General features: G+C 53.7%; 56 protein-coding genes across 59 annotated transcripts; 25 read left to right on the top strand and 31 right to left on the bottom strand.

Annotated features, from left to right (window-relative positions):
• Window positions 1-19,409: 19,409 nt before the first annotated feature.
• IUM83_02393 (uncharacterized protein) lies at window positions 19,410-19,759 on the top strand (the record flags this gene model as incomplete). The annotated part of the gene is made up of 2 exons (XM_067926306.1): window positions 19,410-19,465; window positions 19,540-19,759. 2 exons carry the CDS (start codon window positions 19,410-19,412, stop codon window positions 19,757-19,759), a joined length of 276 nt encoding a protein of 91 aa, XP_067796651.1.
• Window positions 19,760-22,929: 3,170 nt separating this feature from the next.
• On the bottom strand, window positions 22,930-23,601 carry IUM83_02392 (Bzip transcription factor; the record flags this gene model as incomplete). Its single annotated transcript, XM_067926305.1, has 1 exon — window positions 22,930-23,601. The coding sequence occupies one exon, from the start codon at window positions 23,599-23,601 to the stop codon at window positions 22,930-22,932; it is 672 nt and encodes a 223-aa protein (XP_067796694.1).
• A 16,453-nt stretch (window positions 23,602-40,054) lies between these two features.
• Window positions 40,055-46,482, top strand: IUM83_02391 (uncharacterized protein; the record flags this gene model as incomplete). The annotated part of the gene is made up of 2 exons (XM_067926304.1): window positions 40,055-41,040; window positions 46,383-46,482. The coding sequence occupies 2 exons, from the start codon at window positions 40,055-40,057 to the stop codon at window positions 46,480-46,482; spliced, it is 1,086 nt and encodes a 361-aa protein (XP_067796650.1).
• A 2,506-nt stretch (window positions 46,483-48,988) lies between these two features.
• On the top strand, window positions 48,989-49,655 carry IUM83_02390 (uncharacterized protein; the record flags this gene model as incomplete). Its single annotated transcript, XM_067926303.1, has 2 exons — window positions 48,989-49,311; window positions 49,397-49,655. 2 exons carry the CDS (start codon window positions 48,989-48,991, stop codon window positions 49,653-49,655), a joined length of 582 nt encoding a protein of 193 aa, XP_067796649.1.
• Window positions 49,656-50,851: 1,196 nt separating this feature from the next.
• IUM83_02389 (putative calcineurin subunit B) lies at window positions 50,852-53,405 on the top strand (the record flags this gene model as incomplete). 2 transcript variants are annotated; one of them, XM_067926302.1, is made up of 6 exons in its annotated part: window positions 50,852-50,936; window positions 51,001-51,141; window positions 51,217-51,273; window positions 51,349-51,402; window positions 51,478-51,807; window positions 51,898-53,405. In XM_067926302.1, the coding sequence occupies 6 exons, from the start codon at window positions 50,852-50,854 to the stop codon at window positions 53,403-53,405; spliced, it is 2,175 nt and encodes a 724-aa protein (XP_067796441.1). The 2 variants fall into 2 exon arrangements, with proteins under 2 accessions (XP_067796441.1, XP_067796442.1); XM_067926301.1 differs by having other exon boundaries at window positions 51,478-51,831.
• A 141-nt stretch (window positions 53,406-53,546) lies between these two features.
• Window positions 53,547-54,462, bottom strand: IUM83_02388 (Phosphatidylinositol-glycan biosynthesis class F protein; the record flags this gene model as incomplete). Its single annotated transcript, XM_067926300.1, has 5 exons — window positions 53,547-53,666; window positions 53,738-53,846; window positions 53,919-54,035; window positions 54,111-54,320; window positions 54,392-54,462. 5 exons carry the CDS (start codon window positions 54,460-54,462, stop codon window positions 53,547-53,549), a joined length of 627 nt encoding a protein of 208 aa, XP_067796604.1.
• A 295-nt stretch (window positions 54,463-54,757) lies between these two features.
• IUM83_02387 (DET1- and DDB1-associated protein 1-like) lies at window positions 54,758-55,250 on the top strand (the record flags this gene model as incomplete). Its single annotated transcript, XM_067926299.1, has 4 exons — window positions 54,758-54,826; window positions 54,924-54,981; window positions 55,050-55,111; window positions 55,176-55,250. The coding sequence occupies 4 exons, from the start codon at window positions 54,758-54,760 to the stop codon at window positions 55,248-55,250; spliced, it is 264 nt and encodes an 87-aa protein (XP_067796655.1).
• Window positions 55,251-56,546: 1,296 nt separating this feature from the next.
• IUM83_02386 (uncharacterized protein) lies at window positions 56,547-56,846 on the top strand (the record flags this gene model as incomplete). Its single annotated transcript, XM_067926298.1, has 2 exons — window positions 56,547-56,663; window positions 56,760-56,846. The coding sequence occupies 2 exons, from the start codon at window positions 56,547-56,549 to the stop codon at window positions 56,844-56,846; spliced, it is 204 nt and encodes a 67-aa protein (XP_067796443.1).
• Window positions 56,847-56,947: 101 nt separating this feature from the next.
• On the bottom strand, window positions 56,948-61,510 carry IUM83_02385 (uncharacterized protein; the record flags this gene model as incomplete). The annotated part of the gene is made up of 2 exons (XM_067926297.1): window positions 56,948-57,250; window positions 60,680-61,510. 2 exons carry the CDS (start codon window positions 61,508-61,510, stop codon window positions 56,948-56,950), a joined length of 1,134 nt encoding a protein of 377 aa, XP_067796656.1.
• A 9,347-nt stretch (window positions 61,511-70,857) lies between these two features.
• IUM83_02384 (Clathrin heavy chain) lies at window positions 70,858-76,135 on the bottom strand (the record flags this gene model as incomplete). Of its 2 annotated transcripts, XM_067926296.1 has the most annotated exons (3): window positions 70,858-73,884; window positions 73,954-75,975; window positions 76,094-76,135. In XM_067926296.1, the coding sequence occupies 3 exons, from the start codon at window positions 76,133-76,135 to the stop codon at window positions 70,858-70,860; spliced, it is 5,091 nt and encodes a 1,696-aa protein (XP_067796445.1). The 2 variants fall into 2 exon arrangements, with proteins under 2 accessions (XP_067796445.1, XP_067796444.1); XM_067926295.1 differs by having other exon boundaries at window positions 70,858-75,975.
• A 713-nt stretch (window positions 76,136-76,848) lies between these two features.
• On the bottom strand, window positions 76,849-77,868 carry IUM83_02383 (uncharacterized protein; the record flags this gene model as incomplete). The annotated part of the gene is made up of 3 exons (XM_067926294.1): window positions 76,849-76,914; window positions 76,990-77,179; window positions 77,285-77,868. The coding sequence occupies 3 exons, from the start codon at window positions 77,866-77,868 to the stop codon at window positions 76,849-76,851; spliced, it is 840 nt and encodes a 279-aa protein (XP_067796653.1).
• Window positions 77,869-77,977: 109 nt separating this feature from the next.
• Window positions 77,978-79,578, bottom strand: IUM83_02382 (ATP-binding Cassette (ABC) Superfamily; the record flags this gene model as incomplete). The annotated part of the gene is made up of 8 exons (XM_067926293.1): window positions 77,978-78,423; window positions 78,511-78,581; window positions 78,661-78,774; window positions 78,850-78,938; window positions 79,021-79,119; window positions 79,207-79,286; window positions 79,354-79,409; window positions 79,490-79,578. 8 exons carry the CDS (start codon window positions 79,576-79,578, stop codon window positions 77,978-77,980), a joined length of 1,044 nt encoding a protein of 347 aa, XP_067796605.1.
• Window positions 79,579-79,957: 379 nt separating this feature from the next.
• Window positions 79,958-82,152, top strand: IUM83_02381 (hect e3 ubiquitin; the record flags this gene model as incomplete). The annotated part of the gene is made up of 3 exons (XM_067926292.1): window positions 79,958-81,193; window positions 81,267-81,973; window positions 82,059-82,152. 3 exons carry the CDS (start codon window positions 79,958-79,960, stop codon window positions 82,150-82,152), a joined length of 2,037 nt encoding a protein of 678 aa, XP_067796606.1.
• A 243-nt stretch (window positions 82,153-82,395) lies between these two features.
• IUM83_02380 (Trans-aconitate 2-methyltransferase) lies at window positions 82,396-83,241 on the top strand (the record flags this gene model as incomplete). Its single annotated transcript, XM_067926291.1, has 1 exon — window positions 82,396-83,241. One exon carries the CDS (start codon window positions 82,396-82,398, stop codon window positions 83,239-83,241), a length of 846 nt encoding a protein of 281 aa, XP_067796612.1.
• Window positions 83,242-83,390: 149 nt separating this feature from the next.
• Window positions 83,391-84,261, bottom strand: IUM83_02379 (Frizzled domain; the record flags this gene model as incomplete). The annotated part of the gene is made up of 2 exons (XM_067926290.1): window positions 83,391-83,588; window positions 83,656-84,261. The coding sequence occupies 2 exons, from the start codon at window positions 84,259-84,261 to the stop codon at window positions 83,391-83,393; spliced, it is 804 nt and encodes a 267-aa protein (XP_067796423.1).
• A 237-nt stretch (window positions 84,262-84,498) lies between these two features.
• IUM83_02378 (component of dynein regulatory complex) lies at window positions 84,499-86,225 on the top strand (the record flags this gene model as incomplete). The annotated part of the gene is made up of 3 exons (XM_067926289.1): window positions 84,499-84,813; window positions 84,886-84,952; window positions 85,015-86,225. 3 exons carry the CDS (start codon window positions 84,499-84,501, stop codon window positions 86,223-86,225), a joined length of 1,593 nt encoding a protein of 530 aa, XP_067796736.1.
• Window positions 86,226-86,399: 174 nt separating this feature from the next.
• IUM83_02377 (jerky protein) lies at window positions 86,400-87,413 on the bottom strand (the record flags this gene model as incomplete). The annotated part of the gene is made up of 1 exon (XM_067926288.1): window positions 86,400-87,413. The coding sequence occupies one exon, from the start codon at window positions 87,411-87,413 to the stop codon at window positions 86,400-86,402; it is 1,014 nt and encodes a 337-aa protein (XP_067796370.1).
• Window positions 87,414-87,561: 148 nt separating this feature from the next.
• IUM83_02376 (uncharacterized protein) lies at window positions 87,562-87,998 on the top strand (the record flags this gene model as incomplete). The annotated part of the gene is made up of 3 exons (XM_067926287.1): window positions 87,562-87,649; window positions 87,711-87,782; window positions 87,910-87,998. 3 exons carry the CDS (start codon window positions 87,562-87,564, stop codon window positions 87,996-87,998), a joined length of 249 nt encoding a protein of 82 aa, XP_067796369.1.
• A 232-nt stretch (window positions 87,999-88,230) lies between these two features.
• On the bottom strand, window positions 88,231-89,278 carry IUM83_02375 (succinyl-CoA ligase [GDP-forming] subunit alpha, mitochondrial; the record flags this gene model as incomplete). The annotated part of the gene is made up of 2 exons (XM_067926286.1): window positions 88,231-89,058; window positions 89,156-89,278. The coding sequence occupies 2 exons, from the start codon at window positions 89,276-89,278 to the stop codon at window positions 88,231-88,233; spliced, it is 951 nt and encodes a 316-aa protein (XP_067796371.1).
• Window positions 89,279-89,797: 519 nt separating this feature from the next.
• IUM83_02374 (E3 ubiquitin-protein ligase UBR2) lies at window positions 89,798-96,308 on the bottom strand (the record flags this gene model as incomplete). Its single annotated transcript, XM_067926285.1, has 7 exons — window positions 89,798-91,700; window positions 91,752-91,825; window positions 94,625-94,963; window positions 95,042-95,278; window positions 95,368-95,640; window positions 95,722-95,874; window positions 95,967-96,308. 7 exons carry the CDS (start codon window positions 96,306-96,308, stop codon window positions 89,798-89,800), a joined length of 3,321 nt encoding a protein of 1,106 aa, XP_067796389.1.
• A 291-nt stretch (window positions 96,309-96,599) lies between these two features.
• Window positions 96,600-99,008, bottom strand: IUM83_02373 (Spindle pole body component; the record flags this gene model as incomplete). The annotated part of the gene is made up of 1 exon (XM_067926284.1): window positions 96,600-99,008. The coding sequence occupies one exon, from the start codon at window positions 99,006-99,008 to the stop codon at window positions 96,600-96,602; it is 2,409 nt and encodes an 802-aa protein (XP_067796391.1).
• A 399-nt stretch (window positions 99,009-99,407) lies between these two features.
• Window positions 99,408-101,305, bottom strand: IUM83_02372 (uncharacterized protein; the record flags this gene model as incomplete). The annotated part of the gene is made up of 4 exons (XM_067926283.1): window positions 99,408-99,550; window positions 99,626-99,737; window positions 99,811-99,935; window positions 99,997-101,305. The coding sequence occupies 4 exons, from the start codon at window positions 101,303-101,305 to the stop codon at window positions 99,408-99,410; spliced, it is 1,689 nt and encodes a 562-aa protein (XP_067796372.1).
• A 396-nt stretch (window positions 101,306-101,701) lies between these two features.
• IUM83_02371 (HECT E3 ubiquitin ligase) lies at window positions 101,702-102,625 on the bottom strand (the record flags this gene model as incomplete). Its single annotated transcript, XM_067926282.1, has 2 exons — window positions 101,702-102,336; window positions 102,442-102,625. 2 exons carry the CDS (start codon window positions 102,623-102,625, stop codon window positions 101,702-101,704), a joined length of 819 nt encoding a protein of 272 aa, XP_067796373.1.
• A 498-nt stretch (window positions 102,626-103,123) lies between these two features.
• Window positions 103,124-105,151, bottom strand: IUM83_02370 (myosinlike protein; the record flags this gene model as incomplete). The annotated part of the gene is made up of 1 exon (XM_067926281.1): window positions 103,124-105,151. The coding sequence occupies one exon, from the start codon at window positions 105,149-105,151 to the stop codon at window positions 103,124-103,126; it is 2,028 nt and encodes a 675-aa protein (XP_067796734.1).
• Window positions 105,152-106,712: 1,561 nt separating this feature from the next.
• Window positions 106,713-107,768, top strand: IUM83_02369 (tRNA (guanine-N(1)-)-methyltransferase; the record flags this gene model as incomplete). The annotated part of the gene is made up of 4 exons (XM_067926280.1): window positions 106,713-106,722; window positions 106,795-107,228; window positions 107,300-107,476; window positions 107,553-107,768. 4 exons carry the CDS (start codon window positions 106,713-106,715, stop codon window positions 107,766-107,768), a joined length of 837 nt encoding a protein of 278 aa, XP_067796496.1.
• A 1,884-nt stretch (window positions 107,769-109,652) lies between these two features.
• IUM83_02368 lies at window positions 109,653-110,954 on the top strand (the record flags this gene model as incomplete). 2 transcript variants are annotated; one of them, XM_067926278.1, is made up of 7 exons in its annotated part: window positions 109,653-109,718; window positions 109,783-109,828; window positions 110,120-110,160; window positions 110,241-110,444; window positions 110,503-110,607; window positions 110,681-110,771; window positions 110,905-110,954. In XM_067926278.1, the coding sequence occupies 7 exons, from the start codon at window positions 109,653-109,655 to the stop codon at window positions 110,952-110,954; spliced, it is 603 nt and encodes a 200-aa protein (XP_067796362.1). The 2 variants fall into 2 exon arrangements, with proteins under 2 accessions (XP_067796362.1, XP_067796363.1); XM_067926279.1 differs by having other exon boundaries at window positions 110,120-110,172.
• Window positions 110,955-111,268: 314 nt separating this feature from the next.
• IUM83_02367 (Alkylated DNA repair protein alkB 8) lies at window positions 111,269-114,956 on the bottom strand (the record flags this gene model as incomplete). Its single annotated transcript, XM_067926277.1, has 3 exons — window positions 111,269-113,107; window positions 113,184-113,208; window positions 113,467-114,956. 3 exons carry the CDS (start codon window positions 114,954-114,956, stop codon window positions 111,269-111,271), a joined length of 3,354 nt encoding a protein of 1,117 aa, XP_067796361.1.
• A 717-nt stretch (window positions 114,957-115,673) lies between these two features.
• On the top strand, window positions 115,674-117,093 carry IUM83_02366 (Equilibrative Nucleoside Transporter (ENT) Family; the record flags this gene model as incomplete). The annotated part of the gene is made up of 2 exons (XM_067926276.1): window positions 115,674-115,995; window positions 116,069-117,093. 2 exons carry the CDS (start codon window positions 115,674-115,676, stop codon window positions 117,091-117,093), a joined length of 1,347 nt encoding a protein of 448 aa, XP_067796602.1.
• Window positions 117,094-117,836: 743 nt separating this feature from the next.
• IUM83_02365 (uncharacterized protein) lies at window positions 117,837-120,193 on the top strand (the record flags this gene model as incomplete). Its single annotated transcript, XM_067926275.1, has 3 exons — window positions 117,837-117,888; window positions 117,975-118,224; window positions 119,374-120,193. The coding sequence occupies 3 exons, from the start codon at window positions 117,837-117,839 to the stop codon at window positions 120,191-120,193; spliced, it is 1,122 nt and encodes a 373-aa protein (XP_067796359.1).
• A 142-nt stretch (window positions 120,194-120,335) lies between these two features.
• On the bottom strand, window positions 120,336-121,636 carry IUM83_02364 (Fructose 1,6 bisphosphatase; the record flags this gene model as incomplete). The annotated part of the gene is made up of 5 exons (XM_067926274.1): window positions 120,336-120,428; window positions 120,506-120,619; window positions 120,687-120,863; window positions 120,940-121,232; window positions 121,306-121,636. The coding sequence occupies 5 exons, from the start codon at window positions 121,634-121,636 to the stop codon at window positions 120,336-120,338; spliced, it is 1,008 nt and encodes a 335-aa protein (XP_067796360.1).
• Window positions 121,637-121,958: 322 nt separating this feature from the next.
• On the bottom strand, window positions 121,959-123,035 carry IUM83_02363 (Fructose 1,6 bisphosphatase; the record flags this gene model as incomplete). The annotated part of the gene is made up of 2 exons (XM_067926273.1): window positions 121,959-122,523; window positions 122,593-123,035. 2 exons carry the CDS (start codon window positions 123,033-123,035, stop codon window positions 121,959-121,961), a joined length of 1,008 nt encoding a protein of 335 aa, XP_067796654.1.
• A 340-nt stretch (window positions 123,036-123,375) lies between these two features.
• Window positions 123,376-124,808, bottom strand: IUM83_02362 (Fructose 1,6 bisphosphatase; the record flags this gene model as incomplete). The annotated part of the gene is made up of 7 exons (XM_067926272.1): window positions 123,376-123,471; window positions 123,544-123,657; window positions 123,729-123,905; window positions 123,982-124,162; window positions 124,221-124,332; window positions 124,407-124,482; window positions 124,554-124,808. The coding sequence occupies 7 exons, from the start codon at window positions 124,806-124,808 to the stop codon at window positions 123,376-123,378; spliced, it is 1,011 nt and encodes a 336-aa protein (XP_067796601.1).
• Window positions 124,809-125,612: 804 nt separating this feature from the next.
• IUM83_02361 (ef-1 guanine nucleotide exchange domain-containing) lies at window positions 125,613-126,299 on the bottom strand (the record flags this gene model as incomplete). Its single annotated transcript, XM_067926271.1, has 1 exon — window positions 125,613-126,299. One exon carries the CDS (start codon window positions 126,297-126,299, stop codon window positions 125,613-125,615), a length of 687 nt encoding a protein of 228 aa, XP_067796491.1.
• Window positions 126,300-137,166: 10,867 nt separating this feature from the next.
• On the top strand, window positions 137,167-140,073 carry IUM83_02360 (uncharacterized protein; the record flags this gene model as incomplete). The annotated part of the gene is made up of 3 exons (XM_067926270.1): window positions 137,167-137,397; window positions 139,912-139,975; window positions 140,042-140,073. 3 exons carry the CDS (start codon window positions 137,167-137,169, stop codon window positions 140,071-140,073), a joined length of 327 nt encoding a protein of 108 aa, XP_067796667.1.
• Window positions 140,074-155,314: 15,241 nt separating this feature from the next.
• On the bottom strand, window positions 155,315-155,710 carry IUM83_02359 (uncharacterized protein; the record flags this gene model as incomplete). The annotated part of the gene is made up of 1 exon (XM_067926269.1): window positions 155,315-155,710. The coding sequence occupies one exon, from the start codon at window positions 155,708-155,710 to the stop codon at window positions 155,315-155,317; it is 396 nt and encodes a 131-aa protein (XP_067796820.1).
• Window positions 155,711-155,811: 101 nt separating this feature from the next.
• Window positions 155,812-156,204, bottom strand: IUM83_02358 (uncharacterized protein; the record flags this gene model as incomplete). Its single annotated transcript, XM_067926268.1, has 1 exon — window positions 155,812-156,204. One exon carries the CDS (start codon window positions 156,202-156,204, stop codon window positions 155,812-155,814), a length of 393 nt encoding a protein of 130 aa, XP_067796819.1.
• Window positions 156,205-172,454: 16,250 nt separating this feature from the next.
• On the bottom strand, window positions 172,455-173,739 carry IUM83_02357 (TatD related DNase; the record flags this gene model as incomplete). Its single annotated transcript, XM_067926267.1, has 6 exons — window positions 172,455-172,557; window positions 172,633-172,765; window positions 172,840-172,923; window positions 172,988-173,092; window positions 173,164-173,578; window positions 173,656-173,739. 6 exons carry the CDS (start codon window positions 173,737-173,739, stop codon window positions 172,455-172,457), a joined length of 924 nt encoding a protein of 307 aa, XP_067796754.1.
• Window positions 173,740-173,977: 238 nt separating this feature from the next.
• Window positions 173,978-175,012, top strand: IUM83_02356 (Prostaglandin F synthase; the record flags this gene model as incomplete). The annotated part of the gene is made up of 1 exon (XM_067926266.1): window positions 173,978-175,012. The coding sequence occupies one exon, from the start codon at window positions 173,978-173,980 to the stop codon at window positions 175,010-175,012; it is 1,035 nt and encodes a 344-aa protein (XP_067796753.1).
• Window positions 175,013-175,292: 280 nt separating this feature from the next.
• Window positions 175,293-178,357, bottom strand: IUM83_02355 (putative serine/threonine-protein phosphatase 4 regulatory subunit; the record flags this gene model as incomplete). Its single annotated transcript, XM_067926265.1, has 10 exons — window positions 175,293-175,883; window positions 175,971-176,234; window positions 176,311-176,480; window positions 176,580-176,820; window positions 176,904-177,372; window positions 177,447-177,637; window positions 177,705-177,850; window positions 177,933-178,035; window positions 178,108-178,216; window positions 178,308-178,357. The coding sequence occupies 10 exons, from the start codon at window positions 178,355-178,357 to the stop codon at window positions 175,293-175,295; spliced, it is 2,334 nt and encodes a 777-aa protein (XP_067796668.1).
• A 587-nt stretch (window positions 178,358-178,944) lies between these two features.
• IUM83_02354 (putative SWI/SNF-related matrix-associated actin-dependent regulator of chromatin) lies at window positions 178,945-181,350 on the top strand (the record flags this gene model as incomplete). The annotated part of the gene is made up of 12 exons (XM_067926264.1): window positions 178,945-178,977; window positions 179,096-179,134; window positions 179,257-179,376; window positions 179,449-179,518; window positions 179,602-179,680; window positions 179,763-179,811; window positions 179,894-179,982; window positions 180,055-180,337; window positions 180,405-180,473; window positions 180,536-180,795; window positions 180,861-180,968; window positions 181,041-181,350. The coding sequence occupies 12 exons, from the start codon at window positions 178,945-178,947 to the stop codon at window positions 181,348-181,350; spliced, it is 1,509 nt and encodes a 502-aa protein (XP_067796648.1).
• Window positions 181,351-181,451: 101 nt separating this feature from the next.
• IUM83_02353 (mediator of rna polymerase ii transcription subunit 22) lies at window positions 181,452-181,912 on the bottom strand (the record flags this gene model as incomplete). The annotated part of the gene is made up of 2 exons (XM_067926263.1): window positions 181,452-181,584; window positions 181,647-181,912. 2 exons carry the CDS (start codon window positions 181,910-181,912, stop codon window positions 181,452-181,454), a joined length of 399 nt encoding a protein of 132 aa, XP_067796826.1.
• A 585-nt stretch (window positions 181,913-182,497) lies between these two features.
• On the top strand, window positions 182,498-183,099 carry IUM83_02352 (V-type proton ATPase proteolipid subunit; the record flags this gene model as incomplete). Its single annotated transcript, XM_067926262.1, has 2 exons — window positions 182,498-182,585; window positions 182,672-183,099. 2 exons carry the CDS (start codon window positions 182,498-182,500, stop codon window positions 183,097-183,099), a joined length of 516 nt encoding a protein of 171 aa, XP_067796762.1.
• A 635-nt stretch (window positions 183,100-183,734) lies between these two features.
• Window positions 183,735-184,336, bottom strand: IUM83_02351 (V-type proton ATPase proteolipid subunit; the record flags this gene model as incomplete). The annotated part of the gene is made up of 2 exons (XM_067926261.1): window positions 183,735-184,162; window positions 184,249-184,336. 2 exons carry the CDS (start codon window positions 184,334-184,336, stop codon window positions 183,735-183,737), a joined length of 516 nt encoding a protein of 171 aa, XP_067796825.1.
• Window positions 184,337-184,642: 306 nt separating this feature from the next.
• IUM83_02350 (uncharacterized protein) lies at window positions 184,643-187,500 on the top strand (the record flags this gene model as incomplete). The annotated part of the gene is made up of 10 exons (XM_067926260.1): window positions 184,643-185,186; window positions 185,267-185,348; window positions 185,415-185,506; window positions 185,583-185,653; window positions 185,715-185,846; window positions 185,920-185,988; window positions 186,202-186,348; window positions 186,427-186,438; window positions 186,541-186,654; window positions 186,730-187,500. 10 exons carry the CDS (start codon window positions 184,643-184,645, stop codon window positions 187,498-187,500), a joined length of 2,034 nt encoding a protein of 677 aa, XP_067796761.1.
• A 274-nt stretch (window positions 187,501-187,774) lies between these two features.
• IUM83_02349 (RuvB-like 2) lies at window positions 187,775-189,267 on the top strand (the record flags this gene model as incomplete). Its single annotated transcript, XM_067926259.1, has 2 exons — window positions 187,775-187,777; window positions 187,873-189,267. The coding sequence occupies 2 exons, from the start codon at window positions 187,775-187,777 to the stop codon at window positions 189,265-189,267; spliced, it is 1,398 nt and encodes a 465-aa protein (XP_067796571.1).
• A 159-nt stretch (window positions 189,268-189,426) lies between these two features.
• On the bottom strand, window positions 189,427-190,641 carry IUM83_02348 (DNA polymerase subunit Cdc27; the record flags this gene model as incomplete). Its single annotated transcript, XM_067926258.1, has 1 exon — window positions 189,427-190,641. One exon carries the CDS (start codon window positions 190,639-190,641, stop codon window positions 189,427-189,429), a length of 1,215 nt encoding a protein of 404 aa, XP_067796572.1.
• Window positions 190,642-191,764: 1,123 nt separating this feature from the next.
• On the bottom strand, window positions 191,765-193,351 carry IUM83_02347 (citrate (Si)-synthase, eukaryotic; the record flags this gene model as incomplete). Its single annotated transcript, XM_067926257.1, has 2 exons — window positions 191,765-193,173; window positions 193,282-193,351. 2 exons carry the CDS (start codon window positions 193,349-193,351, stop codon window positions 191,765-191,767), a joined length of 1,479 nt encoding a protein of 492 aa, XP_067796532.1.
• A 3,084-nt stretch (window positions 193,352-196,435) lies between these two features.
• IUM83_02346 (chitin synthase) lies at window positions 196,436-199,177 on the top strand (the record flags this gene model as incomplete). The annotated part of the gene is made up of 1 exon (XM_067926256.1): window positions 196,436-199,177. The coding sequence occupies one exon, from the start codon at window positions 196,436-196,438 to the stop codon at window positions 199,175-199,177; it is 2,742 nt and encodes a 913-aa protein (XP_067796533.1).
• Window positions 199,178-199,509: 332 nt separating this feature from the next.
• IUM83_02345 (uncharacterized protein) lies at window positions 199,510-199,881 on the top strand (the record flags this gene model as incomplete). Its single annotated transcript, XM_067926255.1, has 1 exon — window positions 199,510-199,881. One exon carries the CDS (start codon window positions 199,510-199,512, stop codon window positions 199,879-199,881), a length of 372 nt encoding a protein of 123 aa, XP_067796459.1.
• A 165-nt stretch (window positions 199,882-200,046) lies between these two features.
• Window positions 200,047-200,798, bottom strand: IUM83_02344 (40s ribosomal protein s8; the record flags this gene model as incomplete). Its single annotated transcript, XM_067926254.1, has 3 exons — window positions 200,047-200,358; window positions 200,428-200,502; window positions 200,568-200,798. 3 exons carry the CDS (start codon window positions 200,796-200,798, stop codon window positions 200,047-200,049), a joined length of 618 nt encoding a protein of 205 aa, XP_067796577.1.
• Window positions 200,799-201,187: 389 nt separating this feature from the next.
• IUM83_02343 (40S ribosomal protein S8) lies at window positions 201,188-202,100 on the bottom strand (the record flags this gene model as incomplete). The annotated part of the gene is made up of 2 exons (XM_067926253.1): window positions 201,188-201,801; window positions 202,097-202,100. 2 exons carry the CDS (start codon window positions 202,098-202,100, stop codon window positions 201,188-201,190), a joined length of 618 nt encoding a protein of 205 aa, XP_067796537.1.
• A 265-nt stretch (window positions 202,101-202,365) lies between these two features.
• IUM83_02342 (DNA primase small subunit) lies at window positions 202,366-203,889 on the top strand (the record flags this gene model as incomplete). Its single annotated transcript, XM_067926252.1, has 4 exons — window positions 202,366-202,411; window positions 202,511-202,561; window positions 202,639-203,170; window positions 203,232-203,889. 4 exons carry the CDS (start codon window positions 202,366-202,368, stop codon window positions 203,887-203,889), a joined length of 1,287 nt encoding a protein of 428 aa, XP_067796427.1.
• Window positions 203,890-204,433: 544 nt separating this feature from the next.
• IUM83_02341 (prefoldin, alpha subunit) lies at window positions 204,434-206,083 on the bottom strand (the record flags this gene model as incomplete). Its single annotated transcript, XM_067926251.1, has 4 exons — window positions 204,434-204,493; window positions 204,573-205,157; window positions 205,247-205,710; window positions 205,780-206,083. 4 exons carry the CDS (start codon window positions 206,081-206,083, stop codon window positions 204,434-204,436), a joined length of 1,413 nt encoding a protein of 470 aa, XP_067796538.1.
• A 237-nt stretch (window positions 206,084-206,320) lies between these two features.
• On the top strand, window positions 206,321-207,637 carry IUM83_02340 (26S protease regulatory subunit 7; the record flags this gene model as incomplete). Its single annotated transcript, XM_067926250.1, has 1 exon — window positions 206,321-207,637. The coding sequence occupies one exon, from the start codon at window positions 206,321-206,323 to the stop codon at window positions 207,635-207,637; it is 1,317 nt and encodes a 438-aa protein (XP_067796428.1).
• A 244-nt stretch (window positions 207,638-207,881) lies between these two features.
• IUM83_02339 (Immunoglobulin-like fold) lies at window positions 207,882-208,250 on the top strand (the record flags this gene model as incomplete). Its single annotated transcript, XM_067926249.1, has 1 exon — window positions 207,882-208,250. One exon carries the CDS (start codon window positions 207,882-207,884, stop codon window positions 208,248-208,250), a length of 369 nt encoding a protein of 122 aa, XP_067796790.1.
• Window positions 208,251-208,523: 273 nt separating this feature from the next.
• Window positions 208,524-214,122, bottom strand: IUM83_02338 (Eukaryotic translation initiation factor 4 gamma 2; the record flags this gene model as incomplete). The annotated part of the gene is made up of 13 exons (XM_067926248.1): window positions 208,524-209,903; window positions 209,990-210,292; window positions 210,366-210,443; window positions 210,525-210,593; window positions 210,664-210,749; window positions 210,825-210,881; window positions 210,965-211,051; window positions 211,128-211,192; window positions 211,263-211,324; window positions 211,394-211,535; window positions 211,607-211,769; window positions 213,498-213,941; window positions 214,086-214,122. 13 exons carry the CDS (start codon window positions 214,120-214,122, stop codon window positions 208,524-208,526), a joined length of 2,973 nt encoding a protein of 990 aa, XP_067796789.1.
• Window positions 214,123-222,569: the final 8,447 nt, after the last annotated feature.

Below are 222,569 nucleotides of genomic sequence, written 5' to 3'. Positions count from 1 at the left end.
AGCAAGTACAAGGACGAGTGGCTGCGTGCCATGGAAAGCGAGATGAAGTCGCTTGAGGATCACCGCACCTGGACTTTGGTGGATATGCCATCAGACAAAAAGGCAATCGGGTGCAAGTGGGTTTTCCGCATCAAGCGAGACCCGAGCGGGAAAATTATCAAGTTCAAGGCTCGTTTGGTGGCAAAGGGCTTCACACAACGCCCAGGAGTTGACTACACGGAGACGTTCGCTCCTGTAGCACGCAAGGAGTCCATCAACATGGTTGTGGCAATTGCTGCAGAGGAAGACATGGAGGCTGAAAACGTGGATGTTGACACCGCGTTTCTATACGGTGACGTGGACGAGGAACTCTATATGGACCAGCCAGATGGTTTCGAGGACCAAAGCAACCCGACTAAGAAGTGTTTGCTGATGCAAGCACTTTACGGCACGAAGCAAGCGGCGCGTCAATGGAACAGCAAGCTGAATAAGCACTTGGAAAGCCAAGGCTTTTGTCGATCGGCGGCGGATCCGTGTGTGTACGTTCGGCGTTCTGGCTCAAAGTTCAGCATTATTGTCGTCTATGTGGACGACCTCATGATCTTCAGCAAGACGAAAGCAGATATTACTGGGATCAAGGAGGCGCTGAAGCGTGAGTTCAGCATTAAGGAGCTCGGTGAGCTAAAGTACTGTCTCGGCATCGAGATCCACCGCGACCGTGAGAGCAAGGTCATTATCATGAACCAACGAGCGTATATTCAGCGACTCGCAGAAAAGTTCGGTGTAGAAAACTGCAAGGCAGTGCACACACCAGCGGATAGCAACTCGAAACTGGTGAAACCCTCGGAGGACGAAGTTTTCGCGCCTAAGTACCCGTACCGCGAGTTGGTGGGGGCTTTAATGTACCTCGCAACTTGCACCCGTCCGGACATTGCTCAAGCTGTGGGTGAAGTGGCCAAGTTTTGCGAGTACTACAACAAGTCTCATTGGGTGGCCGCAAAAAGGATTTTAAAGTATTTGAAGACGACTCAAGACTTGGGGCTTGTGTTCAACGGCCGGACCAAGGGAGAGTTGTTCGGCTACGCGGATGCGAACTGGGCAGGCGATCTGGACACTCGGCGCTCGACTACAGGCTACGTGTTTTTCCTGAATGGGAGTGCGATTTCGTGGAAGTCGAAGCGGCAACCGACAGTGGCAACATCGAGCACGGAGGCAGAGTATATGGCCTTATACAATGCCACCCAAGAGGCAGTATGGCTGCGTCAGCTACTAAAGGACGTGGGGGCTGAGTGTGTGGGTGCTACTACAATATTCCAGGACAACCAAGGATGCATTGCGCTGGCCAAGAACCCAGCTTACCACTCACGTACGAAGCACATCCACCTGAAGTATCACTTCTTGCGCGAGAAGGTGGAAGACAAGATCATCGTGCTTGAGTACAAGCCGACAGACGAGATGGTCGCGGACGGGTTTACCAAGGCGCTGGCACGACCCAAGCACCGCCAGTTTATCGTTGGACTCGGCATGGACGACTAAGACGCCAGGCACAGCGCATCAAGGGAGAGTGTTAAAGGGTGATGCGTGCGCGTGGCTTCACACTTGGCGCGCCATTGTGTGTGCGTGCGTGTGCGTGTGTGTGCGTGCGTGTGCGTGTGCGTGCGTGTGCGTGCGTGTGTGTGTGCGCGTGTGCGAGGCTTTGTGGCGGCGTCCAATGCTCAAGATGAGACGCGCAGGCTGCGTGTGCATGAGGACGAGCGCGTGGGAGCGCGTCTGGATGTTCAAGCTGCGTGGATGCGCGGGTGGGTGCATAGTATTTGCATATGTAGGAGTAGGGTGTCCATGACTTTGCACAAGTCTGTATTGCTTAGTGGGTTAGTACTGGGTCTTTGACTCGAAGGTCATGGGTTCGATTCCCACAGATGTTTGCTTTTCTTTTTGCCAACAAGAGAGCATAGTAGTCAGGCTAGAAGCTAAAACTCACTCAATCAATCTTACTTTTGGTTTTGCAATCTCGGCCCGAAGCCGTCTTTAAGTGTTTCAAGCTTTACAGCTCGTAGTCCAACTTCCTTTTTGTGTGTGTGTGTGTGTGTGTGTGTGTGTGTGTGTGTGTGTGTGTGTGTGTGTGTGTGTGTGTGTGTGTGTGTTTGCGCGCGCGCGAAAACGCGCAGGGTGGTGTTGATTGGTGCGGGGAGCCCTATCTCTTGTTTGGCGGTGGTTTCGCTGCACGATAGGCGTAGTGTGGTGGGTAGGTGGATGAGTAAAGCGGTGCGGTGTGTACGATACGATAGTGTTTTGTTCGCGTGTGTTGTGTTTATTTGTGGCATGATGTGTGGCATTTTGAGTGGGTGAAAAATGGTGGTCTAGCGAGTAAAAGTTACGCCTGTGTGGCTCAGTGGTAGAGCATCTGTCTTGTAAACAGAAGGTCCCCGGTTCAATCCCGGGCGGAGGCATGCCTTTTCCACGTGCTTCTGTACCCGACTGGCCTCAAGACTCACACACGCGAAGCGCAGTGCTTGTTGCTCCTGCTTCGCGTGTGCACCAGAGCGCGGTGGCTCTTGTTGCTCGACTCTACACCCATTTTTAGCCCTCATGCATCTCATCTCGTTTCAGCACACCACGCAACCCCAGCTGTTCGTCCTGCCCCCTGTCATGCACACTCACTTATCCACACAAGTGCTCGACCCAACTTATTTTGACAACGCCGCTCGAATCCGACATGCAGCACATTGGCGCACGAGTGTCTGTTGCTACGAGCAACGCCGCTCGCCTGACAACACATTGCTGATCGACTCTCGTTTGGGATATGTGCGTGCAGCAGCGCTTGGTTTGGTCAAAGTCAGGCAAGATTTCGTAGAAGGCGAGGTGTCGCCCAGTCGGTCGCAGTAGCAACACGCACACACGCGCACACACACACACACACGTAACGAGGGCATAGTGGCCGATGGCGGCAGTCGAGTCAGCGACTACACTGACTACGACACGACTTTAGGGAGGTGCGAGATCGGCGGTCTAGCCCGGGGTGGGGAAGGTGCGCCACAATCTGTGTCCGAGCTGAGCTTGCAAGCACAATAGCCATTTTCGCACTGGGTCCAAGGATTCTTCTTGATGGCGGGGAGGCATATAACAGATTGCAGACGTAGCAATTGGTTACATTGTTGCTCCGAAATCTGGCAACAGGGTTCGGCGGCTAGGAATCGTTTTGACGGCAAGCCCAGGCAACGAATGATCCGATCGTATGACAGAGCAATCGTGACACGATCGTATTGTGTAGCGTGCGGTAGGTTCGAGGTTGTTGTAGTGGTGGTGGTGGTGGTGGTGTGTGTGTGTGTGTGTGTGTGTGTGTGTGTGTGTGTGTGTGTGTGTGTGTGTGTGTGTTTGCGCGCGCGCGAAAACGCGCAGGGTGGTGTTGATTGGTGCGGGGGGCCCGATCTCTTGTTTGGCGGTGGTTTCGCTGCACGATAGGCGTAGTGTGGTGGGTAGGTGGATGAGTAAAGCGGTGCGGTGTGTACGATACGATAGTGTTTTGTTCGCGTGTGTTGTGTTTATTTGTGGCATGATGTGTGGCATTTTGAGTGGGTGAAAAATGGTGGTCTAGCGAGTAAAAGTTACGCCTGTGTGGCTCAGTGGTAGAGCATCTGTCTTGTAAACAGAAGGTCCCCGGTTCAATCCCGGGCGGAGGCATGCCTTTTCCACGTGCTTCTGTACCCGACTGGCCTCAAGACTCACACACGCGAAGCGCAGTGCTTGTTGCTCCTGCTTCGCGTGTGCACCAGAGCGCGGTGGCTCTTGTTGCTCGACTCTACACCCATTTTTAGCCCTCATGCATCTCATCTCGTTTCAGCACACCACGCAACCCCAGCTGTTCGTCCTGCCCCCTGTCATGCACACTCACTTATCCACACAAGTGCTCGACCCAACTTATTTTGACAACGCCGCTCGAATCCGACATGCAGCACATTGGCGCACGAGTGTCTGTTGCTACGAGCAACGCCGCTCGCCTGACAACACATTGCTGATCGACTCTCGTTTGGGATATGTGCGTGCAGCAGCGCTTGGTTTGGTCAAAGTCAGGCAAGATTTCGTAGAAGGCGAGGTGTCGCCCAGTCGGTCGCAGTAGCAACACGCACACACGCACACACACACACACACACGTAACGAGGGCATAGTGGCCGATGGCGGCAGTCGAGTCAGCGACTACACTGACTACGACACGACTTTAGGGAGGTGCGAGATCGGCGGTCTAGCCCGGGGTGGGGAAGGTGCGCCACAATCTGTGTCCGAGCTGAGCTTGCAAGCACAATAGCCATTTTCGCACTGGGTCCAAGGATTCTTCTTGATGGCGGGGAGGCATATAACAGATTGCAGACGTAGCAATTGGTTACATTGTTGCTCCGAAATCTGGCAACAGGGTTCGGCGGCTAGGAATCGTTTTGACGGCAAAGCCCAGGCAACGAATGATCCGATCGTATGACAGAGCAATCGTGACACGATCGTATTGTGTAGCGTGCGGTAGGTTCGAGGTTGTTGTAGTGGTGGTGGTGGTGGTGGTGTGTGTGGGTGTGTGTGTGTGTGTGTGGTGTGTGTGTGTGTTTGCGCGCGCGAAAACGCGCAGGGTGGTGTTGATTGGTGCGGGGAGCCCTATCTCTTGTTTGGCGGTGGTTTCGCTGCACGATAGGCGTAGTGTGGTGGGTAGGTGGATGAGTAAAGCGGTGCGGTGTGTACGATACGATAGTGTTTTGTTCGCGTGTGTTGTGTTTATTTGTGGCATGATGTGTGGCATTTTGAGTGGGTGAAAAATGGTGGTCTAGCGAGTAAAAGTTACGCCTGTGTGGCTCAGTGGTAGAGCATCTGTCTTGTAAACAGAAGGTCCCCGGTTCAATCCCGGGCGGAGGCATGCCTTTTCCACGTGCTTCTGTACCCGACTGGCCTCAAGACTCACACACGCGAAGCGCAGTGCTTGTTGCTCCTGCTTCGCGTGTGCACCAGAGCGCGGTGGCTCTTGTTGCTCGACTCTACACCCATTTTTAGCCCTCATGCATCTCATCTCGTTTCAGCACACCACGCAACCCCAGCTGTTCGTCCTGCCCCCTGTCATGCACACTCACTTATCCACACAAGTGCTCGACCCAACTTATTTTGACAACGCCGCTCGAATCCGACATGCAGCACATTGGCGCACGAGTGTCTGTTGCTACGAGCAACGCCGCTCGCCTGACAACACATTGCTGATCGACTCTCGTTTGGGATATGTGCGTGCAGCAGCGCTTGGTTTGGTCAAAGTCAGGCAAGATTTCGTAGAAGGCGAGGTGTCGCCCAGTCGGTCGCAGTAGCAACACGCACACACGCGCACACACACACACACACGTAACGAGGGCATAGTGGCCGATGGCGGCAGTCGAGTCAGCGACTACACTGACTACGACACGACTTTAGGGAGGTGCGAGATCGGCGGTCTAGCCCGGGTGGGGAAGGTGCGCCACAATCTGTGTCCGAGCTGAGCTTGCAAGCACAATAGCCATTTTCGCACTGGGTCCAAGGATTCTTCTTGATGGCGGGGAGGCATATAACAGATTGCAGACGTAGCAATTGGTTACATTGTTGCTCCGAAATCTGGCAACAGGGTTCGGCGGCTAGGAATCGTTTTGACGGCAAGCCCAGGCAACGAATGATCCGATCGTATGACAGAGCAATCGTGACACGATCGTATTGTGTAGCGTGCGGTAGGTTCGAGGTTGTTGTAGTGGTGGTGGTGGTGGTGGTGTGTGTGTGTGTGTGTGTGTGTGTGTGTGGTGTGTGTGTGTGTTTGCGCGCGCGAAAACGCGCAGGGTGGTGTTGATTGGTGCGGGGAGCCCTATCTCTTGTTTGGCGGTGGTTTCGCTGCACGATAGGCGTAGTGTGGTGGGTAGGTGGATGAGTAAAGCGGTGCGGTGTGTACGATACGATAGTGTTTTGTTCGCGTGTGTTGTGTTTATTTGTGGCATGATGTGTGGCATTTTGAGTGGGTGAAAAATGGTGGTCTAGCGAGTAAAAGTTACGCCTGTGTGGCTCAGTGGTAGAGCATCTGTCTTGTAAACAGAAGGTCCCCGGTTCAATCCCGGGCGGAGGCATGCCTTTTCCACGTGCTTCTGTACCCGACTGGCCTCAAGACTCACACACGCGAAGCGCAGTGCTTGTTGCTCCTGCTTCGCGTGTGCACCAGAGCGCGGTGGCTCTTGTTGCTCGACTCTACACCCATTTTAGCCCTCATGCATCTCATCTCGTTTCAGCACACCACGCAACCCCAGCTGTTCGTCCTGCCCCCTGTCATGCACACTCACTTATCCACACAAGTGCTCGACCCAACTTATTTTGACAACGCCGCTCGAATCCGACATGCAGCACATTGGCGCACGAGTGTCTGTTGCTACGAGCAACGCCGCTCGCCTGACAACACATTGCTGATCGACTCTCGTTTGGGATATGTGCGTGCAGCAGCGCTTGGTTTGGTCAAAGTCAGGCAAGATTTCGTAGAAGGCGAGGTGTCGCCCAGTCGGTCGCAGTAGCAACACGCACACACGCGCACACACACACACACACGTAACGAGGGCATAGTGGCCGATGGCGGCAGTCGAGTCAGCGACTACACTGACTACGACACGACTTTAGGGAGGTGCGAGATCGGCGGTCTAGCCCGGGTGGGGAAGGTGCGCCACAATCTGTGTCCGAGCTGAGCTTGCAAGCACAATAGCCATTTTCGCACTGGGTCCAAGGATTCTTCTTGATGGCGGGGAGGCATATAACAGATTGCAGACGTAGCAATTGGTTACATTGTTGCTCCGAAATCTGGCAACAGGGTTCGGCGGCTAGGAATCGTTTTGACGGCAAGCCCAGGCAACGAATGATCCGATCGTATGACAGAGCAATCGTGACACGATCGTATTGTGTAGCGTGCGGTAGGTTCGAGGTTGTTGTAGTGGTGGTGGTGCTGGTGGTGTGTGTGTGTGTGTGTGGTGTGTGTGTGTGTGTGTGTGTGTGTGTTTGCGCGCGCGCGAAAACGCGCAGGGTGGTGTTGATTGGTGCGGGGAGCCCTATCTCTTGTTTGGCGGTGGTTTCGCTGCACGATAGGCGTAGTGTGGTGGGTAGGTGGATGAGTAAAGCGGTGCGGTGTGTACGATACGATAGTGTTTTGTTCGCGTGTGTTGTGTTTATTTGTGGCATGATGTGTGGCATTTTGAGTGGGTGAAAAATGGTGGTCTAGCGAGTAAAAGTTATGCCTGTGTGGCTCAGTGGTAGAGCATCTGTCTTGTAAACAGAAGGTCCCCGGTTCAATCCCGGGCGGAGGCATGCCTTTTCCACGTGCTTCTGTACCCGACTGGCCTCAAGACTCACACACGCGAAGCGCAGTGCTTGTTGCTCCTGCTTCGCGTGTGCACCAGAGCGCGGTGGCTCTTGTTGCTCGACTCTACACCCATTTTTAGCCCTCATGCATCTCATCTCGTTTCAGCACACCACGCAACCCCAGCTGTTCGTCCTGCCCCCTGTCATGCACACTCACTTATCCACACAAGTGCTCGACCCAACTTATTTTGACAACGCCGCTCGAATCCGACATGCAGCACATTGGCGCACGAGTGTCTGTTGCTACGAGCAACGCCGCTCGCCTGACAACACATTGCTGATCGACTCTCGTTTGGGATATGTGCGTGCAGCAGCGCTTGGTTTGGTCAAAGTCAGGCAAGATTTCGTAGAAGGCGAGGTGTCGCCCAGTCGGTCGCAGTAGCAACACGCACACACGCGCGCACACACACACACACACACGTAACGAGGGCATAGTGGCCGATGGCGGCAGTCGAGTCAGCGACTACACTGACTACGACACGACTTTAGGGAGGTGCGAGATCGGCGGTCTAGCCCGGGGTGGGGAAGGTGCGCCACAATCTGTGTCCGAGCTGAGCTTGCAAGCACAATAGCCATTTTCGCACTGGGTCCAAGGATTCTTCTTGATGGCGGGGGAGGCATATAACAGATTGCAGACGTAGCAATTGGTTACATTGTTGCTCCGAAATCTGGCAACAGGGTTCGGCGGCTAGGAATCGTTTTGACGGCAAGCCCAGGCAACGAATGATCCGATCGTATGACAGAGCAATCGTGACACGATCGTATTGTGTAGCGTGCGGTAGGTTCGAGGTTGTTGTAGTGGTGGTGGTGGTGCTGGTGGTGTGTGTGTGTGTGTGTGGTGTGTGTGTGTGTGTGTGTGTGTGTGTTTGCGCGCGCGCGAAAACGCGCAGGGTGGTGTTGATTGGTGCGGGGAGCCCTATCTCTTGTTTGGCGGTGGTTTCGCTGCACGATAGGCGTAGTGTGGTGGGTAGGTGGATGAGTAAAGCGGTGCGGTGTGTACGATACGATAGTGTTTTGTTCGCGTGTGTTGTGTTTATTTGTGGCATGATGTGTGGCATTTTGAGTGGGTGAAAAATGGTGGTCTAGCGAGTAAAAGTTACGCCTGTGTGGCTCAGTGGTAGAGCATCTGTCTTGTAAACAGAAGGTCCCCGGTTCAATCCCGGGCGGAGGCATGCCTTTTCCACGTGCTTCTGTACCCGACTGGCCTCAAGACTCACACACGCGAAGCGCAGTGCTTGTTGCTCCTGCTTCGCGTGTGCACCAGAGCGCGGTGGCTCTTGTTGCTCGACTCTACACCCATTTTTAGCCCTCATGCATCTCATCTCGTTTCAGCACACCACGCAACCCCAGCTGTTCGTCCTGCCCCCTGTCATGCACACTCACTTATCCACACAAGTGCTCGACCCAACTTATTTTGACAACGCCGCTCGAATCCGACATGCAGCACATTGGCGCACGAGTGTCTGTTGCTACGAGCAACGCCGCTCGCCTGACAACACATTGCTGATCGACTCTCGTTTGGGATATGTGCGTGCAGCAGCGCTTGGTTTGGTCAAAGTCAGGCAAGATTTCGTAGAAGGCGAGGTGTCGCCCAGTCGGTCGCAGTAGCAACACGCACACGCGCGCACACACACACACACACGTAACGAGGGCATAGTGGCCGATGGCGGCAGTCGAGTCAGCGACTACACTGACTACGACACGACTTTAGGGAGGTGCGAGATCGGCGGTCTAGCCCGGGGTGGGGAAGGTGCGCCACAATCTGTGTCCGAGCTGAGCTTGCAAGCACAATAGCCATTTTCGCACTGGGTCCAAGGATTCTTCTTGATGGCGGGGGAGGCATATAACAGATTGCAGACGCAGCAATTGGTTACATTGTTGCTCCGAAATCTGGCAACAGGGATCGGCGGCTAGGAATCGTTTTGACGCCAAGCCCAGGCAACGAATGATCCGATCGTATGACAGAGCAATTGTGACACGATCGTATTGTGTAGCGTGCGGTAGGTTCGAGGTTGTTGTAGTGGTGGTGGTGGTGGTGTGTGTGTGTGTGTGTGTGTGTGTGTGTGTGTTTGCGCGCGCGCGAAAACGCGCAGGGTGGTGTTGATTGGTGCGGGGAGCCCTATCTCTTGTTTGGTGGTGGTTTCGCTGCACGATAGGCGTAGTGTGGTGGGTAGGTGGATGAGTAAAGCGGTGCGGTGTGTACGATACGATAGTGTTTTGTTCGCGTGTGTTGTGTTTATTTGTGGCATGATGTGTGGCATTTTGAGTGGGTGAAAAATGGTGGTCTAGCGAGTAAAAGTTACGCCTGTGTGGCTCAGTGGTAGAGCATCTGTCTTGTAAACAGAAGGTCCCCGGTTCAATCCCGGGCGGAGGCATGCCTTTTCCACGTGCTTCTGTACCCGACTGGCCTCAAGACTCACACACGCGAAGCGCAGTGCTTGTTGCTCCTGCTTCGCGTGTGCGCCAGAGCGCGGTGGCTCTTGTTGCTCGACTCTACACCCATTTTTAGCCCTCATGCATCTCATCTCGTTTCAGCACACCACGCAATCCCAGCTGTTCGTCCTGCCCCCTGTCATGCACACTCACTTATCCACACAAGTGCTCGACCCAACTTATTTTGACAACGCCGCTCGAATCCGACATGCAGCACATTGGCGCACGAGTGTCTGTTGCTACGAGCAACGCCGCTCGCCTGACAACACATTGCTGATCGACTCTCGTTTGGGATATGTGCGTGCAGCAGCGCTTGGTTTGGTCAAAGTCAGGCAAGATTTCGTAGAAGGCGAGGTGTCGCCCAGTCGGTCGCAGTAGCAACACGCACACACGCGCGCACACACACACACACACACGTAACGAGGGCATAGTGGCCGATGGCGGCAGTCGAGTCAGCGACTACACTGACTACGACACGACTTTAGGGAGGTGCGAGATCGGCGGTCTAGCCCGGGGTGGGGAAGGTGCGCCACAATCTGTGTCCGAGCTGAGCTTGCAAGCACAATAGCCATTTTCGCACTGGGTCCAAGGATTCTTCTTGATGGCGGGGGAGGCATATAACAGATTGCAGACGTAGCAATTGGTTACATTGTTGCTCCGAAATCTGGCAACAGGGTTCGGCGGCTAGGAATCGTTTTGACGGCAAGCCCAGGCAACGAATGATCCGATCGTATGACAGAGCAATCGTGACACGATCGTATTGTGTAGCGTGCGGTAGGTTCGAGGTTGTTGTAGTGGTGGTGGTGGTGCTGGTGGTGTGTGTGTGTGTGTGTGTGGTGTGTGTGTGTTTGCGCGCGCGCGAAAACGCGCAGGGTGGTGTTGATTGGTGCGGGGAGCCCTATCTCTTGTTTGGCGGTGGTTTCGCTGCACGATAGGCGTAGTGTGGTGGGTAGGTGGATGAGTAAAGCGGTGCGGTGTGTACGATACGATAGTGTTTTGTTCGCGTGTGTTGTGTTTATTTGTGGCATGATGTGTGGCATTTTGAGTGGGTGAAAAATGGTGGTCTAGCGAGTAAAAGTTACGCCTGTGTGGCTCAGTGGTAGAGCATCTGTCTTGTAAACAGAAGGTCCCCGGTTCAATCCCGGGCGGAGGCATGCCTTTTCCACGTGCTTCTGTACCCGACTGGCCTCAAGACTCACACACGCGAAGCGCAGTGCTTGTTGCTCCTGCTTCGCGTGTGCGCCAGAGCGCGGTGGCTCTTGTTGCTCGACTCTACACCCATTTTTAGCCCTCATGCATCTCATCTCGTTTCAGCACACCACGCAATCCCAGCTGTTCGTCCTGCCCCCTGTCATGCACACTCACTTATCCACACAAGTGCTCGACCCAACTTATTTTGACAACGCCGCTCGAATCCGACATGCAGCACATTGGCAAACGAGTGTCTGTTGCTACGAGCAACGCCGCTCGCCTGACAACACATTGCTGATCGACTCTCGTTTGGGATATGTGCGTGCAGCAGCGCTTGGTTTGGTCAAAGTCAGGCAAGATTTCGTAGAAGGCGAGGTGTCGCCCGGTCGGTCGCAGTAGCAACACGCACACACACACACACACACACACACACGTAACGAGGGCATAGTGGCCGATGGCGGCAGTCGAGTCAGCGACTACACTGACTACGACACGACTTTAGGGAGGTGCGAGATCGGCGGTCTAGCCCGGGGTGGGGAAGGTGCGCCACAATCTGTGTCCGAGCTGAGCTTGCAAGCACAATAGCCATTTTCGCACTGGGTCCAAGGATTCTTCTTGATGGCGGGGGAGGCATATAACAGATTGCAGACGCAGCAATTGGTTACATTGTTGCTCCGAAATCTGGCAACAGGGATCGGCGGCTAGGAATCGTTTTGACGGCAAGCCCAGGCAACGAATGATCCGATCGTATGACAGAGCAATCGTGACACGATCGTATTGTGTAGCGTGCGGTAGGTTCGAGGTTGTTGTAGTGGTGGTGGTGGTGGTGGTGGTGGTGGTGTGTGTGTGTGTGTGTGTGTGTGTGTGTGTTTGCGCGCGCGCGAAAACGCGCAGGGTGGTGTTGATTGGTGCGGGGAGCCCTATCTCTTGTTTGGCGGTGGTTTCGCTGCACGATAGGCGTAGTGTGGTGGGTAGGTGGATGAGTAAAGCGGTGCGGTGTGTACGATACGATAGTGTTTTGTTCGCGTGTGTTGTGTTTATTTGTGGCATGATGTGTGGCATTTTGAGTGGGTGAAAAATGGTGGTCTAGCGAGTAAAAGTTACGCCTGTGTGGCTCAGTGGTAGAGCATCTGTCTTGTAAACAGAAGGTCCCCGGTTCAATCCCGGGCGGAGGCATGCCTTTTCCACGTGCTTCTGTACCCGACTGGCCTCAAGACTCACACACGCGAAGCGCAGTGCTTGTTGCTCCTGCTTCGCGTGTGCACCAGAGCGCGGTGGCTCTTGTTGCTCGACTCTACACCCATTTTTAGCCCTCATGCATCTCATCTCGTTTCAGCACACCACGCAACCCCAGCTGTTCGTCCTGCCCCCTGTCATGCACACTCACTTATCCACACAAGTGCTCGACCCAACTTATTTTGACAACGCCGCTCGAATCCGACATGCAGCACATTGGCGCACGAGTGTCTGTTGCTACGAGCAACGCCGCTCGCCTGACAACACATTGCTGATCGACTCTCGTTTGGGATATGTGCGTGCAGCAGCGCTTGGTTTGGTCAAAGTCAGGCAAGATTTCGTAGAAGGCGAGGTGTCGCCCAGTCGGTCGCAGTAGCAACACGCACACACGCGCACACACACACACACACACGTAACGAGGGCATAGTGGCCGATGGCGGCAGTCGAGTCAGCGACTACACTGACTACGACACGACTTTAGGGAGGTGCGAGATCGGCGGTCTAGCCCGGGGTGGGGAAGGTGCGCCACAATCTGTGTCCGAGCTGAGCTTGCAAGCACAATAGCCATTTTCGCACTGGGTCCAAGGATTCTTCTTGATGGCGGGGGAGGCATATAACAGATTGCAGACGTAGCAATTGGTTACATTGTTGCTCCGAAATCTGGCAACAGGGTTCGGCGGCTAGGAATCGTTTTGACGGCAAGCCCAGGCAACGAATGATCCGATCGTATGACAGAGCAATCGTGACACGATCGTATTGTGTAGCGTGCGGTAGGTTCGAGGTTGTTGTAGTGGTGGTGGTGGTGGTGGTGGTGGTGGTGGTGTGTGTGTGTGTGTGTGTGTGTGTGTGTGTGTGTGTGTGTGTGTGTGTGTGTGTGTGTTTGCGCGCGCGCGAAAACGCGCAGGGTGGTGTTGATTGGTGCGGGGAGCCCTATCTCTTGTTTGGCGGTGGTTTCGCTGCACGATAGGCGTAGTGTGGTGGGTAGGTGGATGAGTAAAGCGGTGCGGTGTGTACGATACGATAGTGTTTTGTTCGCGTGTGTTGTGTTTATTTGTGGCATGATGTGTGGCATTTTGAGTGGGTGAAAAATGGTGGTCTAGCGAGTAAAAGTTACGCCTGTGTGGCTCAGTGGTAGAGCATCTGTCTTGTAAACAGAAGGTCCCCGGTTCAATCCCGGGCGGAGGCATGCCTTTTCCACGTGCTTCTGTACCCGACTGGCCTCAAGACTCACACACGCGAAGCGCAGTGCTTGTTGCTCCTGCTTCGCGTGTGCACCAGAGCGCGGTGGCTCTTGTTGCTCGACTCTACACCCATTTTTAGCCCTCATGCATCTCATCTCGTTTCAGCACACCACGCAACCCCAGCTGTTCGTCCTGCCCCCTATCATGCACACTCACTTATCCACACAAGTGCTCGACCCAACTTATTTTGACAACGCCGTTCGAATCCGACATGCAGCACATTGGCGCACGAGTGTCTGTTGCTACTGTTAAAGGGTGATGCGTGCGCGTGGCTTCACACTTGACGCGCCATTGTGTGTGCGTGCGTGTGCGTGTGCGTGCGTGCGTGCCTCTACGCGTGTGCGAGGGTTTGTGGCGGCGTCCAATGCTCAAGATGAGACGCGCAGGCTGCGTGTGCATGAGGACGAGCGTGTGGGAGCGCGTCTGGATGTTCAAGCTGCGTGGATGCGTGTGTGGGTGCATAGGATTTGCATATGTAGGAGTAGGGTGTCCATGACTTTGCATAAGTCTGTATTGCTTAGTGGGTTAGTACTGGGTCTTTGACTCGAAGGTCGTGGGTTCGTTTCCCACAGATGTTTGCTTTTCTTTTTGCCAACAAGAGAGCATAGTAGGCAGGCTAGAAGGCTCACTCAATCAATCTCACTTTTGGTTTTGCAATCTCGGCCCTAAGCCGTCTTTAAGTGTTTCAAGCTCTACAGCTCGTAGTCCAACTTCCTTTTGGTTATGAGCCCAAGTACCGACACCAAGTTCAAAGTCGAGCCTTTCGACGGCTCGAACTACTCGCTGTGGAGCTACAAGATGAAGATGTACCTGATGTCCAAGGGATTGTGGGATGCGGTCAGCGGAGAAGCCGGGGTGGCCTCGGCGAAGGAGCAGCAAGCGCACGCGGCGATTGTGCTCAACCTCAACGACTCGCAGTTGATGCACGTGGTGATGTCCAAGACTGTGAAGGAAGCGTGGGACACATTGAAAACGTTCCACAAGACTCAAGACATGGCGAACCGAATGTGGCTCAAGGAGAAGTTCTCGGCGTTCAAGTTTACAGCATCCTCCATCAGCAATCACGTAACGGAGTTAGAAAAGCTCGTGATGGATATGAAGAACGCGGGGTGTGAGCCGAGTGAAGAAGACGTCTGCGCGACGAAGTTGTGGAGTCTACCATCGAGCTACGAGAGCCTGGTTCAAGCATTTCGCATGTCAGTGAGCGATTTCAAGCTTACAGACCTCGTGAGCAAGCTGATTGCGGAAGAAGTGCGTCAAAAGGACTCGACGCGCGTCGAAGAGGCGACCGCGCTTCTTGCCGGTAAGGGCAATGGAAAGCAGCAACAGAAGAAGAAGAACACACGCGGGGGACGCAAGAAGGGATTCTCCGGAACGTGGTTCAACTGTGGCAAGATGGGCCACTACGCGAGGGATTGCCGTTCTAGGGCAAGTCCCGATGATGGTATCCAAGACCAGTCAAACGTTGCGTTTAACGCGACCGACGCTTTTGCGAGCGAGAGCTGGGTGATGGATAGTGGTGCTTCGGCACACATGTGCAAGACACGCGACGCCTTTCACGAGTACTCGGCTATAAAGACTGCGCGCAGCATATTGAGCGCAAAGAACAGTGCGAACTTGAAGATTCTCGGCTTTGGAACAGTTGTTTTGCGTGTCTGGACTGGAAGTTCGTGGATAAACGCGCGGCTGGAAAACACGATGCATGTTGAAGACTTAAACAAGAACCTGTTCTCTCTGACGGCTGCAACAGCACGCGGTATGACCGTGACTATGGACAGCGAGCGGTGCGTTGTGAAACGCGGCAGCCAAGTGGTGGCGACGGGTAGGAAGCAAGGCAAGCTGATGTACCTCAACACTGATGGTGGTGAGGAGTGTCATGTGGCTGAAAACGACGTTGGTCTGTGGCATCGGCGACTCGGTCACGTGTCTTTCAGCACGTTGAACTCCATGGTTAAGGACGGAAACCTCAGTGGTGCGCAAGTTGCACCTGGAACCGTGTGTGGTGTATGCGCGACTGCGAAACAAGCACGCAAGCCATTCAGCTCAACCGAGAAGGAGCTCGAAGCCAGGGAGAGTGCACGCAATGGCACCACCATGCGCTCTGATGTGTTGGGGCCTGTCACCCCGCATCCAAGTCGGGCTACAAGTATATTGTGAGCTTGATTTTGATGAAAAGCCGTTTTGTGACGATCTATCCACTGCGCAAGAAGAGCGAAGTGTGTGAGGCGTTCAAGAAATTTCTCAAAGAGGCAGAAACAAGCGCGGGCATCAAGATTAAGGTGTTACGCAGTGATAATGGTGGTGAGTATTGCAACGCAGCAATGGAGACTCTTTGCGACGACAAGATGGTCAGGCAGGAGTTTACGGTACCATACAACCCGCAGCAGAACGGTATGGCAGAGCGAATGAACCGTACGCTGGTCGAAATGACACGCTGCATGCTGAAAGAGAGCGGGATTGACAAGTCGTACTGGTGTGAGGCTATGATGACTGCAGCAGACATTCGGAACGTGTTGCCTAACACTTCAAACCCACACTCAAGTCCGTTCCAACTGGTTTACAAAAGGGAGTCACGTCTGGAGCACATGCGCGTTTTTGGGACCGAGTGCTACGCCCATGTGACCAAGCAAAAACGCAAAAAGCTGGATGACTCGGGTATCAAGTGCATTTTCCTCGGCTACGCCAAACAGCACAAAGCATATCGACTGCTGGATCCAACTAACGGATCAATCGTGATTTCAAGGAGTGTGACGTTTGCTGAAGCCCCACTCGCTACGGCGCGTAAGGAGGGCAGCCAGGAGGTGATCGATATCATCGGCAACGACGAAGAAGAGGAGCGCACGGAAGAACCCAGCGTTGAGGAAGGTTTCCGCACGCTCCCAACTCACCCACGCCGGGAACCCGATAATCACAGCGGGCCGACTGACTCTGTGCCGACGCGTGGCTCTAGCACTCCGGGGAGAGATGGCGAAGAGGAGTGGATGGTGCGTCCGGCACACAAAAGGCGTGGAGTCGTGCGCTACCAGGACGAGTACCCCGGGACTCGACGTGGTGAGTTCAACTTGGACGATTTTGAGGGTGAGTTCGATTCCCTCTACTGTCTACTTACTGAAGACGACGACGGCGAGCGTGCTGTTTCATACGACGAAGTTATGCGCAGCAAGTACAAGGACGAGTGGCTGCGTGCCATGGAAAGCGAGATGAAGTCGCTTGAGGATCACCGCACCTGGACTTTGGTGGATATGCCATCAGACAAAAAGGCAATCGGGTGCAAGTGGGTTTTCCGCATCAAGCGAGACCCGAGCGGGAAAATTATCAAGTTCAAGGCTCGTTTGGTGGCAAAGGGCTTCACACAACGCCCAGGAGTTGACTACTACACAGAGACGTTCGCTCCTGTAGCACTCAAGGAGTCCATCAACATGGTTGTGGCAATTGCTGCAGAGGAAGACATGGAGGCTGAAAACGTGGATGTTGACACCGCGCTTCTATACGGTGACGTGGACGATGAACTCTATATGGACCAGCCAGATGGTTTTGAGGACCAAAGCAACCCGACTAAGAAGTGTTTGCTGATGCAAGCACTTTACGGCACGAAGCAAGCGGCGCGTCAATGGAACAGCAAGCTGAATAAGCACTTGGAAAGCCAAGGTTTCTGTCGATCGGCGGCGGATCCGTGTGTGTACGTTCGGCGTTCTGGCCCAAAGTTCAGCATTATTGTCGTCTATGTGGACGACCTCATGATCTTCAGCAGGACGAAGGCAGATATTACTGGGATCAAGGAGGCGCTGAAGCGTGAGTTCAGCATTAAGGAGCTTGGTGAGCTAAAGTACTGTCTCGGCATCGAGATCCACCGCGACCGTGAGAGCAAGGTCATTATCATGAACCAACGAGCGTATATTCAGCGACTCGCAGAAAAGTTCGGTGTAGAAAACTGCAAGGCAGTGCACACACCAGCGGATGGCAACTCGAAACTGGTGAAACCCTCGGAGGACGAAGTTTTCGCGCCTAAGTACCCATACCGCGAGTTGGTGGGGGCTTTAATGTACCTCGCAACTTGCACCCGTCCGGACATTGCTCAAGCTGTGGGTGAAGTGGCCAAGTTTTGCGAGTACTACAACAAGTCTCATTGGGTGGCCGCAAAAAGGATTTTAAAGTATTTGAAGACGACTCAAGACTTGGGGCTTGTGTTCAACGGCCGGACCAAGGGAGAGCTGTTCGTGGAAGTCGAAGCGGCAGCCGACAGTGGCAACATCGAGCACGGAGGCAGAGTATATGGCCTCATACAATGCCACCCAAGAGGCAGTATGGCTGCGTCAGCTACTAAAGGACGTGGGGTCTGAGTGTGTGGGTGCTACTACAATATTCCAGGACAACCAAGGATGCATTGCGCTGAAGCTTACCACTCACGCGCGAAGCACATCCACCTGAAGTATCACTTCTTGCGCGAGAAGGTGGAAGACAAGATCATCGTGCTTGAGTACAAGTCGACAGACGAGATGGTCGCGGACGGGTTTACCAAGGCGCTGGCACGACCCCAGCACCGCCAGTTTATCGTCGGACTCAGCATGGACGACTAAGACGCCAGGCACAGCGCATCAAGGGAGAGTGTTAAAGGGTGATGCGTGCGCGTGGCTTCACACTTGACGCGCCATTGTGTGTGCGTGCGTGTGCGTGTGCATGCGTGCGTGCCTCTACGCGTGTGCGAGGGTTTGTGGCGGCGTCCAATGCTCAAGATGAGACGCGCAGGCTGCGTGTGCATGAGGACGAGCGTGTGGGAGCGCGTCTGGATGTTCAAGCTGCGTGGATGCGTGTGTGGGTGCATAGGATTTGCATATGTAGGAGTAGGGTGTCCATGACTTTGCATAAGTCTGTATTGCTTAGTGGGTTAGTACTGGGTCTTTGACTCGAAGGTCGTGGGTTCGTTTCCCACAGATGTTTGCTTTTCTTTTTGCCAACAAGAGAGCATAGTAGGCAGGCTAGAAGGCTCACTCAATCAATCTCACTTTTGGTTTTGCAATCTCGGCCCTAAGCCGTCTTTAAGTGTTTCAAGCTCTACAGTTCGTAGTCCAACTTCCTTTTGCTACGAGTAATGCCGCTCGCCTGACAACACATTGCTGATCGACTCTCGTTTGGGATATGTGCGTGCAGCAGCGCTTGGTTTGGTCAAAGTCAGGCAAAATTTCGTAGAAGGCGAGGTGTCGCCCAGTCGGTCGCAGTAGCAACACGCACACACAAACACACACATACACGTAACGAGGGCATTGTGGCCGATGGCGGCAGTCGAGTCAGCGACTACACTGACTACGACACGACTTTAGGGAGGTGCGAGATCGGCGGTCTAGCCGGGGGTGGGGAAGGTGCGCCACAATCTGTTTCTGTAATGGGCCCTCCATTTACATAAGTAGCTGGACATCTTTCCGATATTGCATAAGTAGGCATGGTCGGCACACGACTAGCGTGTGCTGAATCGTCATCCTCTGATTGGCTGAAAGGTGGGGAAGCCAGTCCCCATTTTCAACCAATCAGCTGTCGACCTTTGTTTAAGTGGCTCACATTAGTCCAAAGGGCTCGCGCCCCGGTCTAATAATAAATCAGAGTTGAATTTACATCGGACTTAATACTTAGCTCTCAGTCTTACTGAGAACAAGACGCTTCCTCAACACCTAGGTGTAAGTCAGTGACGGGCATACACCAGGCCCGTTACATTGTGTGTGTGTATGTGCGTGGCATGTCTCATGCCGGGCTCGGCAAAAGTGTGGAGCTACGGAGTAGTCACGGACTATACTTGGAACCTCCAACCGGAACGGAGTGTGCTACACGTTTGCTTTGGAACAGACACTTCGTCCATTGATTTCAACACTACAGAACTGCAGGCATTACAGGTTTACACACTGCGCCCGTGCGCAGGCATCCCCGTTTTGACTCTCGTGGGACCGGAAATACGCCGTCGCCATGAAGCTGTTCTCGTCCACTTCAACGGAACAGGTTGTCGGACCAGCCCCAACTCGGCAAGTATTGTAGGGAAGGTGGGAGCGACTCAAGTCGATAAGAGCACGGTGATTCCTGTGTTCGATTTCTCCAGGTGCTGCGTGCAGTCGGCATCCATCAAGTACGTCCTGGACTTCTCGTACTGCCACGGCAATAATCGCCATAGACCTAGCTCGATGTCTCTGAGCGCCACGATCGTCGCCGATCCTTCCCGTGCCATGGCGCCAGGGACAGAGGTGAGCGCGATGGCCGGAACAAAACGGGGGCGCTATAAGGCCGCCGCCAGCGCCCCCAGATACACCAGCGCCCAGTAAAATGCCAGTGGCGTCGACCGCGTTCCTACTGGGGCAACTAAGTGACTCCGACGTTAGTGGTGCTGAGGAATCTAGCCCTATATCAAGGGGCGCGGCAGCCTGGTAGTGCCGAACGTAAGAGACCGCTCGAAGCGTCAAGGCTAGACTCCGGAGAGTTGTCGTCGTTAAAGCTACTTAAAAGTTCGTACTCCGATAACCAGAAATATTGCCGCATTGTGCCAATCCGGGAGCGGTGACTACGGCATCAATTTACGCGAGCTGATAAGCGTGGTATTTGCGTCGATAGCGTGGGGATCTCGATGGGCTGGAACCTCGTCACACACATCATGTTCGAATTTGGATCGACAATACATCGGCAGTTACCTGGAACAATCGGAGTTGTAGTATAAACAGCGAAACCCAGATGCTACTCAGACCCCTGACTGTTTTTGAGACGATCAACGCTTACTACGCTACAACAGTCCATATTCCTGGAGTGGATAATATTATGGCAGATACAGGATCGCGGATGTGGCAATCAGCGCGTCACAACGACATTTTTTTACTAACCTATCTCGTAGATGGACGCAGGTAGAGATCCCAGCTATGTCAAGGAAACCCTCGCAAATTTGGGAGTGCTTCTGCGAGCGGGGGCCCTTGCAAACTCGTCTCGCACACACTACCGAAGCGCCTGGAAGCAACAGTGGGGTCAGTGGTGCAGAGCTTGCAATCGGGTACTCGAATCGGGGCAAAACGCTTACCCGACCAGGTATACCCGAACTTTGGGTAGGATGCGGGTACCCGAAATCATCCTCGGGTGGGTGCGGGTACACCCGAGACTATCTATAATGTTGTATACAGTATAACCACTTGCCTGCCTTTGCTATCGATACTGTATAACCCGCTGTGCATTCCGGCGTCAAGAGCAGCATCAGAAAGCGTTTTCTCCACTGCGGGAACCTTAATGTGTAAATCGCGGAGTCGCTAGATACTATTCTCGTAATCAGATCTAATAGCGATCTCATCGACTGAGATTAGGTCAATTAAAGATGAAATCACAGTATATTGCACGCTTTGTTAGGATGGCGTATATAGGCCGGGTACGTTCGGGTACCCAAAATGCGCTGTCGGGCGGGTGCAGGTACCTGAGGTGAACCACGAAATCGATCGGGTGGAGCGGGTAACCTGAAATTCGCCATTTGCGATCTCTGCAATGGCGCCGCTGGATGGAGCCCTCCGTATGGCTGCCCGAAACAGATATGAATGGAAATACTAGCCTTTGCAGAATTCTTGTAGCTTGAACAAATTGGTTCAAGGAATCACCTACTCTACCACTTGCGCAAAGCTTTGTGCAATTCGATGGTACCACCGCAACAACTTGGGCTACGACCTCGGCGTCAATGCGAGTCACGCGATACTTTTGCAAGGGTTTACTAAACCAGTAGCCAAGCAGCATCCGCGGTCGGTCTCCCTGCGTCGAGTAATTGCGAGCGGTCTAGACCTCTAGGTGCATCGCTCCCGCTTGGTGTGGAGTGTAATTCTGCTTGGATATTTCTTCCTTTTGCGCCGATCGGACGATCTGCACATCGGACGCAGTCAACATATATACATTTTAAGATTACAGGAGATCACTTTCTACGACGGCGAGGGCAGTCGGGCGCGCTTAAGCGCAGCGGCACGCGTAGGAATTCGACTTACCGGCGCAAAGAATAACCAGTTTGGGCGCGAAGTGTACCGCTACCACGACAAGTAACTCGACGCACTTCTCTACCCCCTGAAGACGGCTCGGTGGATTGTTGAAGGTGCCAAGTTGTCAACGCTGGGGCGGACCAGTTAGTGATAAAGCTCATGGGGCGATGGATGCCAAGTGCTTTTGAAAATTATCCCGTTCTCTCCGCGCAAGTCGAGGCCAGCCTCGCACAACTAATGTGCGTAACATGAAGATCCCCGTAGCGACAAATATATGGGATGCCGCTCTCCTCACCCGCTACAACAACACGAGACTACTATTTACTCCACTCGACAGCGATTGTTGGAAACCACAACACTAGCCGTTCTTTTTTCACGATCACTCATAACTACCAAATCGCCTATACTAAACAACCGCGTAGAGTCGTGTAGATGAGATAAAAACATGACCACGCATCACCATCTTCGATAGGAGGGATGCCTAATGCAATTGTGAGGTTGTCGTGATTGGGACTAAGCATGGTCGCACTAAATAACGTACCGCCTAGATCACACTTGGGATGACAAGCATGTAAAGAAATTACATGAAGACATGATAACGCGCTTTGCAACCATGGCGAAAGTGCTACAACCGCACGCTAGACACGGCCGTCAACTACTTCAGCATCATAGTTTGAACCTGGATTAGCTTCACAGATTACGAATAACCCTGGAATGAGCATCGAATAGACCGTCAAGCCTCGATCTAACGACGATGCTTTGATTCGCGCAACAGCTATGTGCTTTGTTTGTACGAAACACGGACTGCATAGTCTTCTCGAGCCCGTGATATAACATCACTGGGCTTCAACTGAGATTGGTAGCGCGCCGCTTCCTGTGCTACTTTTAGTACCCAGTCTCCTTGGACTAGGACTAGAGTCAAACTCGCCACAGCGTAAGAGTCCTTCAATCGGACCGAAGAGACACGCACCGCACCATCAATAATAGTCTATGCGAGCGTTAATATAATACTCGCATGTTACATATTTGGATACTACCTTACTCTTCTCCTTTATGTTCTGGACGTAGCATCAAGACCTGCAGTCTTGTACAAACAAAGAAGTCACAGCCAACTTGAATTCTTCTTTGTGCAAGAAGCGCTGGTCTTGCTCCATTGATACCAAATGGGAAGTATTCCAATTCGGGAGACTCGTGGATAATCTGATAGTCACAAACGGAATACATGGTGCAAAACGTATACGCGTACAAAAGGGGCGCACGTCCTTCTATTAAGGGTGATTGCGGTGCGTAATTGACGCGATTGAGAAATAGTTCAGTTTTACGGACGTATTTTGGAATTTCCCCGATCAATTGGGAATCTACACGTGAGGAACAACTGTTCGGGGCACGTATTAATCGCCACCGATAATTGCGTGGCCCAGAGTCTCATTCGTCGAAAGCAACTTGACAAGTTGATCTTGTTGTTTATCCCTAGCAAGCTTGCCAAGTTACCCTCCTTCATCTCACTCGTCCGTACGCGAGTCGCTCAAGTCCAGTCGGCGTCTCTTCTCGACCTCCTTTCGGTAGAATAGTAGCGTCTGAATCGCGTCCCGTCCTCGGGTATCCGCTGGCGACGCTGGGCGAACCCCGCTTACCGGTCGGTCATCGCCTCCGACACTGCATTTCTTCGGGTCAGCGTGAGGCTTTAGCTTGGAGCGAGACGAAATCGTGCCCTTCGCTAGTCGGTCCAGCAGTTCAGTCGCTTCCGATGGCACCACGTACACGGGAGCTGGGGGTTGATACGTCCGACACAGAAGCTGATGCCGAAGGGTCTTGGTGGGCGCCGGAGGCAGCAGAGTGGAGGCATTCCAACTTTGAGGAGTGCTGGTGGGCTTTTCATCTGTAGCAGCTTTGGGTTCACTGTTGGCTGCACGAGGCTGCGAAAGACGGCGACTGCCTGCAGTCGCAGGCTTAGTTTGAGGAGGTGTTTTCCAAAGCTTCGAGGCTGCTGCGTTGATGCTTTCAGTGCTCAACCGTCTCGAGAATGCTGACTGAGGCGGTAGCGCTCGACTGCGCTGAGAGTTGGCGCGAGTCGCTACGTTTTGCCGACTCACCCGAGCCTTGCCTTCATCGGACTCGAAAAACTTGAGCAGCTCCGATAAGTCGGGAGGGGCGGGGAACTCGCGCGAGGGCATCGCGCCATATAGGAGCTTTATCTTGGTGTGCTACCGCTGACTTCCATGCTCGCAGTTAAGGCACGGCGGACCCGAAATACTTTGTCGCAGTAACTGATGAATCGCTGGTGATTGATCGCAAGAATAGTTGCTAGTGACTGAGGCACGACATGCAGCGTGGGCGAGAGCGAGGCGACTCGCAGTAGATGAACTGACCGACACGAGTGAGGTACATAAGCTGAAGATGATGACAACGACTGCTTCGGCCTCTGTGGATCTGCCAGCGAACGAACCGACTTTCATGGAGGAAGTGCTAACGGAAAGTGAAGACCGAATTGAAGCAGACCGCGCGGTGTTTGCACGATCAGCTTCGATTCGCCGGTTGTCAACTGTCACCTCTCGAAAAGAATCATTCCGACGGTCTTCGCTGCTGCTCGGAGCTAACTCAACACCTCAGCTTCCTGCTTCGTCACCGCTTCGACGTCCGGCGACAGCAGCCGCAACGACGCACAGTCGTGTGCACCAAGCACTGCGCGACAATGACAACAGCTTTGAATTCTCCAGCAAGGAGGCCACGCTCGATGGGCTTTGGTATTCGTCACGATTTCCGATCAAAGAGATCACGAGCAGGGGCGTCATTCACAGCCGCGTCGGGTCTGCTACATTGCTACGAAAAGATAAGGGCACCGTGGCCCCCAAAACACAGCAAAGTTCCGACGATCAGAACCCCCCCGCTAATACTACTGAGAGTACAGACACGCCAACCGAAGTTACGGCCGAGGTGGATATTCGAGCTAAGAAGAGAGAGATGCGGCGACAGCTTTTAGCTGAACGTGCGCGGTCTGCGGCGCCAGCATTGATGTCGGGTTCAAGCAGTGATTCTGCAATTAAAGCGCCAACTGCAGTGATCGACGAAACTGCATTCGTCCTCCGAAAGCGACGTTGTGCGAAGACGTTTGAAGAGATGATCGCTGTTCGATTGAAGCCGCATAACAGTGCTGAAGACCCAAAAATTAGCAACAAAAGTGCTGAGTCAGTTCAAGCTGATCAAGGTACCAAATCTCCACGCATGGACGATGGCATCAACAAGCTCTTGGAACACGGTATTGTTCAGTCGGTGTTGGCTCTAAGCGCAAGTTCTGACCCGGCTACCCAGGCACATTGCTGTCGAGCGCTGTACTATTTGTCTCGAGTTCGTGCAGCTCGGAAGTCCATGATTACGCATGGTGTAGTTGCTAGTCTGAAGCAGCTCTCCCGAGCCACATCGCCAGTTCCACGACAGGATATGGTGGCAACTTTGTGTCACTTATCTGAAGAGGAAAATGTTGTCGAGGCACTTTTTGTGGAAGGCATTGACCGCTCGCTTTTGAGACTCATTACATCTCCGAGCTGGGAGACCAAGCGCATTTGCGCGGCCACAGTGTTTAACTTGTCTGCAGATGCACGGCATATCAAGCACTTTCGCGAAGTATTTTCTCAGCTGCTGGTTGCTGTGGCCAAAGCTAACGGAGGAATTGGTGGTAGTAGTCTGCTGAATACTTCCTTCACTGCGGAACTCAACTCTTCGTCGGCTTATTTGATCAAGGCTATCTACAATGCTTCTTTGGTCTCACTGTTCCACAACGCTTTGCTTGGAGAGAATATTCCGCGCTTTCTAGCGACGCATATACCACTGGTACCTCCTGCGATCCAAGGCTGGGCGCTCCGAGCTTTCGTGTCGCTATGCGAAGTACGGGCTAACCGTCAGCTATTGCTTTCGTCTCCTTTCTGTGAGTTACTGGAGACGATGTTGCTCTCCCCTAACGAGGAGATCCAGGAAATTACGCTATTGATACTTCTCCAATTATCTATGGATGAAGGGAGCCGTATCAAGATCTGCAACTGGCTGCCAATCGGCTCGCTGGTACAAACAACCGGGCAGCACATCGAGGATGCTGTTTGTGCCACGAAATCCGCTCGTGTTGGGAATCGAGGCATTGCAAGCTCCGAGCAGACTGAAGGTAAAGCCCAAGAAAACAGCCTTGTGTACTTGCACTCGTGTATCCTGCGGAATCTGTGCGATAGCGTTTTGACACACCACGAGCTCATTCAAGAGGGCACCGTTCCCGTTTTACTGGAAATGAGCCGAATGCCTGAGTCAGCGGTGAAGGTCAACGCCATTTGCTCCCTTTGCTACCTGATCTCGAGCTCTACCGAGGAGGTAGCGGTTCATATTCCCGAGCTCACTGAACTACTGTTGACATTGACGCAGTCAACAAACTCACAGGATTGCATATTTGCAGTGGAAGCACTCTACAATATTTCGTGCTGCGACGAGAGTGTTCCTCTTCTCTGCCAATCGGGATCGTTGCTGGATCGACTACTGCAACTTGCCACAGATCCTATACACAAAAAGGTGGCCGACTTGGTTGCTGCTATCGTTTACAGACTGGCTGGGGTCATAAGTTGTGCACCACAGTTGCTGAGACGAGGATTTCTTTCGGAGCTAGTGCAACTGATTCGCCAGTACCCGAGCTGCCGAGCCTATGCTCTTAACGCTTTGTTCCTGCTTGCAAGAAATGGCGGAGAAGATTTTCCACACGGCGGAGATGAGATGACTCAGCTCGTACTCGCTCTCCTAAGCAACGGTAATGAGCTTGAGGTAGCCGCCAAGATGTGGATGAAGCCCGCTATCCCTGCACGATTCGTGAAGCGAAAGACAAATTTCGACATTGCTCAAAGCGACCCAGCAACAATACGTAGTGGTGTCACATTACTTGCCCACCTTGCCCACCACCCAAAGAATCGCGGAGCACTTGTGCGCAATGGGGCCGTGTTTCGATTCCTGAAAAAGCTGAATAGGTTGCAATCAAAGACTAAACCCAGGGCAGGTACTGGCGAAGAGGGCTTCAACAACATGGAGGTAGACGAAGAGGACGTAGAGCAGGATAACGAAGACGACACCATCCTGACCAACTGCGCATTTGTATATTACTGCCTGACAGCCACGCAGGAAGGATGCGAGTTTCTCGTAAAGGAGCGTGGGGTGGAGGACCTCATTAATCTTTCGCGAATTCGAATCAAACACACGGGGACGAAAGCCGAAAGTAGTGACGGCAAAGTGGCTTTCACGATGAAAGAGCTCTGTACTCTGGCTTTATGTCGATTATCATCGTTTGCAGGTCTGGAATCACGACTAATTGAGCAAGGAGCAATTCAGGCAGTGATGGTATTGGCGCTTGTGGCGACAGATAGCAAAACGATCAAGGCGTTGAGTATTATGACGCTCGCAAATTGTCTGGTGGACGTCACGCCTCACTGCTTGCAGTCCCTAGTGGGCCACGGTATCATTTGGGCCCTCGCTTCACTGTGCACAGTCGAGTATCCCGAAGTGAGCTACGTGTGTGCGGTTTCTCTGTGTAACTTGTCCGCTTATTCCAGCAAGATCCCGAAATTTCTGGATGCTGGTGCTCCTCGTGCACTTATTCATCTGTTGTCTCGCAGCGGCGGGGCTGATGCTGCCGAGGATGCTGCGATTGTGCTCGTCACAGTCAAGACCATCGCAAATCTTGTGGCAAACGAAAAACTATGCCAGGCATTCCTCAACGAAGGTCTTGAGAAGCACCTGAGTGTGCATTTTTCGTCGCCCGAGAGTAGCGAGGAGCTCCGCCAGCTAGCTGCGATGGTTCTCCTGCGTGTTACGAGCGCTAATGATGCCTTGATATCGCCAGATAGACTAAAACTCACCATGCTATTGTGGATGGAGCAGATCATCGACATGAAAGATGAGGACCTCGTGCGCAATTGTATGCTGACAGTGCACGACCTAACAAGCAACTCGTCGTTGGACGTGGCCGAGCTCGATGTACCTCACGTCTTGCGGATACTGGTTCAGGTGTTACAGCGCCACCACACGCGCAATTCACAAATCGTGACATTGTGCTTGTCGGTGTTATACAATCTATCGTGCCAATTGCCGGCCTTACCGATGGTTGTACAATCCGAAATCATGCCATTCGTACGGCAGCAAGTCCCAATGACCGAGACAACGCTAGCAGTTCAGCGACGGAAGGACCACTCGTGCCCCACGACTTTGACGCACCCTCCACAGCAATCATCCGCAACTACTTCGGTCAACGTCCAGTTATGTTGTCTTGTGCTGCACAACTTGAGTTGCTGGCGCGCAGCCGACGACGCAAATGTTCTTGCAACTCTGGTTTCCTGTCATGCGGTTGCTACACTGCATGATATCTACTACGGCCCTTTCAACGGTCTCAAGGAATCTGCTGCGGTGGCTATCTGCAACGTCGCTATCGGTAAAGTGAATTCCACACGCGTTCTTGAAGACCATGCAGGTCGTGTGCTGCTGCACTTTATCCGTAGTGAGCACTTTCTACCGAAGCACTATCGCTTGGTGGCAGCAACCTTAAGGAAGTTGAGTAATGCACCAGGGAATCAGGCGTGTTTGCTCAATGCACGAATTGCCAACGCGATGGTCTTCATACTGACTCTACCCAACATGGACAGTGAGGCCAGCTCCAATATTCTGGCTGCATTACGCCACTTTTCCAGTTGTAAAGCTTACGTACCCCGGCTTCTAAATGATGGAGTTTTGCCGTGCGTTGTGAGGCTAGCGGATTTACCTACTGCAACCGCTGAAATGGTGAGCTACTGCTTCGAGCTCATCTCGAATCTGTGTAGCATCGACTTTCAAGAATACGTGAAAGACTGCCCAGAGATTAATGTCATCGGCACGCTGGCAAAGCTATCAGATCATCACAAGCAGAGCCATCATCAGCACCATCTTGTGCAACAAGCACACCAGGAGGCAACGACTTCATTGGAATCGTATTGTGCACGGGGAGAAGGCTGCATGTTGCCACTACCCGAGCTCATTACGAACTTGATGAAAAGCGCCACTTTCACAACCGGTGTTGCCAAGAAAACGCTACAAATCAAAGCAAACTACACCGTCCCTGCTCGAAAATGGAGTCCGCAAGCCCAGCCGAAGCCTAAGGATCCACCACCGCTCGTATGCAATGAAATCCCTCCGACGGACAACGGACAAGTCGTTTCTCCTGAGGTGAAACAACGGATTGGAGTGTTTGCACCGCTACCAAAGGAGGCACTAGTGCGCGACGAAAAGAACGATGCAGTTGCCTCTTCTCCTGTCCCCAACCACGCAAACCGGTCAATTTTGGCTCGGCGCAGCAGTGAACGCGGTTTTGGCGCGGGTGGTCTACGATCGCGATCTCGAAACACCTCGGTAGTTGGTGCGAGAAAAGTACCACTACAGCGAGGGCGCGAGTCACGGCATCTGTCTGGTTGGTCTCAACGAGACAGTCAAGGCTAGCAAGATATCAATACGACAGCAAAATTGAACGGAGTTTATTGTGCAAATGCCAAAGCTGGATGGTAGTGTTGCCTTTGTCCTTACAAGTTACTCGACGATCTACTGTAGAGCTTAACCGCATGATCCCGAATGAATTCGGCCTCAAGTGTGCACATGTACCCATTCACCATTCCAAGGCAGAAAGGTGAATTACGCCCTTAACAGGGTCTTAACTTGAAAACTGTCCGCAATCTCGTGAACATTTCTCTTCGCTCCAGGTATCAGCTCCTTGGGCGTCCTTCAGTTCGCGACTACGCTTGAGATCGCAAGATAATTCGTGTCTTCCGCTTCGGTGACGAGGATGTAGGGTAGACTGTGGGCGCTTTGGATGCAGAACATGGCAGTACAGTTGCCAAATTGTTCGGTTTTCTCGCTCCAGATCTCCGGCCTCGTTCGAGATGCTTACTAATATAATTAAGCAAAAAGGATCAATGCTCACAACCAGTTGAACACCAAGTGTGATTAAGATGTATTAACTTTTTCAAGGCGTCATCCCCACTTCTACCAAGAGTATTGCTGTGTAAGTTCCCAATTCATCTAGCTTGTCAATAACGAGAAACAAATTACAGCCGCAAATACACTGCCTGTGATCGCAAGGCGTGGGTCGTCGTCACAGCAGTCGGTGGTGACGTTGGGGTAGATTCGTTCACAGCACTACTACGCCCTGACAACGAATTTCCACTTGCAGCTGGTTCGGGTGACACACTGCCCGAGCTCACAGGAATAGTGGATTTTGCTAACTCCGGAAACGTGACGTCGCTGGGTGCCACAATACATTCGTTGCTGTCCTCATTGTACGGGATACAAATTTGGCCGTAAAACGCACGTTTCGGTTTCGACCCGGGCGATTTCCCGGCTTCACGCAAGTCATCATCATGCGCTCCAAGTAGCTTCTGTAGTCACGCTGCAAGCGCTGTTGTGTCCTGCGGATCCTTCCAGAACGGGATGCTTTTGATTGAATAGTTTTTTACTGAAGACTCAAACTCGACTCCGTCGTCATTACAAAACTCTTCGAAGCTAGCATACGCTTTTTTCATAAGTGTGCTTGTCATGCTCGTAATGCCCACGAGGTCATCAATGATAGACATCAAGGATAGAAACGGGGAGTGGGCAGCTTTAGAAATAATGTAGTCGCGTCGCGCAGGGATCTTTTTGCCACTGGGATTGCATTCGCCTCGTGCACAACCTGGAGAAGCTCTTACTACTAATAACGCAGTACCGCACGCAACAACTTCAGACGCTGATAGGGAGCCTTACTCCCTATAAGCTGTGCATCGCTAAGGTTATGATTCTCTTGCCGTCGAGAGCTCGGATCGATCCCATATTTTCGTTTCAAGAGCTAAAGACACTGACATCAAACGAGAAACTGTCTTATCGGAATAATTGGGCTGGTGCTCGCTACATGTATACTGATCGATCTTTTGCGCTGTCGGTAATCGGTAGTAATCTACCTTCGTGTGAGAAACCCGCAACTCAAATGCACTGGAGCAGGAATTTGACCCGCGCCTAGTTCATGGTCCAAACGGCACCCACCTCGCCGAGCTCCACACCCGACGACCCATGAAAGCCGCCAAGCTGGAAACCGGCCGGTGCGCAAACCTTTCCGGTCTGGGTTGTGGGGGTACCACCATCAATCGATCTGCCACTACACTATCTTTATCACCGGATCATCCGGCACTACGGCATCCAGCCCGGATGCCGTAGCACCTTTGCCTGCAAAGCGAGGGTCGCTCCCGTTACAGCATGTCAAGTGGAGGTCGGGGCACAACCCTAAATTTTAGCATTCTGTTCAATGTGATATCATTTTTGAAAATTTGCTTGAAATTATTAAACATCAAGGTCGTGTTCGAGGATAATGAGAGGTTATCTCCCTAGGGTTAGGTGTAGCTGTACTTGAATGCACTATAGAATGGGGACGGCGTCCCTCCCTGCAGACAGCTCTTCGGTGATAGCAAAAAATAGTCCATATCGTAAATTGTGTTTGGGGTGCAATGGAGCCACCAGGGTTGCAAGTTGAGCTCGAAGAGGACGGTAACGCAACGCTAGATCGCTGTCGCGAGGCAAGGCCTGCCGACACGACCCGCGCATACGCGCCTAAGGAAGCTGTTTCTAATTTTCTAAAGCCTGCACTGTCGTATAATTTTAAGTTCTCAAGGCAGGACAAAAATCAACAAAAGCAATGACATACCGAGCACATTACGGCGCTACCGTAAAGCCTTCTCTGCCCTCAGTATGCACTCAAAAGCTAAGACCTACGCTACCCGAGGATCTGGATCTCGAATGGCTGAACTAGCTGGAGCAACAGAGTCACAGATTAGAAGGTTGGGGCGCTGGAATGCTGGCGCTGTGGATGGATATTACCTGGCGGCTTTGCCTCGGGACGCCGTGCGCTCCCTTGCTGGGGTTCCCCCGGACCGCCGCTCGTTCTTTTTAGATCGAGCTGCTCTTACACCTCCTGATAGTCTGCAACGCGAAGTGTTTCCATTTAACTACATGACAACACAGGTAAAACAGTCAACACCGCACATATCAACTGGAGGATTTTTGGAATTGCTACTGTACCTCTGGGTAGTCGTCCTACAAGATGCTGTGCTGCTGCGTGAAATGCATCCATCCCATAAGTTGTGAGCAAATCCTCTGTTTAACATGAACGCGAGCAATCCGTCTGTACTGTCGAAGCACACCGTACACAGAGCAAGCTTACACTCAATGCACTGAGCGACAGTCTCAAATGCAGTTCCTAGTTCACCTTTAAAACCAATTTCAAAACCAGTTAGTAGCTCAATCCATGCTCAGCCCCCTCCCTCTTGTTGTACGTACAGATTTGACTGCCGCTCTTTAGCGCTGGCGCTGACTCTGCTGCTCTGCTTCGCCGCGCTGCCCTTCAGGCCATCACTCCCTCGGGCGCCGGCGCGGTCGACGTCCGTGTGGTGCCCCGCCCAGTGAGCTGGAGCCGCTGCGTTCTGTCAAATGGATTTTGTTTAAATGTGTGTTGTGCAAATGTGTTTTTTTGTGTATTGAGTACGTAGATATGTGCTGTTATCCGGAAGTCCAAACTTCAGATAGTTGACATATCAGAGTGACGGGCGAGGGACGGGGTGGGGACGAGGTGGGGACCGCGTCTCCCTAAAACTTCCGATAATGCGTATTATGATAAAATGCATACTGAGCGGTTCGTACGGTTCTATGATAATATCAGTTTGGTTTGTGAGTGTTCGATGAGGAAAGCGTACTGAGAGCGAAGGGTCGCTGCTTTTGTGGAATGGTCACGCCGCGCCCTTTCAGCATAATATCAGTATGGATTTCATAGATCACCAGAAAGGCTAATCTGAGAAAACGCATATTATGTGGGGATAATACGCATCATTTTTCGACGTGTTTTTCAGAACATAATGTGCATTATCCCCAGATAATACGTATTATTTCTCAACGTGGTTTTCCGAACATGATGTGCATTTTGGTGTTATGTAGTTGGTTCTCTCTGGAGGTGTCCAGCTGTTCTGTAAAGGTAAGGCTGAGGATTGACAGTCGGGAAGATATAAGTAATGGTATGGTACACGACTCAACAAAAACGAGGTGTAAAAAAGAGGTAGTACGATTTCGGCCCCTTTTTACTTTTACAGTATTACCGAATTTGACACTTAAAAACGAAACGTTTTGAGATCGATCTTGGTCTCACTAGCAAATTTATCACTAAAATAGTGACATCTACTTCAGTAATAAGTACTAATAACGAAGAGAGAAAACGACAAATCGTTGCAAAACACAATAGAGTATGTGTTCTCTGCCATATAGAAGTTTGCAATTTGCCGGCTACCCCACAAGTGCCCAAGACAGGTCCACACCTGCTAAGTGCTTTCAAGCTTCGGTCCCCCAAGTCGAGTCCGTGCGCCATCAACACCTCAGCCCCACTGTCGTGCAGCCACCGCTCATCTTCCGCGACCCCAAGACCACCGCCATCCGCCCCGACACCACCTCAGCTTCTAGCCGTCGTGCCGCCGCTGCCCCTCGTACTCTCGACTCGTGCCGTGCCTTCACCCGACCTCGTCGCTTGAAGTCCACCCCACCTGCCGATAAGACCCCAGTCACCCGCGACTTTGAATTGAGCCGCTCCCTTGACGTTGTTACCGAGTTTGCGCCTGTGGTCCTGGGAGATCATAGGAGTGGGACCTAGCCCTACCGTAAAGGAGGGTAAGTGACGACTGAAAAGAGAGCTACTTGAGACAAGCTCCGCCTGTACTGGCAAGACCTCATCGATCACCATGGTGGCCGTTCATCGCGACCAGGCATGGCTCGTCGAGTGGCGCAACAAGGCCCCTAGGGCCGAGTTCTCGCAACCCACCGACGACACGCTCGAAAAGGCTGAGAAGGCCATGCTTGATCCGGATCGCACCGCGCAAGACAAGAAGTTCGCTGCGCTCGCTGGCGTCCCGCGACAGGTCGCTAGTGAGGTGACCTTCTCCATGTGGATCCCCGCCAAGGACCTGACCTCCACGTTCACGGACACGGAGATCATGACCTCGCTCGGGTCCGGCCCGCAGCCGGCCATTTGGTCGACTAATACCCTGCACCTTCGTGATTTCAAGACCGTTCGTAACGCTGGCATTAACTTCGTCTGTACCAACCGTGACATGTGTTCCAAGCTCGGAGGGCAACAACTTACCATCTGCGGTAAGAAGTTTCGCATCCAGCCGTACTCCAAGTACTCGAACTGGTACTACGTGGACCTCCAGCGTCTACCAGATGAGACAACCGACGGTGAGATCTACGACTGGTTCGCGGAGAATGGTACGCCCCGGTGTACATCTCCCCGAGCCGTACGGTCCAAGGTCTTCGTTCACGCAACCGCCGGGTGTACTTCAACCAAAAGACCGCTCCGGCTTCGCTAATGATCGACCCAACGACGCCACTGCGCCAGATTGATTTTGGTGGACACGGTTATGTTGTGGTCAACCATCGCATCCCAGCCTTCAACCAAACCAAGGCACCCTTCCTCCAAGCGCTCCAAGCGGAACGTAAGGCCCTCTCGGCGAAGCAGCCAGCTACCAAGCCGCGCTCGAAGCAGGAAGATTCTCCGCCCATGGCAGCCCCGAACGGTAATGCTACCATGGACGTAGACAACGACTCGGACTATGCCCCGTCCGAATCCAACCACTTGGATGAGTCTCTCAAGGACGCGTCTGAAGGAAGCGACATGGAAGATGTCACGACGGTCAGTGTCAAGCCCGGCTCCGTCTGGCAGGGCACCGACGCTCCAACCTTTTCCATTCAAGCCGCCAAGCGAACGGATCGTGCGCCGACTCGCATCCTTCGCGCCAAGCAACTAGCTCTTGGCCCAGTGGCTCCTCCTGCCAACGCGAATGTCCGTGAACTTCCGCCGTCCCAGTCCAACTACTCCATCTTTGCGTCACCCAACCCTTTCGAGTGGCTGAGTGAAGGTGAAGGTGGTAAGGCCCCGGCAGACCAAGATCTGATTTTGTGGGATGGATACAATCCCCCGCAAGCGGTGGCTTCTTACATCAAGCTACCAAAGCAATCGGAGCACGCCATGAACAGTGCGGTCGTGACGTACTCGGCGGAAAAAGCCTCGCTGGAACAAGTCAGTAATATTATCGAGACGTACTTGAAGGAATTTTCAGACATCGAGAACGCTGACGAGGCCCTGTACTCGATACAAGCGCAACCCAGTGTCCACCGTTTCCTGCTCGACACCTCGACCCCGAGCAACTACCAACATCTGCGCAGCAAGGCGATGAACGACGCGGTCCTTCGCATTGCCGCCAGGAAACTGAACCCGAACATCAAGGACCACTCGCTCAACGACGAGATCATCAAGCTCTTCCCGAATGCGACTGACCTCAGCTTGCAAACTGTTCTGGAAGGCTTATGTGGTACGACGAATGACTTTTGGCTGCAACTCCACTTGGCTGAGTTTGACCTCGCCCTGCAGATCATTGCGCCAAGCATCTACATGGACCCGCTCAAGGTGAGCGCGGTCACTCAGCGCAGCCCGTCGGCGCTGCCGCATCCCAGATGGCATCTCTGGGACGATGGCACGCTCGCCGCACTGGTCACATCACCGTTAATGGCCCGACTACTTCAATCGTCCCTGCCTGAGGAGCTCCGATCTTGCATTGGATCCCTCCAGCAGGTGGCTGTGGCGGCAGCCGGCCCAAACACCCCTTCTCTCTGACGGGAGTTGGGCCCTCCGGGGACTCTCGCTCAATGCCAAAGGCATGAACCGAGTCTCCAAGAGCTCCTTGAACTACCTCTCCCAGACTTATCATATGGTCGGTCTGCAAGAGACGCGGTTTGAGTCGTTCGAAAATTTCAAGCGAGTGAAGCACCTGTGGGAGGAGACTTTACGCTTTAACACAAGCTTTTGGTCGCAAGACCACATGACAGGATACACGGGGCGCGCTGGTGTCGGCTTATTGCTGACACCTACGTGCCCCATAAAGGACATTCAAGACGTTACCCTCCGTCACGCCAGCTCACCGGCGTTGACGGACAGGTATTTACTGCTACGGGGCACGCTGGACTCGACGACCACGTACATCCATGTGGTGTACGCACCAGTCAAACCCAACAAGCGTCCCTCATTTTTCAATCTTCTTCCTCGCAACTTCGACGAAGACGAAGACGGAACCGCTTTTCACATTGTGATGGGCGATTTCAACACGGTTCTGGACAGTCGGATGGATCAAGCCAACCAGACAGACCGGAATCGAACACAAGGCCAAACCGAACTGCTGGACTGGATGCAAGCGATCGATGTAGCGGACGCATTGCGCCTGCAACACCCGACGCTGGTAGAAAACTCCGACCCCAACGCTCGAGCAAGGATCGACTACGTCCTCATGAGCCCTCGCCTCTTCCGCTCAGCCATGCAGAACATCCTGCACGACTTCCGTCGGAAAGCAGAGCTCGGCGACCACAACGACATCGACTTTCGCCTTGGTTCCACAACTTTTCGACCAGCCACCCGCCCACCGTGGCGCTGCCCCGAGTGGGTCATCCAGCTACCGGGAGCGCAAAAGCACCTCCGAGAGTCTCTGGAAGAGTTGGCTAATCGACTGCACGCCCCGACAGACGAACGGTACAATCCCGGCTGTCTTCTCGACGAGCATAAACGGCGTGACGCTATCTTCTTATGCGAGCTGTTCCAGTCCCGGAAGAACGCTCGCCAGAGAGAGATCGAAGAACTTCATCTCGAAATCAACCGGCTGAGACACCTTGAAGCAACCAACCCCTCGGCGGATCAAGCCAACCAGCTGAGCGAAAAGAAAGCACAGCTCGACGTGAAACTCCAAGAACGTAAGCACTACGCCTCGCAGAAGAAATTCACCGCGGACCTCAAGGACGCCGAGAAGGGGTCCAAGTTCTTCTTCCGCCCGCCTCAGATTCTTCACAACACACTAATTCCAGTCAATTCGCCGGAAGAACTGGACACGATGTGCGACGAGTTCAATCACGTTTGGTCAGCGACTGGATCGGGAGGGGAAGAGGCTTGAAGTGGACCAAGAGTTTGCGAATCAGGGCCACCGTAAGGTCGGCCACCTCGTAACCCTCATGTGTGCTGGGCACAGTGGAGGGTGGGTGCGGGGAGCGGGCCAGCAGGTAGTCTTGGTAGGGATCGAAGGAGGGAGTCAATCCGGGTAAGGAAGACACCCCATGCACGGTTGTCGGGAGCCGTTGCCGGCGCACACATCCGTTTGAAAGCTTGGGTCAATGATGCCGATTGCACAGGCAGATCACTGAGTTCCCGTAGATCAGCTGGTCGAAAGACGCCGTGTTGCGCGAGAGGCTTAACTGTAACGAGTCCAGCTGAACGTAGCGTTTCTGGCATCTTTGTTGCCGTTGAGACAAGAGTGTTGTCCAAGAAAGGCATCGTCACCTTGTCAAAAGCTGAAGCGTTGCGAGTCACCTTCTGCATCTGTTTCTTGCTCCACAGGAACATGACTTGATGCCAGTACTTGCCCATTTGACTCCACCGAGAGTCACGGCGTGACACTGCGTGATCCAGACTGCTCCTGACTGGAGCGTACAGGATGTCAAAGTCGCGATCCCAAGGCTGCATGGCGTGGTTAAACAGTTCAATCACTGGCGCTGTCCACAACGGCACTTCCAGCGGTGTCTTCCGAACAGCGACGATAAGCTGACAGAGTGTGTGTAGCTGGAGTCCTTGGATCATCGTTTCCGCTGGCGTGAGTCCAAGTCCTCCCATTGATTGCGGAAGGCTCCACCAGATGAGCGGGACAATATTGGATGCCATCGAAGTCTTCATATAACGGACAATCATCGCCTCCAACTTGTCTTGGAAGCCGTACTTGGGCACGTAGCAAACGCTGGCCGAGTACCAGAGTACCGTCAGTATAATATGCTGAAGGATTACGACCTGTCCGCGCAGCGTGCGGGCACGGTACTTCCAGATGGAGCAACGTGTCTGCATGTCCGCAAGCAAATTCTCGAGACGCGCCTCGTCGGTCAACTTGGGGCCGTAGTAGATGCCTAACAGTTTGGCCGAGTCATTGTTGCCGACGACCGAGAGGCCAAGAACCTGTAACGACTCGCGGGTGCTGTCAGTATCACTGTCCCAGGGTCGGAACGGCAGCACCACGGTCTTGTTCTTGTTCAATTCCATGCCAGACGCTTGGTAGAACTGGTCGACCAAGTTCAGCAGGCGTTGCGTGTCGCGGAGGTCTCGAAGTAGCCCCGTGCAGTCGTCCGCAAAGCTAATGACTGCTTGGGTTGCAGTGGAGCAGCCACAACGAAGGCCAGCGTCCTTCATCCGTGCTCGAATCAGGTTAAGCAGCGGTTCCACAAAAAGCGCAAACAAGCCCGGGGAGAGAGGGTCTCCTTGTCGAACGCCTCTCCCGATCTCGAAAGGTGCCAATGGGCTGCCGTTGAACATCAGCGCTACAAGAGTGCCTGCAAACATCACCCGAACCCAGCGGCGAAAGACGCTGCCGAATCCAAAGTGCATGAGGATCATATCCAAGGCGTTCCACACGACACTGTCAAACGCCTTGGCAAAGTCCAGCAGCACTGCTCCCGCCATACAATCCACTTCATCCTCGTAAAGCTTCATCAGCGCTTGAAACAGGACGTGAGCGTGGTGAATGTCCCGTCCTGGTACAAAACCATACTGGTCGGACCCGAGAAGGGAGTCCAGCAGCTTACCCAATCGGAATGCCAGAATCTTCGGTCCGAACTTGGCATCCACATTAAGTAGCGTAATGGGTCGATAGTTACCAGGTTCCTTCCAGTTCCCCTTCTTATAAAGCAAACACACTTGGCCACGACGCTGGAATTTGGACATTCGTCCACGTTCCAACTGCGCCGCATAGACGACCTCAAGAGTGCAACACCACAACGTGAGGTCTGTGAGGTAGTAGGCGAGCGGGAGCCCATCAGGACCCGGTGCCTTCCCTGCCGTCGCGTGCTTGATGGCCCAATAAAAGTCGTTAGCCGTCAGGGGGATGTCCATGCACGCAGCTTGTTCTGGCGTGAGATGTGCAGTGGTGTGTTGCAGGATCTCTGCCATCTGAAGCCGATTCCATTTCGGCTTCCGGTGTGAGAACTCCTTGGACGGTGAACGGTAAACCCCGAGGGCTCGAGAAGCAACCTCCGACTGATATTTGGGCCCGGGACCTCAAGATGAACAAGCATGCGCTGCCAGTCTACGCAGATCTGCTGTACCGGCTGCAGCACAACACTTTATACGTCGGGTTTCGCCTTCAGCATGTTGCTAATGCAGTCACGACCTGTATGCATGACTGCAACGTCCTGGAGACGACATCGCATCTGTTTTGGTACTGTGGATTCGCCGCTGAGGTATGGAAGGAGTGGTTGGACGCTTTCCAACAGTGGCTGGATTCACCGATTGAATGAGCCACTATCGTCTACTTCAAGGGCATCGTACCTACACCAGGTGCCAAGAAGGACTATGGCTACTGCCTCTTTGTTGTCTTCCACATCGTGCGAACGGTAGTGCTCCGCAGTCTTTGGACACATCGGAACGACATCCGTTTCCACGACCATGAACCGAATTTGACCACCGTACAAACCCACGTCCATACTCTAGTGGACCTCCACGTGGCCTCCCTATGGCGCGCGACTGCCATGCAAGCGCTCCGGCACTCCTTGCGTAAGCAGGTGCAGCTACGAGCACTTTTGCGCAGCCTGCCAGTGACCGCGCCCTTTGAAGACGAAGACACGAGCGGCCCCGAGTCCCAGCCAGAAATGGGCACTCACCCAACCCAGTGATGTGACCGGAAGAACGGCCCGATAGAAGGGCCTGGGCATCCGGCAGGAGTTCTCGAATGTTCCAGAATTTGGGTCCAATGGGGTAATCAAATGTACTTTTTATGTACAAATGGGTACTTCCCAGATCCCAATTGACCCAAAATGGGTCGCCCGGATGACCCATTTTCATGTCCCAAAGGTGACATTTCTATGTCCCGAATTGGTCGCTGAGCCGGCAGAGCCTCATTCGGCAATTTGCCAGCTCGAGCTCACATCTCACCCAAGACCAAGACCCACCCCACGCCAGACATGGCTACATCCAGCACCCTGCGAGCCCCGACCACGGACATGACTCCACCCTGCGCTGCACCGCCCGCAGCTCTCCAACCCTCGACCGGTCCGTGTGCTGTTGCGTCTGTTCACTCATTCGCTAGCCCATCGGTTAAGAAGGAGGCTGTGGACACTAGCGGCCAAGGCGGGGTTGTTCCAAGTGCCCCATGCACTCCGGGAGGGGGCATGGCTACACTCGCCACCCCGAACTCGCCTCCGCTGGACATGACTACACTCGCCACCCCGAACTCGCCTCCGCTGGACATGGCTACACCAGCCGCTCCAAGCTCGCCTCTGCTGGACATGGCTACACCAGCCACTCCAGACTCGCCCGTACCGGACTCGACTACACCCCCCGCCTTCAGTTGTGAGGAGGAAGCTGACCAGGACATTGACAGCACCGCCACCGGCCTCGCCAACATTCTGAACCCGTCGACCTCGACATCAAGCGTTACCGACCCAGTCGCCGCTTTCGAGACACTGGTACAGTGTGCTGAAAACGAACATGTCGACGCTGTCGCTGCCATGGAGGCGGTCGATGACGCCCCATCCCAAGGAGCGACAGACGACCCCCATCCAAGCAGTACATCCACTTCGCAACACGATGAAGAAGACAAGCCGACCGAGAAGCCAGACGAAGACATGACCCTCGACGAATACATGGCGGCTCAGGCCAAGAAGGACGAAGCATCCATTCAAGCTGCCGCAGAGCTGAACGCGGAGGAAGCCGAGCTCCGATCCATGGAGGAGAAGGAGCAACATCGCCGTGAACATCTTCGGCAAGTACGCAAACAGAACAAGAAGATGATGGGTGAGCACCGTCATCACCAAACAGCGCGGAAGACGCATCGTGGACGCCGTCGCTCGCATCGCTCTGCAACCACTTCGGCTCAACCTGCCACCGACGGTGACGCCGTCATGACCTTACCAGTTGCGGATGCCAGCGAAAACACAGACGTACCTTTCAGTGCTGAATTACAGGCACAGATTGCTGCGTTCCGCGCCGTTGGGCATCACACGGAAGAAGGAGTACGCGACTTCGAGGAAGGGCTCAAGACGATGTCGGACGAGAGCTACCCCATCAAAATCGTACACGACCGAGTGCATCTGGACGGTCTCGGCTACTGGTACCAGATCCGCTACATGGACGGCTCGGAATGGTGGAACCCGCGTGAAGCCATGCTCCGAGACAACCTCGAAGAAAACTGCAAGATCGTGGACGACTGGATCGACATCAACAAGCGCGAGACGCAGCCCTTTGAAAGGTACTACCGTGGCACCCAGACCGGCTGGAACCTCATGCGCGCCTTGCCGAACAACGGCTGCGCGGTGGCCGCGATCAACGCCTTGTTTGAGGCGTCGGGTCGCTCGGCCCCCATCACGGACGAAGTCTGGACAGATTTCCTCAGCAAGAACAACTTTGACAAGAACGCAGGTGTCAGCATGACCAAGGTCGGTGCACTGCTTCGCGACATCCGATCACGGATGGCGGAGCCGCATGTGCACGCCGGGTACGTGTCCAAGCGGAACAATCTTTACAAAGGCAATGGTAAAGGCGTCAGCGGACTCTTCCGACTCCATCTTGGTGTTGGTAAGTACTTCGTGGACTGCTTCATCAGCGGACACGCTCGCCATTGCATGGCCATGGAAGTCATGGCAGGCGGATTCTACCAAGTCTTCGATGAAGGTGCTTGGATTCCCGCCACCGACGCCAAGAGCTTCCTGATTCAAGTCACAGGGGTCTACCGCTTCGTCTTCACGGATGAACCCGGTGTTGAACCCCCGATCGGACGCCATCACAAGCGCCATCTCGACAATGATGAAGCCAACCGCCACCGCAAGCATCCACGCGGCGACGAACAAAACAACACAAGCAACATGGAACCAGCACACGACTAAGTGTTGGCAACAAGGATCAAGGCACTTCGATCAAGTGTCTTCACGTCAAGCCCGACTTATCATCGGAAGTACTTCGGCAACTCGACCATCCTACCAAGTGAGTAATTAGTTTATAAATAGGTGGGCTAGCAGTGCACATTGCACACTCAAACTCCTAAGTGTAATGTAATTTGTTGATCTCTGCCATATAGAAGTACTTAGTCATATCAAACAGTGTCCAGGGTACAACTTCGGGCACCTGTCTAACCAGAATGATGTTTGACATGTGAATGGGGCTGCATGAACACAAGCCGAACCACACGGTATCATTTTGATTGATTGCCCTCGTGATACCGCAATGTGGTACCGTGTCATGGTACATGCAACCATGTTAGATCGGGTAACTTGATTAACCTGATCATAGCGTAAGCATTAATACATACAGATGTATACAGCATATATAATAATACATAATTGTACTGTCTGTAGCAATAATCTTCCATGTACAGTCACATGTACTGTGCAACAGAAGTGAGGGTCCTTCACAGCCAGAGAGAAGGAGCTTCTGACTTCGACTGCATCCCATTGATAATACCAGGTGTATCTGAAGAAGTCAACCAGACACGCTTACGCTTGATGCAAGTTGTGATTGCGGCCCCGTGCGAGACCGCGCGTAATACATGTACAGTGCAGTAGTAGGCTTGGCCAGGTACTTTCCAAGGTCTTTGGAAATTATCGCCAATGCGCTGAGGTAAAGTCACATCCATGCCTTTCACAATCTACGACACTCGCTTCTGTCCCTTTCACCAGCAGCTGCCGTTTGTTGCCACCAGATACGGCATACATGCAGGTTCACAAGACTCGATAGAAGGGTATTCACGTCTGCTCATCGCACAACCGTCGAGAGACTCTGATTCAGAGTCTGAATTGTGCACAACCGTACATGTATATGCATAATACGATTATAACTTATATGAAGCTTATACAGTTTGGGTACCACGTCAGTAGTCAATTATTACTTGAGCTTTACGAGATGTGTCTAAGCTAGTTAATCAATTTCGATTCTTCTTATACAGTATAATCTTCAAAGTTTCTTCGCTGACTGCGAATATGCCAGTTGCCGTCGATTGCATGGTTGTACACGGCACACCATCATCATTGCCGTCACTGAGCACGTATTTCAATACTTCGAGTATGTACAGATTTGGATTCAAACACAAAATAGTGGCACATTGCAAATATTATGAGCCAATCAGAGGTCGAATTTCACAATGGCTTAATTACACTAAGAGTTACAACTCTATTGCTCTATTTTGCCTACCTGTAAGTTGATTGGCTGGTCCAGATTTTGCGGGGTTTTAGTGAAGTATAGTATGGAAACAAAAAAACAAAGGTGTCATACAGTGTAGCCCACCGACAGGTCGAACGTGCCTCCTGGTGACCTGCGCGCTGGTCGAATCGGTGGACACAACCTCCCATCTGGGGTTGGCAGTAATATCGATTTCACCCTTAAATAATATTAATAATTCGGAAGACGATCTTGATTTACTAAGTGTATTGATATTACTAATTGGAGGCGTGGAAAATGTCATATTACTAAAAAGAAAAATCAAACTACTAAAACGGCCTTACCACAGATTCCGTTCGCATTTCCTCGTCCGCTCAAACTCTTCGTCGTTGTGATGGAGAATTAGCTGACGCTGGGCTCGCTCATTGCTCGTACGTGTGCGGAGAGGACTCATTACAAATGAACCTGTCGAAAAGACTCGCTCTCGAAAAGCTGTTGGGGAGCAACGCATGTGAATAACACTTCACACGGCATCCCGAGCTTGGGAAGGGTTGTAATGGCCAATATCAACCGGAATCCCAACACCAGATTTACGACTCGCTGTTGCTTGAGTAAGGTTGTCAGATTCTGCGAGGGTAGCTTCATCCACCCCCGTAGCCTGACTCGACACAAAAATCCCTTGACTGCTTGCTCGGGAGGGCTCACCCTCCGATTGATCATCATTCTTGAAGGTTAGAACGCACACTGGACTGCAAAATCTACGCATAGAGGTGACTGCGTTAGTTGCTAGCAAACTATGGACCCTACTAGTGATAGCCGTACCGTTTGGAAAGATCAGCCTCATCCCAGAGTTCATTGCTGCAGATATGATGAACAGGATGACCGCAGATGCAACACGGCGCCGTTTCCGTCGCATCGGTTGGGTCTTCAGGGAGGAAACGCAAATGAGTGGGGGAATACGACAGAGCAGCTCAGCAACCACCCGTTTGCGCGCGTCCTTTCAAGCTGTGGACCTTGAACTTCAACCTGGAATTTAGTAGGATGTTTAGTAGTTTTTTTAGTAGTAAATTTGTGATTTTTCCTACTCCGTTTTTGTTATTGTGCCTTTCACACATTTTGGCTAAGTCGATGTCTTAAACTGAGAATAAAACACACAAGACTAGGGTGCAAGGTGGGATTTGCCGTGGCCTGTGCTAATGTTAAAACTCAGATTAGAGGCCAGTTAGCAGTCCTTAGAGGACGATAAAGTCCGAATGCCGCGAATCACCCGGCCATTCGGGGTTTTCCTCACTTACAATGACATACGACTGTGAAATCAAATGGAGCCACTCGTCCCTTGTCACGGCAACTACTCAGTGGTTCACCTTTCTTCAGCGTCAAGCAGCAACGAACCGTACTAGGCATCGTGCCTTCTTCTGCTCCAGAGAGGAGCTCTTGCATCTTGCTGTCTAAAGTAGTTCTGAGGGTTAATGTTATTCGACCCGACGTCCGTTTTGCAGTTTCATAAGCTGGCTTTAGCACCGTGGTGATTATACTCAAAGTCCGATTAGGAAGGTGGCAAAATTAGTGAAAGCAGCAATAGTACTAACGGCTATACTTGGAATTTGTCACATAGTAATTACTATTACTATTAGTACTATATTATTATTCTTATGTACAGTACGAATCATGATTTTACTACCAATCCCTGGCTCCCGACGCGGTAGCCCAGCACGGGCGCGCCGGTCACGCCCTCGGGCTTGACGTGCAGCGGCGGGAAGAACTGCACGCGCACGGCGCCATACGGGATGACAAAGGCGTTGATCAAGTCGATACACCCTGGATCGTGCGTCAGCCCTCGCGTGGATCATCCGTACACGTTGCATGTGGTGTTGTTGATGGGTGTCAATGAGTCGATGAAACTTGCACCGGACACTGCGGAGACTAGCAAAGCAACTCCGGCAGTATATGCGAAAACCTTCATCGTGCGAAATGACTGGGGTCGTGTTCTTGACTGGAACGCTGTTTTGAAAACAAAGTCGAGACGCGTTAAGAAGCCACGGAGTGAGGAAGAACATATATTTTAAGCGGAACTTCACCTGCAACTGTGCAGCATCAGAACCGATCTCACCTGACTACTTGACCCGCTATTTGCTGGTCGAACATCGCTAGTATGCTGATCTGCGGATGAAAAACCGCGAGCCAGAGGAAGCAGTTGGGGACGACCTTTGTTTTTGAAATCATCTATTGATCATTAGAAAGTTACTTAAGTGTTGTTATCTAGTTAGCGCAGTGACCCCCAGCTCAATTCAGCTTTAAAGGGGATCCTTGATAGAAACGTTCTCCAGTAGAGTAGCGTGGACTCCGTTTTCGCGTCTACGCCATCACGAAGGAAAGACCAAATGAAGCGACCAGCGCACCGATCGTCAGTACGACGCTCGGAGCGGCCGAGGTTGTGGTAGCGGTCGCAGCCGTGGACGTTGGTGTCGGCGTCGGTGTCGGCGTCGGTGTCGGCGTTGGCGTACTCGCGCCTGATGAACTGCTGCTGCCGGTCGACGAGCTTTTGCTTGTACTAGTCACTGTTGCTTTTACCAAATTCGGAAAGGTGAACCCTGACGGTGCCGTCACGCAGCCATCACTAGCACCAGTGCACACGGTGCAGATCTGGCCATACAGACTGCGCTTGCAACCATACGCTGCGTCAGCACACTCCTTGATGTTCTTGTAGCACGGCGGGTTCGCAGTGATGAGGTCGGCCACAGCAGGAAGAGCCGTCATGTTACCAACGACTTCGCTGGTGACCTGTGTAGATGTCTTCGATGACAGCAGATTTGCGTAGGCAGTAAGCAGCTTCTCCGACCGGGCGGTGTTTGCCTCCGTATCCAGGGGGTTATCCCAGAAGGGAATGCTTTCCGTCACGTTACCTTCACTGTCGGTCATGAACTCGACGCCGCCGTCTAAGCAAAACTCATTAAAGTTGGTGTACTTCTCACCCGTGGTCTGGTTCGTCATGTTGGTGATCCCCACGACGTCGTCGATTGGAACGTAACCGAGAATACGGTAGTTGAACGTGCATGTGACCCCATCAGGGAGCTGGTCGAAGTCACATAGGCCTTTGCGCGTGCTGGCGCGGCAAGCATCTGTCTTGTCCTGCCACTTGGACTCCGGGCAAGTGTTCGGGAACGAATACCACCAGCAGTCCGGGTAGGGAGCACGGGGATCGTTGGTTCTCGGTTCTCCACCGACAAAAGGCCCAAGATCTGGGACTGTGGCGTCGCCATTCAACGACACGCATTCCTCGGAAATAGTCCCATTCACAGGTGTGCACTGGCCTCCGTCCATGGCCATGAAAGGACCGTACTCTGTGCCGTACTCAGCCAGGGTCTCATTTGTCTGGGCGAACACGATGTCGTAGAAGACGATGTACTGCATCCAGTTCTTTCGATTGCACTTGGCGTCGACCGTTGTACCACGTTTTGAGTAGTCGATACCTTCAGCTTGGACATACATGAGGGCGCCCTCAACGGAAGCAGTGTTGACGGTATCGAGAGCCGCGCGGAACTGAGTCGCGGGCGTGCTGCCGTGACTCGAAGCAAACGCACCAGTTCCAAGCGTACTCACCCACACTGGGGCGTCACTTTGAGCACGAGCATGCACCATGTGAACGTAGCTCATGTGGTACGAGTCGGAGTTGTTGATCCGAGTTAGAGCATCAATCCATGTTGTGGCGGACGCGGAGGAGAAGGTGGCAGCTGCCACGACGACAGGAACGAAGACCTTCATGGTGACGCGAGTGGCGCTGAACTAGAAGTCTTTATGTGGAGGGCCTTGAGGCCTGACTTCGTTGCGTAGGCTGCTGGAGGTGCTTGAGTTGCTTTGACGGATTGAACGCTGGTTTAAGAGTGAGTTGGTTCGAACTAATGATCCAGCGCCAAGACTCGCCTAGAACAATACACGACGCATTTGACACCATGGCTTGAGGACGAGGAAGCACGGAGGAAGCACAAAAATGGCACAATGCTAGCTGAAGACGTTGGGCGATAAGACCCATGTCTGTTTTTGGCTTGACATCTATGCTACTTCCGTAAACGAGCAACCCACCGGTTCGCGCGCAGCTCAAGCAGATGAAGAAAACACAGGATAGGGCTGCTAGACAACAAAACAGCAGGATTGATACACATTGGAAGTGATTGGCGTTGGACGTATCTTGCAGTGTAAAAAACTATGACTTCCCACTTCTGTCACCCTGAAGTTCTGGTCTTCCCGGCAGCAGTACCGAGGTTTATGCAACCCTAACAGTTGATCTACTCAGACAGCGTGGCACTTACAAAACAATACTTTACTCATGGTCATATCCTCCCAGTTTCCAAAACGCTAGCTTATCAACGCCACTAAACCTCGCCATGAAAATCTACATCGCGGTTGCCGTCTCGACCTTGGCTCTGAGTGCTGCTCAAGCAGCACCGAACTATGACGATCGAGAAGTTTCCTTGACTGCCGAGTTGGACGTCGCTGAACGTCCGTTCTCGCCTCGCAGTCGTGCTCTGGTCGAGTCCAAGTCTACCAGCTTTGTCAGCTCTTTGAAGAAAATCTCCAACTCCGACAAGTATCACACCAAGCCGGTGCGCGTGATTCAGGCTCGTATTCAGAGTGATGCCCCACTATGGAACGACACGACCAAAACGTTCGGGTCCAAATACTACAAGACCGGTGAGGAGCAGTTCCGCGGTGCTCTTGACACCGTCAACACCGCGTCCGTCGAAGGCGCGCTCATGTACGTGCAAGCTGAAGGCATCAACTACAATACCCGCAGTGCTGAAGATAGGTGCTGGCGCAAGAACGGCATGCAGTTCGTGGTCTTCTACGACATTGTCTTCGCACAGACCAACGAAACTGTGGCCGAGTACGAGTCGGAGTACGGCCCGATGTTGCCGATGGACGGAGGCCAGTGCACGCCGCTCTCCGGCACGAACGTTTTCTCCAAGGAGTGCGTCTCACTGAACGGCAACGCCAGTGTTCCCGACCTCGGTCCGTTCATCGGTGGCGAGTCGAAGGAGACGGATCCTCGGGCGCCTTACCCAAACTGCTGGTGGTACTCGTTCCCCAACAACTGCCCGTTGTCGAAATGGGCGAACAAGACCGAGGAGTGTCGCGACACGACTCGCCAAGGCCTCTGCGATATGGACACACTGCCGGACGGTGTCTCGTGCACCTACAACTACCGCATCCTTGGCTACGTCCCGATCGACGACGTTGTGGGCATCACCGCCATGACGAACAAGGCCACGGGTGAGAAGTACGCCAACTTCACCGAATTCTGCGAGGCCGGGGGCGTCGAGTTCCAGGCCTCCGAGGCGGGCGTTTGGAACGCGAGCATCCCCTTCTGGAAGAACCCGCAGAACGCGACGGCCAATGCAGCGCGCACCGAAAAGCTGCTTTCGGCGTACGAGAATTTGCTCAAGACCAACCAGTCGTCGCAGGTCGACAGATCCATCATCAAGCACATGCAGCCGCTGCCGACTGTGGCCGAGCTCACAGCGGGCAACCCGCCGTGCTACAACAACGTCAAGGACTGCGACTCGGAGTTCGGCTGCAAGCGCGAGCACTACGGACAGATGTGCACGCTCTGCAACAGTACGGACGCGGGCTGCGTGGCCCCGAGCTCAAACTTCACCTTCCCAACGCTGAAAAAGGCGACAGCCAGCGCGGACGCCACCACCGTCTCGACGTCGTCGAGTTCGCGCCAAGTTCTGGCCGTAGGGGCAGCTCTGGCATCGATCGCGGTTGCAATCGTCATGGGCTAGACCAAAAGTGTCGTCCACAAGCGAGAAAGTTGAATCGACCACCGAGAAATTAGTGCTGAAGTAGACCCTAACACTTGAATAACCAGCACAAAAAACACATAAATTGCAGTCGTCGTCTTCTTTAAACGGTTAAGCTGTATTATACTTTACCCTATTGCCACGGGCAAAGCTCTCATCTTACGCGATCGACTGGCAACTATGACAGCTGAAAAAAACTTCAACTAAAAAACCCGGGCATCATCTTTACCAACATTTTCAACAGACCTCTCCAATCGTATCCCTGTCGCATTCCCAACCCCATACAAAAGCCCTTCCTCACCACCTCCCACAACTACTCCTTCCCTCCCGAATACAAGCCCCTCTTTTCCCAATCGCGCTGCGCCGTTGCCATTATCCAATAATCCAATAGTCCGCCGCCAGCCACAAACACTCTCGATGCTCGGCGCCTCGCGTCTCGCCGTCGCTGCTGCTGCGCGGCGCTCGGCCGCTCCTCGCGCGCTCCTCCACGGGCTGCCGGCGTCCCCTCTTCGCACGCGCTTCTTCGTGCAGCCGCCGCCGCGCGCGCGGTCCCCGAGCCTGTGGATCCCGCGCCGCTGCAGCTCGTCCGACGCCGCTGCGGCCTCCGAGCCGGCGACGCACCTGGAACGACTGAAGGACCTGTGGCGCAAGTACGGCGTGGTGGCCATCGGCACGTACCTGTCCATGTACGGCGTGGTGCTGGGCTCCATGTACCTGGCCATCGACCAGGGCTGGGTGCGCACCAACAAGCGCACGAGCTCCAAGGGGGAGGGCCAGCCCGACGAGAGCTTCAACCTCGTCACCACCACCAACAAGTGGGGGCTGTCATTATTATTATTATTATTATTGTAGTGAAAAAAATGCTGATAGATTTTTTTTTTTTTTATTGATTTTTTTTAGGTTCGTGAAGATCGCGGAGGATCTGGGCATCGCGCAGTACCTGGAGGTGGAGCGCGTGAGCTCCAAGACGGGCACGTTCCTGCTGGCCTGGATCGCCACCAAGTTCACGGAGCCCGTGCGGCTGGCCGTCACGCTCGCCGTGACGCCGCGGATCGCGCGGTTCCTGGGCCGCGCGCCCAAGCTGCCGCCCAAGGCGCCGCGCTCGATTTTGATGAGGAAGCAGCCGACGCCGAACAAGGAGCAGCCGCCCAAGGCGTAGATCGACGAGAGGAAAGAAATCGACACAAGAGGCACATACATTCACAGCCACGCAGCAGTTTGCATCCTCGACGAGCTGGGTGGTGATGTTGGCGTGCCGACAGATAGAACAAAAGCCAATGGAGACTGCGAAAGCAACTGGCGGCAGGAAGCAGCAGAGTCCTGAATTATACCAGGTAACGAGGTGCATATTTGACACTATGGAGAGGGTGTGCTTGATTGTCTTCAGCATCGCCTCGGCGGCTGGTATTCGCATCTGGTATTGTCGGCTTCAAAGAGGCCGATTCCGACTTTTGCCGAGTTCAGCCGTCATCGAGGTGAAAATAGCGATTGCAGTGCGACCTTTGGCTGGAGCTCGGGTCACTCCTCTGGATCGTCGAGTAGGCCACTGGATCGCGCTGCCGCCGTAGGTCCCTCGGAGCGTGCGCTTGATCTCTCTCGTGGTTGCTTGACCCTTTCGACCCCTGTGGGGTGATCTGTGCACAGGATGCGACTCGGCTTGACCAAATCCATCCAGTGCTAGAAGCACATCGTCTAAGGCTCAAGGAGGCAGCGGGGCAGATCCTAGCAGGCGTCCATCACAATGGCCGACGCCCCTCCTCCGTACGTCTGCTTGCTGTTGCTCAATTGGAGTGGGAGCTAACTGTAAGCGATACTGCCATAATACAGTCGGGGTCCGCCGCCCCGGGGGCCCCCGCCCGGGCAGCCACCGGGTTATCCGCAATCGAGAGGACCACCGCCGGGTTTCGCCCCGCCAAGGGGGCCGCCCCCAGGTAATAGCGACGCTGCTCTGGAGGTAGAAAACTTCTCCAAGGTTAACAAGAAGCTAACTGGGCATGTGTATTTTTGCGTGCGTAGGCGCACCGCCGGGGATTGCACCCCGGGGGCCTCCGCCAGGTAACACAGGCGGTGCTCATGAGATGCAGCATGCCAACGAGAAGCTAATTGAATATGTCGTAAGGTGCGCCGCCGGGTCGAGGGCCGCCCCCCGGGCGACCACCAATGGGGGCTCCTCCGACTGGAATTCAACCCAATGCTCCTGCTCCCCCTACTGGGCTGGGATCCGCTCTAAGAGGGCCGCCACCGGGTATTAATGTGCTTCTCTTGTAGTGCAGCAAAGGCAACACGAGGGAATTAACTTGGATGTATGCGTAAGGTGCGCCGCCGGGTCGAGGCCCGCCCCCGGGACGACCACCAATGGGGGCTCCTCCGACAGGACTTCAACCCAATGCTCCTACTCCCGCTGCTGGGCCGGGATCCGCTCCAAGAGGGCCACCACCAGGTATTGTCTTGAAGTGCAGCCAGGATTAACAGCATGAGAGGTTTAACTTGTTTATATGTGTAAGGTGCACCGCCGGGTCGAGGCCCGCCCCCGGGACGACCACCAATGGGTGCTGCTGTTGCTGGAATTTCGTCCGGTGCACCAGCACCCCCTGTTGCGAGAGGCCCGCCGCCTGTGGCTCAAATGCCTGCAGGCGCGATGCCAGGTCCAAACTCATTTCTGTTTCGCCAGCTGCCTTGGATTAGATGCTCACTGCTGCTGTGCTGTTCACTTCTTGTAGTTGGGCTGCCTCCTCGAGGCCCCCCGCCAACAGGAATGGCTCCAAACGGAATGACAGGTACAACTCCAAATTGGATGCTGCTGCTGTCCTGAATGGGGACTCAAATTGTATGTCATTTTACTGTTGTATTAGGCGGGCCACCGAGAGGCCCCCCGCCAACAGGAATGGCTCCAAACGCAATGACAGGTACACCTCCAAATTGGATGCTGCTGCTGTCCTGAATGGGGACTCAAATCGTACGTCGTTTTACCGTTGTATAAGGCGGGCCACCAAGAGCCCCCCCGCCCCCAGGTTTCCGTGGTGCGCCGCCTCAAGCCCCAGGATCCCCACCTGCAGGTTTCCGCGGAGTTCCACCTCAACCTCAAGCTGGCTTACCGCCGGGAATGGTTCGCGGCCCACCTGGTCCTCCTGGTCCTCCTGGAATGACGCCTCCGCGTGGACCTGGGCCGCTGCCGCCGGGAATGATGCAACAGCCTAGGGGGCCGCCGCCGTTTCCACCGCCCCGCGGCCCACCTGGTGCCCCAGGACTGCCACCTCCACGGGCTCCACCAGGCCCACCAAGTTCGATCCCGCCGACCGAGATTTTACCAGGTGCGATGTCGGAGCCAACGGGAGGTACGGCTACGTTTATTTGCTTGAATGGAGCGAAGTACTAATGCTTCCCCCCTGCTTTCTTCATAGATGCTGCTGCGCGTGGACCTGCTACGGTTCCGCCCCCGAGAGGCCCGATTCCTCGGGGCCCGCCCCCGCGCGGTCCTTCTGTTGGAGGTTTCCCACCGCCTGGAGCTGCCGCTGCACCGCCCGCTGGTGGAGCGTTCGCATCCCGCTTTGGCAAGCTCGCAGTTAAGGTTTTGCGCGCATTCGACCTGAAAAAGCTGGGTATGATGGACACGGCGGATCCGTACGTGAAGCTCACGATCGGCGCGCAGAATGTACAGACCAAGGTCCAAGAAAGTGGTGGCAAAATGCCAGAGTTCAACGAGAGCTTCGACTTCAACATCGCCACGGAAAAGGAGCTGGTAGTGGAGGTTTGGGACCAAGAAAAAGGCGGCCAGGACAGATTCATGGCACAGGCTAAGGTGGAAATCGTGACGTGGCTTGCTAAAGGTGGCTTCGAGGGCGATATCGATCTGCAAGACCGCGAGGGCAGCCCTGCCGGGAAATTGGCAATAGTTGCCAAGTTTACTAAGCCTGAAGCTGGAGCTGTGGGTCCTGTGAAAACACCACCTATGGCACCCCCGATACTTTCAGGCCCAGCCGTCGCACCGCTACCACCAGGTGCGAATGCCATATCTGTTCCGGGGGCTGCGCCTCTAGCACCTTCGGAGCCACCTCGGGATCCGAATGGCAAGTTTACAGACAAGGAAATCTTGGAGGCATTCCAGGCCTTCGATCTCGACCACAATAACTACGTGGGTGCTGCTGAGATCCGCCACGTTCTCATCAACATTGGGGAAGCTCCCACCGACGAAGAAGTGGACGAAATGATCAAGATGGTGGATAAAGACGGCGATGGTCAAGTGAGCTTTGATGAATTCTACGCAATGGTCACGAAAGGAAAGCAACCACCTCCGGGGCTGGGAGTCGTCGCAACATCACCAGAGAAAGCGGCTGGAGGCGCGGGTCCAGGAGGTGCAGCTTCAGGTGCTCAGGCCATCCAATTGCGCAACCAGCGCAAAGTGGCGCTGGAAGAGTTTGCGCGCGACAACGGTATCAAGCCTGAGAGCGTGAAGAAGGCATACAAGCGTTTCCAAGCCACAGACAAGGACGGGTCTGGGCAGATTGACTACTCGGAGTTCTGCGAGGTGTTGCAAGTTGATCCGTCACCCCAGTGTGAAAAGGTGTTCCAGCTCTTCGACAACGACAAGACAGGTCGGATTGACGTCCGAGAGTTCATGATCGCGCTGTCCAACTTCACTGGCGCTGAGAAAGAGGAGAAGCTCAAATTCGCGTTCCTCGTGTTCGACGAGGACGGTAACGGTGTGATCACGCGGCAGGAGCTCATGAAAATTCTCAAGGCCAACCACATGGCGTCCAGTGAAGCAGAGGTTTCACGCAAGGCAGACACAATTATGTCGCAGGGTGACAAGGACGGCGACGGCGTTATTTCCTTCGACGAATTCTCGGTCGTAAGCAAGAAGTTCCCCAATATTTTATTCCCAGCCTACACCCTCGGAACAACGGACTAAGGCTGTGAATCAAATGAACCATTACGCACTACTTGTTCCTCTTTCAGAACCGATGGCGGTTCGTCGAACGTTTGCGTTCTAACGAAGTTGATTGGTCCTTTGTACCGGTTCTCTTCCAATTCAAAAAGCGTATCGGTTGAATCAGTCCTTCTTCGTTGACTTCGCGGAGAACGACGTCGCGGTGACACCGATCACAGCACTGACGAGGACTCCAGCGGCGTGCCCGATCAACATTCCATACACACAAGTCAGCGGCCATTGCTGCAGCATTGAATTCAACCAAAACTCAGTTAGCTGAGCTCATAAAACTACTCCGCGGGCGTCTGCTTTACCTGCCACGGTCGATCCCAGTCCAGCGGAATGGGCAAAGCGCCAACATAGACTCCCAGCATGGCGCCGACCGACGAACATACAAGATACAGCTCCTGCGAGTTGCTCACACTGCACAGCATAACACAGAACCATATTACTACGGCATTGCAACAAAGTCATCCCAACACCACCCCAAACTACCTGAGTTCCAGCAGCAGGTCGAGCCACTTCCGTGGTGCACACCCCAAATGCAGCGCCAGTGGCATCGTCACACAACTCGACAGCAGTACAGCCAACAGCAACGTCTGCATCCACAGACTGTACACAACAAGCAGCAATTAAACTGTCACCAGACTGCTGCACCAAACCAAAACCACTCAAGTCTCCACGTACTCAACTACGGGGGCTCCGAACAGGACGACGGTCACATGGAACACCGTCGTGCCCAGTGCCAGACCTACAATTCCTCGGACAATTTGGATGCCTATCTTCTGGTCTGGGGAGCGAAGAATCACCAGGTTCAGAGCCAACAACATCCCCACGATGGCGACGACCACAGGCACCAGCCCACGCAGAACGGCATCTTCCAGGTGCTGGCCGAACCTACAGGCAGAATATTATTGAGGGTTTTAGTATTATTACACGGTAGGTACGAGAACTGTCACTCTACGCACAGAAGCAGAGGCAGGTAGCGAGCCGTGGCGGCAGGCAGAACGAGCTGCAGAGACTTGGGGACGAGCTTCATGGCGATACAAAGAGACGATGTGCGCTAAAAGGTAGTATTATTTACCTTATATCCTGAGGTGTGTTGGCAATGCAACGATATTACTGGCTGAATATGGGATTAAGACTTGACTATTGGTAGAAACAAGTGCAAGATTAGGATATCTGCATGTTATGTGAGACTTACACAATGGTCGGCACACTCGCACCAGCACATTTCCTAGAGACACCTTGCGATGGCCTTCACCAACGAGAGGCGCTGGCCGACGGGCTTTCGGCCCTTCGTTGGCGATACAATGGAGGAGAAAGCGCCCGCGATGGCTGCGTGGCCCACCAGCTCCGCCGCCAACTTCTCCAAACTGCCACAAGAGCCAGGAGTCAAGATGGTACTTAGGAGACCGCAGCCTCCTTCTCCATGAACCAAACACTACACTGCTCAATAGTAATTGGGTTTTAACCACCTTCCTCTTTTATTAATGGTAGATCGTGACTCCTAAAGCTTATTACGCTACACACGACACGATGCCTCCACCAAATCAAGGTTCGCTCCTCTAATTTTCATTGCTTTTAGGACTTTTCAATTTCCTGACGATGTTCTTCTTTTCTCAGTGATCGTTATGACACCGATGCATAGTGTGATGAAGGAGCAGTACCAAGCAGCAGATCGGAAGGTAAGCGTTCATGACGCGCCACTTTGTTCTTCTTGAGTGTTTATTGACATGTGTGGTTCTCGAGGTCTCGGGCAAGCGAGGGAACGATCAGAGTACCACAAGTCCTCGGCCGCCGAAGCAACATCGGCCTTGTGACTGAAAACATGAGGCAACCGTGACTGAAATGGTGTTATGAAGCATTGGTAGGAGGAAGACGCGAGCGAACCAGTAATTTATAGACGGTTATCAACATTAAAGACACCGAATGGGGCTTGATGCACACGGAAAGCTAGAGAGGGAGAGAGAGTCTAGTCGTCAAAATCGCAGAGCGAGTCCATGGCTTGTGGAGAGAGAAGAGTGTCAGTCCAATTTAACAAATTGTTCACCTCTTCCTCGTCGACCGACTCGTCTAGGTCGATATCAGAAGTACTGGAGGAGGAAGGAGGTACTCGAGGCGACATGATAGTAGCTCGTTGGGAGGACTCCACCACCGGTGACGCTTGCACCGAAACACTGAGCTGATTGATTGGAGGCAATGTTAGCGGATATGATGCTTTGGTTCGTGTGTGCTCGCCAACAAGCATTGATGCGCTGGCAGGCACTGCCAAATGGATGGCTGGTAATCTCGTCACGATGCTAGCTTCTGCGGCATCTCTGGTCTCTGGTTCTGCTTCTTGTGGCGTTGTAGAGCTGTCTTGCCCTCCTGCATCATTGCTGCCGGCTTGTTTGATCCACTTCGCAAACATCTTCTTGCGTTTCTGGACCTGCTCCAACGACGTTAACGGTGCTTTCTTGCCATTTTTCTTCGGCTTGGGCGGCTTTGCCGCTCCTGTCGTCGTTCGCTCATCATGCGTTTCCTGGTTACTCTCGCCACGTGGCTTCAAATGTCGGTGAATAACGTCGCCATTCTCCCTGCTACCGCTGCAGCTTCCCCTCGTCCGCACCGATGCGCCCGAGACATTCGACCGTGCTGATGCCGGTCGGCTGGAGCACCGACTGCCGGCTTCCGAATTCACACCACTCCGCAATCCTCCGTTCTTCACCCCAACTGCCGTTCTAGACTTGGCAGCAAGCAACAGCGAAGGCAGTTTCGCAACCAGCGGCTGCATGAGCTCCCGAATGCGATCATCGTCTCCGTCAGGTAGCTGGCCACGCAGTTGAGCCTCCCATTCCTGTCGCAATCTCTGAATCGCATCGTCCTGGATCTTGGCCAGCCGATACTCCTGCCACGGCCCAATGTACATGACTGCCTGCTCCCCACCAAAACCCGCTGCAGCAATGCACGACTTCCTCACGTCGTTTCACGCGCTATCAATACGAGCTAATCATAACGCCGGCGCAATCGCACTTAGCCGATCCCGCTTTCAAGGCCACATAGACCCGACGGTGGTGGGTGTCGGGAAGGTCTCGACATTGCACTCGTCGACGAGAGGCCAGCAGCTCGAGCCTGGAGACCATGGGACTTATGCGCGTGCTGAAGGACAAGGCCCCCGTGCTGGTGCTCAGCAGCCTTTGCGCGGGCGCAGCGTACGCCGTGTACTACGCACACCACCAGCAGATTGCAGAGAAGAAGGTGCGTGTCATTCATTCATTCAAAGAGCATCGTCCGGTGGTACACCGATGTCGATCAGTTTGTTGCTGAGTGTTGAGCTCTTGCTGGTTGCTGCAGGTGATGCGCCAGGGCGTGATCAACGACATCAGGCGCGACCGCCTCAAGCAGAGGGAGATGCAGCAGCAACGGGAGCAGCAGCAGTAGACAGGAACAACCCCTAGTGTGGCAGCAATGATAACCGAACCTGAGTGTGATTGATACTATCACTTCTCGCAGCCATTACGTTGGCACCACTCGCACTGAAGCTACTGCACAGCGTCACTGCCTTGTAGCGCACATTGGATGGTTGCTAAAACACTTTCACACTGCCCCCGATCAATGTAGTCGTACTTGAGCAGCATTTCATCCGCCCAGTACTGGAAGAAGGCGTCCATCTCGGTTGCGTCCGCCGCAGCCTTTGTACGAGGCTCATCACCGCCTGAGATGCCTGAAGATTTTGCATGAGCAGCATTTTCCGTCGACCCGGTGTTGGTAGCGAGGCTTTCGTGAAGCACCTTTTCAACGCGCTGGGTAAATAACTGCGACTCGGCATCAAAGTCTCTAGGGACCTTGCACGCGTAGCAGCATACCAGCAACTCCAAGGGGTACTGCAGCAAGCAGAAAACTTGAGCAGCACTGCAAGCGCGAAGTTGGGGTCGTGATAGAAAGTGTTCCAGCTCATTGAAGAACGGCTCTATTTCCTGCGTGTGACTGAATTGTACGAAATCTGAAGATGCTGACAGCTCCACGAGCTCCAGGGTCGTCAGTGTGCTGACAACCAACTCCGTAGCTTGTTCGATGCTCTCTGGGGCTTCAGTCTGATGGTCCAATGCGAGGTTGATAGCGGAAAAGATCAACTGCCAAATGGACGTTGGACGTCGACCTTTTGCGCGCGCAAATGAACTACGACATGGAGCCAATGCGAGACGGCGAAACAAAGCGACTTGTGAAGGCAGCAATGCAAGGAGCTTTAGTTCCTCCTGGCCACGAGCGATATTCGAAGAAGCCCAGGTAGTTAGCCATATTTTCAAGAGACTGCATCCATCATCTTCGAATTCCAAGCGCAAGTACAAGTCCGTCACATAGCAGGTAAACGTGCGCTCCCAACGCCTCATCGTAGCAGACGGCTCCTCCAAGAATGACTGCGAGTAAACCAGTGCCCCTGATAACCAATGTGAAAACGGAACAAAGAGCTGGAATGAAGACTCTATCACCAGCGTCATCCGTAACGACGTAGCAGTTTTCTCATCTATGAAGCGCTCACTGGACCAGCGTACTTCATTTTCCTCAATGATTATCCGTGCACACTTCGCCATGTCAAGCAAACCCAGGATTCTGCCATGATGCATGGTGGAAGAGGCCTCAGCTTCATCGAGCGAAGAAGTAGACTTTCTGGGGTTAACTGAGAGTAAGCCTAGTAATTGTTGAGAAATATCCCGCAACCGGTCATAAATTATGTCTTGTGAATTCTCATACGCACCAGCGCTTCGGCTCGAGCAAGCAACCAGGGCTGTATTCAGAAGCGCAGCTATCCAAAAACCCGTTGCGAGCATTTTCTGAGTCTTACTGCGTCCCAAATCCTCCAAGCTTGTCAGCAACGCATCTACTCGAAGCGAGCCTTCGCAGAAATCGGTCTTCAAAACGGATTCAAACAGATAAGGGAGCCAAATCACAGCAGCCTGGCCATCGAAGAGTACTGTCGACCATGAAACACCCCCGCCAAAGACAGAGTCAGACATTGCTAAGAGCTTCAACGCGTTCTCCTGATAAATGATAGATTTTGCGCGTCTGGCATATTCCTTCAATTTTGCGTCTTCGTCGTCTTCGTACTCAAGCTGATTTTCTCCTGCTGCGGAGAATTCCAACCCTCGCAGTGGTGAGCTAAGGGTCACTACAGCAGCTTCTGGCAGCAAAATTGTAGCGTTCTTTTCAGCAACCCCGGCGAGATGGCTAAAAGCATCGGGTGATCGACACTTCACCATGGCCTTGGTCAGCAAGATCGTGAGAGTTTCAAGGTCTGGGAATGCAGCAGCAGACAAGTACAAGTGTAGCGCCATTTCAACTCGAACAGCAGCTGGCAATGATGATGCTGAGGAGTAGAAAGACTTATGCTCAACTGAATTGCTTGTCTTCCCGGCTTCCTTTACAAAAGCTTTTAGGGAGAATACCAAATGGGAATCGAGCGGAGTCATGAGCAAAAAGCGCATACTTTCAAACTCGTTGGGAAACCATCGGATTAGTCTGGTGCTCAGCAACGCTAATTCCATTCGTGACTCCCTCCCAGCAAAAGCTGAACCGTGCATTTCCACAAATGAAAACCAGCGCTCCAGTTGCTGTCTCAACTCGGTTAAAGCTCCGACGGCATCTTTGACTTGGTTTATCAGCTGGCGTGTCTGCGCTAAGTCAGCAAACTTGACAGCTCGAAGAAGGCGTTGGAGTATATCACTAGAGTGCGATACAAGTTCCTTGGCTGTCACTGCAAGAGAGTGTGAAGCACCATTTTTGGCATTCTCAGCTTCTCCTTTGATAGTCGAGAGCACGTTATAAAGAAGGCCTTCCAACGTGGGCGGGCAATTTGACCCGTTTTGCAGCACTTCGGCTACAAATGATAGCACTTCGCTAGGTTCCTGACGCAGTACGTCATTTCTCCCGTAACAATCAAGAAGCTCCGGAAGCATATCTAACTCAATCATAGCACGTATACCCCATCTATTGGCCCTTGTCGGTGGTTCCTTCGTATGAGTGCTTTGGTAAGCATCCCATGCCTCACAGAAGCGCATCAATGGCACAAGATACAGTGGGGTGGGTTCGGTTTCTTTCAAGAGAGCATTGGCAGCGTGCACGATAGCAATATATTGCTGCTGACCAGTCTTTCGCTGTTTCTGACTGACCCGGGAGTTCTTCATGCACGACACCAAGGCTGGAAAAAGCAGATTTTTCACACCTCGCTGGTATGCTCCCAGTGCAGAGTGTATATCCGAGCGTAGCAATTGAGCAATGAGGTTAGAAATCCAGTCTTCTCCCAATGTTACCATCGTTTGTGCGAGTACCCGACGAATTGCTGATCGATCACTTTCCTCACTAATGAGTCGCCGTTCTGTCACACCCCCACTTGATACAATCTCTCCGCCACTCACAATAATTCCAAACGCAATGGCAAGACAGTAACTCTGGAATGCTTCCAAGAATTGGCTACCGTGAAGCATCGCCACTCTTACTTTACTTTCCATGCCCAGAACGCATTGCTCAAGATTAAGACACCAACTGATTCCATCTTGATCCGACTTGGTCGTTGAGGGTACTCCTCTGATTCGTGTCAATATAGCGTCCCAATGTTCAGAGTAGCTATCCTTTTGTGGGTGTTCGGGGGTTGTATCCGAAAAAATATCAAATAAAGCGGAGAGCAGATCCAATGGTGATAATCTAGTTAGTGCAGAAGCCTCGTCTGGTGACGACGGTATCACTTCTTGACAAACACTTGGTAACTCCAATAACTCACTTAAATATGAACGCAGGATGGATTTCGCGGACGGTGCTCCTGAACTGATAGGAAAAGAGATTCGGGAAATGCCACAAGTGTGTGACGCACCGCACACTTGGGCAAATGCGGAGATAATACCACACGCACCAACGAACAATGACCGAACTGCCTCAACCACTACTCTGTACCCCGGAAGCTGAGTAACGCTAATCTTCTTGATATCAGGAGGTAGCACAATGCTAGCAAAAGCGTCAGCCTTCGAGCAGTGACGAATCACATCAGCCAGAGTAATCCGCTTCTCTTTCCCGAAGCTTTTGAGCTCTCGTTGCCAGACATTATTCCACATCGTGTGAAAGCTAGTCAACTTGTCGCTAGAGCCACTGATATCTGCAAGTGAATTCACGATAATCTGTACAATGCGTTCGTAATCTGCAACCAACAGCAACGGTTCTCTGCCGCCCTCGCTCATCACCGAGATCTCGGTCCTCTTCCTCCTCCGTCCTGTTTTCCCACTTACCTGCGCAACAACCGGCAGCGAGTCCCAAAACGCCGACAGCGCCACCAAAGCCTCATTCGTGGCATAACTCTCCCCACTCTTCTCCAACGTCTTCGCGACTCTGTGCGTGCACCCCACGAGAAAATCCCACCCTCCACTCTTCGACCTCAGCGACACAGCCGTAACTCCTTCCCGACAAAACCCGCAGCACTTCTCATCCTTTTCTGCACCCACGGCCTCACTGCCCCCAGACCTCGTCCTCACCTTCTTCGACGGAGGTTCCTTGGACCCACCGGTGGCTGTGGCCTCCCGAGCCTCCTCCAGTATCTTCTCGCAGACTTCCCGTATCCAGCTCTGCTCTGCAGCGTCCACCGCCTTCTTCTCCACTCTCTGCAACGCGAAACCCAGCAGCAGCATCCTCAGCCTCAGCGGCAACAGCTTCCCGCCAATAACGCGGCGTAGAACGTCCAGCGTCTGCATATCCACCAAGGTCTCCACGAATTCCGCGTCGCCGAGCGTCAACAGCCCGCACTGGGCCAATTTTTGGCATAGAGACGCCACGCAAACTGATCTGAAGTCCTCAGCACCGCCGCTTTGCAGTAGGAGGCTGCGTTTTTTGCGCTTGCGAGGCGTTTGCGGTTGTTTCTCCACTTCCACTGCCACGACGCGGAACTGCGTCAATACGTGGCGCTTGAGCACCGGAAAGCGCTGCAGGTGACGCCAGTCTGGAGGCGGGGCGTGCTGCAGCATGCACTCGCACAGCGGGTGGGCGGAAGAGGCCGCTAGCGCCGCGCCGGGCTCCGAGAAGAGCGCGCGCACACCGCGGTCCAGAGCCGCCAGCGCCGCATCCATCCGAGGAATTGTTGTACAGTGGATATGTTGCGCGAAGGTCGCTCGGATGTGACGTGAATGTTGCGAGAAGGTAATGCAAGGTGTGAAAGGAGTGATTGTCGATGGGATCCGCGTATCCTGAGCTGCTTAGGCTGCAGAATAGCATAGCCAGGCTTGAGGTATCACGAGGTATTTAGCACGGTGATTGTACCAAAATCTACCGATCGATCTCTGTTAATAACGGTCCTCAGTGCGGCAGCAGGATATTGCTAGACAACGTTTGCCAAGTCAAAGACCTGGCTTGGACGCATGATGCGCCACGCATGTGAGAGCGACGTGAGACCAAAAGATCAGGAGGAATCTAGGCAGACGTGATTTTTTACATGTAGAGTGAGATGGAAGATAATAGTTATGATAGATAGGTTGCCTATCCAAGCTGGGTCCAAGTACCAGGTATTACTCCTCACAGCCAAGCAAGATTCCCCGTAGCGCACACCACCAGGAAGGTAAGTACATGTACATGTCATGTGTTATTTTAATATAATACTATTAAAATAATAGCTCTGCAATCCGGCTCATACACACCTAATGTTTCTCATCCATAGCTGGGACACATGTATTGAAAGAGTAGTCGAATCGTGTTGAAAGTTGCATCCAGATGGCAACCTCGTCCGCAAACAATTGAGGGGCCATTGGTACTGTACAGTGCATTACCGAATTTCCTTGTAGCGCTCGGGAGAATAATCGCCAACACGGGCAATCACCGACACGGGCACGGGAGAATAATCACTGACGCGGGGTCGACCAGCCAGGATCATTTTCGAGAAAAAAAGGTCATCCATAGATGCGATACATGTTCTCTGGATTATATCCAGGGTTGTTGGGGCGATACTAGTGCAGGTGCAAATCACTATATACACATAATGTGTGATTCAGGTATATTATTCCTGAATCACTTATAAGGTGACAAAGAATAATGTATCGGTACGAACCTGTTAGGTTTTATACAGGTGTGAATAGTATATTATCTAGTCGCGTGTTGCTTGAGTCTTTTAGGGGCGACATTCGAGTGACAAGAAGATTGCTTGTAGTCATTTAGCGCTAATTTTCGCGCAACATGAGGGAGGTGCATGCCAGATAGCAGACATGTTTGTGACGAACGGATACGTGTACTGTATAACTGATTGTAACTACACAAGATATGGCACCTCGGGCGGCACATGGTACTTTTGAGGTCCAAGACTTTACAATTTCGCAATCGCTGTTGACAAGAAGCACGCATTTGCGGGTGCACGGATAGCAGCGTAAACATCGGCGACCTGACTCAGCCCAGGTCCTGCGCTCTCCAGAAAGCCGAGCGGAGCCCGCAGAAGCGAGACACCTCCGCCATTACTAATCTTGACGGAGAAACCTGTCTGCACCTGATGCTTAGTCACGTCGTGCTCACGCTATAATACGAACCTGCCTCTGAGAGCAATCGGAAATGTAATCACCAGAGCTCGCAAATGGCGATTTTCGGGTTACTCGCCCCGCCCGATCGCATCTCTTGGTTCACCTCGGGTACCCGCACCCGCCCGACAGCGCACTTCGGGTACCCGAACTTACCCGGCCTATTATAATACAATAATATAAGTATATTGTACTCCATTCTAACAAAGCGTGGAATATATTGTGAGTTCATCTTTAGTCAGCATCTGCCTGCCGACGACTGTTGTGGCCGTTTGCGAAGAACGTGATGTTGTGAACTGTCCTCGTTTTTTCGCGCTAATTGCGATTTGATGTGTCCCGAACGTTTCCTGTATCTAGAAATACATTTCGTAACGAATTAAAGTTTGTAAACCAGCAGGCTGTCTCCCAAGAAAATTGCCCAGTCATTTGCACCTTGGTTTGTAAAACTTGCAACTTGACCGGGAAATGGTGTAGTCGTTTTCAAGTATATATACCTTATTCAACGGACTTGAGGCATCCTACAGAGTGTTCCTTCTAACAAGACGCGGACAAGGGTACCACAACATCAATGGAGTATCATTTTCCTTTTGAACTGCCTGAACTTCATCAATAAGCTGCAACGTTTCGTAGAACTGCAACCGTATCCACACGTGCAGCTCCCTAAGCCTATCTGGTAACAAATACTTTGTCCGCAGGGCGTATAGACGCCGGTTGAAACAGTGGTTGAACGTCGCAACAAGAACTGTGTGACAAAGATTAACAGCTTTACAGACGTGAGTAAACATCATTTCGCGAAGTACAGTATAATAGGAGTGGCAGTGTGGGGCCGGCCTTCCTAGCCATACCTGTTGGAGATTCATTCTCCAATTCGCAACAAGTCCCGCACTCCAGCTCAGCCTCCAAGCCACTCGCATAATGAAGTTCACCCTCGGCCTCGTTCTCACGGCTGTCGCGATCACGTCAACGATCGCCGACGGCAACGGAGAAGACTCGTGCGATTTCTTGTGCCCGGAACAGTTTGACCCCGTGACCGACGAGAACGGCGTCGAATACTCCAACAAGTGCTTCATGAAGTTGGCGAAGTGCGGGGGCACTGGTGGCGACAGCGAGAACCCAACAACAGATGCTCAGCGCAAGCTTGCTTTCGCCCCCGGATGCAAGGGTGGAGCTTCCATACCCGCGCCGTCGCCGACCCCTTCGCCTAAGACCTCCAGCAGCAAAAACAGCACCGGAGAAGACTCGTGCGATTTCGTGTGCCTGGACGAGTTTGACCCCGTGACCGACGAGAACGGCGTCGAATACTCCAACGAGTGCTTCATGAAGTTGGCGAAGTGCGAGGGCACTAGCGGTGACGGCAACGAAGAACCCTGATGTCTCGACGCAGAGTGCTTAAGCACGTTTGTTTTCGCCATGCATGCATCACGCACTTGTGCATAGGTATTCGACAGACCCAACAGCGTTGCTGTCCTGAAGCGCTTTAAAAAATATCAGTAGAATATCCTTGCATATCTTCAGCAAGCTCTTTTGCTCTTGAGTAAAGTTTCTATCCTGTAAAACACACATCCTTAAGCTACGAACGTATTATTATTATTATTATTATTATTAAGTAAGTTCCAATGATGTAGTGTACAGGGAACACCACACCCTGTCGATGAACTTCGGTGCGTACGTAGAGAATGGTTCCTCCCACGGAATCCATCGGCGCAAACGCCTTGGCATACTATGTATATGCTTGGCATTCAAGGGACCAGGGACGAAGTCCGCTGCCATCTTGCACTTTTCGCTGACCTACCCACGTGTTGTCGGCATAGTTGTGCCATTTGCCTTTGATTTTCCGGAGACATATAGGAAGGATCCACGATATCTCGGCCGGACTGAACCAACTTCTGCACTAGACCTGACGGAACGACGGTGACGTCTGCATCCAGCCAGACCACGTGCTAGTGCCAGGACTCCAACGTTGATAGCAGCGCATAGTTCCGATATCGGGCGAGCAAGCGTCGTCGGTCTCCTTGAAGTGATGGCGGTTGGAGCGAGTCAGACCTTCCTGCACGAAGTCGTTCCGTAAAATCATAGACAGTCGCGGGTGGTGCTGGATGTAGTTTGCGAAGAGCGCCCTGACCTCTCCGAACTCGTCCAAAGACGACGTGAGCATGGAAATGGATATCTTCTCCTTCGGGTAGCTGAAGGACCTGGCGAGGCAGAAGAAGTCGTGGACGGTGCGGTTGTCTCCCCACGATCCAGGATCCAAGTACCAGGTATTACTCCTCACAGCCAAGCAAGATTCCCCGTAGCGCACACCACCAGGAAGGTAAGTACATGTACACGTCATGTGTTATTTTAATATAATACTATTAAAATAATAGCTCTGCAATCCGGCTCATACACACCTAATGTATCTCATCCATAGCTGGGACACATGTATTGAAAGAGTTGTCGAATCGTGTTGAAAGTTGCATCCAGATGGCAACCTCGTCCGCAAACAATTGAGGGGCCATTGGCACTGTACAGTGCATTACCGAATTTCCTTGTAGCGCTCGGGAGAATAATCGCCAACACGGGCAATCACCGACACGGGCACGGGAGAATAATCACTGACGCGGGGTCGACCAGCCAGGATCATTTTCGAGAAAAAAAGGTCATCCATAGATGCGATACATGTTCTCTGGATTATATCCAGGGTTGTTGGGGCGATACTAGTGCAGGTGCAAATCACTATATACACATAATGTGTGATTCAGGTATATTATTCCTGAATCACTTATAAGGTGACAAAGAATAATGTATCGGTACGAACCTGTTAGGTTTTATACAGGTGTGAATAGTATATTATCTAGTCGCGTGTTGCTTGAGTCTTTTAGGGGCGACATTCGAGTGACAAGAAGATTGCTTGTAGTCATTTAGCGCTAATTTTCGCGCAACATGAGGGGAGGTGCATGCCAGATAGCAGACATGTTTGTGACGAACGGATACGTGTACTGTATAACTGATTGTAACTACACAAGATATGGCACCTCGGGCGGCACATGGTACTTTTGAGGTCCAAGACTTTACAATTTCGCAATCGCTGTTGACAAGAAGCACGCATTTGCGGGTGCACGGATAGCAGCGTAAACATCGGCGACCTGACTCAGCCCAGGTCCTGCGCTCTCCAGAAAGCCGAGCGGAGCCCGCAGAAGCGAGACACCTCCGCCATTACTAATCTTGACGGAGAAACCTGTCTGCACCTGATGCTTAGTCACGTCGTGCTCACGCTATAATACGAACCTGCCTCTGAGAGCAATCGGAAATGTAATCACCAGAGCTCGCAAATGGCGATTTTCGGGTTACTCGCCCCGCCCGATCGCATCTCTTGGTTCACCTCGGGTACCCGCACCCGCCCGACAGCGCACTTCGGGTACCCGAACTTACCCGGCCTATTATAATACAATAATATAAGTATATTGTACTCCATTCTAACAAAGCGTGGAATATATTGTGAGTTCATCTTTAGTCAGCATCTGCCTGCCGACGACTGTTGTGGCCGTTTGCGAAGAACGTGATGTTGTGAACTGTCCTCGTTTTTTCGCGCTAATTGCGATTTGATGTGTCCCGAACGTTTCCTGTATCTAGAAATACATTTCGTAACGAATTAAAGTTTGTAAACCAGCAGGCTGTCTCCCAAGAAAATTGCCCAGTCATTTGCACCTTGGTTTGTAAAACTTGCAACTTGACCGGGAAATGGTGTAGTCGTTTTCAAGTATATATACCTTATTCAACGGACTTGAGGCATCCTACAGAGTGTTCCTTCTAATAAGACGCGGACAAGGGTACCACAACATCAATGGAGTATCATTTTCCTTTTGAACTGCCTGAACTTCATCAATAAGCTGCAACGTTTCGTAGAACTGCAACCGTATCCACACGTGCAGCTCCCTAAGCCTATCTGGTAACAAATACTTTGTCCGCAGGGCGTATAGACGCCGGTTGAAACAGTGGTTGAACGTCGCAACAAGAACTGTGTGACAAAGATTAACAGCTTTACAGACGTGAGTAAACATCATTTCGCGAAGTACAGTATAATAGGAGTGGCAGTGTGGGGCCGGCCTTCCTAGCCATACCTGTTGGAGATTCATTCTCCAATTCGCAACAAGTCCCGCACCCCAGCTCAGCCTCCAAGCCACTCGCATAATGAAGTTCACCCTCGGCCTCGTTCTCACGGCTGTCGCGATCACGTCAACGATCGCCGACGACAACGGAGAAGACTCGTGCGATTTCTTGTGCCTGGACCAGTTTGACCCCGTGACCGACGAGAACGGCGTCGAATACTCCAACGAGTGCTTCATGAAGTTGGCGAAGTGCGGGGGCACTGGTGGCGACAGCGACCCTTCGCCTAAGACCTCCAGCAGCAAAACAGCACCGGAAGACTCGTGCGATTTCGTGTGCCTGGACGAGTTTGACCCCGTGACCGACGAGAACGGCGTCGAATACTCCAACGAGTGCTTCATGAAGTTGGCGAAGTGCGAGGGCACTAGCGGTGACGGCAACGAAGAACCCTGATGTCTCGACGCAGAGTGCTTAAGCAAGTTTGTTTTCGCCGTGCATGCATCACGCACTTGTGCATAGGTATTCGACAGACCCAACAGCGTTGCTGTCCTGAAGCGCTTTAAGAAGTATCAGTAGAATATCCTTGCATATCTTCAGCAAGCTCTTTTGCTCTTGAGTAAAGTTTCTATCCTGTAAAACACACATCCTTAAGCTACGAACGTATTATTATTATTATTATTATTATTATTATTAAGTAAGTTCCAATGATGTAGTGTACAGGGAACACCACACCCTGTCGATGAACTTCGGTGCGTACGTAGAGAATGGTTCCTCCCACGGAATCCATCGGCGCAAACGCCTTGGCATACTATGTATATGCTTGGCATTCAAGGGACCAGGGACGAAGTCCGCTGCCATCTTGCACTTTTCGCTGACCTACCCACGTGTTGTCGGCATAGTCGTGCCATTTGCCTTTGATTTTCCGGAGACATATAGGAAGGATCCACGATATCTCGGCCGGACTGAACCAACTTCTGCACTAGACCTGACGGAACGACAGTGACGTCTGCATCCAGCCAGACCACGTGCTAGTGCCAGGACTCCAACGTTGATAGCAGCGCATAGTTCCGATATCGGGCGAGCAAGCGTCGTCGGTCTCCTTGAAGTGATGGCGGTTGGAGCGAGTCAGACCTTCCTGCACGAAGTCGTTCCGTAAAATCATAGACAGTCGCGGGTGGTGCTGGATGTAGTTTGCGAAGAGCGCCCTGACCTCTCCGAACTCGTCCAAAGACGACGTGAGCATGGAAATGGATATCTTCTCCTTCGGGTAGCTGAAGGACTTAACGAGGCAGAAGAAGTCGTGGACGGTGCGGTTGTCTCCCCACGATCCATTGTCGTTGAAGACGCAGATGATGCGCACGGAGTTGCTTTCTCGGTTGTCGAGTTTGGAGAGCAAAGGTGTGTTCTCGATGCGATAGTATCGTCCAGGCTCGATCTTGCCGTATTGCGGGAACAATTCTTCGTATTTTTTTTTGTGGATTTGTTGCGAAAGACCACATCGGGGTTGAGCGGATCTTGTGGAGGGGTGATCGGATGCAGGGCACTGGTCACCGGTGGTTCGGCTGTGTTGGGTGCAGGTTGTTCTATCGTGTTGGATTGGGGGGGGTCCGGTGTTGCAGTCTCGGCTTCGTCTGGCTCCTACGGGTCTTGAGGCGTGTCGGGTTGAGGGATTCTTGCTGTGGCACGGTGCCTTATGTGATCGGTGAGGCGTTGAAAGCAGGTTTTGTTCATTGATATCAGCGGTATGAGGCCCTGGCAGTCCTCCCCTCGCGCTCGTACGAGTGAGGTTGTTGGTGTGCAGCGACTCTGGATCAGAACGAAAAACAACGATGCATGCGCCGTCGAGAATGAAACGTACCGGAACCACGAATATTTGTCCGATCGTAAAACATAAATTACAACGTAAAAGTATGTCATTCAGCGCGCGGGAGCAGTGATCGTCACTAATTTTCAAGAGGTAGACCATCAGTTATTTGCAGGATGGTGAGAGTCGCCACCAAAAGAACAGCGTTAAGGCGAAGGTGAGTTCACCCGCGAAACGAGCATGCAACGTCTGGATCCCGTCTACTCTACTTCGCCGCGAGCGAGATTTGCGAAACTCGCCGTTGATCGGCTGATAGAGGTGCTGGCGCCAAAGCAGCGTCTGCGATCACGGCTGCTCCGCCCTCGCGGAAATTGATCCGCAGCGCACGACGTGGAAATATATGGATTCGTTCCTACTGGGCTATGAGTTGACTGACCTTTGATCTGTTTATTGTAGGTTGCTAGAATGGGTGCATCAAATGAGAAAAAATAGAGCAGGTGCGAGATGCCCGGTCCGCACTCGCAGCGCTGTCTATCGAGTAGCGGCGGTTTCGAGACCGCAACAAGCTGTGCAATTCGAGGAGCTACAGGTACTGTGTGCTCGATTGTTGTTTAAGTACTGTATTTTATACTTGATATTTGTATGAACCAGGTGGTGGCCGACGCGTTCGGTGCGCATGCGCTACGCGTTTGAGATAAACAGTGTCTTCCATCCGGCTATGGACCAAACGTCGATTTACATCTCTTTCGGGGCGAACAAGTCATGTTGACGTTGTCCAGTGTAAGTCTCTAACCATTTCAAACATGCTGTAGTAACCAGAGTGACCACGGAACGCACTCAGCGTCATCGCAGAAGGTAGTCTCACGAAGATGCAGCGCCATTCACGTCATGGAGGAGATCAGCAGCTTCGTGACAGAACCCATCAGTGCTTCTGCTCGACAGCTTGAAGGTCCACACAGATGTTCAACGCGAGCATCGCTCGAAGCCTGCTGTACGGAACCTAGAGAGGCAGGCCTTTAGCCGATAGATTCGCGGTATTTGCCAGTGTTTCAAGCACTTTATTGCTAGGGAAATGTATGTGAGGTACCATGTAAAATTTATATTGAAAAAACTGATTATTTATTGTATTGCACTATTTTTTTTCGACCTCTGGTGTGCAGCGACTCTGGATCCAGAACGAAAAACAACGATCCCAGCAAACAAGAAGAGGATGCCTCTGCGGTTTGCTTTGCTTTTCCAGCGTGCATGCGCCGTCGAGAATGAAACGAATGCATCGGGGTTGATATTGTACTTGAGGCGCGCCTTTGAGTCCAAATCCGAAACGTACTTACCAGAGCTCGCAATCGGGACCCGAACCCGGGTAAAATTCTTACCCGACCGGGTACTGGTATACCCGAACTTCGGGTAGGGTGCGGGTACCCGAAAACATCCTCGGTATACCCGAGTCTACATGTATCTATAATGTTGTATACAGTATAAGTGCTTGTCTGCCTTTGTTTTAGATACTGTGTATCTCGAGCAAGGGCGCCGAGGACACGGTAGCGCAGGCGTCCTCGAGAGCAGTGCTCTCGAATCGAGAGTCTCGATCATGTGGTCGCTTCAAAATCAGGCCAGCATCCGCGGCAAGTGGAACATCGTCTAGGCTTGCCTTGACACCAGAGCACGAGCTTCAGCACAAAATTCAAGGTGACAAGTCCAAATACAAACAAGCGCGTGAACCAAAGAAGATAGAGCCGCATGACGAAAATGAAAACATATCTAGATGTCTTAGCCTAAGCACGCGACAAATCTCATCTTAACCAGCCAGTTTCTAGGCGCGCCGAGGCCGCACGCGCCGCTACAACCCCTCAAAAAGACACCCGAGGTTGATAGCGGACGTTCGACCCTTCCATCAACTAAGAACAGCACTATATGAGGCCTTGCTTCCCTTCCTTGGACCCTGTCTTCATCTCCGACAGAGCGTAGCGCTCGATGCTCGGGTAGCTAGCAGCACGATGACCTCAGCGAGTCAGCCAGAAGCCGTGCTCACTTAATACTGGTAACCACTGTTGCCATACGGGTTGCTGCCCATGCTGCTCTGACTGCTAGCGTACGGGTTCTGCTGCATGCCGCCCATACCCATGTTCGGCTGCATTCCCATGCCCATGTTCGGCTGCATGCCCATGCCCATGCCGTACCCTGCCGAGGGGTCGTTGTATGCCGTGGGAGCAATGGCAAGCATCGGCTGCATGCCACCCATGCCGTAAGCCGGGTCGAGCGTCTGCGCGTCCGTCTCCGGCTCCTGCGTCACCTGTGTGCGCTCGTCCAGCACCTTCACCTTGTCGCTCAGGTTCTTGACGAACTGGATCATGTAGGGCATGACAAAGTCAACGTAGCCGTGGCGCCACGCAAGCTCCAGAGCAACGTCAGGCTTGATCAGCTTGTAGCACGTGAACAGGGTAGCGCAAAAGCACTCCTTGTCGTGCACAGACACGAAGAAACGCAGGATGTCCTCGGCAAGCTCCGGGTCCTCCGAGTCGCTGGCGCAGTCGATGCAGTCCTTGTACATCTTGTCGGCCTTCGACAGCTTCACGGACTGCGGGTAGCGCTTGTTCTTGCGGTACAGGTAGGCGGCGATACGACGGAACTCGAGCAGCTCGTGCTTCTCCAGCTTCTGGGCCAGCGAGATCTGGTCGAAGTTCTCGTACGCATCCACAGAGTCGCGGAGGGCCTGGTAGTCCTCGTCGTCCACCAGGATCTCATTCAGAGCCTCGTTCACAGCCGACAGGTTCTCCTTTTGCACATCCTTCAGGTACTCCACCACCAGCGGCAAGTTCTTCGACTTACGCAGCTGGTGGACAACGCGAGCGTGGTCCAGGTTGGGGGTCAGCACTTGCAGGAGGCGCGTCAGCTCAAGCGGGTGCTGCTCCAAGTAGAAGTTAATCGCCTTGTAGTGAATTTCCTGGTTGCGAACCTTCTGGATGCAGTCCAGGAAAAGGTCGTGCGAGAAGGCGATGGGGTGGTCGACCATGGTGCGGACGGCGTTGTCAAACTGACCATCTTCCTTGTACAGGTACACGGCGTGGTCCCAGTGTAGGCCCTTCTCACAAGCACGCAGAATCTTCGACACGTTCATGCGTGAGTGGAAAATCTTAATGTGCTCCATAAGCTTCGAAGGCAGGTACTTAGAGTACAAGATGGCCAGCTCCGTGAAGATACCAGCGTGAGCACCCTCCAGACCAAGGCCCTGCTCCATCAGCTTCAGCAGCTCCGTAGAGTGGCCACGCTTCTCATAGTGCAGAATCAGCTCCTCCAGGTGGTCCGGGTGCACGATAATGTGAAGACCACACAGTCCAGCGAGACGGAACTCGTTCACATCCACACAAGCGTAGTTGACCTCCTTCCACGTGCCAACCGAGTTGGCCTTGGTAGCGGCGTCTACAGCCTCGCGGAACTTGCCCAGACGCACGTAGCAAATGGCGAGCTTAGCGTTGTTGTTGATGTTCTGGAACAGCAGCTTGGCAGCGTTGTACATGCCTTCATCGTAACAGCGCTCACCAATGTTCTGGATCTGCGCCACGTTAGGCGACGAAATGAACTCCTCAAGGTCTCCGTACTTTTCAGTCTTAGCGTAGGCGTAAATCAGCGACGTGTCAAGGTACTGCTCCTTCACCGTGTTGCGTGCCATCTTCAGGTACGGGATCAGCTCGTTGTAATCGTTGATACGCTCAGCCGCAGCGATGACGTCCACGTACGAGCTGGCATCGTTAGCCTTGATGAAAGCGGACAGTGAGTCGTGCACCTTACCCTGGTCCAGCTGGGCCTTAGCCAAACGAGACCACACATCCGCCTCGTTGCAGCGGTCGGCAAATTCGTAAGCACGCTCATTGTCCTTGATGTAGTCGAGCAGCACACCAATAGCATCCACGTTGTGGTTTGTCTTCTTGTAGATGACGAAACCCTCCTCGTAAAGCTGGTACTGCTCACCCACCGCAATACGCGCAATCTCGGGACCATCGAAGTTATCCAGACGGTTCACATAGTCCATGACCTTCTCCTTACCAGCCTTAATAGCCGTCAGAATCAACAGATTCTGCAGGTTCTTGTTCGTAGAGAAGTCAGTGCCCTGCAGCACGATGCGCTCCAGCAGCTCAATCAACTCGTTGGGCAGCTCAGCGTTCATGAACGCACGGACGGTCGTCGACACCTCATCGGGGTTCGTCGTCTCAGGAAGCGCAGTCTGCACAACTTGGTCAATTAGAGCGCGGCGGCTGGGAGATTCCGCCTCACCTTCCTCCTGCTTCGTGAGCACCTTGCCCCACAGGTCCAGATCCTGACGCTCCACCAGGTAGCGGGCCAGATCCTTGAACAGACCGTTCTCCGTCGTCACGCGGATGAGGTCATCATCGCACGCGCCGCCGGCACGACGGTACGCCAGGTACGCCAGAGCGGGGTCCAACTTCTCACAGAACTTACCAACAACCTCCGAATCGTAGAACTGGTTGTTGATAAGGAACTGCTGCGGGTCCTTGTTCAGGGTGATGTAGATCTTACCGATGGCGTTGTGCGTAGCTGTCTCCGTGTTACCCTGAGCCACACGAGTCTCGAGCCATGGCTGCAACAGACGGAGACGGTTGCGCTTCTCAACCTGCTCGCACAGCTCGTCCACAGGGCACTGCGCAATCTGGTTCAGCAAGTTCTTGATGTAGTCCTCGTTGCAGTCGAGGTCCAGAAGCTTGCCGATGACGATGGGCGCCTTCTGGGGGCTCACCTTCGTCACGTAAACATCAATGTACTTCATCAGGTTGTTCGAGTACAGGTACTGAGTCAGCTCCTCCACGAAGTCATAGCGGTCGCACACGTGAATGAGCGGGCGCGGGTCCTGCAGCTTCGACTCCTTCAGGAACTCCTTCACCTTCACAGGGTCGTACACAGAGGAGTCGCGGCACACGCGCTCCACCTCCTTGAACTGGCCCATCTTCGTGGCAGCCTCAATGTACTTGAAGTGAAGGTCGGGGTCCTGCGAGAAGTTCACGATAGAACCCAGGAAGAAGTACAGACCGTCGAACGATTTGAACTTCTCGAAAACCTCCACCAGCTCCTTGCCGCCGAGCTGCTCGGCGTACTTGGTTGCCACCTGCACGACAATCTGAAGGTTCTGACGCATGTTGTGTGCCATGAGGGCGTTGATAAGCTCCATCGAGATCTCGCTAGTCAGCGTGCCAAAGAACGTCACGATGAACTCGTGGTTGATCGCCTGCGTGTTCACAATCACGCGCTTCAGGTCCGCCAGCTCCGTGTAGTGCTCAAGAGCACGCTGGAACAAACCGGCCTTCTCGCAAAGAGCAGCAATGCGCGGCCTGTCGTAGTGCGTGAACATGTTGTTCGACAGAATAGCATCCGCCACCTGCGGCGAGCCACCCAGCAAGTTTATCTCCAGCAGACGCGTCTGGAGGTAGCCCTCCTCCGGGCGGTTGTTCTTCAGAGCCTCCAGAAGGAACGCCGTAGTCTCCTGGATGCGGTTGACCTGCATGAAAATATCGACAACAGCGTTGACGTCCACCAGAGGTCCATTCTCCGCGACAGCCAGCTTCTGAGCGAAGTCCAGAGCACCCTGTGGGTTAGCGCGCACCAGGTTCTGCAGCATGAACGTGTAGTCGCAGCGGTAGTTGGTCTGAACGGCGTACGCCACGATCTTGTCGAACTCGCCGCGCTGCACGAAGCAATTGATCACCTTCTCCGGCACCTCAGCGCGCAGGTACACCGACAGAGCCATCGTGGTGTCAGACTGAGCCACAAGATCACCCAGCTCCTCCGAGCACTCGAGCTTGTCCTCCGACAGCCACTTCTGCAGCAGCTGGCCACGGCCCTGCATCAGCACGGGACGGGCGAGCTCAATGGACTCCATCTTGTTCAGCGTGCCCTTCTCAAGCAGGACACTGAAGTACTGCAGGATAGGCTGCGGCTGACCAGGCTGGGCAGGCATCTGCTGGAAACGCTGGATCGTCTGGGGCGTGCGGAGCGCACCCTGAGGCGACGCGGCCGCGAGGCGAGCGGCACCCTGAATATCGTTCACACTAACGAGGCGGTTGAATTCCGTGAAGTAAAGCTCCTCGGCGCCCGGCAGGTCCAGACGCGTAGCCAGAGCCAACGCCATCTGCGAGTCGCGCAGCGTGTTCACCACGTAGGGCACGAGCTTGGTCTTGTTGATCGCGAAGTGCAGCAGCTGGCCGCGGCGCGTGATGCCGAGCATGCCCTTGGACTTGGACTCGAGGCAGGTCACGAACGTCGTGTCCTGGGACACGCGCGCGCGGTACACGGGCTTGCCCGAGTGCGTGTCGAACAGGAAGAGGTACCCCATCTTGGTGATCATGTACACGATGTCGTCGCCGGGGCTCACGAGCATGGACACGGGGAAGTCCGCCTGCGCGTCGGCGGCGAACGGGATCTGCGCGGGCGGGAGGCGGAAGACGCCGCCGGGGGCATCACGTTCACGGCCCACCTCCATGATGAAGAGCTGCATGGGCTGGCCGTCGCCCTTGGTGCCGGCGAACACGAGCACCTGGGCGTCGTCTGTCCGGCCGGGGGGCTTCATCTGCGCGAAGGCGCCGGCGTGGCCCTGCAGCACCTGGCTCACCTTCTTGTCCATGGAGTAGAGCTGCATGTTGCCGACAATGCGGCCGCCCTCGCCCTGCGAGATGCCCACGAGCAGCATCCACTGGTTGTCGGCCGACGCCTCGTAGCTGATGATCTGCGTGCCGGCGCCCAGGTTGGCGTGGCGGTCGAAGACCTTGGCGGGGGGCGAGTCGCCCTCGATGCTCCAGTGGAACACGGCCGAGGCCGTGACCAGCGCGATGGTGTTGACCGAGATCCAGCGCCAGAAGACCACGGCCTCGTTCATCAGGTGGCTCTTCATCTTGGCGCGCAGCTCCATGTTGAAGATCTGCAGCTGGTTCTCGGCCCGCAGCGCGATGACCTTGCTCACGGGGTTCATGATGGCCGCCTCGGCGTTGATGGGGCGGCGCTGCACCGTGTTGCCCGCCGCCAGGTCCACGATCACCACGCTGGCCTGGCCGTTCACTTGCTCGCACACGCACACGAACTTGTCCGACTCCATGGTCGTGGTGCCGAACTTGACGTAGTCCAGGTTCACGCCCAGGGTGCTCAACTGCAGCGGGTATAAGCATACAGAGGGGTGAGTTCGTTATACCACCCTGTATATCCTGATGTTGCCTCCCTCTCTATAAGCTGGTACGGGGAGTATCCAAAATTAGAGGGCCACGTACGTTGAGCACTTCCCCGAAGGTAATGGGGAGATCTTGCGCCATGGTGCCTCTCTCTCTATCTGCGTCCGCGTCCGCGCCCTCGGGTGCACTGTGTGCGTCTCTGTGTCTGTGTGTGTGTGTCGGACTGGCGGAGAGGGAAGGCCGCTCGGTTGCGCGCGCTCTCACTCGGCTCGGATCCTTTCGCTTCTTCCTCCGTTTCACGACTGCGGCCGCCCAGCCCGCAGGGGGCGATTTTTTTCGCCCAAATCTATTCGTATAGACGGGGGTTGCGTTTCAAGCGCGCTTAAACTTTGCCCTGGGGGGGCCCCCCACGTCCCAGACCACGAGATCGGCCACGTGCGTTTCCGACGCGCTCGTGTCGAACAGTAGATACAAAATAGGGTGGGCATTGCTGCAGGTACTGTTGTCGCTCGGGAGACCGCCTACTGCCGCCGCGCGAAACCGATCTTGTTGAAGCGGCTCAAGCGCGCTTAAAACCGACGAATGATCGATTTTATCGGGGGTAGCCATTTTGGATGCGCTTTGCCACGTATGTCATGCAAGTTGCGGAGATGAAAAATCGCTTGTCGGCTGACATGGCCGTGCCATGCAGGACTGGCAGCAGTAAAATTTAAAATGGAGGACAAGTGTTTATTGTCCGTGGTGTTGGTGGACGCTACTCTTGGAAGTGGATGGAACGGAGAACGCTCGGGTTGAGAAGATCTGCTCTTGACGAGCGGATACTTTGGTGCAGGCAACTTCAGAACTCGCGCGCTCTATGCAGCGAACTTCTCGGACGTGGTGAGCGTGAGCCCCTCGGCAGCCATGTCACGCAGGAACTCCTACAACAGGGGGGAGCAACATGTAGAGTCAGTTCCCGGGGACGGCAAAGCGAAAGAAAAGGCGTCGTTCGTTACCTCGCCGGCCTTTTCAAAGCCCGGCACGGGGGACGCGCAATCCGTGAGGATCACCAGGTCCTGGCGCCGCTCCTTGGGCCACGCAGCCACCAGGTCGCGCACCGTGTAGTTGACGCAATGCGAAATGGCCTCGCCACAGACCACCACCTTGTCGGCGAGCTTGAGGGTGTCAACCAGCGCCTGGTTCAAGCTGCAGCAATAAAATCCAAAGCAAACAGCACACAACACGTCACCTACAACATAGCGACCCATCATCTGCTCCCCTGTATCGCCGACACAGCCAGCCACCACGAACCTTGTCGCCGGGTCGTACGGCAGCTCGAACTCGGCCTTGAGCGCCGAGTAGTGCTCCGTGAACGAGTTGCTGCCCTTCATGACGTACTGCACGGGCTTGAGCGAGGTCTTGGTCCACTCCACCGCGGCGGCGAGCACGTTGGGCACGACGTTGTGTCCGGGCGAGCCGATGAGGCAGTGCTCGGGCCAGATGCAGAGCGTGAACTTGCCGCTGGCCTCCAGCGCCGTCGTGTACGCCAGCACGTAGCTCTTGAGACTGGCGTCGCGCGGACGCCAGACGCCAGCGGCCACGTCCCCCGCCGTGATGAGCGTGAACGGCTCGGGCGACTGGCCGTTCGCATTCTCCCAGAAGACGCCGTGCGCGATGTGGTAGCGTTGGTGCGAGTCCAGCGTGAGCACGAGCTGGCTCAGCTGCCGCGCGTGCTTGGAGATGAAGGCGGCGATGCGCTTCGCGTCCTCGTTGGCCGTGGGGATCGCCAGCGAGCCGCCCGGGTGGAAGTCCACCTGCTGGTCGATCACCAGCAGGCACAGCCCGCCCCTGGGGATTGCGCCGGCCGCCTGCGCTGCTTGTGCCTCTCGGGTCATGCTCGATTTGCTGTAAGTGTCTACAAGCAGCAGCGATACCCGGAATGTAGCCATGTTGAAGCGACAGAACACGAGTACAACAGGTCTATTTACGACAAAAGGTGGAGCTCTATAGTCTAGCGGTGCCAAAAGCGGGGGACGACGACTGCAAGTACAGCATGACATGCTGGGCGACGTACCGCAGCATGAGCACCTCCACGGCGCGCAGCAGTACCCGCTTTACAGTGAGCCCTCGTCGAAGCATCAGCAGCAACACGACCACGTAGCTGAATATCTGGAGCTTGCGCTTCACGGGCCAGGACGTCGGCGGAATGCTGGCCGCGATCTCGTGCACCTTGGGGAAGACCTCGGGCGCCAGCAGAGGCCACTTCAACGTGCCGTCCTGCACGCTCTGCGCGAACCGAACCACCTCTGGGATGTAGGCTCTCCAGGAGCGCTTTCGCGGCGTCAGGGTGTAGTTCACAACGGGCAACGGCACGCGCGAAATAATGTCCGGCTGGATACGCCGAATGCGCTGAAAATCTGTCATGGAGGCGCTGCCGAGCGTGAAAATGTCTAGAGAGATGGGGCGGACACCAGAGATACGTAGCAAGTTAGAACATGAAGCGATGAAATCACGCACAACATTTGGTGTGAACAAACCAAGTTCGGTCTCTTGCCTCGCCTTGACCAACGCCTCTCGAAACGCGGTGCAGCACCCTGCAAGCAATACGCTATCCACGGACAACGTCGATAAGCACAATGTAGCAGTTAGTGGTGTAATTTCTTTGTCGACGCAAAGCAAGCGCGTACATGATGGAATCACTGCAGATCCAGGCATTGCTCTTCACGTCAAGCGGCAATCTTGGCAACGGCGAAGACCCTGTCATACGCTTCAAGGCCAACCGCAGCATCAGCTGATACGCCCTAAAGCAAGTGCAGTCACGTCAGTTGCTGTAGACGTCATGGCAGCCTCCACGAGTCCCAGCCGCTCTACCGTACCTTGCAACGTCGTACTTGCAGCCGATCAGTTGGCGAGCGCAACGAAGGAACAGCTGCAGCTCTGGCTCAGGCATTGGCACGCGCAGCACCTGCGAGAGTAAACACCAAGCAGCAGTTAATCGCCAACTTCAATCCTGCAATCACTTGATCCCCTTGCGTCCCAAAACGCACCACAGGCTGCCGCTGAGGCAGAAGGAGCCGCTCGAGCGGCATCAGCTTGACAGACGGCATGCCAACGTGAAGCACGGTGCTCTCATCCAGCACCACCACCTGCCCACAGCACAGCACAGCACCAGCGAGCAATAAGCATCTATCTATCCACCCCCACACCCAGCACCAACGCGCCCTCCAGCTCACCACGTGGTCGTACGCGTTCTCGGTCAGATACCTCCCCACCGAGTACACCAGGCCGCTCGTGGTGATGAAGATCAGGTCGCCTACCAATAGCACAGCTCGTCAATTCGACCTCTAGCATATAATACACTACGAATATTGCATCCGCACCTGGCTTGACGAGCTTGGCTGCCTCCCGCGCCGCGTCCTGCGCCTCCTTGGGCGATCTGTGTCGGTTACCTCCGTCATCAGCCTCCTCTCTCCCTCCTCTCAGCCAAGACTGTACTGTACCTCCAGCGCCACTTACCGCTGGAACTCGTGCTCGTTGAACTGCAGGCTGTTCGGCGCGAGCACCTGCGCCGCCGACGACACCAGCGCGCCCAGCGTCCCCTTCATCGTCCACAGCAATAACGCGTCGACACATTGCGTGCCGCATAAGTAGTAATGTAAATAATATTAGGCACTCTGCCCTTTCTCTTGATGCAATTCCTATGCTGCGCATAACCGGTACCTCCTGTGTACCAACAACCTGGTACGCAGTGGTCAGCATCGCAAAACCGGCTCCCCGAGCCGCAAGAGCACAGACAGACAGCGGAAAGGCCTCGACTTGCCCGACGCCCGCCCACGCCGCAACGGCACCAGAAGCGCAGGCAGGCAGACCAGCTCAGCCCAGCGTCCGTCGGCCAGTTCTCCCCCGTCCTTTGCCGCTCTCCGCGCTGTCAAGTCGCGTAGCGTGGCGACTCCGCCAGCCTTCGACTAACAGGCAGTTGCCGCGATGCGGAGAGACCTCGCAGCGACGACCGCGCTGCTCTGCGGACGGGAAGTCGCGGCGGCGGACGTGCGGCGGCGCCTGGCGGACAGCTCGGACAGCTACAACTTCATGTTCTACTTCGTGATCGGCGCCATGATGCTCACGTGCCTCATCTACAACATCTTCTTCAAGCACAAGATGGAGGCCAACTTCCTGCGGCAGCAGGCGCTGCCCGAGACCATGCTGCGCCAGGACGTGATCGCCAGCGACCAGGACATGAACAACCTCTGGGAGTGCGACGTCTGCTCCTTCAAGAGCTACGACGCGCACACCACGTGCATGCTCTGCGGCACGGACCGCGCCTTCACGCTCGTGGACAAGGCGGCCAAGGACGACCCCGCCGAGCTGGGCGCGCCGGCCTCCGCCTCCAGCGCCAAGTACGTGCTCTACATGGAGGACAAGGAGAACCCGCTCTCCCGCAGCGCCGTGAACACCAGAGCTACGCCCCCCAGGCCCGCCAGGTCCAAGTCCGCGGCCAAGATCAACAGGGAGTTCTTCAAGCGCAAGCTCAGCGCGCTCAACCTGCGGCAGCAGTCGGCACGCCGCCGCCACGAGTGGTCGCGCGAGCGCAACGACGACGGAGACCTCGTCTGGGTGCGCAAGAAACACTTCATGGACCGCAAGGTGCTCAAGAGTCTACGCACGCTTGAAGGGCTGCGCAGCCAGTCGTCGACGTCGCTGCGCGACTCCATTTTGTCCACGGGCAGCGTCAACTCGGTCGGGATCGTGTCGAGGATTGTGGTGTCGCCCAAAAATCCGACGGGAAGGTTGTCGCTCGAGGCTGCGGACGGAGCGCTCGCGACGCGCTGCTCGGACAGCTCCGAGTTCTCGCAGGACGAGTTGGAACAGGTGGGGAAGCTCCCGTTTCAGCAGAAGCACGCGTGGTTTGTGCAGCACACAGCAGCGATGGAGGTGCCGTGGGAATATGGACACCTGCTGCTGGAAATCGAACGGGACAACCTTCTGCATAACTCGTGTGAACAATTGCTGTGGGCGACGCCGGACCAGTTGCACCAGTCGCTTCGAATCAAGTTTGCGAACGAGCCGGGTGTGGACGCAGGTGGACTGGTGCGCGAATGGTTCACGCTTATGACGAAGGAGGTCTTCGATGACACGACAGGTCTATTTTACAGAAGTGGCAACGGAGATGGCCTCATGATCAACCCTGCATCTGCGGAAGCAAGTGTTGACCACTTGATGGTACGCGTTTGTGTGTTGGTACTTCCGAGGGGTTTTCGTTTCTCACTTGTTTTGATCATTTTGTTGCGAACAGTACTATCAAGCCATTGGCCGTTTCATCGGCAGAGCGCTCTTTGAAGGCATATTGATCGATGCCCACTTGGCGCTTCCTGTATGCAAACACATTCTCGGTATCCCCATTACGTTTTCGGACCTTGAGTTCGTGGATAATGATCTGTACAAGAATCTGAAGTGGTTGCGAGACAACACAGGCGTGGAGTCGTTGGCCCTGGACTTCACTGTAAACGTCGATCAATCGTCCAAGGTCGTGGACTTGGTACCGAACGGCTCAAATATCCCAGTCACAGAAGAAAACAAGATGGAGTATATTAACCTGCGCTTCAGGTGGATCGTTGCTATCAGCATTTCTCAGCAGCTTGGCTCATTGATGCAAGGCCTCTTTTCTATTATTCCCAAGGAGCTGCTCTCTGTCTTCGACCACCAGGAGTTGGAGCTCTTGATTTGTGGCATCCCTGACATTGACGTACTGGACTGGAGAACTCACACTATTTACGTGGGAGAGCGCGACGAGCGCGCCATCACCTGGTTCTGGAATATTGTGAATGAGTTCACGAACGAACAGAACGCACGATTGCTGCAGTTCACGACCGGTTCGGCTCGAGTTCCTGTGCAAGGATTCAAGGCCCTGACCATGAATGACGGACGCATCTGCCCATTCGCGATCCAGTGCGTCAGCGTCGACGAGTGTCTGTACCCGCGAGCGCACACCTGCTTCAACCGGTACGTGTGCTGTATTTATTGATCGTTACGGGTGGCGAATAGCTCGCTGACGTGGTTGTGTACCTTTGCTATGCGTCTACTACAGCATTGACTTGCCCCGGTACGAGGCTGAGAAGGATCTGCGCATCGCATTATCCCTCGTGATTCAAATGGAAGTAACAGGGTTCACGATTGAGTAAAAGCTGGTAGAAGGTGTGTGTATTTACTAAAAAAGCAGAAGCAGAGCGTGTCGTGAGAAAGTAATCGAACCAGCAGCGATCAATCAGCTCGCTTCTTACCCTCGCGGATTGATTTGCAATGCTAGCGATCCTGTCTGACCTGGCCGCCAAACCCTCCTACAGATCTTTGAATTCGCGCAGGGGCGTGGTGTGTGTATCATTCCTTCACAATCGAATCAAGAGACCAAGCAGATTCCCGCGACGATGGCGCAGCGAGCGGCGCAAACGTGGCAGCCCCAGAAGTACCTCAAGTTCGAGCAAGTCCGACTGCGTCCAGCACTGGAGCTGCTCGAGCGCGTGCCGGCGTTACCTGCAGGGAGTGGAGATGCAGTGAAGATCGTGGATCTCGGCGCTGGAACAGGAAACATGGCCCCCTCCTTCTTCAAGCGGTGGTCGAAGGCGCACGTGTCATTCGTGGATTCATCGGCCTCGATGCTGGAGCGTGCTAAGGAGGAACACAGTGCCAATGCAGGCGTGAAGAGTGAACAGTGCGCGTACGTCCAAGCCGACTTCGAGACCTTCGAGCCGGAAGAGCTTGTCGACTTGATCTACTCGAACGCAGCGCTCCACTGGGTGAGCGCCGAACGCCACAAGCAGCTCATGCCTCGGCTGTTCTCGTTCCTGAAGCCTGGAGGGACCTTGGCGTTCCAAATGCCGGATAGTCGTCTGCAGCCAAGCCACCAACTGATGGCCGAAGCAGCGAAGCAAATTGGTCATTGGGATCACGTTGCTGATGTGCGCTGGGTCACATGTGAGCGTGATCCGGACTTCTACTACGAGCTGTTCAAGGGCATTGACAAGGGTGTGGAGCTGGACATGTGGGCAACGGTGTACACTCAAGTGCTCGAAGGCGAAAACCCCGTGGCAGACTTCACGGGCTCCACGGGACTCCGTCCGTTCATGGAAGCGCTGGGCGATCCGTCTACCGCAGCCTCGGACTTCGAGCAAAAGTATCGCGAGCTGATCGCCGATGCATACCCCAAGCAAAGCGACGGACGCACGATCCTCAATTTCAAGCGCGTCTTCGTCGTGGCCACCAAGGCAGTTTAGTTAATAAAGCTCTACAGTGTCCCGATGATCGTGATATTTAAGAGCAAACTGTCAGAAGCAACCAGTGAACAATGATAGCGCAAAGATTGATGAAGAAGATGGCCAGAAGCAGCAATCAGCCTGCTAATCCAGCAGCGATATTACGCTTATCACGCGAAGAAAACAAACCACAAAACCGCGGCAACGAGCGCCAATTCGACTCGGGATGCGCCAACAGAGCTACGCAGTGCACTATTTTCGAGACTAGGCGTGCACACCACCAGAGGTTTGTTCGTGTTTGGGTCCACAGCATTGTCTTTGAATGGGGAACCCGGGTACGGCGCTCGGTAGTACACCAGAGTTTGGCCCTGCACAATAACAGAGAACCCTCGTCAGCAGGAGTTAACTACACGAGCACCCTCATAGCAAACGTACAATCCAAGTGGTGCTGATTTCGGCCGAGCGTCCGTTGACGTACTTGGGATCTCCACACCTCCACAGATCCCTCGAATACTGGCAGGACTTCATGAAGTTTTCGCAAACACTGCGGCACAAGAGCAAACTGCGTCCTTCGGAGTCGCAGCGTGGGAAGTTGAGCCAGCAAAAGTAGTTGCGGAAAGCATTCTCACAGTCCGCGTTGTCCGTGAACCGTGGCGTGATCGAGCGAGACCCGCCCCACTCGTCCGTGTCGTGGTCTGACAAGGTGGTGTTGGTCTCGTAGATCTTGCGCTGGATGACGAGCTTGTTGAACATTTGCTCCACGAATTGGTCCTTGGTGAGCGCGGAGTGGTTGAACCAGAGGACCTGGTATCGAGGCAGACACGCTGTGTAGGGCACCACGGCCTTGCAGAACGGCAATAGCAGGTCGAAGTCTGTCGGGTCCGTGCACTCGCCCGTGTCGGAGCCATCCAGCATACACGCATCGTGGGGCGAGAGCAGCGTGAGGAAGAGCACCACAAGCCGCAGGATCCATGTCGACGCCGCCATCGTTACGACTTTTCGTGATGACAAGGATTCGAGCCTAGGGTCGTCCATATGCATGCGAGGTCACTCTTGTGGTTGAGCGATCAGGATGCATGGAGGACTTCTAATGTTTGGCAAGTTGAAGTTGAAAGTCCATCAGTGCTCACCTATGTCCCCCTTCGTCCACCTTGAGTTTTTACCGCCGTAAAAACTCCCGATCCTATTTTTACGAAAGGACACGATGGTGTAGCTGCTACATGAGACTTGTACGATCGATCGGGCCAACGGCTTCGGGGTGGCAGCAGGCAGCGAAAAATGGGACCGAAGAAGGGCAAAGGCAAGAAGGAGAAGAAGGGCAAGGGCGGGGGCGCCAAGAAAGGAGCAGCCGAGGTGAATGACGCCGAGCGCGAAAATGAGGCGGAGCGGCTGGAACTGGTGAAGCAGGCCAAGGCTCTCCTGGAACTCACGCGCAAGGAGGAGCAGGCGTTCAACGAGTTCCAGCAGCAGCGAGAGAAGATCAACTACTTCTGGATCGTCGAGAAGAAGAATTTCGAGGATCGGAAGGCGGAGCTGCGCAACAAAGAACGAGAGAGACAGGACCTGGAGGAGAAGCATCAGGTGGAGATCAAGGTACGCGACGCTTGAACCAAATGGCGTGCAAAGCCATTTAGCTCATTGTCACTATTGTACTTATCGAAACAGGTCTACAAGCAGCGGGTTAAGCACCTGCTGTACGAGCACCAGAATGAGATCACAAAACTCAAGAAAGGTGAGGCGTAGTTGCTAAAATGTGGGCGAAGATACAGTGTGCTGACTTCGTGGTTTGCTTAGAAATGGAGCAGTCGCTGAAGCTGTCTCAAGACGACTACCGAGGCAACGAGCGCGAACTCAAGACGGATAAAAGGCGATTAAAATTCGACTTGAAGGAGATCGAACTTTCGCATCAGGACTACCTGAAGTCGCTGAAGCAGGAACAGGATCGACGAATTACCGTGTTGCGTCAAGAGTTCGAGCGCCATGCTAAGGAGCTCCAGCAGAAGTATGAGCGTAAGCGTAAAGCTTTTCGTGATGATCTGGAGGCTCGACGTAAGCAAGATACGCAGAAAATTGAGGAACGTAAGAATTTGCACATTGCGCAGCTTATGACAGCCCACGAGAAGGCTTTCGGCGAGATCAAGAACTACTACAACGACATCACACATAACAACTTGGACCTGATCAAGTCGCTGAAGGAGGAGGTGAGCGAGATGAAGAAGAAGGAGGCACAGGACGAAAAGCTTATGTTCGAGATCTCTCAGGAGAATAAGCGCATGTCTGAGCCATTGAAGCGTGCTCTGCTCGATGTCGAGAAGTTGCGGAAAAACATCCGCGTGTATCAGGAAGAAAAGGTGGAGTTGCGAACCGCCAAGGCTCAGCTACTCGTGCTCGAACAGGAATACGCTACACTCTCGTGGGAGTTCGAAGTCCTCCAACAGCGTGCAGCACAGGTAGCTCGTGAGCTGGAGGAGCTCACAACGGAATTCCACACCAGTATTTACGACGTACAGCAGAAGACTGGTCTAAAGAATTTACTCCTCGAGAAAAAGATGGGTGCGCTGACGCTGCAACTCGAGCAAAAGGATGCCGAGCTGAACGAGGTACTGCTTCACGCCAAGCTGGATCCTGCAATCGTAGATCGCGTAAAAGGGAGGCTTGAGGACATTATGGCCAACAAGGCTGAAGATCTGCGTGAGCTGGAAGCTGAAATGGTCCATGTTACCAAGCTCCAACAAGACCTCGCCACGGCCATGCAACTCAAGATGAGCGAGTATGGCCTTCCACTGGACGAGCTAGGCTTCATGCCCCAAACTCGGCCGGCAGTTGATCCACGCGTAAAAGGCAATAACAGCAACAACTTCACTTTAAGCGACAATGAAGCCCCGTCGGCTAGTGACTCGATCAAGGAGGCTCATTTGGCAAGGAAACGAGCAGCGGCAAGTCACGTCGTAAACTTGGCCAAGTCATCCACCCCGTTGAATCACGACGCAACCAAAGTTCAGTAGGATACGTCGTAGGGGTGGTTTCACTCAATATAACAACCTTGATTCGTGTTGGGCTGTTGCTTCTCCACAACACTCCTCGGCTCTTCCGGCCAGGCACTACATCAATGACAGGAAGGCCAACGTCAACCCGAAATTTGGCATGCGTTCGCCGCAATGAAGCCGCAGCATCCCCAGCTAACTTAGCCGCGTGGAGAGCGCCAGGTAGCACAACTTGGCGACCCGTTCATCTAAATAGTCCAGCTTGAGCGCCATCTCGCGCTCAAACCTCGCGAGCTGCGCGTTGAGCTGTTGAGCCGTGTTCACCGTGGCTTGCAGCGACGCCGAAGCTCCTCCAACACTCTGTACACTTCCCTGCGCTCCAATATCATGCATGTACGGACTCACATCCAACGCCGCCGTAGTAGTAGCAGTAGCAGCAGCAACAATTGAGGTCTGTGTCGCACCTCCAGCACTCAGATGGGTTACCGCCTGACTCGCCGGAGTGATAAAGTAGTTGCCCGGGGGCTGTGTCACCACTTGTCCTCCACTGTTCGTCGTGATGACCACCGTCTCAGACTGTGCATAAGCTGTAGCCATGTCTCCTGGCCGTGTCATCTCCATGGCAGGCACGAACTGCTCGGGTAGCTGCATGACCTCTTCCTGCGTCAGCGCCTTGATGCCGTGCGCCTTCTTGAAGTGTCTTAGCCACGTGGTGATGGTCTTGAGCGACGTGTGCGAGGCGTCCGCCGAGTATTGCGCGAAGAGGTCGGTGGTCTTGGCGGCCAGGCCCTCGGCCGCCACCTCGCGCCCGAGGCGGCGCTGGCGGATGATCCAGCGGTAGAGCTCCTGCTCCACGCCCGGGTGGTACTCGGACGTGGCCTTGAGCGTCTTGCGCTTGAGCGTCGACAGGTGCTTGGCGTCCAGGCAGAAGGCCACGATGCGCTCGCGGTTCTTCTTGATGTCCGACACCTGCTGGCGGCTGATGCCGAAGGCGCGCGCGATGGCCATGGGCTGCTCGCCGCCCTCGAGGCGCTGCAGCACCTGCTGCTTGTCGTGGATCGACAGCACCACGCGCTTGCGCTTGCTAGACGCACGAGCGTGAGACGGCAGGTCGCCGTCCAGCGCCAGCGGCGGCTCCGCTGCGATGCCGTCCACCACCACCACAGGCGCGTGCAGGTCCGGCTCGGCGTCGGCGTCGCAGCTGCTCATACAGAGATGGCTACACTTGGTGGACTATACGCTCCGCTGCTGGCTTTTCCGGACTTTTGCGGACTGCGACGAGTGAGGCAGTGTGCGCCACGCCAGATAGATCACCATACAAATATCAAGTAAGAGTGTCCGAAGCCATTTACCAGAGATGAGCGCCAACCTTAACGGTCGCAATGGCGGCACGCGCTGGAGCACGGCGTCTGCGAGCGCGTCCGCGCTGCCAGCCAACAACAGCAGTGCGTGCATACATACATGCTGCGGCAACTAGAGGATAGTGCTCTAATTGCCGCGCCGCAGTCTCGCAGGACTTGCTGCTGCTGGAGAAGAAGCGCTTGGCCAACCGGGAGGCGGTCAAGGACCTCAACAGCGGTGGGAACGGCGGCGTCTCAGCTGCAATACCTGCAGATGCAATGCCGTCCTGATCGGAGGGCTTCACGGGCAGATGCGCTGATGCTGGTGCTGTCCTCTTTCTCTCTCTCTCTCTTGTCTCGTGCAGCGCTGCTGGAGGAGACGCTCGCGAGGCTGCGCGGCAAGGCGCAAGAGCTGCAGAATGACAAGTGGATGTATCAGGACGTCCAGCTCTGAGTGCTGCAATGAAGATCTACGATACAAGACCGAGGGTTTCGAGCTCTTGTATGTTGTAGTTTAACGTGACTAAATCAGAGGAGGAGCGAGTGCCGCTCCAGCGACGAACAACGAGCGGACCAGCTCGACCTCAACCAGCTACCAAGTGGCTGGCGCCTCGCACTCTCCCTTCGTGGTCGCTGCAGACGGAGCCTCGCGCTCTCCTGCCGTTACTGCACCATTGGCTGGTGCTTTATGCCCGCTTCTTCATCTCCTCGAACAGCGTCGTACCCAGACGAGCAGGCGATCGCGTGACGGCGACGCCGGCGGCCTCCAGCGCGGCGAACTTGCCCGCAGCCGTACCCTTGCCGCCCGACACAATGGCGCCGGCGTGGCCCATACGGCGTCCAGGGGGAGCCGTCGTGCCGGCGATGAAGCTCACCACGGGCTTGTTGGGGTCGCCGTGGGCCATGAGCCACTCGGCCGCCTCCTCCTCGGCGGATCCGCCGATCTCGCCCACCATGATGATGCCCTCGGTCTCGGGGTCGTTGGTGAAGCGCTCGAGGCAGTCGATGAAGTTGGTGCCGTTGAACGGGTCGCCGCCAATGCCGATGACGGTGGACTGGCCGAGGCCCAGGGCCGTGGTCTGGGCCACGGCCTCGTAGGTCAGGGTGCCCGAGCGGGACACGATGCCGATCTTGCCCTTCTGGTGGATGTAGCCGGGCATGATGCCCATCTTGCACTCACCGGGCTTGATGATGCCGGGGCAGTTGGGGCCGATGAGGCGCGTCTTGTTCTGGTTGCGCAGGTGCCACTTGACCTTGACCATGTCCTGCTGCGGGATGCCCTCGGTGATGGCCACGACCAGCGGGATCTCGGCCTCGATGGCCTCAATGATGGACGCGGCGCAGAACGGCGGCGGCACGTAGATGACCGACGCGTCGGCGCCCGTCTCCTGCTTGGCCTCTGCCACCGTGTTGAACACGGGCAGGCCCAGGTGCGTGGAGCCGCCCTTCTTGGGGGTCACACCGCCCACCATCTTGGTGCCGTACTCGATGGCCTGCTGCGAGTGGAACGTGCCCTGCATTGCATAGATAAACCATGATAAAACACCGCCGGAATGCGTCAGATACATTGGCTTTTAACAGATCTTGCTCGGGATCTTTGCGCGACGTTACCTGCTTGCCGGTGAAGCCCTGGCAGATGACCTTGGTGTCCTTGTTGATCCACACCTTGGCGGACGCAGACATGCTGCGCGAGGCCTGGGCGGCCACGGTCTTCACGGGCGTGCGGGCGAACATGGCGCGGGTGCGGGAGCTTAGCTGAGCTGGGAGCGAGTCCGAATTGCGAGTGGGGGGTCTGCGCTGAGGCGCAGCTCCACCCGACGTTTGCTAAGTACGAGTGGGACGGTTTTTACCCCAATCAGCGTTAAACAAACGCCACTCTCGTACTTTACATCGTCCGCAAAATCCGTTTTCATGTGCTATAGAATGATATAGTCTTTATTACTCCGAATCGTTATCAACATGCAGATTATATATTGCAGGTTTTTGGTTTTAGCAAGCGTAAAGTTATCGCGTGTTGAATGCGCGAGTAGGGTTGAACTTGGCTGCGATTGGCCAATTCCAGGTCTCAAGGAGAGGGCAGTGACGTACCCTTGTTGCGCTTCAACTGCTTCAGACTTGCAGGCCAAACTTCAGTTTGCTCTCGTGTGTAACTTTTAGCTTTACTGCGTCTACTGCTCGCTATTCACGCTATTCACATGGCTCGGGCGCGCGCAGCGATTCAATTCTCCTTTTTTTTATATCGTCGGGGCTCGACTAGTAGTGGCTGTTGCGGATGACGCGCTCGGAGCTGTTCTGGATCTTGACCACCTCGTTCGGGATCTCGTGCCGCAGCCACAGGCGCAGGAGTCGCTCGCGACGCTCCTCGTTTAGGTATAGCGGGCGGCCCTTGCTCAGCTCGCGGTTGCGCTCGCCAAATTCCTCTCCGTACTCGTCCACGTAGAGGCTCCCCACGTACGCCGCCAGCTTCCAGTACACCAGCAGCACTGCGCCTTCCAGCACCAGCAGGAACACGCCGCTGCCTCGCCCGCATTTTTTGGCGTGAACGGTGCACGCGCCCGGGTTCGCCTCGTCGGGGTACCCCCCCTTGTCCAGGTGGATCGACGGACATGTGTTGGCGGCGCAGAGCAGCATTCCGCACAGCAGACACACCGCCGGACGCGCTGGGAACTGGTGGCAGGCGTGGCACTTGCGCTTCGCGAGCTCCGAGTAAAACTTGACGTACGCCCGGGGCAGCGAGCGCAGATACCGTGTACGGTTCGCGCCCGACGAATACACCGAAACGGTCGAGTGCATCGTGTGCAGGTCTCGTCTCAGCACGGACGGCAGCACCAGTTTCTCCGCGCGATCCACGTTTGCAGTCGTAAGCCATTGCTGGAGGATCGCGTGCGGGTCGTTCATCTCTTCGTATGCAGCTTTGAAACGGTGCACCCAACCAGACACGAGTTGGGTCAGCGCTGCCTGCTCTCTGCTGCTGTTGTCCGCTGCTTCGTGGAACTGCAAGGCGTCCAGCTTCACGAATCCAACAGCGAGAACGTCTTCTTGCGTAATAAATATTGGCTTCGAAGCCGCGGTAGTCCCAGCATGATGGTGTGACGTTGCTCGCGTTGTCAGCGACTGCAGCATGAAGGTCGCCACCTTGGCGATAGGTACAACCTCGCACGCGACGACGTTGAGAAGCTGGCGCTTGTCCAAGATAGGTCCTGCTTGAAAAGCTCCATCACACTTGCTCACAAGTGCATTGAGAAGCATCTCCAACTGGTTCCCCACAGCGTGCTCTCGGTCGGTATCGATATCTCCAGCAGCATCAACATCACTCGCGATATCACCAGAAAAGCAGCTTATAAAAACAGCTACGTTTTCTTCTGAGTACGCAAGATCGTCCGCCATCGCATTAGTGAACTCCTCTTTACTTGTAAGGGAGTACCACAGCAGCGTTTGCACCAGGCGTGCAAGCACGACGAGCCGAGCAATAAACACGGCATCCTCTTCACTCTTCGCTAGCAGCAGTCCCTTCATCAGAACGCTGCCCAAATGACTCAGCATGAGCGGCTTTTGAGGCCATCGTACTTTACCCCATTGGCTCTGTTTCCGTGTTTGTGTCTGTGTGCTTGGATGCTCACTCTCGAGGACAACGGTTCCATCGGGGAGAATATCCGACCCGCCATAGAAGAGCAGGTGGAGGATTTTCGCGTACAAATCGGTTGGTGCCACTGAAGAAGTGGAAGTGACGCGTGAGCTCACATTCTTCAGCATCAGCGGTAGGAAACGCATGGCCTCCAAGAAGAGGTGTTCTCTCAACTGATCCGTGTCATGCGTGTCGAGGAAAGAGCACAGCAACGTGTGAAAAAGCGCATTGCAACCTGAGGTGGTATAACGTTCTGGCTGTGATTTCTGCATCGCACCACACGCCACCTTGTGAACAGCCATACAGAGCGATGCAAGTCCATCCTCTAACCACTTGTTCAGCTGCTGGGTTTCTCCGGGGTCTTCGTCGCTCGAAGCTCCCACCCCGGGCTTTTGCTCCAGAAGCAACGCGTTTGCCTCTTCGCTACTATCGGTTGAGTCATTAATATCAGAGCCTGCGGTTGTATGCTCCCTCCCGACAGCATGCTCCAGCCAGCGAATCATCTCTAATTGTGTCACGGTAGCCATAGCTCTCTCGTCGGAGCCGTCGATAGGTATTCTGCGATCTATTGAAGGAAGAAACTTGCTTGCTTCGTCAGTTGTTGTGGGGATCAGCACGTTGGAGATTGATTTGCACAACGGGCACAAAAACTCCTTCTTTGTGACGTCGACAGCATTCAATGCATGGCGATGGTGTCCACCAGTAATAGCCCGTTGGAACTGGGATGTATGATAGGATTCCCAGCACTTGTGGTGCACTGAGTGGCCACACAGGCGCACGTGAACTGGTATATCCTCTCCGACATGCATTTCGTCCATAGGGGTGCTCAGGAATTGCCCGTGTGAACCTCCATTCAGCCGAGATAGTACTGGTGAGCACTGCGCAAAGCCAACATAGCACATAAAGCTGTTCTCAGAGTCCACCGAATGGCACATGGCACATTCCACCAAAGGTGCGTCATCGGTCATCGAATCTTCACTTCCATCCATTTCGACGTCACTATCGTCGCCGGGGGCGTCAGATCCGCTATGCGTATGCTTCTCCCGTTCACCCTCAGCACCGGTATCATCTTCACCCGCAGCTACATGCTCAGTTTCGTTTGCCATCGCCTTCATCTGTTCGGCAAACGCTGCTTGCCGTTGTTGCATTTGTCGTATCGCACGCATTTGTGCTTCTTTGCGCCGTTGTGCCAAGGCTAGCTTGCGCGCAGCTTCATCACGCGACTCTTGCTCGGTCACCTGATGCTGCTCGACTACGTTTTTGCATTCAGGGCTGATGCGCGATAACCGATGCAACAGCCAATCAATTCCGCGACCAATTTCATGCTTTTGGTCACCGTCTAACTTCGTCATACTTGCGCTTCCACCGTGGCTAGACCACGGGTTCAGTTTCAACAGTAAATACAGGATCGCGCAACGCGGCTCCGCATCTGTGTACAAACTTGGTTGTTCTTGAGGGATCCACTCAATAAAACTATCTGCTATCCGAGAAGCTCGTTCAAGTTCAAAATGCTCGGCATCCGTCGCAGGAACCATCGTCTGGAAGTATCGCACATCCTCCACTACATACAATTGAAGTGTGAACAAATGCACCGCTCTCGATAAAACGCTGAGGCTACTGTGGGCATCAGTTGTTGCACGCCACAGGGATTCGTATACCAGTCTCCGTACGTCCTCGTGCAAAATCGAGATACGAGACAGCCTGAAGCCAAGTGGGCACGGCAAGAACATGTTCACCATTGGGTAATCAAGCCATGTCGAGTGTGTGTTGTTCGGGCTTCCGTCTACTTGTTCTTGCTCTCTCTTTTTGGAGGAGCGAAGGCGATGTTGGAACCAATTCTCATGGGCTGATTCGTGTTGCTTGCGCGTCAAATGCACGAATGTCGGATTGTACTCCGCATACAGCTCTGGCTTCAGCCGATACTGGAATTTACCTCCGTTAGCTGCAGATGAGTCTCCAGCTCCAGATGCAGCCGAAAACCCTGCTTCCACGCAAACCTCTTTCAAAATTTGATCGAGAATTGGACCTCCAGAGAAATTGACAGGAAACAGGTTTTCCCGACTTAAGAAAAACTCGTTCGCGATCTTCGATAAGTCACTGTGGGCACATGGCCCAACACACAGACGCTGAACAATTTCACGGCGAAGGTACGGAATCAAGCTCCGCATTGCGTCGCCATCGATAACCTTTGGTGGTAATTCGGACGCGAGTTGCGATAGCAGTGCCAAACCTTCAGTAACCATAACCTCCGCTTCTTTCGCGTCGGAGCTCTGGGCTGCTTCATACCATTCCTCCACATCGAAGCGCTCCATGATTGATGCCATGACCCAATCAACACCCAGCAATTGGAAACTAAACTGGAGTAGCAGCAAGTCGAGATCACGGAACCGGGCGCAGAAAGGTGGTTCGCCGTAGTTCATGCTGTGATTAATCACCGACATTCCATTCCGCACCCATAAGCCTGAGTGTACTTGGGCATCCCACACAATGGCCTGTAGCACAGGCTCAATCAGGTGCACGCGATGCCAAAAACCAATGGGACTATCAGCATCATGAATCCAAACCGACTCGTCATCGTCTAATACCTTGCTCTGAAGCATGGACAGGAAAATATCTAAACCGTTCGCCGAGTCACTCAACGCACGAATCAATTGCGAAAGTGTACGTTGAAGAGGGAAATGGCATGACACTGCCGTTTCAATTTGGTCCGCGCGAAGCGTGTCTCCAACTTGGTAGTCGGGAGGGGGGAAATACTTGCCAGCTGACGCCAGCCAAAAGTAAAAGGCCTCTAATATAGGCTTGGCGAGCTTTGTGATCAGATGTCGCGAGGCCTCCGGAGAGCGGGTCGCCTCAGGTCCCCCAGCAGTCTTAAAGGCATTTGATACAACCCACGAAGATACGTCTGATGTCGTCGACACGAATTCCACCGTTACTACCCACCCACGCGATTCCATCTCCACGTGATCTCCAAAGCGTCGAGCTTCAGAGCACGCACCTTGAATATATGCTAGATAAAGCAAAAACCGTGCCAGGCGAGAACCTCCCTTTTCCAGCACAAAGCTCTCCGAAATGCCTTCAATTTGCAAGACATAGCGCAAATCCAATAAGCCCGACATGTAGCGACGGCAAACAAATACCGGCGAGGTGACATCGAGCTCGAAGCGTCCCGTCAGTTCTGTTTCAGGAGGCAAGCTCAAAAATGGTGACATCTCTCTTTGATGTCGAATGTGATAACCTGCGCGTTCAGCTTCAAGTACCAGTGCGCTCACATCGACGTCTCGTAAAGAGGATCCTTGCGAACGCTGGATCCCCATAGCAAAAACATCCCAAACATCTAGCTCTTGATTGCGATCTGGATGCAGCACATGCGTCATGCTATTCCATGTATCTTCGAATGCGATGTCCACGAAATCAGTTTTCGTCTTCTTTCGCAAAGTTTCCAGCACTGAGTTTACCAGTACTTCCAGGAGGTCGTACTCGGCAACCAATTTTTTCACAAAGGTTGCTCGGTTGAAGAATTGCACGCTGAAAGCTAATATTGTCGCGGTCGAGCTCCCAACGCCCGCAGCAAACTCTCGATAAAGCTGGCGGTAGGATGATGTAAATGAGATTGCAAACGCTTGCTTGAAAAGCGGGTCGGCGAGGAGGGCCATCAGCAGGCTGTGGAGAGCATCGCTCTCGGTCTTAGGCAGGAATGAGTCGGCCATAATAACGGCTCGGAGCATCGGATAATCGTCAGCTTCATCCACCTCCATACTGATCTCGCTGTGTTCTAAGCTCTCTACTGCACACATCTGCGGATACAACAAATCGCCAAGTTAGACTTTACAGTATCCAGAATAGCGAGTTTTTCTAAGCGTGCGTAAGCGTACCTTTTCGCAAATCAAGCGGCAAAGGCCGTCTGAAAGGTTTGCCAGTGAAGCTAGCCATTGAAGCAACGAGTTAATCAAAGGCACCCTCGCTTTATATTCGCACGATACAATTGAAGTCACAATTCCATGCTTGTGCAACGAGGCTGCGAGCTCCAGGACATCTTCTCGAGAGGCCTTCGCTCGCACAGTGCTCTGCTTCTGCGACGACGTCTCGCCGACAATTTTCAGCATTTGATACTGAGCACAAGCACGCACGCAAAGCAAGATATCAGACAACTCGTCACAGATACTGTCTGGCCAGCTCCCGTTCATGACACCACACGTACAGCAATTGCGGGGTGCGCCTTATTCAGCGCCGTCGCGAACTCCTGCGACGTCTGCAGCTCGTTGTAGTGCACGATGACCGAGTATCTCCTCTCAGGCGGCTCACTCCCGAGCTTGTCCCGCACCACCTCCAGGTCGTCCTCATTGATGACCGAGCCGAACCTGGCCTCCTTCACCGAGTTCAGCACGAGCCTCATGACCTCCCCAATGCACTCGCGCGAGTTCAGCAGCAGATCCGGCGGCAAAAAACTCAACGGATCCGCATCTTGCGCTCCCTGCAACACCAAAGGACACACAAAATAGTAATAAATAACTAAAATCCCCTCTCCAAAAAAAAAAAATAATAGCAACCTCACCTTGTGCCGGGTGCAGAACCCCTCGGAGGCCCAGGCCTCCGTGTCTCCGCAGTCGCAGCAGCCGCCGCTGTGCGTGTAGTAGAAGAAGACCTCGTGGTCCTCGTGGTCGCTGGAGATGAAGCAGTCGTTGCACATCACGCACGTCTCGTCCACCTGCAATGAATGGCACAGCCGCGTCAACGAAAAAAGCCGTCCTACTACATGTATACTAGAGTATATGGCTCGTCCTGCAGGATCCTGCTGACCTGGCACACTTTGCAGTTCCAGGCGATGTCCCCGGGCTTGAACTCGTAGGCGCACATGCGCTTGGGCAGTTTCTCCAGCGCCTGGCGGCTCTCGGCGTCCAGCACGCAGGTCTGCAGCTCCTGCAGCAGGCGGCGCTCCTCGCCCTCGTGCTCCTTCTCGCCCCAGGCCGCGCTGGCCTGCATCTCCTCCAGCAGCGCGCGCACTTTGGCCCGCGGGCCGCTCGAGGGCGCCGCCGCGTCCTGCGCCTGCGCCTGCGCCTGCTCCTGCTCGAGGCTGAGGCTGAGGCGCCGCGCCGAGGCACGCGAGTCGATGGCGCTGCGCGCACGCGCGAACAGATCCATGCCGTCCTGTGCTCTCCCCCTCTCCGGCCCGCTACGCTATCGTGCGGTCGACTCGGCGAGAAATTTTCAGGACTGACTTTTGTATGGACTTCACTATGGCAAATGGGGTGCTAGGTTTTCGTGTGCGGCACATCATGGACGTGGTGTGGCGCACATGAAAAAGATGTGGGGGGAGGTTGACACATGGCTACATTTCGTGTCAATCAAGCCTGCCTGGAAGTTGAAGTTGTTGGATAGGCGCAACAGGCTGTGGATGTGGAGGTGGTGAGGTTATACAGGTATCCTGCTGGTCTACTTCTTGCCGTGCGCGGCGGCGTCCTTCTCGAGGTGGCGGTTGCGCATGGCCAGCTCGTCGTTGCTCTGCGTGAGCTGCGCCACCTTCATCTTGCTCTCGATGAGCTCGCCCTGGAAGTAGTCGAGCTCCTGCTCGAGTGCCACCACCTTGGAGCTGAGCTCGGCCGACAGCTTCTCGGTCTGCTGCACCTGCTCCTGCAGCCGCGTGAGCAGCTCCTCGCGCGCCATGATCTCGCTGCTCAGGCGCTCGTCGTGGTCCACAGAGAGGCGGCGGTGCGTCTCGGTCGCCTCCTGCAGTTGCAGCTCGCGCTCGTGCGACTCGTTCTCGATCTGCGTCTTCGACGTGCGCAGAGCCTCAAGCTCCTCGCGCAAAGCTTCGGCCTCACGCTTCACCTCGTCCACCTGTGCCTGCAGCTCCGCGGCCTTCTCGTCCCCGTTGGCCTCGGACTGAGCCAAGCGGAACTCCAGCTCTTCCACGCGGGCCTGCAGTCGCTCATTCTCCGTCTTCACGTCTTCCCAGAGACGCTCAAGCGCCTGGTGCTTCGTCGTTGCCTCCTCTAGTGCAGCTGCACTGGCAGTCAATTGGTGGTCGCGCAGGTTCTCGAGCTCGTGCTGCGTCTCCTGTAGTTGGGTCGACACGTCGCGGACCTGCTGCTGCAGCGTGCCGATAGTGGCCTCCGCTGCAACAACGTTCTCCTCTGCGCGCTCACGCGCTTGATCAGCCTCTTCTAACTTCGTCGATAACGTTTGGCTATCGCTCTCAAGCTCTTCGAGCGCATTCTTCACCTTCACGATCTCTTCTTGGGCGTTGGCACTCGCGATCTCTGCCTCACGCAACTGCGCCAGCAGTCGAGCCTTCTCCTCCTCCATCGCAGTCATAGCTCCATCGAACTTGAGCAGTTGGCGCTCCAGCCGCTTGTTATCGCTCAGAGCGGTCTCTAGTGCCTGTGCTTGCGCTTCAGTCTCCACAGCTTCAGCATCGCCTAAATCATTGCGTGCAGACTCAGCCCGCTGCAATGCAGCCGTGGAGAGCTGCAGTTCTTCGTCCTTCTGCTCGATGGTAACTCGCAGCTCCCGTAATTGTGCCTCCAACTCGCTGTTGGAAGATGTCAGCTCCTGAATCGTAAGGTTGAGCTGTTCCGCCTCCTTACTCTGCGTCGCGAGCAGTTGTTTGAGCGCGCTCAACTCCGCAACCAAGTGCGGTTCCTCAGCGTCCACATACTCGTTTGCTGAAGAAGCCTCCGAGGTGTCGTCCTTGATGGCCTCTTTGATCTTACTATCCTCGAGATTTTCTCCTTCCTTGTTGTCTTCTTCTTCGTTCTCCACATCAGCGATTGTGTACATGCCATTCGCAGCTGGAGTGTCGTCGTTCTTCTTTTCAGCCGTTTGGCAAGCTTCGTGCTCGAGTTTCAAGGCGTCGAACTGCTCTTTCAAGGTCATGTAGACAAGGAAGTCAACCTGCATAACCCCATCATCAGCTTCAGAGCTCGAGCCGCCAATTCCTGCTGCCATTCGCGTTAGGCGCTCAATCTCTCGGTCTTTTCGCTCGATGGTAGCTTCAAGCTTCACGTTTGCAGCCTCGCTCTCTCGCAGTTGAGCTTCCAGGTTCTGCAGGGCCTTCACAAGTTCATCACGCGCATTATCAGCCGCTGCAACGGCCTCTTCCGATGTCGCTGGGTGTCCCGCAGTGCGAATAGCATCAGCTTTTCCTTCATCAAGCCCAATATGTTCCGGAATGGGCATGTCGATGTTGCGGCGACAGTTTGAGGCCAACGAGGACGCACGACTGTTGTTTGTGTAGGCCGACATCTCCGACCCCATTTCGCTCGTGCTGTCCTCGACGTAAGACCTCTCATGTCCTACGCCATCACGGTCGCGATTCACCCGAGAGCTCACCACGGTGATTGAGATGCAAGCTCGAGGGTCATCAGTGCACTTGGTAGTGTTCAAGCGTACGCTTTCCTTGCCTGAGTCCTTCGAAACAGGAACGAGCTCCGCCAGATCGAACTCGAAAATTGCTAGATTTTTCCCATGTTCGCCTACGGTGTTGATGTGAATCTGAAAGCGCTTAGCCTGGAAGAGACCCGACTTGGCCATGTAGAGTGTGCTGGAGAATGCTACCATGTCGCCCCAGATAACTTCGCCGGTGTCACCGCTTCTCGAGTGTGACGATTGAATCGCTCTTGATCCGTTCAACCGTCTCAACGAACCATCGTCGCCAGGGTCAGCGGGTTGGTAAACTGCAGGTTTGGTAGGGATTTTTTTCTTCCGCCCCATGATTACAGCGATCAGCTCGGTGTCATGCTTGACAGCCAAGTTAGCATTCAGTCGGTGCACCACGAGCTGCACCTTGAAGCCCACGGGGGCCTTGTTCGACCGCTGAGCAATTTGCACGAGGCGACTCATGGTGACGGGTGCACGAAGAACTCAACGGAGCTTCTCCAGTCGAGTAAGCGAGCGTCAAGAGGCTTCGGTTTGTCGACGTCAATCCCAAATGGGAAGTCCGAGAGCTCGAGTCGAGAAGTTTTCGGCGGGGACGATGCGCCAACGTCCCGGAATAGAGGAATGGCTGAGCACGCCACGGTGACAAGCGTGACCTTGAGCTTTCGGTTGTCCTCAGAATGGTTGGCACTATTTTTGCGGGTGGATTGTCTTTAGTGATCAGGGAGGGAGTGCGCTTCTTCTGTAGCCTGAGATAGTTTTAAACGATTTTGAATAATCAGTTTTCTTTTAGTGATGGTAGTTAAGCTGCTGCTGCTGCTGCTGTACGACGGGAGAGTAAGGTGGAGGGAGGAACGCGAGGTCTTAGTACGCCATACGCTTCTTGCGTTCAATGGCGTCGTACGTGTTGGACCAAATGTTCTTGATCGTCTCGTAGTCATCGCTTGCAAACTTGGCAGCCACGAAGCGAAGTGATGGCACCGTCAGCGAGAAGTAGTGGAGATTGCCTGTGGGGTCATTGGGATATGGAAGTCAGTGGCCGTCCCGGTTTGTTGCGGCAAGTGAAAACAAAATATGCGCACCATAGCCTTTGTAGATCTTGCATTTAATCGGCGAGATCTTGTGGTCTCTGCACAGGCGGAACGACTGGATCTGGGTGTGCACACCACGTTTCTCGTACAGAGCGATCACGCACTGATATCGCAACATCATACAAGTGATTTAGTTCAAAGCTCACCGAATCGCGAATAATGATAAAGAAACTAACCTCGTGATAGGCTGCTCGCGATACGAAGAGCTGAAGAACATCCATTTTGGAGCCTCCAAATGCAAAATACTTGGTTGTCCAGGTTGCGTTGCCCGACGTAAGATTACCAACGCTAAATGTGCCATCTGAAGAAGTTCACAAAAGTTAGATCCAATTTGCACAAAGCAAAATCGTGTAAATACGTACTGGAGATTCTCGTCAGGACTGTGCCTTGCGTAGTGTCCCGAGTGTGAGGGCCGCGCTTGAAACGCATGCGCAGTGGTCGCGGAGCTGCCTTGATCATGTCCAATATGGCAATGTAGGACTCATTTTCGACACTCTTCCGATTGATCGCCACCACGGTGCTGCTAATGCTTACACCAACGCGGTCTGCAGCTCCATTTTCAACAACAAGCTTCACCACAGCGGTTTCCTTGCGTTGATTAGCCGCGTTCCAGACGTCAACACGCTCCATGAGCACACCAAGTTTGCGACCACTTTCGAAGCGAACATCATATTCGTCTTTGTTGCATTCCTCCGGGATTTCTCCTTCGTCACCATAGCCGTGGGTTGCTTCTGAGGGGGGATTCGACGCTCGACGCTCATTACCACTTCCTCTTGTTGTCGAGGTCGTTTCGAAGTCGTCCAGGTTAGCAAAGTTCGAGCTCATAAAGGCATCGTTACCCTCCAAGAAGTACGGGGTGTTGTCTTCGCTGTTGGTACTTGCGTTAGTGTTCACGTCTCTGAGAGAAATCCTGGATTGTAGGGGCTTGGCGGAAGCAGCAGCAAAGCCCTCCGACGAGAAACCCAAATGCGAACGCTGCTCTTCTTGGGTCGGGCGTCTACCTCCAAAGGAAGACAGTCGGTCATTTCCACCAGACGATTGCGCCGCCGACGTATTCGCGTCTTCGGGGAAGTCGAATGGCGTTCGCGGGGTTGAGCCCTTCGGGCTGAAGGGGTCGAAGTCGACAATGGTAGACTTCGGGTCACGGGTTTGGTGCGACGGCGCAGGTGTTAGCGTTGGTTCAGGAGCACGGATACCAGCAAAATTGGGCGACGTAGCGAACGGATCAGCAGGTTTCATGACGTTCTTGATGTTGTCGTACATGATCGGCTCACCGCCGTACGTTGGCATTGGCATCAGCTTGGTAGGAGCATTGCTGAGGTTCTGCTGATAGTGCGGCTGCATCATCATGGCTGGTGCGGGGGCGGGCATTTGTTGCTGGTAGGGGTTGTACGTCGCGAACTGCTGAGCGCCACCCAAGCCACCAAACGCTGGCTGGCCTTGCTGGGTCATGAAGTTGGCGCCATTAGGGTACATCGGCTGCATCGGTTGCTGTTGCTGAGGCATCATCATACCATTTCCACCGCCCATGGGGCTACCACTCGCAAAATTGTCGAAAGGGTTGGCCATCGGCGGATATGCCGGTCTGGGTGCCGTGGCAAAGTTAGAGGCACTGTTCGACGATGCTCCAGGCTTCTGCATGGGGTCCAGCATGGCAAACGGGTCGTTCATTGTTCCGACGGAAAGTGTGCTGGAATCGGACTCTTGGCGAACTGTGAGAAAGCAGGAAATGACCGAGCACTCTCGAGCACTACATCGCAGAAACTGCTTCGTATATATAGCGAAGCTCCACGAAGAGAAGTTGGGACGACGCTGCTGCAGTTCACGCGCAACGGACTGGAGGCGCATAATTAGCGCTCAATCGCGGCAAAACGGACGGATTCTCGTTGAAGTGTGGACGTTGAGCGATGCGAATCCTACATGCCGGAGTGTAGGAGTAATCCAGGAAGCACGTTCGCGTGCCTAGGATGATTGATAAATGATAAATTTATTTAGTGCATGTTTAGTTTCGAGCTAGATAGATCCGTCTTCATGTGAGCTGCATGCAGACCTGGTTGTCGTGTGCACCTACCAGAAAATGTCGTTCGAGCTCGAGGTGGGGTTTGCAGGAGGGTTAGTTGGGGCGGCGGCAAAGATATCGTCGACCGGAGCCAGCGATGTATTACCCGCAACGAAATCGTCGACGGTAGTAGGCTCGCTAGTGGCCGACGCGGAAGTAGGGCCCCCGGCCACGCTCTTCAGCGAAATCTTTGCCGTGTGGCCTGTGCCGGCGAAGGCTCCAGCATTGAATCCGAGGTTCTTGCGCGCGGCTTCTTGAGTCGGTCGCTTTCCGTGAGCAAGGCGGCTTGCAAGAGCACTAGACTTGCTTCCGGAAGTCGGTGCAGCGGATTGAGCACCAGGGGAAGAGGCGGGAGCCCCACCGCCTAGGAAGCTGAAGTCGAGCTCAGCAGCAGGGGGTTGCGGAGCACCGAACGGATTGGCGACGGGATCGGGGGTTCGAATAGGTTCCATTGACGGGTTGCTCGACACCTTGGCGCCACCACCTCCACCGATACCCTCCAAGAAGTCCATGGAGGCATCGTCCACCACAGGCTTCTTCTCGAGCAGCTTCTGGATGTTGGCGTACATGACTGGGGCTTGCTGAGGCGGCTGCTGACCAAACGGATTCATCGGCTGGCCCATGCCAGGGCCCATGCTCATTCCTGGAGCACCGGGGAATTGTCCGGGCATCATTCCACCGTGAGGGGGCATACCAGCCATATTCATGTTCATATTCATGCCGCCACCGTTGAAAGCTGGCGGGGCACCCATTCCCATGCCCATGCCCATGCCCATGTTGCCATGAGGAACCGGCATGCCCATTCCGACGTTCATCGGCGCGACTGGAGCAGGTGGAACTCCTACCGGGGCATGGTGGGGCTCGCTGAGAGCCTTCTCGGCTGGAGTCTTGGTCGACGCGATCGGGTTGAGGAAATCGAACGGGTCACTCATGTTGCTGCGCGTTGGTTGCACTGGTGCTAAAAAGCTGGAGAATTGAATAGTGAAGTGGGCGATGGCGACGTTTTCAGCATTGTCTAGGCTACACTCTTCCAAGCTCTAACAATAGGAAACGAAGAGTTTGATAAGGTTCGGGGCTCGTAGGAGGATGAAAGCGACGAAGTCTTCGCGTCTTAGCTCCTAAAATTGGTGAGCGTATTCGAGAGCTGAGAGTCTGAGCCCAACGGATACATGAACGATAGACTACACCGGCAAAGGAATACTTCATTATGAACATCCTAAGGTTGCAATGTTTTTTGTGTGTGCAGGTACTTGTTGCAACGCGGGCCAAATAATAAACTTCCATAGCGCCTGCCTGTCGCTCGAATCTCCTCTGTCGTACCTGTCGATACGCCTTTGGTACCAATGGGGCTGGTTGGGGCTGGTCCGCTTGTCCGAGCACGCGGCGACGTCTATACTAATACTTCACGCGTAGATTCCAACTTGTCCCGCTCAATCGTACTTCTCCACAAACGGCGTCGGGAAGGAGTATTTTTCGTTGTTGTCCGACTCGGACGCCCTCTCCGACGCAGTCGTCGAACCGCCCGTTCCTCGGTACGACTTGTGTTGGTCCGTAGGCAGGCGGATCTCCATCTCAGCCACACGAGTCATAGTCGTGGTGAGCAGCAGCATGGCCTCGTTGTACTGTTTTTCTTGATCCGCCACACGGGTCATAAGAATCTTGTTGCACTCCTCCAGCGTCGCTATGCGGTGCTGCAGCGCACTCACATCCGCAGCCTGGTGGTCGCTGTCCGTGAGACTCACAGTCGTGTCACTAATGCCAGTGTTGCTGCCGTGCGTGCGGCCACCACTCGGCACTCGAGTCGGTCGTGCACCCGCGGTGTTTGTGCTGTAGCGCAGGTTCATCTGTGGACCGGGGACGTTCGACGGTCGGCCCATCATTGAGTGCGTGGACTCCGCACGAGTCGTGCGCGCACCAGCCATACGAGAACCGAGCGGGTTGCTCTGGCGGGAGCTGTTGTAAAGCATGCTGCTGCTGCTGATCGTGTCCGTTGCTTCGGGCACCGTCGAGGGTGCCGACACGGTCGACGGAGCCGGTAGTGAAGTAGTCGTGCGCAGGTTCGGGCCCTTCTTATCGTTCGGGGGGCCTGTGCCAGACACATGGCTTCCAGATGCACGAGCAGCGCGGCCGGCCGCACCCGAGGCGGTGCTTGCCGACATCGGGCCGTTGCGGTGGATCCGGTAGCAGTCACCGCAGACCGACCGCTTCTTGGAGTAGTTGGGCAGCATGATCTTGCCAGCAACGTGCTTCTTACACAAATACGTGAAGCAGCCCTTGCACTGGTACTTCTTGCGAAACATGGAGAACTTCTTGTAGCACACGCCGCACACGCCTGCGTTGTGGTCGGGCTCATAAATCGGTCGACCGTAAGCGGAATCGTCAAAGTTAGCGGGTGCTGGTGCTGGTGCCGTCTCGCGGGCACTCTTAGACCGCGCGGGTCCCAACGCAGGCGGGCCGTGCGCTTGCACAGACGGCGACGCCGTAGGTGGGGACAGTGTGTCCGTCACCAGCGGCTGCGTGGTAGCGGTGGAAGAGGAAGCGTCGTTCTTGCGAGGAATGGACACGGACTTGGACAAGTTCGACTGCGACTGCACCAGCGTGCCGTCCACGAAGCTGAGCGTCGTCACCATGTTCTGGCTGTTCTCGAACGGGTTCGTCGAGGCGCTGAGGTCGAACGCCGCGCCGAGCGGGTTGGACGGCGGCAGGGACGCATTCGGGCCGCTCATGGACGGCGGGTGCAGCATGCTCTCGCGCAGTAGCTGACTCTGCATCTCGATCTCCCTCTTGACGCCCTCGTAGTCGAACGCTTCGTCGTCGTCCTCGCTCAGGTCCAGGTAGTCCTGCTCAGCGCGCTGAAGCATCTCCATGGCGCCCTGGGGGAGCTGCATCTCCTTGGCGAGCTGAATCACCGTCTTGCCCGCGGGCGTCTCCTCCATGAGCGAGCTGGGGCGCGCGTCCACAAGCAGCCGCAGCGTCTCGAGCGGCGCGCGCGCCTTGACGGCGATGTGGATCGGCAGGTACTGGGCGTTGTTCTTGGTGATGACAGCCTCGGGGAAGGCCGCGAGCAGGGCGCGCACGGCCGTGGGGGGCGTGTCGTCCTCTGTGCAGGCCCAGTGCAGCGGCAGCATGCCGTGGTGGTCCTTGTGGCGCGCGAGCTGCGGCTCGGACGCCACGCGGTCGATGAGCGTGGTCCACTTGCCCATTTCGGCCAGGCGAATGCCCTCCTTGAAGTGCGGGCGCGAGCTGCGGTCGACGCCCAGCGAGTCTGCGCGTACGGAGCGGCGCGTGTCCTGCGACTCGCGGTGCTGCTGCTGCTGCTTCTTGGCGGCGCTGGGCTTGGGCTGGTGCTGCGGCTTCTCGCTGTCGCTGCCGCTGCTGGTGCTGCTCGTGTCTGTGACTGCGGTGGCCGCCTTCTTGAACTCCGGCGCAGCTGCTGCGGGCTGCTCGAGGGCCGCCATGGCTGCTGGCAGGGCGGAAGCGGTCGGTGCCTTTCTGGTTGTGGCCGCGGGTTCCCTCGCGGCGCCCGGCGCGTTGTGCGCTCGTCGCCGCCGCACAAGTGCATGGGATCGCAGCCGCCTGCCTATGGCGCATCATGCGTGACTTGCTGGCCACAATTGGACGCGAGCAGCTACGCTAGCGGGTTTGGCGGGGGTATGACGGACAGTGGGGGAGGCAGAGACAGCAAGGTGTATAAGGAGCCGCATATGGTGTGACGTTCGTGTGGCCGCTATATGACGGAGCGCAGGCCCAGATTGTGGAGACCGAAGGTCTAATCCGAAGCGCACAGACTTGCAACCGGACGACGACGGGGCGGACGCCGACACCAATGCTGATCGCCACTTGCCCCCATGCCCCCAGACGCTGTGTGTCACCGCGCTGCACACGCTTTCGCATTCGCCTGAGCGAAGCCATGCCTACAGCCGCCGTGTCTCCATTTGCCGCAGCGACTTAAGCTGCTGGGGGTCGCAGGATCTTTGAGGCGGTGTCAGCGTATTCGTTACGCTACGCGGTGACATGCTCGCGCGCCGCGGCCGTGGCCGGCGGCATCTCGACCGAGCTCTTCATATGGCAAGAGAGACAGTGCCTTGGTCCCACCCCGCATCAAGCCCTCCGCGCGACCGTCGTGAAGGAGGCGCGTGGGCTCGGCGTGCGCTGAGGACAAGCCGGCGTGGATGGTGCTGTTGCCATAGAGTTCTCTCCTCCTTAACAGCTCCATGGCATCGTTATTAGGCTATCCCCGCTGCGCCGCCGCATTTGATCAGCGTGCACACTGCCATTGCTTCGACCGTGTGCTCATGTTGAACGTCTCCGAACGGAAGGCCCAGTTCGTCTCCGCCGTTGCGCGCATCCAGCTGCTCGGGAGGATGTCTAGGTGCACGTTCATGTATCCGTTGATATCATGCTGGAGGCACCCGCCAGGCTGGCAAGGGAGAAAGAGGCCTTTTCCGCTGGAGGAATCTCTCGAGTGCAGCCATCGCCCGTCGCATTGACTCATTCTCTCCGAGTCGGCAACCGGCTCGAATGCCGGTGATTTGCCTCCAGATCTCACTCTCTCTGTCCGTCATGGAGTCCATGAGGTAAACGGGCCTCCGTCACGCAACCAAAGTCGAAGATCTTGCCGCTGGACTCTGCTGGCATCGCATCGAGCGAGACACTAGCAAGCATTGCGACGCTAACGAAGCGCGCGCCAAGCAGCGCCAACTTCAAGCTGGACGCATACGTTATCCAAGACAAAGTATCCGGACCAAAGTGTACCACATCCCGCACAACTCTCCGCCCTCCCCCATCGCTCAAAAGTAACGACCCCCTACATCACGCATTGACCACCTTCCGTTCCCAGAAATGATACCCACTCGCGAGACTTCGCCCTCCCGCGCGTCACAGGCCGATGCAGCCGACGCCGCTGCGTCCACACCTTCCCCTGTGACCTGTCAACCACCCAGGAAAAACTCAGCGTTGCGGGCGAAGCGCCCGGCGCGGGAGCGCCAGAGACAACAGCGCTATGAGCTGCTGCACAGCATGACCGCAGGTTCGAGCTGTTGCCATTGGAACGGGCTGGTTGCGGCAGTCTAACAGTGATTGCCATTTATCATTCGAGCAGACGAGCGCCAAGCCTTCTTGAAACAAGAGAGCACGGACAAGGAGGAAGCTCTGCAGCGTCTGCAGCGTGCGGCGGCGACCGACTCTGCCAACCAGCGGATCGCCATCGACTTGGGCTTCGACAGCATCATGAACGACAAGGAGATCCGAAGCCTGGCCAACCAGCTCAAGCTCAGCTACGGGGCGATCAAGCAGATGCCCGACCCGTTCCAACTGCTCTTGTGCAACCCCAGCGAACAACTGGAACACTCTCTGGAACGGTTTGGCGCCAGCAATTGGCACATTCAATGGCGGCGAGGTGCCGACAGCGTTGCAGAGCACTTTTCGCCGGAGGAGCTTGTGTACCTGTCGCCTGACTCGCCCAATGTGCTGGAAAAGATGGATCCGACCAAGATCTACGTGATTGGCGGCATCGTGGACAAGTCCCGCAAGAAGGTGGGGTGTCTGCGGCGCTAATGAAATATATTGGTTGCTATGGATAGCTAGCTAACTGGAGTTGTGCACAGGGAGCAACGCTGGACGCAGCTACTGACGCAGGCATCACGACAGTTCGACTGCCGATTCAGGAGAACATCCCGGAGCGGTTGGACCACATTTTAAACGTCAACACGGTTGTCGACGTGCTTATCAACTTCCGCGAGCTTGGTGACTGGTCGAGAACGCTGGAGATCGCGTTGCCACAGGTGAGATCGCTGAATTGTTGCCGTTGAAATGAGTGGAATGGAAGTTAACGGGTAGCAAAATGAATGTCATGAGCAGCGCAAGCGAAGTCAGATCGGCCGGAAGGCCATCCGCCGGCGACAGAAGCAGCAAGCGCGGCAAAACTCGCCAGCAGCGCCTCCAGCGCAGGACGCCGATCCCGCTGACAACATCCAAATGCATAGCAAGCAACGGGACATCGAAGCAGGAAACCCAGAAGCAGAGCTATCATCTTTCCGAGACTTGAGTCTCTTGCTGGAGGATGAAGTGGCATGATACTGTACGCAGCTACATGTAAAAATCAACGGCAGCTTGCCAGATGAACGAGCCCCAGTTGTTGAAGCAGTCCAATGCAGCCGAAAGCTGCGACTTGTGAGAATAGTTTTTGGGATAGAGTGGCCCTTGATTTGTACGCAGAGAGCGGCGAGAGAGAGAGAAAGTCTCACTTGCGATGGAGCCCGCCACCACGTCGTTCTTGTCGGTGCCGCCCTCTTCAGCCTCCAGTCTGCTGTTGTCAATGTCTACGCGTGCAGCTTCGCCTCCTGCTGCAGCCACGATGGCTTCAAGTCCATCCGCTGCCAAGTCTCCGGTACAGTTGCGCCGTTGTGCTGTCCACGGCTGTGGCAGTTATCCGCAACGCACAGGTTTGTGTCGAGCTCACGGAGGTGAAGGTGGTCGGCTGTGCCTAGTGGAAGGCTGCGACCGTCGAGAGCAAGCCAAAGGTGTCTGCCGACTTCATGGCGGTCGCACGCAGTGTCGAACTGATGGTTGCGAGAAGGCTGCGCAGAGTCGTGGACTGTGTCGCGCGCACGGTGGAGGCGAAGGGAAGCAGTGCGTTGTCGAGGGATGCACTCGCAGGGAGCAAGTGAACAACCGCTGCAGGGTTCACGGTGGAAAGGAGAAGTGTCGGGTGCGTGATTGCCTCAAATTTGCTCACCGAGCTGGAATGTGTCGGGAGCACGGAGGCGGGGAAGGCAAGAGGTGTGTTGTGGACGGATGCATGCGACGCCGGCAAGCCAAGAACAAGTGCAAAGCACACGGCGGACAGGTGTTGTGCAATGTCGAGGGGTGCAACAAGTGTTCACACAGAGGAGGTGTGTGTCGTGAGCATGGCGACGGGACGGTTTGTCGAGTGGAAGGCTGCGTTAGGTATGTTCACAAGGGTGGAGTGTGCCATGCGCACGCTTCGGCTAAACAGAGCTAGCTAAACAGCCACAGCTGGGGACGAAATGCACAGCCGCATCTACTTGGCCAGAAGTCAAGTTGTGGGGACAGCTGAGGCCGCATAGGCTAATCCTTTCCAGGCCGACGGAAGCGATGATGAGAGTGAGGACACGGTCATTCTCTTGACGGGTCTTATCTGTGGAGGCGTGAAACCGGTTCGAAAGCTTGACGAATTACCTCCTTCTTTGGCCGTTGGTCCGGGCCGACAGCAACGTTGGGTCATCGTAATATGCCATTTCGATGCCCACAAGTGACGATTTCTTTCATCTCGCTAAACGTATCGGGAGGAGGGCAGGGGCATTTACTGTGAGCAGATAATCGCACGGGGCACGGCTTTAATGCGTTCGCTGCTCCTTGTGAAACAACACACAGCGAAGTGCGATCTGTGTGATGCATTGGGAGATGATCTAAGCCGTCAGCTTAAACGTTTCGAGGACGACACAATTTGGCTAATTATGCTGGTGCTTGCTTAGGAGCTATGCACATACACGCCATGGAACGGCTCCGGTGCGAAAAGTGCTACCAGTAGCGATTTTAGCCTTGGCCAAATACGAGGAAAACGTTGCTTATCATCGGTCGGAGCAGCACAGAAAATGTTAGTCGTAGTAGTATCGATTTCGTGAACGCGGCCTCCTCATCACCTGCGATAACTGGCACTATGAACACTTGGAAAAGAACAAAGGGATGTGGAAAATCAGTCGGACGGACTAGCAGGGCTCCCTATAACGATGTTTTCTTAGCATTTGCTAAGATTTACTATGCTGCTATTACAGGAACAAATCTACTGTTCGGTGGCCCATGTGACTTCAGTGTTGACGGCCAACAAAAAATAGCATATTTCCGAAGCTTGAAAACGTGTTGAAATGTATTTTTGACAAGCCAGGAACCTCATTCTGTGCTGGGAAGGGAAACATTTAATACTGCAACCAAGGCACTATGGCCTTCCTGGCCACCGAGGATCGTTTTGGGCCAGACCTGGACAGATACAGACAGGGTGAACCTGTAAGTCTTCAACTCTTCTTTTGAAGACGGCACGATTTGACTCTTAATGTTGCTGTCTGTTTAGAATCCATGCACATACACGCCTGAAAACGACGAGGTTTTGCTGCCTGGTGGGGAAAATCCAACCGGAACCTTTGGCTACCATCGGTCTGAGCAACACGAAAAACCATCCCATTTCGTGAACGCGGCCTCCTCATCACCTGCGATAGCCGCCACATTGATGGCTTTAGAAGAAAACTCACTCCAGCGCATGCATGAAACCAGCGTGCCAACTCCTTGCACCTATACACCGATAGTAGAAGGGCAATTTCGGCGCGTCTACACAATAAAGGAGATCTTCGCCGAGCGTAAGCGCACCGCGATTCAAAGAAAGCTGGTAAAAGATGGAGATGCGATGACAGCTCAAGAACTGCATCTCGCTTTGGGTCCTGGGAGCTACAAAGTCAGTCAAGACGTAAGAGAAGGTTATTCTTAAAGATAAGCTTTATGACTGCCGGTCTGACTGTTGTTGGTGATTTGCAGACAAACCAAGAAATAATCGCCACTCCATTTACTTTTTCACACGAAAAGCGTCACGGAATTCTGGACAACACTGCCGCATTGGGGCGAGTAGGGTGCAGCCCAGGTCCAGCGCTTTATCGAGTCGAAAGCAGTACAGCCGTTCCTTCAGTTTCGACTGTAGCAAGTGCACCATTCCGATCAAAGCATGCTGCTGCATTTATTACGGTAAGGATTCAAGGTTTCTCTGACTACTCGTTAGATCCTCATCGCTATTGTGGTGCAGCGAGTGCGCAGTGACAGTCAGCTGCACCAACAACAGAAGAAAGATGCCGCACTTTACTCGAAGGAACTAGCAAAATCTTATCAAGAGCTTGGTGCAAGCGTGCAGGTAACGATTCTTTGATCCCCTTGTATCTTCACGATTTCTTTTTTCACACTCGAGCATTGTAATTTACGTGCAGCGGCTTGGAAACCGACTTGCATCTCCAGAGCTTCGTGAACAAACCTTTCGGCGTTTCGACAAAGATTTGACTGCAGTTGAAGCGTATCGACGTGGACCAGGCAGCTATGACTCACCATGCCAGTGCAGTAGCCCTTCTCGACAAAAAGCGAACAGTGGTGACAATGTCAAGATTGACAGAGAAGTGTCTACTCGGGCCGATTGCTCTCCGTTGCCGTCTATCAGACAGAAACGAAACTCGTCTTTTGGACGCGTGGCAAGTCGTGATTTACTGACGTCCATGATCGCAGCAGGGCATGCCAGTGCGCACACCATCGGACCAGGAGTATATGACGCGCATTCTTCCTCCTTCATTTTGCCCACACACAATCTGGGATACAAGCAGGAGATACAGCGACTGGAGCCCAAGTCAAGGCATCAAAGAGCGACTAGAAACCGAGCCAGGTCTGCAGATAGTGAAGTCGATGAGGATACGATGAGAAGATTGAGCCGAAAGGAGATGTGGAATGTCATGAAGCAAGGGCCAGCGCTGCCATCGTAGCTAGTCTACTGTAGTTATGCACAAAACTTTTTTTTGGCTGCTACTCTATCAGCTCGTTCGTCGAAGAATCACAGCCCAGTTTGACTCGTCGTAGTAGCTCTCCTCCACCTCGGCGTTGCCGGCAAGTGCCACCAGACTCTCGAGCTCGCCATGCTTGAACATGTGGCAGTATCTCTGTACCACCACGCGCTCTTGAATTTTCGAGGTCGATTGATCATCAACGTTACTGGTTGCATCCCCTTCCTCACTTGAGTCCTTCTGGGACTCTCCAGCTTGCCCGCTAGTCTCTGCAGCTTCGGCTTCAGTCGAGGATTCTTCAGTGGAAAAGGCGAAGCGCTTGTCAAGGTTCCAAGGCACCATAAAATCTTGCCGGCCCTCCTCAAAACGGCGACGAGAGCCCTTCATCTGCTCATGTGCCCATGCGTAAATAATTCCACGACCACCCACACGCAACACACGCAGGAGCTCCTTCACTGCTGCCAGTCGGTGGCTAAGAGTACTAAGATGGTGTAGCACAGCAATCGACAGTGCTGCATCGCACGAGTTCGAGCGCAACGGAACAGCCAGCGCGTCACACACCATGGCCTCCAGACCGCGATCGCTGCAAATTTTCACAAGTCGCGAGCTGCGATCACCACCCACTACAAAACTCTGCGACGCATCTACACACTTCATGTACTTGCCGTTTCCACACCCGAGATCTGCGATCATAGATCCACTGGGAAGTGACGACACGAACTGAGCCACCCTCGGCCACGGACTGTGGCGGGTGCTGCTGAAATGCGCTGCTACTGTTTCGTAGAATTCGTGAACATACTGTTGCTCCAGCGCAGTCGGCGCCAAGCTAATCGTATCTTCAGCAGCAGTCTCCTGTTCATCATGGTCGGCATTCTCCTGGCCATCCCGACCCGGGGTGTCACAGTACTTCGGAAATGAGCACTCGCACGGCCCCGATCGGATCTTGCGGAACGTGATGCTCACTCTCCGTTGACGGCTCACCTGTTTTCCATCGATCACGTCAAACGTGCGCGGCACGATAGCATGCTCCCACTTGTAGCGACTGGCACCGCTCATAACTGCCAGGGACCGCGCTGGTAGCAATACGCCTTCATTCCGCACACCGTCCGGGTGCCGGAAATCCATGACCACTTCACTGCAGATACTCAGCGACGCAATGGTGGTCGTAAACGCCGAATGGGTGTCCAAGTGGAACGCGATGCCCTGCCCCGGCAAATACTCGTTCACCGTAATTTGATCCGGTTTGTCGCCATCCATGATCCCGCACTGTGCGATCTTCTCGATAATCGGCTGTAGTACCTCCGGAATAGGCTCTTTCATCGGCTGGTCGGGGTCGCACCGCCTCGTGTCGTAGTTAAACTCGTAGCCGAAGTGTTGCACCTGTCTCGCTCGGATGGTGTTGGCCCAGTGAGCTCCGTTCTCCCGATCGAAGAACGCGACGCACGCGGCCTCCTGTTCCTTGGTGATAAACTCGGCCTCGAACCTAAGTCCGGGCACTCTGAGTCCCGGGGGATCCCCATTACGTTGCACGTTGTGCACTCTCAGCAGGCGATCACGAGCCTCCTGGTCCTTCCGGGGCATTGCGAATTCCGCGTACATGGGGCGTCGTCCCAGCAGCTCGCAAGGCTTCTCGTGCAGCATCTCGCGCAGCTTCTGAGCCGCCTCAACACTGGAAAGCGCCAGCAACACCACGCGACGAGACCCTGTGCCGTAGAGCACGCGCTTCACGACGGAATCGGCGTCTGGGACAGCGGAGACTGCATCGGAGCTGGACTGCAGCAACTGCAGCAGGAACGGCACGAGTTTGGGCTCCGCGATGGCCTTGTCCTTGATGCGGCGGCTCATCGTGAGCTTCAGGAAGCTGCTGGGCTGCTCATCGGCCACGAAGTCCGTCAGCTGCAGCTGCGCAGTGTCAGCGGACTCGAAGGTGTCGCCCATGATGCACGATTGACCCACCAGTGGACGATAGGCTATGCGTTAAGTGACACTCGTGCGTGTTTATGTATCCAAATCTAGCCATGTATACTTACACAAACTCCAAAAACACAAACCATACATAAAATGGATACATTACCATGTACATGCAGGCAGGCTGCGTAACCACTTCACTTTCATCAGGGCGCAGTGTTTTTTATGGGTGGAAACGGCGGAGTCGCGTTGTGTTTCTGGTGGGCTGAGGTTGGTCAACTCCACGCTTCTCCTCCTCGTCTTGGCGCTGCCAGACGCACAGCTTGCCGTAGAAGTCCGGGGACACGATGGTAGGGTCGAACGGGTGCCAGCGCACGTCTCGCGTGAGGCCGCTGGGTCTCATCGCGAAGATCTCGACCAGGTCGCCAGAGATGCTGTCGTACACGTACACGCGGCCGTCAGCTGAGCCCGTGTAAATGTACTTTTGTGCCGTGGAGTGCAGCGGCGAGAAGTAGCAGCGGATGAGCGTCTCGACGACCATGTGCCCGCGGTACGTCATGACGGATCTGTCGTCCGGGTGCTCTATCGGCACCAGATTGCGTCCCGGATACGCCTGGTAGCGGTAGTCCCACGAGTACGGTCTGCGGAAGGGCGCCAGTTTGTCGTGATCGTCCGAGGAGAAGCTCTTTCGGATATCCCAGAGCTTGGTGGTTTGGTCCTTCGAGTTGGAGATGAAGTAGTATCCGTCGTCTCTCGACGAAATGTGCGTGATGCCGTCTGTGTGGCCTGGGAACACGCCCTGCGGCTTTGGGTTCGACTCGGAGAGCACGCGACGGTCCCACAACTTGATCAACGAGTCGTCCGACCCACTCACAAACACATTGGAGTGCAGAGGGCCGTCCACAAATGCAATAGCATTGACATCGTCGTGGTGGCCGACGACGTGGCACATTGGCACGCGGGTCTCCATATCCATCAGCACGACGCTGCTCTGCGACGTTCCGGCCACGAACTCCGTGCCCGACGCGTTGATATCAATGCACCAGACGCCGAAGCGCCCGAACCGACTCATCCTCATGGCGTGACTGTCGCCCCTGCCTCTCGTCGGTCGAGCAAGGGGGAAGACGCACTCCTTCCCGTCCTCGTCGAAGTCCGTGCTCACCATTCTCACGTTGCTGTTGATGGTCGAATACATGACGTACTTGTCGTCGGGTGTGAACTTGGCGTCCGTGACCGTCCAGCTGACGTCGCGCACGGGTAGGAACGCCGCGCGCCTCCAGTCAACGGTGTCGTACAGCATGATCTCGCCCCTCTGCCCCGCCGTGAGGAACCTCGAGCCGGTGCTGTTGAAGCCCCCGCAGTACAGGCGGTCGCGCACCGTGTCCACCACGCGGCAATGCTTGTTCTCCTGGAAGGGCATAAAGGTCTCCTGCAGCCTGATGAGCTGCGCCTGCGACGACGCACCCACCTGCTCGCGGTGGCACAGCGTACGGAACAGGAGCTGCTTGCGGTCGGGCGAGCCCGCCACGGGGTCCTCGTTGTAGCCACGCAGCTGGTGGGCGATGCGCTCGAGCGGCAGCAGCTCGCGCTGCTTCTGCTCGAACGCGGAGCGGCGGAAGGCACGCGGCGCGTACGCCTCGCCGTCGAACACCTTGTCCAGCTGCGCGCGCTCGGCCGGCGACAGCACGGGCGCGCCGTCCGCATCCTCGAAGGTCAGCGAGGCCGACTCGCCCTCGTACTCGGGCAGCCAGTCGCTGTCGTCGCCGTCGTCCTCCTCCGAGTCCACCCAGCGCAGCAGCGACGACATCATTCCGAAGAGGAGCTCCCCACCCCAAGCAAGATTTCTTTCAAGTGTCCGTCTGTCCGTCTGTCGGACATGTTGGCAGCATCATCAGAAATGGTCTGCATAATCAAATTCTGATTCAGAATCGCGGCATTTGATTGGACGAACCACTTCAACACGATATGCTTCGGGCTGCAGACTCATTCGGAGCGAAGTTATTGTAACGTTAGATCCGAGCTGGTGTGCGAATGCGGCTTTGGCGTGTCCATTTGGGATCTTAGCGTGTTTCTTGCGTGGGGTTCGGCCGACGTCCCTTCCTCTACCAATTCGCGACGGTTTCCCACAATTCAGCCCCACGCCTTCTTCACAGACCCTCCCTAAAGTTTTGGCCAGACTAAAAAGGAGCACCACAACAAGAGTTTGAGGACAGGAAATAACCACAAGTTGCGCCATCAGGTGGACTTCCGGACGACCATCAACCAAAGTATTCTCCTCGTGTCGTGATGGTGCGTTCATCCACGTAACGAATACTCACTGCATGCAGCTACCACGAACACGAACGTTTTCGTGTTCGAGCTTGGTAGACTTGGCAGTAGCTGTACGAGTATTTTTGCCGCCTCCTTCACATGGTATTTGTGCTTGCTGGACGCAATCCCGACAAACTTCAACTAATCTCTGATTTCGCACTTAGCCGAGACAACTTACACATTTGACAAAATACATATCCTTCTCCAGCGGAGCAGCATGGGGGGCAGGCAGCACACGTCGCGCGTGGTGTTCGCCATCTTCTTCTTCATCGGCATCGGGTCGTCGCTGCCCTGGAACGTATTCATCACGGCGCAGGCCTACTTCCAGCGGCGGCTGGCGGGCACCTCGTACGAGGACTCGTTCCTCAACTGGTTCAGCATGGCCTTCAACGTCAGCACGCTCATGACGATGCTCGTGCGCACGGCCGTCATCGCGGAGCGCATGGCGGGCGCCGTGCGCACCGTCTTCTTCTCGCTCATCGTCATCATGGGCGTCATCTTCGTGCACTGCGCCTGGACGCGCATGCCCGAGTTCAACGGTATGCTCACTCTTGACAGGCATTGACACAGTACAATTACGCTCTAATTTGCGTCATTTTCGCTGGGTTTTAGGCTATTCCTTCTTCCACACGACCATGACGAGCATCCTGCTGGTGGCCTGCGCGTCGACGCTCATGCAGGAGGGGCTGCTGCGCATTGTGGCGACGTTCCCGCCGCAGTACACGCAGGCGGTGGTGAGCGGCCAGAGCTTTGCAGGACTGGCAGTGTCGCTGTCCAACTTCATCATTTTGTGGGCGGGTGAAGATGATACGAGACTCTTCTACGGGCTGCACGCTAATGCGGACCTGTGCGCGTTCCTGTACTTCGTGCTGGTGTTCATCACACTCGTATTGTGTCTGCTGGCGTTCGCGGTTCTGACGAGGATGGCGCTGTTCCGCCACTATCAGAGCGTCGACCACCCAGGGCACCACCAGAAAGAGTATTTTGACGATGCGTCGAGCGAGGCAGATACAGTGGATACCTTGGACACGTCTCCGCGCAAACGATTGCTTGACGAGGAGGACGGCGGTGAAGGAGCAGGAGAAAATAAGGTGGACATGTTGGAGATTGCCTTTAAGATCCGTTCTTACGCGGCTGCGACGTTCTTTATCTTTATCGTGACGCTGGGCGTCTTCCCAGGCATCACCTCGGCGATCAAGTCCGTTCATCCGGAGAAGGGCCTCTTTTTCGACAAGTTGTTCACGCCGTTCACGCTCATCCTGTTCAACACGTCGGACTTCGTGGCGCGTTTGTCCGCGTCGTGGTGGCCCGAGTTGGGACAGAAGAAGGTGCTTCTGTCCAGTCTGGCCCGACTGATATTCTTTCCGCTGTTGATGCTGTGCAACCTGCAGAACAAGTCGCACGAGGTGATCACAACTGTGGTCTTCCGCAGCGACATGCTGGCCATGCTGTTCATGGCCGGCTGCGCCTTCTCCAACGGACTGTTGTGCACGCTGGCGTTCATGGAGTACCCCGACCGGCTCCGCACGAATGCAGAAAAGGAACTGGGCGGCAGCATCATCTTTTTTGTGTTGTCTATCGGCCTCACCGCCGGCTCACTCATGTCTTTCGTTCTGCGCGCCATGTTGAAGCCATAAATCATGGACTGCTGCGGGACTCAACAACCACTAAAACTTGAATATACAAGGGCGTCAATAACGCTAATAACAGACACCACATTAAAATATGCGTGCTGTTATCCTAAAAAATATTTGGCGTTTTGGGCAATCAAAACTATGCATCGTAAGTACTCGTTAACGTGCTATTTTAATATTTAAAAACTTTTTAGATTCTTGAAAAAAAAAATGAAATTCATGCTAACGATACATTATCGGTAGGAGCTCGAGATCCGGGACCTCCCAACTAATGTTCTTCGAAGTACTTGTAGCTTACGCGATCTTCTCCTGACATCATGATCAGATGGATCCTCTGAACGGATGAACCGACAACTTAAAAAAAAAGGGGTGAAATCCATGTTAGCATACTCTAGGTGTTCTACCAGCTCAGGACTGGTAGTGTCGCATTGGACTAATAAATGTAGACATGAAAACCTCGCTTTAATAAAAAAGAAAATTAATAGTAATTTAAAATTTATGAAGTGCCTCTCATTGCTTTTTTAAAACCATGAGGGGATTAAAAATTCTGACGGGCATTTAAAGAAACTTTTAAATTACTGGGGTATTTCACAGTGAAAATGTCACTAATTCCCCTAATTTTTACATTTGAAATAACGGTCAATTATTTAATCGATAATCCCGAATCAAAATTATTAATATTAATCCTGTCCAATTGCAGTTTTGTTCACAAAATTGCTTATTGGTAGGTGTGGCGCAGGGCGATCATGTCGTCGAAGCTCGAGTACCTGCAGCGCTACATGTCCGGCGGTGGCGGCGGTAGGCACCCAAACCCCCTTATCCCCACTCCTCCATACACTTAAGATACTAACGTAACTATCGGCACCTTTCTTCTGCTGCTGTAGACGCCGCGGACTCCGAGAAGAAGAAGAAGAAGAAGGTAAAAAAGACAAAGAAGTCCAGGTCTTCTTCCGCACTGGGCACGCGCGTGGTGGACGCGGACGAATCATGGGAGCACTCAGCGCCCAGCCGCGAGGCTATCGAGAAGAAGTGGGAGCTGGACGCCGCGGAGGACGAGCAGCCGCTCGTGGTGGCGGCGGACGGCGAGGAGCTCGTGGACCCGCAGGATCTGCCGGTCTACGTGGACTCGGACAGGTACCTGGACGAGCTCCGGGGCGAGCAAAAGGGAGAAGACGACGGAGACTTGTCTCCACCTCGGAAGAGGACGGGGAACCGGCGTCGTGGAGGTGAAGACAGCGAAGGGGACGAGTCTCCGCCCAGAAGACGGAGAGGTGACGACGCCTCTCCGCCCCGGAGGCGGTCAGGTGGTGACAAGAGAGAGAATTGGAGAGGAAGGAAGGACAGTGATGAGGATGCGTCGCCACCGAGACGTCAATCACGTGAGCAGCCACGACGATCGCGTGGCGGGCGTGAGGAGGACGCGTCTCCACCTCGTCGGCGCGCAGAGCAGAAGGACTCGTCACGTGGTAGACGTAGTGGTGACGGGGATGATGCCTCTCCTCCTCGTCGAAGCAGAGCGGATTTGTCGAGAGGAAGACGGGAGGTTGATGACGATGCGTCACCACCTCGCCGCAGCTCCGGTAAAGCAGAGTCGTCACGGCGCACGCTCGACGAAGACATGAACGATGCATCACCACCTCGGCGTAGTACGAGTAAGATGGGATCAGGTCGACGTGCACGTGACGAGGATAGCGATGATGCTTCTCCTCCTCGCCGTGGTTCGACGAAGGAAAAACCGTCTCCACTTGTCGAGCGCAAGCCTGCTTCTGTGAAAGATGAAGATGCTTCACCCCCAAGGAGGACTCGCAGAGATGAAGCAGATGCGACTAGAGATGATCGGAAACGCCGCCAGTCCCCGCCTCGATCGCCTCCTGCACCCGATCGACAGCGTCGCGTTGATTCGCTAGGTCGGGATATTCCCCCTCTTTCTAGTCGCGGTGAAAAACGATCTCGGTCAGCCTCTAGGATTGATGTCTCGAACGGGCGTCGGTACAGCAAGCGAAGCAGAAGCAGCAGCCAACGCCGTGACCGAGATCGTGATGCTAGCCCTTCTTACCCTAGAAGAAAAGAACGTAGAAGCCGTAGCCGATCGCCACGTTCTCACCGTCATCGCGATAGTCGGTCGCCTTCCGTGCGACGCCAGCGTTCTCCAAGAAAAACAACAAGATGGGGATCACCACGTCGAGGAGAGTCCACCCGCCGACGCAGTCGTAGCCACAGCCGTGGAAGACGTCATTCTGTAACTCCTCCTCGCCGCTCGCGTTCTCACTCACGCTCCCACAGCCCCAAGCACCGCTCGTCGAGGCGCGACTCCGTTGAGCGGAAAGAAAAGCCTGCCAACCGCGACCGTCCTAGGGACTCACGCGTAGCTTCGACCGAAGTTAAGAGTGAATCACGGAAAAAAGAGGTGCAATACGGTGATGCTGACAAGGTGAAGACGGAACTCAAACCCAAGGGCGATGAAGAGAAGAAGGCTGGCTTGTTTACTGCGGCTGAGTTCGAACATCAACGTAAGATCGCAGCAAAGCGTAAAGATGTATTACGGGGTGTTGATGCCTCTGAAATGGGAGCCAATGCCGAGACGGTGTATCGTGACAAGCGTGGTCGTAAGCTGGACATGCTGAACGAGATGGTTCGCCAACAAGAAATATTGGACGGCAAGCGGAAGCGTGAGGAACGTGAAGAGTACGAGTGGGGAACTGGTGAAGTTCAGAAGCGGGAGCGGAAGTCTCAACAGGAGCTGCTGGAGCAGATGAAGAAGACGCCCTTTGCCCGTCATGAAGATGATGAGGAGCTTGAACGTAAGCGTCGTGAACGCGTTCGGGCTTTCGACCCTATCAACAGCAAGATTTTCCAGGAGGATCCTCTGGCTGAAGGCAAGAGCAAGAAGAAGAAGAGCAAGAAGGACAAAAAGAAGGCCAGCAAGGCGAAGCCGAAGTACGCAGGCCCCCCAGCTCCGCCGAACCGCTTCGGGATTCTGCCAGGTTACCGCTGGGATGGTGTTGTACGCGGCACGAACTGGGAAGAAAAGATAATGATGCGGCAAAATGCTAACGCGGCCGTCAGCGAGGAAGCCTACAAGTACGCTGTTGCGGATATGTAAGGGAGCCATATTCACACCCCGAGATGAGAAAAAAAAATCAATGCGGTTACTGGTTAAACGAGATTGTACTTCAGAATTCACTGTTTGTGGCTAGGATGTGAGGGCATGGTATTAACCTTGGCCGCTGCAAGCTTGAGGCGTTTTACGCATTTTTGTAGGCTTCGTAGAGATCGATCACTCGCTGGACATCGCGCTTGCAACCCAAGAAAATGGCCGAGCGCTCGTGAATATCCGTCTGCAGCAAGCCCAACGAAAAACAGGCAGGTTATTAGCCTGCTGTTCAGATGTAGCAAAAGTACAGCGTAGACGTACCGGAACGAGATCAAGAATGCGCTTCGTGCCGGTAGTCGCCATGCCACCAGCTTGCTCGACGATATAGGACATGGGGTTCGCCTCGTACAGAAGACGCAGTTTACCATTCTTGCTCTGTGTGTTTACCAGCACACGAAGTGTTCAGTAACAAGGACGTAAGTTACCCCAGCACGTGCTTTACCTTGGCATCCGCTGGGTACAGGAAGATGCCGCCGTAGAGAATGGTACGGTGCACATCGGAGACCATGCTGCCGACGTAGCGAGCAGCATACGGCTTGGGCTTGTTCTTGCATTCTCGGACGAACTCCTTCGTCGCGCGATCCCAGTGAGCGGAGTTGCCTTCGTTGCACGAGTAGATCTGCCAATACGACCACAACCGTAAGCATTCGCCCCCTACACTTTGATCTAACGCATAAAAAACTAGGCTGTCTTACCGTCTTCGGTTCATCGGGGATGCGGATGTTCTTTTGCGACAGCATGAAGGCGCCGATCGTCGGGTCCAGCGTGAAGCAGTGCACACCCTTGCCCCAGGTGATCACCAGCTGTGTTGAGCTGCCATACATGCAGTAGCCTGCCGCCGCAAGCTTGTGACCGGGCTGAAGAATATCCTTGTACCCGCCCTCGGACGTGGCATCACGCTGGTAAATGGCGAAGATAGTGCCCGTCGAGACATTGCAGTCGATGTTGGACGAGCCGTCCAGCGGGTCGAACGCAATGCAGTACTTGGCTGCACAACAACATCAAACACGTGAGCACTGGCCAAGAAGATTTAGGATACCCCACACACGCTTCCAACTCACTTCCGGTGGAGTCGCTCTGGACAATAATCGGCTGCTCTTCCTCCTCCGACACCATCACTTCGATCTTGGTGGAGAACTTGAGCGAGTTGACGAAGATGTCGTTGGACAGCACGTCCAGCTTCTTCACTTGGTCACCCGTGGCATTCTCCGATCCATCCAGACCATAAAGCCCCGTCAAGCCAGCACGACGCACCGAGCTGGCAATGACCTTGCAGGCCAACTCGATGGACGTGAAGAGCACGCTGAGATCCGCGTTGCCCTGGATCTCCTTCTCGGCCAGAATGAAGCGCGAGAGCGTGATGGGGTTCGAGTGATCCACTTGGGCGGCCATACTGGTTGACGGACGGTCGCGACGCGTCTGACGTTGCAAATCGAGGAATGGGCCATTCCGAATGGCATTGAAGCCGACGGTCTCAGGTCCACGCGTTTAGGGCTCTGAAGCTCTGCCCGTGACAGCAGGCTTGTCACCGAGCTCGGCTTGAGTTGAAGTGCGTGGCTCGCTCGTGCTGTCGTGAGGTTCCTGTGGTTCCGGAGGCGAAGGCATTTCGGTTCAACATGGATTTGCTTAGTTACTTTAAGGAAAACTTGTCCGTGCAAGTGGAGGTGTCGATTCTTGGGGGGCTCGGACCGACGGTGGGTGCTGCCGACACCGCCTATGCCTGGCTGTACTCCTTGTACAGGTCGATCACGCGCTGCACGTCGCGCTTGCAGCCAAGGAAGATCGGCGAGCGCTGGTGGATGTCGGTGGGGATGAGGTCCAGGATCCGCTCCGTGCCGGTCGTGGACATGCCGCCGGCCTGCTCCATGATGAACGACATGGGGTTGCACTCGTAGAGCAGACGCAGCTTGCCGTCCTTGCTCTTGTCGCTGCCCGGGTACAGGTAGATGCCTCCGTACAGGATCGTACGGTGGATGTCGGACACCATACTGCCGACGTAGCGCGCAGCGTACGGCTTGGGCTTGGTCTTGCACTCGTCCACGAAGGCCTTGGTGGCGCGGTCCCAGTGTGCGTAGTTGCCCTCGTTGCACGAGTAGATGGCCTTGGGCTCGTCCGGGATGCGGATGTCCTTCTGCGACAGGATGAAGGCTCCGATCGTCGGGTCCAGCGTGAAGCAGTGCACGCCCTTGCCCCACGTCAGCACCAGCTGCGTCGAGCTGCCGTACATGCAGTAGCCGGCCGACACCAGCTTGCTGCCGGGCTGCAGGATGTCCTTGTATCTACAAGACAGCAAGTCAATACACTCGATCAACAAAGAAGAAAGAATAACTGTAGCTGGTGGTGCTCACCCGCCCTCGGACGTGGCGTCGCGCTGGTAGATGGCGAAGATGGTGCCCGTGGACACGTTGCAGTCAATGTTGGACGAGCCGTCGAGCGGGTCGAAGGCAATGCAGTACTTGGTGCCGCCGGACCCGTGGTCCACGACGATGGGCTTCTCCTCCTCCTCGGAGACCATGACCTCGATCTTGGTGGAGAACTTGAGCGAGTTGACGAAGATGTCGTTGGCCAGCACGTCCAGCTTCTTGACCTGGTCGCCCGTCGAGTTCTCCGAGCCGTCCAGGCCGTAGAGGCCCGTCAAGCCGGCACGACGCACCGAGCTGGCGATGACCTTGCAGGCCAGCTCGATGGACGTGAAGAGCACGCTCAGGTCGCTGTTGCCCTGGATCTCCTTCTCGGCCAGGATGAAGCGCGAGAGCGTGATGGGGTTCGAGTGGTCCACTGGGGCGGCCATGGCGACGGAACGCGACGTAATGCGAAGAGGAAGAAGAGGGAGGAGGCGGTGCGTCCGACGGAGCAGAATCTGGAATGCCATGGGACGAACCTGAGGCGGCGGACGAGAGTTGAAGTGGAGCGCGTTCGAAGTGAGACCGGTGACGTCCGCGGTGTCATCCAGCCACTGAAAACGCCTTGAAACTAGGACGAGTGGCCTAGTTGGAGAGGGAAACTAGGACAGATGTCCGATTTGAAGCGTGAGATGAGGATTTGGTCCTGGGTGAAGACGACACAGATGGTGCAAGTACGTAGGCCATTGACATTCTTACTACGAGCACGACGGACTGCTGTGTTGAGGCTTAATGCTGCTGGCCGTACTGCTTGTAGAGCTCGATCACGCGCTGCACGTCGCGTTTGCAGCCCAGGAAGATCGGAGAGCGCTGGTGGATGTCCGTCTGCGGAATAAAACGACAAAGAGGAATGTTAGGCCACATGCTGATGTGCTGCACCAATTCGATCGCACGTACGGGGCACAAGTCCAGGACGCGCTCCGTGCCGGTCGTGGACATGCCGCCGGCTTGCTCCATGATGAACGACATGGGGTTGCCCTCGTACAGGAGACGCAGCTTGCCGTCCTTGTTCTGTGGATGTAGTGGGGCGGGTTAGTCACCGAAAACGACGCTGGACGAGGCTTTTGATCGACGGAGCTCACCTTTTCGCTGCCCGGGTACATGTAGATGCCGCCGTACAAGATGGTGCGGTGGATGTCCGAGACCATGCTACCCACGTATCGGGCGTTGTACGGCGTCGGCTTGTTCTTGCATTCGTCCACGAACGCCTTGCTGGCGCGGTCCCAGTGGGCGTAGTTGCCTTCGTTGACCGAGTAGATCTGTGCAGAAGGCGTAATGGGTCGTGTAAGTGTCCGCGCACGACAAGGGGCCTGGGTGGGTGGAGCTCTCGCTTACCGTCTTGGGGTTCTCGGGGATCCGCATGTCCGCGTTAGACAAGATGAACGCGCCGACGGTCGGGTCGAGGGTGAAGCAGTGCACGCCCCTGCCCCAGGTCAGCACGAGCTGGGTGGAGCTGCCGTACATGCAGTAGCCTGCGGCGACGAGCTGATTGCCAGGCTGAAGGATGTCCTTATAGCTGCAGCGTGATGGTTAGTCATAGCACAAGACAGTCGAGATGTCGGGGCGGAGCGTACCCGCCCTGGAGCGCACGGTCGCGGTGGTAGATGCCGAAGATGGTGCCCGTCGAGACGTTGCAGTCGATGTTCGACGAGCCGTCAAGGGGGTCGAAGGCGATGCAGTACTTGGCTGGAGTGTCATGGCAAGTGAACAGAATATGAGCCTTGTGGTAAGCCTTCAGCAGCCGAAAGGTACGAACTCACTTCCGCTCGAGATGTTGTCCACACACACAGGCTCGACTTCCTCTTCGGAGACCATGACTTCGATCTTGGTCGAGAACTGCAGCACACCAGTGCCATGTGACAGTCAGTATGCGATGATCACACCCGATCAGCATTCCTACTACGAACCTTCAACGAGTTGATGAAGACGTCGTTGGCCAGCACGTCGAGCTTCTTCACTTGGTCACCCGTGGCGTTCTCCGATCCATCAAGACCGTAGAGCCCCGTCAAGCCAGCACGGCGCACCGAGCTGGCAATGACCTTGCACGCCAACTCGATCGAGGAAAAGAGCACGCTCAGGTCGGCGTTGCCCTGGATCTCCTTCTCGCCGAGGATGAAGCGGTTGAGCGTGATGGGGTTCGAGTGGTCGATCTCGGTAGCCATGCTGGAGTCAACGGTGGAGGTGAAGAGAGGATGGATGGGTGTCTTGGACTGACGAGTGTGAGCTGCAGCGCGAAATGCGGAATGGCGTTGAAGGCGAGGCAGTTCATCAAACCCCACGCCGTGACGTAGTTTTGTCAGGGGTCGAGATATCCACCGCCAAAAAGCACCAGTGACACTCGTGAAGGGTGACAAGGGACTCCTTCAATGCGGACGATGGCGATCACCAAGCGGACCGCCGGAGGATTGCCACGATGAGGTAAACGCAAGGCGCTTCGTAGGTGGCACATAAACATCCGAAAGTGGCGCGTCATCGGAACCGCAGCAGAATCCACTGCTGCCTGTGTACAGTTGATCGACTCTACTCAGACGCTTTGCCCCATTCATATCGCCATTAACGCCCGCTTCAACCTGTCTAGCACTGCAACACTACTACTAGTATAACAAGCCCAACGCATGCAACATAAGCGTCCTCACCGTTCCGGTGTTGGCAATCCACTGGTAAGTAGACATTTGTCGCATCACACTTCCTCTCTCGAGCTGCCAAGGTACCGAGCGCCATCCCAAGCGAGATGAAGAAGAAGCGCGCTGTAGCTTCGTATTCTCTTCTTGTTTTTTTTTCTTCTTCTTTTTGTTTATTTCTACTCGTAGCTCACGTCCAGCAGCAGCTCAGCCCAGTGCGGAGCGGGCATCAAGTCATCCGCCCCGACACAACATCCAGGCGAGCTCCAGACCTCTCCCCCCCCCCTCACTCTCTTTGCTCGTGAGTGGGGGCAAGGCCCTACCTAAGCTAAAAGCTGAGCGCGCTTACAGCTTGTTCATGGAGGCGATGTCCACCGACTGCACGTAGTCCTCGAAGCCCTCGATGGCCTCCGTGATGTCGTCCAGCAGCACGAGGTCGTCCACGATGACGCACTGCACCAGCAGCTTCTTGATGCCGAAGGCCACGGGCACCAGCTTGTGGCCCTCGCCCCACGTCAGGCCCTCCACGGGCAGCGCCTTGATCTTGGCGGCCAGCTCCTCCAGGTCCGTCTCGGCCTCCCAGGGCTTCACCTCGATCACCACCTGCGAGCGCTCCACGGGCTTCTTCTTCTCCTTCTTGGCGGCCTTGGCGGCCTCGGCGCGCTTGGCCGCGAGGGCCTTGGCGGCCTCGTCGTCCTCCTCGTCGTCGTCGCCGAACAGGTCGTCGTCGTCATCGTCCTCCTCCTCCTCCTTGGCAGGGGCAGCCGCAGCCTTCTTGGCCGGGGCGGCAGCGGCCTTGGGGGCCTTCTTGGTCACCAGGATGGCGCGCAGGCCCAGCTTGGCGGCCGCGTGCACGTACCAGCGGTACACGTTGGCGTACTTGGCGGCGTCGGGCACGGCCGAGAACTGGTGGAACAGGGCGGCGTCGGCCGCGCTGAACTGGAAGCCCTCCACGTAGCTGCGGTTGGTCAGGAAGCCGTTGAGCTTCTTCAGGCCGGCGTCCTGGTCCAGGTTGTCGAAGGTCATGCCCATGGTGCTAGGGTAGGTACTAGTAGGTGCGAGGTTGTGGCTGGTTGGCTTGTGCTACAGATGGAGCGGATCTTGCTGGGGGACTTTGCGCCCTTGGCTGGCCCAGGAGCGGCGGAAGGAGCGGGGACGGGATTATTGTCCAGGAGGTTCGAAGCATACGCGGGACAAGTGTGCGGACCGCACTCTATTCGGAGCAGATCTTGAACGATCGAGTCGAGTTTTTTCAACATGGAAGCGTTTTCCGTCCAAGTTGGAGCTCACACCTTACATGGACGGGGTAATACATGTAGTTACCAGGATTAGGTAAGGTAGTGGCGAGTTTGCAAATATTTTAATATTTACGTGCTGGTCTTTTATTCGCGTGCGAGTCCGAATCTGTGCGGTTCGATGTAGCAATCGTTGCAACGCTTCACTTCAACTTCGTGTCATTAACTCGCGCCTAAAGCGATGAAGGCAGCTAATGATAAGTGCTGCAAACATAAGACATAAGACGCCAAGTACCGACATATTCGGAAAGATCCAACCATCGGAAAGATGTGACCACTCTCTACATTTAGGGCGACAAGTCAAATTTTCTCTATAAAATTTGACTTGAACAAAATCGGCATATATTCAACCAATCAGATTACACACTAATCATTTCCTCGCCATTCGCTCGCACCAAGACAGCCATTGTGATACGCTCACTGTCCGATCGCGCCGTCAATACAGGTACCACCCGAGTCCCAACTCATCCACCGTAGTGCTCAAAGTCGTGGATGCGAAAATAAAAACGCCACCAGAGCGCATACCTTTGCAGAGCACCAACCGCTTCCATTGCTGAGGGCTATCTTGCGCGCCCGTTTGGCATTTCCGCGAGGCCATGTTCGTCGCGATGGCGGAGTTCTGCGACGAAGTCCGTCGCTTAATAGCTGAGAGCGTTTTAACTTTACCCTATAATATTGATCAAACAGCTGGGAAATGGTCGAAGCCGTGAGCACCTTCGTTCTGATTGGTTTCCCGCCAGTCAAGTTTAGCCAATGAACATTACAGACAAAGTCGGAAAGATCTGACCACTCTCTATTTTTCGAGCTCAACCCTCCCTTCTTTGCTGCGCGGTTTGACTTGCACATCCGGGGCAAAGTGGTTGGATCTTTCCGAATATGTCGGTATGGAACTAGTAGTCGAGTCCGGCACATAACACCGCCAGTTTTTTTCTGACCGTAATTTACCAACGAGCCTGCTCTGCACCTTCCCTGCTGAAAACGTCGACACCGCCGCTAAGTAGCGCCTGGTGCGAAGGAGGTCTCCTCCACACCTCCGAGCACCGCACACAGCAACAATGGGTGTACATCCAAAGAAGGTATAAAGGATGATAGAAGTTAGCTGATCTTAAGACAAAAATCTAGTAAGTATATAATAAATACTACTAGTAATAACCATGTGCAATTATATCTTAGACAGTGGATTCAGGTGCACGGCGAGACCATAGCATGAGCGTTGCGGTAAGCATCCACTTTCGAAATTCCCTACGATAAAAGTGCATTCACCAGAAGTTGGTGAAGATATGATGAAGAAAATAATTTCAGCTCCAATGAATGAAAGGATCACTTGCTTATGTGGATCATCGATGGAGAGATGAAACTTCGCTAAACACTGTAATAAAGAAAAACATTCCAAGTGGATAAGCACCATGCCATACCCACAAGATCTTGGCTGGTGGGGTCCGGACTATTGTAAATGGTAGTAAGGGACCGATTCACAATGTATTTTTTATCAAAAAAAATAGACGCTGTAGTCGCACATCTTTCATAACCTTTCGATATACGCAATAGTGATCACTGAAGTCATCACTTTGGTGAGAGTATTCGTGAATAAGTTGTCTCCGATTCATCAAAATTTAAGCAAACTCATTGAGAGCCTCCTTTAGCTTAGGCATCTTCTCATTAACAAAGTCATTCTTCTTCAACCAATCGATATATCCACAATCAAAGGAATAGATCTGTTTGATCGTCTTACCCCCCAGGTCTTCAGGAACGATCCATCATCATTAACGAACTTTTCCTTCAGAAAATCACCAATCGCAGGGTTAGAATCGATTAGAATCTTTTGCAACGGCAATAGCCAGGGTCAGAAGCATAAACTTCTTCAATCGTCTCCGACTTATGCTTTCTAAAACTTAGTACTGAACTCATAATTATTATCGACTCTATCTATATACAGTCCATCATTAAATATTAAAAATATATTAATTAATTATGGGTATCTACGATCTTAGAAAAAGCAAATCAGTCATTTGTATACGCATGAACAGTTTAACTGGTAGAGGAGTCTTACACTTACTTCTATTCCAGAATGAGATAGATATTAAAGTAAGCAAGTCGCTTGCGGAATATGTAAGACGCTCATATTAGTTAAAAGTAATGATGATAGGATTAAGCTAGAGAAAGGAGATTATGTCATCGTTCGATCCTACACACGAGAACTTAGTTAGCAGTATATTCTAAAATCTCACCTGTGAGTCTATTGTAGGTCAACGTATTTTCGAAGCCGACTAGTACCAGCATGTTGCAGCCCTGCGTCGAGGCGTTAGTTCCCATGATCTGAATACTCTGAGGAACGTCAGGCTCCGTCAGGCGCGATACATCGGCTACGAGGACACAGCTAGCCTGCTGCCAGGTTTGGTAGTCAATAAGTTCGTTCGATAACTCCTTTGTTTGGTCACCATTGATCGAGCCGAGCTTAGAGAACTCATTAATGAAATCTTGGAAATCATAGTCATAGCTGATATCAAACACTTGCTGACTACCGATATGTACGTTGAAATTACGAATCGACGAACCAGACTGGACGGTCCAAGGAGCGCTATCGAAGCAACTTTGGAATTGCTGAATGGTAGAGGTATTGAAGTTGCCTGAAGAATGGAAGTATGATGATAGACTCATTGACTTAGTCGCACCGAGTGTGATGACGGACGAATCCTGATTCACTCGGAAACGAAGCTTGATCTGGGGGTTAGCCATGAGGTCCAACCCCTTGAAAATTGGGTGGAGATCGACGAGTTTGATCTTAAGCATATAGTTCCACGTTCCTGCAACAGCACCTGCAGCAGTTGAACCAGGAACAAAAGCACCACGTCCAAACTGGTTAGTGATCGTGTTGCAGCACCCGATGCGATAGTAGCCCATCCGTTCGTGTTCTCACCACCAGCTACTGGAGGATTGTTTAGAAGCCACTTGACGAATCCATCATTTACAGGGTATGAAGCAGCACCGGTAGAAGACGTCCCAAGAGCTGGAGTAATATCCGCAGCAGTAGCACTATACCCATCACCATAGAGACTACTGCTACCAGATGTGAATAGCAACGAGCCCGAGCTATCAGGGAAAAGGAAATCTTCAGCACCATGCTTATTTACATAGTCGAGCGAGGTCTCCGCCTGAGCTCGTAGGTTGCTAGCAAATAGTTTGTACTCACTCATGCTGATGACAGACTTGCCATTGAGCTCGAGAGACATCCCATCGATAACATTCCAAACACCACATTTAAGACCAACAGATAGACGGTTGGCTACAGATGCAAGTGTAGTACTTGGGTGGGTGTTCTTCATGCTAACTTTGTACGGGATTACAACGTACGCATCACGAAGGCATGCGAAACCCTCCGCCCCATTGAGCTGAGCACTAGCATCGATTGTAATAACGCTATTCGCGTATGAACCCTGATTTAGATCGATCACATACGGAACGCGCTTGCGTGAACTGACGTTGGCGGCCGGGTCGCTCTTCAGCGAAGACTGATATAGAAATTGATCGGCAAGTTGAGTATCCGACATAGAGACAACGACGTTGTCGAAGGGCAAAACTTTGTTTTGGTTGGTGTGAGAGCACTTATATAGCTCTCGATATAGGATCTACGAAAAAATAATTAAATGAACTAGTTAAACCAGTATCCTCTGATCACGATTTAATATCTTTAGCGAAGAAGCTGGATATCCATATTGATCACATCTATGAGTCGAATGAGATCAAATCGGCTCTCCCGAGAAAAAGATCCTTTCTGATACTTCTACGAAAGCCAAAAGAGGACGTTGGGCACTGGACAGCGGTCCATGATCACGAATACTACGGCTCAATGGGAGAAGGCCCACCAACAAGCTATAGTATCAGCAAATATAGCGAAATTCATACCCAATCCGCACATGGAGAATATTGCGGCATATGGTGTATCCTTTGGTTATATGCAAAACAGCATAATCACATGGATATCTTCATACGATTTTATAATTTAAATATCGTTGTGCTTTAAAATTCTGAGTTAAATATACTACGATCATGTACCGTGAACTTATCATCTCAAGCGGTGTCCCCGCCCATAAGCTACGTAAAGCTGTCAAATCTGGCAAGCTATCGCTTACAGCAGCCGAGCTGGCTGGCACAGGTGCCAAATTACGCTTGCACCCTGAATCTCATGAAAAGGCGTTAAAAGCCAAAAAGGGCGGTCGCGGCGTCGGCTTCACATCACGAAGCACGAAATTAAGAACGGCTACAAGAAGGCTCAAGGAGGCTCTATCTGGAGTAAGATTTGGTCGGGAATCAAGCCTGGTTTCAAATTCGCCAAAGACTCGGGACTACTAAGCAAGGCAGCTGATGATGCTATTCCAGCGTTAGCTACCGCAGTTGGTGCTCCTGAAGCTTCTGTACTTATTAGAGCAGGTCTAAAGCGTCTTACCGGAATCGGTGTAGATAATTATGATGTGATGAGGAAGGAGGTCGCGTTAGTTTCGCAGATGTCAAGCGACATGCGGGTAATGCCCTCCGATATGCTAAGACAAAGGGGATCACCACTGACGTCATCGATGAGGGCGAGCGTTTCCTACACTCTAAGGCAACCAAGCCTGAACATCACGAGCTCACCACCAGTGTCCGCAAGGGTATCAAGCGTCGCTTTGGAGTAGGTGTAGCACCTAAGCGAAAAACCAAGTTTTCGAAGGGTTCCCCTGAAGCTAAGGCTCATATGGCTAAGCTTCGTTCTATGCGTAAAAACAAGACCGGGGGCTCTTTCACTATGTGATCGTACTAAGAAGAAAAAACTTCTTTTTTTAGCTTCGTTTCTTACGCAGTAGAAGCATGATATTAACGCTATTATCACGAAATTTCACTGGTTGATTGTTCTGGTTCATATCGAGAGGGTAATGCTCGCCCGAGGGCCGTCATGCGTCTGGCGCCAAGTTTCATGTGATGGGAAGTACTGAATCTGCTGACCTATACCAGCATTTCCTTTATCAAAACAGGCTATCGTATCTCCTGAAATCACGAAGTCATTCCTGATCAGATCACACCGAACTATGTAGCTCGTAGAAGGACTAATAGCAGGGATGGTATTGCTCAGAAGACTCGTAGAAGTAGTTTTAGATGCACTTGGATATGTTCCTGTTGTAAAGCCAAGAATCGAGCCAAAATTGGCATTACTGATGATCAAATGCGGAACTCGTGTCGTCGTTGGGAGAAATGTTCCCGTTGTCGAATACAGACCCGTTACTGGTCGCGTGTATCCAGTGGAAGCGATGTGGGCGTAGCTGAGCAATCAAGCTGGCACGCATAATAGTTGAATTCTCTTGGATTTGAATGTAGAAAACATTGTTTCCATTACTATCAATCAGATACACTCCAGCTGCGACCAGCGCCGTTTGTATATTTCGATTGATATCGGAGTACAAGTAGTATCCGTCTTGGAGATTGACACTAATAGTAGAAGTGGTAGCAGCAGTAGGCACTTCAACCGCGAAACTGGTGTTAACGAATTGCCCTGAATCGATGTTGAACTCGGAGTTGTACAGTGAAATCGATTGAATCGAAGCCTCGACATCTTGGAAATTACAAGCTGAGCCTGGAAATTGATATCGCCAGGTATTTTTCAAGCCGTTTTGGACTAAGTTAGTATTATCAATCTTGACGAAATTACTCATATTTGTTATATAATCCGACTAATAGTTTTCGCCAATTTTAATTGGCTGATCGAAATTATACTTGAGCTGACCCTTTACAGAGTCTATGAACAGCATCTGGCCCTTTCCGCGCCCGACAGCTCGATTATAATAATGCAGAATGCCTTCCTCAGTGAGACCAGGAATGTTGAAGTCAGTTATTAGCAGCTTTAGATCGCGACGTGAATTCGCGCGAAGGATCGCCATATACTCAGTATTGAGTCTTATCATCTTATCCGTAGCAAACCAGCTATGGCTCAGGAAGATAGTCGATAGTTTATGATGGCGACCCCTTGTGAAATAATGGCTGAACACATTCTTCTGAAGGGGCTTATCATTCGAATAGTCCTCGATGATAACGAGCTCGGGTTTGTTGCCTGGCATGCATCGGATAGCATCAACATTAGGCGGAGTCTCATGGAAACTGACAAATCCTTCAATCTTATCCTTCAGGTAGTCTTATAGCTCTTGATGAGGATTTCTCGCGATGATATGGAGATGAGAGAAAACATGAGGCGAATGCTTCAGGATATGAAAAACTAGATTGTTCTTACCAGAGAACGATGTACCCAGTATTACCATTCTAAATAACTTTATAATACCCAGTTCCTTGATATCACCGACTGACTCGGATTTGTACCTTGCCGTTGGGCAAAGTGACCCGCTGCATGACCGTCCCGACTCCCATGATCTTGGCCGTGTTGCCGTTGGCGACCGTGAGTTCACCTTCGTCGCACACCTTGATGTCGACAAACTTGGCCTTGTCGTTGCAGATGTGGTGCGTGGCACCACTGTCGATCGCCCATGAGCCTTGAAACTTGTTGGTCCTGGAGACTCCACACTCCATAGAGACCGCGAACGCGACGCAGTCGTCATCGCTGTCGTCACGCCACTGGACGTTGTTCGCACCGCGACCAGACCGGCCACGTCGTGCACCTCGATTCTCGTCCTTCTGCTTGGTCCAGCTCTTTTCCACGACGTGCCCCGATTTTCGCAGTACATGCAGTGGCGACTTTCACGCTCGGCATTGAAGGCCCTCGCAGCGTCTTCAATCTTCACCTGAGCCGTCTTCTCGCCCTGCCGCTTGATGTGCTCATTCATGAGCACCTTGATTACATCTTGAGCGCGCAGCTCTGCGTTGCTCATCTCCAAGTTGAGAACGACGTTCTCGAATATCACATCCGTTGGTACGCTAACATCTCTATCACTTTCAGGTGGAATATCAGCTACTACTACTATTAGCGCTTCTGGAGTAGTTTCATTGACTAATACAACTTTATCTACATCAGCTTCAACTGGTGCTTTAGTTATTTCTGGAGGTTTTGGAATAGCAAAAATATAACATTTGGGGGATCCAGAGATACATACACTAGCTGGGGCATAAGTGGTATTCAATTCAATAGCTTAGCCACGTCATATACCATCAATTCAAGTGGTACGTTTGCTTCCTCAGTAGTTCATAGCTTTACCCAAACAACCATTGGTGGAACTTCTTCAACTACTATTACTACGGCCGCGACTGTATACATTGATAATTCACCTAGAGCTGGAGCCTCTGCTATAATCGGTAGTGCCCATTCACTCTGGATTAATTATGGGCCAGCATTAATTGGAGATACTACTACGTGCACTTCAGCCACCACTGGTAGCATGGTACTTAGTGGTGGTTTGGGTGTTGCGAAAAATATCACACTTGGTGATGTTGGGGAGCTACTATTTCATCAGCATCATGGCTAACCAATGGCATTGCTTTTAATTCTGCCTCAAATACTTATATAAATATGAGTACCACGGCTTCTGGAACTGCTACAAGTGCTGTTGTAAGCAGTTTTTATGGAGGAACAATGCAAGCTTCGAACACAGCAGTGGTAATAACTACAGGAGCAACTGCTTATATAGATGGGCCTCCCATTGGTGGCACGAATCTTTCCTTTACCAGTAAATACTCACTTTGGATCAATTCTGGTACAACTCTCTTAGCTGATACAACTCTATCTACATCATCTACTACTGGTTCTTTAGTTATCTCCGGAGGCATTGGTATAGGCAAGAACATCACGATCGGTGGTACGAATATTTCAGCAGCATCCTGGACAACAGCCGGTATTCGACATAATTCACTGGCAACAACCTTTACGAATTCGAGCACTGCTTCTTGCGGAACTGCCGCAATTGATGCCACAACCTCATTTGGAGCACCCACTATCGCAGCCACAAACACAGGAGTTATCACTACACGAGCGGCAACGGTATATATTAGCGGAGCTCCAATAGCTGGAAGCAATATGACTTTAACCAACTCTCATGCTTTATGGATACCAAGTGGTTCATCTTATTTGAGTGGAGCTATCCCCGCTACATTCACAAGCCACGGAAACCCTTATCGTAGGTGGAGGAATCGGTTGCGGAGGCGATGTCTGGGGAAACCTCTTTCAAGCCGTTAGTGGTGTTCTCGTTAATACACCAGCTGCTTCTCAAACTCCGTGGCAAACAATTACTGGAGATGGAGTCAATTGGCTCGATGGTACTTATACTATCTGTTCGGACTACTATGGAACCAATGCAACACCTGTAAGGGGATGCATTCAGGTCAGCAATGGCTCTAATGCAACATCTACAAACGCAATGTACGTTGGAACGATGAGCAACTGTGATTTACGATTTGGTACAGCTGATAGCACTCGCATGATAATTTTGGGAGGAACGAACGCTGGGAGGGTAGGCATAGGTACTACGACACCTCTATATGGTTTTTGGTCGTGGGAATAACGGTTTCAACCACTATAGACGCTGGGGCAACTGGTGTAGCGTACTACAAGCAATCTGGATGTCTTGTCTCGACAGTTGGCCCTATAAGCTCTGTTTCAACAGCTATCGCTTGTGCTGGTTCAATGCTTAGCTCTACGGCTTATTATACATATAGTGATCGACGTCTAAATCATTGTTTTGAACCGGTGGAGGACTCTGTGTGCGATGGTCTACTGAAAATTGAGCCTTGTATGTTTAAATACAAAAACGACTCGGAGGACACTCCTACGCACCTCGGATACTGTGCTCAGGATATACTGAAGGCAGGCCTCTACCATTGTATCCACTACGTTTCGAATCCAGATCTACACGTCGAGGATGAACCAGTTGCTCCGGAAGGTCTTCAGATGACTGTTGACTACGGCAAGGTCTCCTGTCTCCTCCATAAGCTGGTTTTGAGACAGTAGACTGAGTTGGAGATTCTCAAAGCGGATTGAAACGATGTGTCCGCACGTCTTGATGAGTTAAAAAAAATAGTTGCTTCAATGACTTCATAGTGCAAAGGTCTTGACCGATCGCTTTTTTTAGAAGCCCAAACGCTTGATCCTGCCTTAGATTCTGACTTCTCCCATTCGTCGCCAGTAGCATCAGTTTGAGTGGATACAACTTTCTTCGCCGAATATGGCTTGTCAGGTGCCCACACGGCAGGTCGATCGCTTGATAGAACCTCCTTGATGAGCAGATCCTTCATGATAGCCTTCAGCTCAGCAAGATTTTGATCAGCATTTAGAGTATAGAGCCCTCCGCTCTTGGAAATGTTTCGTGGGTCGAGTGCTATCATAGCTATAGTAGTCGCGTGATAATCGATTTGAATTCGGAATCAGAAATCTATCGATTGCTGTACATGTCAATGCATACTACCTTGAGTTGGTTTAGAATCGATGGATTGGTATTGCCAACCATCAGCTCACGCATCAGTTTATCATATTCCATACGAAGCGACTCCAGCGGATCATCCAAATGCTTGTCAAAATTGTATTGAAGATGGGTCATCTCAAGTATCTCTTTGAATAGCTTCTTATCATCAATAGATAGATGATCATATTTCTCCTGACTGATATCGTTTCTAAATATCATGGTCTGTAGAGAATCACTGATCTCACGCATAGGACCAACCTTTCTGCGTTTTGGCTGAACGATGGTCAGCGTCCTCTTGTCAAGATTTGGAAGTCGGATGAATTTAGAACCAAGCTTGCGATATACATATGCCAATGGGGTCGCTGTTCCCTGAATGTCGTTGAGATTATATGTTCTACCTTTACGCTCAACACCTTCCAATGGCGCTACCCCTGCACCTCGTAGCCCTCGGCCTTTTAGTCCACCGCGACCCGATACATGGGCTTGGGCCTCAGCCATTTGATATTCACGAAGTTTAATCGAATAAGCCGCCTTAGTTGCCTTTGCCACTGCTCTCGATGCTTTTATAGCTTCCTTATCGGCTTCTGAGTTTGATTTTTAAAATCGTGGATATGCTTCTCCAATTGACTCATAGCTTCTCCATATGTTTGAAGCGTTGCTTCTGCTTCATCTTTTGAAGGTTCTCATCGCCATAATCGCCACAACCAAGTGGCGTTTTAACATCAGAAACGTTGCTGAAGATGGCTTCTCGCAGCAACTTCAGATTATCCTTAAGATTTTCTTGATATTCCTGTCTCCGGTGTCATCGACGTATTTTCCGCAGTCTTCAAGATAAGTTAGTAAGGGTTGGAATGTGTCCATCCATCGGATTGTTTTCATTAGGTAAGACATTCGATTGCCTTTCACCTCATTGTCCTGAGCATTTCTAAAATATAATGGCTTAGCAATTGTTGGCTTACCGAGATAATACGTTGGATGGACCTTCACACCTTTGTCCGAATTAACAATTGGACTTAACCCCTCATTCACCAATGTCAGAGCCTCTCACAAACAAAACCTTTACATGACAGAGGAGCCGACGTGCACACCATCATTACGAGTTGCTTGTATGGAATTTTGTCCCCCCGCATACAAAGTCCCATATTCAAACTATAACCAGAGATTAGGTTACCATTTCAAATCCACATAGATTAGGGCGCAGAAACAAACCCTTCACAAAACAAGCCTCCTCAGCAAAGCATGGAGATGGATGCAGCACTGGTCAAGCGTGGCCGCCCACGCGGCAAGGCGGATCAGCAGCAGCAGGACGTGGAGACGGCCTCAGTGGACGGCGTGGCGCAGGACGTGGCGTCGCAGGTGGCGCCGACGCCCATTAAGCGTGGGAGGCAGCGCAAAAAGCCTTTTGGGATGCAGATGCGGGCGGAGGCAAACAGAGAACCCGATGGAGTGTCGCGGGAAGCCCCGACGACTGTTAGGCGCGGACGTTCGCGTCGGAATCTTCAAGAACAGGAACGTGGTGTGTGTATTGAAATTACGACGGCAAGGACTTCTGCTGTCGCAAGAAAGCGTAATGGTCCCGCAGTAAATCTAGAGTCAACGTCAAAGAAGCGGAGAATGCATTCAAGCGCATCAGTAGCTCTCGCGACTGCTGCTACGACATACAATGCTGTTGGTGGATATCCTACAACCATCACTACGTATGCTGACCGAAGGCTTTCTCCTGTTGTCGATTCTGAATCTGACGTGAGTATAAGCGATGGTGAAAGCTCAGGTGAAGAAGAATATGACACCATTGAAGACGCCAATCAACTACTTGTCGATGAGGAAAAAAATAATCGCAAAAGAGCCGAGGTTCTTGCAACGGCAATCGATGTGAACATCTGCAGACCAGAAGACCGAGTAAACTACGATGCACTTGATTCTGATGGATCCTCGGATGACGAGCAGGACACAGACCCTGATTTTGAAGAAGACATTCGCTTTGTGGACACCAGCGCAACTCGGACTGGCGCTGCATTAGCCGATCATATGGCAGAGGCTGGCGGTGATATGAACGATGACGACGCTTTGCTAAAGATTGCCAAAAATCGAAATGAGATCAAGGCGTGGCAAGAGAATGGGTGGGATCTTGGTAAGCGTGGTCGTTCAATTTCAAGTTAGACAGAATGTTCTCGTACTAATATTTTTATGTCATAGAGGAGAAAAGCTGTGCTTCACAAAACGAGTATCGGGGGTTGTACAAGGGCGAGTGGGGTCCTACGCCAGAGGTTCTTGATTGCGCAGAATCTCCTTTAGAACTGTTTTGGTTCTTTTTTCCAAAGAGCTTGTTCAAGCATATTGCTGACAAAAGCAATCGCTACGCAGCCCAGACAGTGATTCCACAAGCGCAAAAAATAAAGAAGCAACAAGAAAAAAACGAGCGAAGTGGTGTGCGTTCGAGGGATGTTGAGTCCACAAAGGAGATCCACCAGAGATTACGAGTAATGAAGACAATTGGGGCGCATGAGCTTGCCGTCGTGATTGGCCTCTTGATAGCACGTATGTTGTGCCCACACAAGCTACGCCTGTCAAACCATTGGTGCGTGTCATCAGTCGGTGCAATTCCTGCAGGGACATTTGGATCATGGATGCCGCGGAATCGGTAATATTTGTCTGCATCGATGGATATACTTATACTGCTGACATTTTCGTGTGCATTGTGTAGATTTGATGATATAATGCATCACCTTCATTTCGCTGACAATAACGATCCAAGAGCTAAATGTTGTAACGGGGTTACACGTACAAGTGGTTACAAGCCACTTGTGAATTTAACAGATAGGATATCTGTTAAAAGTTTTAGATACTTCCTCACTTTGGTATAAGTCACACCAATGGATACATTGAAGTGGGCCACCACAATGAGTGGTCCACACATACCCAAAGATCCTATTGGTAGAAAACAGCATCTTTCTACCAATTAGAGACGTGTATATTGGCGGGGCTCTGACAGCCAGCCGCTGTCAACCCCTTTCATAGATGATAAACGGTTTTAGCAGATTTAGAAGAAGATCAATTACAAACAATACAGTTCTCATTTTACCTAATCAAAGTCGTTTGGAGTCTTATCTCCTTTAAATTATATTTGTGTATTCAAATGTAATTACCTCAAGTAATTACTAAGTACTTACGCTTCCTCATACACGTAGCGCAACGTGTAAGTTAAAGTAGTGAGTCAAGTTAGACCCACCACAAATGTGATCGAGCCTGGAAAATCCGCCCGTAATTGACACGCTTCAGAACACATTCAAGAAAGGATATCGACCAGGGCCTGTACTTTCGTTTGGTGAAGGAATGATACCATCGCATTCCAAATTCAATGGCACAAGGGTATTTATGCGTGACAAACCCCACAAATGGGGCACAAAGCTGTTTCTAACCTGCTGTCCACGCACGTCCTACTGTCTACGGTAAGAATTTTCTCGGTCAGCTTTCGTCACTGATGCTAATCATGCTGGTTGCTTTCTGCATTCTAGCCTTGAGGTATATTGCGGCAAAAAAGCACATCTTGGAGGTCCCCAGACGATCGATGATAAATCCAGTCCTGCTACAGTATTGCGGAATCTCAACATGGTTCTGCCGGAGAACCGCAATGCGCACTACACTGTCGTCATCGACAGGTTTTACACGTCCGTTGCTCTAGCCTTAGAGCTGCTTGCGCACAAGATTTATACAGTGGGGACCATTCAAACCCAGCGAATCGGTTTCCCCAGTGAGCTCAAGGATAAAAGAACGAAGTGACCAGCTAGCATCCCGCGCGGAACATACCAGGTAGCACGGTCAAAAGCAGTGCCGGATATGACAAGATGTCGCTGGTGGGACAGCAAACCGGTGTACATGTTGGCAACAGGAGCCAGTACACAAGAATTCACCATTCATAAGTCTGCGTATGCTGTGATATATTTGATTTGCTTTTGACAAGAATTTGTGTGTATTTGCTTGTAGGTCGCGATGCCTGGAGTGAAAGTGACTTTCCGTGAGACCAGAGCATATGCCAGACAGCGAAAGCGTACGTGCAGCTCACAACCAGCTAGCTGAAATGTTTTCTAATTATTTCTTGGTTGGTTTGTTGCAGGTCTCGGCTGTACACTCTTCATCCCCAACTAGCGTATTAGCGTCTCGTCCTCAACGAGTAAACATCCCGGCGGAACATGTGCCGGTAGAAACAGAAGACTTTGACAAAGAAGTTGGTCATCCAGATAGAAAGCGCATGGCACGGGCATGCAAAGTGTGCAGCATTCTAGCTGAAGAAGGAAAACGTGGCAAGAACACGAAGTGGCTATGTGAAACTTGCTCTGCAAAGCACCCTGGAGAGTATGTACTTGCACTTAGCAAATGGTCATTGATGTCTATGCTAATATGTGATGAATTCTTCTGTAGTGTGTATCTTTGTCAGCTCGTGCGGCATAATTCGTTCGGAACAATGAAGTCCTGCTTCGACATATACCACGAAGACTGGGAATGTGGAAAGCGTATCCCCATGATCTCTGACAAGCGCATTCACTATCGAAAGCCCAACGGCAAAAGGAAGAGGCACGCCGCGCAATGAGTGTGGGCGATATCGGCAAGGTGTCCAAGCTGACTCATACGAACATTTGCCGGTCCGTTACTGTGGAGGTGTCCTGCTTGGTTGACAGTCTGTGGCTGCTAATGAGCGGTGGTGGGGTCGAGTACTTCAAAAACCTGGGCAAGAACTGCTGCAATCTGGTCGACACTTGGGGAACGCATGTAGCGCCGCTGCTAAAGGGCTAAAACCTTGCAACGTGAATATTGGCTGGTGAAACAAAGCTGCTACTCTGGAAATCAACGTCAGGAAATATTTCAACGAGTTTGTACCGTCACGAGCTGGATGCGGATATGACAAAAGCAACCTCCCCGTGTTTGCGAATAAGTGTGCTGCTCCTGTCTCACGTGTTCGTTGTGGTGCTTTTTGGTATCACGATTATTGGCACCGACTGCGACCCGTTCTCGTGAATGAACTTAGGTGTCGGTATGGTTACCATGGCCACGCCCTCTTCGCTATTACGGATTCACAGACCGTGCGTTTGCTCTCATCTACTACGCGCGATTTATACTTCCATGAGCGTGCATCACAGACATACAAGGTATTCTGTGACTTCGGTGGCTTGAAGTTGACATAGATTCCTTCCTGTTGTGTGAGTGGCACTCTGTACTCAATCATATTCTGCACCATGGCCGGCTTTGCAGATATCGGTGCTGGGATCGTGTACGCTTTGCAGATATCGGTGCTGGGATCGTGTACGCTTTGCGGATGTCGGTGCTGGGATCGTGTACGCTTTGCTGCCTAGCTCAGCATGCTGATGCAGATGGACATGAATCATGAGAACAAATCCAAAACGTGTTTGAGCAGAGTATTGAGTTGATTTCAAGCGATTCTTGTTGAGTCGTTAGAAGCTTTCTACGGGTGGCTACGTATATTATTCAGCTAGATCGTAATGTACCGCGCCAAATCGTTATGCATCTCGGTATAAGTGTCTATCAAGCGTGAGTTTAGATTTGCCTCGGTGACGAGGCGGTCGATGATGTCCGTAACCTCTTCAATGGGAAAGTCTGGCTCATTGTCAACCCACTGGGAGCGGCAGTATCTAAAGAAGATGGTCGTGTTCGTTTCCTGCTCTACGCAAGATGTCAGTTAGAAATAATCAGTGAAGATGAAAAAAATGAACTTACACTGCGATATGCCCAGGAGCTCCTCCAGACGCCTATTAGCTTCACGCTGAAAGCAATTGCGCAAATCGATAGAGTTGCCGGTCTCGGTAAAAGGAAAAAAGAATCGATCTTGTGGCAACCCGCTAACCACTCCACGCACGTACTTCTCCTGACCCGCAATAAATCGAATTTGGTAAGTTCCTTGGTTATCGACTCGTCGGATGGTCACGGCAAACCCGTGAACTTTAGTCGCATCTTCAGGGGCCTGTGTTATGCGATTTTCACGCCAAGCAGTGCACTCATTCGCACGCCAAGATTTCAAGTAGCGTCCGGCGTTCTCAGTGATGCGTGCGGACGAGCTCTTGGATGGTCGATGCGTGGGTATGTATCATGTCCTGGATAATGCGATCTTTTCTGTTATTTTCGTCGCGAAGTCTCTGAGTTGTCTGGTTCCTTGTTCGTGGCTCGGATGAGGAGGAAGGAAATGGTGCAGGGGAGCCCTCCTCCCTTCGAAAATCAGCGCGGAGTTCTCGAAGCTCTTGATCCGCCAGACGAAGGTCTTCGCGGGCGAGGCGTAGGTCGTTTTGCGCAAGGCGAAGTTCGTCGCGGAGGGAGGCGTTTTCTGCGCGAAGTGCGGCTAGCGACATTTTCGCTCTTTTTGCAATGAAGAAAGCGTTTCGCACTGGCTTGACGAAGGCTAATTCTGGCCACGAATTGAAGATAGCCAATCAGATAGTGCTTCTCTCTTGTGTCGTGTTTCTGCTCGTGTTGTGGACCAGCTATGACGAAAGCCCTTGATTATTTCCCTTTATGCGTGTCGTGACGCCCTTTTTCTAATTTCTTCTGGTGGTACCGCACCTTTTTCTGCTGTAATCTGTACGTTGTGTGTGTCAATTTTGTCGACTCCTCCGACATGTAGTTTTTTATTTTCGCAAATTTGACCAAGACATGTCAGAGGTATGTCAGAGGTGGGTCGAGTTACATTCGACGTATTTACATAAATTTGCCGATGCAGTACAAAAGTAAGCCGAATTTAGTATGACCATACAAATACGCATATGAGTTCATGACGGAGCATCCGACATGTTATAAGTGATTCCACCAAAATCTTGTAGCCGGTGAACGAGGGGTTAATCTGACCGCAATGTTGATATCATTTTCAGCAAGCCTCCTATAATAAGCACTGAGGATCAATTTAGCTTCAAGATCTGGGATAGAAAGAGTTTTATCCATGTCTTCATCTTTACCAGTTTTAACTCGTCGACCAGATCTTCAGCGAGTTCATAAGGTTTTGCAACTTTCTCAGTAGCCATCTCAGTATGTGATACTAAACTCAGCCCTTTCCCCTTGATCACAGATAAGAACCTGTCAAGAGTAAGTGTCCAACTAACTTGTTCCTGTTCCGCTGGCCGATGTCTGTTAGAATCCTTACCAAAAAGATAGGTTATAAATTTATTGTCGATCCACAGATAGCCTTTACTACAGATTTTACCATCCTTGAACACAGGGGTGATGGTTTTGTGAAGTTTATTAGCCTCAAGTAAATCCTTATTCTGAATGATAAGCCATGTCAGCTTGTTCTTAGCATCATTGTCATCTAACTTTGTAAAAGTAGATTTATTTAAATGCTTTAGATTAAGACTTGGATCTTTTAGTGGTGTATCGAGAACTTCAATATCATCTTCACCCCTTCTCTTTCTACTAGATCGCGGTTGGGGAGGTCTACTTTGCTGGCCGATCGAATGCTCTTCGAGCGTTCTCTTATCTTCAGCTCGCATGGCACCAAGTTCATCAATCGAATTGCTCTCACAACATCTCGGATTTTATTTTCAGTAGCAACCTAATCGTTTGAGCCATATGTTTTTAAATTTCTTACGACTTCGTGCATAACGGAGAGAACCATTTCCCCGAGTGACACGTTTTTCATCATCTCTACCATTCTTCATAACTGGATGGATTCCAATGGCCGCCCAGTTTGGATTATCTTTGAAGAATGCTTTAATCCAATTTCTTGATGCAACCTGCTCTTCGTGATCTCGAATAATTGCACTTTCTGATGTTTCAATACCTACATCAGCTGTATCAGGTTTAACACCTATAGATCTATCTACCATTTTTGGACCATTATCAACTCCTACATCAGCTGTATCAGGTTTGACATTAGTTTCAGCATCCACCATAATGGGTACCTTCTGTGGATCAGTGTTGATTCCCAGTGATGATACCTCAGGGATTTTCTGGGAGAATTTTAGTGAATCATCTTGATTTTCAGTTACTACTGAAGGATTTTTAAATCACCATCTCCAACCTGATCATTCGAGTCCTGTGTGGACCACTTGTCAAGTGAGATGATTTTTCCTGCGTCCGATGCCCATGATTCGTCCGCACACATCTGTCGATCAGCTGTTTTCTGTCTGACGCGAAGCTTAGTGCGGTCTAGTAGATTGATGCGTTTTTGCTCTCTATCAGCAGGGCTAGTAAACGACGGAAACATGTCTGATGCTATCTGAACGAAGTGTAGCAATCAAAAAATTTCCTGACGACCTTCGGTCTGTAGTCGCTAAGCTTTACTCTAGATACGAGATTTGATAATTATTTACGAAATCTAGATTTATGTTTAATCAGCTCTATTTGCTCCTCCTCCTCCCCCCATAGTTGCATCGTATGTTTATGCACAATCCTATTGCGTCGATCAAGCAGATTGATATAGGCAGGCAGACACTCGTCGTACGGTAGGTCGAATACTTTCTCGAGGCTCTCTCCGTGATTAATATAACTGCAGATGAAGCTGCATGATCTGTTTGGATTGCGCATGTGGAGCCGATATTTAATTTCGTCAAGGCGCTGGACGTCTGAGAGCATTGAATGTAGCTTGCCTAACTTCTGACTGTATAGCCGTATCCGCTCGTGCATGCGTTTCAGCTCCTTCTTGAACATATCAATTTTGTAGTCTTTGCTGTGTTGAGTGCAATATCCACACCCTAGGGCGTCCCTCGAACACGGTTTATCATGAAGTGTGATTGCCCGGCAGCTCATGGTGAGTTTCTCTCTATATTTATAGGAGAGAAATAAGCGAGCTTAGAAATCTTGATTTCGAGGCTGGTGCCCCAAATCTTCGATTTAATGGTGGAGGTTGAGTACATCGATTACGATCCAACATGCAAGTACGTTTGCGATAAGACCAGTACAATATCCTGAAGAAGCTGAGAAGATGAGAAAGAAGATGTCTAAGAAAAATCAAATTAAGCTCCATACCAACTCAGACTCCTATCGGTCTTGTTCCGAAATCAAGGTCCGTAAAGCTTCTCGACTTTAAGTCACTTGACATTTAGCTGCTCAACGGCCCCCGTGCTCTCCCCCACTGGCGGTAAAATGTTTATGTTCTAAAGCACTCCGCCTATTCTTGTTGATTAAACTCAGATTAGCTTGCGGCTCCCACGAGTCTGGCTCGTTACCCATCCATCCGATGAGGTATTTATATTTTCCACACTTCATTTTTTATGCTCTAAGATTGTAACGGGGTAACACGCACAAGTGACTACAAGCCACTTGTGAATTTAACAGATAAGATATCTGTTAAAAGTTTTAGATACTTCCTCACCTTGGTGTAAGTCACACCAATGGATACATTGAAGTGGGCCACCACAATGAGTGGCCCACACATACCCAAAGATCCTATTGGTAGAAAACAGCATCTTTCTACCAATTACAGACGTGCATATTGGCGGGGCTCTGACAGCCAGCCGCTGTCAACCCCTTTCGTAGATGATAAACAGTTTTAGCAGATTTAGAAGAAGATCAATTTACAAACAATACAGTTCTCATTTTACCTAATCAAAGTCGCTTGGAGTCTTATCTCCTTTAAATTATATTTGTGTATTCAAATGTAATTACCTCAAGAAATTACTAAGTACTTACGCTTCCTCATACACGTAGCGCAACGTGTAAGCAAAAGTAGTGAGTCAAGTTAGACCCACTACACCTGCTAGCACTTTGTAGTCCGTCCAACGACCGACTGCTTGACGTTCGTACGAGGTGTACGAACGCGGAGCCGAGAACCACATGAGCACGGAGGTGCCCATGGAGAGCTCCAACACGCCTGCAACGCATGTTGCACGCGCTGACCGCCCCCACCTGTCTGACCCAGAGTGGGAGGCCCTCCACCGACTGTCAACAGTCATTGGAGAAGCGGCGATAGCTACGATGCTGCGTACGCTATCGCCGACGGAGCAACATGGTGTTGCTCTAGGGTTCATCATGAAGGAGCAGCGTGATGCTGCTTCCTCAGTGACGGCGTCGTCAGGGACGACACCGCGTGCTCAATCAGTACAATTGAGCGTGAGCAATTACGTGGGAAGAGAGGGCGAGCCTCTCCTCCGATGGCTTGTCGAGCTCGACACAGCCATAGCGGCTCGACGCATCGTCGACCCGCTGTCGAAGGTCGCGTTCGTCATGTCCTGCATTGGCGGACGCGCAAGGAGTTGGGCGTATGGACGCCGACTCTCCGATCCTACGTGCTTCAGCACGTACGAAGTGTTCAAAGAGGAGCTCAAACAAGCGTTTGAGCCCCCGCAAAACGAGTTCCGGTCGAGGGCGGAGTTCCTCGACCTTCAGCAGGGTAAGCATGACGTCCATGCTTACGCGCAGCGCGCACGATATTTGGTATCAAATATCGTGACTAACCCGATTGAGGAGGCGACCAAGGTCGTAACGTTCATGAAAGGACTTAGAGATGGGCCCGTGAAGACGTATCTCTTCCGAGAGTACCCGAGTACTCTCGAAGCTGCAATCACTCTTGCCATGCAAGAAGAGTTTAGCCTGCGGCAGGCTAAACTCCATGTAAACGTACCGAGGCCGCAACCGCGCCCGGTAGTGAGGACAGGAGGTCCGGAGCCAATGGACCTCTCGAACGCAACAACTGCTGGTTACCAGCAGCAGGGAGGCAACGTGCGATGCTTCCGTTGCGGAAGGATCGGTCACTTTGCACGGGAGTGCACAGCTCCCATGCCCCCTGGAGATGGCCGTCGTGGCGATGCTAGGCATCGCCGCGGACCAACAAAAAACGCCAACATTCACTAGGCGCGGGGTGCCCTACTGGTAATGCAGTCACGCGTGCCGACATCGGACACGCGACACTGAGGACTGCAGCCCCCAGTGAGACTAGCTCTCGCTGCAAGAAACAAGATGCCAGGCCGAACCTAGTCATCTTGAAGGTTTACTCGAAGAGAGCGAGTGACTCTCTTCGAGCTTTGGTAGATTCAGGCGAGTCGAACAACTTTGTTCAACTACGAATCCTGCCGAGACTTGACTTCGAGGAGGTAAATGTACCTCGAAGTCTTCTGGAAGTTCGACTGGCAACAGGTGCCATCGTGAAGACCGAGAAGTGCGTCGTGAACGTGCGCTTCTCGTACAAACAACGAATGTTTGTCGAACGCTTTATCGTCCTGGACCTGGACGATAAGTTCGACGTGGTAATGGGCATGCCGTGCAAGCCACGGCATGATCCGGTGATAGACTGGAAGAAGCGCACGCTCGTGCGCTTCGGTCGCGACAGCGGAACAGAGAGCGATGACCCTGTTACCGCAGCGCACGCACCAGCAGGTGCGCGCGGCTCACCAGTCGAGACAGCGCTTACTGCTGCTGTCCCGGAGTGCCCAAGAAGTGCGCGAGGACGCGCACAAGAGAGACCCACGTCGGCAATGCTGCCGACGTCGGAAGAAAAAGATGTGCTGGTTTCAGGAACCAACACCCACATTCAAGTGTGCAAGGGACAATACCTGACTCGACGAGGTCAGGTCGACGACGACGCGTCGGCTCCGGGAGCCGACGCACCCCCGGTCATGAGGGGCTCCGCCAATGAATGGCGTCGAGGTGCCAAAGGCGTGTCAACTCCGGGAGTTGACGCTGCAAACAGTGCGGACGGTTGCAAACGTACCGCACTGACGCAATTTGCATGCTGTCGTGCAGCCGGGCTGCACGACGAAGCGCCATGCGATCAAGCCAGGCTTGATATCGCGCGTCCGCAGACAGGGTCTGCCGGCGAAGGAATACATTTCCGTGAAGCCGGGCTGCACGACGAAGCGCCATGCGATCAAGCCGGGCTTGATACCGCGCGCCCGCGGACAGGGTCCGCCGGCGAACAACTGTCCACGGCCGGGCCTGGACCAGAAGAACAACTGTGCGTAGCCGGGCTCCGCACAACAAGAAGACGGCGCATGCGGAGAACACTGCGCAAGTCTTGGTCCGGGACCGAGACGCCACGAGAGCTGTCTGCTGAACAGACTGAGGCGGTGACGCCGAACGTCGAGACGCTAAGCGTCTTGACGCGCACCGATGCTGGATTTCAGTATCGTGGGATGGAACTCGCTAATCCTCCGACGACGGCGTCGGAGTTGACTTCGCTTCCAGCCATGAGCTGGAAGCGCTTCACGCGCGACTTGCACGATGGACGCATCGAGCAGGTCTGCGTTCTTTCGAACAGCGAAAGAACTGAGAGCGAGAGCGAAGAGCTGAGGCAGCTCTTCATGGGAAGTACCACCTAGAGTGAAGACACTCTCAGTGCGAAGACGAAGCGAGAGCGCTTCGTGGAACAAGGGTGGGACTCGCTGAAGTCGAGTCCCTATTACGAATTGTTGAGGGAGTACAAAGACGTACTCCCGGAAGAGATTCCTGCAAGCTTCCGCAGGACAAGGGCATTCAGCACGAGATTGATCTCGTGCCGGGCACGAAGTACTGTGTCACGCGGCAGTGGCCACTGCCGCGAGAACAAGTAAAAGCAATCGACGACTTCTTTGAAAGTCGTCGTAAAGCAGGACAAGTACGGGAATCAAAGTCCCCGCACAGTGCTCCGACGTTCTGTGTCAAGAAGCCACAGGGCGGATGGCGCATCGTTCATGAATTCAATAAGCTGAACGATGCCACGGTACCGGCGCAGACGCCGATACCGCGAAAAGATGTTATCATCGATTCGATGGCAGGGAGCACCGTTTACAGTGCTCTCGACTTGCGAGATGGATCCTATCAGATCCTAATGCGTGGGAGCGATATCCCTCTCACGGCAGTGAGCACGCCAAGCGGCATGCTCTGGGAATTGCTAGTAATGCCGCAGGGACTTAAGAACGCCCCTGCGACTTTCAACAGGTGCGTGACGCACTTGTTGCGCTCGGTGCACGACTTCGCACCGAGCTACTTCGTTGATGTGTTCATCCACAACCGAGCTGTGGACGGAAAGACCGACGTAGAGATACACAGGGTGCATCTCCGGAATCTACTTGAGCTTATGCGAAAGCATAAGCTCTACGCGAATCTGAAGAAGTGTATCTTCGGGGCGAGCGAGATACCCGTCCTCGGGTGTCTCGTAGGGAAAAATGGTGTTCGCCCTGACCCGGAAAAGGTCAGAATGATCAATGAATGGCCAACGCCTTCAAGTGTCAAGGAACTGAGGCAGTTCCTTGGCTTGGCCACGTACTTATGCAATTGCGTGGAGGATTACGCGGGCGAAATCCGCCCGCTGTCACAACTTCTTAAGAAAGAAGCTGTGTGGAATTGGACAACCGATTGCCAAAAGGCATTCGATGCAGTCAAGCAGGGCTTGGCTGAGGCACCGATCTTGGCAGTGGCTGACCAAGATCGCCCATTTCACGTAGTGTGTGACGCATCCGATTTCGCGATCGGATGCGCGTTGATGCAGCACGATCACGAGGGCCGTGATCGTGTCGTCTACTACCAATCGCGTCAGCTGAAGCCAGCTGAGCGCAACTATCCGGTGCATGACAAGGAACTCCTTGCCATGAAGTACGCACTCGCAAAGTTCCGAGTGTATTTGCTTGGACGTAGACCGTTTGTGGTCTACACCGACCATGCATCACTGCGCACCGCAGTGAAGTCGCCATACATTTCACAAAGAATGGCGAGATGGCTCTCATTCTTTGCGGAGTATAACTTCCGGGTCGAATACAAACCCGGAAGATTGAACGTGGTGGCCGACGCGTTATCACGTCGGCCGGACTATGCAGAAGCTGTTGACGTCAATGCCATTGACGCCATGCGATCGAGCAAACCCACATCATCTCTGTTGGATGATGTGAAGGCCGCGTACGCGCACGACGCGGACGCGAAGCTCTTGCTGGCCTATGGCACAGCGCCTTCTGACAAGTCCCGTCAGAAGCTGCCCAAGCACCTGCGAGCGCGTGCACACCGCTTTCGTGTGCACGACGGACTACTGCTTTACAATGCAGTCGACGACAACGCGGATCGCGTTGTCGTGCCAAATGACCATGACCTGCGACTCAGGATCATGTACGTGTATCATGATGCCCCGTCTGCGGGACATCTCGGACGTGAGAAGACATACGTCCTTCTCACGCGCGACTTCTACTGGCACCACCAGTACAAGTGGGTGCGCAAGTACGTCCGTGCTTGCGAGGTGTGCCAACGCGTAAAGCCTGCGCCGTTTGCGCAGGCTCCATTACAATCACTACCGACTCCGTCGGAGTGTTGGAAGTCCATGTCATTGGACTTCATCTTTGGTCTTCCCCCGGATAGCGGAGGGAACACCGGTGTTGTGGTCTTCGTCGACCGCTTCAGCAAGATGATACATCTTGCTGCGGTGCCAGCAGAGGTGACCGCGAAGAAGACGGCCCGTCTGCTCGTCGACATGGTGTTCAAACACCATGGCATGCCGTCCGACATCGTGTCGGACAGAGACCCGCGCTTCACAGCGCACCTGTGGCAAGAAGTGTTTACACTTCTTGGGAGCCAACTTTCCATGTCGACTGCGGATCATCCGCAGGCGGACGGTCAAACCGAGCGCGTGAATCGCGTGCTCGTCGACATGCTGAAGAGCTACGCTCACTCGTTCCAATACTGGAGCGAGTGCTTATCGATGGCAGAGTTTGCCATCAATAACTCAGTGCATGCCTCGACAGGGCATACACCGCTCTACGTGAATGCCATGCGATATCCACGTCTACCGAGTTTACTCGGAGTGATGGCTCCCACTTTAAGTGGGGGAGGATCTACGACTGCAATACAGCAGCCGCAGAAAACCGCTGACACTTGCACAGTGTCAGCTGCAACAATGGACAAACCACATGAGTCTGCGCAGGGCGCAGACTCCTCCACCAACAAGGCCAACGGCCACGGGTCTGCGCAGGGCGCAGACACCGCAAAGAACCACGCAGAGGCCGGGCCTCTAGCGGAGAGCGAGCTGAATGACTTCAGCTCGGATGCAATCAGTTTCATCACCAAAAGACAAGCCGTAATTCGGTTTGTCCAAGATGCAATAGCAGCTTCTGTTGATCAACAGAAGCTGAACGCAGACAATGCGGGCAGAGGCAACACAAATGAATTTAAAGTTGGTTCATTAGTTTTGTTAGCTACACAAAACCTGCCTAGACATGCAGTTTCGGATTTCGGAGCAAGCAAGCTTGCTCCGCGCTTCATCGGGCCGATCACTGTGTTGGCACGGCATGGCGACGCATACACGCTAGACATACCGTCTAGCATGCGCCTCCATCCGATCTTTTACGTCGGACGGCTGAAGCCATACCTGCAGCACGAGCCATCTAGCTCGGCTGACCCGAAGCCTCGGCAGAAGCGGAAGCCTTGGCCTCGGCGACGAGCAGCCTCTCCTCCAGCGCGCGGACGCGCTGGAGCAACCCCTTCGTCTGGGTCCCCAAATATTCGAGGCGGTCTGCGAGACCGCCGCGACTTGGGCCTTCTGGTTCGCCAGCTCCTGCTTCAGAGCGGCGAACTCAGCGCCCTGCAGACGCTCCACGGCTGTCACCCGGTCGTGGAGAGACGTGTACTGATCAGCCCGGGGCTGATCATACCCGGGGCGTGTTCTCGCCCTCGCCACCGCCGATCCGTGACGCCCGCGGCTCAACCCGCTGGATTGTTGAGCGGATTGTTGACCATAGTATCCCGAAAACGAACCCTCAAGGGGCTCGTTTTCGTATTCGTTGGAGAGGATTTCCTCCCCATCAAAATACATGGGAGCCGCGGAACGTCTTGCTGGAGGACCTTCCGGAAATGGTGAGGGCGTGCGAAGAGCAGTACGCGCTGGCGCAGCGGAAGTAGTGCGAACGCTGCGGTCATCGCTAGCGCCCGAACCCTCACGTGCTAAGAATTTAGCACGGAGCTCCTTGAGACTCTCGGGCACACGGAATGACGTGTACCCGTTCAGGTCGCGGTCGCTCAAGCGGACCACACCTGGGAAGCACTTCGCGCACTGAAAGCCCTCGGGCACAGCGCACGGCACATTTGCCTCCTCAGCAGCAACGTGAAGTTGCTCCAACTTTCCACGATTCGAGTACGTCTCGAAGCGATCACGCGCTTGCTTAGTCCGATCACGGTAAGCTTTCGGCTTCTTGTTGAAGTTTTCAACAAAGGCGTGCCAACTTTGACAAAGTGCCTGCCACTCGGGCACTTTGCTGCGAGAAGCTGTATTCTTGCTTTGAAACCACCGGAGCTCATGGAAGCGTCCGATGTAATAATCGCGCATTGGGTGCGTTTCCACATCAAAGTGCAGCTCGGCAGCCACGGCGTCATCTTTGATGGCGCTGCATACGTACAGCGGCACCTCATTCGGAGGTACCGAGTTCCCAAACCGGTCCGCGATCTCGGACGCAGACGGCATCCATGGATCGCGCGCTGCAGGCGCAGCGCGCGGAGAGCCTTGAGCATTGGAATCACGTGCTGCAGTTGCAGCGCGCAGAGAACTGAGAGCCCCAACAGTAGCGAGTGGGGTGTCACTCTCAGTTCGCGAAGGCTTCGAACTCGAAGCGTCCGATTCATCCCCTTCACGCGGGCGAATGATCTTAGCGTGGGAGTCGAGCGATTCGCTCGACACTGAGTCTCTGCGCCTTGAGGACGAGTCCTTCTCGTCCTCTATGCCTTCACCGTCGTCGTCAATGTCGACGACGTCACCATACTTCGCCTTCTGGCGCTCGAAGTAGTCATCGATGGAGAGATGACTCTCCACCGCCTTCGGGTTCTTCTTCTGAGGCGCGCTCATCGTTGAATGAGCGCGGGTTTCTTCTCCAAACGCGGAGAATTGACGAATGGTCAATTCAGAAGATTGACGTGCGGAGACCCCGCGCGTCTAACCTTAAGGGGGGGATGGTGTAACGGGATTACATGGACAAGTGGTTACAAGCCACTTGTGAATTTAACAGATAGGTTATCTGTTAAAAGTTTTAGATACTTCCTCACCTTGGTGTAAGTCACACCAATGATTACATTGAAGTGGGCCACCACAATGAGTGGTCCACACATACCCAAAGATCCTATTGGTAGAAAACAGCATCTTTCTACCAATTACAGACGTGCATATTGGCGGGGCTCTGACAGCCAGCCGCTGTCAACCCCTTTCGTAGATGATAAACAGTTTTAGCAGATTTAGAAGAAGATCAATTTACAAACAATACAGTTCTCATTTTACCTAATCAAAGTCGCTTGGAGTCTTATCTCCTTTAAATTATATTTGTGTATTCAAATGTAATTACCTCAAGTAATTACTAAGTACTTACGCTTCCTCATACACGTAGCGCAACGTGTAAGCTAAAGTAGTGAGTCAAATTAGACCCACGACAAAGATCCTTTCAGCTTCGAGAATGTCGCTACGATTGATTGTAGTATCGGTGGTATCTGCTTTCACTATTTTTAAATCATTTGGAGCTTTGTAAAGCGTGTGCCCATTTTTGGAACGAACCTCAACTCGATAGCCGTCAATACTAACCACCGTGTAAATAGCCTTGCTCCAATGTGCTGCTTCTTTATCAAATGTTTTCTTCTTGAGGCGATACAATACGTTTAACCCAATATCAAACTCGTTCTCGACCTTATCGGCTTCTGCTTGATTGTGGCTCAGATCTACCACCATCACCTTACCTTTAGCTTCGTTGGGGGGCATACCGATGGACATATGGAACGTCGAATTATAGTTAGCAACGACATCACCTATCATCTTTTGGGTGATACGCTTTGGTGATATCTTGACTAGCCTCTGCTTGATTGTCCTGTTAAAACGCTCGATTTTGCCCATCGTCTCATGGTCTCCAGGCTCGTTATTAAAGTGCTCAATCTTTTTGCGTTTAAAGAAGGCTTGGGCCTGCGCATTCAAAAATTCAGATCCGTTATCACTCGTGATAATGTCCACTTTGTGGAGACGCACAAATGCCTTGATAGCAGCTAAAATGGTTGGGGCGGTCTTGTTGGAGAGTAGCTTTCCGAAACCGAGCCTCGAGTTGATATTGACAGCCGTCAAGATTGGTCTCTTATCCCAAAACGCAAGATCCATTTGCCACGAGTTGGGGTTATTAGAAGCAAATCGGAATCCATCATATCGTTTCTTCTGATTTTGGAAACGTTGTATATCGGTTCGACTTTGATACCAGTTTTCAACGATTTTGAGCGTTATTGTGTGGCTCAATTCTTTCGCCTTATGATACAGTGCTTGAACACCTACAAAACGCGTTTTAGGGTCATAATATAGCTTATGTAGAAGTTGATCCATGCTTTCTCATATACACATATATATATGATAGCACAAAAAATATGCTTTCCTCCCAGAAGCATACGAACTATATATCAAGAGGAGACGTACTAATCCCATCTTCAGGTATACGACGCTTGTCGTAATAGTAGTTTAGAGCCGTCTTCGTTTGGCTATATGTGATAATTGACTTTGTCTCCTTGCTAAGTCTAAACCCCTTGTTAGTACCTTGCAATGTAATGCGATCACGGACGACAGTCTCGAAACCATCTGGGTTCAGAACGTTTTCATTGCGACCTCGCCCCTGCTGAATACCCTTAGCAGAGACCTTAACTTTGTAGGATTCATCAGGTAAGTAACAAGTATAATGTTTTGGCGATAACGAGACCACAGCATCACCTGATCATTCGTCCTTGAATAGTCCTGGTGTCCGTCTGTCTAATTTGGCAACCTCGTCGTTGTAGTCGCGTGGGAACCACTCATACTTATGCTGATATCAGTGCTAGCGCAGCGCAGGTTTGATGCAGCTCTGAAACGGATTCTCACAGCTAAAAGCCATGTAGGCTGAGTCAGTGTCCATCTCTTGGTATTGAAAGTCGGACCTGTCAAAGTAGAAGTCAATGCAATCATAATAGAACTGAAGCATACGAAGCTTGGCGCGCTGATAGATCGCAATACTAAGATGAATGGGATTCTTATTTTGAGACGACGCTTCTTCATCGTGATCTCACAAGAATCATTGAGCTCTTCCAATCCGTAGAATGTGAAGTGTTCAATCTTGGCCTTGATTGCCTTGTCGTCCGATTCGTATTTGATCTCCTTGTGCTTGCCCATATCCATACCCGATCGGCCAAACGCACGGTTGCCTACAAGTTTCATCATCTCTGCAATCATAGCTTTAGACTTATCAGCATCGCCTTCTCGTTAAGCATTTGACACAGCTTCCATGAAAGGAGCAAATGCCTTGTGAGAGCTGGCCTTAATGAAGCTATAGGTCTGGGTGATCTTCATTCCATGAGCGAGGTACCACTTAAGCAGAGGTGCGTAGATTAGGATTTTTTCTCCGAAGTGGCTATCGACGAGCTTGCGAGCAGGCTTTGCGCGACTTTGCTTGCGCGTCTCATTGTATTCATACATATGCTGGCCAATAACACTCTAATCGCTGCAGTCGATAAGGGTGTTCTAGAAAAAAGGCGTCATCTCGCTAAAGTAGTCCTTCAAGTGATCGGGTGTACGGATGTCGCACTCGAGGAAGCCGAAGATCTTGTCATTAACGATGTCATCGACGATATCTGGATATGCTTCAATGGTAGTCAAGCGTCCACAAGGCATCTCATTACCGAACGCCCACAGGTACAGGGCATTGGCATCATATACAATGATCTTCTTACATAGCTTACCGCCACGGAACTTAGTTTCGTTGCGCTTAGCATACCGGTTGAAGATAATCGAAGGGCCTCCGGCGATGTTGGCTTTCATCTTGCTGTAAATGGCTTTCTCCTCCTTGTCAATGCTATATACAAGTCGATCCGAGTTGAACTCAAGCAGTTTTTTGTATCGAAACCCCTTTAACGACATATCCTTTCGAGCAACGTTGCACTCGATACAACTAATTAGGATGTTGCCATCAATATGTCCGAGCTTGTTATTGATTCGATCGGTCGAAGCGGTATCAGCAGTCAGTTGTTGTAGCCCAGACCGCAAAGATACTTTTGCTGCCTAAGTAGCTGATCGATGTGCTTTAGAGTCATGTTGAGCTGGCGATTAGCTTCAGCATCCTGGCTCTTGTATCCGCTCACACGCTTATCCGGGAAGCTGAACGCCTTTGCGGGCTTTTTACTTGGATAGTGAAGGTTATTGAAGCACGTCTGGTACATAACCTTCTCCGACAGACCTGGTAGTGATACACCATCTGTAAACATGTCCAGGTCAAACCGTTTGAAAAGCTCACGTTGGGCCTTAATAGCCTTGAAAAATGGAACAACATCGAGGTTATTGTACCAGATCAGCAGGTCTTTGATCGACTCCATCCCAGTGTTCCCAGACAAACTGGACTCGATTGTAGTCGTCATCGGTGATGCTTGTTCCACGAAGCTTGCTGTCGAAAGCTGACTTAGGTGGGATAGCAGTCTGGTTTAGCACATTGAAATCGGTGATGTGCTCGTACGGGAAAATACCCTTACCAAGGCCGCAGACACATCGAATCTTGTCATCACATTGGCATCCGCCAAGATAAGATGTACTTGTCGTAGATGGTGCCAGCTGGCACGTAGTTGCTAATGTCTAGCATCTTCATGTCCGACGTGGCAATGTACATGTAGCTTGGGTTCTTGATGACGGACTTGATGTTGTCGGTACCAATCACGGCAAACAAGTTTTTGTTGATCAAGTTGATATCATATCGCCCACTATTGAAACCAAGGACTGGGATCTGATCAATTGTGTGCTTGAGCTTACCATAGTCAGAACGCTGCTTACCGTAACCTAATTTCTTGTGGAAATCAAAGAAGTTGGCGAAATCACCGGCTTTAATCCAGGCGTCAAAATTGACTGTTGAATTTTTTACCAGTCTGAACATCTGGAACCACCATTCCTGTCAGACCATGGGCGTTGATGATCTTGCAAAGCAAGGCTTCATACTTGGATACATTGTATTGCTGGATCTTTTCACCAACGGCCGCTATGTACTGAAACATATCCTTGAGCAATTCCTTGGGATCATCGCTGACAAAGCAGCGTACCTCCTCAGTTAAGCTATCAGAGACAGAGACAGAGACAGAAATGTGCTCATTCATGAAACTAGTATTCTCTCCGTGTTGGGTAGCCGTAGGCTTGAGGATAGCCTCAAAGTCGTAGACGATAAAGTGATCAATGAACTGGTCGACATCCTTGATCGAGTATTTCGTTATCATCGAGCGGATAGTATTCGGAGCAGGGCGGTAGATCGTTGGCTCAGCTGGGAATGACTCAATGTTGACGAGTTCGCACTGATTTCTGGTATGGTTGCGGAGTCTGTTCAGCGCTGACAAACACCATATCACACTTCTCGCATTGATACTTGCGTTACAGCATGTCGATGTTCTTGATGTACAGCGCGTGATTCTCATGGGAGAGAATGTTGATTGAGTCGTACTCTTTCTCAGAGGGACGGATGCAGTCAACGTTCCCTGACTCAATATCCATAGTGTAGACATTAATACTGAGTTTGAAACAGTCTTCAAGCTCGGCGAACTCAAGAATGTCAATGGGCTTGAGGTTACGGTAAAGCAACAGTGTGAAGCTAATACCCTTGAACGCACAATACTGCTTGTACGCTTGCTTCACCAACGCTTGAATTTTGCGGGGGTCCTTCTTAGGGTTCTCTCGCTTGTGATAGGCAATGCAGTGGAGCAAACACTTGTTGTTGGCCTTAGGGAAGTTGATGACACTCTTATTATCGCGAATGATCTTAGGGATAACAACCTCACTGTCGCCAAGCGCGTGCTCTCGCTGATAGAGATATATTTTGAATCCGGTGATAGCCTTCAGCTGATATCCAGAGCTGGGGTAGTTGAGCTTATCTGCCAGCTCCATGGATCGAATCTCAGAAATTACCTTCCGAACATCACTCCTACTGTTAATAGCGACAGGTTTGTCGAACACATAGGTATTACCCAAGTTTAGATGGAAGTATCGCGTCTCCGAATCATCGGTTTTGCTTACAAGATCATAACCGAGAGCAATGTTTACCTTATAGGCACTCTTCTGACTCTCAAGAACATTCGCAAGCTTATCGTAGAACTCAGAGGGCTGGACTCCCTCGTATAGGTGCGATTCCATATGGTTGTCCTTGTAAAAGTGATAGTGCGGGTCAGCCTTGTAGTCTGAAGACAAGTCTGTCTTCAACTTATCGAGGCTAATCTTGTACTGCTTCGCCACCAAAGGCAAATTCTTTGGGTGGGACGGTTTCCCGATGAAACCCATTTTGCCTGTACGACCGCGCACCTTAAGGCGGTAGCTCGATCCCCACTTGATGGGTTTAATATTTAATGTTCGTAGTCCTTCGAGTTCGTGAGCAAACATCGCTATATATATCAACCTATATTATTCTTTGTGGTTTGACTTTATAGTATTGAGATCTTGTATCAGGATCCACTTTATATCACTGGCGACTTTTTTCATCTCAAACAAATTAATTAATTAGCTAAGTTCGGTTTCCTCGGTAAGTACGTTTTCACCTTCGTCAAATTCGTTTCTGGGCTTCTTGTTGTCGTACCCCTTCTGATACGACAAACGAGCTTCGCGGGTGGCTGGTAGTAGCGCTTCTGCGCTGCCTTGATGCGATCCTTGTTAGCCTGGTATTGTTCAGGAGAGTACGCCATGTTACTATATTACTAACTTTGTATTTGTCATGATGAAAAATTGTTCAGTTTATCGAAAGGAGTTTGGACAAGATTTTTTCCCTTCAAACACACGATATTAACATTAGACAAGGTTATCAGAGAGAATCGTCAGACTGTGTGTCAAGCAAGGAGCTCAGTATTTTTTTTAACCATCGATCAGCAGCACAACAGCATCTCGAGCACAACGAGCGACGTGACAACATGAGGAGCAGCAGCAGAGAATACTTCATTTTAAGAATTTACGCATACATGTGAGCATACATGGGCATCGATTGCACCACGTGTTGCGCATACTCCATACGCCTCGCCATGAGAAACTGGTTCCACCACATCTGCCATCAACTCGTATCGCTCTAACGATCATCATCCGGCTAGGGCAAGAAGTCATCAACCTTGATTGTCTTGAAAAGTCCAGGAATGAATGACGGAGGAAGTGGGGCAGACTCCGTTCGTCTCAGTACGGCTGCCTCGATAAATCTGAACGCGTTCTTTGGATACTGCAACGTAACTTGGGTCAGAGCGTGCTTGTCGCTGAACCAAGAGAAATGCCAGCGGTCGTTTAAATCCGTCAACAAACTCAGCGGATAGCAGTTGAGAGGCGCCTTCATGCTGCAGCTCACAAGTTGACCAATCGCTTGAGGAACATGGCCCGGTTCGACTTTCTTCTTGAGCTCGATCACCAAGCTGACCCCAGCCAGCTTAATCAGTGGGTTCTTCGATGTTCGATTGATGAGCAATACATCAGCTGTGCCTGTCATAGCAAACGGAAGTCTTGGGTCCACGATGTTGAGAACTGATTTATCGCCCTCAATGTCATCCAACAAGAAGTCGCCTCGATCTATCAGCGTCTTCAAATGCTGCTGCAAGTACGCCATGTGCCCAGCCCTTTGACTCTCCTCGCTCTCCGCGATTTTCGGAATCCACGAATAACCGGCGATCGAAGTATTAACTGGTTCCTTCACATCAGGAATATTTTCGGTCAACCGCATCTTCGTGACAATTCGCTCTTCCATCGCAGTATTCAGATCGGAAAACGAATACGCAGACGCCTTCTCATCTCGTTCCCGGAGAACCTTATTCATTGACATCTCCACTTGCTCTACCGTCAGTGGCGTTGTCGCTGCAGACATCTCGTTTGAGGTACCATCTTGCTTCGGAACCACCACCAGCACGTGAACAGGGGTCCTTTTAGCCTTGACATCTTCTATCGTGGGGGTGAACTGCACGTCTGTTCCCGACAAGCCAACCAGTTTGAGCGGAGCTCCCGCACTATCCAACGCATTGGACTCATCCGCGCCCTTCGCGCCGTTCTTCACGTCTGCCTCCGGTCTTCGCCAGGAAGAGCTGCAGCTTGCTTGCCGCGAAGTCATACTTCTGATCCTCCGCGATCGCCTTCTTCAAGTGGCCCACGGACAGGCCCTCATCGATGTCCACAGGAAACCGACGCCTACGATAGCACAGAAGAGAGTCACCATCTCTCCTCGAGGCGGCGGATTCTGGAATGAGGAGGGAGAGACTTCGCTATCGTACCTAAACGGAAATGAAGATAAGAAAAAACTGCCGACATAATGCGCTGAGGGAGGCATGATTCTTTTCTTTCGAATGAAGACATCATTTGTACGTTATCCCATTGTTGCTGTGTGCGGTGCTCGGAGGTGTGGAGGAGACCTCCGCGCTACTTAGCGGCGGTGTCGACGTTTTCAGCAGCTGGTGGTCAGCAAGGTGCTCGTTGGTAAATTACGGTCAGAAAAACTGGCGGTGTTATGTGCCGGACTCGACTACATGTACTACTGTAACTCTAAGAATAGCCTACAAACCTTCCTGAGTCCGTGCACTGCACTACTCGCCGAGTACTTTCGTCTTCGACTGAAGGGAGAACTGACTTGAGAGCACAGTCGGCGAGAACCGGTGCAAATATTTCAGCAGGATGCCAGGATCGACGGTGCACCGAGTTTCCCCAGCTAGCCTGACCCACGTGGATGTGATACTCGGGTCACTCACAACAACGTCTGAAGAGTTCGCGTACTCGTTGGTCGCGAAGGCCGAGCAACAAGGAGCCGAGGTCACCTTCCAGTCGCTGGACAACTTCAATCCGGACCACCTCGTCGGACCAACCAGCCCGTACCGGTCGCCCTCCCGAGTTCTGGTCTTCGTGCTATCAACGCACATGGCTGGGAAACCTGCTTCGACTGCCGAGGCGTTCTTGCTGTGGCTTCAGCAATCACCAGAAGCAATTTCTTCCTATGGTCACTCGCAGAGTGCAATTCGAGAATCCGAAGTGGAGCCAAGCATCGAGGCATGTGCACGAACAGGGAATACTCCAGACGCTGCTACGAGACCTCCTAGCCCGCGAAAAAATCGGACCTCTAGTGTGCCGAAGCCTGCTATCGAGTTGCATCCTCATCAGCTATTAAGGCCCGCCCCCAGACCATCCATCATTCACCTAAACTGGCGGCACCCTTTTGGTGGCGCGGAGACCAAACTTGATGATGGCCCTTTGAGTGGTGTCCAGTACGCGGTTTTTGGCGTGGGGAACTCGATTTACCGCACATACAATGCCACGGCCAAGTACGTCGACGCAAGACTCCATGAACTTGGAGCATTAAGAGTTTTCCCCCTTGGCCTGGGGGATGCAGCGAAATGGATAGATGTCACTTTCTCGAAATGGGAGAAACAATTGATACAACTCGTTGCTGGTTCCAGGAGCAGCGTATCCCTTGAGGACGGGACTGAAGCGGAGGTTTTACCCGTTCCTGGAGCCAACAGTTCACACCAGGACGTGGCCCTTGGGCCCACATCAGCGGATGTTTTGAATGGTGCAGTCGCCTTACAACGGGTGACAAAATCGTCTTTTACGAGGTCCTACAGCATTGCTAGAATACTTATGAGGCGACGCAGCACTTTGGAGCCTAGCTCGCCGGTAGTAATGCCCGCACTATAACAATAAAATTCGTATCGGGTTCAAACAGGGTATCATGATTCTATCAGCTTTGACGACACATTTTTCCGTTCCGTTTCTAACTAACGTGACGCTAATTGTGCTTTCATCGTACCGCGAAAAATGCTATCCATCTCTTTTTTGATATCATTTTCAAAGAGGTGGATGGTTCTTTAAAAGTGTAAACGTTAAAATGACCCCGCATTCCGATCCGACCAGCGGAGACAGAAGTTGTTGAAGATCGCCCAAACCAGCAAGCATAAGACTGCGATGTCAAAAAGATGAAGTTTACCGTTACTACTATCAATAGTCGCAGAACAATACCTGCAGCCAACCTCACCACGAAAGTGGTTGCTCGCCAGAACAGAACCACCTTGCTGGGGCACACTACGATTGCTCAAACCATTGCCCCTCTGTATTCCTTGCATTTGATTAATTTCATCTATTTGCACGGAAAAAGATGTCGACTGTTTCTGAAATCTCGTCAAGGTTCTCAAGCGGTGAGCTAGGAATCAAGCCCGAGGCAAAGTCGCAAGGCCGAAGACGCTCTATCCGACTATCAATCACTAACTGGAGAACCTGCAACATTTCAGAAGGCAGTATTACTCACGTCGACGTGTTCTTAGGATCACTTACATCTACATCAGAGCAGTTGGCGTCTTCTTTTGCCGAAAGAGCGAAACTACGCGGGGCACAAGTCACTATGAGACCTTTGGAAAGTTTTGTTCCAGAACAATACATCGTCCCAAACTCGGAGTATCGCTCACGATCACGCCTTACAGTATTTGTGGTGTCTACCCACGCTGCTGGCAAGCCGTCTCCGAATGCTGAGAGGTTCCTCCAATGGCTTCGTGATGCACCGACTACAGTGCACACCCAACAATCTGGACAGACTCAAGAACCCGACGCCCCTGCAACATGTTCGCCACCGAAGAACAGCTTCCCAAACGCCAAAAACCAAAGTCCTCGCGAGCACCGAATTAATTTATCGAAACCAGAGGCTCTTCATCGACACCACTCACTGTCGGATGCTTTTCGTGCGAGTTTTCACGTAAAATGGCGTCACCCTTTCGGCGGAGGAGAATCCTCGATGAATGCCGCCAAGCTCAATGGGCCTTTGCTTGGCGTTCAATACGCCGTATTCGGCGTCGGCAATTCTGTTTACCGCACATACAACGCCACAGCAAAATACATAGACTTGAGATTGCACGAACTTGGAGGAGTGCGAGTCTGCCCACTTGGCCTCGGGGACGTTTCGAAAGGCATCGAAAGTGTATTCACGAAATGGGAATCGCAACTGCTACAAGTGGTCTCGTATCAGCTGAATTCCACCTCTGTCAGTGCACCGAATACAACTCGCGAACCGACAAGACCACCATCACGGATGTCGCTGCCTTGTGCTACTGGCAACGCAGGGATCAGTGTTGAGGAGATTGTCGCGGGACAGTCTGCGATGCTTGGACCAACCCCTGAGGATTTGAAAAAACTTCCGCAAGCTGAAATGTCCGCACGAGTAGGAAGCAAGGTCCTCCAACGGCGATACAGCAGTGCGACTACAATGATTTATGCTCGACGTGCATCTCCCGATCCTATGCCACCGCTCACAGATCGTCGATAATTCGATTGAGAAAAAGATAGGACGACAGCCGTATTCACATTTGGAGCACTTAGTTTTCTTAGGTTATGCACGCCTTGAACAAACCAAACCAACCAAAGTGCAAACTATTGGTTCGAAGTTATATTTCACGACCTTTGAACCAATTCTAGCCGTTACTTTGGTTTGAACGTTACCAGACCAACGCTCTTGAACCATTCCTGAGGTTTGGCGTTTCGTGGTTTGAAGTTGAGCTTCAGCTGCAACCGATGGTTTGCTTTTCCCGCTGCCTGGTTGGTCAATATGGCTCTCTGTACTCCAGGCGGGCTCTCTTCAAAGGCCGCTCCCAAGCAAGCGGCATACCCGAAGAATTAGAATCTGCGGCTGGTATCGGTAGCAAGGTTAGCTTATCCGCTTGCACCTACTGGATGGCAGGATTTGCATTCCCAATGGGTGTGAGCATCTCACCCTGATGCAGCTTTCGTCTTTGACAGCGGCTCCAGTCTTCAACGACGCTTGGCCTTTCGGCTGTGCAACGCGGCACTTCTCGATAAGAGCCGCATCGTGATTAGTTTCAAATCGCGGTTTTCAGCCAACCACATTCTCGTGGTTTGCTTTGGTTTGCAGCGTCTCACTCGGTTCAAACCACTTCGAACCAAACCACGAAACCGTTTCGAACCTGGTTCATCGGTAGTTTTGGTTGGGTTTGTTTACCGAACCAAACCACGTGGTTTGGTTTGTTCTAGGCGTGAGGTTATGATTCATAACTTATGAACCAACAACATTTTCCCTGGGATTTTTTGACGTAGCCGACTTGTCGACAGCTTAGCTATTGGAAACAAAAATAGTGTATCTCTTTACCTTCAAATAGGAAGTGCAGTCAAACCATTCTGGTATGCCGTGTTACGGCTAAAAACAGGAGTGGTGCAGTTGTAAAAACGAACACTTGGTAGGTATAGCCTGCCTTGAAACTATCAATAGCAAGTACACTGTCAGCACTCCAAAACATAGCTCCAAAACTCTGCTCAACTCCCAGACACGGTTGTCAAACCAAGTAAGTGTCCATAGTCCACCGTTAGCCTTCACAGCGTCATCTTCTTGTGTCAGTGAGGAAGGACAACATGTCGAATCCTACCTGCTACCATGCATCACCTTTGAACGAGGGCCAACCGTCTCAGAGTGAATATCAGCGGCCGGAACGTTTGTCATTGCCTACTCAAAGCGTTCGCAATTCTCGAGAGGGCTGCATAACTCATGTGGACGTCTTTCTCGGATCCTTGACGTTCACTTCGGAGCAGCTTGCCTGTTCGCTTGCAGTGAGGTGCAAGGATTACGGAGCACAAGTTACAATCCGATCACTTGAAGAGTTCAAGCCAGACTTTGTGGATTCCAGTTCAGTGCCGTTTAGAGTTGCCGTCTTTGTGATCTCTACTCACGCGGCAGGCAAACCATCTCCAAACGCTGAACAATTTTTATTTTGGTTGCGCAAGACATCTGAAGCAAATAACACTGCTGCGAACTACCGTCGACCGTGTGAGGAAGTTGCTCGTCTCAATTCAGCCAATGATTTCACTTCCAACGTGGCAATAGATGATCGCACGAAAGAATTCACTCCCAGCCAGCCACAAGCTGCTCTGGAGACACCCACCTGTCCTCAGGCTTTGGCACAGGGAGCAAGACCAAGTTTTCATGTGACCTGGCGTCTCCCGTTTAGTGGAGCCAAAACGTCAAAGGTTGAGTGCCAGCCTCACGGGATTTTGCATGGTTTTCAGTACGCAGTGTTTGGTGTGGGCAACTCGATCTATCGCACGTTTAACGCAGCCGCCAAGTACGCAGACCGAACGCTGAAGAGCCTTGGGGCAATAAGGGTCTGCTCGCTCGGACTTGGCGATATATCAAAAGATATCGATGAGGAATTCACACAGTGGGAGGTTGGACTATTGCGCTTAATTTCTAACCACTCCATTACCTCATCGGGTTCTCCATTTCCAGTGCCAAAACCAACACCGCCATCATCTCGGGCATCACCCCCGAGTACCAAAATCTGCACTGATGGAGCATTAGTCGAGCAGATAGTCGTTAAACGCGGCCCAACAACCGCAGATTTGGAGATGTTCATCGGGCCAACTCGACAGTAACGCGAGAGAATGCAGCAGAGGCGGCACAGACCATGATTTTATCGAGGCGTGGCAATTTTGGTGCCAATGCAACTGGTGAAGCCATACCACCGCTTACGGATCGTGCATAGTACACTGCTTCACTTTGACCCAATACAACTTGTCGCAATTCTAATACTGTTGACACGTGCATGATCAGCGGTGTATATGAGGCTGCTGAACATCCCAGATACTTTTATCTTATCCTTAGGGCCTGCTCCGCAAAACCTCTATTTGCAGACAGCGGAATCGACTTTCCACTGAAACGAGGCATTCCGCAATTTTGCTCGATCTGCTGGAAGCGTTTGTGTGTACTGTGTTAGAATGGTGCACGCGCATCGCGGCAGTCCTCAGCCACTCAACTACCAACTACGGCGCCATTTACATGTAAATGGTGACTTGCTCGTCAACGCATGCCTTAGCGACTCGGACTCGCGCAGTTCGTAGACGTGGCCATACCGACCAACAACAATGACACGCAGGTTCGCTCAGCGGACTGCTTGCTCGTCTGCTGGCATGTGATGTCGTTATACCACACACACTATTAATGAGGCTGAAGAGGCCCAGGCCACTACTACCGAGGAGGCCAGGTACCAATCGGCTGTATCCCTGGGTAGCACTGCCTTTGAGGTCCCTGCTGATTCGGCTCTGCAATCACTAAGGCCGCTGCCTCTGGCATCAACGCAGTGTGACCCCCGTTAGCCGAGACTGCTCTGCCGCTTTTGTAAAACGGGCAACCTTTGCGCTGCTAGTGGCGGCCGAATGCCTTCACTCACGGCTCACTGTGGACCAGGGAAGCTGACAACCGAGCAATATGTGCTATTACAGGCACCAACCGTTCAAATTCGGGCGGAGTATATTTTCCGTTGCAAGGCTCAACTTGCGATCTTGCCTTTGATGGCAACACTGTACCAAAGAAATGGCGGCACCAGATAAAATACCAAGTCACCAATGACGCCTATCAATAGCGAACAAGGTACCATCGCGGGTAGACGCTCTGACGAAGCACAGGGCTGAACTATTTGAGGGCACACAACCCAGTTCATCAGGTGGTCATTGCAATGATGTCTCTCGTGTCCTTGCCATCGCGAAGCACCGAACCAAACACCGTCATCGAGCGCACATCCCAGCCACCGCCACTAAGGCAGACTCGGCGGATCTCAATCTCCTTCCGAAAAGTTACCCCAGCCTCTGGATGCGTAAGTCACTTAGACATCTTCATCGGATCGCTGACCGGGACATCGGAGCGGTTTGCGTCAATACTGGCCGAGGATGCCGCAAAGTATGGCACTATTGTTTCATTGAAGTCGCTGGAAAGCTTCGACCCGGAGTGTTTCAACGACCCTGATGGGCCCCACCATTCAAAATCGCGATTAACTGTTTTTGTAGTCTCCACGCATTTTGCCGGTGGGCCATCTCCAAATGCTGAAGCGTTTTCACAATGGCTTCGCCTTATATCGGGTGATTCCAGAACGCCAACGATTGATCCAGTACTACCGGAGGAACCACGAGCAACCGAAACTACGAGTGAAATCGACACAAAGATGAATGGGGATGATAGTCCAAAAGCACGAAGGTCAACGCAAATCGTGGTTCCAACTCCAGCGGTGAGACCACGCCGTCAAGCTTCTTTTACAGCGGCGGTACGTCCGATTCTCCGCATGAACTGGAGGCAAACGTTTTCAAATAAGAGAGTTGGCCCAGCGAATACCTGTAAACCAAAGAGTCCCGTGTATGGCGTTCAGTACGCGGTATTTGGCGTCGGGAACTCCATGTACCTCACTTACAACGCAATGGCCAAGTTCGTTGACGCACGGTTGCAAGCTCTCGGAGCTGTAAGATTGTGTCCCCTGGGGCTGGGAGATGTGTCGAATGACATTGACGACTCGTTTGGCAAGTGGGAAGCGCAACTTCTTCGGCTCTTGGTGTACCAGAAAATGGGCCCTCCTGCAAACATAGCGATGCAAGCTCAAGGCCCACGGGTGGCAAAACGCCGAACAACGTACACCGCAGAGAGCAGCAATAGGCAATTGGCAATTCAACGAACTCTGTCAGATCCGTCCTCAAAAGAACCAACATCATCCAACGAACCACCCCAGGTATCTGCCCAGGCAGATCACGTGGCACCCTTAAGGCGAGATAGTATTGTGCATGGTGCTTCGACCCCTAGATCTTCAGTTGGAGGAACACCAGCAAAATTCTCTGTCCAGGATATGTATGGTCATAACATACGACTCCGTTTCCGATGTCGATATGTATGTAAGGAGCGCAAGCAGCAGTCGCCACGAAGAAGCACCAAGTTGCCTCCGATTGCCGACTCCAGTGAAAAGAAGACGCCGGTCCAACTTTCCCGCACATTATCTACAATCAAACGAGACGCTACTCATATCCGACACCCATGCCTCGCTCTGAGATCAATTACCATGCTCAAGCGCGCCGAAGTCGATACAGGGAATGCCTCGACTTTTAACGAGGTTTCGCTAGCTCGACTTTCAATACTGGATCCGGAATTGAAATTCGAGACTGCAGACACATTCGGATACTTTCCTCCCCACCCGAAGGATATTGTGGATGAAATCGGGTCCAGGCTTGGTCTTGACATGGACTCGTATGTCGAATTTTCGTTTGACGATGCTACAGGAGTGACAACCGGTTGCTCTTCCTCAGCGGTGCCAGATCCACCTCATAGTCCGGATAGAGATCGCCACCTTCCGTTTCCAAGCCCAAGCACTATTCGTACTATAGTCAGCGACTTTTTAGAACTACGGACGATCTCGAGGGAGTTTGTACGTATCGCATCCGGCTTTGTGAGCGACCAGAAAGAGCACGAACTTTTGGAGACCATGGCGTCGATTGACGGCTCCGCTGCCTTTAATCGAGAGTTCACACCAGCGAAATTCGGTATGTTGAGATTGTTGGAACTGGCACCGAGCATGCGGATGCCTTTCGAGGTATTCGTCAATTTGACACCGCTGCTCAAACCTCGATTGTACTCAGTTGCAAGTTCGCATCTCAAAAATGACCGCGAGTTTGACATTGTGATTGCGCTAGGGAACCCAGCCGAGGCTCATGGGCTTTCTGTCTCCAACTTCAGACGAATTCTCTGCCGGCCAGATATTCAACTACCGCTATCAACAGCCAACAACAATACAAGTAGTAGTCTCAGTGCCTGTGCTGCAACGCAGGTCGACTCCGAACCAGCTCCCATTTTGTCTCTGCTGCGTGGATTCGTGGCATCCTCGCGTTTTAAAACACCTTCAGACATTTTGGCGCCGATGATCATGATTTGCAACGGAATCGGCGTTGCTCCTCTCCGAGCGCTGCTTCAGCACCGAGAATTAGAGTGTGAACACAATCGAGCAAGTCTGAGCTTACAGAACCAAATGGCACTAGGCAGTGATGCAGCACAAGCTCCACTTCGAGTAGAAAAGCCTTGTGGAAAGAACCTACTACTTCTAGGGTGTTCCAGCAAGTCTTCACTTCTGTTCGAGACAGAACTGCGTTCCTGGGAAAGTAGGGGAATCGTAGAGCTCCACGTTGCGTATTCCTCCGAAGCAGGGCAAACGAGTCAACATGTACAAGACCTGGTATCTGCTCAGAGGGAGCAGATTGCTACGCTCATGACCAGCTCTCCGGAAGCAAAAATTTTTATCTGCGGGAAGATTGCCATGGCTCAAGCAGTGAACCAAATACTCTCGGTGCCTGATTCAACATACAACAGCAATTGGTATCAGATGGCTTTGCTAAGTGGTCGATACATTGAGGGCATGTTCGGGTGAACACTTTTTGCTCTACCAACAAAAGGTAGTCTGGCCTATCTCACTACGACAATTATATGGTTGGATAGTTCTGCAAGCACGTATTGGGAAACGTTTACTCGTTTTTAAGGATCACCTGTCATGCAAAACTTGACGCCAGTCTTCGCCATGAGCCACGTTGAATTCTCTTGTACACTCTGCTGGTCACGCGTTCATCTCAGGCGAAAACGTCCATTGACACATACCGTCATCCAACCAGCCTGTTTTGATTGAGTTAATGATTTCCTTTATGGCTGTGGAAGATCGCTGTTACTTCGTACCATAAAGTCGACTCAATTCTTTTATTTCGCGTTACGCATTCTTCAGTAGTGACATCCTGTTATCGCCTCCAAGCTGCGTAGTCATTTGACATACAAGGAAAGACGAGCGAGTTGTAGTCGATCAGGCAAAAAAATGGCGCTGGCAAATCCAATCTAACGCGTTAGCGTTACAATGCCAATGCCGAGCTTTAAGGAGCGTGTACACGATTCCCACAGAGCAACTGAACTATAAATGCAGTTTCAACCCGACCTACGCACTGATTGTTATTTTAATATGAAAATAGCCCTCGTATTATCTACTCAGTTGCTTCACTGGTGAGAATTCCTGCGAGCACTGAATCCTGAAATCGTTGTGATGAAAGTCACAGTCGGTTCGATACGTACTCGTGCGCCTGGAGATGATGGAAGGCTAGGAAGTCGACTGAAGAGCGCGGCGATGTAGGAGACTCAAGTTGTTTGTTGGTTAGCAGGTAAAAGTGAGAATGAGAAAGAACTAGAGCTCGAAGCTCGGACTACATGTAGGGCTATCCCCTTGGTCCCCTCTGTGGTGCTGTGAAGCTGTGGTAGCTGGCTGGAGGTCAAGGTCGCACTCGTTACCTGTCCTCTCAGCTGAATTGAAATGAGCATGTGCAGTAGATGATTTCCCCGCGTGTGTGCGTCTGTCGCTCTCGCGGGCCACATATCGCCGGAGTAATGCTTGCACGAATTTGATGTTGCAACAGGAGATAGCTTCCAGTTTTTTGCAATGATGTAACGTTTTTGGCAGATTTCATGTCATTGAGTAACACTCGTACGTATATATGCAGACCACATTAATTTAGGGTAATTGTGCCGATTTCCCTCACCAACCCTATTTGAAGGTAGCCACTGAGGGCCGATTTGTGAGACAACCGAGTTGGATGCTGTTGTGACTACGCTGCTCCAAGGTCTTTTCGACTTACAAGCCGCTAAACTAAACGATCTCTACACGAATCCGGCTTTCGATTGTCAAATTTCAGGCTCCTTGCCTCCAGCCAGAATTAACCTACTAGTTCCTGGTGATTCCTTCGTACGTTGTCGGCGTATGGTGTACAAGTATCAGACACACAGGCGTTCGTTGCAGACTTCGGACTTGTTGCATTGATAACCTTCAAAGTTCGCTACCTGATGAAGGTCGTGCGCTCGATCGGTTTCTACGTATGCACGCCAGCGAATGTTCCATTTGGTTCGTCAGCCATAAGTGGTGGGTTTATAAAATGAAACACGTATCGCCGATCTATTTTGTTCAATGTAAACTGTTTTCGGTAAGCACGTTTTGGCGTTAGAAACTCCACCTGTAGCACTTTTGTTATGAATCCTCATGCTTCGCGGGGCAACTACGATAACTTTTAGGGCATAAGCGGATTCGAAGATAAATTTGGGAAATCGTTGCTTCCCACAACAACCACGGTTTTGCCAGAAGAAAGGTTGGGATAACGATGATCTCCGTTTGTCACCGATTACTTCAATATTTGGTGTAATATTGTCGAATAAACATGAGCTATGTTAGATCGTGTTGGGATGTATTGGGATTGTCTATTGCGACTTGAATCCACTGCATATTGCATACTATAGACGTCGGTTTTTTTAAGCACAGCTCAACTGTGCCAGTGGCAAACAAGGCATCAGTAGCATAGGGAATCTCAAAACAGCACGAGCGTTACACCCGACCCTGGGAATGAACCTCATGCAGTCACGCGGATAAGGACGTTTAAAATCTCATGGCAGGCCCTACCTACTTTCGTAGTATCTATAGTCTTCTAAGGTTTGATAGCTGATTTAAAATTGCTTAGTTGCCGACAATACTCCACCACGAAACCCCACCATTTCGCAATCGGGAGGTTCTTCAGTGAACATGGGCGCTATGCTGGTACCAAAACCACCCCCACTCAAGCAAGCTTGCAAGTTATCAGCGTCCTTCAAAAAGATCAATCAACCCGTTGGTACCATCACACACCTCGATATCTTCATTGGGTCACTCTCCGGGACGTCAAAGCGCTTGGCGACATACGAAAACTACGCAACGCGGCGCAGTTGTTTCTCTCAAATCCCTGGAACACTTCGATTCTGAGTTGTTGTGCAAATGTGATGGTCTGCGGCTCATAATATTCGTGATGTCAACACATTTTGCAGGTGGAGCGTGATATCACGAGAATTCGTGTGAGTTGCAGCTGGATTTGTGAATGAGCCAAACGAGCACGAGCTTTTGGAGAGTCTGGCTTCAATTGACGGATCTGAAGCATTCCACCGAGAGTTTGGACACGTGAGCTGTGGGGTCCTGAGAATGCTGGAACTAGCACCAAGGTTGTGGATTCTTTTCGAGGTTTTGTCAACATCACCCCACTACTCAAACCGAGGCTGTACGTCATTGTCAGCTTGCATGTCAAGAACGATCGAGAATCTGAAATTACCGTAGTTTTAGGCAATCCAAACGAAACTAATGGGGATGCACCCTCCAACTTTTGACGTACATGTCGAAGCCGAAATTTTAGGTTCTTGCTACGAACAATAATAACGCTATCTGAGGCCGAGAATTGGTAGCAACGTCGACGTTCAAGATACCTATTGATCTGTCGGCACCACTGGTGATGATAGCGCAGGGACTCGGTGTGCTCCAATCCGCGCATTCCTTCAGCATCGCGCATTTGAAGTTGCTGAGCGTGAAAAGAACCTGGCTACTCAGGAAAAATGTCAGAGGACTCCAATGGTGTTCGAATACCTCCGACACAAATAGTCCTTACGGCAAGGACTTGCTTCTACTCGAGTGGTCAAGCATTCGTTTCGGGTCGGAACTGCGCGCTTTGGAAGACAAAGGGCTGTTAGAGTTTCACGTCGTCCACTCCTCCGAGCCAGGGCAGACCGTGCAGCACACTCAAGACATTGTGACTGCCCAGAAAGATACTGTTACATCACCCATGTCGAGCTCTCAAGAGGCATTTACATCTGCAGGAAGGCTGCTATGACACGAGCTGTAAATCAAATACCGTCTGCACCTGGAACAGCAAACAGCACCAACACTTGGTACGACACGGTGCTTCAATTGGGTGGTACATTGAATGCATCTACGGGTGACCGACCCCCACTCGATCAGGAAACGACCGGCTGGTGAAACTTTTCCCGAAACCCTTCCTACAATGGTAGCAAGATGCGAGCAGTTTATCCACGTCTGAAGAACACCTCCTCTGTGTTTGCGAGGACCGCGGCACCGACAGCTTCCTGGGCTTCGCCTCGGATGGCACTGACGATTTCCAGCACTTGACTACACCAAACGGTTTCCAGTGTTACATGTCAGTGGTTCGGTAGGAATATTTTACCACTGAACTTTGTAGCTTACATGAGGGTGCAGGGTTCGTTTCGCCCTTTCACGAGACAATCGGGCGCGTACTTCTCAGCCTTTTTGCTCTGCCACGACGTCTTCACGTGGCTATGGCCAGCATGGGTTCCACGAATATCACACCACGGGGCGTCTACAGCACAATGGCATTATCCCCAAAAGAGTCAGCAAAATTCAAACGAAGTCACACCCGAAATTTCAACCCACCCGTTTCAATCATCAACCGCGCAAGTGGAATAGCCTTGACACATTCCAAGTTCTCCGCTGTCTTTAACGAACACCCGTTCACTCCTGCACGAACAAACAAATATTAGAAAAAAATAATAATTACGTCATTTTTTTCTCGGTAACTTACCAATGTAGAGCCCCAACTCCACCAACTTCAACATTTCCTCTTTACTCCCAGTAAACGAGTGCACGACGCCGTTGGAGAACCTCGCCCGGTTCTTCGAAATCATGGCTACATCCATGCGTTTAGCACCACGTATCAGCAAAAAAGGTAATTGGTTAACACCACCTACAGTAACCCACCGAAAAAGTCCCCCTCCGTGTTTCGGTTGTGCAGGAAAAGCGGCAACTTCGTAAGTTCCGCCAATTGGAATTGCTTCTCAAAGTACTTCAGCTGCGTCTGCTTGTCGCAGAACTCGAGGCGGTCGTAATCCAGCCCGCACTCGCCAATTGCCACCACTTTGCCCTCTTTCCGGCCCTGTTCGCACACCGCCAACAGCTCGGCAAAGTATGCGTCCGGGTCCTTTCCGTCGGCCTCGAACTCGCTGCAACGAGTTGGGTGCACCCCCACAGTGGAGAAAAGTTGCGGGAGTCCATCGCCCTCGATATTTTTTGCCAGTTGCAAGGCAGTTTTACTCTCCTCGAGGTTGCCTCCAGTGACAATGATCTTGTCCACGCCGACAGCTTTGGCGCGGGCCAAAATTGCGGTCAGGTCGGACTGCAAATTGCCGAGGGTAGGGGACGAGTTAGAGAGTGCAACTTGGTGGAAAATGTGGAAGCAAACTGGCAATCCACCTCGTGTTTTTGTTTGCCACGGTAGACGCCCGTGAACACCGGGTCCGTGAGGTTCGCGCCGATGTCGATCATCTTGAGCGCCATTTTGCCAGTGGTGCGCAGCATTTTTGACGATATACTAAGTACGAAAAGGCATGTACTGGGAAACGCGAAAGTGCTTACCCTGCATAAAATTACACAGAAGTGTTTGCACGTGAAAGGCAACTTCAAATTCAAAAGAGATCTTGGCGCTTTTTGCGCGGGAAAACGACCGCGTCCATTTCTCCTTTTGCAAAGTAGCTAGTGCTAACCAGGCGAAGAGCTACGGCAACTACAGCTGAAGATGGCGAAGGGCAAGTGGATGAGCGAGGCCGAGGTCCAGCAGATCGTGCACATGCGCAAGGACGGAGTGTCCGTCGCCTCCATCGCCAAGCAAGTGGACCGCAGCACCAACTACATCTACCGTGTCTTGAAGCGAGTCAATAGTCAGCAACAACCCCAGCCTCAACAGCAGCACGAGGCAAACGCTACGACCACCGACACTTCGGCAACACCTGCAACTGCAACTGCAACACCACGTTCCGTTGCTGTTCCATTGCAACCAAGTCACTCTCAACCCAGTGCCACACTGTTGTGTGCTGTTGAGAGCCTGGAACTCTCAGCTTACGAGCCGATCCCCATGCCCAGATCCGTGCACAACTCTACTCTCCCTGGCTCAGTGAGCGCCAGTCTTGCCTTCACCACAGCTCAAGCCAATGCTCCCAAGCCTCACAGTGATGACCCACCAGAGTTCTGGCTCCTGCCAGACGCCGAGTCCTCGTCAATGGCTCAATCCACCGAGTCCGACACGCAGATGCAGCCCTCTAAGAGGCAGAAGACTCGAGAGACAGCCGTTCCAGCATCACCGTCACCTGCACCGACGTCGTCGGCGTTGACTGTCACTCGGCAACCTCAACGCCCCCAGTCGTCGGCACTCACCACCCAAAATGCTGACGCTGCGGGGCTCGGTGAACTCTTGAAAAGGGTCCAGGACGAGATCCGCAGGCTTGAACGCTCGACCCCACCGGACGTTTACGACGCTCAGGTGCTGCAGATGCTCGTGAAATTCCACGCCGAGATGGTGCTGGTGCAGCTCCAGAAGTCGCAGTTCAACGCAGCCACCAGACGAGCAGCGGACGACGCCGCCGAGACCAGTCGACTGCTGAGAGAGAGACTGGGGAGGGAGATCGCACTGCTGAACGTCCAGGCGGACCGCGAGCGGCTCGAGCTGGAACGCGAGCAGGTCGAACACAAGGCCACCACCTTGCTGTGCCGCAAGCGGCTGCTGGACGCCAACGCTTCTCCGATTGACGTGGATCAACTGTTTCCTCGCCAGTAACGCCCATTTCTGCCAGTTTTGATCGTTTCCAACGGACCGGTATCAGCTCCCAAGTTGAACACTCTTTCGTCAAGTGCGGCATTTTGACGTCGTACTGCTTCCGCGTGCTTTGCATCCCTCTATGTTGGCATTTTTTTGCGTTTATCGATTGGTTCTACCAATACAGACTGCGCTCCACACATTACTGCTCTCCGCGCTGGTTTCCACGCCGCTGATGATACTTTTTCGCGCTGCTGGATTATATGGGACTCGTACAAGATGGCAGGGCTACTGTGCCGGACTAACTGGAGCTGATGGGAGTACATGTCTTCGCCTTCTTGAGCAGAGAATCCGAGTTTGCTGCTTCGTCCAGTGCTAACTTCCGCTTCGCAACCAACAACGCTGCAGATTCCGCGCTGGTACCGTCGTCACTGGTCTTGCAGTCCCCTCCTACACTATTACTATCGCTATCATCACGCTTCGCGTCACTGCCGTCATCATTATCACCACTTTTCTTGGTTACAGCGTTTGACGGACTCCCATTGACGCCGTTTGCATTGTCCGGCGTGGACAGCTTCCACGAGATCTTCTGAAACACGTTCTTGAACTGGGGCGACCGAGCTTTCTTGTTCTGGTTAGCTTTTTTCTGAGCAAGCAAATTGCAACCACCCAGAAATGTTTGAGTGTCCACTTCTTCCTCTTTTTTCTTCCGAACAGGGAGCTTTAGTTCTCGCTCTTCTTCAGCAATATCAGCACCACGTGGAGACGTCGTGAGCTCTGCGTCCGCCGGGTTTCCTTCTCTAGATGGTGCTGCAGTCATTGACTCGTCGTCGTCGTCGTCATAATCCACCAACCTTACTGTTCGCGGGCGATTTTGGCACGGCACATCCTCCTGAATGAGCACAATACAAATTAAGATTAGGATGTGTGCTCACCTTTAACAGACTTTCCTAGCAAGATACCGTGTACACAGTCTCACCTCTGACAAGCTGTTCTTGTCCATCTCGGGCGTAGACTCGGTCGTGTCTGTTTCCTTTTCAAAGTACAGCTCCTCTTCGTCATCAACACTGCCTGCCCGTACAAAACGGACCTTGTTTGCATCGGAAGAATCCGTAGGTGCGTCGGTAGGCCCGGAGTTACCATCGTGCCTCGTTCGGATGGCCTCAAAAACGAGAGGGCACTCGCCTTTATACATTTCGTAGAACTTCGTGTAGATGTGCTCGACCAACGAAGTCAAGTTTGTCTTCATTGAGCGACAAAACATATCCAGATTAGTTATTGTGAATCCACATTTGCACTAGCTGTGATGTTTATCTTACCTTCTCGATAAACGCCAGTACCTCCAGAATTGCAGAACTAACGGCTCCTGAATTTGGTTTCCCAATCTCCAGATTTGCTAGCATTGGTGTGAACAGATCGTTCTGGATCAAGAACCTGGAAAAGAAGGCTTCTGCTCTTACTGCACATGCCCGAACAAATTTCACAGCGTCTAAATACGCGTAGCAAACAAATTAGTTGGTCTATCCATAACATGATCCATACATAATAATGTTGCAGCACCTGGACGGTGGCCTGTCGGTTTACGTACGGATAACGAAGAGTTTGTTCTTGGAACGAAGCATTTTCTCGGCGTAGGTCGCAATCGGCTGCCTTCCGAATAGATACTTAACGCGATAGCCGTGATTTTCGGTGCAGAATGTAAGCAATTCCATGATGCTGTCTTGTAGGCCAAACATTGCGGATTCATCATGAACAAAGTTGTTGTTCTTCAACGGTTGGAGTAGCCAATGCATGTAGTTCGGGTAGAGCACACTCAAAAACTTGTCATCCTGTGAAGTTGGCACAGACACAACAAATCAGTATCAAGGTATACTATAAAGTGCCTGGGTCGTGTATCTTGTGAATAACGTACATGGGCCAACGGTACTCGAAAGATTTCACGCAGCAAATTAAACAACTGGCTCCGCATCGGCTCATCACGCTCGAAAACGATCAGCAATGCAGTAAACAACGAGGAGTCTTCCGTCCACGTGATGCGTTCCTTATCGGAGGTCGGCGCCGGAATGCATTTTCCTTCGCTTGCAAGATACGATCGTAACCGATCTGGTCCCTGGTAGAAAACTAGCACGTTCAGGATATCTACGGCCAACGCGACTTCCTCCGGCTTTGACTCAGGAGAGCCCAATGCAGTACCAAACGCGGCGAAAAGCTCGCCATCACTAAAGAGATTGCCGATGAGGGAACCAAATACCGGTGGGGCTCCAAATGGGTCACGGCGCTGCGGTCTGTCCACTGGCTTGGTCACTCGCACTAAGTTAATGATCGCCTTCAGCAGTCCCAGACCATCCTTCCTTTTCTCTTTGATCGAAACAAACTCCTTACTGCAGCAATTCGAGCACGAGCCGTACATCAGCTTGCAATGCAACTTTCACCAGTGGGATGCCTCAATACGTACATGGACTTCAAGTAGTCTTCGCTCTCGGAAATGTAGGACAGGATGTGGAAGTTGTTCTCGTTGGCCATGTGTTCCAGCAGCAGCACGCAGCCATCCGGCAGCGATCGGGACAACACATTGTCCTTGATCACCTGGATACGGAAGTTCATGTGGACGCGCTCCACCACGCTGTGGTCAGTGATAGGCACCACCTGCAACCAACCACGAACAGTCCGCGTCAACCCTCCGCCCGTCCGCCCGACCTGATCTACCACGCACCTCGTGAAATCCCCCATCTCCCTCCAGCGCCGTTCGGAAATCCACCTCGCGGATTAATCCCGGATTATAGCCGAACACGCCGACCACCGAGATGAAGTTCGACTCGCTCAGCAGCACCTCCATCAAGCCGCGGTTGCACATCTCCACTGCCAGCAGCAACAGCAGCAGCAGCAAGCCACCACCACGTCAGTCTTTGCCTCCTAAACAACTGCAAGTTGCACGACGCACGGATCGCGTAGAAGATGTCGAAGAGCTTGTGCAGCACGGCCTTGTCCGCGTCCAGCTCGCTCACGTCGAACACATCCAGCAGCTTAACGATGTAGGCGCCGTCCTAATAAAAATAAAGAGTAGTAAATAAAAATTCCAACAATTTAAGTAAAAAAAATAAAAAAAGTTTCCCGACCTTGTCCGCCAGGTCCTTCAGCACCTTGCCGCGCACCGTCGGGTGCGACGTCTTGAGCACCATCAGGATCTCGTCCAGGTGCTCCACGTCGCACGGCGGCAGGTCGCGCCTGAGCAACAGAACGCAGCAAACAAACACACAAACGGTCAGAAAAACCGCCGCGCCACGCCGGGCAAGAGACGAAGCGAGGCGTGGCGTACGGCGCGATGTCGCCGCGGAAGAGCTGGTCGATGCTGCTGTCGCTGTCCATGGTCTCGCGCCGCGGCGGCCGCTCTGGAAACCACCGCGTTAAGTGGCACGCGCTGCGGCAACTTTTCGGCGAGAGCGCGCGCGTTACGGAGACACTTGCGGAGTGAGTGTCGTGAGATTTTCCGCCCGTCAGGTCTCTCCCCTTTTATCCGGCCAATGGCGGCGAAGGAGGCGGGGAGTTTTGACCAATGGGCGGCGAGGCCGAGACCCGTTGAGTCAATTTGTGACGGCCGGACGACCGCACCGCGCCCAGGTGTTGCGTTGCCGCCGCGATGGGGAGGCAGGCGGCTCCGCGCTTCTGTGGCGAAATCAGACGCCTGGAACTTCAAGCCGCCCGCGCGTCGCCCGCTCGTGCTGATGGAGATGTCGAGTCGGGAGACAAGGCGTCCGTGACTGCCAAATGCCGCTCGACTGGCCAGTCCGCTTGACTGGCGTAAATATCATGGTAGAAAATCACAGTAGTCGCGCCAAAAGTTACAGTTCCCTTTTCAGCCAATCGACGATATTCGCCCTTTTCGGCCAATCGATCTTCGCTGCTGGGCTCAGCGCTACATACTGTACACGCTACTGTCAGACTCGGCACTCGCAATGGCGGGACGAGAATTCGCGCATGTCCAGCCGGTGCGTGCGCAAGCCCCTGGCGGCCCGCGGGGCGCGCCGTTCGCGCGTCTTTCGCCCCCACCTCCTCCGCCATGCGTCTGTCTAACTCGCTGCAATTTGTCGCGCTCCGATTCGCCAGGACAACGCCGAGATCGAGCGCTCCGTGCTCTCGCAGGAGGTGCGCGCCCTTGGCTCCCCCTATCGCGCTTCGTATCTGCTCCTAAGCGCCCCCATTGGTCTAATATTGCGCTAATCGTTTGGCTATGTGTTTGCGGTGGTTTGTATGGCGCGTGGCTGCAGGTGGAGGCGCTGCGCAACCGACTGGGGCTGCGGCAGGTGGACGTGTCCAAGGAATGCGGCGTGAACGCCAGTATGCTGTCCCAGTGGATGCTGGGCAGGTACAAGGGCAATGTCGGCCGAGTAAGCGGAGCGAGCTTGGAGGGCTGAAGCGCGTGCAATGCGGGGCTGACTGGATGCGGCTTGGTTTGACAGATCAATGGACTGATGGAGTCGTGGCTGATTCGCCGACGCGGAGGGAAGCCCATGGATAAGGGCATGATGCGTACGATTATGGAAGAGCTCAAGCTCTGTGGTGTACTGTTACACGGCGCTGATAAGATGTTGGTGGGTGTCTGCGTTGCACAGTGTTCAACTCGACGGCTAGCTCGCCCAAACTGAAGCGGCGACTGGATGACATGAACGACCCTCTTCAAGCGGCAAGGCGGTACGATGATAATTGGAGTGATATTTTATGCGATGACATTATTTAAATGACTTCTGTGGTTTTTGGCGCGGTTTGGCAACAGGAAAGATAGCTCGATCCTTGCGCAGCGAAGGCTGTACAACTATCCCAAGGTGCGTTCTACTGTCCGCTTCAAGAAAAAAATTGAGCTCGTGATCTAAATTATTTCACGTGTTCTGTGGTGTGTGGTTGCAGTTCCCAACTCGCGATACTTTGCTGATCCCTATCCGACTCGACATAGACATCGAAGGTTATCGATACATTGACTCCTTCTCATGGAACAAGTACGAATTGCACGGTCGCGCTGCTTTAGTGGTGTATTGTTGCTAACTGTGATGAATCGCTCTACCTCACAGGTACGAAAAGGACTTCACCTACGAGACGTTTGCTGCTGCGCTAGTTAGAGACTTGGACCTCCCGGAGTGCTTTTATAAGCGAATTGCCAAATCGATCGAAGAACAAGTCGAGAAGGCACAACGCTCGCTGCCATGGCACGAAGCAGTCACGACGGAGAGTTTGCACCCGATCTTCATCAATCTTCGTCTGAACGACACTATCTATATCGACCGGTTTGAATGGGACCTGAGCAACCCCAACAATTCACCTGAGCGATTTGCTCAGGTGGCGTGTGAAGACCTGGTAAGTTCATCAGTGTGTTTACCTGGGGTATGTTCTCTGCCTGACGATTTTACGTTGGCATGTGCAGGGTTTAAGTGGTGAGTTTGAGGCTCAAGTCGCTTTATCCATCCGCGAGCAACTTCGTGACTATTCCAGAGTAAGAAATCGTAGTGGGTGTCCACACAGACATATGCTATTCTGACGTGCTATGGTGACCAGCTTATCCGGGAAGGGTTGAAGGATCGAGTCACTAGGCTTCCGCCTGTCACCGCGGCGCTCCGTGATCGTTTGGATGCTGCAGCCTGGGGGCCCTCGGTCAAATATATTTTGGCGGATGACATCCCGCAACTCGAGCGGGAGGACTTTAAGCGGATGAGACCGCTATCGCGCCCCACGATGCTGGTGACTCCGCCACCGCAACAAACACCGAGGCCGAACCGACCGCCCAAGCCAGTGAATACCTTCCTCATGTTTTGCAGGTATGGTATAAGTGCGATGAGCGTGTATGTCCGTGATACTTATCGGACTATCGATGTGATTCCAGACAAAACCGAAAGAAGATCATGGCCGATCACCCTAGCACGAGCGCTAAAGATGCGTCGAAGATTCTTGGAGATATGTGGCAAAAGTTATCTGAGAAGGAGCGAGCCAGGTATGTGCTGGTGCACTGCAGCCCGTCCGCCCGTCTCGTCGCGCGTTCTAACTCATTCGTGCTGTTTTGCAGCTACATTCCGATGACGGAGATGGAGAACCAGCGACGAATGAACGAGTGGCGAATGAAGGAGAATGCTCTAAACGGTATCCACACCACCCTCACTGGCGGCATTGCAGGAGCCGCCCCAACCGCATCGACAACTCCCAGTCAGACCAACTCGCCTGCGATGCCCGGTTCTCTCGTACTGCTCGCTCCTCGAATCACCCCTAGCGTCACCTCCTCACTGGATGAAGTAGACGACGCCGACGGAGACGAGGACGACGAGGACGAAGAAGAAGACGAGGATGACACCGCTAGTGCCACCAGCATCACCGTCTGATAATTTTGCATCCATCCACTCCGAGCGCTCAATGTGCCGAGCGTTGGTCCGAAAAGCCTCTGTGTGCCGATGTGTATATTACGTCGCTCCTACCTCCTCCTCTACGAAGCCTCCTCACTGTCTGTCGATGGCGACAGTCGCCACTTGGACTGGTAGTAGTGGTGCTCCAGCTCGAACAGCGCCGACGAGATGTCGGCGCTCAGGTGCGAGATCTGCGCGTCCACGTCGTCGCACCTGCCGCCACAAATGCCTCGTCAGTCCTGCAATTGCTACAGTGTATAGAGCATGGGCCTCACCGCTTGAGCAGCTCGTCGGAGGTGGAGTCGACGTTCTGGCTCATGCCCTCGAAGTCGCCGAGCGCCAGCGACAGCTTCATCTCGGACACGAGCTTGAGCAGCGACTCGCTGGCCTGCACCAGCGTGGTGGCGTAGATGGAGCTCTGGAAGGACTCGCGCGTGGTGTTAGCCGAGTCCTTGATCTTGGCCGTCTTGATCAGCCCCTTGAAGTTCTCCACCAGCTTCTCCACATTGTTGTCCAGGCGCTGCCGGTACTCCTCCGCCATGCTCGCCAGTGTCGTAATGAAAGGAAGAAAAACTTAATTGTCTGTCGACTCACAAACTTTACTTCTGGTGTACAACACACAAAATATTACGTTGGATGGGTTTTGTCACGCATGGTCAGATTCGCCGCCGATGGGCGATTCGAGTCTGCTAAACACAGGAAGCGTAGATGCAGATGCATGCAGACAGCGATCGAGCTATCGAGGTGTCCTTCGATGCCCATTATTGCCCATTCTGGCTCGGTCCGTTTCCTCAGCGGCGCTTGGTCATTCGATTCCAAAAACGGATCTTTGTCGAGGTTTTTCGCCAAATAACCTCTTGACTTCAGTATGCCGCCGAAAGGGGGGCCTACACAGGCCCGTCGCTCCGCCTTCAAAGGCAGTTCCGCTACTTTCCCATCAGGTGCGTGAAGAACCCGTGCTCGACGCCGCGCTGGCGGCTCAATAGCGGTCCCCGTAGCGCTCTACAGCTCGTACCACCAGCGCCACTACACAGTCCACATCCGCAGCTATCTAACCATACCTCTCTCTCCCTCTGCAACGCTCTATTGCGGCCGCCAGAACCCCTCAACTCCGTCAATAGTAATTATGCTGGCTCAGCTCGTGGCAGACGTGTGCCCGTCGTCGGCGTCGTTCTTCGGCTTCATGGGCGTCGCCTCCGCCCTCGTCTTCGCCAGTACGTAGCGGCCCAGTGGCTGTAGCTGTGGAGGCTGTGCAGATAGTGGCTGACCTGTTGCTGCTGCTGTTGCTGCTGCTGTTCAGACCTCGGCGCGGCGTACGGCACGGCCAAGTCGGGCGTGGGCATCGCGTCGATGGGCGTGATGCGGCCCGAGCTGGCCATGCGCAACATCATCCCCGTGGTCATGGCCGGTGTGCTGGGCATCTACGGGCTGATCGTGGCCGTGATCATCCAGGGCTCGATCGACCCGCCGAACGGCAACGCGCCCAAGTACGGCTCGTACACGGGCTTCGCGCACCTGGCGGCGGGTCTGTGCTGTGGCCTGAGCGGCTTGGCGGCCGGCATGGCCATCGGCGTGGTGGGCGACGCGGGCGTGCGCGCCGTGGGCCAGCAGGAGAAGCTGTTCGTGAACATGATCCTGATCCTGATTTTCGCCGAGGCGCTGGGTCTGTACGGGCTCATCGTGGCGCTCATCCTGTCGCAGAAGAAGAGCGACTGCCCGACGGAGTAAGCAGGTTCAGGCAGGTGGTAGATTGCGCCTGGGTATCGTGATTCCAGGCCATCTAGCTATTGGAAGGAAGGGTGCGGCTGGCGCTTCCGTACGTTGTATCGGAGCCGCTAGCGGCGACACGATGTGGTCGGTCGTTTTTAACGCGAGCTTGCGAGTTTTCGAGGCGTGCGTGATCGACAGCAGCTAATAAATCTTCGCATTTGGTATCAAAATCAAAGGCACCCGCGTTGACGTGCTCACGCTCACGCTGTCACTGGCGCAGCTGAAGGTTTTATTGTTGCGCTTGGCGATGACACGCTTGTTCCAATCCTAGCAATTCTCCGTGCTTCCACTAGGCTAGTCAGACATGCAACGGTAACGCTGCTGACAAAGGCCGTTGCAAATGAACTTCACAGCTGTGTCCACATGGTTGTAGTACTATGCAAAAGGGTTGTAGTATTAGCGTTATCACTCGCAACGAAGTCCAGTAGGCGGGATGGCACAGACGAGTGCGAAAGGATTCATAACCACACTGCTGCCACTGCCACCCCTGCTACCCTTGGAAGCCGCCGCTCTACTTCCTTCAAAAGCTACGAATACAGACAGCAGTAGCCACCTTATCGAGCCACTGCCATCCGTCTTCCACGAATGAAAGTTTACTCCGTCGGGCAGTCGCTCTTCTTCTGCGACAGGATGAGCGCCACGATGAGTCCGTACAGACCCAGCGCCTCGGCGAAAATCAGGATCAGGATCATGTTCACGAACAGCTTCTCCTGCTGGCCCACGGCGCGCACGCCCGCGTCGCCCACCACGCCGATGGCCATGCCGGCCGCCAAGCCGCTCAGGCCACAGCACAGACCCGCCGCCAGGTGCGCGAAGCCCGTGTACGAGCCGTACTTGGGCGCGTTGCCGTTCGGCGGGTCGATCGAGCCCTGGATGATCACGGCCACGATCAGCCCGTAGATGCCCAGCACACCGGCCATGACCACGGGGATGATGTTGCGCATGGCCAGCTCGGGCCGCATCACGCCCATCGACGCGATGCCCACGCCCGACTTGGCCGTGCCGTACGCCGCGCCGAGGTCTGAACAGCAGCAGCAACAGCAGCAGCAACAGGTTAGCCACTATCTGCACAGCCTCCACAGCTACAGCCACTGGGCCGCTACGTACTGGCGAAGACGAGGGCGGAGGCGACGCCCATGAAGCCGAAGAACGACGCCGACGACGGGCACACGTCTGCCACGAGCTGAGCCAGCATTGCTTCTCGAGATCGGGAGGTCTGACGACTGCGCAAGCAACAGAGAAGGGGAGGGCGGCGCAGTTAGCTTCCTCTGGCCGTGAGCCTTCAGGGCGGAAGATCGCCGCACCTGCTGCTTCTATTGAGCTGCTCGTCCACGGAACGCGAAATGAGGGTTGAAGCGGCGTTTTTGGATCCGGGTACCTTCGCGCGACATTTGCTGAATCAGCTCTTCCATGGATGTCGCGCGAACGAATGTAGCCATCTAGTGTGGGGCGTATCTTGAGCGGATGCACATCAAATTCTGACCCCATTGCTGCTGGAAGGATGCCGTCGCCGTGGCTCTGGACGCTGCTGCTGGCGCTAGCCATCTACACGACGGTGTGGCCTCTCGACCGACTCCCGGGCGGAGACAGCGGCGAGTTCCTGGCCGAAGCTTGTGTGGGCGGCGTGGCACACCCACCCGGATATCCTCTGCTGCTCTCGCTGCTGCGACTCGTGCGGTGGGCTCAGCAGTACGGCAATGCTATCAGTGCTGCGGGGGATGAAGTCAGCTCCGTCCACTTTGTGCTGTTGGCCAACGCGATGAACGCCGTCATTGCGGCTGGTGCAGCAGCGTGTGTGACGCATACAGTCCACTTGCTGACGTCCAGGAAATCTTCGGTGGAGGCAGTTGCGGCTGGACTTTGCTTTGCACTCTCTAAGCTGACATGGGAGTACGCGAGGGGCATTGAGGTGTTCGCGCTGAACAACCTGCTCGTTGGAGTGCTGCATATACTGGTGGTGAGGCACTTTAAGCAGCCAACGATGAAGAACGCCTGCATGGGAGCGTTCGTGTGTGGTCTTGGGCTTGCGAACCAGCATACTATCGGTAGGAAGAGGTCCACTCGTTCTGTGCGTGCCGTCGAATTTCTTGCACTTTGGTTAAAGCTTGGTTTGTTCGATGTGCAGTGCTTTTTGAGGTTCCGTTCATCTTGTGGGTCCTATTGACGCGTCGATTTCGCGTGGTGGAACTTCTCTTGCTAACAGCGGCGTACGTGCGTGCTTTGGGATTTTTGGGTGGCGGATGGATTCTAACGTTTGAGATACTGCGACGCAGATTTCTAGCTGGCTTGTCCGTTTACCTCCAGACTATTTTATCCGCACAAGAAACAACACCTGGTACATGGGGGGATACCTCGACATTGTCAGGTTGGTTTTCATTGCTTTAATGCTGCTGGACCGCCAAATATTCTCTGATAGTTTGCTCCCCTTCAATAATACTAAGGACTATTTGATCATGCTCGACGGAGAGAGTATGGGACATTCAGACTTTCGCCTCTGCAAGGAAGTTCAGAGGTATAGATTCCTCAGTCACGCGGATACTCCCTGGTAAACTTTCTAATGCGTGCATGCGCAGGGCTTGTTCGAACGTGTGGCTGTCTACATCATGGACTGCTTGGACGATTTCCATTGGACGGGTCTGGTGCTGATAGCTTTAGGCATTAAAACCCTTATTTTACCCGAAAATGGTCGCAACAAGCTTCAACAGGTACAGCAAAAAATGCAAATCTATTTGCTGCAAAAATTTACACAATGCTTTGTCATTTTTTTTTTCTTTTTAGGGTTGCAGCACACTGCTCCATGGGTGTGTTGGATACGCACAGATGTCTGCCTTCGTTTGCTATCTTGTGGTTTTTCATTCCTTGGCGAATCTTCCGCTAGATTCCCCGATGCCTCGCGCCGTATCAAGCCGCTTCAACATGCAACCCAACACAATTCTCGCTGTTTGGCTGGGATTGGGTCTCGCTGAAGTTACACCACGAATTGCCTCAGCTGTTACCTCAGGCAACAAGTGGACCAAAATTGTTCGAGCCTCATTTTGCTTAACATTGCTGGCCTCTCAGTACCAGCGCAGCCAACCTGAAGGAGACCCCTATGCGACTGGAGACATGATCCGAAAACACGGGGAAGATATTTTTGACGTGGTACCTCAAGGCGCTGTGCTACTATCCTACACAGATATCAACTGGAATTCCCTACGCTACCTTCAGGTACGAGGCAAGCAAGTACGCGCATGTCAGTTCATATAGAGCTCAATTCTTCTGAACGTTGATGCTGCTTACATGTAGACATGCGAAAACGTCCGGCCTGACGTAAAGCTTTTAAGCCTCCAACTTCTACCTTTCCCATGGTTCCCGCGCCAGCACATACTTTACCCAGACATTATATTCCCGCCAATTCAGCATGGCGCGTCGACAGTCAAGAGTTCGCGAGGGTACGCGCAGCTTTTGCACAACTTCCTCGCTGCGAACATAGAGAAACATGGGGATCACCTCTTCCTCGACTTACATGCTGTGGTACGTGTTTAAATGGTGGCCAAATAGTATCCATATACTTCTCTAACTTTGATTTCACTTCATCATACGATGAAGAATGACGAAGACATTGCTTCAAACGGACAGTACCTCGGTTTCGCGCTCATACCAAATGGCTTAGTTTGGAAAGTGAGCTTGCCGCCGGCCACCGCTGCCGATGCTGATGTTCTCTACTCCCTATGGAAGTCAATACCGCCGCCTGAAGTACAATTCACCCCCTCGTTATTCCCTGCAGGAAGCTGGGAGTTTGCGTCAGCTACCATTGCGAACGACGCGCGATATCAAGGTGGCCTGTTTGCTTTGAGCCACTGGATTGAACGCGGGCGAGCCGTCCAGCACGCGAGCGAAGCGGCCAAGTACGTGCTTGGAATGCGTCATGCTCTACATCTACTGAGACAAGTGGAAGCAGATGTAGCAACCCCCGATGAATCGTGGGGGCTCACGTACGATGCGTACGACCTGTCGAAGAACACAGCTCTGGCAGCCATGCGGTTCACAAGCGGTCTCGAACTCATGGAATCACTCATCACTCCCTTGAAAGAGCATCAAAAGCGCAATGGAGCAAGTCGCCAAGACAAAGTCGAGGTCCAGAGACTGCAAAAGTCGTTGCAGGGTCTGGAGGAGACCCGACAACGTGCAGTCACGCGAATCGAAGCGCTGTTGCCAGACATGAAGTCGCGCCAAGACCACGACGCGAAAGCCTTTGAGAACTTCGTCGAAGCTCAACAAGGCAGCACCAAGAGCAAACAAAAGAAGAACAAGAGCAAGACCAAGAAGAGAAAGAGCAAGGGCAAGAGCAAGAAGAAACTGAAGACACAAGAGGCATGACACGACATGGCTACATCAACTTCAACGATTTTGTCATTACAGACACACAATCTTTAGTAGATGCCCGTGTGACGACATATAACAAACTCTTAACTGTCGTTCGCACCCTTTCATCATATTCGTACTTAAACGCGAGTTCCATCGCTTGGTTCTGGATCGGTCGAAAGATATCCCACCATCACCAGCGTCTCCAGCGAGATATCTCTCCGTGCTCTTCGCTGCATCTCTCCACTCGTTGCAGCCCCTCCCACGCCACACAAGCACATTCTCCATCATGGTACGCGTCTGCTCTACCTCCTCCACGCAACAATCACCTTCTCCCGTGCCCCGTGTCCTCTGCAAGTGCACTAAACGCTCGCTGCCTCCTCGCAGTCAGGCACAGTCAAGACGCAGGCCGAAGTGAAGGACATCACGCGCATCGAGCGCATCGGCGCCCACTCGCACATCCGCGGACTGGGTCTGGACGACAGTCTGGAGCCGCGCGCGTCCTCGCAGGGCATGGTGGGCCAGACGGAGGCCCGTAAGGCGGCGGGCATTGTGGCCAAGATGATCGAGGAAGGCAACATCGCCGGCCGCGCCATCCTTCTGGCCGGTAAGCCCGGCACGGGCAAGACGGCAATTGCTATGGGTATTGCACAGGCTCTGGGAGAGGACACGCCGTTCACTACGATCGCTGGTAGCGAGGTGTTCTCGCTCGAGATGAGCAAGACGGAGGCGCTGACGCAGGCTTTCCGCCGCTCCATTGGCGTGCGGATCATGGAGGAGACGGAGATCATCGAAGGAGAAGTGGTGGAGATCCAGGTGGACACCCCTACGGGCGGCGTGGGCGACAAGGTGGGTCGCCTCACGCTTCGAACCACCGAGATGGAGACCGTGTACGACCTCGGAGCCAAGATGATCGACTCGCTGACCAAGGAGAAGGTGGAGGCTGGCGATGTCATCACGATCAACAAGGAGTCGGGCAAGATCTCCAAGCTCGGACGCTCGTTCACGCGTTCTCGGGACTATGATGCCATGGGAGCGCAGACGCGCTTTGTGCAGTGCCCCGAAGGCGAGCTGCAGAAGCGCAAGGAGGTGGTGCACGTCGTGTCGCTCCACGAGATTGATGTGATCAACTCGCGCTCGCAGGGCTTCCTTGCGCTGTTCGCTGGCGACACGGGTGAGATCAAGGACGAAGTGCGTGAGCAGATTGACACCAAGGTGGCCGAGTGGCGTGAGGAAGGGAAGGCTACTATCGTGCCGGGCGTGCTGTTCATCGACGAAGTGCACATGCTGGACATCGAGTGCTTCTCGTGGCTCAATCGTGCTCTTGAGAGCGACATGGCCCCTGTGCTCATTATCGCCACGAACCGTGGAATCACGCGGATTCGTGGTACCAACTACAAGAGCCCGCACGGCATCCCCATCGACCTGTTGGACCGACTAATGATTATCCCTACGAAGCCCTACAGCGAGGCTGAAATGCGCAAGATTCTCATCATTCGATGTGAAGAGGAGGATGTGGAAATGACTGAAGAGGCCAAGGATCTGCTCACGCGTATCGCTGTAGAGACGTCGCTGCGATATGCTATCCACATGATCATCACGGCGTCGCTCGTGTGCTCGAAGCGCAAGGGCACCGAGGTGGATGTGCCCGACATCAAGCGCGTGTACTCGCTCTTCGCCGATGTGAAGCGCTCCACACAGTTCCTGATGGAGTACCAGCGCGAGTTCATGTTCCACGAGGTGGACGACGAAGAGGAAGAGGACCAGGACATGGAGCAGTAGATGAGAGCAGGCAGTCGTGGAGCAATAAAGCACGAAGACGTTCCCGTCTGTGCTTGATAGTGACCCCGCTGCCAACGCCTTGTGTGACCTATAACAATGAAACCTCCCCTACTATTGCATTGGTATTTGCATTGCGTTCTACACGTTATGGCGCGGTGTTTATTTGACCGAGAAGAAGGAGCGCAGGTCTCGCTGCTTGGGCGGTCCGCTGTGCTTCTTGGCCTCTTTCTTGGCTTTGGCGGCCTTCTCCGCGGCCGCTTTCTTCTTCTTGTCTTCCAACTGTTTCTTGGCAGCCTTCTGCTCCTTGTCGACCTCCTCCTGCGTCAACTCCACCTCCTCGTACGTCTTCTCCGTGACCATGTAGCCCTGCTCATTGATGCGCGTCTTGGACACAAGTACCCGCCTCTTCGTCGCGACAACAGGTTCCTCTTCCTCTGCCTCCTCCTCTTCCTCCTCCTCCTCCAGCTCCACTTCTTCCACCTGTTTTGCCTTCTTGGCCACCGCCGGAGAGGCGTTCAGCTTGCGCTTCACGTTGCGGCTCTTGCTCGCCGCCTTGGGCTTCGGGGCCTCGTCCTCTTCCTCGTCGTCGTCATCACTGATAACCCTCTTGCTACTGGTCGTCTTCTTGACGAACACGGGCGCGTCCGTCTCGTCGTCCTCCTCGTCGTCACTGTCGACCGTAAGAACGTTGCTCATGTCCAGCTTCTTGGCCTCCGCGGGTTTGCTGGCCGTCGCAGCCATGCTGCCCCCGTTCCTGCTCGCCGTGCTGCTCTTGGAGCTCTTGCTGCTGCTCTTGAAGAAGGACGAGCCGCCGCTGGGCTTCTTCTTCTTGGCCGACGCGTCGATGGCGTCGAAGGCCGAGATGGTCTCCTCGCCCTGCTCGTCCCCGAAGTCCTGGCGCGCCGTGGCCTCCGCGCACTTGATGCCGCTGGCGTACAGTGCCTTGGCTGCAGCCGTCAGCGGTGCGTGCTTGTCTACGCCACGCAGCGCGTCGTTGCGCGCCTGGCGCTCCTGCGCCCAGCAGGCCGTGGCTGTGGCGGTTGTGGAGGCCTCGGGCTGGCCGTACAGCGCGTAGATCTGCTGGCAGAGCAGGTCCTCGCTCTGCTGCTGCGTCGCCGCGGTCAGGGACAGCACGCGCGCGCGCGGGTCACGCTTGGCGGCGGCGGTGTGGCTCGTGGCGCTGTCATCCGCGGCGGAAGCGCGCTTGACCAGCACGTGCAGCGCCTTGACGGCGTCGTTCTCGGACGAGAACTGCTCAAGCGCCGCGACGCTGACGGCGCAGGACACACGCGATCGAATGCCCAGCGTCCGGTACGAGAGAGGCTCGCGTGCGTCCAGCACAGTGGCCGAGATCTCCTCCAGGCAGCGCTCCATTTGCTTCCCGCCAAAAGTGCGTTTCGCGTAATGCGATCTCAAAAAATGAGGTGGTACAGTGTATTGATGGTGTGGGACACACAATGAGTTGGAGATGGGTACACTACTCATTCACTCACTTGCTTATCAGCAACAAGTGAGTAAAGTTTGCGAACTTTGATCGGTGACTGCCTCCCCGTGTTGAGATGCTTGGTCGATGTCTGCACAGATCCCACGTATCTTGCTGTAGTGATACATGTAGCGGTAGGTCTTCCTGCTGAAACCAGATAATTCGGGGGGGGTGCGTTCTTCCTGCAACGAACGGCGAGGAGAAGTCATGCTTTTGCTCACACGCAGTAGGTGCTCGGTGCCGTACTGAGTTGGCCCGCAAATTTTCTGTAGTTTGTGTGGCAAATGAGGACTAGAAGACGCGTGTTCGCTTTATCTTGCGACAGCTGCCTAAACTCGAAGTTACACGTATAAGTTCAGGATGCAATTGCGAGACACCCAGGCATGCTCGAGATTCCAGGTGGAGCCTGCCACTGGCAAGTGCCAGGTGAGAGGCCAATTGCTGAGGCGGGAGGGCTGCACTGCAGCCTGCAGTGCTAGGAGGACGTTCGCGTCGTTGGATTGGTCGCGAAGACATGGGGCGGTCATTTTCTATGACCGTATCAGTCACCGGCCAATAGACGAGCCACCTCGAACTAAACTTCCAGACCGCCGGAACTGGAGTTGTTAAACGGTCGCTCATTGGCCCTGGAACTTCAAGTTCTAGCGAGCCAATCGGTTGCAAAATTACGACGCGCGGCACCCGCTGTGACGTAGGCACCTTGCTTGCACACGAGTTTGACCAAGCATGTGCTCAGCAACGCCATGATGTGCTCATGATGGCATGCTCGTGCTGCTGCTGCCCGAAGAAGCGAGGCCTCACGAGGCTTTCTCACTCCAAACACATGAACATGCACACGCAGACACGGACAAGTTGAACTAGACTGCTCGTTGCATTTGCAAATAAAGAACTCCTAAAGCCCAGCCTATCTACCGGCCGAGGCTATCCTGCTGGTATGTTCGTCCATCCGCGGCGGCCACGCCCATGCGCGCGCGGCCCCCGCCTTCGCCTCTGTCGCTAGCGGGTTGGATAAGCTTACTTCTTGTTGGCGAAGTGGTTGTTGATCCACTCGCTGGTCACCGACTTGGGGCGCTCCAGGGGCAGGCCCAGTGCGCGGTCCCAGAAGAGCTGCGAGAGCACGCCGATGGCGCGCGACACACCGAACAGCACCGTGTAGTAGTTCTTCTGCGTCAGGCCGTAGTACTGCAGCAGCACACCGCTGTGCGAGTCCACGTTCGGGTACGGGTTCTTGGTCTTGCCGTGCTCGGTCAGGACGCCGGGCATCACCTGGTAGATCGTGTCCACGATGCGGAACAGCTCGTCGTTGGGCATGTACTTGAGGCCGAACTCGCGCTGGCACGTGTAACGCGGGTCCGTCTTGCGCAGCACGGCGTGGCCGTAGCCGGGGATAACCTTACCGGCGTTCAGCGTGTCCCACGCGAACTGGGTGATGGTCTCCTTGTTCACCTCCAGGCCCTTGGCGTGGAACTCGGCCTGCAGGTCGAGGATCCAGCCCAGCACCTCCTGGTTGGCCAGGCCGTGCAGCGGGCCGGCCAGGGCGTTGAGGCCACCGGCCAGCGAGAGGTACGGGTCCGACAGCGTGGAGCCGACCAGGTGCGTGGTGTGGGCGCTGGCGTTGCCGCCCTCGTGGTCGCTGTGGATCACCAGGTACAGGCGCATGAGCTCGTCGAACTCGGCGTTGTCGAAGCCCAGCATGCGGTTGAAGTTGGCCGAGTAGTCCAGGCTCGAGTCGTAGGCGTTGTTGGACTCGCCGAAGTACGTGTTGCGATAAATAAGGGCCGCCACCTCCGGCAGGCGGGCGATGAGGTTCATGCTGTCCTCGTACGTGTACTCCCAGTAGGTCGACTTGTGGATGCCCTCGGCGTACTTCTTGGCGAAGATGCTCTCGGTGTTCATGGCGGTCACGGCGGCCGACAGCTGGGTCATGGGGTGGGCGTGCTTGAGGTCGAGGATGATCTTGCGCACGTGCTCGGGCACCTTGGCGCGCGAGTGCAGCTCGGCCGTGACGCTGGCGGCCTGGGCGGCCGTGGGGACCTCGCCGGTCATGAGCAGCCATAGTAGACCTTCCGGTAGGGGCTCGCCGCCCTCCTCCTTGGCGGGCAGAAGCTTCTGCAGGTCCGGGATGGTGTGGCCGCGGAAGCGGATGCCCTCCTCGGCGTCCAGCAGCGACGTCTCCCACAGGAGCGACTTGATTCCGCGGGCGCCGCCCAGGGTCTGCTCCACAGTCACCTCGCCCAGCGACTTGTGGCCGTGCTCAGCCTTGAGCTTCTTGAGCGCCTCCTGGCGCACGGGGATCTGCTCCTTCAGCTCGTCCAGCAGCGTGGGCGTGGTCGTGGACAGCGAGCGGGCCGCGGCGGGCATGGCGTTCGAGCGCGCGGCGACGGCGGCCGTCTGGCGGAGGGACTTGATGATGGCGCTCATGTCTGCGGTGGACGGGAACGGAAAGATACAATCGGTCAGTGCTGACGTGTTAAACGATCTTGCAGCAGATGGCGGGCGCTCCCAGTCTGCGTAGGGCAGCGGCGGCGCACCTGGAGGGGAGGCTTGCTTCTTGCAGTCGACGACGGAGTGTCTGGCGCCTGGAGGATTGCGAAATGGCAAAGCTCGGCGAGTGAGACTTGGGTCTGTGGCTGCGTGGGCGCGACCATTTGCGGCGCGGGCAGTTCGATGATTCAACCAGGGCGGTTTGCGCGGGGTACCAAGTACTACAGGTTCTTGAATTACCATTTGACTCATTGAGGAGTGATGGTCGTTCTGCAGAGCTGCCCTGTACAAGTTTTGACAGGAGGAATTTCCGCCGCGCGCGCTGATTGGATGCCGGGGTACGTGGACTGGCCAGTGCTCCAGCATTGCGGTTCAAATAGGTGATGGGTGTTGCAGAGCGGCGCTGACACGCAAGGCAAGCCGCGGAGACCCCGAGAATGTATTGACGGCCCAGCTGGGCGGCGCGGCCTCTGCGAGGAAGCTCCCGCTGCGATGGTACGTTTAACGGGCGGCCGTCTCGGCGGGCCCTGCGCCGTGACTGCGTTTTCGCAGATGACTGCGCGCGCGGACTCGGAAGCGCAACACCCCAGGGTGTTGCGCTTCAAAGTCCTGCCACGCCATGCCACGCGTCCAGGCGCCGTCAGCGGCTGAATCTGATTGTCGAGGCCCTAGCCGCCGCTGCTTGGGTCCGCCACAAACTTTTTTGACGGACGCCGCTGGCCGCTGGCCCGGGATTTGCTTCAGTTTCTAGTTGAGCGGCAGGTGGCCACCCGTGCAAGTTCAAGCCTCTCTTCAGTTTCTCGCTCCGAATGTCGGGCGCTCGTTTGCAGGCCGGGAACCAAGCACCAGAGGCCGCGCTACGTTTGACGTCGACAGTCGCACGGCTCGTGCTCCTTGAAGTTTTGACGTCAACATGTTAAACTCGAGGGCGGGAAAAAGAGACCGAGCACCTCGCGCAAATTCAGATCGGGAGTTGAACCTGTACCTCCCGTGTGCGCGGCAACTGGCTCGAGGGCACTGGCCAAATCGCCGCCATTTTCCGATCTGATGGACGCCAGCAGGGAAATCCGGGATGCTGACGGACGCGACATCGGCGAGCATGCAAGGGCGCGCGGCGGCGCCACTTCCAGATCGGTCGCGCTTCCAGCGGAACTTCCAGGCCGGCGGCGGGATTTCGAGCGCTGGAGACCGGGAGTGCCGCCTATCCGCTCGTATGGTGTGGAGCGAATGCTGGCGCGGAAGCCGGAGTGGCTGCTCACATTTGCCAGCGGATGTGGTGCTGGAGGCCGGTGACGCCGGAACGCTATCGAGGTGGCGATGGTGATCGCGGTGTGCAGGTCGGGCTGCTTGGGGTGGCAGGTTGCTGCTCCTGGCAATGCCGGCGCGGACTGTCTGTCAAATCCTTCAACGCGTTGATCTGCTGCCCAGGAGCATGTTGCGCGGCGTCTTGAGAAGGGCCACGACCACCGACCATGGCAAGACAGTTTGGCGCATTTGATTCCTCGGTGAATCAGCAGCGCGGAGTGAACCATTGCCGCAATGGCATTGCGCTGGAGTTCCAGGGTCTAGCTTCGCCATACCTGGATGCGATGCAGCATCCATCTATTGTCTCGTCTGGAAGCTGCTGTCATGTGGTGGCTGCGTGTATACGCTGGTAGCTGGGGTAAGCGGCCTGCATTGATTCCCTCGTCAACGAAGGAAGTAATGCGTATGCAGGTCCTGCATTGCAGGTCCAGAATTATGGCCGACGCATCTCATCGCTCTTCACCGTGCCGGAAAGCTGCTCAGGTTGCTTACAGAAGCGCTTGGTGAGCACTCGGCAACCGGTGAAAAAGCGCTGGAAATCTACGCATTGCATTTCAGGCGTCTCGCATTGAAGTTTGGAATTTCCTGCGAAGGCTTCTTGGTGCTGATGGGCACGGGCATGGAGCTTTGCGTGAGAATCATTCCCCGACTGCTTTTGCGCTTTCGTCTGCGGCGAGCAAGAACGAGGAAGCCGTCATTCCGCTAGTCGGGGGCAAAAGATCGTACAGCGCAACGTGACCGCACATTGACGGGCAGCTTGCTGCAGTGCTGCTCAGAGCAACGATATTGGCCTTATGGGCCCTGGGGTCGCAGCGCCAGCTATGGGCTGCAGCCTGAAGCGTTTGCAATGATACGCGTGACTGGCAGCAACGTATGGCACTTGCATCCGAGCAGGTGTGCGTAGGTTACGTGGGCGTATCAAGTGTCGAATATTTCGGTTCTCCTGCAGGCGGCAAGTTACCGCCGGTAACAGCCGAGCGTCGAGGCGAGTCAAGTGGTGGTGGGGGGCTGCTGAGCCTTCATGTATGCGTCACTGAACCTTCAAGTAAGCTCGTGCAGGACGAGCGTTTCGAGCTTTTGCGATAGCAGCGCATTGTGCACCGCAGCGACAGTGGCAGTTTTGGTGCATCGCGCTTGGGACTAAGAGCGAACAACACCACGAGATGATACTCTTGTGCGCCTGCCCTCCGATGGTCGTCATCGAAATTGCCTCTTCGCGTGTGGGTGAGCCGGCCGGCGGCATCTGGCAGAGGCCCGCACTCTATGTCTGGCAAGCCATCTGCCAGGTTTGTCACGGACGCGAATCCAGCGTTGGCGAGCGGTCCATCGCCTTGACTGCACGCGCCACGAACTTCGCCACGAAGTTGTCGGTCGAACTTCTCGCCCTGCAACTTGCCCTTGCAGTGTAGCCATCCGTCAAATCTGGTCCGCCCCGTATCTTCAACATTGCCGACGAAAAAGCTTCAAATTCAATCATCTCTGCCCTGCAGTGTCGAGGAAAATTTGCTCGCTTCTCTCGGACAGCGCAACGCAGGGCAAGGCAAGGCAAGGCCAACAATCGCCGCAACAAAAGACAAGCACGCTCCGCAGTGACCGCTCTCTCCCGTAACTGATCCCATGCATCGGTTTCAGTAGCCAGCAGCGAGTTGCCAGTAGCCAGCAGCGAGTTGCCGCCACCAGCAGCGGCGCCAGCTGGGGCCATGCTGCCCCTATAAGACTGAGCTTGGCCGCTTCAAGAGAAGCCGGAGAGAAGAAACCGCAGTCTCTGCCGCCTCAACCGCTGCAACGTCGAGAGACCCCAGCAACCATCAGCCTCTCGCTCGGTTCATCCTGCATTTTGGTGCCGACATCGCAAGTGAGCCACCGAGAAGCCTCCTATACTATACTACTAAGCCTATGAGCGGCGCCCCGCCCCCGTCGTCCGGCTTCGCGCCGCGCAGCTTCGGGCTGCAGCCGCTGTCGCACGCGCCGCGCTCGTCCATCATGTCGGTCGAGTACGACGGCATCCCGCTGCCGCCGCCCAGCATCCGCTCGTGCGGCTCGCAGCAGTACGTGACGAGCTACATCCCCACGGGCGCCGCCTTCCCGCCCAGCAGCGTGCAGGACCTGATCTCGAGCATGAAGTCGTACGCCAGCGCCACGGACCTCGTGCGCACGTACAGCGAGATCCCGTCCGTGGAGGAGGCGCTCAGCACGCTGGACCGCGCCGCCGTGGCGCTGGGCGCTCGCCGCTACCGGGACGCGCTCAAGCTGTACCTGGAGGGCGGCTACGCCATGGCCAACGTGGCCGAGCGGCAGGCCAACCCCAAGATCTGCAACCTGCTCACCAGCAAGGGCTTCGAGACGCTCAACTGGTGCGCCAGGCTCTGCGACTGGATCGAGGGCCGCGTCAAGGAGAAGCACCCGCGTCCGGGCGTGCACAAGGTCGGCATCCCGGTCGCCAACTGGGACGAGGACTGGGTGGGTCCTTACATGGACGAGGAGGAGGCGAGACGCATGTGGTACACGCCCGTGTACTGCCCGCACCCCATCGACTTCTCCAACTTGGGCTATAGACTCCGGTGCGTTGAGACGGGCAGACGCCCGAGACTCATGATCTGCATCACCATGTACAACGAAGGCCCGCAGCAACTTAAGGCCACGTTGAAGAAACTAGCCAACAACTTGGCGTACTTGAAGGAGCAGAAGACCGGCGACGAGAAGGCCTTGAGTGGGGCTTTTGCAGGAGATGATGTGTGGCAGAATGTGCTGGTCTGCATTGTCGCGGACGGGAGGGAGCAGGTGCACCCGAAGACGCTGGACTACTTGGAGGCTATTGGACTGTACGATGAAGACCTGCTGACCATCAATAGTGCAGGCATTGGAGCGCAGTGCCACTTGTTCGAGCACACGCTGCAGCTTTCCGTGAACGGCAAGTGTCTGCTGCCGATTCAGACGGTGTTTGCATTGAAAGAAACCAAGTCGAGCAAACTGGACTCGCACCACTGGTACTTCAACGCCTTTGCAGAGCAGATTCAGCCAGAGTACACGGCGGTGATGGATGTGGGCACCATGCTTACAAAGTCGGCGCTGTACCATTTGCTCTTCGCCTTTGAGCGCAACCACCAGATCGGAGGAGCTTGCGGACAGCTCACAGTAGAGAAGCCGTTCGAGAATTTGAGCAACTGGGTCATCTCGGCGCAGCACTTCGAGTACAAGATCTCGAACATCCTGGACAAGTCGCTCGAAAGCTGCTTCGGGTTTATCAGCGTGCTGCCGGGCGCTTTTTCGGCGTACCGGTATGAGGCAATCCGCGGAGCTCCTCTAGATGCGTACTTCCAGACGCTCAACATTGAGCTGGATGTGCTAGGACCATTCATCGGCAACATGTACCTTGCTGAGGACAGGATCCTGTCGTTCGAAGTCGTTGCGCGCAAGAATTGCAACTGGACTATGCACTATGTGAAGGATGCAGTGGCCCGCACGGACGTTCCGCATGACCTGGTCGGCCTTATTTCGCAGCGAAAGCGGTGGCTCAATGGAGCGTTCTTCGCTACCCTTTTCAGCATCTGGAATTGGGGTCGCATCTACTCAGAAAGCAAGCATTCGTTCTTACGTAAGATGGCGTTCATGGTCTTCTACGTGTATCACCTTCTGTACACGGCGTTTGGATTTTTCCTACCGGCGAACCTGTACCTCGCGCTGTTCTTCATCGTGTTCCAAGGTTTCCAGCAGAATCGCCTCGAGTTCATTGACACGTCGGGGTACTCGCAGACTGTGCTGAATTGTTCCGTGTACATCTACAACTTCGCGTACCTCTTCGGCCTTCTGATGCTGATCATCATTGGATTGGGCAACAACCCGAAGCACATGAAACTCACGTACTACTTCGTTGGGGCTGTGTTCGGGTTGATGATGATGCTGTCCTCGCTCGTCGGCGCCGGTATCTTCTTCTCGACGCCAGCAACCACCCACTCAATTGTGGTTTCGATTCTTACTGTCGGTGTGTACTTCATCGCGTCAGCTTTACATGGAGAAGTGCACCACATCTTCATGACGTTCACGCACTACACAGCGCTGATCCCAAGTTTCGTGAACATCTTCACCATCTACTCTTTCTGCAACCTCCAGGACTTGTCATGGGGCACCAAGGGCCTCCACGATGATCCGTTGCTGGCAGCATCATTGGATGAGACAGAGAAGGGTGATTTCAAGGATGTGATCGCCAAGCGCCGCGCACTGGAGGAGCTTCGTCGTGAAGAGAAGGAGCGTGTCGAGAACAGGAAGAAGAACTTCGAGGCGTTCCGCACAAACGTGCTGCTCACGTGGGCATTCTCCAACCTCATCTTCGCGCTCTTCGTGGTGTACTTCGCCAGCTCGTCGTCGTACATGCCGGTGCTGTACATCTTCGTGGCCGGCTTAAACTCGTGCCGCATGCTGGGGTCCTTCGGCCACTGGGTCTACATCCACACGGATGGTCTTCGAGGTCGCGTGATCGACAAGTCCGAATGTGGCAACGGCACGGGCCGCTACCCACAGAACTCGTACGTGCAGCTCGAGGAGCACTACGCCGCCCTCGCAGAGGACCAGCGCACCTACGCTTCCGGACGTACCAATATATCCGTACGTACCGTCAACGACGTCTCCTCGGCGGCCTGAGGCTGTCGAGAACACCTTACAACCTCAAGTGCTCTGCTGCGATCGCTAGCAGCTTCCACGCAGAGAGGTTCCAACAAGCAACCAAATTGCAACTCTCAAACCGACCAACCCACCAACCAACCTACCTACCAACAACGCATACCATACAGCAACAGAAGCAGAGCGAACAAGTCGAGCAGTAGTGAGTCTAGTCGAGTTCATGCATAGCGCGTATATAAGTCGCCGACCGCTATACCATTTCAATTCATTTCATGACTACCTTCATCGTTGTTGCAGCACTTCCAGTGCCCAGCCTAAAGGTCGCGTATCTTTTGATTTGATTGACAAGCACAATGATGGCGCAGGACGACCAAGATGCAGCACTTTTGCTCGTTGGAACTTGGGAGAGCAACGAGGCGTTCGGCAACACGGCGCTGGACTGGTCCCAAGCTGTGAAGGACCAGCGTGTGCAGCTTCAGCTGACTTTTGAGTCGGAGAGCGCCTACAAGTTCCATTTGGTGTCGAAAGACGCAGACGCGGATGTGACGGCCACCTTCCGCCACGTTATTGCGAGCGACGGAACGTACGAGCTCCAAGGGGACAACGGCATCGTCATTCATGGTGACAAGTCCGGTATCAAGTGGACGTATCTCTTCGAGGAGAAGGACAGCCTTCGCATCCGGTACGTCGTGTGCTATTTCGACGAGAGAGTAGCCACCAGCTGAAGAGTGTCGTGTTCAGGTTAGAAGGAGCGAGGCGTTGGGGAAGGTGCAAGGGTGTGGACGTCATCTACTTCGCTCGAGTCAAAGCAGCGGAGTAGATGGAAGCGGGTCGCTTGTATACCGTTCGTGCATTGAAAATTCTAACCTTAACAAAGTGCAGTGCATTGGCTACATGTCAAGAACGTCGTCTAGCCACTCTTCCAGTTGCTCCGTTTCGGCGGCAGTCCTCGTAGGAGCCGGTGACGCAGCAAGAGGCACTGCGGGTGCTGGAGCTGTCTTAGCTCCGGTTGATGTCGGCGCGCTGAGGTTGAGCAAGAAGTCCAGCTCCGCGTCGCTTTGAGCTGGTTTTGACGACACTGGCGCTGCAACGGACGGGGTAGCAGCGGTAGAGACCGTGGACGCAGCCCTTGTCTGCTCTGGAACAATTTCTTCACCTGCCTCACTGTCCTCCTCCTCCTGCGGCTCGAACGGCAGGTCAATCTGCACAATCAAGCATTTCATCAGTAACTAATTCCACGGCAGAACTAGGATAAAGGCTGCTGCACGGACGCAATATTTCGGGTCGATCCTGTAGCGAACATCCGGCGACACAAATGCCAACTGCGAGGCGATCCAGTCCAGGTCCTGCATGGCCAGCAAACAGCATTTAGACTCGTGCATCCATTCAACTCCACCCCAGACAGTCGTACCAGCACTCCGACATCCGTCTGGTCGTCTGCGGCGTCGCCCTTCTCCTCCCACTGCTTCATGGTGCGGCTCTGGAAGTACTCGCCAGGGGCGGCCCCCATCTGCTCCCTGTAGTTCCTCTCCGACGCGAAGAACTGCGTCCTGCCGCCATAGTCGCCCGCACTCTGCAGCTCGTCCGCCGCGTCGTCTTGCGCCTCCTCGCGCTCCTCGAAGCGGAAGGCGTTGGAGCCCAAATTCCGCGGGTGGGACCGCCTCCCTCTCCCCGACGCTGCGTCGCCTCCTCCTCCTCCTCCTCCCTCTTCCCCGCCCGCGTCCGCGGCCGTGCGTCGCGCGGTACTTGACTTGCGACCGGCCCATAGTATCTGAAATGGCTCCAAAGTGAACCTGAGCTACTTTCTACCAATGGACGCACACGAATTCATCCTTTTTGACGAATCAGAATAAAAAGAAGATCTGCAATGCAGGTGCTGGAAGCTCTAAAGACTGAGGATTCATAGATCAAGAACGAGGCTTTTCAGAGACTAATATGGATACAAGACGATTATGTTTAGATGAAATCAACTCCGTTGTTCATTAGTGGCGGTGTGGACAGCGACCAGGGCGAAGACTAGGAAGTAGTAGCTTACTTCTTCGACTTCTTGGTGGCGAGCTTGCGCTGGTAGAACTCAAGCTCCTTGCCCTCCAGGATGTAGCCGTCGGCGCGGCCGGACTGGCCGGGGCGCGACGAGATGACGGCGAGGAGACGGCCCGAGGCCACCTGCTCGTCGATCTTGGCGTCGAGCTCGCGCGTGCGCTGGCGAGCGGCCAGCTTGCGCAGCACGTGGTCCGACTTCTTGACCTCCTCCTCGTCGTGCTTCTCAGCGTTCTTCTTGACGCCGATCTTCACGCCGTAGTGGGCCTCGTACCACTGGCGGAACGGGGTGGCGTCCACCAGCACCACGGCGCCCTTCACGAGCGTCTTGGTACGCACGAGCTCGTTGTTCGAGGCGTTGTACACGACGTCGAGGATGCGCGTCTTGCGGGCGCAGACCTCCGTGCCCCACGAGAAGTTGCCCGTCTCCAGGTGCAGAGCGCGGAACTTCAGGTGGCCGCCGCGGACACGCACCGCGTGCACGCGCTTGCCGCCGAGCTTGGTGTGGGCGGGCTGACGGCCGAGCTCGAATTTCCTTTTCTTGCGGTACTGCTTGCGCTTGCCACCAGTTTCGCGGCGCTTGTGGCGCGAATCGCGAGAGATACCTGGGCGTTATTAACCATTCTACACGTTAGACAACTGGGTTGCAATGGGGGTGCAATCGCTCCAATGGGGGACGGCAGCGGGACGGAGAACCCGCGGGCTCCAATGCTGCCCGAACGAGGGATGCAGCAGTGAGCCCGGGGCCGGTCGAGCGCGGGGAGTCGAGACTCTAGACGGGGGACCCGGCGACAAGACGCGTGCGCACTTAGCAGCAGCACCTCCGCCCCGCAGAGAACTCCACGGCGGCGGGCGAAGAGGCGAGGAAAAGCAGACGAACGCGGCGGCCGCGAAGCTTACCCATGATTCCGACGGAGTAATTTCGGTACTGTGGGGGTCTCAGGCCTGGGCGGAAGCGCCGAGCCGCCCCAGCCAGTCAGTGGAAACGGTGGACGGGAGCATTCCCCGCGGAAATGGATACACAGTGTATTGGTTTGTGCAGGGTGGTTGTATAGTTTCTCGCAGGTTTGGTGTATCGACACACGAGCTGGGTTTTACCCAATCAGCGTTGAGCTCGCCATCAGCGCGCCAATTTTTGCCGCGACTTGGAGGAAGCGACGTCGAGCGCCATGCCGCAAGAGGACTTCTCCGCGGAGCTGCTGCAGCTCTACTATGGTGCGTTCCTGGTTGAAGCCGACAGAACCGTGTTCTCCGCTTGTTCACGCGTCGAATGAGCCCTCACACGCCGTGTACCGCGCTCTGTAACCCCCGCAGATCGACTGTTCCCGTACCAGCAGATGACCCAGTGGCTCAGCTACGACGGAGGTGCGTTTCCCCCTCTATTGCAGCTGTATGTTCTGGTACAGAGGGGTGACTATATGCATCTATTGCCTGCACTGCAGGGGAGGAGTTCCTGTTCCGCCGTGAGCTGTCGTACACGCTGGAGAACGACACGTACATCCGCTACAAGGCCTTCCACAACGCCGAGGAGCTCAAGGCCAGCATGAGCAAGACGCTGCCCTTCAAGATCGACATCGGCGCCGTGTTCTCCGTGTCGCCCGCCGACAAGGGCAAGGTCAGCGCCGCGGACTTCACCCCGGAGCAGCGCGAGCTCGTGTTCGATATCGATCTCACGGACTACGACGACATCCGCACGTGCTGCGAGGGCGCCGCCATCTGCAACCGCTGCTGGCAGTTCATGGTGGCGGCCGTGGAGGTGCTGAACGCCGCGCTGCGCGAGGATTTCGGCTTCGAGAACCTCCTCTGGGTGTACTCCGGTCGTCGTGGTATCCATTGCTGGGTCGCAGACGAGCAGGCGCGTGCTCTCGAGAACGAGGCGCGATCCGCCGTCGTCGGGTACCTGTCGCTCGTGGAGGGCAACGAGAACTCGGCCAGGAAGGTCAAGCTGCGCGAACCGCTGCACCCGTCGCTTGAGTGAGTTTATGTTATTTGGTGTTGAGAGGTTGGCTGGGTAGACTTCTAACTTTGACATCAGTCGCGCATACCGCCTGCTAGAGCCGATGTTCGAGGACGTGATTCTGGCGGAAAAAGGCCAGGGGATCTTGTGCTCCGAGAAGGAGTGGACCAAGCTGCTGGCGATGGTGCCCGATGAGGACATCCGCGCCAACATGACGCGCCGTTGGGGTGCTACGAACTGCAACACGAGTGCCAGCGACAAGTGGCGCGAGCTCAGAGATGCTGTGGACAAGCAAGTGCTGAAGAACGCCAACGCCGCTCGCAGCGGTAGCAGCCTCAAGCGCCCGGCCCCCAACAGCGACGCCAACAAACGTTTCGCGGCGGCCGAGCTGCGCACGTGTCTCCAGGAAATCGTGCTGGCCTACCTGTACCCACGACTGGATGCCAATGTGTCCAAGCAGCGGAATCACTTGCTGAAGAGTCCGTTTGCTGTGCACCCCAAGACAGGGCGCGTCTGTGTGCCTATCGATGTGGAATCCATGGAAGCCTTCGACCCTTTCAAGGTACCCACCCTCGGCCAACTCCACGAGGAACTTGACTCGGATAAGGGTGCTACGAGCATGAACAAGTACGTGGACTTCTTCGAGTCCTCTTTCCTGAAACCGCTGGCCTTGGTCGCCAAGCGGAAACAGCGCGAAGCCCGCGAGAGCGACGCTGCCATGACTGGCGACTGGTAGGTAGACGAAGCATGAATGCAAAGTGTAGCTGTGAGTGATAGAAGGCACTGGCTCAAGCTGTGGCGGGTAAATATATTCTGTGGCCCAACGGCACAATTACGCTGGTTGTAGAAGTATAGCTACGTGACCACGTTTCACAGGCAACCCCTGCGCCACCAAACAACCTCTTAGCATAATACTGAGCGCGTATCCCCGGTATTTACGTTATTGATGGGCTAGCGCAACAGGATTTATAGCGCATTAAACACCGGCGTCGGGAAGATTATTAAACACCAGTAACATCCCTGAAGTTGGAGATGCTGAAGCAAACAGATCTTGAATCGCTATCTGATCCGTATAAACCTCCCTCTACTGTACATGTATACACAAGTGACTTTGTCGTTGTCAGCACGTGTGATCTTGATCTTTTAATTTACGACGAAGGGCTATCACACTGCTCTGTTTCATCAGAAGTCTGTGTTTGTCTAGGTCATGCGCTTCCTTGCCGAACCCGAACGCCGGTAGAATCTAACATCCGATTGCGGAAGGATAAAGCAGTGTCTGGTTAGTTCGATCCTCGGGCTGCTCTCGCCGCTTTGAAACGCGACACTCGCTTGACCGGTTGCTGTGAAAGAAAATAGGAACGCATACGAATGAATGTCAGGAAACAATGCTTAACAACAAACACTGCACGAAGAACGTACAGCTTCGCCGACGGGTTCCAGGGTCACCGTTTGGCCGGTGTAATTCGTGCCCTGGAAGCGCGAGTGCCGAGGCTCGGAGAAGGGAGACGAAGAAGCTCCTGGTACAGACACCGGGGTTGACACCTTCTCTGTGACTTCGTGCTCCACAATACTGCCGGAGAATGCTGTCGACGCCGAAGAAGCCGACACGAACGAAGACGCGGATGATGGCACTGGTGGCTTGATTGACGGAGAGGATGCAGGCATAGAGTCCGTAGTTGATACTGCGGGTGATGGTTTGGGCTTCAGTTCCGGTTTCGCATCCACGCTCTCGTCCTGGGTGCCGCCATTCTCCTGGGCTTTCGCCTTTTCACGCATCTGCTTCGCCTTCTCTCCTAGTTTCTCATCGGTTGGGCACAGCTCCAACGCGCGCTCGTAGGCCTCAGCAGCCTCCTCAAACTGCTTCAGCTCTGCCAGAGCGCACGCCCTGCGGTAGTGTCCCTTGACCCACGGCTCGTGCAGCGATACAGCGACATCTGAATCCTCCAGCGCCAGCTTGTACTTCTTCAGACGGTGGTACGCCGCAGCGCGGTTGCCGTACAGAATCTGCATTATCGTGAAATACACAGCACCAACGAAAACTTGTCAATTGCAACCCCATACAACCCAGTCGAATGAATACCAAGGCGTCGTACATGTGAGGTCGGGTCCAGTTCAATGGCCTGCGAGTAATACTGCGCGGCAGCCTGGAATCGCCGACGAGAGAAGGCTTCATTGCCCTTGGCCTTCAGCACAGCAGCCTGTGCCTCCGTGGACTCCTCCTCCTGCTGCTGCTTGGCCTGCTCGTCTCCGTCGGGGCTTTCCCCGGCGGCTTCGCGCGCCTCCAGGTCCTCCATGCGCTTCATGACGTCGTCCCAGCTCCAGGCCGCCTGCTCCTGCTTGAGTCGCTCCTGCTCCTCCACCTCGAAGAACTCTCTGATGTCCTCGTCTGTGGCGCGCGGCACGGGGCCCCGCTCGCTCTCGTCCTCCGTCTCCTGGATCTCGCGGATGTCCTCGGCCTCGTACATCTGCTGCAGCTGCGCCACGCTGCCCACGTCCGTCTTCTTGGCGTCCAGCTCGCGCAGGTTCCGCTCCTGCGCCTCGATCTGCCTGCCCAGAGCTGCAGCCAGCGTCAGAGTCAACGTCAGTCACTGGTATCGCTTTACTGCCCCAGCAGAGCCTTGCTCGCCTTGTTTCTTGCGGTCGATGACCTCCAGCGCCTGCGACGTCGACCGCCAGGCACAGTAGTCGTCGCCCAGGTGGGCCAGCACCTCGTTGGAGCGCACGATCTTGCCCGGCGCCATGGCGCGCGGGCCCAGCGGCACCATCACGCGGTGCGAGAGGCGCCTGGGCAGCTCTTCCAGCGTGTCGCGCACGGCGTCGTAGCGCTCCACCTGCGCCTGCAGCTGCGCCAGCGAGTCGCGCACGCTCTCCACGCGCTCCTGCAGCAGGCGCGCGTTCGCCGCCTCCGCCATCACGCCCAGCGCCGCCATCGTACCCTATTGTCCAGCCAAATGTTACGTGCGGGGGGTACGCTAGAGGTTACTCAATTATGTATAACCTGTGCGTGCAATAATTGTATTTAAGAATTGAAATAACACTTCCGCAATAATTGATTGCCGTACTTAGGTTACACACGAGGTTACGTTTCTCGCCTAAGTGCGAAGATTTCTCTGCTTCCTCTTCCTCCCCCAATATTAGTCAAGGGAAGGAGCGATCGAGTAGCGAAGATGGCGGCGGGCGAGTGCCAGACGAGCAACACGAAGGACTATGACAACGAGGAGGAGGACCTGCTGGCCGGGCCGGAGACCGTGCTGGACGAGGGCGACATCGCGCTGCTGAAGACGTACGGGCTGGGCCCGTACTCGCGCGTGATCAAGCAGGTGGAGGACGACATCAAGAAGGCGCAGAAGGCCGTGAACGACCTCATCGGCATCAAGGAGAGCGACACGGGGCTGAGCCTGCCCAGCCTCTGGGACCTGGTGAGCGACAAGCAGATGATGCAGGAGGAGCAGCCGCTGCAGGTGGCGCGCTGCACCAAGATCATCAACGCCGGCGAGGAAGACGCCAAGTACATGATCAACGTGAAGCAGATCGCCAAGTTCGTCGTGGGCCTGGGCGAGAAGGTGGCGCCCACGGACATCGAGGAGGGCATGCGCGTGGGCGTGGACCGCACCAAGTACGCCATCCAGATCCCGCTGCCGCCCAAGATCGACCCCACGGTGTCGCTCATGACGGTCGAGGACAAGCCCGACGTGACGTACGACGACGTGGGCGGCGCCAAGGACGCGCTGGAGAAGCTGCGCGAGGTGGTGGAGCTGCCGCTGCTGCACCCGGAGCGCTTCGTGAACCTGGGCATCGACCCGCCCAAGGGCGTGCTGCTCTACGGCCCGCCGGGCACGGGGAAGACGCTGTCGGCGCGCGCCGTGGCCAACCGCACGGACGCCTGCTTCATCCGCGTCATCGGCAGCGAGCTCGTGCAGAAGTACGTGGGCGAGGGCGCCCGCATGGTGCGCGAGCTCTTCACCATGGCGCGCTCCAAGAAGGCCTGCATCGTGTTCTTCGACGAGGTGGACGCCATCGGCGGCGCGCGCAGCAGCTCCGAGGAGGGCGGCACGGACAACGAGGTGCAGCGCACCATGCTGCAGATCGTCACGGAGCTGGACGGCTTCGACCCGCGCGGCAACATCAAGGTGCTCATGGCCACGAACCGGCCGGACACGCTGGACCCGGCGCTCATGCGCCCCGGCCGGCTGGACCGCAAGGTCGAGTTCAACCTGCCCGAGCTCGAGGGCCGCACACAGATCCTCAAGATCCACGCCAAGAGCATGAACTGCGACCGCGGCATCCGCTTCGAGCTCGTGAGCCGGCTCTGCCCCAACACGACCGGCGCCGAGCTGCGCAGCGTGTGCACGGAGGCAGGCATGTTCGCCATCCGCGCGCGCCGCAAATCCGTGAGCGAGAAGGACTTCCTCGAGTCGGTCAACAAGGTCATCAAGGGCTACAAGAAGTTCTCGTCCACGCCCAAGTACATGGTCTACAACTAATAGACCAGGCGCTCGGCTGCGCAGCGTCGAGAGCCGGACAGTGCAGGCTCCGACGCTGCGCGCGGCGGCGAGGCTTTAATAAATACACACACGCTTCTGCAGCAATGCAAGCCCTCCCTCCACGTACATGTACGTACGTGCGTGTACACTTGTTGCCGTCGTTGAAGTGGCCTCGTCCGCAGAACGACTCCTCTCTGTACAAACGGCCATCCGGTACAATACAAGTCAGTCAGGAACAGCGATAATGCCGCCGTCGTCGTCGGTCGCGCAGCCTGCGCCGGCGAAGCTCAAGACGCGCTCCGAGTTCTCCGTGACGCTGGAGGTGGCGCCCTCCTCTGGTGACTCGGCCTCGTTCTTCCGCTACGAGTTCAAGGAGGCGGGCTCGACGTGGGAGCAGGGCGCACAGCACGTGGACGCGGCCGTGGGCGCCGACGAGGTGGTGCTGGACGACCTCAACCCCACGAGCACGTACGAGGTGCGCATCTACGAGGTGGCCACCGGTGCAGACGGCAACGAGCAAGTGTCGGCGCCCAGTGAAGTCGCCGCGGTGGACACGGAGGTGCCGGGGTGCGGCCCGGACTCGGGCCAGGGCTGCTTGTGCACGATCCAGTGAGCTGAGACCAGTCCGGCGTGACGTGACGGAGACTCCAGCGCTACCTGTAGGAGACACAGCAAACATCCACAACACTATTGCAGCACAACTGTTCATATTCACACAGACCCCTTTGTCCATGCACTTACACACCTCGTGCAGCACAGCAGCCCTCGCCCCTTGACCCCGAGCTGAGGTGCGGAGTAGTCGACTATCTATGTAGTGCAGCAGGAGCCCACTTCATCTCGGTCCTGCGTTCAAATCTGCGCTATTGTCGTGAAGGAGGTGGCGAGGTCATTGCAGCTGCGACTTCCACTTGGCAAGTCGGTCTTCTCCTGCGGGTGACATCTGCGTCCACACAGCTTCGATGCCTTCCTGTTTCTTCCACCAGGCCACCAAAGCCTCTTGTCCCTCACGCGCCTCGAAGTTGCTGAGCAGAGCATCGAGCACATCTGCTGCGCGACCGCTCTCGGCCAGGTGCGAGCAAGACTCGCTCAGCCAATGCACCGAGAGAGCCTGTTTCACGAACAAAGGAGTCCAGAGTTCGCTCAAGTTGACGGCGAGCTGGGGGATGTCGACGCGCAAGTCGTCGTAATCGTCTAGGATGGTATCTACAGCGGCCTCGATGTCTTCGGATGAGATTTTCTCACTGGTGAAGAGCTGAGCCAGCAGCTCCGCCACATCGGTGCGAACGGATTGCTTCGCCTCAAGACTGAACGCCAGCATGATGTGAACGAAGTGTCGCCAGCGATCGGGAACGGCGTCGAGCTCCTCGATGCACTGCACCACCTCGTTGAAGTCCTTGACCGACAGATACTCCTCCAAAGTGCTGCGCATCTTGCCAGCAGCCTCCTGGTCAAGCTCGTCCTCCTCGTCGCTATCACCACCGCCGAAGAAGTCTTCGATACCGTTTTCGCGGAGGTAAGCTTCCACCTCAGCCTCGTTCGCCCTCATCGCCGAAGGCAGAACACTCCCCGGTGTGATTTCCTCATCGGTCAGCATTCGGACCACCGTTCTCTCGTCGCTTTCCATTTCTAGCACCGATAGCACCTCGGGGAACACCAGCGAGGTAAGCTTGCATTCCACACAGTGGGCCAGAGCTTCGGAAATGATCCACGACAGACCAAAGCAACCCGCAGCGACCAATCGACCAAAGATCAAAGCCGAGTATTGGTGGATGAGCGGCAAATCGATGCGCATGTCTTCGAGGAACTCCATGACGTTCGCTAGCGCAGCTTGGATTGAGTTCGCATCGAGCGCACCGCGCTCATACAGCCCCACCAGCAATTCTACGGCATGCTCCCGCTCGCTGGTCTTGCCTTCCAACGCCGTGTTGATCGCTTGCTCGGCAAACTCGACATGGTAAGGCTCCACGGCCAACTCTTGAACGCATGTGGTAGCTTCATCCAGGTCCAGGATGGAGATGTACTCCTGGATGATATTCTTGATGCGGTTTGACATTTGCGCAGGCGACAGTTCTTCCGCCTCCTCGGGTTCCTCCGGCTCCTCTTTCTTAGCGACAATGAGATTGCTGCTCTGCTTTGCCAGCTGTGCACTTGAGATCCGGGTCTTGTGGCGACGGCGTTGCACATCATCGTGCTGAGCATTTTTGCCTTGCTGCTGGAGCTTTTGCGCCTCCTTACGAACCTCTTCCAACGTCTTCTGTTGCATTTCCTGTTAAGCGCGTAAGAAATACCAAGCAAGTTAAACGTTAGCTGCATTGCCAACAGCTTGCAAGCCGGATTACACAAGTTGCTTACCTTGCGGCGAGGCTCCCACATGTGGTCTCTCGTTTCTAGAACATCCTTCACAAGGAACCGAGCTCGCGATGGTAGCTTCGTGTCGTCCGAGAGCTCCACCATGCGCAAGATGATGATTTTCATGATCGTCTTCGTCTTTGGCTGGTCGAACTTCTTGCCGGCCGTAGCCAGCATCTTGCACAATGCCTCCAGATCTTGTTCGTCGGGAAAGCGCACAGCTTGAGCCTGGGCTTCTTGGCCATCCACACCAGGGATAAGTTCTAATCCGAGCAAATAGAAGATGCATCCTTGAACGCCGGATTGCTGGACAGGTGCATAGTTGACGAAGTTAGTCTAGCACCCATTATGCAGGCGATGAGATGAAACATCTTCGTACCTTAATCAGATCCACCTTGAACAATTCACCAATGAAGCGGATGTTACCCAGCATTTTTGCCTTTGCACGCATCGCAAGCTTCGGAAATTAACGAAAAACAACGCGGTCAAGACTTAGACCAGCATCATAACAAAGCACTAGGACAATTGGGACACGTACGATTTCTCGTCGTCGAGGATCAACTTCCTCTTCTTCCTTCTTCTCTTCCTGTGCACCAACGTGCTTGTTCTACGCATACAGGGAATTGAATACACGTTAGCCGTTTTCGTTGAACACGACACAAGCACACCATACATACCGTTTTCTCGAATTCGCCTTGGCAACGGTTCACAAGCAACCGCGTGAAAGTTATCTGAGTTGCGGCTGCAAGGCGCGCAAGTTCAGCTGCAGTACCCAGAATGTGCAAGTTCACGTCAGCAAGTTTCTCGTTCATCAAAGTAACGATAAGAAAAAACATACCAGATTCGAATGGTCCACCAAACGGCTCATCCTCCCCAATATCGCTGATCTTTCGCTCTACTCAGCCAGTCATCCACACATAACGGTGAGACCTTCACATATACACAGCAAAAACTGCAGGTGCGCTTGCAATGTCTTACTTGAATAGTAAAAAGCCCCTGCCTCCTTTTCACCCACAGCAACCAGATAGTCGCCATGACGACGGAACTGTACAGAAGGAATAGATGCTGGACAACGAAAAGAAGCACACCATTTAGGTTAGGTACACGACATGGGATGCGCGCAGCTGAAATGAATTCTTACCGCATTCACACGTTGAAGTCGCAGCACTTTCAGCTACTCCGACATCCTCGAGGCAGCTATGCGGGCTTTTGAATTGAATCATAGACAGTTAAGTAAATGAGAACTTCTAGGAAATTCGCGATAGAGCATACATACCTATCAAAAGGGCCAGCAAACGAAGGGAATGCTGCCTTGTCGATCGCTGTCCAGTAGAATGACTGCATAATCAATCATATACGACATAAATCAGCAGAGCCCAAGCAGTGTAGCATAGTTGGGAAACGTACGCCCTTTTCATCACTCAGCACACTCAGAAAGCTCCAATTTTTCTTAATCGTCCGCAAATGGAATTCCTTGCACAAATCAGCGTACACATCCGCGAAGCTGGGCTCCTCTAAGGCCTTGTCCATGATGGTCGAAACGATCGAACTGCGACACAACACATCAACCACTGTTAGAGCCCAACCCGTTCCACTTGGTCACTGAACGAACGGTTGTACCTCAGCAGGACGAAGCTGTCAATTTCAACAGCGCAAAGCTCATTTGTCAACTTCGCAAACTTTTCTCTTGTAAGCTTGTTCAGTAGACTCTTCACATGGTTCAGAGTTTTCTCAAGAGGAGAAATCTCCTTCTCCTTCGTGGGCTTCCAGCGGTTCTCGGATACTGTCAGAGGTTCAATTGGGCCATCATATAGCGGAGGTGGGGGCGGTCGGCCGCCTCCACGGCCACCACCGCCTCCACGACCGCTGCGACCACTACCACGGCCGCCACGGCCTTGCCTTTCACGCCTACCACCACCCGAGGCACCCTGGTTTCTCGAAAGCGCACCACGTCCAGACCGTTCGCTCTTTCTAATGCTACCGCCAATAGACCGTCCAATTCCATAACCTGCTCCAAGGCGTCCAGAGGACCGTTTGGAGACGGAGCTCGGATCACGAACTTGAGTGACATCCACGATTTTCATATCCGGGAGATCTGCTGGTCTAGGAAGCGCAAATGCCATGAGCCTGCTCTTGCAAATAAGCGATAGAACACAGATAAAGCATCAATAGTGTTACGAGTGTGACTCGAGAGGTGCCTTCCCATGGACTTACCTTCTGAGTTCCGCGAGCGAGTATTGCAACTTATTGGCCCGTACCACAACTTGTCGAGACGGCTCAAGCGCTGCTACCAAGGACGATTTAAGCGGTCGGACTGACCTAGCGTCCAACGCAGCCCTCAAGGTGCGAGGTGGTGCAGAGTCAATTGAAGCTGCTAGCGACGACTGCATCTTGGCTGGTACAGGCTCAATCGACGAGGTTAACGAAGACTTGAAAGGAGCAGCGCGTCGCGCGGTCTCGCGCTCAGCGTTTTCCTTGTCGAGTTTGGCGTAGTACTCTCGGGTTCTTGCATCTTTTTCGGCGCTTGAGCTGTCACTTTCAAGCCCCTTCCTTGTACCAAGCGGGCTTTTACGTCGCTCGTCCTCCATTGAGCCCTTTCGATCCAATGGCGCCTTCATCATCTGCGCCAAACTGCCACCACGCTCTTTTTTTCGTGCTTCCATCCGCTCTCGGAGAGTGTCTGCAAGGCGTTTGCGTTCCGCCTCGTCAACAACAGCGGGCGCAGGCGGTGCCTTCACGGACGCCTCCTCTTTTTCTTGACCTGCAGTAGACTTCTGTGGCTTTGGTGAAATCGACTCTCCAATAGGCGCATTTTTCCTCAACCCACCAGGTGCCGATGGAGATCGTTGTGAATCCGGAGGACCTGTCCACCGAGCATCCTGAGAACTAGGTCTACCGGTCGAAGCTCCCACCGGAGAACTTGAGTTTACCCTACGCAGAGACGAAGCTCCACCATCCAGCGACGACCGCCGCGACGTTGTATCTTGTGCTGGCCTACCAAACGAGCGTCCAATAGATCCCGACAAAGGACGCTCCTTTTGAAAGCGTACATCCTGCGAGCTCTTCGTACTCGACAAAGACCCCGCTAGCGACGATTTGAACGGTGCCTGCCCGGATGATCCACTCGAGAGTCTGCGCAGTGGCTGCGGGCCGTCATGAAGGCTAGAGCGGTACTCCTCGCTGTAACGCTCGCTGCGATAGCTCCTGTCACTGCGGTCCGAGCGCTGGGACGATACACTGTCCGTGCTGTTCTTGCGACTCAGCCTCGTCCTCGACACCGATCGGCTGCCAGATCCCCGCTCCGCATTGCGGTAGGATCCCTGACTCTCACCACCCCGCTGTCTCGGCTCCCTGCTGCTCGACCGACGCTTCGGTTCCCTGCTATTCGACCGTCGCAGCGACGATCCCTGTCGACCTGTTGCTCCAGTTGCAGCCCCAGCACCGGCTCCAGCTCCAGCTCCAGCTCCAGCTCCAGCTCGTTCCCCCCTGTCCTGTCTCGCAGATCGATCACCTCCATTGTCGATCGACTGCGCCAAGCTGCTGACGAAGCGCTTGGTCTGGCCCGCGCCCTTCTGCGGGGAGGGCGAAGACAGCGAGATGACCTGTCGTGGACCTTTCGTCTGCACCTGCAGCTCCTCCTTCTTCTTCTGCTGCGGCGCCGAGCTGCCGCGCCCGCCCTTGGGCCGCTCCTTGCCGCCGCTTTTATCGCCCTCGCCGCGCTTGGGCGGCGCGTCATGCCGCAGCGAATCCTGCAGCGAGGAGCGCAGCGACGACTTGAACGTGGCCGCGGGGGCCGCCTCCGTCTTGTCTCCATTGGCTGCTGCAGCGTCCGCCACCACCTGCACGGAGCGGTGGCTGCTGGGGCTCTCTGCGTCGCCTACTGGGGGCTGCACGCGGCGATAGGCGGTGCGTCCGCCGCTTCCTTTACGTCCCAAGCCTCCGCCGCGGCCTCCACCTGGATTTACAGCCGCGGAAGCGACGGATCAGAGGCGTTAGCACTCGGATTAAGGGGCTGCAACATGGATCCATCTACCGACGCAGCTATATCTTGCGGTACACGGCACCACAGCGGGCGAAGGAGACGGCGATGGGTACGCACCTCTGCGGTGGGCCTCTGCTCCTGGCTGTCCATCCATGAAACACTCTCGCGCCTCGCCCAAGTCGATCCACGATTCCGCACTGCGACGATCTCAGGTGCCGCTCTCGGCTGCTAGCAAATACTTCTCTGAGGAATAGTTTTTTGTGTGCCACACATTGAATATCATTGGCCATTTGACAATGGGTAGGGCAAAGTTTGGGTTTTGGCCAATCATATGGTACGTGATTAGAAAAGCGTGATGGAGTTTGAGGCGTGATATTTCGCTTACGAGCGTCTTTTACGAGCTGTAATTGGCTAATCAGACTGATATTAACAATTTGCCACCCTAACATTCTGGTGAATTACTGTATTGCCAAAATATGCCCGAATTACGAACAAAAAAAGGAAAATCAAGAGACTACACTTGGCAAAGACACATTGGTGCAGCCACTTCAGTTTTAGCAGGATACAAACTGCAAAAATTCTGAGGTGAACCATATCGGCAAGCTGATCAACAAGGTCTCACTCGTTCAAAAATTCTAGGCAGAAGCCAATATATTGCATATTTTATGAACTACCCTTACTTTCGTGGGACAGATAAGTAATCTCAGACAGACGTACCAACACCAGGCAACAGCACGGGAAGGCAGCACGCGACCGAGGCGATGCGTGCAGCACATAAACTGCTGTGACTGCGAGATCTCATTGCTCCATGCGGCAGTAGTTGCCAATCATCAGTCACAGCAGCAGCAGTAGTAGCAGAGGCAGCACTTGTAGCAAGCAGAGCAGAGCAATTAGTAACTCTTTAACACAGCAACAAGGGTCCCAGGGCGGCGGCGCCAGGTGCCGAGCTGCTGCGTAGCTGCTCGGCACTCAATTCTGTATTACTCAGCACGAGCAGCCTCGCTGCCCTGGTAGTTCCCGCCACAGCCTTAGTCACGGTAACACCCTCTCCTCCTCCTCCTCCTCATCAGCACTGCTATTGCCCTGTCACCTTGACAGCTACACATTCGACACGCGTACACGGCACATAGCATTTCTCAGGTTATGATCCCAACTGCGCTTGGAAGAGGAGACGTCGGACCTCGATTAACGGCCTCGTGGAGTCCAGCAGCCGGCAGCAGACGATGTTCCCTCGAGGCGAAGTGTCGGTGACTGTGAAGAAGTTGAGGATTCTGAACAGAAATCCGACCAGTTCCCGGGAGGCTGTGGTGAAGTGGCGATCGAAAAGGTTCCCTGAGAAGGGCAATGTCCATCAATCACCGGATAGGACCAAGACGGATCAAAATCCAGGAAAAAACGATGTGGTAAGAAGGCGGGAGAAGGTTCGCGATCGGACCAAATGACGCCCGAGCGTCAGGGGCGGCGAAGGCGACCGATCGTGAGTAATCACCCCCAACCGGAGCGAGCAATGGCTATCACGTCTGGGACAGGGAAAAATCGGCAGACCTAGAGAGCCGGGTAAACGTACGGGGGAGCACGGAGAACAACGGGATCGGCAGAGCGGGGTCGCGGCAGGGCGAGATCGGCAGCTGATCGGGGCAGATCGTTGATTGGCACGCGGATCGAAGCAGATCGCCGATCGAATTACCGATCGAGGCAGATCGTCGATCGGCATACAGGTTTGGGGGAAATTCGCGATTGGAATACCTATTCAGGCAGATCGCCGATCGACTGAGGATGGGATGCATCTGGAAGCTCGGCTGGGGCTGAATCCAGTTGATGTCAAGTTGTAGGAACATAGTAGGAATGGCAGGCTGTAGGGAGACACAGACTAAACATAAAGCAGAGCTGAATTTGCATCCAACAGCACAAGTCTTCATATCTCGGGGAATTACGGTGGCCTCGACCAAGTTACAAGAAGAAGGTAGTAGGCTGGGTTAACTCTGGAGTAACACATTGGTCAGCTTTCCCTGCTCTAGCGATCTACTGTTTGTGTGCACGCGCTCGATCGACCGGAGTTATCCGCTTGACCGGCGATCGTTTCACCTCTCACCTCTCATCGAACTCGATCTCGCTACAGGAAGCAGCCAGCAACTCAAAGATAGGAGGAAAGGATGGAACGCCCACGAGAAGGTAACTACAGGCCCCGGATCAACACCAGGCCACTCGATCGGAGCTGAAGACACCCGATTGAGGCACACAACCGGACGCAGAGCGAAGATTCCCGCGCTGCTCCACCCAATTTCCCCGCACCACGCGAAAGACATTCGATCTTTACCGAGTGTTGCATCTTCGGAGCCACAAGAGAGCAGATCCAGCCCGCCGACGGGTACACAAGGTGAGACCAAGTTCGGCCGATCACGGATCGTTGGGGAGCCCCCTCCGTTAGTCGGTGTCTGGGCATTGGTGGGGAGTTCGATCTAGCCTCAATCAGATTTTGGCAGATCCCGCTACACCACAATATCATCACCCATACGCACCTGTGACGCACGACAATCAGGTCTCATCATTAGCTGAATCCTAATATACGCGACGCCCATGGGATAATTCGGCGGGAACGGCCACGTATGTAGTGTGTCTAACTTGACTCACTACTTTTGCTTACACGTTGCACTACGTGTACGAGGAAGCGTAGGTATAGTACTAACTTGAGTTAATTATACTTGAGTACACAAGTATAATATAAATCAAATAAAGACTCCAAGTAACTTAGTTAAGGTAAAATGAGAACTGTATTGTTTGTAAATTGATGTTCCTCTTAAATCTGCTAAAACTGTTTATCATCTATGAAAGGGGTTGACCGCGGCCGGCTGTCAGAGCCATGCCAATATGCACGTCTCTAGTTGGTAGAAAGCAACATCTTTCTACCAATAGGATGTTTGGGTAGGTGTGGACCACTCATTGTGGTGGCCCACTTCAATGTATCCATTGGTGTGACTTACACCAAGGTGAGGAAGTATCTAAAACTTAACAGACATTTTATCTGTTAAAATCACAAGTGGCTTGTAGCCACTTGTGCGTGTAACCCCGTTACACCATCCCCCCCTTAAGGCTAGACGCACGGGGTCCCCGCACGTCAATCTCTGAATCGACCATTCGTCAATTCTCCGCATTTGGAGAAGAAACCCGCGCTAATTCAACGATGAGCACGCCTCAAGAGAAGAAGAACCCGAAGGCGGTGGAGAGTCATCTCTCCATCGATGACTACTTCGAGCGCCAGAAGGCGAAGTATGGCGACGTCGTCAACTTCTGCGACGACGATGAAGACATGGAGGACGAGAAGGACTCATCCTCAAAGCGCAAAGACTCAGTGTCGAGCGACTCGCTCGACCCCCACGCTAAGAACGTTCGCCCGCGTGAAGGGGACGAATCGGACGCTTCGAGCTCGAAGCGTTCGCGAACTCAGAGCGATACCCCACTCGCTTCTGCTGAGCTCTCAGTTCTCCGCGCGCTGCTCCTGCAGCGCGTAATTCTAGAGTTCAAGGTTCTCCGCACGCTGCACCTGCAGCGCGCGATCCGTGGATGCCGCCCGCGTCCGAGATCTCGGACCGGTATGGGAACTCGGTACCTCCAAATGAGGTGCCGTTAAACGTATGCAGCGCCATCAAAGATGACGCCGTGGCTGCCGAGCTGCACTTTGATGCGAAACGCATCAAAGGCGCGATTATTACATCGGACTCTTCCATGAGCTCCGATGGTTTCAAAGCAAGAAGACATCTTCTCGCAGCAAAGTGCCCGTGTGGTAGGCACTTTGTCAAAGTTGGAATGCTTTTGTTGAGAAGTTCAACAAGAAGCCGGATGCTTACCGTGAGCGGATTAAGCAAGCGCGTAATCGGTTCGAGACGTACTCGAAGCGTGGAAAGTTGGAGCAACTCCACGTTGCTGCGGAGGAGGCGAATGTGCCGTGCGCTGTGCCTGAGGGCTATCAGTGCGCGAAATGCTTTCCGGGCGCGGTTCGCTTGAGCGACCGCGACCTGAACGGGTACACGTCGTTCCGTGTGCCCGAGAGTCTCAAAGAGCACCGTGCTAAGTTCTTAGCACGTGAAGGTTCGGGCGCTAGCGATGACCGCAGCGCTCGTGCTACTTCCGCTGCGCCAGCGCGTACTGCTCTTCGTACGCCCTCACCATTTCCGGATGTCCTCCAGCAAGACGTTCCGTGGCTCCCATGTATCTTGATGGGGAGGAAATCCTCTCCAACGAATACGAAAACGAGTCCCTTGAGGGTTCGTTTTCGGGATACTATGGTCAACAAACCGCTCAACAATCCAGCGGGTTGAGTCGCGGCGTCACGGATCGGCGGTGGCGGGGGTGGGAACACATCCCGGGTATGATCAGCCCCAGGCTGATCCGTTCGTGCCTCTCCACGACCGGGTAACCGCCGTGGAGTGTCTGCAGGGCGCTGAGTTCGCCGCCCTAAAGCAGGAGCTGGCGAACCAGAAGGCTCAGGTCGCGGCGGTCTCCCAGACCGCCTCGAATATCCAGGTCGAGTTGGGGGACCCGGATGAAGGAGTTGCTCCAACGCGTCCGCGCGCTGGAGGCGAGGCTGCTCGTAGCCGAGGCCAAGACTTCCGCTTCGCCGAGGCTTCGGGTCAGCCGAGCTAGGTGGCTCGTGCTGCAGGTACGGCTTCAGCCGCCCGACGTACAAGGCCGGATGGAGGCGGATGCTAGACGGTATGTCTAGCGTGTAAGCGCTGCCGTGCCGTGCCAACACAGTGAACGGCCCGATGAAGCGCGGAGCAAGCTTACTTGCTCAAAAATCCGAAAGTGCATGTTTAGGCAGGTTTTGAGTAGCTAACAAAACCAATGAACTAACTTTGAATTCATTTGTGTTGCCTCTGCCCACATTGTCTGCATTCAGCTTCTGTTGATCAACAGAAGTTGTAATTGCATCCTGGACAAACCGAATTACGGCTTGTCTTTTGTTAATGAAGTTGATTGCATCCGAGCTGAAGTCATTCAGCTCGCTCTCCGCTAGAGGCCCGGCCTCTGCGTGGTTCTTCGCGGTGTCTGCGCCCTGCGCAGACTCATGCGTTTTGTTCTTTGTTGTTGTAACTGACACTGTGCAAGTGTCAGCGGTTTTCTGCGGCTGCTGTTTTGCAGTCGTAGATCCTCCCCCACTTAAAGTGGGAGCCACCACTCCGAGTAAACTCGGCAGACGTGGATACCGCATGGCATTCACGTAGAACGGTGTATGCCCGGTCGATGCATGCACTGAGTTGTTGATGACAAACTCTGCCATCGACAAACACTCGCTCCAGTATTGGAACGAGTGAGCGTAGCTATTCAAAATATCGACGAGCACGCGATTCGCGCGCTCGGTTTGACCGTCCGTCTGCGGATGACCCGCAGTCGACATTGAAAGTTGGCTCCCAAGAAGTGTAAACACTTCTTGCCGCAGGTGCGCTGTGAAGCGCGGGTCTCTGTCCGACACGATGTCGGTCGGCAACCCCATGGTGTTTGAACACCATGTCGACGAACAGACGGGTCGTCTGCTTCGCGGTCACTTCTGCCGGCACCGCAGCAAGATGGCACATCTTGCTGAAGCGGTCGACGAAGACCACAACACCAATATTCCCTCCGCTGTCCGGGGGAAGACCAAAGATGAAGTCCAAAGTAAAATCTCCGGCCAAACGGAGTCGGTAGTGATTGCAAAGGAGCCTGCGCGAATGGCGCAGGTTTTACGCGGTGTCATACCTCGCCAGCACGGACGTACTTGCGCACCCACTTGTACTGGTTGTGCCAGTAGAAGTCACGCGTGAGAAGAACGTATGTCTTCTCACGGCCGAGATGTCCCGCAGTCGGGGCATCATGATACTCGTACATGATCCTGAGTCGCAGGTCATGGTCATTCGGCATGACGACGCGATCCGCGTTGTCGTCGACTGCATTATAAAGAAACAGTCCGTCATGCACCCGGTAGCAGTGTGCACGCGCACGAAGATGTTTCGGCAGCTTCTGACGAGCCTTGTCAGAAGGTGTTGTGCCATAGACCAGCAAGAGCTTCGTGTCCGCGTCGTGCGTGTACGCGGCCTTCACGTCGTCCAATAGAGACGACTTGGGTGTGCTCAATCGCATGGCGTCAATTGCATTATGTCGGCAGCTTCTGCGTAGTCCGGCCGACGTGATAACGCGTCGGCCACTACATTTAGTCTTCCGGGTTTGTATTCGACCCGGAAGTTATACTCCGCAAAGGATGAGAGCCATCTCGCCATTCTTTGTGATATGTGTGGCGACTTCACTGCAGTGCGCAGTGATGCATGGTCGGTGTAGACCACAAACGGTCTACTTCCAAGCAAATACACTCGGAACTTTGCGAGTGCGTATTTCATGGCAAGGAATTCCTTGTCATGCAGCGCTCAGCTGGCTTCAGCTGACGCGATTGGTAGTAGACGACACGATCACGGCCCTCGTGTTCGTGCTGCACCAACGCGCATCCGATCGCGAAATCGGATGCGTCACAAACTACGTGAAATGGACGATCTTGGTCAGCCACTGCCAAGATCGGCACCTAAGTCAAACCCCGCTTGAGTGCATCGAATGCCTTTTGGCAATCGGCTGTCCAATTCCACACAGCTTCCCTCTTCAGAAGCTGTGACAGTGGGTGAATCTTACCCGCGTAATCTTCCACGTACTTGCACAAGTACGTGGCCAAGCCAAGGAACTGCCTCAGTTCCTAGACTCTTGAAGGCGTTGTTCATTCATTGATCACTCCGGGCCAGGGCGAATACCATTCTTTCCTACGAGACACCCGAGGACGGGTATCTCGCTTTCCCCGAAGATACACTTCTTCAGGTTCGCGTAGAGCTTATGCTTTCGCATAAGCTGAAGTAACTTCCGGAGATGCACCGTGTGCATCTCTACGTCGGTCTTCCCGTCCATAGCCCAGCTGTGGATGAACACATCATCGAAGTAGCTTGGTGCGAAGTTGCGCACTGAGCGCAACAAGTGCGTCACGCACCTGTCGCAGGGGCGTTCTTGAGCCACTCCCAGAGCATGCCGCTTGGCGTGCTCACCGCCGTGAGAGATATCTCTCTCTCACGCATTAGAATCTGATAGAATCCATGAAGAGCTGCCTCAGCTCTTCGCTCTCGCTCTTCGTTCTTTCGCTGTCCGAAAGAACGCAGACTTGCTCAATGCGTCCATCGTGCAAGTCGCGCGTGAAGCGCTTCCAGCTCAAGACTGGAAGCGAAGTCAACTCCGACGCCCTCGTCGGAGGATTAGCGAGTTCCATTTCCTGATACTGGATCCAGTATCGGTACGCGTCAAGACGTTCAGCGTCTCAACGCCCGGCGTCACCGCCTCTGTCTGCCCGGCAGACAGTTCTTGTAGTGCCTCGGTCCCGGACCGAGACTTGCGCAGCGTTCTTCGCATGCGCCGTCTTCTTGTTGTGCGGAGCCCGGCTCCGCACGGTGGTTCTTCTGGTCCAGGCCCGGCCATGGACAGTTGTTCGCCGGCGGACCCTGTCCGTGGGCGCGGTATCAAGCCCGGCTTGACCGCATGTTTCTTCGTGCAGCCCGGCTGCACGGTAACGTGTTCCTTCGCCGGCAGACCCTGTCTGCGGGCGCGCGATATCAAGCCCGGCTTGATCGGATGGCGCTTCGTCGTGCAGCCCGGCTGCTCGACAGCATACAAATTGCGTCAGTACGGGACGTTTGCAACCGTCCGTACTGTTGCAGCGTCAACTCCCGGAGTTGCCACGCCTTTGTCACCTCGACGCCAGTTATTGGCGGAGGCCCTCATCACCGAGGGTGCGTCAACTCCCGGAGTCGACGCGTCGTCGTCGACCTGACCTCTTCGGGTCAGGGACTGTCCCATGCGTACTTGAACGCGAGTGTTGGTTCCCGGAACCGATACATCATCATCTTCCGACGTCGGCAGCACCGCCGACGTGGATCCCACTTGTGCGCATCCTCGCGCACCCCTTGGGCACTCCGGGACAGCGGCATTAAGCGCTGTCTCGACTGGCGAGTCGCGCGCACCTGCTGGTGCGTGCGCTGCGGTAACAGGGCCATCGCTCTCTGTTCCGCAGTCGCTACCGAAGCGCACGAGCGTGCTCTTCTTCCAGTCAATTACCGGATCATGCCGCTCAAGCCACGGCATGCCCATAACAACGTCGAACTTATCGTCCAGGTCCAGGACGATAAAGTGTTCGACAAACACCCGTTGTTTGTACGAGAAGCGCACGTTCACGACGCGCTTCTCGGTCTTCACGATGGCACCTGTTGCCAATCGAACTTCCAGAAGACTTCGAGGTACCTTTACCTCCTCGAAGTCAAGACTCGGTAAACTCCGCAGTCGAACAAAGTTGTCCGACGCGCCCGAATCTACCAGAGCGCGAAGAGAGTCGCTCACACTCTTCGACGTTACCTTCAAGATGACCAGGTTCGGCCTGTCATCTTGCTTCTTGCAGCGAGATCTGGTCTCACTGAGGGCTGCAGTCCTCAGTGTCGCGTGCCCAATGTCGGCACGCGTGACTGCATTACCAGTAGGGCGCCCCGCGCCTACTGGATGTTCACGTTTTTTGTTTGTTCGCGGCGATGCCCGGCATCGCCACGACGGCCA

Source organism: Phytophthora cinnamomi, assembly GCF_018691715.1.
Source record: "Phytophthora cinnamomi strain GKB4 chromosome Unknown Contig16, whole genome shotgun sequence".
NCBI lineage: Eukaryota > Oomycota > Peronosporomycetes > Peronosporales > Peronosporaceae > Phytophthora > Phytophthora cinnamomi.
The sequence above is the reverse complement of the archived record's forward strand: the minus strand, read 5'-3'. Positions and strand labels throughout refer to the sequence as shown.